At 41.6% G+C, this 288,358-nt stretch overlaps 2 protein-coding genes and 1 non-coding gene across 3 annotated transcripts; 2 read left to right on the top strand and 1 right to left on the bottom strand.

Moving 5' to 3' along the window:
* The first annotated feature begins 37,389 nt into the window (after nt 1-37,389).
* Nucleotides 37,390-38,004, top strand: LOC124594421 (gustatory receptor 68a-like). Its single transcript, XM_047132791.1, has one exon. The coding sequence runs from the start codon at nt 37,390-37,392 to the stop codon at nt 38,002-38,004; it is 615 nt and encodes a 204-aa protein (XP_046988747.1).
* Nucleotides 38,005-152,373: 114,369 nt separating this feature from the next.
* Nucleotides 152,374-280,240, top strand: LOC124594420. The gene is made up of 7 exons (XM_047132790.1): nt 152,374-152,769; nt 211,831-211,989; nt 239,622-239,718; nt 258,776-258,981; nt 262,533-262,640; nt 269,140-269,327; nt 279,777-280,240. Exons 1-7 carry the CDS (start codon nt 152,374-152,376, stop codon nt 279,808-279,810), a joined length of 1,188 nt encoding a protein of 395 aa, XP_046988746.1. The 3' UTR covers nt 279,811-280,240.
* On the bottom strand, nt 201,832-201,903 carry Trnah-gug. The gene has a single exon. It is a non-coding gene; the product is annotated as a tRNA-His (tRNA).
* Nucleotides 280,241-288,358: the final 8,118 nt, after the last annotated feature.

Here is a 288,358-nt window from a genome sequence, read left to right as displayed (position 1 = left end):
GTGAACTGCAAACACGATTTGATATGAGGTGAAGGCGTCCAATGTTTGAACAATCTACATCTCTCCAGATAACTGCAGTGTAACCCATGTTGAGTCGGAGCAGCACCAGACATAGAATAATGTCCTGGAGTTTTGAGAGGGCGGATCCAGCATTGGCTTAAATCGTCTTATACAACTGAACGTCCTTTGCTGCACGTCGTCTAAGTGTGGCCCCCAGCTTAGTGTATATACGTTCAGATGCCTTGGAAATTGGTGTCACTGCACCAGCTGACATGGAAGCATCGTAGGGAGCAATGTGGAAGTGATGATTCCAGCGGCCGGCACCAGATAAGAAATATTTGTGTCCTCTCGGCTTTCAATTTCAGCCGTTATTTCGCAGACCATTCTTGGATGGTGGTGCGTGCTGCCTGAAGAGGCCGCTCCACCTTATACGTATTCATAGATGTCATTAACAGAGTCGTATCAACAGGAGATGGAGCCAGATGAATGTGAACAGCGTCAGTGTACAACAGCTGTCCAGGCGTTGACCGTTGTGAGACTCTAGTATTGATGTGTCAGAGGGTACACGTTCTACCTTGTGTGCGAAAATAGTAAGTCCTGTCTTCCAGATACGAATTTACAAAGGCACATGTTGCACTGCAATTTACAGTTTGTTTAGGAGACTCTCCCGTCAGAGTCTAAGATCCTTCCCGTAGCAGTTGATTTAGCAGGCGCATTCTGGCTGGAGGTCCGGTACCATTTTCTGAAAAACTGGCATAAGCTCTAGGAAGAGGCAGCTAGTACACTAAATGTACAAGAACGAAGAGTGAACAATGAGAGTGAAAACCTAGAGAGAAGTACCGGGTGATCAAAAAAGTCAGTATAAATTTGAAAACTGAATAAATCACGAAATAATGTAGATAGAGAGGTACAAATTGACACACAAGCTTGGAATGACATGGGGTTTTATTAGAACCAAAAAAATACAAACGTTCAAAAAATGTCCGACAGATGGCGCTTCATCTGATCAGAATAGCAATAATTAGCATGACAAAGTAAGACAAAGCAAAGATGATGCTCTTTACAGGAAATGCTCAATATGTCCACCATCATTCCTCAACAACAGCTGTAGTCGAGGAATAATGTTGTGAACAGCACTGTGAAGCATGTCCGGAGTTATGGTGAGGCATTAGCGTCGGATGTTGTCTTTCAGCACCCCTAGAGATGTCGGTCGGTCACGATACACTTGCGACTTCAGGTAACCCCAAAGCCAATAATCTCACGGACTAAGGTCTGGGGACCCGGGAGGCCAAGCATGACGAAAGTGGCGGCTGAGCACACGATCATCACCAAACGACGCGCGCAAGAGATCTTTCAAGCGTCCAGCAATATGGGGTGGAGCGCCATCCTGCATAAACATCGTACGTTCCAGCTGGTGTTTATCAGCCAGGCTGGGGATGATGCGATTCTGTAAAGTATCGGCGTACCTCTCACCCGTCACGGTAGCAGTTTTGCTGTCCAGCGCCATCTGTAGGACATTTTGTGAACTTTTTTTTTTTTTTTCAATAAAACCCCATGTTATTTTAGCATGTGTGTCAATTTTTATCTCTCTATCTACATTATTCCGTGGTTTATTAAGTTTTCAAATTTATACTGACTTTTTGATCACCCGGTACTTGGATAAGAAGCTGTAAGCACTCTTCTACATGTACTTCGAACTAGCAGTGATGGAAATTAAAAAAAGGTTAAGGAGTGATATTAAAATACAAGTTGAAAGGATATGAATGTTAAGATTCGTTGATGACATTGCTATCTTCAAGGAAAGTGTGGAAAGGGCTGCTGAATGGAATGAACAATCTAATGAGCATATAACATGGATTGAAAGGAGGCAGTGAACATTACTTCAGCTAAATATATTCTAAAGGATCCAACAATTTCCAACGACACTGCATACATAAAATCTCATTATGCATTTTTGGTCCCTGTTTTTAACGCTCTAGAGTGTTCAGGGAAACCAGTCTACACGCAACTGCGAGTCGTAGAAGAGGTGACAGAAAAATCAACGTGGTCCCAGGTTCTATTGGTGTGAAAGTCAGTGAGAAACTAAAGACAGTGCTACAAAAAAAAAAAAAAAAAACCAGGACTGACCACCCTCCGCACAGAGGCTGACATCTCATCAGGTAAATCAACAAAACATGAGTGTGCGGTTCCATTGCGCCATATACCTTCATTCAAATATGCTCCGGTGACATCTGTTGACGTTGAACGCTCATTCTCGGCATATAAGATGCTGTTCCAGACAAGAGATGCAGTTTCTCAACGGAAAATCTGGAGAAACTGTTATTTACTGTGACTGTAATACTATAATGTGGATTTTTGTCGATCTATTAATCTTTCTATATTATAAAATGTCAGGTTTTGGTCATCTATTACCTGATTTTTATGACCTATTTTTGTAAGTGATAGAACCTATTTTAGGTACCTAATTTAAGATTTTTAGAACCTAAAAGTCCGAGGTCTAGCTATCAGACGTTTCACTCGTACACGGCAACGGACACCTGTCCGATGGAGCATAAAAGATGATTCTTCAGAAAAGGCCACCTGCCGCCACTCATTGGACGACCAGTTGCGATGCTGGAGTGCAAATTCCAGCCTTCGTCGCCGATGAACGGCAGTCAGCATGAACAAGCGCCTGGAGCGGAGGCCCGCACGCAGCAACGTTCGCTGAACGTGAGGCGTAGCGCCGTATACCGATCCTGCCTTGGAGGCAGTTAAGTGGGAGAGCTGGATAGTGACAGATGGTGACGCACGTAGTTTACGTATCAGCCGATAGAGGACAGTATTAGATAGGGCAATGTGATTTAGTTTCGACTGTGCCCACTAGAGTGCACTAAAGTAATAGAATGTTTTTCATAAACTGTTCTAGTATTTTCATAAAGTGTTATTATGTCTTTTTGTGTACGTAAACTGTTATAAATGTGTTTTAGCAGTATGAATAATGCATGAATGTGGTTTAAGGTTAATATGAAGATAATTGTTTAACAAATTGTAGTGGGATTTAGTGTGGGAACATTTCGAAGAAGTATGCATGTGGACAAAGGGGATTTTTGTAGGATAGAGTTGTAAAGTAAGTTTATGGTAAAGGGAGAGTTAATTCAGGTATAGATAACAATAGTAAATAACTTTATGCATAAACAAAACTTCAGCATATTAGATAATTACGTTGGTAAAAAGTGCAGTCCTTAGTTTTACTATTTTACGATTGGTTATTGATGAAAAGCGCGGACTGATGCGGGAGAATGTTGTTTTGCTATTGGCTGTTGAGTTAACTGACCAATGGTAAAGCAATATTCTTCGAGCGCCTTTTTTCTGCTGTTAGAGAAGACAGAGAATTCTAGAGAGGAGTCGGAGCCTAGCCGTGAAACAGTTCGGACGTGTGTAGTACTAGTTCCGATGGAAATGATAAGTTGCCGGATCTAGCAGTATTTCATACATCAAAAGTGTTGTAAAGTGAGGACATAATTATTCCGATGGGTGTGTAGAAATTTCGGAAATTTTAAGTGAATTTTGTTACGAGAAACGACATAAATTCCGCGTGGCGTATTGAGCAGGTTGGTGGCTAAAAACTGTGACTGCATTACGTACCGACAGACTTAATATTTGTCAAGCATTTCAATCAAAGGGTATGTAAAAATTTCGGAATTTTTAAGTGAATTTTGTGACGAGAAACGACATAAATTCCGCGTGGCGTATTGAACAGGTTGGTGGCTAAAAACTGTGACTGCATTAGGTACCGACAGACTTAATATTTGTCAAGCATTTCAATCAAAAACAATCCGTATTTTTGTAGCTATTACGTTTTCGGGAAATGCAACACCATAAACTTGCTAACGTGAGTAAAAGGGATTGTGAGTGACTGTGTTAAGATAGCACGGGCTTGGCAGTGATACTTGTTCACCTAAGTTTCAGAATATATCAATTAAGGACAAAATTTCCAACCTTTCATTCCGTGCGAAAACTTTGTCCCGAAACGTAGATTAGTGACTTTAATTGCAGCCTGTTTCACGTCGAAGTACAGTAGGTTTCGCTCGCCTTCCCTACTGATGATCTGCTGAGAAAATGTTCACAGGTAGGTGCAGGTTCGTCGTAAAGGGACGGAACGAACCGAGCCGCCGCAAACGGTCGTTGAGGAGACGTTCTTGGCAGCCACCAGGTTCACTTGGGCGGTCAGTTGCTCAACAGTAGAACGTCTACACACCCGTACAAAATTCCGCAGGCGTCGTTTACCCTTGTCATCAAACACCTGTGGGGCACCACTGTTGCCTCAGCGCCGGTTTTCAGATAACACCATTTTGCCAAGTACGATATATGCCAACCACGTTGGCAGGCAAACAGTTTACAGACTTAACTGGTTGCGGAAATGCTTCCACCATCGGTCCGAAAGGCAGTGATAATGCCCTTCTGGACGTCAGATAAATCGCTTCGTTTCTGCATCGCGACTGCAGTTTCCCGCGTCTGTCCAGGCACCGTTTATATAACTTCCGCTGCTAGTGTTGCCGTCTGCCATCTGCGAGCGGTTATTACACTCTCACATCCAACGCTGGCGGTGGTCACATTAATGTGACTGTATCGTACATGTGATACATTTCATTATACACTACTGGCCATTAAAATTGCTACACCACGAAGATGACGTGCTACAGACACGAAATTTAACCAACAGGAAGAAGATGCTATCATAAGCAAATGATTAGCTTTTCAGAACATTCACACAAATTTGGCGCCGGTGGCGACACCAACAACGTAATGACATAAGGGTAGTTCCCAACCGATTTCTCATACACAAACAGCAGTTGACTGGCGCTGCCTGGTGAAACGTTGTTGTGACGCCTCTTGTAAGGAGAAGAAATGCGTACCATCACATTTCCGACTTTTATAACGGTCGGATTGTAGCCTATCGCGATTGCGGTTTACCGTATCGCGACATTGCTGCTCGCGTTGGTCGAGATCCAATGAATGTTAGCAGAATATGGAATCGGTGGGTTCAGGAGAGTAATAGGGAACGCCGTGCTGGATCCCAACGGCCTCGTATCACTAGCAGTCGAGATGACAGGCATCTTACCGTATGGCTGTAACGGATCGTGCAGCCACGTCTCGATCCCTGAGTCAACAGATGGGGACGTTTGCAAGACAACAACCAACTGCACGAACAGTTCGACGACGTTTGCAGCAGCATGGCCTATCAGCCCGGAGACCATGGCTGCGGTTCCCTTGACACTGCATTACAGACAGGAGCGCCTGGGTGCACGAATGGCAAAACGTCATTTTATCGGATGAATCCAGGTTCTGTTTACAGCATCATGATGGTCGCATCCGTGTTTGGCGACATCGCGGTGAACGCACATTGGAAGCGTGTATTCGTCATCGCCATACTGGCGTATCACCCGGCGTGATGATATGGGGTGCCATTGATGTCTTGATGAACTGTGGTATCGTGTTGAAGCTGCATGGACAGCTGTACCTGTACATGCCATCCAAGCTCTGTTTGACTCAATGCCCAGGCGTATCAAGGCCGTTATGACGGCCATAGGTGGTTGTTCTGGGTACTGATTTCTCAGGATCTATGCACCCAAATTGCGTGAAATTGTAATCATATGTCAGTTCTAGTATAATATACTTCTCCAATGAATACCCGTTTATCATCTGCATATCTGTAGCAATTTTAATGGCTAGTAGTGTACCTCTTAGCACAAGCACGCATATTTCTCTATTTTTAGTATGAAATATGACTAGCTCGTACGTAAGTCATTGTTTCCCTGTTTTTTTTTATTTCCTAGTAAAATCTCTAAAATTGTTAGCCAATCATAACACTTCGTTTCACAAGTCACAGTTATTAATTATGGTAGTAAATTACATGCCACTGAAACTGAATTTAAAATAGTGTACGAAACCTAATATGTTTTATACTGTAGGTACGACTCACTAAAAAAGGGAAGTCATATTGAATTCTGGTATGTCAAGAAAAAATAGCATGTACATACACGTATACTGACCTGCGTTATTCCACATCAGTAGCTCTTCGACGATTATAATTGTCCTGCTCGCTTCTGTAGAAGTTGACTGGCAGGTGATAACCAGAGGTATTATTTGCAGAAGAAATGTGATGACCTGACAAACACCGGTTGTTTTTAGCATTACGTTAGCATCCGAGTACAAAAAGAATATAAACACAAATAACAAACAGTTGATTGTTAACAAAAGATTTTGTACTACAAACATAGCAATGGCGATACTGTATGCGTCATTCAAAGAAGAGGTAAGGTCTCTCAGTTTCGCGTAATAAGCTTGGACGTCGATGAGTAGTTTAAAGGACGGAGGTAATAGTCTCTGTGCAGAATGCAATTGGTTCACTGTGGAAATAGAGCGAATTCTTGACCTCTGAAGGATATTTGGTGCACCCACTGATCCACACCACAGGAACTCATAACAGAAGTCACCAACCAGTTTTTCGTTCAGTGATCGGAATCTTTGGCCAAGGACAAAGCAAAGTGTCATAAACTGAAGTAAGATCGTAAATGATACGAAATTATGAACTGCAGCAGATAATACAACTTGACTTTTTACAGTAATGTAATTAGCTACACTAATAATCACGGATATTAGAATTAAACATGATGTGGCAAGCATGAAGAGTCTCAGGTTGACGTCCCTCCTCCTCGAGGCACAGCCAAACAGTTTGTCTAAAAGCTGAATGTCCTCAGCAGCTCCCATAAACACTTTTCTCCGGTGAGTCAGAGTGACTAAGAGTGAAGTAACTGTCATTATGGTGCTTAGCGCACACATAAGTGAACCTGGTACAGACCAGCGCTGCCAAAACTGGTCGCTGTTTAAAATGAGTGTTTCATGTGTAGCATTGCAGCCCACATAAAGGATTGCAGTCGGCACAGCCAGACTGTATACACGGGAGGAGGCGGCCAACAGAAAACTGCGAGGGGGACGCAGGGGCACCCCACAAACGGCAGACAATAGTAGGAGCGGCCGCAGATTCTTCATAAGACCTGTACATCCCCCAGGCTGTAGACGTGCCGACATCTCTTCATGTGACCGTCTTTGGACTGAACTGTTTACTAGGCACTCCACCAATTCATCTTTGTTGCTAAGGAAGCAATCAAAACACGCAGCTGTTTTAGAAGTGTATAAAGACAGAAGAGAATATCATATGTTTGGAGAATCTGCGGACCGTTCTTCGCGAAAGTGCTCTTTTTTTTCAGAGCTGCAGTATTCTCTTCATTCCTTTGTATGTACATCGATTCTGATAACGTCCTCCACTTATTGTTCTTCCTGACAATTGCATTACGGCCCTCAGAAACATGTACATCGTCACAATGGACGCGACAGTTGATGTGCAGCACTCGTGGCGGAACGACATTTGAATGGCATTAAGCAGGTAGCTCTTTTATCTTTTTCGAATAAACTTGCATCAGAAAATAATGAACTTCATTTCGAGTCTAACTACAAGCGATGATTAAATGAGACATACGGTTGCAAAACACTTCATTTTAGTTGATCATTTTCATCTTGTAATGGTTCCTTTTTTCCGAAACCATTACCACCCGTCAATCCTATTTTTCGGTACCATAGATTAATGAATATTTTTCTACGTAATGTCTCATATTTTTCAGTCTATTCAAATTTGGTTTCATTTTTATATGTATGTACGTCGATATTTTGAGATGTTGAAATCGATATAATATCTAGTGTGAAAATCTTTGTACTTATTGTTATCTTTGATGTTGGTTTGTGACCTTTGGCGCGGAAGCGTACAGAGTAGTCAAGTTTTTGTGTTGAATATGAACAGTCTTGACTTTGTGTTGGAAATGAAAAGATGAGTCTGAGTTGTGGACAATGAAAAATGTTGTGAGTTTTATTAAGAGCAGTAACCGCTGCGAAATTGTATGATGAAGTAATGTTTCGAACATGTGAAAGTATAAAAAGTTTAATATATGTGAATTTTTGTGAAAAGTGAGTGTCAAGAACTCAAGTGACCATTATTTAAAAATTATGAAGCACATTGCAATGAAAAACATAAATCATCAAATTAATCCTGAAAGATTGTCTTCGTAAGTTCTTCAAGTCGGCATAATTAACATCCGAGTGCAATTCGCACCAACAGCGACAGTCACGCCACCTAGACAACATTTTCAATTACGAGCCAAAGTCAGAGCGATATCGTCGTTGGATTGCAAATACAAGATAAGTGATATTATTGTTAATTTTCTTCAGTGACTGTAATCAACTGATGTAGCAATACCTACCACATTAAAGACATTTTAGTTGCGCAATAAAAAGATCATACTTTGAGCGCGCGACGTGATAATTTTTGAACTAATTAACTGTTAGTGGAGGTATTCTTATAATCTCCATGAGAATTAAACGAAACTCTCGATAAATATTTACCATATTGTAATTCACTTCCAGTTTCCACCCTCGCACGGTCTTTTATATCGTGGTCAGCTGATTTATGGTGTTTGTCATTTTCGAGTGCGTACCCATATCCTCAAAATTTTCTACCGACACCCTTTGTGGATGTACGCAAATGTGCTTTGGTATTTTAATAAGTAACCAAACATGAAAGAGAACAACGTTCCATATTCGTCAACACTTTAAAATAACATTTCTGCCATAGTGGAACACGTACGTAAAAATGAAAAGTCATACTTTGTCGCACAGAACATCGCTCTACCACTGCCCAGTCGATCAAACCCAACGTGATGCGCCGGTTCGCCTCATTATTACAGATCTTTTGTCGGTGAGTTTGAAATTATTATAATATGTGTATTTTACCTCCCATGCTTGCGTCATGTCATATAATAATGAATCTATAAAATGAAGTAAAAACTTTAAAAAAGAATGTTTTCAAACATTAAAATTTAAGATTTTCGTAAGCTTGATGAAGCTTTAAACTGTTATACAATAATACACGTCATTGTAGACTATCTGGACCCTTATTTACATAATGTATACAGTTCCATTTCATAAGATACTCGGCTAAATTTCTGTAAAATGGATCGTGACATAAATGGTATTGATTGTATAACATTCGGGTTGTAAAGTAGAATTATCATTCAATAAATTTGTAGCTATGGCATCCAATACATTTAAAAAAACGTTTGTTTACCATGTGTCTGAATTGAGATCCATTACTTTCAGCCTGGAAACGTGCAAATCTTTCTGGTCTTAAGAAAATAATCAGAAAAATTTCTCATCAATTACAGTGAGATACGAGAAGGGTTTAATATCGGGAGTTTTCAAATGGAACTGCATCTTGTATTACGGGTCAACAACATTCTTGTCACAAAGAATGTGAATGGTGCTTTTTGCTAAGTCGTGGGTGATGAAATCTGAAATGAAATTAATTTCTGGCTATCTAATGAAAGCCTTGAAAACACTGCATAGAGCTTATTTTTCTGTGGCTGAATTAAATATTCCGCAGATTTCATTGTTCAAAAGTAATAAAAATTTGTCCAACGAATTACCACAGATTATCGTCAGTTCAGAAATCTACCCTCAGGAAATGAGGCTGGTTGGTACCTCTGTCAGCAAGTCGTGCTTCAACATATGGAATCAAGTTGTGCATGTCGCCACTTGCATCTCAGCAATGAGCTCTCTGAAAATTGTTAGAAGCTCTAAGTTCTTGAAAGTCTGTCGTTTGCGTTTTGTGCTGATTCAGAACACAAAATGCTTCATACTTGTGTAAACAGCGGAAATTATTTTTGGTTTTGCAGAGTTATCTCTGAAATCGCAAAATATAAACTTAATCTTCTTGTAAGGAATAGCTGTGAACTCAACTTCGGATGTAAGGTTGGCAAGCACAACAAGAATTGGGCCCACCAGATACGCTGTTCTCATGATAGGTTGGTTAAAAGAAGCACTTCGAATGCCTTTGATGTCTCCGTGTTTTGGAGGAACCAACGAATCACACAAAGAGCTACTTTTTTCTGACAAAAACAGATGGAATCACGTCGAAAACAAGGTAAACTATACAATATTACGATTTACCATCTGTTTTTATCACAATGCGTCACAGTGAAGAACTGTCGACACTAGCGACTACTGAGAACGTGACAGTGAACGAAGACGAGTGCAGTGATGAACACGAAAACAGCGAGATTGCACGCCGGTCCAACATGTCAGCCACTGTGAATCCAATGATCCACTCTTTTTGTCATATAATTTGTCTTTTACAGCTGACCACGTTATTCTTGCCCAAGCTTGATATCAAATACATAGTGACTGCGGGTATGCCGCATTACTTCACTTAAGAACTCGCAGCTTCGAGCAGAAAATCAAGAAGACGAACTATAATTTACCATAGACTTTAGTCAGCAAAACTCTAATCAACGTCGCTTTCCAGTAAATATCTCCTGTATACGCTGCACTAGTACTCCTGAGAAAAAAAGACAATCGCACCAGTAAATAAAGTACTGCATCATATGAGGTAATATTTTCGTCTTTTAACAGTTCTAGATTACACCGGATTTGACCACAAGAATACATAAGTCAAATAGGCAGCGCTAATGATCTCCAGTACTTTGCCTCACAATGTCTGTTGCAACTGACACTCAACGGAAACTCTACTAGTGCCTTATTTCTCGTCACAGAAAATTCATCTGTAGAAATGATAAGAAAGGATATGAAAAGGAAATTTTGGAACAATTACTTAAACGCTAAAAAGTTCTATGTAGTGGTATTCCCCCACATCTCTCGATGCATGTGGTCATAATTCATCACTTTAGCAAAAAGGCGCACTGGAGAATTCCTCAAATTAGAATAATTTGCAGATTATTGTGTGGCACCACCAGAAGTTACTGGTTATTGCATATTGTGGAGATCATTGCAAATGCAATAGTAACTACTGAGGGCCTAGAATTAAACAGAATTAAAGATTATTGCATGCAGTAAAATGAATACTCGCATATCGTTTAAGAGAAATTAAAGAACAGAAAACAATGCTGACGGTTGAAGATGAACCTCAAAAACCCAGAATAAGCCCTCTCTAGTCCTCACCTATATAAACTATTCCCTCCCACACAACAGCACAGTAGCAGTACAACATCCTGTTCAACAACATCCGCTCTCTCCTAACAAACCAGGCACCACCCAACCTTATTACGTTACTTAAACCTCCCCCTACATCCGGAAGCGTACCGGTGATTCCTTTCCCACGGCCTGACATGGAATACGCCAAACAATTCATCATGTGGACTGAATGCATGTAACGAGATTTAAACCGGAGCTTGGAGAAGTTAAAATTCAGGTCTTAGGTAAGTCTGTGAGATGTTGAGAGAGTTTTTTCGTACTATTTCTTGGGCCCAGTTATTCACGTTAGCGTGAAAGCGAACCAGGATGTTTATTTAAACATTCTCTGTGAACCAGTGTTGCGTTTCCTTCTATGTCTTCATGACCAGTATGCTGTAGCCACTCTCGCTTTCCAAGACGATAACGGCCGTGTTCACGGATCTGCACATGTATGTTCCTGGTCTTACGAACACTCAGGCACCCTATCGTATCTTGAGTGGTCCACCAAATCACCGGACCTTATTCCCACAAAAAACGTCTGAACCTATGTGGGAGAGAGGATGAAACACTCCAATGAACAACCGCACTATTTGACTGTGCTGTGGAATCTTATTATCAGTGAGTGGTTACAGTTGATATTGCTTACCTGAAGAACTGAGACCGTTATGGTGATCAGAGGCGATGCTACACGACATTAGCGTGATGGTTGCTGGATATGAGGCATGCTGGTCAAAAATTTGTCACTATCACTCTCAGAAGACATCACGCTAATACGGTGGAACACCATCTGTAGCCTTTTATTAATGGCCTCATTCCGGCCGTCCCATCCTCTGTCACTTCCTCGCTCCCACAGATCATACATCTTTCCACGAAAATTATTGCTACTGACCTAAACATCCGTAGCGTACTCCCTCAAGAGCACCAGCGGTAGCTTCAGTTCAACGATTTCCTCCAAGGTGACATAGACCCATCTCACAGGATACCTGTACTAAAGGTCATTCAATCCTAGACGCAATCATTGTATTTTCTAACCTCCATCGACATATCAGCAAAAAGGGCCGTTGATCCAGTTGGAAGTGACTGTCTTTTCCGCCCCTACATATACTCAACGCAAATATCCGTTCAAACGTTATCCAATACTACTATAACGCCAGCTGTTGTGTCCACTGCAAATCTGCAGGGTGGTCCATTGATCGTGACCGGGCCAAATATCTCACGAAATAAGCGTCAAACGAAAAAACTACAAAGAACGAAACTTGTAGCTTGAAGGGGGAAACCAGATGGCGCTATGGTTGGCCCGCTAGATGGCGCTGCCATAGGGCAAACGGATATCAACTGTGTTTTTTTTAAATAGGAACCCCCATTTTTATTACATATTCGTGTAGTACGTAAAGAAATATGAATGTTTTAATTGGACCACTTTTTTCGCTTTGTGATAGATGGCGCTGCAATAGTCACAAACATATGGCTCACAATTTTAGACAAACAGTTGGTAACAGGTAGATTTTTAAAATTAACATGCAGAACGTAGGTACGTTTGAACATTTTATTTCGGTTGCTCCAACGTGATACATGTACCTTTGTGAACTTATCATTTCTGAGAACGCATACTGTTACAGCGTGATTACCTGTAAATACCACATTAATGCAATAAATGATCAAAATGATGTCCGTCAACCTCAATGCATTTGCCAATATGTGTAACGACATTCCTCTCAGCAGCGAGTAGTTCGCCTTCCGTAATGTTCGCACATGTATTGACAACGCGCTGACGCATGTTGTCAGGCGTTGTCGGTGGATCACGATACCAAATATCCTTCAAATTTCCCCACAGAAAGAAATCCGGGGACGTCAGATCCGGTGAACGTGCGGGCCATGGTATGGTGCTTCGACGACCACTTCACCTGCCATGAAATATGCTATTCAATACCGCTTCAACCACACGCGAGCTATGTGCCGGACATCCATCATGTTGGAAGTACATCGCCATTCTGTAATGCAGTGAACAATCTTGTAGTAACATCGTAGAACATTACGTAGGAAATCAGCATACGTTGCACCATTTAGATTGCCATTGATAAAATGGGGGCCTATTATCCTTCCTCCCATAATGCCTCACCATAAATTAACCGGCCAAGGTCGCTGATGTTCCACTTGTCGCAGCCATCGTGGAATTTCCATTGCCCATTAGTGCATATTATGCCGGTTTACGTTACCGCTGTTGGTGAATGACGCTTCGTCACTAAATAGAATGCGTGCAAAAGATCTATCATCGTCCCGTAATTTCTCTTGTGCCCTGTGGCAGAACTGTACACGACGTTCAAAGTCGTCGCCATGTAATTCCTGGTGCATAGAAATATGGTACGGGTGCAACCGATGTTGCTGTAGCATTCTTAACACCGACGTTTTTGAGATTGCCGGTTCTTGCGCAATTTGTCTGCTACTGATGTGTGGATTAGGCGCGACAGCAACTAAAACACCTACTTGGGCATCATCATTCGTTGCAGGTCGTGGGCGGCGTTTCACATGTGGCTGAACACTTACTGTTTCCTTAAATAATGTAACTGTCCGGCGAACGCTCCGGACACTTGGATGATGTCGTCCAGAACACCGAGCAGCATACATATCACACGCCCGTTGGGCACTTTGATCACAATAGCTATACATCAACGATATCGACCTTTTCTGCAATTGGTAAACGGTCCATTTTAACACGGGTAATGTATCACGAAGCAATTCCCGTCCACACTGGCGGAATGTTACGCGATACCACGTACTTATACGTTTGTGACTATTACAGCGCCAACTATCACAAAGCGAAAAAAGTGGTCCAACTAAAACATTCATATTTCTTTACGTACTACACGAATATGTAATAAAAATGGGGGATCCTATTTTAAAAAAAACACAGTTGATATCCGTTTGCCCTATGGCAGCGCCATCTAGCGGGCCAACCATAGCGCCATATGGTTTCCCCCTTCAAGCTACAGGTTTCGTTCTTTGTAGTTTTTTCGTTTGACGCTTATTTCGTGAGATATTTGGCCCGGTCACAATCAATGAAGTTTATGAATTCTGCTACCTAGGCAGTAAAATAACCAATGACGGACGGAGCAAGGAGGACATCAAAAGCAGACTCGCTATGGCAAAAAAGGCATTTCTCGCCAAGAGAAGTCTACTAATATCAAATACCGGCCTTAATTTGAGGAAGAAATTTCTGAGGATGTACGTCTGGAGTACAGCATTGTATGGTAGTGAAACATGGACTGTGGGAAAACCGGAACAGAAGAGAATCGAAGCATTTGGGATGTGGTGCTATAGACGAATGTTGAAAATTAGGTGGACTGATAAGGTAAGGAATGGGGAGGTTCTACGCAGAATCGGAGAGGAAAGGAATATGTGGAAAACACTGATAAGGAGAAGGGACAGGATGATAGGACATCTTCTAAGATATGAGGGAATGACTTCCATGGTACTAGAAGGAGCTGTAGAGGGCAAAAACTGTAGAGGAAGACAGAGGTTGGAATACGTCAAGCAAATAATTGAGGACGTAGGTTGCAAGTGCTGCTCTGAGATGAAGAGGTTAGCACAGGAAAGGAATTTGTGGCGGGCTGCATCAAACCAGTCAGTAGACTGATGACCAAAAAAAAAAAAAAGTTCTAGGGGACTGATGATCACAGATGTTGTCCCATAGTGCTCAGAGCAATTTGAACCATTTGATCCTATGGCAGCGCCAGCTAGCGGGCCAACCATAGCGCCATCTGGTTACCCCTCCAAGCTAGACGAGTTTCGTTCTTTGTAGTTTTTTCGTTTGATGCTTATTTCGTAAGATATTTAGCCCGGTCACTATCAGTGGACCACCCTGTACATATACAGTCGTAAAAAGATTAAGACACTTGGAGAGAAGACGTCGATTTTGATCTGATAACAACGTATGCTACCTGGGGTATAGGGGTAATGATAATGGTTTCACCGTCGTCCGCCAACAGACAGTGTAATGGCATAGCTACCACTCTGACATCTGTCTACCCTTTGATAAGAAATGCTCGCAACAGAAAGCTCATTGTGGTGCAAACGTGTGAAGCAAGCGGGCAACCATGCAATGGAGACGCTCTCATGCTTCTTAAGGCCAAGTGAGCGAATTTGAAAGGGGACGTATTGCGACGTTCGGAGTTGCTGGATGGTCCTTTCGGAGAAAAGCCACGCAAGCTGGACGTGCTGCGTTAGCTGTGCAACGATGCTCGCATCAGTGGTCACGTGAAGGTTCTTGCGAACCCGGACGTGTCAACACGAACTATTGCGAACGGGTTATTAGCAATGGGACTGCGGACACCCACGACTCTAGCACTCCCCTACTCACACCACAACATCGACGTGCACGGCTCGATTGGAGCCGTCAGAGGGCCACTTGGAAGATGGACTGGCGAACCGTGGTCTTTAGCGATGAAAGCAGATTCTATCAGCATGCAAGTAATGGTTTGTTTTGCACGTACGACGTAAACCTGTCTCGTAGCGTGCATTCGTCCAAGACACACCGGCACCACCTAGGCATTATGGTCTGGGGTACGATAAGCTACAACTCTCGTTTACTTACGGTGTCTCTGCAGGAGGCGCTAACCAGCACTCGGTACGCACTGAATGTTATTAGACCTGTTCTTTTGCAGTTCTTGCAACAGAAAGGTGATGTGTTGTTCCAACAGGAAAATGTTCGCATATACGTTGCCCATGAAATATAATGTGCTATGAAAGACGTGCAGCAAATTTCTTGGCCAGCGCAGACTATGGACTTGATTACAAGCGAGATAGGATGGAAAGAGAAGTGACTCATGCGACTCTTCAACAAACAACTCTTACACAACTACGTAAACAGGTCACGCAGGTGTGACATAACGTATGCCTGGACAGTACGCGCCATTGGTACCATCGACTGGATGCCAGGCTCAACATCTGCACTACCGCTCGTACTTTCAGCAAAGGTCGATACCTAGTAGGCCGTCCGGTGTGGCCGATCGGTTCTAGGAGCTTCAGTCTAGAACCGCGCGATCGCTACGGTCGCAGGTTCGAATCCTGCCTCGGGCATGGATGTGTGTAATGTCCTTAGCTTAAATAGATTTAAGTAATTCTAAGTTCTAGGGGACTGATGACCTCAGATGTTAAGTCCCATAGTGCTCAGAGCCATTTGAACCATTTTGATACCTAGTGCCTCAAAACCATTTGTGCTATTGAAATACATCTTGTTTACGCCCGTGGCTGTTAAACTTTTTATTTCCACTATTGCAATTTCGGCCTTAGGCCATTATCAAGTGCAGATGTCTTGGCTTTAAGCCATGTCTACTTTATACAAGCTGACACATTCATATGTCGTTGTCATTTGCTGTTATATACATGACAACGACATATAAATGTGTCAGCTTGTATAAAGTAGAAATGGCTTAAAGCCAAAACATCTGCACTTGATAATGGCCTGATGCCGATATTGCAATAGTGGAAATAAAAACTTTAACAATCACTGGCATAAACATGATATATTTCAAGAAATTTCACATGACTGTGAATCCCAGTTATGAAAAGTTAATTACTTGTGGTATTTATCTGTAAATGTGATCATTTCATGTACTCCATATGCACTGTTGCAATAATAAATCTTGAGTGAACTGGAAACCTCTAAAATGGTGCACTGATTTTTTTCTCGTAGTGGACATAGTGTTTCACATAAAATATTTTTCTCCGTAAGCTACGATGTACTAAGTGAAAGGCATATTTGTTTAAATAGGTAAAAGCAGGATACGTTTCTCTCCCTGGGAAAATAATGAACGTAGTTTATTTATTTATTTTCCAGAGTGTACGGCAACGCATTACAATTTCAGAAATAGAAAGTAGTATTCTTTTCTATCACATAGCTGTCGTATTCAAGCGAACTTACTGTGTACAAATCAATTCAAAACAAATTTCGATCGATTTTAGTTAGGGATCCAGAAAAGCCCAAAGTTTTTGAGGGGATGTAAGATGCTGTTGACAGTTGGCTTTGTTCGGATGGATGTTCTGGTAACGGAATCTTCATTGAGTGAGCTGTTTAAACGAGTGCCAATTTTCCTGACTGTACTTGTAAATTCCGCATCTAAATGACCTGCAGGCGAGATGTAAGGCTGCTGGTGCCAAGAGCGACAAGCTTCCTCGATATGCTGTTTGACATCATGTACGATTAGACTGTAGAATGTATCTTTATACTGTACAAGGCCAGTCGGAATACACTAATGAGATTTGGTCTGCGACGGAGATTGGCATAGAATAAACATGGCTTACAGATCCAACGAATGCGCTGACGCCTTGTTGATGTTCAAGAAATGTTGTCACTGTAACAATGAAGCAACCATCGCTTGTGCCGCTAAGGATCCTGGCTGAAGAGCTCCATCAGCCATTACCTTCTTACGTGCTGAACAACCATTTCTATAAACAGGTACTTTGAGACGCCGTGGGGGTAGCAGACGAAGACCAGCGAAAAGTGAGGATATGGAAGCACTTGTTTTAGCAACAATACGCTATGATTCTCACGTTAACTTACGGGACGTTACCGCAGTCACTGTCTCAGCTTCACATCAGTGTCAGAGGAGGCGGTCGATTAACATGTGACGCGCAATCCGTCGAGATAATATCGTAGGACAATACGACTGCGCAGATAGTCTAACAGGTGAGAGGTATCGAGCTTTTATCGTCGGCAGTTTATATGTTCCTCTTGAAAATGTCAGTCTAAACGTTAGAAACCATAGGTGGATACGGAACAATAGTCACGCTGCCCATACTGCGCTTGAAGTTGTGTAACCCGGTTGGAGATTTTCTTCCCTTGTAGACTAGGTGCTGTGTTGTCCTCGTCATCATTTGATCCTCATCACCGGCGCACAAGTCGCCCAATGTGGCGTCGACTGAAATAAGACTTTCACTTGGCGGCCGAACTTCCCTGGATAGGGCCTCCCGGCCAACGATGCCATACGCTCATTTCATTTCAGTAGAATGCTGGTGCAGGGACAACCATTTCTGAATACACCGTTCAGCGCACGCTGTTGAGTATGTGTTCTCCTCGTGACTCAGCGACGTCGTCGATTACGATTGCCCCGTAGCCACGAGATCATTGAGACTGGACCCTGACTCAATGGAAACGTGTCACCTTTCAGGAAGAATCACGTTTTTTGTTATACCAGGTCAATGTTCGTGTCCGGACATGCCGTCGTCAAGGCGAGAGGATGCTCGAAACATGCGCCGCTCTATGGACGCAGGTCGGTAAGGTTAGTATCATGCTATGGGAGACGTTCATCTGGTCTTCACTGGTGGTGGGAACTACGTGAAAGCCCTTGGAAACCAACAGTAGCGCTTCATGACTAATTCTTTCCCGATTGCTGTGTCAGAAGGCCAGAATAATGCTAATATGGTACGAGAAGCATGATTGTTGTTGCCTTGATCACCAAAATCGCTTCATTTGAACCCAATGTTTCTCATCTGGCACGCTATCAGGTGCCACGTACTTCTCGATACGTATCAAGTACTTGTCGTATCAGCCGGCCGGAGTGGCCGTGCGGTTCTGGGCGCTACAGTCTGGAACCGAGCGACCGCTACGGTCGCAGGTTCGAATCCTGCTTCGGGCATGGATGTGTGTGATGTCCTTGGGTTAGTTAGGTTTAATTAGTTCTAAGTTCTAGGCGACTTATGACCTCAGAAGTTAAGTCGCATAGTGCTCAGAGCCATTTGAACCTTGTCGTATCCATTCTACGCAGAATCGCTGCTACCTTGCGTTCCAAAGTTGGACCAACAAGCTATTAAGCAGGTGGTCTTAATCTCTTGGCCCATCAGTCTATTTTTCAGGGGTTCACAACCAGTTTTGATTTGCGGCACTGTTTCCTCTGAGGTAGATGTTGTCATAGTTAAACCGTATAAGAGGTGCATGTCCTCGAGACATATAACGGCTGTTGTTTCCCCTTTCTTTCAACCGTATGCGATATCAACACAGCAACGTAACATTGGATAATAATACAAAGTTAGATGATCTGGCAGACACGGTGAGGAACAGTCTGACGATGTTTGCTCATGATGCTGTTGTATACGGGAAGGTGTCATCGTTGAGTGACTGTAGAAGGATACACAATTTCTAGTTGCTGGTAGCTCTAAATGAAGAAAAATGTAATAATGCAGGGTTCTCTAGTGTCTGTCCCATGTGATCTGTTTACTGTTGTTGTGTCGGCCATAGTGCCACTGTGATCATCATTGCATAAGCTTTCGCCTGTATTGTCACATTTACCATAAGGATGGTTTCAAAATCGACATAGGTGTCCGAAACTAGTTACCATGAAATATACTTCTTAATGTTACTTATGACAGAGCTACGACCATTTATTTCAATTATAAAAGAAGCTGCAGACCTATTTTTCACCTGCAACATGCTGAAAGGTCGTAATGCAGATGACTAGGGAAAGAAAACGCGTAATGTTCGAATGCAGTATTAGAAGTGTGCTGCTGGACACAGCCACGTCGCTTAAATACCTAGGTGTAATGTTGCAAAGCGATATAAAATGTAACGAGCATGTAAAGACTGTAGTGAGGAAGGTGAATGGTTGACGTGAGTTTATTGAGAGAATTTTGGGAAAGTGTGGTTCATTCGTAAAGGAGGCCGCATATAGGACGCTAGTGCGACCTATTCTTCAGTGTTGCTAGAGTGTTTTGATCCTTACCAGCTCGGATTAAAGGAAGGCAAAGAAGGAATTCAGAGGTGGTTTGCTATATTTGTTACTGTTAGGTTCGCACAGCAGCCAAGTATTACGAAGGTGCTTCGGGAACTCAAATGGGATTCCCTGGATGGAAGACCACGTTCTTTTCGAGGTACGCTGTTGAGACGACAGCCGGCATCTGAAGCTGACCGCAAAACGATTAAGCATCCGCCGACGTATATTTCGCGTATCGACCACAAAGATAAGATACGAGAGATTAGGGCTCGTAGATAGGCAATAGAAAGTCGTTTTTTTCTCACTCTGTTCACAAGCGAATAGGAAAGCAAATGACTAGTTGTGGTACAGGGGCCCTGCGCCACGCACCGTAAGTAGTTTGCGGAGCATGTATGAAGATGTAGACGTAAATCAGTCACCGGAATATTGCCCCTGCAACTACTGAAAAGGCTACCGCTTATGTTAATTAGATCTCTCCACAGACACCCCTCCAGTGTCGTTGCACCTGTAATACGACAGGCAAGCCATCCCGTCGCAGCAAGGTCCCTGTTTCGTGGCGGGTGGGTTAAGATTCACAATAAATTCCATTATATTCGCTTTCCACTCACGTCGAACGACACCTAGAAAGGAATCAAGAATAAACTATGTACATGCGTGAGAAGACGTAAAGTCGGTTACAAGTGCTATTTAATTTATGTCATAAACATTCAAACAGCACCCTTGGTCTAGGGAAACCGGCACGATAGCTCACCAATAAAAAAAAAAGGTAGCGTCCTTGATTCATATTCCAAACGTCCTCGGTCCCGAGTTCGAAACTCGTCACACCTTACAACTGATTAATAATCAGCATTGGCAGCCGAAGACTTCCAGCATAAGAAGTCACCCTCATTCTGCCAACGGCCTTGTCAAGAGGACGGAGGAGCGGACAGAGGTTCAGGTCATTCTCTTGCGAAACTGCCCCTAAAGGGCGAAAAATCAGCTATGATAAATGGTATGAGGATGCAGAAGGTAATGGAAACCATTGCTTTAAAGACGCATAACGTGTATCCGCAGGACAAGTGGTCTGTTATTGAAGAGTGTCATGATGATCTCTCCATTTGCAAAAGATTCCGGGATAGTCTCCCATTCGGATCGCCGGGAGGGAACTGCCAAGGGAGAGGTGACCATGAGAAAAAGATCGAATAAGCAACGAAAGGATAACGTTCTTCGAGTCGGGGGGTGGAATGTCAGCAGCTTTAATGTGGTATGGAAGCTAGAAAATCTGAAAAGGGAGGTGCAAAGGCTCAATCTAGATATAGTAGGGGTCAGTGAAGTTAAATGGAAAGAAGACAAGGATTTCTGGTCAGAGAAGTATAGGATAATATCAGCAGCAGCAGAAAATGGTATAACGGGAGTAGGATTCGTTGTGAATACGAAGGTAGGGCAGAGAATGTGTTGCTGTGAACAGTTCAGTGATAGGGTTATTCTTATCAGATACAACAACAAACCAACACCGACAACGATAGTTCAGGTATACGTGCCGATGTCGCAAGCTGAAGACGACGAGATTGAGAAAGTTATGAGATATTGAAAGGGTAATACAATACGCAAAGGGAGATGAAAATATAATAGTTATGGGGGACTGGAATGCAATTGTAGGGGAAGGAGTAGAAGGAAAGGTTACAGGAAAATATGGGCTTGGGACAAGGAATGACAGGGGAGAAAGACTAATTGAGTTCTGTAACAAGTTACAGCTAGTGATAGCAAATACTCTGTCCAAGAATCACAAAAGAAGGAGGTATACTTGGAAAAGGCCAGGTGATACGGTAAGATTTCAGTTAGATTACATCATTGTCAGACAGAGATTCAGGAATCAGATACTGGATTGTAAGGTGTACCCACGAGAACATATAGACTCTGATCACAATGTAGTTGTGATGAAGAGTAGGCTGAAGTATGACAGATTAGCCAGGAAGAATCAATACGCAAAGAAGTGAGATATGGAAGCACGAAGGAATGACGAAATACGCTTGAAATTCTCTTAGGCTGTAGATATAGCAATAACGAATAGCTCAGTAGGCAGTACAGTTGAAGAGCAATGGGCACCTATAAAAAGGGCACTCACAGAAATCGGATAGAAAAACATAGGTACAAAGAAAGTAACTTCGAAGAAACCATGGTTAACAGAAGAAATACTTCAGTTGAGCGATGAACGAAGGAAGTACTATTATGTTCAGGTAAATTCCGAAATATTGTAGTACAAGTCACGGAGGAATGAAATAAATAGGAAGTGCAGGGAAGCTAAGACAAAATGTCTGCATGAGAAATGAGAAGAAATCGAGAAAGGAATGATTTTTGGCTGGAATGTCTCCGCATACAGGAAATCAAAAGCAAAGGTGGTAACATTATGAGTGTAACGGGAATTCCACTGCTAAATGCAGGGGAGAGAGCTGATACGTGGAAATAGTACATTGAATACCTCTATGACGAGGAAGATTTGTCTGATGTGATAGAAAAAGAAACGGGAGTCCATTTACAAGAGATAGGGGATCCAGTAATAGAGCTTGGAGGACTTAAAATCAAATAAGGCAGAATGAATCGATAACATTCCATCAGAATTTCTAAAGTCATTAGGGGAAGTGGCAACAAAACGGCTGTTCACGTTGGTGTGTAGAGTGTATGAGTCTGGCAATATACCGTCTGAGTTTCGGAAAAATATCATCCACAAAATTTCGAAGACTGCAAGAGCTGACAATTGTGAGAATTCTCGCACAATCAGCTTAACACCTCATGTATCCAAGTTACTGACGAGAATAAAACACAGAAGAATGGATAAGAATATTGAGTATGTATTAGATGACGATCAGATTGGCTTTAGGAAAGGTAAAGGCACCAGAGAGGCAATCCTGATGCTGCGATTGATAATGGAAGCAAGATTAAAGAAAAGTAAGGACACGGTCATAGGATTTGTCGATCTAGAAAAAGCGTTCGACAGTGCAAGATGTTCGAAATTCTGAGAAAAGTAGGGATAAGCTATAGGGAGAGATGGGTAATATACAATATGTACAAGAACCAAGAGGGAATAATAAGAGTGGATGACCAAGAACGAAGGGTGTAAGACAAGGATGTAATCTTTCGCCCCTACTCTTCAATCTGTACATCGAAGAAGCAATGATGGCCGGCCGATGAGGCCGAGCGGTTCTAGGCGATACAGTCTGGAACCGCGCGACCGCTTCAGTCGCAGGTTCGAATCCTGCCTCGGGCATAAATGTGTGTGATGTCCTTAGGTTAGTTAGGTTTAAGTAGTTCTAAGTTCTAGGGGACTGATGACCGCAGATGTTAAGTCCTGTGGTGCTCAGAGCCATTTGAAGCAATGATGGAAATAAAAGAAAGGTTCAGGAGTGGAATTAAAATTCAAGGTGAAAAGATATCAGTTATACGATTCGCTGATGACATTCCTATCCTGAGTGAAAGTGAAGAAGAATTACTTGATCTGCTGAATGGTATGGACAGTCTAATGAGTACAAAATACGGCTTGAGAGTAAATCGAAGAAAGACGAAAGTTATGAAAAGTAGCTGAAATGAGAACAGCGAGAAACTTAACATCGGGATTGATGGTCACGAAGTAGATGAAGTTAAGTATTTCTAGTACCTAGGCGGCAAAATAACCACTGATGGAAGAAGCAAGGCGTACATGAAAACCAGACTAGCACTGGTAAAAGGGGCGTTCCTGGCCAGGAGAAGTCTACTACTATCAAACGCAGGCTTTAATTTGAGGAATAAATTTCTGAGAATATATGTTTCGAGCACAGCTTTGTATGGTAGAGAAACATGAACTGTGAAAAAACCAGAACAGAAGAAAATCGAAGCTTTTAAGGTGTGATACTACAGACGAATGTTGAAAATTAGGTGGACTGATAAGGTAAGGAATGGGGAGGTTCTGTACACAATCGGAGAGGAAAGGAATATGTGGAAAACACTGACAAGGAGAAAGGACAGGATAATAGGACCTCTGTTAACACATCACGTACTGACTTCAATGGTACTAGAGGGAGCTGTAGATGACAAAAAGTGTAGAGGAAGACAGAGATTGGCATACATCTACATCTACATCTACATTGATACTCCGCAAGCCACCCAACGGTGTGTGGCGGAGGGCACTTTACGTGCCACTGTCATTACCTCCCTTTCCTGTTCCAGTCGCGTATGGTTCGCGGGAAGAACGACTGTCTGAAAGCCTCCATGCGCGCTCTAATCTCTCTAATTTTACATTCGTGATCTCCTCGGGAAGTATAAGTAGGGGGAAGCAATATATTCGATACCTCATCCAGAAACGCACCCTCTCGAAACCTGGCGAGCAAGCTACACCGCGATGCAGAGCGCCTCTCTTGCAGAGTCTGCCACTTGAGTTTATTAAACATCTCCGTAACGCTATCACGGTTACCAAATAACCCAGTGACGAAACGCGCCGCTCTTCTTTGGATCTTCTCTATCTCCTCCGTCAACCCGACCTGGTACGGATCCCACACTGATGAGCAATACTCAAGTATAGGTCGAACGAGTGTTTTGTAAGCCACCTCCTTTGTTGATGGACTACATTTTCTAAGCACTCTCCCAATGAATCTCAACCTGGTACCCGCCTTACCAACAATTAATTTTATATGATCATTCCACTTCAAATCGTTCCGTACGCATACTCCCAGATATTTTACAGAAGTAACTGCTACCAGTGTTTGTTCCGCTATCATATAATCATACAATAAAGGATCCTTCTTTCTATGTATTCGCAATACATTACATTTGTCTATGTTAAGGCTCAATTGCCACTCCCTGCACCAAGTGCCTATCCGCTGCAGATCTTCCTGTATTTCGCTACAATTTTCTAATGCAGCAACTTCTCTGTATACTACAGCATCATCCGCGAAAAGCCGCATGGAACTTCCGACACTATCTACTAAGTCATTTATATATATTGTGAAAAGCAATGGTCCCATAACACTCCCCTGTGGCACGCCAGAGGTTACTTTAACGTCTGTAGACGTCTCTCCATTGATAACAACATGCTGTGTTCTGTTTGCTAAAAACTCTTCAATCCAGCCACACAGCTGGTCTGATATTCCGTAGGCTCTTACTTTGTTTATCAGGCGACAGTGCGGAACTGTATCGAACGCCTTCCGGAAGTCAAGAAAAATAGCATCTACCTGGGAGCCTGTATCTAATATTTTCTGGGTCTCATGAACAAATAAGGCGAGTTGGGTCTCACACGATCGCTGTTTCCGGAATCCATGTTGATTCCTACATAGTAGATTCTGGGTTTCCAGAAATGACATGATACGCGAGCAAAAAACATGTTCTAAAATTCTACAAGAGATCGACGTAAGAGATATAGGTCTATAGTTTTGCGCATCTGCTCGACGACCCTTCTTGAAGACTGGGACTATCTGTGCTCTTTTCCAATCATTTGGAACCCTCCGTTCCTCTAGAGACTTGCGGTACACGGCTGTTAGAAGGGGGGCAAGTTCTTTCGCGTACTCTGTGTAGAATCGAATTGGTATCCCGTCAGGTCCAGTGGACTTTCCTCTATTGAGTGATTCCAGTTGCTTTTCTATTCCTTGGACACTTATTTCGATGTCAGCCATTTTTTCGTTTGTGCGAGGATTTAGAGAAGGAACTGCAGTGCGGTCTTCCTCTGTGAAACAGCTTTGGAAAAAGGTGTTTAGTATTTCAGCTTTACGCGTGTCATCCTCTGTTTCAATGCCATCATCATCCCGTAGTGTCTGGATATGCTGTTTCGAGCCACTTACTGATTTAACGTAAGACCAGAACTTCCTAGGATTTTCTGTCAAGTCGGTACATAGAATTTTACTTTCGAATTCAATGAACGCTTCACGCATAGCCCTCCTTACGCTAACTTTGACATCGTTTAGCTTCTGTTTGTCTGAGAGGTTTTGGCTGCGTTTAAACTTGGAGTGGAGCTCTCTTTGCTTTCGCAGTAGTTTCCTAACTTTGTTGTTGTACCACGGTGGGTTTTTCCCGTCCCTCACAGTTTTACTCGGCACGCACCTGTCTAAAACGCATTTTACGATTGCCTTGAACTTTTTCCATAAACACTCAACATTGTCAGTGTCGGAACAGAAATTTTCGTTTTGATCTGTTAGGTAGTCTGAAATCTGCCTTCTATTACTCTTGCTAAACAGATAAACCTTCCTCCCTTTTTTTATATTCCTATTATCTTCCATATTCAGGGATGCTGCAACGGCCTTATGATCACTGATTCCCTGTTCTGTACATACAGATTCGAAAAGTTCGGGTCTGTTTGTTATCAGTAGGTCCAATATGTTATCTCCACGAATCGGTTCTCTGTTTAATTGCTCGAGGTAATTTTCGGATAGTGCACTCAGTATAATGTCACTCGATGCTCTGTCCCTACCACCCGTCCTAAACATCTGAGTGTCCCAGTCTATATCTGGTAAATTGAAACCTCCACCTAAGACTATAACATGCTGAGAAAATTTATGTGAAATGTATTCCAAACTTTCTCTCAGTTGTTCTGCCACTAATGCTGCTGAGTCGGGAGGTCGGTAAAAGGAGCCAATTATTAACCTAGTTCGGTTGTTTAGTGTAACCTCCACCCATAATAATTCACAGGAACTATCCACTTCTACTTCACTACAGGATAAACTACTACTAACAGCGATGAACACTCCACCACCGGTTGCATGCAATCTATCCTTTCTAAACACCGTCTGTACCTTTGTAAAAATTTCGGCAGAATTTATCTCTGGCTTAAGCCAGCTTTCTGTACCTATAACGATTTCAGCTTCGGTGCTTTCTATCAGCGCTTGAAGTTCCGGTACTTTACCAACCCAGCTTCGACAGTTGACAATTACAATACCGATTGCTGCTTGGTCCCCGCATGTCCTGACTTTGCCCCGCACCCGTTGAGGCTGTTGCCCTTTCTGTACTTGCCCAAGGCCATCTAACCTAAAAAACCGCCCAGCCCACGCCACACAACCCCTGCTACCCGTGTAGCCGCTTGTTGCGTGTAGTGGACTCCTGACCTATCCAGCGGAACCCGAAACCCCACCACCCTATGGCGCAAGTCGAGGAATCTGCAGCCCACACGGTCGCAGAACCGTCTCAGCCTCTGATTCAGACCCTCCACTCGGCTCTGTACCAAAGGTCCGCAGTCAGTCCTGTCGACGATGCTGCAGATGGTGAGCTCTGCTTTCATCCCGCTAGCGAGACTGGCAGTCTTCACCAAATCAGATAGCCGCCGGAAGCCAGAGAGGATTTCCTCCGATCCATAGCGACACACATCATTGGTGCCGACATGAGCGACCACCTGCAGATGGGTGCACCCTGTACCCTTCATGGCATCCGGAAGGACCCTTTCCACATCTGGAATGACTCCCCCCGGTATGCACACGGAGTGCACATTGGTTTTCTTCCCCTCTCTTGCTGCCATTTCCCTAAGGGGCCCCATTACGCGCCTGACGTTGGAGCTCCCAACTACCAGTAAGCCCACCCTCTGCGACTGCCCGGATCTTGCAGACTGAGGGGCAACCTCTGGAACAGGACAAGCAGCCATGTCAGGCCGAAGATCAGTATCAGCCTGAGACAGAGCCTGAAACCGGTTCGTCAGACAAACTGGAGAGGCTTTCCGTTCAGTCCTCCGGAATGTCTTTCGCCCCCTGCCACATCTTGAAACGACCTCCCACTCTACCACAGGTGAGGGATCAGCCTCAATGCGGGCAGTATCCCGGGCAACCACAGTCGTAGTCCGATCAGGGGATGCGTGGGACGAGCTGGCCGTCCCCGACAAACCCCCATCCCGACCCCCACAGTGATGCCCATTGGCAACAGCCTCAAGCTGTGTGACCGAAGCCAACACTGCCTGAAGCTGGGAGCGAAGGGATGCCAACTCAGCCTGCATCCGAACACAGCAGTTGCAGTCCCTATCCATGCTAAAAACTGTTTTGCAAAGAACGTCTGAACTAATCTACAGAGAGCGCAAACAAATCGACAAAATTTAAACGGTTATTAAAATACAAGATTGCCTAGTAAATGCAGTAATGCTGCTACTTGCGCACTGCTGACACTGCTCGGCGGCGGAAGGAGACTAAGCGAAATTACACTATTCAGGTACTAAAACACGATGCTACACTCTCAAATACTATAATACGCCCGAAATTTATGAATTAAACAATGCAAGAACCAAAAACACGCAAAGAAATTAAGAATTAAACTATGTAACAAATGAGTGAGCTAGGAGTATACGTCTTGCTGCTCAGCTGCTTATCCAACGGCGGCAGGGAGCACACTGACAGCGACCAACGACACTGGCCGTTCAAAGCAAAACAGTAGACAAACGACTACGTGAATTTACACTATTCAGGTACTAAAACGCGATGCTACAACTCTCAAATACTATAATACGCCCGAAATTTATGAATTAAACAATGCAAGTACCAAAAACACGCAAAGAAATTAAGAATTAAACTATGTAACAAATGAGTGAGCTAGGAGTATACGACTTGCTGCTGCAGCTGCTTATCCAACGGCGGCAGGGAGCACAACAGATGAGAACATAGGTTGCAAGTGCTACTCTGAGATGGAGAGGTTGGCACAGGAGAGAAGTTCGCGGAGGCCCACATCAAACCAGTCAGAAGACTGACGACTCAAATAATAATAATAATAATAATAATAATAATAATAATAATAATAATAATATAAACAGCCATTAATTACCTACAATGCACTCTAACTGCTCTTTCTGTAAAAATTTAGAGATACTTGTACTTCGGCCACACTAATTTTATCTCAGCATATGTGAAACGTTCATTAGAGTGTCTCCAATGGACACTAAAGCTTCTATTCCCTACAAAATCAAAATGCATTGAGATCTGTCTCATAAATAACTTTTTTTGAATATGCCAAATACCTGTACGTCTCACTTAGCGGCCATGTTGAATTGTCACTATAAGCAAATTCGGCCAGCAAATTTCTCAGAATAGTTATCCGTGGGTTTTGTAACGACTCACTCTGGATGTCAGCATTTAAATGTGTCATCAGTGCAAGTGTTCGAAAAGAAAACACATTTTTCTGGCCCAAACTATTTTATTCGTAACTAGCTGAGTACCCTGCATGTATTTAGTTCAGTTCCACTCCTCTCCCCTTCTCTCTCTGTTCATCTCCTCCTCTTACCTTCCTCTCTCAATTCCCCCCCCCCCCCCGTCCCCCTCATTTCGTCCATCGCCTCGTCCCTAATATCTGTGTCCATATCCTCATTCCCCATCTCATTCTGCCCATCTCTTCCTTCCCCTTTCTCTCTCCACGTTATACCGTGCGGGGTAGCCACGCGGGCTCAGGCGCCTTGCCACGGTTCTCTCGGCTCCCCCCGTCGGAAGTTCGAGTCCTCCTTCAGGCACGGGTGTGTGTGTTATCCTTAGCGTAAGTTAGTTTAAGTTAGTTTAATTAGTGTGTAAGCCTAGGGAGCGGTGACCTCAGCAGTTTGGTCCCATAGAATCTTACCACTAATTTCCAAAGTTTCTCCACGTTATCAACCCCACTCCAGTAGGAAGTTGCTGGTTCTTACCTCCACAGTATTTCTTTCCGGATAGTAATATCTGTACCACGTTTTGCAGAAATCGAACCAGGGGCTTAGGAGGAGCTTTTTACTCGCGGCTTTCCCAGAACACGAATATGTCACATATATGTCACACATATGTCACATTTTTATGTATTTCACACATATTTGCACACATATTTCACCTGCAACTGTAGCGAATTTTGTCCTGCAGTTTCGATTAGAAGCACGTCAATCTCTATGACGTCATGTCTGAACAGTGGGTCACATAGAGATACAGTTTTGCAGGTACATTCAAGGGTATATTATTATACTATTCGCGAAACGTCTTGCGAATAGAGTTAGTAGTAAAACCGTAATAACTCAAAATTCATGCATGATGCGACAGTTTCTCACGCATCTCCGCGTTTATGACGGCATATCTCCTGAACTACGTGTAGTACAATAATATAATTCTGTGAGTATACTCAACGGCATAAGTCGATACTATATCCGAGGCATCTTCCTGATGCGGCAGTTTTTCACGCATCTCCCTATTTGGGATGCGATATCTCCTGAACTGTGTGTCAAACAATGATACAATTTTGGAGGTGCATTCAAAGATGTATGGGGATACTGTCTGAAGATTGTGTCGTGAAAACATTATTATTAAATACGTAATAAATTAAAACGCCATGCCTGATGCAGCAGTTTTACTGCATGAATAGCAAAAATGTAGTAAGCAATAAACTTCCTTTCGTTTTATCATTTCGTGGGGGTTGCCAGCGATAAAAAGTTTCGTAAAAGTTTGAAATTATGCGTAAAGTTTGTTGCTTGTCACTAAGTGCTCTCGTTCCCAAATATTGGTGATTAAAATCAGTGAATTCGCGCGTCGTGAGCTACACTATTTTTTCACCGCCGCCCCCTTTCATAGGTAGCTGGTTCTAATCCCCCACAGCTATTCTCTCCAGACAGTAAGTAATAGTTGTACCATGTTCAGCTGAAATTGATACAGTAGTTTAGAAGTCGGTGTGGAGCATACGTACAGTACATACATATTCTTTCTTTCTTTCTTTTTCGGGGTTTTGTCCCGCTCCAACGCGGGGTCGGCTTTGTTATTCCGCATTTGGCAGTGTTAATGGCAGAGGGTGGCCAGATGCCCTTCCTGACGCCACCCCGAATTCCCCCAGGACGGAAGTAGTGTACCCCACCTGTCTACGTGTAGTGTAAGTCATAAAAAAGTGCCAACGTTTTCAAATGTCTGTGAGTCGTGTAACTGAGGCGGAACTTGGGGACCAGCCCGGTATTCACTTAGCGGGATGTGGAAAACCGCCTAAAAACCACATCCAGGCTGGCCGGCATACCGGCCCTCGTCGTTAAGCCGCCGGGCGGATTCGATCCGGGGCCGGCGTGCCTACCCGAATCCAGGAAGCAGCGCATTAGCGCTCTCGGCTACCCTGGCAGGTCAACATACAGTACATACATATATTTTTGTGGTATATATGGATTTATTGATCTGAATGATTCACTTCCCCTTATCGACGTCATATATTCTTAAGTTGTCATGAGGTCAACATTGGCATGACATATCTGAACTGAAGCACCTGATGATAGTTTGAACTACTAGCTATATCCAGCCACGCTTTACTATGGCTCCATCTCCTTAAACGCAAAAGAAAGGAAAGAGAAAGCACATTTCTGATATGTATGGTAATTGTATATACGTTCTAATCTCATTCTCTCCACTTTCTCTGTCCATCTCCTCCTCCTCCTTTCTTTTTCCATCTCCTCCTCTTTCCCCACTCTCTGTCCATCACCTCCTCCTCCTCCCTCTGTAGCCGGCCGCTGAGGCAGAACGGTTCTAGGCACTACAGTCTGGAACCGCGTGACTGCTACGGTCGCAGGTTCGAATACTGCCACAGGCATGGATGTTTGTGATGTCCTTAGGTTAGTCAGGTTTAAGTAGTTCTAAGTTCCAGGGGACTGATGACCTCAGATGATCAGTCCCACAGTGCTCAGAGCCATTTGAACCATTTTTTTCCTCCCTCTGTCCATCTTCTCCTTCACCTCTCTCCATCTCCTCTTGCCTCCTCTCTCTCCCCCTCTCTTAGTCCATCACCTTCTCCCACTTTCTCTGCCCATCTTCGCCTCCCCCTCTGTCTCCATCTCCTCCTGCCCCTCTCTCTGTCCTTCTCCTCCTTCCCATTTTCTATGTTCATTGGCGCCTTTTTCCTGATCCTCTCTCTATCTGACCTTGAAAGAGTTCAAGTTGATGAGTCAACTAGCTGATTACCCACCGTTATATGGTTAGGTATTTTTTCGAATCTTCTATTAGCCCATCTATTCCTTACTCCTATCTTTATCCATCTCCTCTGCCTCTCTATCCATCTCCTCCCTCTTTCTGTGAATCTCTCCTCCCCCTCACTCTGGCCATCTCTTCCCCCTCCTCTCTCTCTCTCTCTCTTTCTCTCTCTTACTATCTTCTCTTCATGCCATTCTGTCCATTTCCTCTCCTCTGTCCATCTGCTCATCACTCTCTCTCTGCCACACTCCTTCCCCCGATCTCTGTACATTTCCTCCTCTCCCCTCTATCTGTACATCTCCTCCCCTTACCTTTCTCTGGCCATTTCCTCCTCCCCTCTCTCTACTTATCTCTTTCTCCTTCCTCTCTCTATCCATCTTCTCCTTTTTTTCTTATCAACCTCCTCCTCTCTCTTCTATATCCTTCTTGCTATCTCTCTACCATCTCCTCCTCCTCCCTCTCTTTGTCCATCTCCTCCTCCCCCTCTCTCTGTCATCTCCTACTCACCTCTCCTGTCCATTTCCTCCTACTCCCTCGTTCTGTGCATCTACTCCTTTCCCAATTCTCTGTCCATCTCTTCCTCCTCCATCTGTCTAACCTTCTCCTCCTTATCCCTTTCTGTCCATTCCCCCTCTCTGTCTGTCCATCTGCCCCTCCCCCTCTCTATCTCCTGCCTCCCTCTCTTTTATTGACTGTCCCCTTTCTCCTTCCATCGATTCCTCTTCCCTTTCTCTATCCATTTCCTCCTCCCTCTGCTCCTCTCGTCGTCCTCCATCCCCCTTTTTATCTCCTTCTCTTTCTGTTCTTGTTCATCTCCTCCTCTCCTCTCTCCCTGTTCTTCCCATTTTCCCTTTCTGTCCATTCCCCGATCCTCCGTTACTATTTGTGGCCATCTCCTCCTGCTCCCTTCTCTCTCGACGTCATCACCCCTAACTCAATAGGAGATTGCTAGTTCTTAACCCATCACAGATAGTATGTGTTCCACATTTAGTTGAAATAGATACAGGGATTAAATGGAGCATTTTACTAGTGGCTTTGTCTACGTACACACACGTCACGTATATTTCACATATATTTAACGTATTTCACACATATTTGTACACATAGTTCACCTGCACCTCTAGCGAATTTCGCCCTGGAGTTTCGTTTTCACGCAGCTCAATGTTTGTGACGTCATATCTCCTGAACTATTTGCCGTTAAATGATATAATTTTGCTGGTAGATTCAGCGGCATATGTGGATACTGTCTTTTAAATGTTTTGCGAATGTAGTTACTATCCAAGAAAAGTTAATAAATTTAAACATCACCCATGATGCGGCTATTTATAGCTTCAGATATCCTGAATCATGTGTTGAAGAATGACATAATTTTGTAAGTACATTTAGGAGGCATACGTGAATACAGTCTGTAAAATATGTTGGGAATAGTATTAGTAGCAAAGATGTAATACACTGACGAGCCAAAACATTATGATCATCTGCTTAATAGCTTGTTATCCATCTCAGGAACGCAACACAGAACCGGTTCTGCCTACCATCGATTATGTAATTTGTTGGTAGGTTTGTGGAGGTCTGTGGAATCAGATGTCCACACAGAAATCATGTACTTCTCGTAAACAATGGGCCGTGATTTGTGTAACTGCTCATAGCGCCCGATAGCGACCCAGAAGAGTTCCATCGGATTCACATAAGACAAATTTGGTGGTCAAGGCATCAACGTCATTTCACTATCATGGTCTTCAAACCACTGTGGAACGAGTTCGAGACATGGACAATTATATTGCTGTAATATGACATCACCGTCGGGGAAAACATCAAGCACGAAGGGATGCTGTGTAGGGGATGTTTCCCATAGCAATTGCCCCATGACCCTACGCCCGTGGCACGGGCATGTTTGGAGCCTCCTTTCGCCTCGACGACAGCATTTGTGAGGACGACCATCGACGTGATGTTGTAAGAAACATGATTCATCCGAAGAGCCGACACGTTTCCAATGAATCACGGTCGAATCCCGTGCCCACTGCAGTCGTAATTGTCGATGTTGTTGGGTCAATATGGGCACACGTAGGGGTCGTTTGCTGCGGAGTTCCGTGTTCAACAATGTACCACTATCAAAGTGTTCCGAAACAGTTGTGGGTGCCCAGCATCATGCTCTTTCGGCAGAGAGACCACAGATCATCATCTATCCTATTTTACGAACGGACAAGTCTCCGTACCCCACGTCCATGAAAAGTCCTGGACGTCTACCTACATAGCGCCTAGTGGCAGTTTCACTACGACTTAGTGTAGATGCTCACGATAGTAGTACGTGAATATTTGATCAGCTTTGCTGTTTTTGAGATTCTCGTTCATAGCCATTCGTGCTAATAATCTGCCCTTTTTCAGAGTTGCTTATCTCAGTGGATATCCTTATTTGCAGCCCATATCTTCGCCTCCGCTCCGCTTACATACACTATGTGATCAAATGTATCCGGACACCTGGCTGAAAATGATTTACAAGTTCATGGCGCCCTCCATCGGTAATGTTGGAGTTCAATACGGTGTTGGCCCACACTCAGCCTTGATGACAGCCTCCACTCTCGCAGGCATACGTTCAATCATGTGCCGGAAGGGATACAAGGGATACAAGCCCCCTCCATGAAAAACACGACCACACCATGACACCACCATCTTCGAATTTTACTGTTGGCACTACACGCGCTGGCAGATGACGTTCACCGGGCATTCGCCATACTCACACCCTGCCATCGGATCGCTACATTGTGTACCGTGATTCGTCTCTCCGCACAACGTTTTTCCACTGTTCAGTCGTCCAATGTTTACGCTGCTTTCACCAAGCGAGGCGTCGTTTGGCATTTACCGGCGTGGCGTGTGGCTTATGAGCAGCCGCTCGACTATGAAATCCAATTTTTCTCACCTCCCACCTAACTTTCATAGTGCTTGCATTGGATCGTGATACAGTTTGGAATTCCTGTGTGATGGTCTCGATAGATGTCTGCCTATTATACATTACGGCCCTCTTCAACTGTCGGCGGTCTCTTTCACTCAACAGACGAGGTCGACCTGTACGTGTCCCTTCATGTGTCCACTTCACTTTCCATTTGAAACGGTGGACCTAGGGATGTTTAGGAGTGTGGAAATCTCGCATACAGACGTATGACACAAGTGACACCCAATCACTTGACCACGTTCGAAGTCCGTGAGTTCCGTGGAGCGTTCCATTCTGCTCTCTCACGATGTCTAATGACTACTGAGGTCGCTGATATGGAGTAGGTGGCAGTAGGTGGCAGCACAATGCACCTAATACGAAAAACGTATGTTTTGGGGGTGTCCGGATACTTTTCATCACTTATCTTAACGCCTCACGTGCTCGCAATACCATCAGGTGGCATCCGGAGTCGCGGTGAGCAGTGGCCATAACGATTTGGTCGTTTAGTGTAAATTTAGCCTTCAACGCATCTGATTGTTTATGACGTCATATGTTTTAAACCATGTGTCGCACAATTATATTAATTTCGCTGGTACATTTAGTTGAGGATGCGAACACCGTCTGCAAAATGTGTCGCCAATACCGTTAGTAATAAAGATGTAATAAATTAAAACGTCATGCCTCATGCTGCATGACCAGTGAAGATGTAGGGGTTGCCAGTGATTAAAGTTTCCTAAAGGTTTGAAACAACGTGTATAGTTTGTTGCATGTCATTAAGTGCGCTCATTTTCAAATACTGTTTGATAGTAAGTGGTTCTTGCCATAAAAGCGTTTCTTACCAGACAGTAAGTAATATGTGTACAAAGTTTGGTTAGAATTGGTGCAGTGGTCTAGGAGGAGATTTGGAACATTCATATATACATATTTTATAACATGTATGAATTTATGTGTCAATACGATATTATGATCGAACATAGTTTTGTTTCGCCACCAAAACTTGCTGTAAGACAGTGCCCTGGTCCTTTGAGGGGTTGAAGGATGCATAGGGGAAACGAAATGAATCTGGAAATTTATTCCACTGGAAAGTAGCATCATTTTAATCCTTTCGTAGTTAGTGATAAACGTATGTTCCATAAAGTAATAGACAGTTATGAGGGTTAAACGACTACGTCACATGTCCATTTGATGCTACAATCTAGCAGAAACCTATCGGAACTTACAGAAGAAATATTACTGACCATGGACAGGATATGCAGAAATATATGAGCGATCAAGAGTGGGCGGCATATGTTTACAGCTGTTACAGTGCACCTGTTTCATGAAAATCGCGTAAATCGGTATTTAAATTGTAAGAATGCTTGACGTGGGCAGTTATGTGTCCTTACACATTATAGACACTGTTTTGAAACGTTTCTACCCCTCTCAGTAATTTTAATGATCTATATGCCATTTGTAGTTAATGGAACGTATATTCTTCATAGAATGTAGAAAAACTGTTATTTGACAAGTCAAAGAAATCTTCAAATTATATACTGAAAACGTGTATGTGATATTTCATGGTTTTCATTGTCATGAGATTAAATGTGTTTTGGTAGTGACCTTCATACTTTCTGCATATTTACTATCCTGATAAAATCCCTCTACAAACAGAAATTTAACTTTGAAAACCTTAGGTTCAAATGAAAATGTGACCCTTGTTATATCAGTATACCACGACAATGATTTTGAAAACTTGCCAGTGAAAGTAAGAATACTGATCATGCCGCAAATAAGTTTTTTACCTGTTATTTTTTTTAAATACATTTACAATACGTTACAATCATTAACATGTTAACAGATTGTATTCAGATTATGTGTTTTTTTATTATTTGTAATTTTAATTTTATTTATTGATTGAAAGAGTGTGATTCTAGTGATAAAACAACTTAGCAGCGGTCAGTAGAAAATACAAGTCACGTATTGTGCAATGAACTGTTCGTATTTGCAGACCTGAGGAACAACGATAGGAGCTGACACATGCAATCGATAGAAACGTCCAGTTGGTTTTCAATTTAATGAGAACGTGTTCAAACCATCAGCAAATGAAGTCGTCAGTCTAAACAGATGCTTCTAGGGATAAGCAAATACATTGAACTGGGCTTTAAAGGTAGGAATGTATGGCCCTGACTCGTCAGACGTTAGCAAATTCAAATAGAGTGAGAACCGTGTGAACTGTGGCAAAGAGAAATCATTTTAGCTTACTTTTTACTTACACACTAAAAGAAAAAGAGTTCTACTTGTCAAGATTTGTGTGTACCTTACAAAAGACATGACTTATTTTCGTGTCATCCTTCAACCATTGTTATTAATTTGGCAAATATTAGGATTAGCGCCACTGAGATTTCAAACAAAGGCGGAAACTTGTCACAGTTCACGGAAGAGTTTATTCGACAAGAAGTCGAAGATTATTCCTTACCTCTGGTTCATATTCACCCTGCTCATGGCTTTAGCGCTTTCATACAGTCGTATTCGTTTGTATTTCCGAGTTTTTGAACTTGCACCGATAACGTATCTCGCGTCGGATTTGATGGGGAGAATGAAACTGCTGCTAATGTTCGGGACGTGTGCCTTTAGTCGACACCACTGGCTAATATCGTTCACTGAAGCACTCAATTTCGCAGATTCGCGTCTGCTGAGTAGTAAAGGAGGACATGCAAAGAGTCTGGTAGGTCTCCTTTTCGTTATTCACTGTCTGATGGTGTTTGTCGTCGGATTCATAACCTCTAAACGTTACAGCGAGGCACATGTAATTTTTTTCTACGTTGCCGAAGAGTTCTTCCACGGGACAGCGACATTACAGTTCGTCGGGATGGTGCTGGAGTTGCGAGAAAGGTTCTGCAGCCTCAACGCTGACCTCCGGTCGTTGCTGCCTCTGTCTGGTGACCCTACGATGTGGCGGCCAATGGTCGGCCCATCGAGGCGTGTGGCACCAGCCGGGAGACTGCGGCAGCTGCGAAAAGCTCAAATGGCGCTCTCGCACGCCGCCGAGTTCCTACAGAGCTACTTCGGCCTGCCGATGGCTTTCAACGTCGCGTATTGCCTGTGCAGCGCCTTGTGCAGCGCCTACGAAATCCTCATGCAGCTCGTCAGGCCGCACTGGATCGTCGAGTTCTCGTACAGCGAATCGTCAGCCGTCTCGGGGCTCTGGGCGGCCTACCACTCGCTGAACATCCTGTTGGTGTGTCTGAGCTGCTCTGCCACCGCAGACGAGGCGGCTGCCTGCGGCTTGTTTCTCTTGAGGGCCTCAGTGATGTCCGACCGCCGATGCGCCGAACTGGAGGCCTTCTTGCGGCTCACTCTCCACAGTCCACCACTCCGGTTCACCGCTGCCGGATTCGTCACTCTTGACCGCCGACTCTTGGTTTCTGCGCTCGCTGCGATAGTGACGTACCTCGTCATATTGGGACAGCTCTCCTCCAAGTAGTTATGGAAAACTGAGTACGAGTGGTCGCATATATATATATATATATATATATATATATATATATATATATATATATATATATGTTACGAAAAGGTACGGCCAAACTTTCAGGAAACATTCCTCACACACAAAGAAAGACAATATGTTATGTGGACATGTGTCCGGAAACGCTTACTTTACATGTTAGAGCTCATTTTATTACTTCTCTTCAAATCACATTAATCATGGAATGGAAACACACAGCAACAGAACGTACCAGCGTGACTTCAAACACTTTGTTACAGGAAATGTTCAAAATGTCCTCCGTTAGCGAGGATACATGCATCCACCCTCCGTCGCATAGAATCCCTGATGCGCTGATGCAGTCCTGGAGAATGGCGTATTGTATCACAGCCGTCCACAATACGAGCACGAAGAGTCTCTACATTTGGTACCGGGGTTGCGTAGACATGAGCTTTCAAATGCCCCCATAAATGAAAGTCAAGAGGGTTGAGGTCAGGAGAGCGTGGAGGCCATGGAATTGGTACGCCTCTACCAATCTATCGGTCACCGAATCTGTTGTTGAGAAGCGTACGAACACTTCGACTGAAATGTGCAGGAGCTCCATCGCGCATGAACCACATGTTCTGACGTACTTGTAAAGGCATATGTTCTAGCAGCACAGGTAGAGTATCCCGTATGAAATCGTGATAACGTGCTCCATTGAGCGTGGGTGGACGAAACTAAAATGAGCTCTAACGTGGAAAGTAAGCGTTTCCGGACACATGTCCACACAACATATTTTCTTTCTTTGTGTGTGAGGAATGTTTCCTGATATATATATATATATATATATATATATATATATATATAGGTGTGTGTGTGTGTGTGTGTGTGTGTGTGTGTGTGTGTGTGTGTGTGTGTGCTTGCATGACGATCTCTGCCGAAGCTGCTATACACTGAGGTGGCGTTAAGGCGTGGGCTAGTGATATTCACATGTCCAGACGGCGGTAGTTTCGAGTACACTGGCCGCGAGGGGTAGCCGCGTGGTCCTGGGCACCTTGCCACAGTTCATGCGGCTCCCTCCGTCGGAGGTTCGAATCCTCCCTCAGGCATGGGTGTGTGTTGTCCTTAGCGTAAGATAATTTAAGCTTGATTAAGTAGTTTTTAAGCCTAGGGACCGATAACCGTGGCAGTTTGGTCCCATAGGAACTTACCACAAATATCCACAATTTCTAGTACACCAAGTTAAAAGGCCAGTGCACTGGCGGAGCTGTCATTTGTACATAAATGACTCATATGAATATGTTTCCGATGTGATTATGGTTGCACGACGGGAGTTAACTGACTTTGAAAGCGGAATGGTAGTAGAGCTAGACATATGGGACATTCTATTACAGAAATCGTTACGCTATTCAGTATTTCGAGATTCACAGAGTCAAGAGTGTGCCGAGAACAGCAAATTTCAGACATTAATCCTACCAATAACAACGCAATGGTCTTCACTTAACAACCGAGGGCAGTGGCGTTTGCGTAGAGTTGCCAGTGTTAACAGTAACACTGCCTGAAATAACAGCAGAAATCAATATGGATCGTATGATGACGTATCCGTTAGGACAGTGCAGCGAAATTTGCCATTAATGAATTATGGCAGCAGACGACCGATGTGAATGCCTTTGCTAAAAGCGCAACATTACCTGGGCTTGTGACCATATCGGTTGGGCCCTAGGCGCTTGGGCATATCTGGCCAGATGAGACGCAGTTTCAGTTGATAAGAGCTGATAATAGGATTCGAATGTGGCTCAGACTCCACAAAGCCATGGAGCCAGGTTGTCAACAGGGCGCTGTGCAAGCTGGTAGTGGCTCCATAATGGTGTGGGCTGTGTTTACATGAAATGGAATGCGTCCTCTGGTCCAGCTGAACCAGTCACTGACTGGAAACTGTTTTGTTCGACTTCTCGGAGACCATTTGCAGTCCTTCATGGACTTCATGTTCCAAAACGAAGACGGTTTTTTTTTTTTTTTTTTTTTTTTTAATGAATGGCAACGCACCACGTTACTGGGCCACAATTGTTCGCGATTGCTTTGTAGACTATTCTGGACAATTCGAAGGAATGATTTGGCTACCCAGATCGCCTGAACTAGGATGTAATCGAGAGGCAAGTTCGTGTATAAACTCCTGCATCGGGAAAACTTTCGCAGTTACGGACGGCTGTAGATGCAGCAGGTTAAAAACAGTTTTTTCCTTGTGACTTCGTCGTAAAATTATCTTTCTGCATTTATTATTGCTTTTTATGTACTCTGTAGTCTCAAGGTACTTCCCTCGCTGTTAGCAGAGCTTGAGGTCGAAAAACGTGATTATACTCACACCATTCACATCTTTACCTAACTCCTAACATATCTTCTGTAACCCTGTCTCTCTCTCCCTCACACATAACACACACACACAAACACACACAGACATGAAAATGGAAGCGTATTTTAAAATATCCCAATTGCCAGGTTGGCAATACTTACAACCCACATGGAAAACAAATGATTACATGATAATACATTAACACTGTCCTGAGTGCTGAAAAGGAGAAACAGCGGTAGCAATTTCTATGAATGCGGTAAAGTGCAAAGAATGTAAATGCAGCAAACGGGAGACTGGGTTCCTAAAAGCAGAATAAATGCGAAGCGTGAAAGTAGAACCAAATTTTTGCAACCAATGATGGAAATACTTGCAGAATATGTAAAAAGAATTAATAAACCGCAAAATAAAAAAATTACACAAGAAATAAGCAGGGAAAAATAGTTTTTAATGTAAAAGTATCGAACTGCAGGATTGTATTATGCAAAGTGTATTTGCAGAGTCACCACTGATGATCATCTGTATATAAAAGTGAAACACATCTGGTATCAAACTCTCTTAAATTTCAATACAATTATCTCGAAAAAACAAATCATAAATGATATTTGTTAGTTAGCCTAAGTGGGGGTTGAACAATCAGTAGCATTGATCACACACCAAAGTTGTTATATGTTAAGGTGGTCAACTGGGCAAGACTCTACAATTTCCTCTCACTCTGGTAACACCATTATAATCGTGTTATTAAAGTCACCCATGGAACAAAGCGAAATCTCATGCATTCTGCTAAACATTGTGGCCAAAATGAAAATCCTACATTGTGTATGACATAAGTTATTGGTATAGTAACTGTCACTGTCCTCTAGAATGATGGACTCTAATGAAAGTTGATACATAGGTGTGGTGCACTGTCAACTCCTTGCACTGTCAACTCCTCACTTAACACTAACAAAACATAGTCTCTATATCTGTTGAGTAACTCAAAATCGACAGTGCTACATATTTTCATTTTGAATCACACATCTCAGAGTTCCTTAACTTAGCACATCATGTGTCTAGTTAATTTAATGTTCTGGTATTCTCCTTTTCAGTGAAGAACTTTTACTGTGTTTTAATAATTGTAATCCATACTGCGATATTCAGGTTAAGCCTATGAATGTTACTATGAATTAACAATCGTGATTATTGAGCTAATGTATAGATCAAAATAGAATTTATTTATATACTGTACTCACTAAATTTAATTACTTTTGCTGTTGATGAAGCTATTTCAGAGGATAAAAACGTTATAAAAATTTGTATACAAGTGTTTTCATATATAAAACGCAGTGAGAATGTGATGAGCCATGTGGAAAAGATTAAGAGCTACAAAAAACATCTTAGGTTTGCAAATAAAGAGTGAGAGCAGTAACACAAAGCACTGCAAAAAATCCTTTCAGTTACTACAAATTTTAAAGAGCAAATGAATTAAATTTCTTTGAAGTATGAATAATACATAAGTACATCTATTTGAAGTGTATTACACCACAGAACTGAAAAAAAAAGAAAGTAAAATAAGAACAGGCAAGATAAGGAAAATAGTCTCTTATATCATCCTAGGAAAATAGTGTAAGAATGTCATCTTTCAAGATTCATTACTCATATATTTCTTCAAAGTTAATTATTTTCACTTTCACTAGATATATTTCTGTTGTTAACACAGAATCATTTGTCAGCACTTACATTTACTCGCATTTTAATCTTCATCTTTTTATTTGCTTACACTTTTCATTCTACTAGTGAATGATAATTTATATATACAATAAAAAATTAAACAGTGCGTCACGTATCTAACTGACTAAACATTTCTTACTTAATTATTATTTCAAAATAACATGTTCTTCTAGAGAATTTAGCAGATAATTTTATATGCACTACTCCAAACAAATTGTGATAATATTTTCTTGTTTTCAGAGGATAGTTGTTGGGTCACTAACTTTATTGAAAGATTTAAATTTTTAGGATTATAACGAGTAATCAATTCATAAATGTAAAGATGGTACATGACCTTCTTACTCATCCAAACATTCGACATTTGTGCATACACATCATAACAGTCACACACTGTAACTCATACTAAAAGAAAATTGTCAGCAGAGTCAAAAGCATCAGTTTTTACTTAAACAGTTTTTAATTAAAACTAGAAGCTGAGGAATGTATTTCATTTACAATAAATAGTGCAAAACTTCGGACTGGTTTTAATACACGACAAGTTTCTAGTATGATATTGTATAAATATTGAGTAATAATATCTTACAAACAGTTTGTTTTAGTGTTGTTATAATCAAAACCTCTTTTTCAAACCTTTCCATTATTAAGCGCGAAACACAGTGTGGGGAAGAAAAATTCACTTCATTAAGGTACTGGAATTATCACTTCTCGGTTCTCGAGTTCAACACCAGAAAAAGATTTACATTAATAATGTTTTGCTTCCTCAGAAAAATTTGATATGCTTCTACAATTGTATAATTATAAAATATGAAGAAATCTTCAGAAAGTAACATGAACCAATGAAAGTAAAAATTATTACTACTTATATTCAAGAAACAATAAGTTTGTAGCTCATAAATGTCTCTACCACATTATAGCTCAAACTTTAAGGGTACTTATAGTTAAAAAAATACTTTCTTCATATTATCAGTGAAGATAATGATCTTGCCAGTAGATGGCATTAGTTATAAAGCTGTAGCTTGCACACCATAGCTTGTTCTCATTTTTTGTGCTATAGCTTACTTCTCTATTCAATCAAATTTTCCTTCAGAATGGAAAAAGGTGGAAAATAAACTTGGTGACCATGTTCAGTAATTTGAATGATCACATTGAGACATTCAGAATCTTCAAATTGTATGTGATTTATATATATAGTCACAAACTTATTATTTAGAAGTTATTGACATTTTAACTGTTATTATTTGTGTATGTAAAACTGTGTTAAAGAGAAAAAAATTAATTCATTTACATTATTCATTTTGAGAATCAATGCAAAATACTGATTTCTGTGAATGGTCATAGGGGAAATATAGAATGATGTTTACTATGAATGTGGTTGTTAGTTACTGCGCCCATTTTATACTTTTCAAACGCAATTTATATATCTCTCAAAATCAGTTGATTGGCAGCGAAGGAGTATGTGGAAAACTAACTACATAGGAGGAAATGGATGATGGACATATACGAAGAGATCAGGGAATATCTCACACGTTACTAAAGGGGTTGACATATCGGTATATACACACTAAATAACTGAAGACACTGTGTGTAAGTGCTACTCTGAGCTGAAGAGATTGCTGTAAGAAATGAAATCATGGTAAATGATATCAAACGAGTCAGAAGAGTGATATCCAAAAAAATCGTTGAATCCCACACTGTCCATCTCAAAATCTGTCACCATTAGTTACTAGCTGGTGGAAAGGCTCACAAGAGTACATCCACTGCTCTATGTATCCTTCTCAACTCAAAATCTTTCACTCAGTCTCTTAGTCCTTTTCGATGAGTAAGATTTATTTCGTTGCAGTCACTATGTGGCCCAAATATTCAATCTGTTGTCCTTGCTGGGCTAAAACAAAGTGATAGGTGTTTCAGCTGCTGGAATGTTCCTGCACAGCATGTCAGCAAATTACCCTGCTCTCAATTTTACACACAGCATGGCTGAATAATGATATGTCATGCCTTGTGATGTATCGTTTATATTAGCGATTGGAAAGACCTGATATTGTGATGCTGATAGATTTCTTTTGGCTTTAGTGGAAATGGAGCGATTTCTCTGATGTCCAAAAGGGAATGATCGCTAGATTTCGGTCTAAGTCTGAGAGTTGTTCGCATGCCTCCACGGCTAAAGTAACATTGCCTGGCAAAATGGGACTATCCAAAATCGGTGCCTAGACAACTGTGGTATACTACAGGCCATACATAACAGGAGGGAACTACGGCTGCAGAGATGTATATGGACAAAGAGAGGTGCAACTACTGAGCAACTATCCTTGGGGGCCATGTCCACACCCATATGCAGTTAGTTTTTCCTCAGCATGATGTTATCTATCAGCAGGATAATGCAATGTTTAATACAGCTCGCAGTAAACATGCATGGTTCAAAGACCACCACGTTGAGTCTACTGTACTCCCCTGGCCACCAGCCTCCCCAGATTTAAACTCACTCCCGAATCTGTAGGACCACTTCGACTGAGAAACCTAGTGCAGCTGGTCCACATCCATACCTTCCGTAACCTCACTGACTCTTTTGCAGTCCACACTGCAAAAGGAGGTTCGCGTTTGTGGCATTAATGTGGCTGGATGGTGTAGTTCTGCGTGTTGACGGCAACACGTATCGACATATTAAGATACATTTTCTTTCGTGGGATTCGGAGTAAATTGGCCCACAATGTTTCATAGAAACTATAAAAATAAGGCTGCCAACTCAATCTCTGGTCGAGTGTGTGCTGTATGACCTAACTAATACACCTTAAATACTTGAAAGTCTGTTCCTGCAAGTGATTCGACTCTGTTTCGTCAAAAAGTTTGATTGTTCGTGGGAAGTAATCAATACAATTTTGTGATCACCCAGCAGCATTGCAGTTATTCGAATATTTCGAGTAAACATGCATGCAGTTGCTGTTGAGTTGTCACACAGATACCACTCTGTAGGGGACAATATCACTTTAGAACCACAGTAACATGAGTTTTAAAAAATCACTGCTCGGCTGAATTCAAGGTCAAATAACAATCCAACATTGAGATGTTTACTTCGACTTGACGTTAGAGTGAAAACGTATTGAAAATTATATGCTCTCCTGCTGAGACGTCTTCGTCAGGAGATACTGCATAACATCATCTGGGAATAAGAAAATAAAACGATATACAGCATGCACACACACAGTGCATACATATATGCACAACAACAATGTTGACACTTACACGATAGTTACTTGGGTGGAGCCTAACGTTTCCTGTTAACGCACTAGTTGCAAATTGCAAACTGAAATCACTACTTGCATACAGGGTGATTTAGTTGCTCCTACCGATATCGTTTTATGCAACCACAAACGCCAGAAAAATGTTGTTTCCAAGTTCGCTCTGGAGATGTGAGGTACATTGTCAAAATGTCACAGAGTAACTTATTTAGTATACAAAGACATGTTAGGCCTATTGTACAAATTTTATTTTTAATTTGCTTTAACACATTAATGTGGCAAATAACGTATTATACTTTTCATTTGGTTATATACTTCAGTGTTTAATTGTTGGTAAGGCAGGTACCAGGTTCGCCAGGTTAGCCGAGAGTGCTAATGCGCTGCTTCCTGGACTTGGATAGGCGCGCTGGCCCCAGTTCGAATCCGCCCGGCGGCTTAACGACGGAGGCCAGCCAGCCTGGATGTGGTATTTAGGTGGTTTTCCACATCCCACTAGGTGAATACCGGGCTGGGGCCCACATCCCGCCTCAGTTACATGGCTTGCAGACATCTGAACACATTCGCACTATTCCATGGATTACAGTACACACAGACAGTTGGGGTACACTAATTCCGTCCCGGGGGGTACAGGGTTGCGGCAGGAGGGGCATCCAGTCACCCCTTAAATTAACCATGCCAAATCCGATTAACCATGCGCACCCTCCATCCTTGCGGGAAAAGGCACAAGCAAAAGAGAGAAAAAAAGAAGGTGGGTGCCAGGTTGAGATTCATTGGGAGAGTCCTTAGAAAATGTAGTCCATCAACAAAGGAGATGGCTTACAAAACATTCGTTCGACCTATACTTGAGTATTGCTCATCAGTGTAGGATGTAGGATCCATACCAGGTTGGGTTGACAAAGGAGATAGAGAAGATCCAAAGAAGAGCGACGCGTTTCGTCACAGGGTTATTTGGTAAGCGTGATAGCATTACGGAGATTTTTAGCAAACTCAAGTGGCAGACTCCGCAAGATAGGCGCTCTGCATCGTGGTGTAGCTTGCTGCGCGGTTTCGAGAGGGTGCGTTTCTGGATGAGGTATCGAATATATTGCTTCTCCCTACATATACCTCCCGAGGAGATCACGAATATAAAATTAGAGAGATTCGAGCATGCACAGAGGCTTTCCGGCAGTCGTTCTTCCCCTCGAACCACACACCACTGGAACAGGAAAGGGAGGTAATGACGGTGGCACGTAAAGTGCCCTCCATCACACACCGTTAGTTGGTTTGCGGAGTATAAATGTAGATGTTGTTACTTCCACGCTTTCAATTTGATACCTCCCGTTAATTTCATTGTTTCAGATGGAGAAACACAGTTTATAAGACAACGTTTCCTAACCATCTACAACAGATTATTGATACAAACAAAGATTGTGGACTCTTCGATTAGTAAGGCAAAAGCAATAAAGATTAACTACTATAAACTGAATAAACTTACAGAGACATAAAAAACACCACACAAGAATGGCGACATTTGGGTAACTGTGGCGGATATAAGGTATATCTTGGTTTAACTCATTGCCAATCCTCACATGTATTTTTTACAGTATGATTCCGTTTGCTAACAGTTTGCCAAATCTCTAAGAAAGAATCTCTAATCTCCTGTCTGGATACCGTTCCTGATACATAACTCTGGGTTGCATAAAATGACTATAAACGACAGTGGTAGAAGCAACTGATTATTTTCGCAATGCAGTGTGGGTAACTTCATCAAACAAGTGTGTGATTGATTATTTACGCAATGCAGTGTGGGTAACTTCATCAAAGAAATGTGTGATGGATGTGTTGCAGTTACATGTAAAGGAGGAACCTAAGTTAAAATCTTTGTTAGAATAGAAAATTATGTTTATGAAATGCACCTGCCACCACAGCTCTATATGGAACCCACCACAACAAATACGACTAATCCAGTTGCACTACACCGATCACACGTCTTTATTCACTTTTTAGGCGGACGACGGTCGAACAAGAAGGTTATGAATATATAATTAACAACTTTGCGCTTTTTATTCGCGAACTGAGTTCTAGCAGTGTTGAATCCATGCATTTTTTGATAAGCAGTTCTGAACGTTGGTTTATTATTATCTCAAGAATCATCTCGCTCTGATGACGCCAAAATGTCTCCATTACGTGGAGTAACTTCATATTTCTTCAGGTTCCTGGGAAAAATGCACCTTGGCTAACAGACGAACTAAAACAGCTGGCGAATCTCGAGACACTGCACATCGGTCATACAAACTATGTCCCACATTGAAAATCATATTGCAAACGCAAAAGAATCAGTGCGGCTGAAAAACTCAGGCATGCCCATACATTAACCAACAACAGAAGTAGACCATCTGTTCTATGGAAAAACATGCATAATCTTGGTATAGGCAAAGTAAAAGTTTCAGGTGATCCCATGGCTCCAGCCGATGAGCTGAGCCGGGACTTCACACTGCCTGCAACCACAATTGAAATAAAAACGAAAAAGAGTGTCGTAGATTACTTGATGGGGACAAATAGCTGTAGCGACGAAATTTCTATCTGAAGCATGTTACTTGCAATACAGTCAAAAAAGTCATTATGTGCATCAGATCAGCATTTACTGGTCACGATGGCTCACAGTCCAAATGATGTAGTTTCTTACTGACTCAGCACTGCCTGCTATAACACTTATCATCAACCACTCCTTAAACACAAGTGTTTTTATCTGAGATCTGTAAACAGGGACTAGTTAAGTCACTACGCTTCCACAGCATGCTCTGATTACCGACCTATTAGTATTCTTCCAGCATTGTCTAAGGCCCTAGAATATATAGTCACTGACCAGCTAACTCCCTACCGTTTACAGTCTCATCTTCATATTTTGTTATATATTTGTTACTGGTATTCAGCCGGTTGTTTGTTGTGGTTTCATTTTGCTATAAAAACCTATAACAGGCATTTGTTAGAATAGTAGGCACTAAGACCGTAAGTTTTAAATTTATAATATAGAATTACTTACAGTCTGTTAAAGTGAACAGAACCCTGCGGTTCGTCATAAATATACTTGAAAATGTATGCAAAAATGTTACACAATATCATTGTTCACTTGAAGATAAGACTGTAAACTCTGAAAACTCGTCATGGTAAGAAATAACTGTTTTTATTCGAACTTTCATTATCATAAACAGTCGCATTTCCTTACAACAGTCCAACATGGACGAAATAGGGTTACTAGATGAATATCAACCAACTTTCCATAAACATTGCAGCACAACATCTGCCTTAATAAAAGTAACAAATGACCTTAAGCTTGCAATAGATGCCCAAGAGCCATTTATGGTGTGCTTCTTAGACTTCAGGAAAGAGTTTCAAATGTCGACTTCAATATCTTACTTGCAAAACTTAGCAGCCTAAATTTCTCATCATGTGCAGTGCATTGGTTTCTCTCACACCCGGCGTCTGGACAGAAATGCTTCATGTCTGACACCATAAAGTTCACTGAACACAGGTAGTATGAGGCTTTCCTTAGGATTCAGTATTAGGTCCTATTCTCTTTTTATTGTATGTAAATGATGAGTTATCAGTTTTGTCCTACTGCAAATAGCACATGTATCTTATGACCTCCAGTTGTATCTAAGTGAAAACCAGTACATCTGAAGACAGCTATGGAGAATCACAGTACCGACCTCTGTGCACTACCCAAATTCTCGCAGGATATAGGGTTAATGCTCAACCCCTTCAAAACAAAGGCTGTACTGTTTGGTAATTTTAGGCTTAATAGTCGAAATAGGAGACTCCCTACCATCTTAGCGCTATATGGGAAAAATATCAACTTCTCTCTTCACCAAAGGATATAGGGTTAACGCTCAACCCATCCAAAAACAAAGTGGTACTGTTTGGTAATTTTTGCCTCTTTAGGCAAAAGGGGAATCTCTCTCATCTTAATTCTATATGGGACGAATATCAATTTCTCTTCTTCAGCAAAGAACCTAGGAGTAGCAATAGATGAAAATCTATGTTATCTTGCAAGGTCTTTTTCAGGAAAGCTCACGGTTACGAATGTCTATCGTCGTTAGATCTGTGATGTTCCACTTTCTGATCACATTTCAGCACCATATGCACAGCTGTCCTAGCTGCGTGCAGACAAGCGTAGAGATTTCCATACCTTCTGTTTTCTCTACTGTCTTATGAAAGTACACTGTTCCCCATCTCTCTTCTCGATCTTAACGCTCTTGTCTTAACAACACGACAGAAACATCCGCTTCCGTCAGAACAAAATCCTCTCTGTCCCACTCCATCGTTGAGCCACTTTCTCGAAATCCGTCTCAGTAGCAGGAACCCAACGCTGGAGTAACCTCCTGCATTATATTAGACAACTGAAAAACATGTCCAGCTTCAGAAGGCAGATAATGACATATCTACTAGAGCAACAATAATGATTACTATTGTTCCTGTGTGCACTCGCTACCATTGCAAATCCTTCTTTCCAACCACGTCGTCCTTATTTCCCTGTATTCTTACTTAGTGCATCTCTTTAAATTTTATTTCCCCAGAATTTGCTATATCAAAAAAACATCTATTTTGTACACTTACAAATTCTTTTCATAGCTGCCATTAATAATTATTATTATTATTGTCATTCTTATTATTATTGCTATTAGCACTACTATTAGTTGCAGTAGCTGCAAAAGTACTCTCAGTACTTATTAATTAGTTCATAAATAGTATTATTTACTCACATTGCCGCTTCGGACACTCAAATCGTTTTAATATTATTTGCTCTATTAGAACTATTATTTCTTATGTGTCTATGTTGTAAAAATGGTTCTGTACATGTAAGAGAGGGTCTGACGGCTGTGATCAGATCAGCTTAAATAAGTAAATATGTCAGAATCATTCTAAGTATATCTTCATATTGAAATGTAATACAGGATCTTTCTCCCAGAACTACACGCAGTAAACAAATTTCAGTGTCCAGTTAATGACTTCATCTGCTCAGTAATCGGCAAAATGTAGAAACAAATAAAAAAAGGGAAGAAATTCCTGGTTCTATAGAAGGAAGCAACAATACAATTAAAAGTATGGCTAGCATCCCTTATATAGGTATCATTTGTCAAAAAATAGCAAACCTACTTACCTACTTAAGTCACATAAAGTGAAAGCCGCTTTCTCCTGAGCAACAAACTACAACAGAAATTAGTGCACACATTAAACAATGATAAACAAAATCACATGTAAAACTTGCTCCAGCCACTACATAGGACCAACTGATAGAAACGTCCAAATTAAATTCATTGAACATATCAAATTTTACAAACCTACCCAGTTCACAAAATCAGCAACACATATAAAAAGAACGCTGCACACTCATCCAAAAACAGAAGGAGATCTTAAGATACTCCACCACTTCCAAAAATCACATACAGTGGATTTAATGGAGGAGCTGGATATTTTTGTACATCACAAAAAGAGAAAGAATTCTTAATGATAAACTACACTCCTGGAAATTGAAATAAGAACACCGTGAATTCATTGTCCCAGGAAGAGGAAACTTTATTGACACATTCCTGGGGTCAGATACATCACATGATCACACTGACAGAACCACAGGCACATAGACACAGGCAACAGAGCATGCACAATGTCGGCACTAGTACATTGTATATCCACCTTTCGCAGCAATGCAGGCTGCTATTCTCCCATGGAGACGATTGTAGAGAGGCTGGATGTAGTCCTGTGGAACGGCTTGCCATGCCATTTCCACCTGGCGCCTCAGTTGGACCAGCGTTCGAGCTGGACGTGCAGACCGCGTGAGACGACGCTTCATCCAGTCCCAAACATGCTCAATGGGGGACAGATCCGGAGATCTTGCTGGCCAGAGTAGTTGACTTACACCTTCTAGAGCACGTTGGGTGGCACGGGATACATGCGGACGTGCATTGTCCTGTTGGAACAGCAAGTTCCCTTGCCGGTCTAGGAATGGTAGAACGATGGGTTCGATGACGGTTTGGATGTACCGTGCACTATTCAGTGTCCCCTCGACGATCACCAGTGGTGTACGGCCAGTGTAGGAGATCGCTCCCCACACCATGATGCCGGGTGTTGGCCCTGTGTGCCTCGGTCGTATGCAGTCCTGATTGTGGCGCTCACCTGCACGGCGCCAAACACGCATACGACCATCATTGGCACCAAGGCAGAAGCGACTCTCATCGCTGAAGACGACACGTCTCCATTCGTCCCTTCATTCACGCCTGTCGCGACACCACTGGAGGCGGGTTGCACGATGTTGGGGCGTGAGCGGAAGACGGCCTAACAGTGTGCGGGACCGTAGCCCAGCTTCATGGAGACGGTTGCGAATGGTCCTCGCCGATACCCCAGGAGCAACAGTGTCCCTAATTTGCTGGGAAGTGGCGGTGCAGTCCCCTACGGCACTGCGCAGGATCCTACGGTCTTGGCGTGCATCCGTGCGTCGCTGCGGTCCGGTCCCAGGTCGACGGGCACGTGCACCTTCCGCCAACCACTGGCGACAACATCGATGTACTGTGGAGACCTCACGCCCCACGTGTTGAGCAATTCGGCGGTACGTCCACCCGGCCTCCCGCATGCCCACTATGCGCCCTCGCTCAAAGTCCGTCAACTGCACATACGGTTCACGTCCACGCTGTCGCGGCATGCTACCAGTGTTAAAGACTGCGATGGAGCTCCGTATGGCACGGCAAACTGGTTGACACTGACGGCAGCGGTGCACAAATGCTGCGCAGCTAGCGCCATTCGACGGCCAACACCGCGGTTCCTGGTGTGTCCGCTGTGCCGTGCGTGTGATCATTGCTTGTACAGCCCTCTCGCAGTGTCTGGAGCAAGTATGGTGGGTCTGACACACCGGTGTCAATGTGTTCTTTTTTCCATTTCCAGGAGTGTAGATAGGGAATCAGTTAATTTTTTAAATGTTTCTACTGCATGTGATAACAGCAGTAATTTCCATAAATATGTTCAGTTCCTCGTAGATTCTACTCAACAATCACAACAAAACATCATATAAACGTAATCAATAACGTAACAGTCAATATCCCGAGCGATGTAGCGCAGTGGTTAATACAATGGACTCGCATTTGGGAGGTCAATGGCTCAAACCCGCGTCCGGCCATCAGATTTAGCTTTTCTGTGAGTCCCCTAAATTGCTCTAGACAAATACTGGAATGGTTCCTTTAAAAGGGCATGGCCAGTTTCCTTCTCTGTTATTGACACAATCCGAACTTGTGCTTGTCTCTAATGACCTTGATGTCGACAGGACGTTAAACCCAATCTTCCTTCTTTATTAACGCTCAATAATGCTAAAACAAATTTTATAACTGAGAGCCTTATGTAAATAATGTAATCCACAGAAAATGTATCACCCATAAGTGCATACAAACTTTCTGTGAAACTGTACTGTCAGAATATGTGTGTAACATGTTTGGAGTACAAAAACAAAACAGTTTAAGTAATGACCTGCGTGTTTGTGATATTCTGTGTAATGGAGAAGACACAATACTTGAAAGCAGACAGGCAAAAATATTGTTTGTAACAGTAGCATATAAAAAATTCGAAGATTTATTTTATCCAGTTTTCCGATTGCAGCAGGGTTTCAAAACGACAACTGCAGTGGAAGAGCGGCAGAAAATCACACATGTAAACAACACAAAAAATGTTTATGTTAACAAATGTACCTGAAAATGAGAATAAATTCTGGAAACAAGTTGTGCTAAGCATGAAAAACATACGCTGTTGCTGTCTGATGTAGTTCAAGGCAACCTAAGAAAAAGAGTTTCTTTTCGATTGAAGTAGATTTTTTATCAATTGCGGCGATAAACTACTGTAGGCAGCCCAAACATTTGCACATGTTTCCAAATATCAGTTATTGTGTCTATTATAACAAGCAAAATGACGTGTAACTTCAGTTATTGTTGCCTTTGATGAGTTCCATTTATCATGAAAAGGCTTCTTTGAAATCTGCTTTTCATATTCTCCTCTCTTTATAAGTTAGTTACCATATTAGAAAATATTTATTTGACAGGAAAGGATATGAGTAAACGTTCTACAGATTTTTCAGTATGATAACAATTATGTTATCCAGAAATTAATTTTTTGTACAATTATTGAACTACAAAGATACGCATTAATAACACAGAATATTTTTATATTTCAGTTACTATTTTTAACTTGAAGTTCTGCTTATACCTCACGAAGTTCCTTGTTAGTTTGAAAACGCTGCTGTCTTATCCACTTATCAGCTCGGGGAAAAGCTTGTTGTCGTCCGTAGCGACAGACTTGGGTCTCTGACCCCTTCAACATGTACACCATTTTGATTTTCTCTGAATTTTCGATACTTTTCACGCACGACACCATTACCCATAAAGCTTTCTCCATACACTCGACTTATTCTTCGAAGAATTTCTGATGCACTATTCCTTTCTGCTATCAGGAAATGATTGTTTCGCATTTCTCACTTTGCGGGAGAGTCAGTTCAAGCGGCTCTGACAGTGCTTGTGGTGCTTGTCTGGCGTTTGTACTATGCGATCGGAAGTTGAAAAAAAAACAAAAAACAAAAAAAACGATGGCCTTCGTATTACAGTACAAATCTTAATTCAGTCCGTAGACATTAAAAAGTGACTGACAAAAAATCAAGGGAAAGGTTTGTCGCGTTCGAAGATTTACCTTGTATGACATCAGAACGTTGCGGCTAGGTGTCGACGTGTGGCGCTGGCGTTGACTCAGTATTGAGTAGTCTGCTACAGAGAGGAGGATAGTGAATAAGGCTGCTTGTCACAAGTTACCCTACTTTTAAGATGGATAAATAAGCAGTGCAAGACGCATGGCCTACAGTAGATTAGACAAAAAACCGGGTTTCCGAGGGCGACATTGTTCAGAGCGAATCTTCAGTATCTGCCAATCGCGCAACTAAGCATTTATTAGAAGATACGGGAAAGACTTCTGTATAACCGAATATATCGAACTGTTGGTGGCACAACCCCCCTCCCCCCTCGCCCCCCCCCCCCTTTACATCAAGCAGGATTTTGTGCGACTCGAAGGTACTGCCAGCAAGTTCTCGCCCTAACGCCATTTATAGAAGCAGGTTTCCAAAAGAGAGAGAAAACTTCAGTGACATTTATTGATCTCACAGCAGCGTAAGACATAATGTGACTGGATGGATAAATACACTCCTGGAAATGGAAAAAAGAACACATTGACACCGGTGTGTCAGACCCACCATACTTGCTCCAGACACTGCGAGAGGGCTGTACAAGCAATGATCACACGCACGGCACAGCGGACACACCAGGAACCGCGGTGTTGGCCGTCGAATGGCGCTAGCTGCGCAGCATTTGTGCACCGCCGCCGTCAGTATCAGCCAGTTTGCCGTGGCATACGGAGCTCCATCGCAGTCTTTAACGCTGGTAGCATGCCGCGACAGCGTGGACGTGAACCGTATGTGCAGTTGACGGACTTTGAGCGAGGGCGTATAGTGGGCATGCGGGAGGCCGGGTGGACGTACCGCCGAATTGCTCAACACGTGGGGCGTGAGGTCTCCACAGTACATCGATGTTGTCGCCAGTGGTCGGCGGAAGGTGCACGTGCCCGTCGACCTGGGACCGGACCGCAGCGACGCACGGATGCACGCCAAGACCGTAGGATCCTACGCAGTGCCGTAGGGGACCGCACCGCCACTTCCCAGCAAATTAGGGACACTGTTGCTCCTGGGGTATCGGCGAGGACCATTCGCAACCGTCTCCATGAAGCTGGGCTACGGTCCCGCACACCGTTAGGCCGTCTTCCGCTCACGCCCCAACATCGTGCAGCCCGTCTCCAGTGGTGTCGCGACAGGCGTGAATGGAGGAACGAATGGAGACGTGTCGTCTTCAGCGATGAGAGTCGCTTCTGCCTTGGTGCCAATGATGGTCGTATGCGTGTTTGGCGCCGTGCAGGTGAGCGCCACAATCAGGACTGCATACGACCGAGGCACACAGGGCCAACACCCGGCATCATGGTGTGGGGAGCGATCTCCTACACTGGCCGTATACACCACTGGTGATCGTCGAGGGGACACTGAATAGTGCACGGTACATCCAAACCGTCATCGAACCCATCGTTCTACCATTCCTAGACCGGCAAGGGAACTTGCTGTTCCAACAGGACAATGCACGTCCGCATGTATCCCGTGCCACCCAACGTGCTCTAGAAGGTGTAAGTCAACTACCCTGGCCAGCAAGATCTCCGGATCTGTCCCCCATTGAGCATGTTTGGGACTGGATGAAGCGTCGTCTCACGCGGTCTGCACGTCCAGCACGAACGCTGGTCCAACTGAGGCGCCAGGTGGAAATGGCATGGCAAGCCGTTCCACAGGACTACATCCAGCATCTCTACGATCGTCTCCACGGGAGAATAGCAGCCTGCATTGCTGCGAAAGGTGGATATACACTGTACTAGTGCCGACATTGTGCATGCTCTGTTGCCTGTGTCTGTGTGCCTGTGGTTCTGTCAGTGTGATCATGTGATGTATCTGACCCCAGGAATGTGTCAATAAAGTTTCCCCTTCCTGAGACAATGAATTCACGGTGTTCTTATTTCAATTTCCAGGAGTGTATATAAGTAAATAAGGTTAATTAAGCTTAAGAAGTTCTAGGGGACTGATGACCTCAGAAGTTAAGTCCCATAGTGCTCAGAGCCATTTGAACTATTATTTGAAAGAATCCAGAGAAAAGCAAGGTGGAATACCAGGGAATGAGGGAATACAAGTCTATTTAAAACGAAACCATGACACGCAGTTTTTCAAAGGGGAAAAATTGTTGAAGAAACCAGCAAACGGTTTGCCAAAATGAAAATTCATAATTTGACACTACGAAGGTGTAAAGATGTAGAGGTAGACGTAACAGCAGTAGTTACGACTATTATGAGTGTAACACAATCTTTGCTAGGAAAGATGGCACTCGAATTGTCCCTAGGAAGGGTTGATTATAAAATATTGCCGCCTTAAGAAGAGGGTGAGGAAAATAATACAAAATTCTGTGAAGAGGTTCGCACTCCAAGGCCAATGCTTGAAAGCTGCACGATCGAAATGCAAACACAAGCCACCACGTGTCAGGAGGGCGGATGGATAATCAATATTCGTATTTATCATGCCAGATGAGGAAGGTAGCAGACGCGATTGGGCTCTAAGAAACACAGTTAAGAACTTTATTCAATAGTGGGAACCCCAATTTACAAAATCGGTTTAAAGCAGTTTCGTTTTGCATGTACATTGATATTAGGAACATTGCATCAGTGTATCATTAAGAACTTTTCTACCGACATCTTATTTCTTTGATTTAGGCAAAGTACTGGAAATGTCGAGGTAAGCTCCGTGCAGTTTACGAGTTTGTACATTTTACGAGGGTGGTTTGAAAAGTTGTCAGAACGGAAAAAAAATACAGCACTGAAACTGTTTTTTGTTTTTCAGTGTAGTCTCCTTGTAGATTAATGCATTTGGTCCGACGATGTTCCATTGCCTTGATCCCATCTCGAAAACAAGTTTCCTCCAGACCTGCAAAATTGGTGTCAACTCTGGCTAGCAATTCTTTGCTTGAAGTGAAGTCGATCAAGAAAAATTTTCAGTTTTGGGAAGAGATGGAAGACTGACGGAGCCGTATCAGGTGAATAAGGAGGGTGTGGCAACAATTCATACCTTAGTTCGTGTAATTTTGCCATGGCGACGGCACACGTGTGCGGACGCGTGTTGTCTTGATGGAAGATGACTTTCTTCCTTGTTAAACCTGGCATTTTTTCGGGTATCTTTTGTTGCAATTCGTCTAGAAGGTTAGCATAGTATTCTCCAGTAATTGTTTGCCCGGTGGGGAGATAATCCCCTTTGCATCCCAGAACACTGATGCCATGACCTTTCCTGCCAAAGCAATTGTCTTTGCTTTCTTTGGTGGCCGAGAATCAGCATATTTCCACTACTTTGACTACTGTTTTGTCTCTGGGGTATAGCAGTGCACCAAAGTTTCATCTGTGGTCACAAACCAGCCCAAAAAACCTTGTTTGTCTCTCCTAAAAAGGGCCAAATATTGTTCCAATATGTCCATTTTCACGCATTTTTGATCCAGCATCAAGAGTCGCGGCACTCATCTTGCAGATAATTTTTTAATTTCTGATTCTTCAGTTAACATGTGATATATCCTTTCAGATAACATCTGAGAAGCGTGAGCAATTTCACGCACTTCCAATCAGCGATCCTCCATGACCATTTTGTGTACTTTTGCAATCATTTCTGGAGTACTGACACATATTCGTCGACCACTGTGCAGATCATCATCTAAGTTCTCGCAACCAAATTTAAATTCATTTGTCCACTTGGCAACAGTTGAATAGAAAGGAGCAGAGTCCCCCAGTGTATTCTGGAAATCGGCATGAATGTCCTTTCATACCTTTCTTTACGAAGTACTTAATCACTGATCGAATCTCGATTTTTTTCCATCTTCCCAAATCACTACGAGGGAACAACAGAGCCGGATCACCGCCAGAGCTCTCTTCCAAGAGCACTGATGTGAAACGTGTTTACAGGAAACAGTCCAATGAATATCACATGAAGAACTCGTATGCTAGCGCTCACCTCTCGTGGTGATTCCGAGAACTTTGAAACCACCCTCGACCAAGTGGTATTTACACAGTGTGGCCAAAAGCGATGGGAAGGCAGTGAGTGCGATGTTAATAGCGCGTCGCTACTCTGAGTGTTCTCAAAACTGCAGTAACGCGCCAAGGCATAGACTCTACTGTGCGCTGGATTCGTTCCGAAGAGATAACGCTCCTGGCATCCTGCAGAGCTAACTATAATTGTTCTTGCATAGTTGGGTTCATTGAATGGCTCGCAATGTCTTGAAGTACCAATCACAATTGTTCTTATGTATTTGGTACTGAATTCGTTGAGCGTACACTAGTATTAACAGCGTCACATAAATGCGTCATTGGGGTAAGATCGTTTGAACCTCTGGGTCCAGCCACGGTCGTGAATTAACGAGACTGATCATCAAGCTACCTGCGCCCGACCGAAGAGTGGTGACATTTGGCATTGTCCTGTTGAAACATGGGACCAGGATACTCTAAAGCCAGAAAGGGGTGCAGAATGCTTGCGTAACGATCACCTGTCGTTGGTCCTTGCAGTGGGACAGTAGTGGCGACAGCCCAGACAGCAACTGAGAAACCTCATGCACGGATATAAACTCGTGGACACGCGTGATCAATAACTTCATGGGGCGTACTCCATACTGCAACGCGCCCTTAAGCTCGACACAACTGAAACCGGATTCACTGGACTAGAGGTACACACTGTCACAGTTCTAATTTCTAGTCAAGGTGTTCGTGGGCCCACACCAGTCATTGTGACCTGTGTCGAGATGTCAACAAAGGGTAGCGAGACGGTCGTTGGCTCGTGAACCATATGCAGTGCATTTACCTCCGTAGACTCCCATTTGAAATGTGTTCCTGACATCTCACATTCATATCGGTGCCGCTCTGACTCACCGTCAGTAGCATCATATTTCTCCGCAGAGCCAAAGGCGGCTGTGCGTAGCACACCTTTGGTCTCCCTGTGGGAATATTTATTTATTTAGCGTATGGCTTTCAGAATTATAATTTAAAAGTGTTAGGTTGGTGCATAGGTTCGTAGCGTTCAGAATTATGTTTTAAAAGTATTAAGCTGATACCCAAGTTCGCAACGTTTTTCCGTAAGTTTAATAAACCAACGGACATACATAACAGAGACTTTACTCATAAATAATATTGTCTCCTTCACTATTTACAACAGTCTGCCAATGCTGCGATAACTTTCGATTCCGCGACTGTAGAAAACACGTGGTTTTGAGGCTAAGAAATCGTCGATTCACGTTCGGAGCGCATTTTTATCCGGAAAGGTTGTTCGATTGAGAGTGGAAAAGGTGAAAAATCTGAGGATGAAAGATCAGGTGGATAAGATGTATACGGAATAACTTCTCAAACCCAACTGCTGTATGGTATTTTTTGTCAGTCTAGCAGAATGCTGGAGTGAGTTATTGTGGAGTAGCATCACTTTTCGGACTCTTCTTGGTCGTTGTTCTTGGACTAAGTCTGCAAGATGTCTCAGTTGTTGACGATAAATGTCAGCAGTGATGGTTACAACTCGGGGAAGCAATTCGTAGTACACCACACTTGCTGTTCCACCAGATGCATAACATTAACTTTAGTGGATGCGCGCAGGTCTTTGTATGGGGAACTGCTGCTTTGTTTGGGCTCAACCCCTCCCTTCTTTACCTTACATTAGCATGAAGATACAATTTCTCGTCACTAGTAACGGTACATGATAGGAATGGTTGGTGTTGTTCGCGAGTCAATTTATCACGAGCAAGCAGAGGCGCACATATTGACCCCCCACTTAGAGTATGTGGTACCCATACACCAGATTTTTTAACCTTCCTCTTGCATGTAAATATCACATGATGACGGAATGATCACTGATCAACAAATTCGTCAGTTCTCAAGTACACGGACGTGAATCATTGTGGGTTAACGCGTTTAAACGATCTTCATCAAACCCTGAAGATCTTCCTCAACGTGGAGAATCGCTAATGTCAAAACGTTCCTTCTTAAAAGGAGAAAACCATTTTCTTGCGGTGCTCTGTCCAGTGGCGTTATCCACACACACAACGGAAATGTTTCTGGCTGCCTCCGCTGCTGTCGCCACTGTACCGAACTCAAACAGAAGAACATGTCAGAAATGTTACGATTTCCCCGCTTGGCGCTCCATTTTATAGCGTCCAAAGCTCTACTAAAACGACAAAATGGCAGTATGTAAACTCAAACAGCAACAGTGAACTACAAATAAAAATAAACCTATAGCAAGTGGAATACCAACATGTAAAACTAAAACGCTACGAACTTATGCACCAGCCTAATACGTGCAATTGAACTGATATAAGATAAAATGATATGAATCAATACAAGCAGATACATTTATGTACATGTATTTATGGGTAACGAAGTATGCTGGAGAACAGGCAGTAGATAAAAGAAGTTGAGAGATCCAATTTTCGCCATAGCTGGAAGTCTGAAGATTACTACCAGTTAACTGCTGCAGGTGCTGCGTCTACAAAGCCATTCTAGGTACCCATCTATTGTCACAAGCTGCGACATGGTCGAGAATTGAACAGTGACCGAATATAGAATAAATTTCCTATGGTGACGTGAAGTAAAGGAAATTTAACCCAGGTATTTCCTTCTTGGGCAGTCATGCGAAACGTGCTCCAGTGTTTGTTCCGATGTTCTGCAGTCGCATTGTTCATCGTTGATTCTCCACTTTCGAAGCGTTGCTTTGGTCACGGCGTGGCCAGTTTTGATACGGTTGAGTGAGCTCCATATTTTTCTTGGTTGTTGGATAGTGGATCTCTGTTGCCTAATTTATTATGACCATGGAAGGATGTCCACTGATTTCTTCATCTTTTACATCATAGCTTTCTGTGACGAAATGGCCTGTGTTTACCCAGATCGGTTCTCTAAATTTTAATCGAGTGCATGTGTTTCTGGATCTTCTGAATTTCACCCACTCATGTGTTAAGCTTGTTGTCGTCGCAGATTTGGAGGAACAATATTGACGAGTACTGACAGCTATGGGTGTGGATTTAAGACTTCCTGTCGCGATCATCATCGCATCATTTAGATGGATACCTATTTTCTTGACATGGCTACACCCACCCCAAACAGGAGATCGGCTTTCAGCGACAGGATACGCAAATACTTGTGCTGCAACTCTTAAAGATGCTTGCTTTAGGTTCCCAGATAGCACCGGCCACTTTCCTTAGTATGTTATTTCTTGGTTTTAGCTTCTGACCTGTTAGTTCTAGGTGTTTCGTAAATGTAAGAGATCTGACGAGAGTCACACCCAAATATATGGGGTGCCGAAAAAGTCTAATGTTTTGTTTTGGAAGATTCTATTCAATTCTCTATTTGCCTTAGATGGAATAAGCCGACTTGTTTGAGTGCGGTTAGGGCAAAGTCTCCACTTTTTTAAAGACTAGTCGAGCTTTTTTAGATCGTTAGTGTTTGTTATCCTTATTCGAATGTGTTGCTTCCCGCTGCACTAGCTAGGTCGTCGCTGTAGCTAAATTCTACAAAATCAATGATGACTATGTGGCTGGTGTACAAGTTTAATAAAAGCGGGGCCACAACCGAACCCTGCGAGAGACGATGCTTTATGGTGTAGAATTTAGTTGCGATTTCTTCAATGCTAACTTTAAAAGACCGATTTTAAGCATGTTTCCCATTAGTGTTGTGAACTTTGAGCTTGGAACGGTTATTACTGCGTAGCAGCGAGGAGAGCTCCGCCTACCACCCTAAGGGAGCCATGGGTCTGATGGTTTTGTAAAAAGAACCGAAACCGGTTACCTATATCATTAAAACATAAATGGTGTGATCAAGACTGAACTTTAGTCAAAATATAATAATTAATTGATCAGTGTTTTCCAAAAATGTTTATCAAAATTGAACTGGAGATTAATGTATCATACTTATCTCCTTGTGTTCTAACGCATTACGATCAATTTCTGCAACAGCAAACGAATTTATTTGATGTACTGACTGATTCAATAAAACAAAAGATCGAAACTATTAAAATGGTGGTACTGCAGATTTTTATTTAAGTACGCAACACAATTAATAATGTTTTAGAGTGCAGTAAAACTTGTGTGAACTGGTAATCTGAGAGGTACCAGAATCACCATAGGGTGACTAAACATTATTGTTCTGTAACACAGAGGCTCTGAAACTAACTGCCATATGACACAGAAGATTAATAAGCATGATCAAAAATATTTACACTCACTTTCCAACCCGAACCCACCATTTTACCGTACCCAAAACGTCTACCCACACCTGAATATCGACACTAAGGGGCGTCACCGAAATCTACACCATGTCTCCTCTCCAGAGTCCCCACGTAGAGTGTCTTTCAAAACTGCTTCACAAATCCTTCGTAGCTCGCCAGAACTAATCAAAACACTTGAGCGTCCTCGACTGCTCATGTCAAAATGTGCATCTTCCCATCGCTACTGTATAGGTTTACTAAAACTTTAATAAATGGGCAACCACTTGATTATTAACAAATATGAAGTCCAGGGAAAAAAGGATGAGGGTCCACTTTTTATGAAAGATGACCTTGCAGTGAATTTGTATTGTTTAATCCCAACAGAATATGTTGAAGTAGGCTAAAAAGATGAATGTCTGTGGATACACAGCCAATAAAAATACGTGGTTTAGGCAAGAAAGATGAGGGTGCCATTGTATGTGAGCTACAAGGATGACGGTCCGCTTCGTTGGCTGTGCTGACTGCAGAGTGCTCTGCTTTCAATTCACCCAGCTGTTGGTGCTTTAATGTTGTGTTAACCTTTGAAGCATGTTATCCCAGTGTTGGTTTATTGGTTGTTGTGCCTTGTTTGGTCTATAACATATTAATGAAAGTGTGTGAAAATGAAGAGGATACAACCCTTGAAAATAGTTCAAGGAAAAGAAAATCCTTTGGCCACATACAAGATGTAATGAAAAAGTTGAGGTTAAGTAGCCATGAAACAGGACCAGATTGTAAGTGCTTAAAACTAGAGTGTTTTAAATACATAAGTGCAAGTGAAAGAAGTGATCTTATTTCAAAGTTTAATCAGATTTAATTACATGAAAAACAGTCGATACATCTTTGTGGATTAATACAGTGCTCTCCTGTCACTCATTGGCCTAGGAAACCAGAATCTGAGACTGACTTTCACACAAATTCACATTCTTATAAGATGAGAGTAATAAGGAATGAACAGGTTTGTGAAATCCCTGTATGTTACAAATCATTTTATCACTTCATTGCATTACAGCTAAAAGGCTGCAAAATCTACAACAGAGTCTTAAAACAACAGGTTTTCCACCATTGGATATGTGAGGAAAACGCAGCTCCAAGCCTAACAAGCTTCCTGATGATGTTGTATATTCTGCAACTGAACACGTTCAGTCCTTTAAAGGAAGAAAGTCTCACTATGGTTTAGCTAAGTCTCAAAAACGCTACTTGTCAGAGGAACTTAAAGTGAGTAAAATGTTTTGTCTCTACAAAAAGGCTTCCCCAGACAGTAAAATGTCACTGGAAAAATACAAAGAAAATTTCATTTGACCTTTGGCTATCGAAGGTGTGACAACTGCAGCACCTGTGACGAATTGACTGTGAAAACATAATCTGTTCATTCGAACACTGCCCACTACTACTCAGAATGAAGCTATAAAACTTAACTGTGAAATAAAGAACCTATTACAAAAAAAAAAAAAATAATTACACTTAAAGTGAGCTGATTCCTCTTTCAAACTAAAGAAAAATGCTAGGCTTGCAGCACAAAAAGACAAGACCAAAGAAGTAATTGCCATGGACTTTCAGAAGAATCTACCTCTTCTAAATATCAGCACAAACGATGTTCACTATCGACGATAACTATCATTCTACATGTTTAACATACACCAATTATCAGATTCTGAAGCTATTTTCTACATTTATCCTCAAACCTCCGGCAAAAAAGGACGAGATGAGGTTTGTTCCATGCTGTGGGATTTCATTTTTCATCTTCTTGACTCTGAAGTAAAGGCACTTTCAATTTTTTTGGTCAAAACAACAACCAATCTGCGTTTAGAATGCTACACTACATTGTACATAACGCCAGACGACTAAATACGACACAAATGGGTTTTCCAAAAAGAAGACATTCGTATTCAGAATGCTATAAAAACATGGGTTTAGTTAACCAGAAGTCTGTGGTTGAACTTCCTTCTGAGTAGAACAAGGGTCTCCAGAACTGTAGAAACAAACCAAAACCATTAAAGTCATTTCTTGTGACAATCAAGAAATATTCAGATCGTGGACCACCTTTCTTTCCCTGATATATGTAAAACAATGTCCCTTTAAAATATGGCCAGTGAGGAAACTGAAGATCATCAGTCACCATCTTAGAATGATCTTACATCGGCAAACCTACAATGGCATGGGTGATGAAAGTGTTGTCACCAAACCAAAGAGGAAAATCTTATCTCTACCTAATGGTTGCTTTCACCTTCCTGAACTAGCATATGACAGACCTATACCTGTTCCAAAAGCAAAGTTTGATGACCTTCAGTACCTGAAAAAATTTTGTTCTGTCAAACCCCAAAAATTTTGTGCATCACTGCCTCGTTTGTGAAGCATATTGTGTATTTAAGAAGGCTAGTATTAGTTTCAGGGATGACGTATGCCAATTTATATCAAGTGATATTTTAAGTGTTTCAAAAACTACCACACAAACTATATACTCATAGATTTCACTACAAATGAATGGACAGTTATCCTTTTTGCCTACATTTTTGTGACATGAGTCAATTATAATGTTATTTTTATATACTACATTAATGCAAAAAGTCTGTCTACATAATAAAAATGTGCCAGATATGTTATTTATCAGTGTAACATTATTGTTTTTTAGGATTTAGTTATTTCGTTTCAAAACTAAAACAGCTGGTTTCTCAAAACTTTGTTCACTGGACCCTCATCCTTTTTTCCCTGGACTCTTCATATACAAATTAGACATGTTTTAATTCAGAACTCGTTATATTAAGATTCTATGATACCAACCCCATATACTATATATAAAAGTTTACACGCAAATACTTTATCAAGTGACTAGCACATTCGCCCTTATGCAAATGAACGTGATAAAACATTTAGAATATCTAAACAAATGATCTTGATCTGTTCCATTGGAATGTCGTCTCACTCTCAGTCTACTGACATATCATACTTTTTGCATACTTCTCTGTTTTTAAACTGCAATATTTCTTTAGCACTGACCAAACTAATTATTTGTTAAATAAATTAGATATTAACCACCAGTCTTCACAAATATAATAAGTTAATGTGTAGTATGATATGAGACTTGGCCTACTGCATTCATTTACTGTGTGACTGTGGTGGATTCGATGATCTGACACATTTCATTAATAAAGATATAAAAATGGTAATAGCTCAATAAATAAAATAGATATAAATGTGAGACGTGGGGGAATGATAGCTGTAGTGTTAGGCTTCGATCCCATACTTTGTTTATTAAGATATTATGCGATATTCAGCAGTTATTAACTTACACTGATTAGTGTGATACTATTCATTGGTGTCGACATCTAACTACTACAGCTTTTTAGATACATACAATATTAATATTCCAAAAGATCCATATCAGTGACTTCACTACGACCAACCATGGAATTATTACAGAACCAGCCGAGTCCCCAGCATTGCCCAGATACATGTTTATTTCAGGTCTACTAGTCAGTCTCCTCCTTACCCCTCTCTCTGTCCATCTCCTTCTCCCTTTTCTCTCTGTCCACCTCCCCCATCCCCCATTTTCTGTCCATCTCCTTCTGTCCCTCTCCCTGTCCATCTGCTACTCACCCTTCTCGCTTTCAATCTCCTCCTCCCCATCTCTCTTTTCATCTCTTCCTCTTCTCTTTCTCTGTCTATTTCCTCACCTCTCTGTGCTGTACAGTGATATAATGTTGTATGTACATTCAGTGTGATATGTGGATATCTCTTAACTGAACCTGTTCTGATTTTGTAGATCACATTGGTTGGGTGAAATGGCCCCAAGGCAGTTAGAGAGAGGGCAGTGTTCCCGAACCATTCCTTCTTACGATCGAAACAGGCCCACTTCAGTAATGTTTCACTTTTGAGGGATGATAGCAGACGTAGCAACTACAATGTCTTTGTTTTCAGTTCCTTTATGGGAGTTATTTATTCGTATTAGGCTTCTGAAACAACTGGAAGTAAACTGCTATTTGTCAAACAAATGTTAACCGATTTATTTTTGCACTTTGGCTGCGATAAAATTGACTTTGCATCAGTGATTAAGAAAAAATACGGATTCTGACATTAGTGGTGAAAAATTGCATACCAAGTTTAGAAATTTTGTATCAACAATGAAGGCAACTGTAAAGAAGTGCTGGGAGATTCTCAGTCGTTCATAAGCGAAAAGAAGTGGATTTATTTCAAAAACGTGAGTGCATAGCACATGCTAATATTCTGAATACCATTACAATTGAATAAGACGTTTAATTTCTGATCAGTCAATGGGTGAAAGTAGGGTAGAGGTTGACGCAAGGAATCCATGTGGCTTCTGAGTGAGCAGAAACAGCCTGGAGAGGCGAGCGTGAAAATTCTGCAATTCAGTAATTTATGTATTTATACACTTACATTAAAAATTACATACAGATGTATTTGAAAATAAAATAAACAAGAAAACCGAATGTACATTCAGTGGTGGTTATTTTATTTGCCAATTTATCGCTCGTTTAACTCACTGCAAGAAAGAGCAGGTAGTAGTCATCAGACTCTCGATGAAAGGGATTTGAAGTCCAGTGTTAAGGGATTTGTATTGGACACAACATTGTAACGTATTTCCCCCGGTGACTATGGTAATTTTATTCCTTTTCTGATTTGGTGAACTTTATTCTGCCACGATTTCTGCTGATAAATTAAGAGCACCCAGTGTAGATGAAAATCAAACTCTATTTATTCATATATGTACATAACCACTATCACACATACATACACTTCCAAAATACATTTTCGGTGGTAGTACTGTGTTCCAGTAATTCAAACGTGAAACATCTTTCACGGAGCCCGCCTGCAAATCATCAAACCCAGACTTGCCCTTTGTTTTCCGAGCATGCTTGTTGGCTTCAGCGATTACGTTAAATACATCATACAGTGGTGCTGTACTCTTACAAACAGTATGAAATACGAACACTTTTAGTGGTGCATGAGTTTTGATTGAAAACCTTTTTGGAAAACATCATTTTCAAAAACTGAAGAAACGACTGTTCCACTATATCAGTTTTGTTAATTTCCAAAACATTTGGAAGAAAACAGCCCATCTCGAATCCTCGAAACTTTTTAGAATTAGTTGGGATCTGTCTTAAGAAGCATCATGTCGTACGCTATCTTCCCACGATCCAGGTTGTATCCATCACGAAAGACGAAAGCGAAATTTATTTATTGTTGGAAAATATTTATGTCTCTGATGAATTTCAATAATGATCACAAGAACAAAGGATAATACTATGTCCGCATTTCCCTATCACTGTATTTGTCGAAGCATAGGTTATTCTGTAGCCCTTTGAATCCAAGGAAAAGTACCTATATGAAGTATCAGGTTGTCGATCACGATTTTCTCATGTGACTTAAAAGAAACTGCTGCAAAGTAATTAATGGTTCATTCATCCTCTTCTTAGTCTTTTGAATAAAAGTTGAAAATAGTCAATGCACTGAAATGAGGCAGAACCTTCAAACGAAAGGATTGGAGGGATACAAGAAGGAATCGTTCAAAAGTTAGAAATTATCAATATGGGACTCATCAATTTGTTTTTGATAAAATGAGATTACTTTATTACATTGTTTAATTTCAGTGGAATGCTGGTTTAAATAAACCCTGGGCACTTGCATGAAAATGAAAATGTTATCAACGCTCTGCACCTACTTATTTAACTGAAAATTATCTAGCTGAGAAATGCGTCAGCACATGGAGGAAAAAAAACAGATAATTTACAAAATTCCAGAAACAGATGCAGTATGTGCTTCATGTTGTATCTGAGTAGCCACAGCATAAAATGAGACTTTATCAGAGAACAAGAATTTTTAAAAGAAAATATGTTTTGTTATGTTTGTTTCACAAATAATGGTCATAGTAGCTTTTGTAGATTATGTTATTCAAATTAATAAAGGGTCATCAGTCATTAAGTTAGAAGTAATGAAACTGTTGATTAATCAGCTACTTCTGAACAATATTTCTGAGACAAAAAAAAAGGATTTAATTATCGGTTTTTCCTCCTCTATGGTGGCCGTGAAAACATTCTCCTATTGAAAACAAATGTTAAAAAACCCAATTTTGGCAATGGAAACAAACTGCGTGATAGGATAAGGCAAAAATTAGATTTGAAAAACGAAAGCTTGCCCTATAACATCAGAATGGCTTTTTGGTAATTCTACCATTTTTTGCTTCCCACTAAGTTTTTTATCTTACATTCATGGTTATTGCAACATTTCTTCTCTACCATTTTCATATTTGTATTAATCAGTGGTACTATATTGAATGTTTCTTTGAAAACGATTATCTCTTTACAGAGAATGTATTTTTGTGCCATCTGAGCGTACTTTTGTGCTTTGACGTGCGCATCTTACGGTTCTTGGATATTACTTTTCCTGTGGAAGCAGAGGACAACTGGCTGCTGGCCATGTAAACTGTTGGCTGGGTGGCATTTGAAAGGTTACATTACTATGTTGCATTTTAAAACTCTTGGAACGATGTTTTATGACTATAAGGTGAGGGTCTAGAGAAAGTGCAGAAGGGGCTACAGTTTCAAAGGGTGTAGGACGAACACAGAAAGAGAGTAGACATAGGAACATTCATTAATGTAGTTGTAAACTGTCGTAGCTGTGCTGGAAAACAACCAGAGCTCCAAGCGCTAGTAGAAAGCACTGAATCTCAAATCGTTATACGTACGAAAAGCCGGATAAAGCCAGAAATGAGTTCAATCAAAATTTTTACAGAGGACCAACCAGTGCCAAAAAAAGATGGATTAAACACAGTTGGTAGTAGAGCATGTATTGGTGTCAGAAGTAGAGTACCTTGTAAGGAAATTGAAGTAGATGCATTTCGTGAGTTAGTATGGGTAGAGGTTATATTTAACAATAGGAATAAATTAATAATTGGTTCCTTTTCCAGACCCTCCGACTCAGATGATACAGGTGCTGCATAGTTCAAAGGAAAGTTGAGTGTCATTTCAAACATGTAGGCCTATCATCTCAGTTGCGTGACAGGACCGCGGTTGTCCATCAGAAAGGTCACAGTTCGTAATAACTGATGGAAAGCTATCGAGAGAAAGAGAAGTAACATCTGGCGTTCCGCAAGGAAGTGTTGTAGGCCCTCTGTTCTCCTTGATCTACATAAACGATTTAGGAGACAATCTGTGGAGTTCTCTTAGATTGTCTGCAGATGATGCTGGCATTTATCGTCATGTAAAGTCATCAGACGATCAAAACGAATTGCAAAATGATTTAGACGAGAGGGTACGATAGGGAACAAAAAGTGACAGTTGACTCTAAATCATGAAAAGTGTGAATTCACCCACATGAGCACTGAAAAGAATCCGCTAAATTTCAGTTGCACAATAAATCAAACAAATCTAAAGGCTGTGTATCTATACAACGTAAATTTGAACTGTCACATAGCTAATGTTGTGGGCAAAGGAAAACAAAGAATGCGATTTATTGGCAGAACACCTACAAAATATAACATGCTTTAGTTTAAGTTAGGTTAAATAGTTTGTAAGCTTAGGGACCGTTGATCTCAGCAGTTTTGTCCCATAAGGCCTTACCACAAATTTCCAAATTTAGGCTGTGGGCTCCGCATCAGATAGAATAACTTAGGACATCGAAAGAGTTAAAAGAAGCACAGCTCATTTTGTGTTATCGTGAAATAGGGGAGAGATTGCCACGGATACGATATACGAAATGTAGTGGCAATCACGAAAACAAAGACGTTTTTCGCTGCAGCTGGATGTTCTCCTGACATTTCGATCACCAACTATCTCCTGAGAGGTTGAAAATATTTTGTTAGCGCCCATCTACATAGGGAGAAATGATCATTATAATAAAATATGAGAAATCAGAGCTCGCACCGAAAGATGTAAGTTTTCGATTTTCGCTCGCGCTGTTCGAGATTGGAACGGTAGAGAAGTAACTTAAATGTGGTTCGATCAGTTGTCTGCCAGGCACTCAATGTGAACTGCAGAGTAATCATGTAGATGTAGATGAATTTCGTGAAACTGTTGCAGAGTAATCATGTAGATGTAGATGAATTTCATGAAACCCTACAACTTATTTTAACCATAGTTTTATAATATGGATGTTTACTGTTGCCCAAAAAGTTGGCCACTACTTCTGTAAACGAGGCCTAAGCCCTTTTCTCCACCTTATTCATTGTAATTTCAACCAAATATACTTTCATTAAATTTATGATCTGCAGTCCCACAAATATCCGATATTCAAGTTCCTCATAAGACACTTCGAAAATCATTTTACCAAATACAGGAAGCAGTAATCTTTAGGGAGTGTTTTACTGAACTGTTTTATTAATCCACGCTTGGTGTGAAGAGGTGATATCAGTATTTTACTTGGTTGAACAATTGGTTTATTTGCTGTATTCTGTTAACCGGGCTGGAAGCTTTTTCCTTAGGGACAGCTACTTACGCTTGCCTTTGGCTTGGCTGTCCCATTCACGTTTGAAACACGGTATTTTATGTAACCAGACTGTTGACAAAGTAACATGCCAACTACTTTCAAATTCCCTCATATTGTCCAGGGATGTTCTTCGTAGTTCACTTTATTATATCAACGCAGGTGTGAGGTTTTCATACGTCTCCATATGTTATATTAAAGTACACCTTTCAAGTTACGTTTTCATGAGTCTATAAACAGTCTACAAAGGCTTGGACGTACGTGACGTTAAAAAATTTCGTTGCAGTTTGATACAGAAAACAGCCAAAGTTGCGAAACTCTGTTCTATTAATTTAACTGATGACCGGTTTCGGGAATATTCCGCAATTGCACTCAAACCATCTTAATATTGACATATTTGTGTCTAGGTCAAGTTTCTCAGTGACTATTGGCAGGACAAACTGGACTTAGACTCAAGCATGTACTGTATTAAAATGGTTTGCGTGCTATCACGGAATACATCATTTTTTCTGTTTCAATGGTTTCAAAATGGGCTCTGATACCCGAAAACGGCCATCAGTTAAATAAAGACTTGGACATTCAGTATATCCTCAATATCAGAACAAAAACCCATACGACCTTCTTCAAATAATTTTATTAATTGATTTTCTCTGTTCTTGTACCAAAAGAATGATACTCCAAACAGTAGATGTTTTGCTTTAGTCTTAACCCAACCAAATCGATGGCATCTTTTGTCAGATTCAGGTCACGAGTTAAATCATTTAATTCATTCTGACTAAATACAGGTAATTCTGGTGGAGAATCTTCTTTCAGCTTGTAATCGTCACCATCATTGCATTCATTTTCTGAGCTGTTCTCCCATAGCAAATCTTCAAGAATGATATGTGGAAATGGAACAGGAAGAGATTCCCTGTGCGTAGCTGGTCGTAAGGCCAAAGAGATGTTAGGATATTTTATATCCTACGTACTTTTTGCATTATGATCTTCAATGTTAACCGTATGAAAATAACATGATATACATGATTTTGGGGCTCCCTCCAAACCTTGGGAATTGCAAAAGGCATTGGTTTCCTCTTCCCATTTTCCACACTCTCAGTGCCTCAATACAGGTACGGCGTACCTCGCACTGTGCCCACCATTTGTCTTGATCACCAAGCCTTATACCAGTGCATGCGTAGTAGATATTTTTCACGCAACTAATAATATCCTGTATTTGCTTAGCAATCACGTACTTACCACAGATATTACAGAATATTTTTGGGTTAATTCAAACACTTGCGGAAACTCATTTCTAAGCAACTGTAAAACTACATCTAACATCTACATCTACACCATGCGCCGCAAGCCACCTAATAGTGTGTGGCGGAGGGTACGTTTATACTGAGCCCTCCAATCCTGTTCCACTCGCGGAAAGTGCGTGGGAAGAATGATTGTCGGTGAGCGTCTGTAATGGCTGTAACTTCTCGAATTTTCTCCTCGTGGTCATTATGCGAGACATATGTGGTGGGAAGTAATATGTTGCCCGACTTTCCCGGAAAGTGCTCTCTCGAAATTACAGTAGAAAATCTCTCCGTGATGCATAACGCCTCTCTTATGCGTAACGTCTGCCAACGAAATTTGTTGAGCATCTCTGTAACGCTCTCGCACCGGCAAATGATCCTGTGGCGAAACAGCACTCTTCGTTGGATTTTCTCTCTATCTTTCTTCTATCAGTTGTGGATGGTAGGGACCCAGATAGATGAATAATACCCAAGAATCTGTCGAACAACGCCTTATAAGCCACTTCATCCATTGATCAGTTAATTTCCTTATGATTCTTCCTATAAATCTGGCATCTGCTTTCCCCACGGTTTGTTTTATGTGGTCATTCCACTGCACAAATATAACCTCAAAACACTGTAGCATGTCCACAATGAACTAAAGTTTCCCGCCTAAGAGCCTGATGTGTGTGGTAAGTGTGGTAAACTATTCCATATTACTAAAATAAAATTTCCATTATTGCAATAAAATTTCTCTCTGAAGAACTTGAGTTTAAATAAAAAACAAATTTAACTAATTAGTGAAAAACTGTATGTGACAGAATATACTGAAAAGATCTGAAATCAGCGCAAAAACTATTCCAAGAACAGTTAAAATTAAGTAAACATCAAAAACCATGTCGTACGGCTTTGAGAATTGGCCGTCGCGATGACTTAAATGTCCGTCGCTTCAGACTGTGAGGTACTGGGATTCCGCCACAGACAGATTTGGAGCCCCTTAATTCTCAATCATCGAAGTGCTACAAGCCACTCTTCTAGATTCGAAATCTTATGTTAAAATTGCTCTCTTATCAAGTTCGAATATCATGACCGCCACTACGTTCATCGTTGGTTGTCTTAGTCATGACGATTGATGCTACCTCCGCCACCGGATCGCATTACGACAAGCAAGCCACCAGAATGAGGATATCATCTGAAATCATTGCTATGACAACAGCCACGCTCTACTCGGCACCATCTGCTACCTGGTAACAACATGGGCAACAATTGCCTGTTGGACAGACAGACACACAGGACGTTCATTTACATCTACATCTACATACATACTCCGCAATCCACCACACGGTGCGTGGCGGAGGGTACCTCGTACCACAACTAGCATCTTCTGTCCCTGCTCCACTCCCAAACAGAACGAGGGAAAAATGACTGCCTATATGCCTCTGTACGAGCCCTAATCTCTCTTATCTTATCTTTGTGGTCTTTCCGGGAAATACAAGTTGGCGGCAGTAAAATTGTACTGCAGTCAGCCTCAAATGCTTGTTCTCTAAATTTCCTCAGTAGCGATTCACGAAAAGAACGCCTCCTTTCCTCTGTAGACTCCCACCCGAGTTCCTGAAGCACTTCCGTAACACTCGCGTGATGATCAAACTTACCAGTAACAAATCTAGCACCCCGCCTCTGAATTGCTTCTATGTCCTCCCTCAATCCGACCTGATAGGGATCCCAAACGCTCGAGCAGTACTCAAGAATAGGTCGTATTAGTGTTTTATAAGCGGTCTCCTTTACAGATGAACCACATCTTCCCAAAATTCTACCAATGAACCGAAGACGACTATCCGCCTTCCCCAGAACTGACATTACATGCTTGTCCCACTTCATATCGCTCTGCAATGTTACGCCCAAATATTTAATTGACGTGGCTGTGTCAAGCGCTGCACTACTAATTGAGTATTCAAACATTACAGGATTCTTTTTCCTATTCATCTGCATTAATTTACACTTATCTATATTTACAGTTAGCTGCCATTCTTTACACCAGTCACAAATCCTGACCAAGTCATCTTTTATCCTCCTACAGTCACTCAACGACGACACCTTCCCGCACACCACAGCATCATCAGCAAACAGCCGCGTTTGCTATCCACCCTATCCAAAAGATCATTTATGTATATAGAAAACAACAGCGGACCTACCACACTTCCCTGGGGCACTCCAGATGATATCCTCACCTCCGATGAACACTCACCATCGAGGACAACGTACTGGGTTCTATTACTTAAGAAGTCTTCGAGCCACTTACATACTTGGAAACCAATCCCATATGCTCGTACCTTAGTTAGGAGTCTGCAGTGGGGCACGGAGCCAAACGCTTTCCAGAAGTCAAGGAATATGGCATCCGTCTGATACCCTTCATCCATGGTTCGCAATATATCATGTGAAAAAAGGGCGAGTTGCGTTTCGCAGGAGCGATGCTTTCTAAAGCCGTGCTGATGCATGGACAGCAACTTCTCTGTCTCAAGGAAATTCATTATATTCGAACTGAGAATATGTTCGAGAATCCTGCAACAAACCGATGTTAAGGATATTGGTCTATAATTTTGAGGATCCGTCCTTCTACCCTTGTTATATACAGGCGTCACATGCGCTTTTCTCCAGTCGCTCGGGACTTTACGTTGGGCAAGAGATTCGCGATAAATGCAAGCTAAGTAAGGAGCCAATGCAGTAGAGTACTCTCTGTAAAACCGAATTGGAATCCCATCAGGACCTAGCGATTTATTTATTTTCAGCCCATTCAGGTGTTTCACAACCCCAGGGATGTCTATCACTATGTCCTCCATACGGGAATCTGTACGAGACTCAAACGGCGATATGTTTGTACGATCCTCCTGCGTGAAAGATTTCTCAAATGCTAAATTTAAAATTGCAGCTTTCGTTTTGCTGTCTTCCGTTGCGAGGCCAGACTGATCAGTGAGTGACTGGATGGAAGCCTTCGACCCGCTTACCGATTTTACATAAGACCAGATCTTCCTTGGGTTTTCAGCAAGATCTTTTGCTAAGGTATGACGGTGGTAGTGGTTGAATGCTTCGCGCATCGCTCTTTTTACAGCAGCACGAATCTCTACCAACTTTTGCCTGTCCTCATTCTCCCGATCTTTCTTGTACCGCGAGTGCAACTGCCTTTGCTTCCTCAGCATTCTCCGACTTGCGCTGTTAAACCACGGTGGGTCTTTTCCGTCCGTAACCCACTTTTTCGGCACATACTTGTCCAATGCGTGATTTACAATGTGTTTAAAATTTGCCCATAATTCTTCCATGTCCATCGTACCGGAAGTAAATGAAGTCGATTCATTTACTAAGTGGGATGCTAACAACTGCTTGTCTGCTCTTTCTAGTAAGAATACTCTCCAAGCCTTCTTGACCGACCTTTCTAACTTTCGTAACCGTAGTCGTAATGACAACATCATGATCACTAATCCCTGTCTCAACAATGACACCGTCGATGAGGTCTGGTCTGTTCGTGGCTGCCAGAACTAAAATATTTCCATTACGCGTTGGCTGTCGATTTAGCTGCTCAAGACAGTTTTCGGCTAATGTGTTCAAAAGTAATTCACACGACGGCTTGTCTGTACCACCTGTAATGAATCCATAGACATCCCAGTCTATACTAGGTAGGTTGAAGTCGCCTCCGACTAATATAGCATGATCCGGGTACTTCTGTGATACAGAATGTAGAATCCCTTTGAATGATTCTAGAACTGTCACGGTGGAACCTGATGGCCGGTAATAACACCCAACAATTAACTTTATTTCCCCTAGCCCTGTTAAACGTGTCCAGATAACTTCACAATCACAGTCTACTTCGACCTCAGTAGACACAATATTTTTGTCAACTGCAATGATGACATCACCTCTTACGGTGTCTAATCTGTCTTTCCGATACATGTTCCAACCCTCACTAAATATTTCAGAACTTCCAATCTCAGGGTTCAGCCAGGACACAGGCCCGAGAATAATTTGTGCGCCACACGCTTCCTGGAGGGCAGTAAATTCAGGAACTTTATTCCGAAAAATCTGAAAATTTACTGCTAATATCTTGATAGCCGAAGTGTCTTTACACTGAGTGCGTCCTGATTTCCCTGCCTACACGTCGACTGGTGAGTGTTCATCAGGACACCTCGCACTACTGCCTAGCCTAAAACAACCCCATGTGCACACCACAAGTACTCTGCTACCCGAGTAGCCGCTTCCTTTGCGTAGTGCATCCCTGACCTATCTAGGGGCGTCCAACAATTCCCCACCCAATAGCGCAAGTCTAGAAATCTGCAGCCAAGACCGTCACAGAGTCGACGAAGCCTCTGGTTGAGACCCTCCACTCGGCTCCAAACCAAAGGACCCCGATCCACTCTGGGAAAGATGCTGCAAATAGAGAGTTCTGCTTGCACCCTGCGTGCGAGGCTAGCGGTCTTCACCAAATCTGCCAGCCGCCTGTACGAATTGAGGATCACCTCAGAACCCAAGCGACAGGCATCATTGGTGCCGACATGAGCAACTACTTGTAGACGACTGCACCCCGTACGCTCGATAGCCGCAGGCAAGGCCGCCTCCTCATCTTGGATGAGGCCCCCAGCAGACAAACCGAGTGCACGTTGGATTTCTTTCCAGCCCTGTACGCTATTTCCCTAAGGGGCTCCATCACCTGCCTAACATTGGAGCTCCCAATAAGCAGCAAGCCTTTGCCCCCGTGTGCCTGCTCGGGCCCTGCTGAAGGAGCGGCCACCTGCCCACTGACAGGATGAACAGGCGAGGCCAGCCGGCCAGCCTCCACATTGGCCCTCTGCCTCGAGCGACGCGAACGCGTTGCAGTCCGCCACTCACCCTGAGGTGAGGGCGGCCCCAACGCGCCGGGTACACTAGAAGGTGCCTCGTCGGCTGAGCCAGCAGACACAGCAAGCGACACCTGGGGTGTTTCAAGCGACGCGCCAGACCCTCCACCGTCGCTCCTCCTGCGCCCGCACACAGCACGCACACACCCTATCCATCCTACTGCTAATATCTAACGACTCCGCGAATTTATACCCTACGGCTATCAATAAGCAATTTTACTCCTCTCAAATACGAGAATACGCAAGGATTTTATGTAATTAAATATGCAAGCGCACAAACACTCGGAAAGAAATTAAGAATCAAACTACAAAACAAATATGAAAGCTAAATATGTGACTCGCTACTGCACTGCTGCTGCATTGATACTTCACCAGCGGCTGCTCAAGGCTCACGTTATCAGGGATTTGTCCATCTCCCCTGGTGTGGCAGAATATTAGCCGCTTCTCCTTACTAATCATCTTCGTATGTGATGCAATACCTCACTTTTTGTGGTGTCAGCTCAATTCCTTTCTAAGGTTAGTTGTCTTCTCATGGTCAGCAGCACTGGCACAGACGTCTTGGGAGGCAGCTGATATCTTTGCCTGCAGATCAGGCAGTGTGGCTGTCTGAACAGTTGGCAACATGGCTTCGATGGCTCATTCCAGCATCTCGGCATGGTGGCATACACACCCTGTTGAGGGTTGGGGACAGTGAGTAGACAAGTGCAGCCAGGTTGCCACTGGTGACAGCTGCTGTTAGTGAGTGAGTGGGCGCAGTAGCTGCTGTGGAGTGACTTGGTGAGGCGTTGGAAGTGACGGCAGTGTTAGCTGCTGTGTTAGCTGCTTCTGTGTGTCGGCGAGTTTCCCCCCTTGGAAGACTTTGATTTGACCGTCTGCTAACTGCCTTTAGTGCCCATGACAGCTGTATGTGTTGTACAGGGGCAGTGCACTTAGACCCACAGACGTTCCTGCACATTCTACAACACTTCTGTAAGCCATAGCTCTCTTTTTGCAGCCAGTTGTGGAGGCGCTGACCAACCTTATCATCTGGGTGGACCTGCTTGCAGGCTGTGACTCCATCCTGAGCGACTTCTCTGCTCTTTGTCGAGGTCTTCACTTCCATACCCCCACGCAGAATCTGAAATTCTATATTGGCAGAGGAAGATGGTCTTATGCTTTGTTGTAATTCTCTTCTATTTTGTCCAGTTCCATGTCTGTATTCACAGGGCATGCCATCTTGATTGGGGGATCAGATGAAGTCATCAGCAAAGCCAGCTGCTTTGCTGCACTGAGAGCCTCAAAGAACAATGTGTGCACCAACACCACTTTTGAGGTTTTAGAATGAGGGGGAGCACATACTGGTAAGCCACATGGCACTTCAGAAGAGCTCCTGTCACCTCATTTCATCGCGTACACAGCAGCAATGGTGTCCACAGTCACACGTACACCATTGTGCAATGCCATCGCACCTCAGGCTAAAAATCACCCATCAGACATTTGCAACACCTCTCCACAACACTCCAGCATAACTCACGGTGCCACTGACTGACTAGGCAACAGCACCACAGCATCAGCCACAACTATTAGCATCATCAGCTGCAGTATCATGACCAACAGTAGCAGTGATGTCATCACTAGCAGCAGCCACTATGCCACACAAGCTACAATATATGCAACAGCACCTGCAGGTAAACATTCTCTACCACCAGTCATCTCACAACTTCCTTTCAACACCCAACCTAAATCTATCACAAAAATCAACAAAAGGCGCAGTACATGTGAGTGTCTGTGTGAAACCAAAAGGGTTAAGTTAACTGTATAAAACATAGATGACATACAGATTGAAATAACTCCAGAACATCAAAACCAAGTACCTTTGTCTTCCTCTTTATATATCAAAAGTGACCCCAAATTTGTAAACCACAGGAAAGTCTTCAGTCACATTCAACGGTGTATACCAGCACTGCAAATCCAGAAACTCATTCCCTGGAAAGCCATCATCACCATCAAAACCAATGACCCACATTATCATTCGTTCATACTCAGATTTGTCTCTTATTTAGGAGGAAATTCGACCATAATAATCCTTTTAACCCTTGACCAAAACAACTACAGCCTCCAGGCTGGCGCCCAATGTTCACAGCAGTAATTAAAAATGTTGACTGAGAACACACAGACAAAGAAATTGAAAGTGAACTGAACGCACTACCAGGAATCAGTGTACATAATGCACCACATGTTCAAAATGATAACAGCCTCAAAACTTAGTAAGAGTTTTTCAGAATGACCCGACAACATAGGTAGACTTATAAAACAATAGGGCCTTATTTACTGCAGGAAACAACTTGTAGCAGCATCTAGAACAATGATGACAATGTAGTGTCACCAATATAACAGCCACCTGACCAAAAACTGCAAGAACCCACCCAACTGTCTTCACTGCAAGCAACACCACCTTTGCAAACAGTGAGTGAACCTACAATCCCCACCTACCTGTAACAGCTGTGCCCAATCTCATCATACCTCCTCCCACAAGTCTAAATCCAAACCCCTTCCCCAAAAACCTGAACTCACCTTGGCCACATACATTGCTAATATACTGCTCCATGCTAACAACTCCCTCCATCCTCCACCCACTACTGAAAACAGCTCCTTTTTTTTAACCTTAGTCCTCCACAGCATCCGCTCTTTTGAAAGACCCCATATCCTGTAATATTAATAAAACTTGTCACCTGAACCATTTTTCATCTCAATACACACATAACATATTCCCAAAATTCCCCCACTTCATTTTTGATTGCTTTTAAACACTCATTTGAACCTAAACCTCAAACATCTCCCTGCCTAACTGAAAATAGTGTAACAGACGCACATCACTCTATACCAAAATATCTGTTCCCTCTGCTCCAATGAAAATGCTCTTACCCATGCCCTCAAACAACACAAAACTGATGCTCTCTTCCTTCACAATACCTTCCTCCAATCCCAACATTGCACACATGTCTCCATATATGCCACATTGAGCTGAGAATGCTAAGCCTATTTCCCATGATAGAGTAGTCATTGCCCATCTCCCAAATAGGCATTCTACACATTAACCCCTCTTAAATGTTCCAACTGAGCATCTCACCTGCCCCAATTTTCTCCACCACAAGGATCACATCACTTATGATTTTCTAACCTACATAGACCAAACCCTTAATACACACATAATCACTGCTACCATTAACCTGTGAAAAACCTGTTGAAAACTATGATGGTATTAGTTTATTAACATCCTGAGTAATGACAAAATCCACATCCATACCCACACCCAACTCGATACCCCTGTATACTACCTCTAATGACATTATTGCTCCAAATAACCCAGTGGTTGTGTATCTGCATGCTGCAAGCTGCATGTAGAGTGAATAAAGTATTTGTGTGACTCATGGTTCTCAACCATATTTTATAATAATATCCTAAAACGTCAACTAACACTGAAAACAAAAATACTTACAGGTACGCTAATATTTTAAGATATTTTTCATTTCAATTAATGTTGATGAATCCAGCCATGGGCAAGTTTGCCACTTATCTTAGGGGCAGAAGTGCAAGTACTGCAGCTACTGGGGGTTAGGGAATGTGATGGGGAGGAACATTTGATTGTTTGTCTTCCAGCAATGATAAATCACAGGTGTGAGCCACTCATATTGATTATCTGGTATGGTATAAATATGAAACAGAAATAACCAGGATTTATGAATGGGAATTATAGAGTTGATCACCTTCAAATAAAGAATATGAGTTTAAATTAAAGCTATTGTAATACAACAAAATAGTAGAGGAAAAATGGCATTCAAAACATTTAGTGAACATTTATGATCATGTCTCATATTGCATAATGCATTTAAATATAAATCCAATTAATGATCCACTGCCACAGGCAACTCAACAACGCTTCATAGGCAATTACAGGGTCACAACTTTGTTGCTGAGGTGTTACCCCACACTGTCAGTAGCAACCCTTGAGCAAAAGAGTTTGACTAAAACTGCTCTAACCTCTTGAGATGCAGTCCAGTAGAAGTTCTAAATCCAACTGGAGGTGATCATCTATCTGAACTTCTTCAGATTTCTTATTGTGTACCAATCCCAACACAACATACTCCTAATCTTCCACCATGAGGAATCTAGGATTTTCCTATGCAGACTGGAATGGATGCCATGACCAAATTCCTGCCTTTATCGAAAGCCACAATTCCAAACTTCAGAATCCTGATGACATCCAGCAAGAGGCTGATTTCCTGTAACAAACCATCTCAAATGCAATTTCCAATCACATCCCACTATGAGCTATATACTACAACTGTCGCACTCCACCTTCACGTGCTCTTCCTCTGCTCCAGGAAATCCATTGGTTCTGAAGAGAATTGTTTAATACCTGTGACTGAGACATGCTCATACACTACCAATAGCTCCTGCAGTCACATACACCTTCCTACACAACAAGAGACTCCTTCCTGGCAGTCTCACCAAAGCCAAGCACTTTGATTCCTACTTCGCAGATGCTTTCACCACCATAAATAGTCCAGACTTTGATAACTTTTGATGATAACTTGATGGACCCTATGTGTATGAACATAAATACATATCCAACCCCTCACACCAAACTGCCTGTACTGATACAGCATTCCACAAGCAGAATAAAACACATCACTAACAGATGATAACACAAACTCTCACAAAAAAGTGAAACACTACACCTGGTCATGATACAGTTGCTGCCACCTCAAGGAATGTCCTAAAGTCTACCACAAACTGATTGCTATGCTTTACAATACCAACCTCTACACAGGTCATTAGCAGGGCTGTGAAAAACATCCAAATTCCTGCTGTTCCCTAAAGCTAATAAACTACCACAACAGACCTCTTTCTATTGCCCATTAGCCTCACATCGGTTTGCAGCAAAATCCTTGAAGCTATTCCTACTCAATGAACCCATTATCACCTTGGACCCCACGTACCCATCTCCAACACCCAATGTGGCCTTCATACCAACTGTTTCATTGACAACCAACTTCCTTACCTTATCTGCCTTACCTTCAATCAATTAAATTAATGAAAACCTGCCATATTTTACTCCATTCATATCCAAAAAGAACTGCTCTCTAAGCTGTAAATCTATGCACTCTCAGTTAAATATATCTGTCTTATGGGCATCCTTCCTTCACCATTGTCCTACATATATCACATCCAACCACACCTACTCCCATACATTTCACCACAGTGCAGATCTGTCCCAAGGCTCTGTCCTGTCCTCCCTCCTTTACATCCTGTACATTGCAGACATTCCCAGACCTCTACCCTCTGCCTATTTCCTGCAATAAGTTGATGAATTCACCTACCTAGCCACTCGCCACACCCTTCAGTTCTCCCATACATCCCTCCACCACCACTTGAATCTCCTGCTCAAGAAATGTAATATGCCAAAACTTCAGATGAATCCACAAAAGATCCTTTGGTCACACAACTTGATATTTCTGTCATCCAGACTGCTTCCACTTCTCCATTTACAACTAACCCATCCCTCTGACTAACACATACCTCCTTACCATCCAACACGAATCCCAAAACTGACTAAAATTACTAAACAGCCACACCTGGGGTGTACATCCTTCTACCTTTACTGTCACCTATAAATCCCTCATCTGCCTCATCCTAACTGCTTGTCCCCTAAATTCTGCAAGTCCCTAGAAGTCCTGGAAAGACATGCAACCTACCTTGTCTTCTGTATGACCGCACCTTCTCCAGCTCACATGCTACACCAACTCATCCATTTCTCACTACTTTTTCTCTTCATGAGCACCTTTGATCCAATACATTAATCGTAAAACCCAGCGCCAATTAAATGTCCCATTTTATCTTTTAGCTTTTATACACTTTTATTCTCTTCTTTATGTCAAATGGTTTAGGATTACTATGAGAACTTTCTATCTTGATAAAAAAGTAGAATAATTTTTGTTTAATTTTTAGTTTCCTTTTATTTATACAGTCATCTAATACAATTTTTAGAATCAATTTACATTATGTGTAAAATTATCTACTTGCAGTGTATCCACTCTTTGAAACAGTATCTCATAAGCAATCTAATGAAACAGGTTACAGGATGTCTGTACCGTGACCAGTCCACAACTCATAAGTCAATGGTAAGGTGATTGAATTCCAAAGACAGAATGTCATTCAGAACAATGTCAATTTAATTTTTATATTACTTCCTACTTGCCTAGCGTCCATTAGCAACATCACAGTTTTGGGCATTGCAGCACATACACACAGGCTGAGACAGAAGACAGCATTTACAGTTGGTCTATCCACCCATAATTCTTGTATTTTTCAAAGTGCTGAAAATACTCTGTATTGAAATGTTAAAGTTGTATTGAATCTGAATGTTGTCATTATTGACCCTTTAGAAAGCAGAAACATTCAGTTTACTACCAGAATGGAATATTGGTGACATTATGAAAAGAATGGATTCCTACTCACCATACAGTGTATATGTTGTGCAGACAGGCACAACAAAAGGACTGATAACCAAGTACACTTTTGGCAAAAAGGCCTTCTTCATAATTAGACAACATACATACATACACAGTCATGCAAACACAACTCACACATATGTGACCACTGTCTCTGGCTGCCAAGGCCTAACTGCCCTTTGGCAGATATGATCTTCAATTCCAGCTCAAGATGCTGGAGTTGGTGGTCATGTTTGCATGAGGCATGCTTGCCTGTGTGTATAAATGGTGTGTGTCTCTCTTTTACTAATGAAGGCTGTGGCTGAAAGCTTCATGTAAGTGTCTTTTAATGGTGCCTGTCTGCAACTTAACATCTCTTCTTTATGGTAAGTAGCACTCTGTCTTTTCCTTCATTGTTGTTATTCCAATATGGAGTTTCGATTGTTCATTTAGCAGCTTGTTTGTTGTGCCTGTCTGTAACTCCATGTCTCTGCTATGTGGTGAGTAACAATCTACCCTTTTCATAACAGTATCAATATTCCACCCTGGATTTTTCATTTACTAGTGTAGATTGTGAAACTTTAATCACATGTATTGGAAATGATTCCTCATGCTTAATTAATTTTAAGTAAGATGTCAAAAAACTGCATGGTTGAAGCCCATTAATATTTTACTCAGTAAATAATAACAATAAAAGTTATCAACTTTAACAGTACATACTAAACATCACAATTTTGAAGCAGCAATGGCAATTTTGCATCTTTCTGTACTGTTAGTAAAATAAATGCTTAATGAAATTTGTTCATACACAATATGATACAAATTATAACTTCAATAACAGAGTAGTCTGCAGTCTATTAAACACATTAAGATTATAGTGAGATATATAATCAAATTCTAGAAAAATCACACTGATACAAAAATTAATTGAAAGAAGTAATAGCTTTGGCATTTTGTGGTCAATGATGCCCTGAGATTTATTATCAGTTCATTGGTGCCCAGATGTGCTGCATCATATCGTTCAGCACTCATACCATTTGCATGTTCTTTTTTCCTGAATATCTCTTCACATTCAATTACATTCAAACAGCAGCATATCAATCCAAGGTTAATAATCATGATCTTGAACAGAATGCAGGCTTGTTTTGTCTACTCTAAGATTTTTTCTTGCATCACATGCAGAACAGTTCTGTTTTTTCAAGAGCACGTACCATAACAACTGATATGTATTGTTTTTGTGTGCATGACAATGCAATACAGCTCTACATCACAGGAGATTCCCCAGCTTGTTGCATCCAGATCAGATTTACAAATTGTGTTTCTAATCAGGGTCAGATTACAAATTCTCTTTTATAATTACAACTTCTAATTATGTAACTACTACAAATTTCTTCTGATAAAATTTACACAGACACTAGCCATGTATCATCAACAAATACAATACATAGTGTTAGGCAAAAATGACATTTCACAAAGCAGATACAAAACTGTGTTAAATGTATGTCAGATGGCAGTGTAGTTACATTATACAGGCACCCAATACCCCTCCCACTAATCATCAATTCAGGTATGTTGCTGCACCATTACATCCACATTCAACCTTCCATGCACCTTCATGCCTTACCTATCCTCCCACTTCCCAGTGATGAAATCCATCCTGAAATATAGCCGCCTTTCCAACCCTAGTCACAACATTCCATCTCTCCACTCCTCCATCTCACTGACCTTTAGTGGCTGCCTGCAGTCCCACAGGTTCCAGTTTTCACACTCAACATTCCGCCTCCATCATATCATTACCATTTTCATGCACCATCAGGATCAGCATTGTACCAAGGCATCATTAATGTTTACCACTAGTTGTCATTTCGAACTAAAATTTCAAACTGTCTAAAAAGTTTTAAACACCTATTGTTAATCAACGTACTTTTTAAAGAACACCATTTATTGTCATCTGTTGTTTTATATGTCTCTCAAAATTTGTTTTAAATATGTATAATGTTTGGTTGGATGGTTAGTGGTTCTTATCCATTGCCATCTCTCCCTTCCCCCTCCCCCTCATGGGAGTTGCAATAGTTGCAATAACAATAAAGGAAATGTAAAAAGTAGCACTCAGAAGATTTCTGGAGAGTTTATGTCTCCTCAAATGTCACAGACACACTGCTACATAGCATTTTCTTATTTTGTTAACTATCCCATGCTATGACCATGGTTTATATTACAATCAACTTTCTCTTTTCTCTACAACATTTTGTGCCTTCCTCTCCCTCATTTTATACTCTTCTCTTGCTTCTGGGGTCTTCTGTAGAAACTGTACTCCAAAAGTACCATTCTTCTTCAAACCTACTTCTTTAAATATGGATTCCACCAAAGTGTCTCCCTGTGTCTCCACCTTTTATCAGTTCATTCATACAACTCATCCCCTTCTTTTAAAAAGTGTTCTTAACACTCCTTCATTCTTATTGCACAGTTTGTAGCTCAACCAGAAACTTTTTGTTTCTTATTTTCCTCTGATATTGTTCCTTTAGCTCTGCTCCTTCTAGTTTCATAGTATCATTTACAATTTCTGCTTTTCTTCTTCTTTTTTCTACTTCATTTCCCTGATTTTCATCAGTAGCATCTGGTGGCAGCTATCTAAGCTTCTGATTGTATTCCTTTGATAATTTCTACATATCTTATCATCTGATCATCTATTGTTGCTGTTATCTTCAGTACAAATGTGTATCTAATGCAACTTCTAACACCCTTTCTTTGTTTTCGTATTTGTTAAAATCAATGGTTGAAATTCATCAGGAGACATCAGTGGCATGCTTTGGTACAGTCTGGGTATGACAAAGCACAAAGGCAATGCAAATAAATTACAATGTGATGAAAAAAGATTATTTGAAAGAGAAAAAGTTACTTGAGTTGTGTTTTCTATGTAATCTCCACAAAGTTTCTTTTATTTGGCTCAGTATCTATTTGTTTGATTCCTGCTTTAGGAAGAGAGATCCAGATTTTGTAGTTCATTTATTATATTTTAGAAATGAAATATTGCATAGCTTTGCTCATTTTCATTACTTACACAGTTTGTTGCTTGTACAATGCATCACACAATTACAAGACTTTTTCAGATAAATATCTACCTTCTTGGATTTCCAGCATAGAACAGCATAGAACTGGTAGCACTCAACAGAATGTACAGAACACAACTCCATCAATAGCATCAAAAAGTTAGACTATTTCGCAACACAGAGACATTACAACATATCAGTCTGTGCATCAAAAGATAAACTCTTATGTAATTCATACGTTACATAATTTGCTGTACACATGTTTTCAAATTATCATCCAAAAGTGATAATAGAAATAACAAATACAATAACAGCAATTTTGAACATATTTTCCAAATAAAAGAAATAGGTTTAACATGGCTTTTTAGTGTTTTAATTCTTAGTTTGAAATAGCTATTTATTGCATGTTCTTATGACTGAAAATGAATAAAATAATCCTTTAATGTTTGTTTACTCATAAATAAAAAAACAAAATTTTGCTATCTATATGTAGTGTCAGTAGATAAGGTAGTATGTTTACTTGACTGTATTGACAATCATGTTGAAGAAAAGTGTGTCATTGATCAGTCGCATTACAAGCTCTTCTTCATCTCTGAATAGCTACTGCAATCTACACCATTTGTACCTATCTACTGTATTCAGGCCTGGGTCTCCCTCTAAGCTTTTACCCCTCCACACTTCCTTCCTTTACCAGATTGACTATTTCTTGATGACTTAGGATGTATCCTACCAACTAGTTTCAGTCAGATTCTGCCATACATTTATTTTTCTCCAATTTTATTCAGAACTTCATCATTACTTAGTTGATCCTGATGTTCGATCAGTGTGCAGATTGAATAACACTGGAGGTAGTCAACACCCCTATCTTACACCCTTCTTAAATTACTGCTCCCCTTTCATGTCCTTTGACTTACAACTGCACTCTGGTTTCTGTACAATTTGAAAATAGCCTTTTGCTACCCAAATAGCAAAACCCATTTATTACTTTAGTGTTTCATTTACTAATCTAATTTCATTAGCCTTGCCTGAATTAATATCAGTACCTTCCATTATCATTATTTTAATTTTGTTGGTGTTCATCTTATGATCTCTTATTGAGGCACTATATATGCCATTCAGCTCCTCTTCCAAGTCTATTCCCAACTATGACAGAATTATAATACTATCATCAAACCTCAAAGATTTTATTTCTTCTCCCTGAATTTTAATTCCATTTCCAAATTTCTCCTTGGTTTTCATTACTGTTAGCTCAGTGATCAGATTGAATAATATGGGGTATAGGCTACAACACTATCTTATTCCCTCCCCAACCACTGCTTCCCATTCATCTCCTTTGGCTCTTATAACTGTTTTCTGGTTTCTGTAAAAGTTGTAAATTACCTCTTTCCCCCTGTATGTTATACTTCTGCCCTTCAAAATTTCAAAGAGTGTACAATAATTGTCTTTATTTAAAGCTTCCTTTAAATCTACAAATGCTATAAACATAGATTTCATTTTCTTTACCCTATCTGTTAAGACAAATCATAGGGACCACAGCTCGTGGTCTCATGGTTGCGTTCTCGCTTCCCGAGCACGGGGTTCCGGGTTCGATTCTCAGCGAGGTCAGGGATTTTCACTTGCGTTGAGATGACTGGGTGTTTGTGTTGTCCTCATCATTTCATTATCATTCATGAAAGTGGCGAGACTGGACTGAGCAAATGTTGGTAATTTGTACAGGCACTGATAACCGTGCTGTTGAGCGCCCCACAAAGCAAACATTATCACAAGTCATAGGATAAACATTGCCTCATAGTTTTCTACATACCTCTGAAATCTTAAAGAACCTTCCCTGTTTTTCCATTCTTCTGGTACTTATTTGTGTCATTTTTTGCAGCTGTGACATATCAAACTGATAGTTTGATAATATTGATTCCAAACAACACCTGCATTTTTTGGAATTTGAATAACTACCGTGTTCTTGGAAGCTGAGAGTATTTCCCCTGTATTGTGTCTCTCAAACTTCAGGTGGAATATTTTTGTTGTGCCTAGCTCTCTCAACAATCTCAATAACTTTGAGAGAATGTTGTCTGCTACAGGGGTCTTGTTTCGACTTATGTCTTCATGTTCCCTGGCAAGCTCTTTTCACAGTATCATATTTCTAATCTCATAGACTTCCTCTTCTTTATCTATAATATTGTTTTGAACTCTGAGAGAATGTTGTCTACTGCAGGGGTCTTGTTTTGACTTATGTCTTCGTGTTCTCTGCCAAACTCTTTTCACAGTATAATATTTCTAATCTCATATAATACTTCCTCTTCTTTATCTATAATATTGTCTTATAGTTCAGTTCTCTTGTATAACAATTCTATAATATTCCTTCCACATTTCAGATTTTCCTTGTATGCTTTGTGCTGTCGTGCCATCTAGCCTCTTGATAGTCATACAGCTGCTTCTCCTTCCTCTAAAGCTCTCTTTAATTTTCTTATAGGTGCTCTCTATCTTCTCCCTAGTTATACATGCTTCTACAGCCTCACATTAGTCCTGTAACCATTTGTGATTAGCCATTTTACACTTTCTGTCAGTTTCATTTTTAGATATCTGTATTAAGTTTCACCTGCTTCATTTGCTGCATTTTTATATTTTCTCCTTTTGTCAGTTATATTCAATATCCCCTGTTTTACCCAAGGATTTCTATTAGGCCATATCTTTTTACTTGTGTGATCCTCTACTGCTTTCATTATTTCATATCTCAAAGCTACCCATTTCTATTCTGTGGTATTCCTTGCTATTGCTTCAGTCGGACATTGCCTAATACTCACTTTGAAACTCTTAAAAATCTCACGTTCTTTCAGTTTACCCACACTCAATCTCTTTAATTTCTTAATTAGTAACATATGATCATCTACCACTTTTTACACCTGTCATTGCTATATCATTTTATCTTATGATTGTGCCTCTTATCAAAGTAGTAGATTTCCCATTTCAATCCATCCCTTTTGCAAAAACTTAATCACCTTTGACCTTCCTTGTTTCTGCTTCCCAGCCATTTGCTCCAAGTACACTTTTGTATCCATGTCTCTCTACATCAGCTAGTGTCATTATTCGGCAGTACTGAAGTATTTAAGGATTACTTTACCAAATATTTAAAAAAATCTTTAGAAATGTAGTTAATGCAGCCAAAAAACTGCAAAATGATAACCTGCTCAAATTATCAGCTAACAAAAGTAAATGCATGTGGAAAATCATTAATGCACACAGTGGCAGAAATCAACAGCTGACAAGTAATATGAACCTAAAAATAAATGTGAAATCAATCACAAATGAAAAAGAAATAGCAGATGAATTTAACTCATATTTTATTAAAAATGTTGAAAGTCTCACAGACCACCCTAAAAATAATCACCTCCAAAACTTAGAACAAAATAACTGCACCGACACACTGTTCTTATTAACAACAGCAGAGGCAGAAATAGAAGAAATTATTCATACAAAAATTAAGAAAAAATTCTCTGCAGGACAAGATCAGATCTCCTGCTTTCTTCTCCTTAACTGCAGCAACCTCATAAGTAAACCACTGTCCCACATAATAAACTCTTCATTCCTCAACGGCATATTTCCTAATAAACTCAAGACCGCAAAAATCATAACTATTCATAAAAAAAGGAAGTAAAGATGATATCAACAATTACAGGCCAATAGCAGTACTCTCAATATTCAGCAAAATATTTGCATATACTATGGCAGACAGACCAAATTCTTTTCTGAAAAAAAGAAGAGCCATATCACCTGTTCAGTTTGGTTTCCAAGGAGGAAAAACCACAGCTGATGCAACACAGCAACTCCTAGATTACACCTTAACACTAATAGACAAGAAGCTTCCAGCCATAGGCATTTTTCTTGGCCTAAAAAAAGTATTTGATATGGTCAGTCACAATATGCTACTCCAAAAAATTTACTACCATGGAATCAGGGGCACCGGCCACGACTGGTTTGAAAGCTACCTCAAAGACAGAAACCAGTATGTCCAAATGAATGTAACCAATCGACCAGGAATTTCTAATACTGTACAGTCATCTACCCAAATCATAGAACATGGAGTTCCCCAAGGCTCAGTGTTGGGACCCTTATTATTCTTACTTTATATAAATGACCTATCCTTAAATTTACACAATAGCAGTACCTTCCTATTTGCTGATGATACCACAATTATGACATCCCACTCAAATGAACATCTTCAAGACGGGTCAACAGGAGCACAGCACAACTAAACTCATGGCATAATTCAAACAGACTACTCCTAAATATAAGAAAGACAGCTGGTATTACTTTCCACCAGTACCAAATATATCACTGAGTGATGATAAAATCAACTGTGTAAAGAAAACAAAATTTTTGGGGGTTACTATTACTGACACGCTTACATGGAAAAGTCATATTGATATAACCTGCACCAAACTGAATAAAGTATGTTTCATGATTAGACAAATAAGGAATATTGTTAATTAATACCAGGACCCTCACATCAATGTACTATGCTCTATTCCATTCTATATTAAGCTACGGAATTATCTTTTGGGGCCACAGTGCCGAAGCAGTGAGGCTGTTTAAACTCCAAAAAAAGTAGTTAGAATAATATTATTCAAACAGCAGAAAAAATCTTGTAAACCACTGTTCCAGAATCTGAACATATTACCCCTCCCAAGTCAGTACATACTGGACCTCGTACTGGACCTACTATGTTTCACCAAGAAAAATATTAGCAACTTAGATATAAACTCAAACTGGCACCAACATGATACAAGGTCAAAGAACTCTCTACAAGTAATTCCCTATTCAACAAAACTATACAGTAAAGGCATCAAATATATGGGAATACAACTCTACAATCATCTCCCAATAGCAGTGAAGAACATTACACAACTGAAGGATTTTAAAGTAAAACTGTGGTCACTTTTAATTAAACTGCCTCTACAGCATACAGGAATTTCTCGAAAACAACTTGCTATAAGAAACTGCTATAAGGAACTGCTCAACAAAACCATCAGAAAATGGATCCCAAAATATTGACCTTATGTAAGGCAACTGAATGTAAGTTTTATTAGTATAAATGCTAAATTCTGGTAGAGAATAAATATAAGACCTAAGTACATTACACATGTGATATAAATATGCAATCGTTTTATGGATTCAAAGACATGTATCTCTTCTTATAAAAGACTAATATATATCAAATGACCTGTCCTATATCATGACGTGCATTTCTGTACAATGTGTGATTCAGAGGATCAAAATAAATAAATAAAACACTTTCATTATAATTGCATTCTGTTCAATGTGAGATAGAATAATAGGTTTAAATATTTTATGATGGTGGAATTAGTGATATTGTTCTATAATTTGAAACTTCTACCTTACTTTCTTTCTCAGAATCAGTATCAAAATCTTATTATCTTATTATGTGTATATATAAATCATTTACTTAATGTACAGGAGACTCATCAATATAAATAATGCAACTGACACTCACTTAATATGCCAAAAAAACTAAAATGAGCATTAATTTAAAAATATAATTACTAGTTTTTTGTGTTACTCTACAAAGAAATCTTTATAATCTTTTAAAAATTCTATTACTGATTAACAACTATTTACACTAAGGTAGCATGTCATTTTATCTTCAGTAAATCTACTTCCTCACCAGGATAGTGTCTCAGTTTTAAAAAATTACTACAAATTTTCATACTTATGTACTAAGGAGCCTGTGAGAGATTTTTAATCTATGAGCTGGTAACATAGCATTATCTTCATTTCTTGTGTCACACATAGATTGAAAATAGTTTCCTATAAACAATTCTGGAGTGGAGCACATAAAGATAAATAGTTCAAAATGTAAATACATGTAATAGTTAAAATATTTAGATCCCTCAATAAAGGTTGACATCAAAGCCTAGGCATCATATGACATATATTTCTAATAACAGTTTTTTTGAAGTGTTAATATTCTCTTTACACTGCTTCCTGAAGATTATTCTGTATCTTCCAACAGACCCAAAATAACTGTGGTAAACAACTTTCCTATCATCCATGTCACTTTCACAGGCCAATATTGTGACTGTGAATGCAAGACTATTTAGTTCATTGCCAAACAGCTTATGTGAGAAATCTAAAATAAATTTTTTACTGGAAATATCCCCAAAATTTGACACAATCAACTTCCCTAATTTCCTAATGTTTATGTATAGTTTGGAAGTCACTTGATTTTGATTGTTTGGTTCTAAACTACATTAGCTGGGTCTTTGTCATGTTTAATTTTAATCTATTTACATCAAACCAAAGTTGTAAACTATTTAATTTGCCAATGACTCTTTGGGGAATTTGTTCTGGAGTCACACTTTCAATGAGCATAGTAGTGTTGTCTGCAAATAAAACTGAGCAGGATGTTGTATGTAGAGTACAGCAAAATAAAATCAGGATTAGGTCTAAAAAGAAAACTTGTGGGACTCCTCATGAAATAATTTTCCAGTCTGAGAAACACTTTCCTGTATCTGACATTACAGCTACTCTCTGCTTTCTACCTGTCAAATATGATTTGAACCATTTCAAAGCACTACTATCTTTCTAATTTATGTAAGAATAGAGAGTAGTTTGAACAGTCAAAAGTCTTCATAAAGTCACAGAAAATTCCTGTGACTTTTTTGGAGTTGTGCAGAGAGGAGCAAATTTTATCAACAAATTTGTAGACAGCACATATTGTACTCTTCCCTTCCTGGAAGTCAAACTGATTTAATGTGATGACTTTAGCTTTTGCTATGAAATTTTGCATCTGGATTGCAACAACTTTTTCCAAATACTTTTGAGAATATTGTTAGAAGACTTACTGGTTGTAATTCTCTACACCTTCCAAATGCTCAAAGCATTTCTTGAAGACTGTTTTTATTACTGCAGGCTTTAGAGCAGCCTCTTTGGAATGACTTGTAAATTATTTGTGTTAGGGGCCCTGATGCTATACTATAAATTGTGTTAAATACCATAGTGGCTATTTCAGACATTTGCTTACTCACCCTTACTTTTATGTTTCCTGCAATACTAAAATTAACGAGTTGTGTAAGGGATTACTGATAGGCCTATTGTTTATATGGTTTTTACTATCACATTAAAGATACCTGCCTAAATAGGATATCCATAATTAAGTTCCAATTTCAAAACACTGTAGAATGAGAATGACACCTCAGAATGACATTAAATGTAAACGACTTATTATTGCCACACAGAGAAATATAAGAACATTTAAGCATAAGAATATGCACAACAACAGACATGCAGCACATGGCTATTCCTCAGTTTGTGTCCACATGACTGTTTTGATGAAGGATTGCATGATGGTGATGAAGCTCTTTTATAAGAATGGTGATTGTGTGTCAGTTGGCCTGCAGAAAACCTAGACACTCAAGTGCATGAAAAAGGCTAGGGGTCTGGAGGAAATGACAACAAAATGTGAAAAGACAGGTTGTCTTGAAGTGCAGTAAATGGCACAGGGAGGAAAGCAGTTGGTCTGACATCTGCTGGAGATGTGACCACAGCATTCCAGGAGGGATCAAGTGATGGCGTGCAAACATGCTGTGCATTGAGAGTTGCCTGAACATGGAAATGCCTGTGAGCATGATGCATAAAATCCTATGAAACATCTTGCATGGCTATTCATATAAAATCACCCATGTTCAGGAGTTGGTCCCTGCTGACCTGCCAGCAAGATAAAAGTTCATTCTAGAATTTCTTGCTCATGTAGAAGTGGAGTGTGAATAACTATGGAATGTTCTATGGCCAGACAAAGCTCATTTCCATATCCAAGGACATATCAATACACAGAACTGCAATATGGGCAATGGGAAATTTGCATACACATCAACCAGTACCACATCTACCTGCAAAGATAATAGTGGTGTGGGTTGATAGCATTATTTATCAAAGGACCATATTTTTTCAAGGAGATGAGTTCTGTGGGTCATGTCACCTGTACTATAAGTGGGAAACACATGAGACTCTTTTGCACACCAGTGTCATTCCCACCCTTCAACAGTGTGGAAGGTTGGTGTTTCTCAACACATTGCACAGCCAGTGAAGCAGCTGCTGCAGAATCATTTCAGAATTGCTAGAATTATCAGCCATCATTTCCCTACAGCCTGGATATCCAGGTCATCTGATCTTAATCTGTGTGACTTCTGGCTGTGGTGTTATCCAAAAGGTGTTGGGTTCAGTGCACCAATTAAGAACATAGATGAATTGAAGGCATGCATTGTGCAGCAAATTTTGAACATGACCCCCAAGACACTCCAATCTCAATTTCAACTTGTGGCAGAAAATGGTGGTCAGCATATCGAATATGTCTTGTGCCAGTCTCACTACAACTAGAAACATGTCATTTTTCTTTTTATGTGGCTTTTGGCCCCAGGACAATTAAAACTGATGTCATTTTCTGTAAACTGAAGGTCGAGCTATGAGAAATGAAAGGAAAAGGAATAACTGCAGATGTAAGCTGCATTGGGTCCTTACGTAGAATCATTGGCGATGAGTTAAAATATGTGCCAGACCAGGACTTGCATGCAGGATCTCCTGCTTATTACACAGTAGTGTTAACAACTGCATCACCCAAACACAGTGTTTATCACAATTATTTGGATTATCTCAGCACACTTCTCTACTTAGGTATTCTAACAGTTAATGATAGTGACGAAAGTAAATAAAAGGATACTTCTGTAATAATGACCATCTTTTACATATCTCTTAATCTATTCTAAAGGTATTGATGCAGTTTCTCTAGTATCAGAGGTAACTATATTTCTGAATTCATATGAATGTAATGTATTTGTCAGATTCATGTAAATTATACTACATTCCAATAACTTTCTGTTTAGTTAACCCACTTGAGTGAAATTTTGTGTGGAGCATGGCACCAACCATTTCAATTGCTCCTTTATTGCTGTTCTGTTCAAGAAATGAAACTCTTTTAAATGGAATATGTTTACTAACAAATATGCCACCCCACCTCTTTTGTAGTGTAGCATGCAGTAACTAATTGCTAATGGATAACCACCTTATTTGTGATATATAAATTCACTATCCATCAGTTCAGGGTCTGTTATTACTAATAGGTGTAGTCAGTTCTCATCCACAGACAGTTTTACCAACTAAGTTTTTTTTAGATGCTGACATTTAGGTGCTTTAATCTAAGGGGGACAGATTTTTTACCATATTCTGTTCTCTACAAATCACGACAATAGGTAAGGGATCTTGAATCATGAAATGCATCCATATTTAAGAGTATGGATAACCATCAGCTGTATAATGTAATGACGACAATGAAAATTTGTGCCAGATCAGGACTCAAATCCAGATTTCCCGCTTTAGGTGAGTGTTTGTCTTAACCACTTTGGCTATCCATGTACAACTCATGGTCAGAACCATACTCCTATATGTTATCATTCATAGATTACAACCTGCACTTGTGCACATTATGTAATTTCCATATAGAGGGGGGAGATTTTAATTGAAAGTAACTGCCTCGTATCAGTGGATAAATATGATATTGTGCAGTGCAGTACAGTGCAATATCCATTCAGACATGCATGCAAGCTGACAAACCAAGCAGTGACTTTCAATTGAAATATCCTCCCCTGAATACATTATGCATATGAGTGCAGGATGCAATGCATGAATGATCACACATGGAAGTTCAGGTCTGGCTATGAGTTGTGCATGGAGAGCCAAAGTGGTTAAGGCAATCCCTCATGTAAAGTGGGAAATCCAGGTTTGAGTCCCAGTTTGGCACAAATTTTCATTGTTGTCATTCCACTATACAGCTGATGGCTATTGATATTTTCAACTGCAAATATGTGATGACTGAAGTCACTGTAGTGTCTGCATTACATCATACTTCTTAACAGCACAATCACTGAAATGTTGTATTTGGAATCTTTTGACTTATTACACAGATCATTCAAGCTGCACTACAATCACAAGTTACTCACTTCTAAGCCTTCCTTTTAGCCAGGAGAACAAGGTTCACTTACACTCAAGATTTTTAATTTAATACTGTTATGTTACTTCTTGCTTCCAAAAGAAAACTTTAGGATGACCGGGTATTTCCTTTCATACATTTCATCACAGGGTCCTGTTTACTGGTTAAATGAGTGTAGCTTTCCATTCCTGTTTGAGTGAAATCCATGACTACTGTAACTTAACTCTTTTTTTAACATATTCCTACAGAATTTGAGTCTTATATTTTGCTAAAATAAAAACAGTAAAATTCCAGAATGAATCTTTGACTCTGCATTACAGTTTGTTCTCTGGATTTGATAAAACATTTTAAGCCCAGCAGTTACTGATCCCCTGTTCCTGCTTCTATTTGATTTTACCTCTGAAACTTCTTGGCAGATTAAAACTCTGTGCCATAACATGAGGGGAAGGGTACTGGATTTGTGTTTCTTCCTGGTATTGTTTTAATATGTCAATTAGTTTCATTGGTAAAATTAAACAGTAGATGGAACAAGGGATCAATTAAAGTAGCAGTACATTCCACCTAAGTCAGAAGATCATCTATAGTCAAGAGTTAGTACCAGTATTGTAAATTCCCCCAGTCTGTTATTAAGTAGCTAAACACAAGTAGCATGTACATAACATTAAAAAAATCAATAATACAGCCAAAATAATTTGGAATGTTATTAAAAAAAGAACAAAAATAGTGGTATAAATGAAGTTTCATTTCTGGAAAATAGAAAAAGAGGACATATTGAAATCATTGACCACAAAATTCAATAATTACTTTCCTTAAAGTGGCAACAAATGTTAAACTGTTAATAAACAACCAATACAAATGCAACAGATTTACTTTGGTGGGTACTCTACCACCAAAAGATACTGATTTCTAGAATATAACCGCTAAGGTTGTTAAAAAGTAGTAATTATTTTGAGTTAAATGGTTTTTCCAGCATAATATCATAATCTAGGACTATTCTTAAACTATTTTTTAATCTGTCAATGAATCACAGCATATTTATTGGCAGGCTTCAATATGCTGCAGTAATACACACCTATAAAACTGAAGCTAAATGAAAGATCACTGATTACAAACACATTTCACTCCTCCTAGCATTTTCAAAAGTTTTTCAGAAAGTAGCCTGTAATATGTGTTGACTCATTTTTGTGAGTTTATCTTGTTAACTACCTTCAAGTTTGACTGCCACAAAGGATTCTCCACAGTGAAAGTCATAGAAGATCCATAAATGAGACTCTAGAAGAGCCAACAAAATAATAACAGAATGCTAATAGTAATAATAATACTACTGCCTACTATTTGAGTTTCCCAAAGCCTTTAATTCTGTAGACCCCAAAATTATATGTATGAACTAAAATGTTTTGGCACTGAAGTCATCCTCCTTACATGGATGAAATATTACTTTCACAGCATAAAAGAAGAGGGCCACACTGGCAGACTGTGTCACAGGAATAAAATTAAACTCAGAATGGCCAACATCATGCATGGAGTCCCAAATAATGGCATGACAAAATGGGTCTGGTAGATGACTAAAGAATGACATGATATGGTGGATCAGGCAGGTTACTAGAGAGTTTTGGTGTTTCGAGAACTCTGACAGCCAAATGGAGAGGAGTCGTCAGCACCCAGACCCGACAGTATCTGGAGCGGGATCCGGATATAGATAGATAGATAGATAGATAGAACTCTGACAGTGTCTAAAAGGGGCATCATTGTGAGTTCCCATTGGACCAGCTGGTCAAATCATGTAATATCCAGATCAGTGGTGCATTTGGATGTGACAGAGGCCTGATAGTGGACTGCTTGAGTACATAAGGGGAGGCACACTCATTGTCAAAACTCCAGCAGAACCCTCTGACCATGACAAGGGAGAATCACTATGTTGTGCATCAAGCACACTCCAAACCCTTCACATCTGTGACTGCCATCACAGAACACGTAATGGACTCCCTGAAACATTCTGTGACATCCTGAACCATTGGTTGGAGCCTAGCAGCAGCTGGACTAGCTGTAATATAATGGACTACTGAAACTACCGATACCACTGGCTAGCAAGGTGTGCAGTGCCGTCAATCAACTTGAAGGAGCAAGTGAACTTTAACTATGTAAACATAAACATATTATTACTTTGTTACAAACTGTTAATATGAGGATAATCATGAGGTATATTGCCACAGAACTATATTATAAACACTTTTCATTTTTCATACTATGTTTTTCATATATGTATACATGCGATGTGTAAAATATCGATATACAACCAAGGTTGGCAGTATTACACAGTTTGTAAGCTCTGTGAACAGGGGCCGGTTGTTGGCGGGTGTAGAGACAATGGGCAGTTGGTGTTGAGACGTCTTGTGATATGCCTGCTTTGAGAAGGTCAAGGATAGAGGGAACAAAATGATGTATTGGAAAAGCTGTTACATTGAAACTTATTGAATATCATCATGATCAGCATTTATAAAATAAAAGTTGGAAGTTTAAATATGTGTCAGTTCTTACGCAGCAAAATACACACCCTGGACCTCAAATTGATTTAACTAACAGCCGATGGCGAGATTCATCACTGGACCACGAGCATGCAACGACTAATAAAGGTAAGAAAATTATATTATTCTAAATTCAAATTGTGATGATACCTTTCTTTCTTCATGTCTTCAACCCTGTATGTACTCTGTTGTTAGAGTGAACAGCGTGATGGGGACTTGCGGTCGACTAGGCACCCAAGGGAGACCACACAGGTTTAAAATGATAATTTGTAACTTAAAGTACTACTACTGATAATAATTAATATATGTCCCCCGGAGAAAGAGGTGTATTACATAGGGAATTACCATTTCATCCATAAGGTTACAGTTACCACCACAACACAAATGACTGTGTTTGAAGTGATGTAATAACTAGGAAACATGGACTGCTGATGAATGGTGTCGCATTGTGTTCAGTGATGAATTGCACTTTTGACTACCCCAAATGACCACCACTGATGAGTATGGCAGCAATATGGGGAGAAATCTCCTAGTTCCAATGTTCTGGAGAAGCATGGTGTTAAATTCCTGGTATCATGGTGAAGGGAGCCACTGGGTATGACTTCAAGTCACGACTGGTGGTATGAGAGAATACTAATGGCACTGTAGTACATCATGGACATCTCAATCCTCATGTATTTCTTCTCATGTGATAGTATCAAGGTGCCACTTTTCAACAGAACATTTGTCCACATGTGTCACATGTTTTTATGAACTGTCTGCATTCTTGGTTCCTAAATAACCATTGCTGTCTTGGTGGTTTATGTTATTGCCACTTTTCATATAACTGTAAAATGTCAAATACTCATAAATTCTTCATTACACATATTCTATTAAATTGACAGAGGACTATGTAACCTGCACTTTTGCTTAGAACATTACAACTTACATTTAACTTACACAGCATGACTATCATTTTACAATATATCACATGTTTTGACATACAATTTAAGCTCAACATTTGTTATTAGTAATGGAAAACTGTCCTAAATGATGGCAATGCATTTTCCTGTTAATTTTAGATTGCATCTGGCCATCACTGATTCTATAATGTCAGTGATTATAACAATATTTATTGATTCAGTTTTTCTTAGGTAGCATCCTGTGAGCCATCTTTGGGCTACTTGTAGCTGTTGCTATCTCCTACAGAGGGCAGGCCATGTTGAAATACTTTCTTCCTTTCAATTCTCTATCACAAATAAAAATTATTTTCATTGCATAATTTATACATCATCTCATAATTATATTTTTGCTATTATGTTAATAGCAATTAAACTTTACTGCAATCTTATTATGAAATTACATCATACTCTGTAACCATTGGCTGTAAATGGTATTATGCTGAAGACAGTGGATGAAGCCTCCACTTCTGAAAAGCAGGTGGCCATACATTGGTCAGTAGCATGTGTTTATCATCACTATATAGCATACTGCTCCTTGCCACTCTCTCCAGCCATCATCATGGGTAGGTGTGGAATCATGGTTTAAATTAGTTATGTTATTTACATTTATACCTAGGTCTTGTTTTCTAAAACTTTGTATTGCTCTTTTCTCAGAGTTTTAATGGTCTGATGATTATCATATCATGATCAAAACTGGTCACCTGAATAATAAATTTATAATTATAATAATTTACATGTGGTCCTAGACAGTTTTTGTTTTAAGAAACAGTCAGCAGAAAGCAGTCAGTACCGTTTTGGTTAATCTACGTTCACTCATCATTATCACTGATTAAGGGAAATGTTGATTAATTTTAGCTGTTCCTCCAACTGTAGTATCAGAGCACTAACCCTAAAAAAATCAAACTACCACTCTCAAATCTCCTATGTAATGTATAACACTGCAAAACAAGTACTACAAAAATGATGATGAAAAAGAATATTTCAGATGCGTTTCTAATAGTTCTACACATATTCATGGAACAAGAACCAGTTTGGACTTCATTTACTTAGGAAAAACAAATAAAAATCCCAAAACAGCATTTTTATCAGGGAATAAAATTGTATAATAAATTCACAAAGAAAAGAGAAAGATTACTAAAAGGCATCTGTTTAAAAAGGCATCTAAAACATTATTCATAGGTAACACACCTACAAAATTTAAGATCCCTTTGAGGATTCAGAGTAGTGGGTAGCAATGAAAAAAGGGTAACTACAACACCCCATTGCATTTCAGTACACCTACATAATTGCAGTTTACTGCTTTCACAAGAAAATCATGTGTCAGGAAGTAAAACGCATTATAGTAATGTCTTGTCATTCTCCAGGGTTCAACATCTCACTCATCATGGACGGATGCTGACTCAGTTTTTCATTTGGGCTGAGGAACATAGCTGAATATGTGCAGGCATGAAATCTGCTTTCTGAACAGGCTAGAGTTGGTGCAAGGAGCACAGTAGCACCTTCACAGTACAAAAACCTCCAGTGGGTGTCCTTAGTGTGCTCAGAGATAAAGAATGGGACTATATCTTAAGTTATGAGTTACGTGAAATAAATTGTGTGTAATCAGGGAACATTGTACAACAGGGATGAGCTGAATGTGGCAATGCAGCTGTTAAGACACTGACATCATGTTCAGGAGGATGGAGTTGCTCTGTCTGGCCATCCTGATTTGGGTTTACTGTGGTTCCCCTACATCACTAAAGCAAATGCTGAGATGGTTCCTTAATCAAGCCCATGGCCAACCACCTGTACTATCCTCAAGGACTACTTATCCTATCCTGATGAAGCAAATTATGTATTCTTTGTGTTGTATATGTTGAGTTATTGATCTGTATTGTATTACGTTCATAAATCCTACATCATTGTGAAAGTATTAAATGATCCTTGGATGAATAAAGATAATAATAATAATAATAATAGTAATAATAATACAAGGTCCTCTTTAATCAAAAAGTATCTTCCATGCTAGTAACTACAATTTCCAGCCTTACTAGTTGACTGTGATAAACTCTCATGTTGTCAGCAGAGCTCAGTGACTTCAAATATGGACTGATCAGCGGATATCACCTTTGTAACAAATCCATCAGGAACATTTAAACGCTTCTAAAGTCGCTTGAGTTGACTACTGGGGATGTGATTGTCCAGTGGAAATGCAAAGGAACAACCATAGCTACACCAAGACCAGAAAGACCTCATGCACTGACAGTAAGGGACTGTCAAGAATTGTGGAGACTGGCTATAAAAAGTCACATTATATCAGTGGAAGGAATCACTTGTGAGTTCCAAAAGTGCTACAAGAAGTCCAGCTAGCACAAGGACTGTAGGGTGTAGGGAACTAAAAAATAATTGTGTACAATGGTCAAGCAGCTCCTCCCAAGCCATATATTTCTGTATTCAGTGCTAAGTAACACTTGAGGTGGCATAAATTGCAATGCTATTGAACAGTGGATGACTGGGAATGGGTGATCTGGAGTTATGAATTATGTAATACCCTGTAACAATCCAATGAAAGGGTTTGGGGTTGGTGAATTCGTAGATAATGTTACCTGCCATCATTTGTAGTGCTGTCAGTGCTTTTTGTAGTAAGGGTTTGGTCCCTTTATTGCACTTAAGAAAACACTAGGTGAGGAGGGATATGAACACATTTTACAGCTTTGTGCAGTAGAAGAACAGTTCAAAGATGATGATTGTTTGCATCATGGTGACAATGCACCCTGTCATAAAGCAGCAATATATGGACAATAACATTCCTGAAATGGACTGGCCTGCCCAGACTCCTAATCTGAAACCAGTGGATCACCTTTGAGATGAGTCAGAATGCCTATTCCACTCCACACACCAGCATCTAACATCACTATCTTCTCTGGTTTCAGCTGTTGAGGAGGAGTGGGCTACAATTCCTCCACAGACATTCAGACACCTCATTGAAAGTGTTCCCAGCAGAATTCAAGTCATCATAAAGGTAAAGGGTGGGCACAACCCATATTAATGTCTCCTAATGGGTATCTGGATATTTGTGATCAGATAGTGTACGTATGAAATATGTAGGCTCTCACTTTGAGGAAACAATCATTGATTTTGTGGCCAATAATTTCAATGTATCAACTTTTCTGTTGCAGCTATTTTCTGGGAACTCCATGTATCACATTTTTTGTTTCTTTTTTGCTTTAATAATGTCCCAAGTTGTTTTTGCTGTATTCTTATAGTGTTTTACTTTTTGAGCATAGCACTTGAGTTTTACTTTTTAATAAACCTGGAAGAGTTTTAGAATACTGGAAATAATAGTGTTTCAGTTCTGATTATAGCTCTGAATTAGGTAGAACACTCTCCTACTAGTACACAGCCCTTTTATCAAAAGTTATCCATCCCTTGTCTTCATTTCTATTCTGTTTTACATTTGTTTGGTAAGGAGAAAACAAGACTTAAAGTGTTCAGCACTAAAAATATGAGTTATAAGGGTATAGCTTTGGTTTCTACAGCTTTCTGAAAGCAGCACTTTATTTTGGGAGTTGTTGCAATCTGTAATAGTCATAATTTACCATGATAACTTACAGTGCATCCATGAACTTGCACACTGATAGTTCATTCATGAATGAAATAAACCCTTTAACATTTCAGATTTGTTTCGATGCCTGAATGCAATCAGTGGTATAAATATAATTGCTTTCTGATGATTCTTTTGTAGTACTACACTTTAATGCATGTTTAATTCATATCAGAGTGACCAGATTATTATACAGGAAAGGTAAAAAAACTTCTTGAAAACTTTTACCAGTTGCTGACACACTTGGACTACGTATGCATGATAGGAGACATAACTACCAGAGCTTGCAAGCTTCCAGAGCCAGTGATTCCTTCTTCTGGAAGAACAATTGGAAGGGAAGGAAGAGAGGTGAAGGGAAAGGAACTGGAGTGCTTTAGGAAAAGGACTAGAGTTTGGAAAAGTCACCCAGAACCCTGGGTCAGGGGAGACCTAGCAGACAGGTAAGTTTCCCCTGAGCCAGGTTTCTGGCTCAATTGCTCATCGTGTTTTGTGAGACATGCAGCGACTTCCCTAGCAAGCACAATCTCTGAATATGTCTCCAACAGAGCACATTTGAGATATGATTGGATGAGATATGACTTGTGCAATGTTTGAATCAACAACTCTTGCAGAACTACATGAACAGTTTGAGCAGGTGTGGCATAACATATCCCAGGACAGTATTCACCAAATTGATCTGTACCTTCCCAGTTTAAATAGTGTTTTAAGAGTGGTTGGTCAAAACATTACTATCATCTGGTTAGTAGCTTGTTGGCCCAATTTTGGAACTCGGTATAGCAGCAGTTCTGCAAGGCATAGACTCAGCAAGTCCTTTGTAGGTTTCTGAAGGTATGTGATAACCTGATGTATGTATATAGATAATGCAATGCTTGTAAATTATGGGCTGATGGATCACTGGGACAGAACTGGCACCTGATAACATCTCAGATATGTTCCTTTGAGTTCAGATCAAGTAAATTTGGTGGCCAAAACATCAACTTGAGTTCATTATCACAAACCTCAAACCACTGTTGAACAATTCTGGCCTTGTAACATGGACAGCTATCTTGCTAGAAGCTTCCATTGCTCTCAGCAAAGACATCAAGCATGAAGGAAAGCAATTGGTTCACAATAACGTTCAAAAAGTCCACATGTGGTGAAGCAAGCTGGTATCTCTTTACTTCCTCTTGTTTTGTCATTTGCCTCCTCCAATTCATTTTATTTTCATTTTTGCCCGATTACCATTAACATACGTGAGTATAATCTGCATTTTCATAAAAGAGAAAGGTTGGTCCTCAGTACAAAGGAATATAGCAACAGGTCTAATGTTACGCTTAGTTTTGTGTGTTTCCTAATTTATTTTGTTATAGGGAGAAATTAGTAATTGTTTCATGACTTAGATTCTATTGTTGACTAATAAACCTATATAATTTCTATACTAATTATAAGCATTTGGAAGAAGAACTACTAGGATTCTTAAAGTATTTATTTGGCACTATTCAAAAACTTATTAGCAAAACCAGCCCTTAATTAATTCCAAAATAATTACTATATTTGTCAAAAGTATTGTTTGTATTGCTATATCGGTTAATTTCATTATTTAAACAAATAATTTGGCCTAACTTCATGGTCAAAGTACCTGTTAAGAAGAAGGATTTTTTCGATAGATTCAGTTAAATGAATGAGTTATATTTTAATTGTAATTTCTATTACTTAAACATCAAACAACATATAGTTTTACTACCTATTATTGTGAGGTTATATAAAGGCCCAATTTTTGGTCCCAAGACAGTCAGTCCACACCCGATTTTCAGACAGGAGGTCTGTATCAATTACATTAACAACAACGCATCAACTGAGCAGTGGAATTAGTGTAACATAAATAGGCTATGTGTTAAAACAATGACAGTCTCTGTTCAATTTATATGAGAAATAGTGAACTATGTGGTTAGGTATTTCCTGTTCATAGATGTTCAACAGCAAAGTATTGTAGCAGTATGCTGATGTTTGACTGCAGACTATTAGTGAGGCTTTTAAAAAGTTAACCAATAGTGAATTGTCATACAACTGTGTAACTTTGAGGGTTGTGAACAGTGAAAGTAAAGAATTCTAAAATGCAACTGTGCAGCTGTCAGCTACTTACTCATTTACAGTAGTCAGTGTTGAACTTCCACCCCCCATTTTTCAGCCATTATAATATTGCTGTATGTTGACATCAATGAAGAAATAAAGCAGGTGAATGTCACATATGGAGCCCTTTTGGGTGAGGACTATCGTATTTTGCCACAATAAACTAGGACTTGCAAACTTTGAAAAGTGAACTCAAGAATGGTTTACAGTACAATGATTTTAACGAAGGAAATGCAACACCAAATGAGTGCATGGGTTTCATGGCCACAGTATGACAGCAGCCAATCAGCAAGTGGCTTCTATGAAAGCAGCCATTGAGTACAGGAGCAACCAATCAGCATGCAGTTGGACACAGCCAACTGGGATAAACAATTCGCCTTACTCAGAAAATTACACTTGCAGCAGCGGTGCAGACGACAAATCGAGATGACAACCGCAGCAGTGGCAGCAGCAGCAGGAGGCAAGTGAATAAAAATAAGGTAATTCATAGCAAAAGCCATTTTATATCAAGTGATGCATAATGAGTGGTCTTAATGAACAAGACAGTGTGATGGGGGAGAAGGCTCAATAGTGGAGTGATGTGATTGATAACAAAGCTGTAGAGGTTAAGTTTTCAAATGAACAGAAAGACATAATGGGGACTGGTTCTGTAGACGATAGTGGTTATAATCAGACATGAACGTAACTTTGATTGATGGGGATGAAAGTGCTATTGTAGATGAGATGATAAAAGTATCATCTACACTGTGTGGTGATGTGAGTGAAATGGACAAAAACAGTACTAAAGTGGGTGAAATCATTAAGACTAAGGGGGGAGGAAACTAGCAGCAAAAGTCAGCAAGGGCAAAAGTTTGTGGCAGACAGAAAATTGTAAGTGATGTTAAGGCAAATTATGAGTCATTTGAGTAGTATATGTATGAAAGAAGATATTAATAGGGTGGAAAAGAAAACTGGTAGCATTAAAACTGGCATGACTAGCTTAAAGGATGAACTGAAGAAAGAAATTGAAAAGGAAATTACGGTAATCAGCTCTAATATTTCAGAATTAAATAAGAAGGTTGAGGCAGTAGAGAAAGATCGTGATGAGAAGATAAAGAAAGTCATGCAGAATACTAATGAGACATTAACATGAATCAGTAGTAAATGTGTAGAAGAGAGAAAGAAACTTTGTGATGATTATAGTAGGAGGGCGGAGGCTTCCGAGAAACAGTGTAAAGATGAAGTTAGAGCAGCCAGGAAATTTTGTACTGAAAATAGGGTCAAACTTTAGAACCAAATCGATCAGATTAAAAATGATTTAGAAATAGAGGTAAAAAACCTAGTTTGCAGTACTGTTAGAGGAAAAACTGATAAAAATAAATAAAAATATAGATTCAAAATTGGCTGAAATGGAGAAAAACATGGGAGAGGTGAAAAATCAAAAGCATAGAATATGCAGTGTCCCGAACTGTCCTTCATTTGTTAGTTGTAAGAAATTTAATAATTTTGAATCATATGGGGAAGTGAATTCACTGGATTTCATTAGGGAATTTAATGATTTTCCTGAAACATGGAATGACAAAGAGAAAATGTCATTTGTGAGAGGTTTTTTGAAAGATGATGCTTATGGATGGGCAGCTCAGGTAGCTGTTAGTTGTGCTTCATGGCATAGCTTTAAGAAAGCATTTTTAGAAGCATATTGGTCCAAAGAGAAGCTGCAGAGAATTTTGAGTGAATTTTGGGATGGAATGAGATTTGACTCTAGGAAGGGTACTGTAAAATGTTTCTGTCAGCTTTGGATAAATAAACTGAAACATTTGGACAAAGAGCTAGGCAGTGAATCAATAATTATGGGTTTAGAAACTAAGTTACATCAGAAAATTGGAGAATTGCTTGTACCTGCCCCTAGGGGTAATATTAGTGATTTTTTTCAATTATGTTGCTAAAATGGTGAGGGTAAAGCCCTCAGTGGAATATCGTAGGCGGAATTTTGATGACAATAATCAATCAGGGAGAGGGTTTCAGGTAAACAGGATGAACAGAAATAATTATAGTACAAATTCATGGAATGGTTGGGTGGAGGATGCCAGAATAGGCACAGAAATGGTAGGAGAAATTCAAGTAACAGAAATGGAGGAGATGATTTTAATTCTGGATCAAACCATTTAAACAAGATAATGCTCCAGTTTTGGCTCACACTAGAGCAAGTAGTGATGAAGAGCCATGTGTATATAAATGTGCCGTAATCACAGGTAAGGGTAATGATAGTAGTAAGACAAGTGTAAATTCTAATTCTAGTCAGATGTTGACTGATGGTATGTGTAGCAATGTTTATCCTGTAAAAAGAGAAAAGGAAGTTACTATAATAAAACTAAGTGATGAAACAGTGTGTGTTGCTGTTGCTCAGGATGCCCTGAGTGTCAAAATGGATGGTAAACTTTTAAGAGAACATAGGGAATTCAGGTGTTTTGCTATGTGGTCTAATAATGGAAACAAGGATCAACTAATTATCCAAGTATTTGAGGAGAATGAAATTGACAGTGGTTCTGATTATGACAGTAGTTGTAATGGTGATAGCAGTTGTGAATCCAGTAGTGATGAGGACAAGGTATTTGAATTTATAATTGATAATGCTGGCAATGTGTTAAGTAAAGAAAGAATAAAAGAGGAGAATGCTAGGCCGAATGAAGAGCTATATTTTAATGAGAATGGTAATGAGGAACAGGACCATTCTGTCTGTCATTTAAGTGTGTCTGATAATTGTTTTGGTAACTAGGGTGATAGTTTTCCAGGGAAAGGATTATCAAAGATTTGTAGTTTCAAGAAGATCACATGGTAAGCAAAAAGGAAGTGTGGCACCCTGTAATAATAGCAAGTGTACAAGGTATACGTGTTAAGTGTTTACTGAACAGTGATAGTGATTTTAGTGGCATTTCACAAGCATTTTTTGAATCTATTAAGATCACAGAGGGTACAGTAGTAATGCATGTTACTGGAATAAAAATTATTGGTGCTACTGGTAAGCTATCAAAGAGTGAGAAACAGGAGCTACTGTTAACTGTGGGGTTAGCAGCATGGCTATTGGAGTGCAATTTCTTGGTGATTGATGTAATATTTGGGACTAATTTCTTGTGCAATTAGCAAGTAGGGGGTTCAACATTCTGTGTTGGATTCAATATGTGGCAATAATACTTATCCCAGTGGTCTGTCTCATTTTTTGTGCTTCCTGAGACAGTGAAACTCTTCTCCTATCCTATCTGTAGTTTATAAGTGAATCAGAAACATTCTCTCTTTGATGTGCATGTGATTTTGTACAGCAAGATACTTTAGTATAGGAATATTTTAGAAAAAGTTTCTCCAGTTATATCTATATATATTACATTGTGTTAATGATAAGTAATCATAAGAGGATGGAAGAAAAGGCAAGAGAACAGCACTGGTATTTGGTTGAAATCTATGAGATACTGTATTTACTCTAGTTTTGTGAAATATGATGAAAGTAAATTGGTATCATGGTTAAAGAATTTCTATCAGACAAAGAGGTAAGGTAAACAGAAAATGAAAGGTGGCAGCATATGTGGAGGAGAAGGTGCAGATTATCTGAAAACTATAGTTAACATACGAAGTAATGAGCTCATGGGTGCAGCAGCAGAGACAGTATGCAGTAAACACCATCATGAATACTAGGTATTAATATTAATTGTGGTATAATAGAAGTGTTTGTGTTCAGTGCAATCAGTATATGGAGATAACAATCTACCTATAAAGTGTGTCATGGTACAGCCTCTTCTAACATTAAGGAGATAAAACTTTAAATATAGTTGTGTGGAGTAATGTGTGTGGAAAGAATAAGCAAGATTTGCATGTATATTGCCCTTCAGGCTATAATCTCAAGTAATTTGATGGAATAAAGTGAAATAATAGTTTTTCTAAGTGATAATTTTGTCTGATCAGTAATGAGAGTTATATTTGTGTTAGCACAAGGATCCATTACTGTGGAGTGTTTTTCAACAGAATCAATTCTGCATTGGATAAGCGGAGCTGGTGTTTATTTATTAGATGATGAAGCAATAATGAAATAATAAAATAATGTATAATGTTAGGGTCTTAATGGTTAAGGAGCCTGTCTCTGCAGTAGGGATGTTTTTTGAGAATGGACTCCACTAGCTAATGAGGTAAGAAATGTAAGTAAATGGTGGAGGTGACAGACCAGATGAGTAATGAAAAAGATAGCTGTATACAAACAAATGTGGTACAACTATATTGATGATCTGTTTTTGAACTAGGCAACATTGGGTACTATATATATTGTGCAATCCATGACAATGCGGCTGGGAAAGAGAGTTTGACAGAAAGAGCAATAATTTAGTTAGGTCCAAGTCATATAATGCTGCATTATTGAATTTGTAGGTTATCTGAAAGATACTAACACGAATTCTTTACAGATGAATGGAAAAACTGGTAGAAGCCAACCTCGGGGAAGATCAGTTTGGATTCCATAGAAATGTTGGAACACGTGAGGCAATACTGACCCTACGACTTATCTTAGAAAATAGATTAAGGAAAGGTAAACCCACATTTCTCGCATTTGTAGACTTAGAGGAAGCTTTTGACAATGTTGACTGGAATACTCTCTTTCAAATTCTGAAAGTGACAGGGGTAAAATACAGGGAGTGAAAGGCTATTTACAATTTGTACAGAAACGAGATGGCAGTTATAAGAGTCGAGGGGCATGAAAAGGAAGCAGTGGTTGGGAAGGGAGTGGGACAGGGTTGTAGCCTATCCCCGATGTTATTCAATCTGTATATTGAGCAAGCAGTAAAGGAAACAAAAGAAAAATTTGGAGTAGGAATTAAAATCCATGGAGAAGAAATAAAAACTTTGAGGTCCGCCAATGACACTGTAATTCTGCCAGAGACAGCAAAGGACCTAGAAGAGCAGCTGAACAGAATGGACAGTGTCTTAAAAGGAGGATATAAGATGAACATCAAAAAAATCAAAACGAGGATAATGGACTGTAGTCGAATTAAATTGGGTGATGCTGCAGGAATTAGATTAGGAAATGAGACACTTAAAGTAGTAAATGAGTTTTGCTATTTGGGTAGCAAAATAACTGATGATGGTTGACGAAGAGAGGATATAAAATGTAGACTGGCAATGGCAAGGAAAGCGTTTCTGAAGAAGAGAAATTTGTTAACATCGAGTATAGATTTAAGTGTCAGGAAGTCATTTCTGAAAGTATTTGTATGGAGTGTAGCCATGTATGGAAGTGAAACGTGGACGATAAATAGTTTAGACAAGAAGAGAATAGAAGCTTTCAAAATGTGGTGCTACAGAAGAATGCCGAAGATTAGATGGGTAGATCACATAACTAATGAGGAGGTATTGAATAGAATTGGAGTGAAGAGAAATTTGTGGTACATCTTGACTAGAAGAAGGGATTGGTTGATAGTGTTTGTTCTGAGGCATCAAGGGATCACCAATTTAGTATTGGAGGGCAGCGTGGAGGGTAAAAATTGTAGAGGGAGACCAAGAGATGAATACACTAAACAGATTCAGAAGGATGTAGGTTGCAGTAAGTACTGGGAGATGAAGAAGCTTGCACAGGAGAGAGTAGCATGGAGAGATGCATCAAACCAGTCTCTGGACTGAAAACCACAACAACAACAGGTTATCTGAAAACTTCTATTTGTGTTCTGAGGAATTATGAGCTTAAAATGGTAACACTGGAATGAAGAAAAGTAATTTTACTGATTAACTGATAAATGAGGTGCTAGAGTGATGTGAATATTCTGACAGGTCAATTATTTGGTAACATTTTGTGATCTTTTAATTTTATGGTTGAATGAAAGTAGTACTCAGAGCTGAGTGGAGAAGTAGGGCAATGATTTGGTACAACTACCATCTCCTTAATTTTGATTTGAGTAGTAATTAAGTTATGTGATGGTGACATTTTTTTGCATAATGTAATGGTTAGTAAATCTATGCTACTGCACATCTTGAGTTTTTACTGTTTTGCAAATGGAAAATAAATCCAAATCTTTCAAGTTGAGCCAGTTTGAGACAGAACTGTGACATAGTGTAATGTCTTGCAGTGTAATGTGCACTTCATTTTAAATTTTTATGCTAGTTTCCACCTTTCATACTATAGTCAATTTTAGTGCTGATTATTGTGATGTTATGAGAACTAGGGAATGTGTTTATTCATGAAGTAATGACTATTATTTGCCATTAGTGTGAAACATTTTTTCCTTATACTTAGTTAGAAATAGAAGTGAGTGTACTAAAGTAGGGTATTTTGTTTAACTTTTTCATGTATTGTGGTGGAGGAGAACCACCTCCATATTTCCATATTTCAATTACCTACTTTATAGTGAAATTCTGTTGGTAATTTCTACCAGGTTTCTTCATGTTTTTCTGTCTACTCACATAAATTATCTATAGACAGTTTCTCCATTGTTAGTTATGAGTTGAAATTATCAGTACAAAAGACATTAATAAGCAAATTGCATTATACAGGAGATAAGCACATCAGTAATTTGAAAACAATTTTGCAGGAGTATACAACTAATGAACCTTTATATAATTTAAGATTTCATTCAGCAATTTCAATTACCCCTAACTTCTTTGGACTCTTGATACTACCATTTCCTTTCAAAGTTAACCAAACAATTTCTTAACTGTAATACCATAATCCTTAAATCAGTTAGCAAAGTTTTGTGTCAAACCACATAGACGTTTTACCACAACAAAAACTGCCTCTTGTACATATTCCTATATTGACATTTAAAATATTGGTTGTTTCAGTTACTTTTTTATTTACATCTTGTTATTTGAAGAGGTGAATTCACAAAAATTAGCTGCCACACAATTGGGTTCCTAATACATTCTCTCACCAAGACTGCATTAAGTAATACCTTTAATATTCTCCACAATCGACACCATTATTACTTCATATACTTCATGAACACTAGTAATGGCAGCTGAGGACTTCCAGCATAAGAAGCTACCCTCATTCAACCAACAGTTTTGTCAAAGAGGACAGAGGAGTGGATAGAGATCCAGGGCATTCTCTTGTGTTGACGTGAGAAACTGCCCCTGAAGCCAGAAGAAACACCAATACTTGACAGCATGAGGATGCAGAAGGCAATGGAAACCACTGCTTTAAAGACACGTAATGTGTACCGTATTTACTCGAATATAAGCTGCACTCGAATCTAAATCACACTTGAAAAATGAGACTCGAAATCAAGGAAAAAGAATTTCCCGAATCTAAGCCGCACCTGAAATTTGAGACTCGAAATTCAAGGGGAGAGAAAAGTTTTAGGCCGCACCTCCAAATCGAAACAAAGTTGGTCTATTGTAATATGAGACACAATTTAGGTAGAATAAATGACGATACAGCTACAGTAGTTTGGTTCGAGTCGTAAGCTTAGCAGTTAAGCTTTACCAGGTAGCCATTGCTATGCGTCAGGCGTGCTTCGTCTGGTTTGAATTGGTTGCTTATTTTTCTTTGATCTGATAAGTGCCGTTCTCTTTGTTATAGGTGTTTACGTCACTCTAGGCTGAAAATGCATTATTGTACTGTGTCATGCATTGTTTGTCGCATTCTGATAATAAGTGTTTACGACCTGTCGCTGCTCATGGCATGGCTTGCTTTTGTGCGCGCTACCGCCACTTACAATAAAAAAAAAAAAGAGAGGAACTGTCTCATTAGCGAAATAATGGGAAGAGACTGTTATTTGTTGTTACTTTCACTACTGCTTTCTTTGCTAATGATCAACAAGAACCAAATAATAGACTGCGTATGATAGATGTTCCGAACGAGAGTTTAGCTAAAATTTTTCTCCGTTTGAAAATCTTTGCAGACGCCTCTTTTGTACATTACATTCTGCTGTCTCACACTAGTTTCGTAGGTTATTAAGCAGACAGGATTTAAATGAGATAGCAGCAAACACGAAAGAATACATGGCAAAATGTTTATATTTGTATTATTCTTATCTTGAAGAGAATACTGCATGTGATTCACAATTCATAAAAGTTCCTATTAGCAACCATCTCTTCTCACAGGTAGGAAAAAATTCAGAACGTAGAGTTGGCCATATTGACAAACATCCCAAATAGTCTTGCCAGTCGGATTTTCGTAGTACATTGAAATGCTGCTACATTCGAAGATGAACAACACGGAATTTATATTAACTTCGTTGGACAATGTGTGAAAATGCAGTGGTCGAAACTCAGGGCGGAGAAAAAAGCTCGCCTTACACTTTTTTTTTTAATTTATTTACTGGCGCAGAGGTTTTGGCGCCTGTATTTATCTTTGTGCCTGCAAAGCATGCCTGTGTAGCGCTACATATATTCGACGGCAGAAGTTAGTTGTGGCGGCACCTACCACCATTTTTCAGAACTTCCGCTTACTTTGCACTCGATTCTAAGCCGCAGGCGGTTTTTTGGATTACAAAAACTGGAAATAAAGTGCGGCTTAGATTCGAGTAAATACGGTACCCACTAGACATGCGGCCTGCAATTGAAGATGTGTCATGATGACCTCTCCATTGGTAAAAGATTCCAGAATAGTTCCCCATTTAGATCTCTGGGATGGGACTGCCAAAAGTGAAGTGACCATGAGAAAAGATTGAATAACCAATTAAAGGATAACATTCTACAATTCAGGCCTTGGAATGTCAAAAATTTGAACAGGTTGGGAAGCTAGAAAATGTGAAAAGGGAAATGCTCAGCCTCAGTCTATATATTGTGGTGGACAGTGCAGCGAAATGGAAAGAAGAGAAGGATTTATGATCAGATGAGTATAGGGTAGTAACAGCAGCAGCAGAAAATGGTATAACAGGAGAAGGATTAGTTATGAATAGAAAGGTAGGGTGGAGAGTTAGTTACTGTGAACAGTTCAGTGATAGGATTGTTGTCATCAGAAACAACAGCAAACGAATACTGACAACAATAGTTCAGGTACAGATGGCAACATTGCAAAAATATGTGAGAATGTTGAACGGGTAATTCAGAACATAGAGGGAGATGAAAATCTAAGTCATGGAGGACTGGAATGTGGTTGCAGTGGAAGGAATAAAAGAATGGGTTGTGGAAGAATATGGGCTTTGTATTATGAATGAGAGAGGAGAAAGACTAACTGAGTTCTGCTGTAAATTTCAGCTAATAATAGTGAATACTCTGCGAGGAGGCTAGGAGATATGGGAAGATTTAAATTAGATTACATCACGGTCAGGCAGAGATCCCAAAATCAGATGCTGGATTGTGAGGCATAGACAGAAACAGATATAGACTCAGATCACAATTTAGCAGTAATGAAGAGCAGGCCGAAGTTTAAGAGACTAGACAGGAAGAATTAATGGGCAAAGAATTGTGATACAGGAGGACTAAGAAATCAAGAGATACAGGAGACATTATCTGGAGTTATAGACATTGTGATAAGGATAGCTCAGTAGGGAGTTCAGCTTAAGAGGAACGGACATCTCAAAATAGGGCATTCACAGAAGTTAGAAAGAAAAACTAGTTAAAAGAAGGCAACTGCAAAGAAACAATTGGTAACAGAAGAAATTCTTCAGTTGATTGGTGAAAGAAGAAAGTACAAAAATGTTCAGGGAGATTCAGGAATACAGAAATACAAGGCAGGCCCCTACATAGGAGTGAAATTAATAGGAAATGTAGGGAAGCTGAGGTGAAATGGCTGTATGAAAAATGTGAAGAAATAGAAATAGAAATGATTGTTGGAAGGACAGACTCAGCATACAAAAAAGTCAAAAATCCTTCATTGAAATTAAAAACAACGGTGGTACCATTAACAGTGCAATGGGAATTCTACTGTTAAATGCAGAGGAGAGAGCTAATAGGAGAAACAGTACATTAAAGGCTTCCATAAGGCTGAAGACTTGCCTGATGTAACAGAAGATGAAACAAAGTTGATACAGAAGAGATAGGGGATCCAGTATTAGAAACAGAATTTCAAAGAGCTTTGGAAGACTTAAAATCAAATAAGACAGAAGAGATAGACAACATTCCGTCAGAGTTTCTAAAATCATGGGGGACCGCGGGGGAAGGGGGGGGGGGATGGCAACAAAACAACTATTCACTCTGGTATGTAAAATAAAGGAGTCTGTTGACATAGCATCTGTCTTCCATAAAAATATCATCCACTCAATTCCGAAGTTACAAGAACTAACAAGTGCGATAATTATTGCATAGTCAGCTTAACATCTCATGCATACAAGTTGATGGCAAGAATAACATACAGAAGAAGGGAAAAGAAAATTGAGAATCTGTTAGATAATAATCAGTTTGGCTTTAAGAAAGGTAAAGCCAGCAGAGACGCAGTTCTGACATTGCGGTTGATAACGGAAGAAAGACAAAAGAAAAATCCAGGCATGTATATAGGGTTTGTCGACCTGGAAAAAGCATACAATGGTATAAGATGATGCAAGATGTTCGAAATGCTGAGAAAAATAGGAGTAAGCTATAGGGTGAGACAGATAGTATACAATACCTACATACATACTTCACCCAGTTTAAATATAGATGTACAAAAAATACGTACAAGAGTCAAGAGGGAAAAATAAGACTGGAGAACCAAGAACAAAGTGCTCAGATTAAAAATGGTGTAAGACAAGGATGTGGTCTTTTGCCCCTACTGTTCAATCAATATATTGAGGAAGCAATGAAGGAAATAAAAGAATGGTTCTAAAGTGGAACTAAAATTCAGGATGAAAGGATATCAATGATAAATTCGCTGATGACATTGTTACCCTCGATGGAAGTGAAGAAGAATTACAGGATTTACTGAGTGGTTAAACAGTCCAATGAGTACAAAATATGGATTACAAGTAAACTGAAGAATGACAAAAGTAATGAGAAGTAGCAGAAATGAAACAATGTGAAACTTCATATCAGGATTGATCATCATGAAGTTGATGAAGTTAAGAAATTTTGCTACCTTGTCAGCAAAATAACTTATGGCAGATGGAGCAAGGAGGACAGTATCAAACGTAGGCCTTAATTTGAGGAAGAAATTTCTGAGAATGTAAGTTTCATGCACAGCTTCATATGGTGGTAAGACATGGGCTGGGGAAAACAATAACAGAAGAGTGCCAAAGTGTTTGAGATGTGGTGCTACAGAACAATACTGAAAATTAGGAGGACTAATAAGTTAAGGAATGAGGAGGTTCTCCGCAGAATTGCCTGAAGGGTTACACTGCGATAAACTTTACTGGAAACACCCTTAATAATATGCAACAGCACTTACTTTCATTTTAACATGAAGACGTGAAGCATGTAAGTGGAAAAGGTCCTAACTGCCAAATCTCACATGTTGGTAAAATTATAAAACAATGTATATCTTTTTGTACATAACTTAATTGTAACCAAAAACTGAGAAGGTGTTCTGGTAACATGGAATTATGTTTCTATCTTGTAACTGCAAAAAAGAGTAAGACAATGGAGAAATATAAGTGATTGATTAAAAACATTCTAAGTGCTATACCAGGAAACTAACTGATTCTAAGTGCCAGTAAGGAAGTTTTTGTTAGATTAGATTAGATTAGATTAGATTTACTTTCATTCCAATTGATCCGTAGTGAGGAGGTCCTCCTGGATGTGGAACATGTCAGAAAAACAACAATACATGACAAATATTTACAACTAAAACAAATAAGCTAATGTACCATTCCACAGGTCCCAAGTGGAATGATCGTCATTTTTAATGAACACTAAGAGTCATTTTACAAATACTAATGCACTGAATTTAAAATAAAAAACGTTTTTTATTTATTTATAAGGTAATAAACATGTAACACAACTACTGTAATACTTATTTACAATGAACACATTACTGCACTGAAATGGTGCAGAAGTCAGATTATACTTACACACACACACAAATTTTCAATGAACACATCACTGCACTGAAATTGTGCAGAAGTTATGTTGTACTTATATACAAATCAGTTGGTTTTACTAAGAAATTCATCAATGGAGTAGAAGGAGTTGGCCACCAATAAATCCTTTAGGCTTCTCTTAAACTGAATTTCATTGGTTGTTAAGCTTTTTATGGCTGCTGGCAAGTTATTGAAAATGTGTGTTCCTGAATAATGCACACCTTTTTGTACAAGACTAAGTGACTTTAAATTCTTGTGAAGATTATTCTTATTTCTAGTATTGATTCCATGAATTGAGCTGTTGGTTTGAAAAAGTGATACATTTTTAATGACAAATTTCATTAAGGAATAAATATACTGGGAAGCTGTAGTTAGTATCCCTAGTTCCCTAAACAGGCTTCTGCAGGATGTTCTTGAGTTCACACCACATATAATTCTTACTGCACGTTTTTGTGCCCGGAAAACTTTAGCTTGGCTTGATGAATTACCCCAAAAAATAATCCCATATGACATTATGGAATGAAAGTAAGCATAGTATGCCAGCTTTTTCATTTTTATATCCCCTACGTCTGACAAAATTCGCATTGCAAACAGAGATTTGTTAAGACGCTTCAGCAGTTCTGTGGTGTGCTCCTCCCAATTGAATTTATTATTGTTTTCCCACAGCCCATGTCTTACTACCATATGAAACTGCGCACAAAACTTACATTCTCAGAAATTTCTTCCTCAAATTAAGGCCTATGTTTGATACTGGTAGATTTTTCTTGGCCAGGACCACCCTTTTCGCCAGTGCTAGTATGCTTTTGATGTCCTCCTTGCTTCGTCTGACACAAGTTATTTTGCTGACTAGGTACCAGAATTCCTTAACTTCATCACCTTCATTAATACAGATGCACTACGCTTCATTTGTCATACCACAAGGACAGAAATACAGCAGTAAAATTTCGAATAGTAGAACTGCAGTCAACAAAAACTATTTCACATTTCTTTCAAATTCGATAGAAAAGAATAACATAATTAAATTCAAGAAAAAAAATCTCTCAGTATTGACTTCTGTTACTTACACAACACCACTCCTGAGATCAGCTGCTGTGAAGTTTATTGTGAAACTCCCTGTACTCTTCAGGAAGAATTGGCAACATAATCAACTGGTCTTTCTGTTTTTTATGACTGGTTATTCGCATGAAGTATGGCATGGCATATATCTGTCATGGTTCTCCTCTTTTGAATATATTGACATTTTTCACTCTTCCACTTCAGCGTAGCTATTTCATATGGATGAATATGAAGCAGTTTGATGATACTGCATTTGGAGAGATTACACACCACCATTGAGAACAAAATTTTCAGCAGCATATTTAAACACAAGGAAATCAGTTGTACACAAGGGAGTTACATGGAAGGGGTTCATAGCGTTAGCTAATTGTAACAGTCTTGAGTAAATATTTCTTCATTTCTCTGTAACTGCAAAATCTCTGTTGCAGCTCCAAAATCTGTGCAACTTTAATAGTCTTAATGTGAACTGGAATAGACAAAATATACACTTAAAAAATGCACCACAAAGGAACTATCCAAATGAGATGAAAATCAGTAAATGTGATGTACACCTACAGACAAACAAATGATTACAATTTCAGAAAAACTGAATGATTTATTCAGGAGATAGAGCTCCACAAACTGTACAAGTGAATAAGGCATTGGTCCACTTGTGGCCCTTATGGAAGCAGTTATTTATCTTGGCAGTGGGTGATACAGCTGTTTGTCCTCCTGAGGGATTTCATGCCAAATTCATTAGATCATCAGAATCCCGAGATGGTTGGCTAATGCTCCAAATGTTCTCTATTGGAAAGGTATGTGATGACCTTGCTGGCCATGTTAGGGTTTGACAAACATGAAAAAAGCAATAAAACGCTCATTAAATGAGGGCAGGCATTATTTTGATGAAATGTAAGCCCAGGATGGCTAACCATGATGACAAAACAAAACAGGGCATAGAATGTTGTCAGTGTATCGTTGCTATAAAATCTGTGCTCTGGAGGACAACCAAAGGGGTCTTCCTTTGAAATGAAGGCATCCCAGACTATCACTCCTGGTTGTCAGGCTATATGGAAGGCAACAGTCAGGTTGGTATTCCACCACTGTCCAGGTCCTCTCAAGACACGTCTTCAGCCTGGAATCTCATTAACAGGAGTATAACCCTCTTCATGTTGTTGTTGTGGGCTTCAGTCTGAAGACTGGTTTTATTCAGCTTTCCATGTTACTCTACCTGGTGCAAGCCTCTTCATCTCCTATATTCATCTCTTGGTCTTCCTTTATGATTTTTACCCCCCACGCTTCCCTTCAGCACTAAATTGATGATCCCTTGATGTCTCAGAATGTGTCTTCCCACAATCCCTTCTTCTAGTCAGGTTGTGTCAAAAATTTCTTTCCTCCCCAATTCTACTCAGTATCTCCTCCACTCATCTAATCTTCAGCATTCTTCTGTAGCACCTCATTTCAAAATCTTCCAGTCTCTTCTTGTCTAAACTGTTTATCATCCATGTCTCACTCTCCATACAAATACTTTCAGAAAAGACTTCCTGAGGCATTAATCTATACTCTTTGTAAACAAATCTCTCTTCTTCATAAATGCTTTCTTTGTCATTGCTAGTCTACATTATAAATATCCTCTCTACTTCAATCATCATCAGTTATTTTTCTATCCAAATATCAAAGCTCATCTACTGCCTAAGTGTCTTATTTCCTAATCTAATTCCCCTAGCATCACCTGATTTAATTTGACTACATCCCTTTATCCTCATTTTGCTTTTGTTGATATTTTTCTTATATTCTCCTTTCTTCTTGAAGTTTGAGGGTATTTTGCCTGTTTCATACATTTTGACCAACTGATAGAAGAGTTTTGTCATGGCTGGCTCTCCCAAGGCTATCAGTAGTTCGAAAGGAATGTTGTCTACTCCTGGTGCCTTGTTTCAACTTAGGTCTTTTAGTGTTCTGTCAAATTCTTCATGTAGTATCATGTCTCCCATCTCATCAGCATCTACATCCTCTTCCAGTTCCATAATATTGCCATCAAGTACATCTCCCTTGTATATACCCTCTATATATGGTGAGTCACTACTATTGACACCTAGAATAACTCTGGAAGTATGACAGTAGCTGAATAGTTCGTGGGACAAATGTTGCATGGGACAACGGGGGCCATAATATGTTGTTTTTTCTTTTTGTTGGTAGGTGGGGTTGCGTCAGAGATATGGAGGTCAACTTTGTTTTTTTAAATGGGATGCTATAGTTTGGTACTCACTTTTTGATAGCGGCTATCGAGACAAATCCAATGATGTGTAGCAGTAAGGTCTTTGAAGGTCAACGAAGGTCAAAAAGGTAGCATGAACAGAATGTGTTGGAAGTGATGACCATTGGTATCAATGCAGTGCTGCAATCTTCTTATCATGGATTGAGTGGTATGCCTTATCACTTCGGCACTTATTGAAGCACATGCCCTGAAAATTCTCTCTCATATATGATGCAAATAGTAAATGGTCACTGAATACGGCATATCCATCTAACGTGCCATTGACATGTAAACATCATTTGACAGTAGCACAATACAACAATAATAAGACTGGTAAGACTAGTATCATCAAATTAAGTGAATGTGAATGACATATTCCTTTGAAGAACAAGTCGATATGCTTCTCACTTATGGAGAATGCCAACGAAATTCAATGAGAGCTAGAGCCTCATACGCTGAAAGATATCCTCAACGTACTCACCATACACATCATACATTTATATATGTGTATAATAAATTGAGAACAACTGGATCTTTAATGCATCAGAAACGTATCCAGCAAAGGAAAGTTACTAACGAGGAAACAGAAATTGGTACTCTTGCCACTGTGGTTCGAGATCCTTGTGTTAGTTCACGTGAAATCGCAAGAGAATCTGGCATGAGCCAGAGTAGTATTGTTTGTGTTCTGCATTGCCATAAATGTCATCCTTACCATATCAGTCTCTACCATGAATTAACTGGAAAAGATTGTATGCATCGCATTGAATTCTGCTGATGGGCTAAACTTCAGATTCAGAAGGCTGACACATTTATTAATTTGAGTATATTTACTGATGAGGCTACATTCACGATCCATGGAAATGTTGAGTCGCATAACATGCATTATTGGTCAACTGAAAATCCATGTTGGTTGCGGCAAGTTGCACACCAAAACCCATGGATGGTGAATGTATGGTGTGGGATTCTGGAGGACAGAATTATAGGCCCCTATTTCATCGAAGGAAATCTTAATGGTACAAATTACACCATATTCCTGCAAGAAACATTGCATCCTTTACTGGAATAAATACCTTTAGGAACAAGGAACAGAATGTGGTATCAACATGGTGAGTGTCTGGCACATTTTTCGCTTATGGCTAGAAATGAAATGCAAATAGAATTCCCAAATCATTGGATTGAACATGGAAGAGATGTGTTGTGGCTGGCTCATTCAACAGACTTGAGTTGTGGAGATTGGTAAAAGACATTGTTTATAAAGGCAATCCAACTACACCTGAAGATGTGCGAGAGAGAATTGTCAGAGCATGTGCTTCAATAAGTGCCAATGTGTTAAGGAATACCACTCAATCCATGATAAGAAGACTGCAGCTCTGCATTGATGCCAATGGTCATCACTTCAAACACATTCTATAAATGGATGTTTAAGCCACCTTTGTGACCTTCATTGACCTTCAAAGACCTTACTGTTACACATCACTGGATTCGTCTAGATGGCCACCATCAGAAAATAAATACCAAACTATAGCATCCCATTAAAAAAAGGAAGTTGACCTCCATATCTCTGAAGCAACAAAAAACCAACATTATATTATGGCCCCCGTTGTCCCACGCAACTTTTGTCCCACAAACTTTTCAGCCCCTATCATACTTTCAGAGTTATTCTTGATGGCAATAGTTAGTGACTCACCCTGTATACTCTTTTCACTTTTCTGCTTTCCATTCTTTGCTTAGGACTGGTTTTCTGTCTGAGCTCTTGATATTCATACAGATAATTCCCTTTTCTCCAAAGGTCTCTTTAATTTTTCTGTAGGTAGCAGCTATCTTTCCCCTAGTGATATGTGCTTCTAAATCCTTACATTTGTCGTTTAGACATTCCTGATCAGCCATTATACAGTTCCTGTCAGTCTCATGTTTTAGATGTTTGTAATCCCATCTGCCTGCTTCATTCACCGCATATTTATATTTTCTCCTTCCATCAGTTAAATTCAATATCTCTCATGTTAGCCAAGGATTACTACTAGCCCTTGTCTTTTTATGTAGTTAATCCTCTGCTGCCTTCACTATTTTATCTCTCAAAGCTACCCATTCCTTTCCCCTGCTCTTGTCAATCATTCCCTGATGATCCCTCTGAAACTCTCTACAACCTCTGGTTCTTTCAGTTTATCCAGATCCAAGCTCATTAATTTTCTACCTTTTTGTAGTTTCTTTGCTTTTAATTACAGTTTGTGGTGGATCCACGTGTCGAGTAATGTGAAATATATGAACTAAGATATGGGGCACGTGCTGAGCAGTCAGCTAGTCTCTTGATTACAGGTGTCATCTGGTAATGAATGTCTGAAACATTTGCCCCATGATTTGACACTTGCAATGAGGCTATAGATATGCAACAGAGTGCCAAGAATGCACTATCAATGCAAACATGCTTTGTGAAAACCTGCCACTGAGAATGTTTTCCATATCCACTCTTCAAATGATTTATACTAATGGCGCTAGATTTATTTGAAACATTTGCTCTACTGCTGCCGTTGTATACATCTCTAGTGCTTTAAAATACTTACAGTTTTCTATAGTTTTCCAATAATGCTTCCCAAGAATTTTACATTCTCTCATATTTTTGGCTTATCTCAACACTTATATTTGTTTTAGCTGAAAGAAATTCACTAATTTGAGCAACACTTCAACATTAGATTCATTGATGAAATACAACATTTTCCACTTAATTTTGTTGACATTTAAATATTACTTTCATCCTCTTAAACATTAATAATAATTTCTGTGATGAGAAGTTTAATTTGCATTTAAACTGAGGATAGTAGAAAATTATTACATTTCTTCTATAGTCTACAGAGATGATAACAGAATGGAATGAACCAAGGAAGGACTAATAGATTACCCAGCTGGGGAGGCATACTCACCAAGTAGTGTATTCACTAATGAACTCTTAATCCCTCCCTATTTACTTCTGGCAGTTTTTTCAAAGCTGCTTAAAAAATTATTTCTCCCTACTTCAAAAATAATTCAGAGTCCTGCTCTTGTACTTCAAACCTTTCACAGATAGTATATATGGTTACAGATAAATAATATTCTTTACACAATGTACTCTTTTAGATTTTAGATGTGTTAGATTGTATGCATTATCATGGGCAGTCATGGCTATTGCAAACGGACCATTACATAGATGTAGAAATTTACTCATTTCTTCATTTACTCTTCTGGACTTTTCCTTGGTTTTAACTAAAATGAAATCTTACCACGATGCATTGTTTTTTTCCAATATCTTTATTTTTTTAGGTAAACTTTTTTTCCATACTATTTTTCTTCTTTAGTTATTTCACTTAACATTGGAAATTATATTTCTTCACCAGTAATATTATTAGGCTTTTTTCCCAAACATTAATTCACAAGGATGAAAACCAACAGAATCATTTCATCTATCGTTTATTAAGTTTTCATTTTCAAAATCTTGTATATGATTTTCACCAAGCAATGTTTCTTTTTACTACAAAAGATGTGGCATAGTCCATTAGTTTCCTTCATTAGACTCTCACTCATATTTCCTTATGGAAAGCAGTTTTAAATCCTTATAAGCCTGATTTTATACATACCCATCCATTGCACAAACCTTTCTGAAATGAATTGTGGCCCAATGTCTGATAATAATGCTTTTTAGGAACCCCAGACTTGAAAATAGTCAGTTTTCATTTTTTCTACATTTGTTCTCATGGTGTTTTTTTATAGGATGTAATTTTAGATGTGTACAGAAGGTATCCAGTAAAACCAACATGGATTTCCACTACCACCTCCTCCTCCCCCACCAGGTAGAAGTAGCTAATAGCCCTAATACATAAACTACAAGTAATTCTTTTGGGACAGTGGAAATTAGAGAATTCATCAAGCCTTTTGATGGGACAGCTATTTTTAACCTCTGACATTTTTGACATTTAGCCACTCTTTGCTTAATGTTTCTCCACAAATTATTAAATATTACTGTTTCTTGTAACCTCGCTCCTGTTTTTGTAGTACCATAATGCCCATAGCTCTCATGTAAATAATCAGTCAGTTTGTCAACATGAAATTCAGTAAAACTTACCTTGCAGTCCTGATTATCCAATGACTTTCTTTGAATACCAACCCTTTGTGAATTATGTAATACTGTTTTATGTTCTGAAAATTATCAGAATTGTAATATTGTTTAATTTTTCTTAAGTTTGCATCCTCATTTTGTTTCCTATGCATGTATTTACAATTTATTCTAATTAATTTTTCATCTTACACCCCCTTTAAGCAAAATAATCTTACATAATCCACGTTTTCATTCTGATCACTTCCTTCCCTTTTTGCCATAGGCATTCCCGATAAAGTATTTGCTTTACCCGATCTCAATATCAAACTGTTGTAAGAACAAGGCCCACTTGGCCAGTCTTGGATATTCCAGTCTACACTTTGTTGAAAGAAAGTTAAATTTTATGATCAGTTTTTACATTTCTTTGTTTCAAACAAATACCCTTCATATTTCTGAAATCCATGTACCTTGGTAAATGCTCTAATTCTGAGATATGATAATGTTTTTCTGCATTCATGCACAGTTCTCCTCACAAATGCAATTGTTTTGTGTATCAACACTTATTTTGTTTGTAACAACTCAAATACCTCAGCCCCAGACCACAAAAATTGAATCTGTGCCCAAACAAAAAGGTAGAGAAAAGGAATGTTACAATAAATTATTGTTAATTAGAGGAGGAGGAGGAGGAGGTTAATGTTTAACATCCCATTCGTAATGAGGTCATTAGAGACAGAACACAAGCTCAGATTAGTGAAGGATGGAGAAGGAAATTGGCCATGTCCTTTCAAAGGAACCATCCTGGCTTTTTCTTCAGAGATTTAGAAAATCACAGAAGACGTGAATCAGGATGGTCAGACATGGGTTTGAGCAGTCATCATCCTGAATGTGAGACCAGTGTGCTACCCACTGTTCTACCTTGCTCAGTTTATTGTTAATTAATTCGCTTTTCAATTTTTGGAAGGTATCTTCATATTCTTTTGGCCAATTCCATACTATATTTTTCTTCAACAAATTGCTCAAATGTGAGCTGTTAAAAGACTAGTCAACAACAGATGTCCTGTAAAATCCAAATAGTTCAGTTTTTAGCAGCAAGAAAGCTCTCAACTACTTTATTTTTCTTTGGGTCTGATTGTATTCTCTTTGCATTAATTATATGGCCTAAAAATTAAATTTCCTTTTTTACAAATTCTGATTCACTTAGTTTTGACTTCATTCCTTCACTCTGAAGTGCCCCTAGTACCTCATTTAAAATTTTGCAATTTTCTCCCCACAATATTGTTAATAGCCCTTACTAACACACAGACAGAAAGATTTAGCCCAAAAGAAAAGATATCAGACAATAATAGTAGCACTTTTCTTCATGTAAAATGCTCTCTATGGTGTGGATTCTTTAACTAAATTAATACTCCAATAACCAAATGTTACATTATAAAAGGTGAGAAATTTATAATCGTGAAATATTTGTAAGATTTTATCAATACTGACAGCCCAATCGTTTTCTCTTTTTACTACTTCATTTAATTTTCTAGCATCAAAAACCACTGTGACACCTCTATTCTTTTTACCAGTTATTAATAAGGAATTGTTGTATCTACTATTAGAGCTTTTATTTGTACTCCTTTCTACCATTTTATCTGTTTCTTTTCTAATAGCTTCTTTTCTAGAAAAATTAATGATATATGGTTTAAAGAAAAAAAATGTTCATGTGGTTTTAATCCCAATTTGCATTCAAAATCTCATACCAGCCCTGTTTTGTCTGAAAATACAGAACTATTTTCATCATAATTTCTCTAAATCTTGCCTTTGACTGTTTGCTGTAAGACTACCCTTTGTAATCCAAGGACTTTATTCTTGATCTTACAGTCTAATTTTTCCTTTTGGTTCTCATACATATTGTATATTACTCATCTTTCCCTATATCTAACATATATTTTATTGAGAATTTCAGACATGTTGCTACATTTTACATTGTTGAGCCACACATCTTCTACCCTAGAGAATTTCGTTAACTAATCAAACAAATGAATCAGTGTATCAAGCATACATGACAACAAAGATGTCTCATAAAGGTACATGTAAGCATTAAATGCAATGAGAGAAATCTCACCAAGTATAAAGTGGCTGTAGCTAATAATTAGGGCAGTCATTTCAAGTCTCTACTATTGAAGGTAACAGATGTACACTGGCAGCAGAAATGTGTGGTGACTGTAATGCATTGACATCTTTGGTGGTGACTCATAAAGGGGAGAAAAAATGTAGCCAGCACAAGTACACTACCATGAGGACCAAAGGTTCCTTGTGAACTGGCTGAGAACTAAGAGCAAGACTACTATGACCTCATCAATGGATAGGTCTGATCAGCTCAGACTCCAAGTCTCACTGGATGCTTGAGATGCACCACGTACAAATGGTTCCCAGTGGAAATGCTTGGAAGCGGATAAAAAAAACCTGCTCTTCAGAGTGTTTTTTCCTTATTAGTTTCCAAGATAGAGTGTGGAAGAGGTAGTAGGAAGCCTAGAGTTGACTGCTCGCAAACTGAGTGACCACTAGTTGGAAACGACTGTTGTTGACGACAGGGTGTTGAGCTCCGATATACATTTCAGGACAAACCAGGTCCCTATGACAATTGTTGGCACTGTTTCTTATTTCTTTCCATCTATTGTTGCTTATTACTAATTTTCCTGGGTAGTTAGGTACTGGTAATAATTTAAAAGAGGAAAAACAGTGTACTGGCTAAATGGATATGTGTAATACTGTTTCAAAAAGACAAAAATGAAGAACAATGAGGAAATAAACAAGCTGCCAGAAAATAACAAATATGTAAACAAAAAACTCTGACAACTATGAAAAATTAACATCAGAATTTGCATTAAGTAAAACAAAATTTTCTTGTTCATGACTATAGGAGCCTAGTTATTGTTACAGCATGCATACTGTATCCACATAGCTTTCAGAGCTTCTTTCTCTGAATACCAGCTCATCAATATATTTGACAAAACAACAATGTGGACATCCTGGTACCATGCAATGTTAAATAGAAACTCTCCTAGCCTTGGTTTCAATGCACCTGACTATATCCCTGAACTTATAGCAACGGCATATCATTTGTGGAATGGTAACTGTGAAAAACCACATTGCCACAGAAGTTGTCAGTACTAAAATCTGTGACCTACTGCTCCAAAAAGATATTTATTTATGCACTGAACATGCGGTCCCCATTGTTGTTGTTGTGGTCTTCAGTCCTGAGACTGGTTCGATGCAGCTCTCCATGCTACCCTATCCTGTGCAAGCTTCTTCATCTCCCAGTACTTACTGCATCCTGCATCCTTCTGAATCTGCTTAGTGTATTCATCTCTTGGTCTCCCTCTATGATTTTTACCCTCCACACTGCCCTCCAATGCTAAATTTGTGATCCCTTGATGCCTCAGAACATGTCCTACCAACCGATCCCTTCTTCTTGTCAAGTTGTGCCACAAACTCCTCTTCTCCCCAATTCTATTCAATACCTCTTCATTAGTTATGTGAACTACCCATCTTCTGTAGCACCACATTTCGAAAGCTTCTATTCTCTTCTTCTCCAAACTATTTATCGTCCATGTTTCACTTCCATACATGGCTACACTCCATACAAATACTTTCAGAAATGACTTCCTGAAACTTAAATCTATACTCGATGTATATACGGTTCCAAATAAGCTACAAATCAGAAAGTGGTGCAAATCACTTACTCTTTTCATGTGGAAACTATCTGTAACCTCATAGACCAGAAAAATATTATGCAAGAGTATTTATGACTCTAAGAAAGACTTTTGAAGGTACAGGCCACAAAACAATAGCAGAAATGTTAGGTGTATATAGTATAAGAGGGAAGGCAAAAGATTGGCTCATATAATATCTGAAAAACAGGAGCTAATATACAGAAGCTACAAAAATGGCAGGTGAGATAATAAGACCTGAAGCAAGAATTCCTATACTGCTCTGTCCCACAGGGTTCAACATTTAGCCCACTGGTCTTCATTTTATACACAAGTCAGAACCATATCGTAAACACTGCTAATTACAAGGGTGGTTTGAAAAGTTCTCAGAATCAACATGAGAGGTCAGCGGTCTCATACTGAGTTGTTCATGTGATGTTCATTGGACTATTGACTGTAAACATGTACCACACAAGTGCTCTTGAAAGAGAGCTGTGGTGGAGATGTGGCTCTGTCGTTCCAGCGTAGTGATTTGTGAAGTGGGAAAGATCGAGATTCGAGCAGCGATTAAATACTTCATAAAGGAAGGTATGTAAAACAAAGGACATTCACGCCAATTTCCAGAATAGACTGAGGGACTCTGCTCCTTCTTATTCAATTGTTGCCAAGTGGATAAATGAATTTAAATCTGGTCAGGAGAGCTTAGATGATGATCCGAGCAGTGCTCGGCCAAGATGTGTCACTATTCGAGAAATCATTGCAAAAGTGCACACAATGGTCATGGCTGATCACTGACTGAAATTGTGTGAAACTGCTCATGCTTGCCAGATATTATCTGAAATGGTATATCAAATTTTAATTGAAGAATTAGAAATGAAAAAATTATCTGCAGGATGGGTGCAGTGACACTTGATGCTGGAGCAAAAATAAGAGCCGTTGCCATGGCAAAATTACATGAACTAAAGTATGAATTGTTGCCACACTCACCTTATTCACTTGATATGGCAATTTCAGGCTTCCATCTCTTCCCAAAACTGAAAATGTTTCTTGATGGATGAAGATTCTCCTCAAACGAAACTCAATTTCAAGATGGGATCAAGGCACTGGAACATTGTTGGACCAAGTGCATTAATCTATAAGCAGACTACATTGAAAAATTAAAAAAAAAGTTTCAGTGGTGTAAGTACTTGTTTTCTATTCCATTCCAAGAACTTTTCATACCACCCTCATATTAAAATATAGCTACTTATGCAGATGACACAATGCCACTAATAAATGATAATGAGAGAGAAGATCTGGAAATAACACTTAAATGGAAGCAAATAATTCTATTCAAGGGTTGCTGAAATAAGTTTGCATAGACCCAATGCCAATGTGGAAGTAATTTGTTAAAATACCATAATAAAAGACCAATAAATGGAGATATCAATATTTGCAGAGATGAGTGCAGAGAAGAACCCCCCCACCTGCTCAAAAATTCCTTGGGGGAATAATTGATAAATAATAAAAATGTAAGTTGGGATAAGCATGTGGAACATATAAGAGGAAAACTCAGCTCAAACCTTTATGTCAACAAACTATGCTAACTAAGCACATAAGCACTATTAAAATGACTTACTATGCTCTAATTTATTGTATGTTACATTATGGCACAATTTTATGTAGAGGCTCCTCGAAAACATATACTAAGACTACTCAAAATACACAAAAAAGAATAGTAAGAATGATGTTGCCTTTGGGTCTTCAGTCGAGAGACTGGTTTCATGTAGCTCTCCATGTTTCTCTATCCTATGCATGCCTCTTCATCTTTGAAAAACTACTGCAATCTAAATCCTTTTGAATGTGTTTAGTGTATTCATCTCTTGGTCCCCCTCAATGATTTTTTACCCTTCATGCTTCCCTCTAATACTAAATTGGTGATCCCTTAATGCCTCAGAACATGTCCTATCAACCCATCCCTTCTTCTAGTCATGCTGTGCCACAAAATCCTCTTCTCCCGAATTCTATTCAGTACCTCCTCATTAGTTATGTGATCTACCCAACTAATCTTCAGCATTCTTCTATCGCACTACACTTTGAAAGCTTATATTCTCTTCTTGTCTAAACTAGTTATCATCAATGTTTCACTTACATACATGGCTACACTCCATACAACTCCTGGTCCCCCTCTATGATTTTTACCCTACATGCTTCCCTCTAATACTAAATTGGTGATCCCTTAATGCCTCAGAACATGTCCTATCAACCCATCCCTTCTTCTAGTCATGCTGTGCCACAAAATTCTCTTCTCCCCAATTCTATTCAGTACGTCCTCATTAGTTATGTGATCTACCCATCTAATCTTCAGCATTCTTCTGTAGCACTACACTTTGAAAGCTTATATTCTCTTCTTGTCTAAACTAGTTATCATCAATGTTTCACTTACATACATGGCTACACTCCATACAAATACTTTCCGAAAAGACTCCTGACACTTAAATCTATACTCAATGTTAAAAAATTTCTCTTCTTCAGAAACGCTTTCCTTGCCATGACCAGTCTACATTTTATATCCTCCCTATTTTGACAGTCATCAGTTATTTTGTTTCCTAAATAGAAAAACTCGTTTTCTACTTTAAATGTCTCATTTCCTAATTTAATTCCATCAGTATCACCTGATTTAATTTGACTACATTCCATTATCTTCATTTTGCTTTTGTTGGTGTTCATCTTATACCCTCCATTCTTCCAGGTCCTTTACTGTATCTGACAGAATTATGATGTCATCGGTAAACCTCAAATTTTTTATTCCTTCTCCATGGATTTTAATTCCTACTCCAAATTGTTTTCTTTTTTTTTGTTTCCTTTACTGCTTGCTCAATATACAGACTGATAACATTGGAGATATGCTACAACCCTGTCTCACTCCATTCTCAACCACTGCTTCCCTTTCATGTCCCTTGACTCTTATAACTGCCATCTGGTTTCTGTTCAAATTGTAAATAGCCTTTCACTCCCTGCATTTTACACCTGCCAGCGTCAGAATTTGAAAGAGAGTATTTCAGTCATCATTGTCGAAAGCTTTCTGTAAGTCTACAAATGCTAGAAACATAGGTTTGCTTTTCCTTAACTTATGTACTAAGATAAGTTGTAAGGTCAGTATTGCCTTGCATGTTCCAACATTTCTATGGAATCAAAACTGATCCTCCTTGAGGTCAGCTTCTACCAGTTTTTCCAATCATCTGTAAAGAATTCATGTTAGTATTTTGCTGCCGTGACTTATTAAACTGATAGTATGGTAATTTTCACACCTGTCTGTACCTGCTTTCTTTGGGATTGGTATTACTGTATTTTTCTTAAAGTCTGAGGGTATTCACTTGTCTCATATTTCTTGCTCACCAATTGGTAAAGTTTTGTTATGGCTGGCTCTCCCAAGGCTATCAGTAGTTCTAATGGAATGTTGTCTACTCCCAGGGCCTAGTTTCAACATTGGTCTTTCAGTGCTCTGTCAAATTCTTCATGCAGTGTCATACCTCCTATTTCGTCTTCATCTATATTCTTTTCCATTTCTATAATATTACCCTCAAGTACATTGCCCTTGTACAGACCCTCTATACTCTCCTTTCACCTTTCTGCTCTCTCTTCTCTGCTTAGGACTGATTTCTATCTCAGCTCTTTATATTCATACAGGCGGTTCTCTTTTCTCCAAAGGTCTCTTTAATTTTCCTGTAGGCAGTATCTATCTTAGCCCTAGTGATACATGCTTCTACATTCTTACATTTGTCCTCGAGCCATCCCTGCTTAGCCATTTTTCACTTCCTGTTGATCTCATTTTTGAGATGTTTGTATTCCTTTTTGCCTGGTTAATTTACTGAATTTTTATATTTTCTCTTTTCATCAATTAAATTCAATATTTCTTCTGTTACCCAAGGAATGCTACTAGCCCCCATTTTTTTACCTACTTGATCCTCTGCTGCCTTCACTATTTCATCTCTCAAAGCTACCCATTCTTCTTCTACTGTATCTCTTTCCCCTGTTCTTGGAAATCATTCCCTAATGCTCTCTCTGAAACTCTCTACAGCCTCTAGTTCTTTCAGTTTATCTAGATCCCATCTCCTTAAATCTCTACCTTTTTGCAGTTTCTTCAGTTTTAGTCTACAGTTCACAACTGGTAAATTGTGGTCAGAGTCCACATCTACCCCTGGAAATGTCTTATAATTTAAAACCTGGCTCCTAAATCTCTGTCTTACCATTATATAATCTATCTGAAACCTTCCAGTGTCACCAGGCCTCTTCCAAGTATACAGCCTTCCTTCATGACTCTTAAACCAAGTGTTAGCTATGATTAAGTTATGCTCTGTGCAAAGCTCTACCAGGTGGCTTCCTCTTTCATTCTTTATCCCCATTCTGTATTCACCTACTACATTTCCTTCTCTTCCTTTTCCTATTATTGAATTCTAGCCCCCCCAATTTCGACTCCCGTAACTATCTGAATAATTTCTTTGATCGCATCATACATTTCTTCAATCTCTTCATCATCTGTGGAGCTGGTTGGCATACAAACTTGTCTACTGTGGTAGGCATCAGCTTTGTGTCTATCTTGGCTACAATAATGCATTCACTATGCTGTTCGTAGTAGCTTATCCACATTACTGTCCGCCCCCGGTAGCTGAGTGGTCGGCGCGGCAATCCTAAGGGCCCGGGTTCGATTCCCGGCAGGGTCAGAGATTTTCTCCGCTCAGGACTTGCGTGTTGTGTTGTCCTAATCATCATCATTTCATCCCGATCGGTGCGCAAGTTGCCGAAGTGGTGTTAAATCGAAAGACTTGCACCAGGCGAGCGGTCTACCCGACGGGAGGCCCTCGTCACACGACTTTCTTTTTTTTTTTTTATCCACATTACTATTTTTTTATTCATTATTAAATATACCCCTGCCTTACCCTTATTTTATTTTGTGTTTATAATGCTGTATTCTACTGAGCAGAAGTCTTATTCCTCCTGCCCCTGAACTTCTCTGAGTCCCACTTTAACTTATCCATTTCTCCTTTTAAATTTACTAACCTACCTGCCCGATTAAGGGATCTGACATTCCACGATCCAATCCATAGAACGCCAATTTTGTTTCTGTTGATGACGACAGCCTCCTGAGTAGTTCCTGCCTGGAGATCCAAATGGGGGGACTATTTTACCTCTGGAATATTTTACCCAACAGGATGCCATCATCATTAACCATACACTAAAGCTGCACGTCCTCAAGAAAAATTACGGCTGTAGTTGCCCCTTGCTTTCAGCTGTTCACAGTACCATCACAGCAAGACCGTCTTGGCTGATGTTACAAGAACAGATCAGTCAATCATACAAGCTGTTGCTTTTGAAACTATTGGAAAGGCTGCTGTCCCTCTTCAGGAACCATATGTTTGTCTGCCCTCTCAAAAGGTACACCTCCATTGTGGTTGCACCTACGGTATGGCTGTCTGTATCGCTGAGTCACGCAAACCACCCCACCAATGGCAAGGGGGTCAATGATAAGAATGATAGTCAATATGAAATGAAGAGAATCGTGTATGTCAGCATTTAAAGCACTTAGGATCATAACACTACCAGGAAAGTCATATGCTGGACAGAGTTCAGGTATTTTCCTGATATTCACGATATTGAGACATGATGCAACCATGACACAATGTAATTAACTTCCTCCATGCACCCAGACACATCAACATGAAATTCAAAACAAAGTCATTCTATGGAAGACCAAAAGCTCTCAAAAAAAACTCCCTTCAAACTCGAGAGAGGCAAGAAATAAAATTATTTTCAAAAAAATCTCTCCAATCATTTTTGATAGAAAACTGCCCTATAGTACAAATGATTTCAGGTACACTATATTGTAAGATAAATTAAAATGTAATACTGTGTAAAAAATGAGACATAGCTTACATAATGTACAAGCTATGTTCTTAAACCATATGCAGTAGTAACATATACGCATATAGCACAGATTGTGAAAACAAAATTGTAGTTTAATATGTTGTAGTCCAATAATATTGGTGTATGCCATTATAATTTGCTGAAGACTGGTTATTAGAAATTTGTATACTTTTCTATGATTGTGATACAAATTTGACTCGATCCATACAATGTATGTTGTTTACACATTACAGCAGGTCACTTTGTGCAAGAGAGTAAGCAAGCTAAAACACCTATTGTCCACCAGTATCTCTGTTACCCATGCATCAGAAAACAACTTACAGCATCATCACAGACTATTTAGGAGGTTGTAACCTGCTCATATAATCGAATGCACATGCCTATGGAATGATTCTGTACCATTTCATGGACTGTCAAGCAGTATCAAAAAAATTCTTTACTCCTGACCTTACGTATACAATTGTCTAGTGAGAGAACTGTGAAGAAAATTCTGCTCAGAAGTAATCAATGAATTCTTACTGATCCTTACCCTTTTTTACCTTTGATAATCTAGATAAAAATGTGTTTGGTGGCAATTAATATGATGTGTCATTATTATCAGCTATTATATGCTTTTTATATCCTTAAACAATTTTAATCATATGATTTACTACCTTTGTAACGCCACATCAGATCTGAGCTCTGAATATATTCTAACATCATAGGTAACACGGTTTGTGTGCAATCTCCTTCTTAGACTGATTCCAGTTTCTCAGTTTCCTGACAACAAACTGAAGCCTGCCACCTGCTGCACTTATTACTGAGCCCATGAGATCATTCCATTCCATATCCCTCCAAAACTGTTACGTCCAAGTAGCCCTATTTGTATATATCAACAAATTCCTGTTGTGACTCATTAATATTGTAGTCATAGGATACAACGTTTTTAAATGATTAATGGAAAAACCTCAACTCCTTTTCGAATCTGAATTTCACTTGGTCCTTCTCCAAAACCCAAGCCACCTTCCTGGATGTCGACCTTCACCTTGTTGAAGCTCACATCCACACCTCTGTCCACATCAATCCCACAAACAAACAACAGTACCTTCACTTTGATAGCTGCCATCCATTCCACATCAAACGCTCCCTTCCCTACAGCCTAGATATTAGTGGCAAACGGATCTGCTCCAGTGATGAATCCCTCAACAATTACGCCAATAACCTGATCAGTACTTTCCTCTCCCGCAACTATCCCACAGACCTTGTCCACAAACAGATCTCCTGAGCAATACATTGCTCCCCATCCAACAACAATGTTCCTACCCCCAGACCACACAGAAGCATCCCCCTTGTCACCCAATATTATCCTGGCATCGAAAACATCAACAAATTACTCCTCCAGGGATATGACTTTCTCAAGTCAAGCCCCACTCCACCCAGAGTTGCCTTTCGTCACCCCCCTAACCTCCGTAACATCCTTGTCAAACCCTACAATATTTCCAGACCACCTTCTCTACCCAGAGGTTCCTACCCCTGCAACCGACTCCGCTGCAAAACCTGCCCCATGCATCCCCCCCACAACCACCTACTCCAGCCCTGCTACTGGTAAAACATACACAATTCAAGGCAGGGCCACATGTGAAACAACACATGTCATTTATCAGCTGACATGCCTGCACTGCACAGCCTTTTACATCGGTATGATAACAACTAAACTGGCTGAGCGCATGAACAGGCACAGACGAACTGTCCGCCTATGAGATGTTCAATACCCAGTAGCAGAGCATGCCGTCCAGCATAATTCTAGGGACCTAGCAACCTGCTACAACGTACGTGCCATTTGGCTTCTCCCACCCAACACCAATCCCTCAGAACTGTGGAGATGGGAACTTGCACTCCAACACATCCTTTTATCCCGCCATCCCCCTGGACTGAGCCTACGTTAACCAACCTCACTCCCATTTACTCTTCAGTCTTCTCCTTTTCCCTCTCCTTTTTAGCCATTCACGCATCTTTTCATCCTACATAGTTGTGTTTATCTTTATACTACATACCTCTTTACTTCAGTACGCAACCTCTTTGCTTTGAAGCTGGCACAGTACTTAACAGTAGAATATCTTTGGCTCCCCTCTGACAACCATGCCTCCATCTTTGCTACCCTCTCTGTTTACCTTTCCCTGTTGCTTCATAACCTGTGTTGTGAGTAACTGAATCCACTTTCCCTTCTTCCCTTTTTCCCCCTCTCTCCTCCCTGATGAAGGAACAAAGTTCCGAAAGCTAGGAATTTAAATTTTCTGTTCTGTTTTGTGTATCTATTGGCTGAAGTGAGCTGAGGTAAGTACTGGCCAGCCCCTCTATCTCTTTGTTAGTATTTGATACAATGTTTTTGAGTTTTGTAAAATGCATAATTTTACATTTCTGAACATTTGAAATAAGTTGCCAACATCTGCAGCAATTTGAATCTTAGAAGTTCTGTCTTGATACTTGTGCCGCTTTTTTGAGATGGTTATTCATTATATATAACTGCATCATCTGCAAAATTCTGGGGTTGGTAGGCCTATCAGCTGTCATGTCTTTCATATAACATGAATCACAAGAACATAAGAATTTTTAACATTGTGCAGCCCTGTCAGCAACTGTGATAATTGAACATGTAACAAGTCAGCCTCAGCTTCAAATAGAAACCAAACTTTATCCAGCTTTCAGCCAAAATAATTTGACCTTCTTCAGAAGCAAGTGACACTAAACTACTGCATGCAATAGTTTGGCCATGTTAAGTATAGAACTGTAGCACAGTAGTAACCAGTCATAATCTACATTACTTGGGCTGAAGAGAAACAGCAGGCCCCACTGGGTGGACGATGTCGGTAGGTCGCGAGAGCTGCACAGGAACTAAACACAGCGAGCAGCTGTGTACTGAGCAGTGCTGATAGCCATGCGCATGCACGTGTGGAAATATAGATCCATAACAGTAGCTATCTTTACATTAGGAATTAGATTAATATAACCATTAAAACCTTTAATGGCATAATATGTAAAAGAACTTACTTCTGAGGAAACTGATACCCCTATAACAGATTCTGAGCCCATGAGAAAGAATAGCTGTTACTCGGAAAAATTATTTCTCAATTCTGAATACATTGCTCAATCTTTATGTGGTTAATTAATAAACATATGTGTGGCTATTTACAGGAATTATCTGTAATATTGCGGAGAGTACATCAGTATGACTAAGCATCAATAAAGGCAACAGTGCCTAAAAACTTAAAAGTAGATGAATTTGAACTAACGTAGCATTAATAGCAGTAATGGCAATAGCATTAACAAAAATTGCATAGGGTAGTTAGAAACTGGGTAGGCCTGGCAGAACATTAGGTAGTAACATAAGATGATGTAACATGTTAATCGTGGTACTGCAAAAGTATAACGCTAAGTGTTAAGTTTCCGAGGACCTTTTTATAAATTTGGCATATAAGGCCATAAATACAATGGAACAATGTACATGCAAGTATATTGTATCAAATTACATATCCTTAGTAAAACGTAATGGTTGAGAGAAAGAAAGGCAGCAGTGCCTTAATATTTTGTACTTAAAAATAAGTTAGTATACAGGTGTGTTAAACTGACATTGTCTAACACTGATTAATGAAAGAACAGAAGTTAACCATCAGTATCAGTAAGACTGGGTGTTCAACGCCACAGTCCTCAATTACATAAAAAAAAAATTTAACTGTCATTAGGTCAAATTTGCATTTAGACATTTAAACATGCATTTCCGCTTACGAATAATATTTAACATCAGTGTGATATTATTTGTAAGCAGATATTCATGTTTCAATGCCTAAATGCAAAATTGGCTTAATGTCAGTTGAAAAAAAAATCCAGTAGTTTTGTGGATCACTTACATTTTCTTCTTGTAGATGGATGTATTTTGTCCTTTCTTCCAACTATCAAGCACATTATTTTGTTCAAGGGACATTATGGTTAGAACTGTGGCTAACTCAGCCCCAGACTCCATATAGAATGTGCAGCTGGTTTGAGAACATTGTTCCATATGAGCAAACACCACTTGAGCAAACGCCTCCTTTCCATCAATCAGACATTACCTGACTGACTTTCCTTGCACTTCTTAAAAAATAAATCTAAATCTAGTGATGGTGGAAATAGGTCATTTTTCTCTTTTAAAATAAGTACTACAGTGACATTCCATTGTAACATATATAAGTTTCTGAAGCTAATTCCAGGGCTAAAGATTAAAAGAAGAAACATTTCAATTTAAGGTAATTTGTGAGATGTTTAAAGGTCTTTAGTGAAAGCAGAAAGATGTAGATGTACTGTATTGTTGTAGCTTAAATAAAAATGTGCTAGCTATTAAACCAAGTTCAAAGACTAAAAATATAAAATTTCTGGGATTTTTTAGTTTAACAATAGAACTTTATAATTCTATAGGGTGTTCCATTCGAAAGAGGCCCCACAAATGTGTGTAATAATGCTGTTGAAATTGCACCATGTAATTTGTGACATTTGATGTAGCAACACTGCACTCTGCAACACTGTTTGACACAACAATGTGTTTTTGCGTATCACTATGGCTGGATCCCAGTGTTGAGTGTTTGATCACAATGTGTCACTATTCTGTCAAAGACCATGTGTTTCTTGTGAAACAGTATTGAATTACAGTTTCCATTAAGACATGTCAGTGAATGTTTATTTATCGGTTTGGTGACCAGCATATACCATATAAATGCTGCATACAAAAGTTACTGAACAAGATGAGGAGCAGTGGAACTGTGTTGGATCTTCATTGAAAAGGGGGAGGGGGGGGGGGGGGTTCCACCATTATTGGAAGAAAAATTGATGTTAAACAACAATTATTGGCCTCTCTCCTGCAAAGTCTGTTTGACGTTTATCTCAGGAATGTGGAATGTCACAGAGCACATGTCACTGAGCTGCAAAGAAAGTTGGCATGAATCCATACAAGTTTACAAGTGTTCAGGAACTGAATGTCAATGACGAATATACATACACATTACATTTTGCAGTTGGTGTCAGCAATTTATTGCTCAGGGAGAAGAATATTGCAGTACACATGGTTCAGTGATGAGGCATGGTTCCACCTCTCTGTCTATTTAAAATCTCAGAATATGTATCTGTAGTGTAATGAAAATCCACATGATATGTACAGGTTGAGCAAATCCCCCATTCACAAAAGATTGGCATGTTCTGCGTAATATCACAGCATTGCATCATCAGACCGGTTTTTTCGAGTCTACTGTGACAAGTGCAGTTTACATTGAAATGTTTCAGGAAGTTGTGAACCAGTTGAAGAACTTACCCCTGGCTGGTACCAACAGGATGGTGCCACATGCCACAGGTCTCGATTGACCATGGATGAGCTAAAATAATTTTTCACCACAAGAATGATTTCGAAAGGACTGTGGCCCCCAAGATCACCTGATTCAACACCGTCTGCCTTCCCCCACTTGGGTGGTCTAAAAGACAAGGTTTACAGGAACAAACCACACAACTTGTAAGATTTATGAGAGAATACCATCTGTGAAATCCAGGCAGTGAAAGCAGAGGTTCTGCCAGCAACATTCGAGAATCTACAGCATCATGTTCAGCTTTGTTTACAAGTTGAGGATGGTCACTTATAGCATCATTTGTGAGTCACCTTTATTTCCCCATGAACGAGGTGTGACATGTTCATTTCATTTGCTTTCCTGATTTTAATGCAAAGCTTTTGAGTGTAATTTAAGCAAATGTTTGCTTGTGGAACCTCTTCAAGTGAGATGCCCTGTATAATTTAGCCTACAAATTATTTCGCTTTCCACTTGCGAAAATGGGACACTAATATAAAAAATGTAACTTAATTTCATATTGACATGTGAAGCATCAGATAGTGTTTTGATGCATTATTTGTACAAAGTGTGTCTGAAAATTCAGTGAATGGCCTCATAAAATCAAGGAAACTAGGAATTAAGGCAACAAATTCCTTTACTAGCCTTCACAGTAATTACCATGGCTGCAAAGACTTCTGATATCAACTGTAAAGGTGCTGAAAACCATCAGCAAACACTTCTTATGAAATCACTCGAAGAAGCATGGTTACAACGAAGCTGGACACACGCAACATCTGCAAGTGTTCATGAACACCAACGCATACACTCCCTTCGCTTACCTTCAGCTCTTCTGCTCTAACTCTCATAGACAGGTGCCGATTATCCACAAGCATCCGTTGCGCTCATCTCATTGCAAAATGGAGCAACGTTTTAACATGACGTTTTGCTTCCAGTCACGGGAAATGGCAATGGAGATTCATAGAATGTTAGTACACTAATAGGGTGTCAAAGCAGCAAGTAAAATGTATGTGTTCGAGTACTTTAAAAACTTTAAAGACAAACAGGATGGTGTCATGGATGAGCCGCATTTGGGTCAACATGCAAAGTTCCAGACAACATCGAACGAGTACGACAGATGCTTACGGATGAGTGGCGGCTGTCTTTGAGAATGAGTTGAAGAAGGCATTATTGTTTATGAACGTTGTGGATATCCAAAAACATGTGACCACAGTGCTACAAGCGATTCCACAAGAAGTGTTTGCTGACAATTTTCAACAACTTTACAACAGATGCCGGAAGTTCACTGTACATAAATTGTGATTTCTTTGAAGAATAGTAAAGGTATTTTGTCTGTAACTCTTGTTTCCTTTATTTTGCGAGACCATTCACCTAACTTTTCAGAAGCCTCATGTATATTACATGTGCAGAAAACTCGTCACTGTATCAAAATTACAAATAAATTAGCCTCTGACTGCAACAGTAATTTATTTGAAATTTCAGCTCATCACACAACTGCACTCCTACTTTCATCTTGATGGAAAGTATAAATATCATCAATAAATAGTTAAATTTCAGAAAATTTCGCATGAAAGTAATTGAAAATTGGAAAATGTTATGTTGTCTCATTGTCACTGTAAGTTTGTGTCATGGCAAGCCAGAAGAGGATGTTGTTGGTGACCAGTATTGTCTTCCTGTAATACAACAGCATGCATATATTAACAGCGTTCTTAGGGTTCTTTACTAACCAGAACAAGAAGCTACTTATCTTAAGCTGGTTGTTGTGGTACAAGCTGTTCTGTAATCATCCACGTTAGCCTCTGCTGGTGAAGTACAAGTCCCACTATGTACACTACTCTGGTCGTTAGGTACTGACTGAGCTACAAGCTGAGCTAACTGTGATTGCGACTCCCACTGGGCTGTAACTGAAGACTCAACTGGGTGATTCACTGGATGACTGACTGGCTGGGTCCTCCGGTCTGTGACGGTAATCTATATACTGGCGGTGCATTTCTTGCGAGTCTCTCTTTATCCTCTCTTCTGATAGGCTCGTTGCTTGCGCCTACTATCAATCTTCTCACAACCTCTTTGCCACCCGGTGTGCTGGCGAAAGCTTACGCCAGCACAGAAAATATGGACAAAATTTGTATGTATACAAATGAAAAGAAAAATACAAATTTGTGTGTGATATGAAATAAAAATACTCTATTACAAGGGCCATTCAATAATTAATGCAACGATTTTATTTCTCAACCAGTTTAAGTTGGAAAAAATATGGAATTTGTTGTGGGACATCATGAAATATTCCCATTTCAGCCCCTTTAGTTTCAAGAGTTCCGATACGTGGCTGCACTATATGTAGCCTTCAAAATAGCCTCTGTAATGGAGGTGCATTCCAATCAGAGAGCTGTTATTGAATTCCTTTTGACCAAATAGCAGAGTATCACATATACAGGGTGGCAATTATTGAACTATATGAAATGAAATCGTTATAACTTCTAAATGGTTTGTGTTAGGACATTCAAATTGCACTGTTGGCTGTGGGCCATGTTGGGAATTAGTATGCAAATGCATGGTTTGACTTAGTGATGAAGCCCCCTTTCATATGGATGGGTTCATCAATAAGCAAAACTGGCGCATTTGGGGGACTGAAAATCAGCATTTCGCAATCGAGAAGTCTCTTCACCCTCAGTGGGTGACTGTTCAGTGTGCAAGGTCCAGTCAAGGAAAAATCAGTGCAATATTCCTTGATGGCACGGTGACTACTGAATGGTGCGTGAATGTTTTGGAAGAAGATTTCATCCCCATTATCCAAAGTGACCTTGATTTCGACAAGATGTGGTTTATCCAAGATGGAGCTCGACCCCACCAAAGCAGGAGAGTGTTTGATGTCCCGGAGGAAGACATTGGGGTCCGTATTCTGGCTCTGGGGTACCCATAGGCCACTGGTATGGGCCCCGATTGGTCGCCATATTCTCCAAATCTGAACACAGCTGACTCCTTTTTGTGGGGCTATATTAAAGACAAGGTGTCCAGGAGTACAGCAATAATGCCAAAACCATTGCTGAGCTGAAACCAAACATTCAACAGCATCGATGCTCCAACATTTCAGCAGGTCACGCTCAATTTCGCTATTCGTCTGCACTCCATTATCGCCAATGGTGGCAGACATATTGAACATGTCATAACCTAAATCCAAATATCTGTAGTGACATTTACATGATGAATAAAGTTTGTACAGGGCGTAGTTTGTAAGTAATTTACGTTTTTTTCATATAGTTCAATAATTGTCACCCTGTATTCAGGACACTTGCAGAATGTCTGCAGATACCTGACAGTGAACAAAAGCACGGTGAGTCGTAAGGTGAGGAGTTTGTCATCATCACAACAAGGTCGCGCAAATCTGTCCGATCTTCCACAAGCCAACTGGCGGCACACAGCTGTGACTCTTGCAATGTTGGAAAGTACGGACACTCTCATTCAAGAAGATCGACTGATCACAATTAAACACCTCGCTGCTCAATTGGACGTCCCTTTTGGTAGTCCTGACACGCTAGTCGACCAATTGGGGTGGTCAAGATTGTGTGCCCACTGTGTTCCTCACTGTATAACAGGAGACCATAAAGATCAACAAAGGACCATCTGTGAGGAATTGCTTGTGCGTTACGGGGCCGATTGTGACGTTTTTTTTCAAACATCGTCATAGGCGATGAAACATGGGTTCATCACATCGAATCTGAATCAAAACAGAAATCGATTGGGTGGCGCCATACCATCTCTCCTTCGAAGGAAAGGTACAAAGTTGCATCCCAGCCGGGAAAGTCATGACGACGGTCTTCTCGGACTCTGAAGGGATTATCCTGTTTGATGTCTTTCCCCATGATGCAATGATCAACCATGAAGCTACTGTGTTGCCCTCTGGAAATTGAAAAAAGAACTTCAACGTGCTCGTCGCCACAAAAAGGCAAACGAACTTTTCATTCTCCATGAAAACTCACGCCTTCACACAAGTCTGCTTACTCGAGAGGAGCTCGTCAAGCTTCATTGGACTGTTTTGCTTCATCCATCACACAGCCTGGTTGTCGCACCTTCCGATTTCCATCTGTCTGGGCCAAGGGAGGATGCATTTCGCTGGAAGCAGTACGTGTATGTGGGGGAGGTTATTGACGTTGGCTCCAACGTCGACAAGTGGAGTGGTACCACGCGGGCATACAGGCCCTCCCAGTAAGGTGGCGTAAAGCCGTCAAACTGAACGGAGATTATGTTGAAAAATAGGGTTTAGTAGCCAAAAGAGTGTGGAATAATATAGTGTATTGGAATCATGGGTGAAACCAACTTGCTTTCAGAAAAAAATGTGTTGCATTACTTATTGAACACCCCTCGCAACAAAGTGATGTGAGGATGACACCTTACTCACAAATGTAACATGTAATGTGCTCAAGTAGTATTGTATTTCTTGTTAAGGTGGATCTTAGGTGAAATGGTTCACATTTCAAATACGTCTGCGCTAACTAGGACAATATTTGACAGTGAAGTAAAGGCTCGTCTGAGGACACAGATTTACTTGGACGTTTTGGCTTCTATTATGGTAACTTTCACCCGTGTCAGTTTTCGCTACTAATTATGATCCTTCCCGTATACAAATTTTACACATGAGCGCCCCTCTTAGCTTGGCACCTCAAGCGGCCATTTGTATTGCTAGGGCCTTATAAGTTCCGAGACAGAACGTGGTAGGAATTCTATAGGGCCCTGACGCGCTGCTCAGTTTTATCTGTTTGTGGTGATGTGTAGTCCGCCGCGATAGCTGAGTGGTCAGCGCGATGGTCTGTCGCCCCCAGGGTCCCGGGTTCGAGTCCCCGCTTGGTCGGAGATTTTTCTCCGTTCAGGGACTGGGTGTTGTGTTGTCCTCATTATCACTTCATCATCACCATTGGAAGGCAACGGGAAACCACCACTGGAATCACTTCCCTAGACGCTCATACGGAGGGTCTCCCTGACGCGACTTCCCCATGACAAGACCTGCCATAAGGCAGAACACAAAGTTATTAAGTATGTGGTGTGTATTCGATCCATTTTGAATGAAAAACGCACGATACAGGTGTAATATTGCACAATATTTATTATTTTACAGACCAATTTTCGGCTGTTACGCCACCCTCACGTACGAAGACAAGTATTCGTGGCTGTGAAATTTTTGTCCGATCAAAGGTTTTAACATTATGTATCTACAGCATAAGCAAGGGAGCCGAAGTATTTGGTGTTTCAAGAGGCACTGCATCGCAGATTTATACCCCATGGTTGGAAAGTGGAGTAACGTCACCCGCAAAGTCGCAATGCTAGCGGAAGTATATGTTGACTGCTCATGACAGACCGTCATTGAAGAGAATTGTGGTGAAAAATAAAGAGGATGACAGTTCTAAAGGTCAATGCAGGACTGAATGTCGCAGTCGGGAAGCCTGTTAGCACCAAAACAACGGGAAGGGAGCTCCATAACCTGGGAATTGGAGGACGAGATGGAATTACTAAGCCACACATCAATTATGCAAACGCCCATAGCATCAACAACAGGTGTCGACGCCATAAACCCTGGACTAGAGCTAAGAAAGAACGTTATTTGGTCGGATGACTCTTGCTTCGTACTGTTTCCTACTTCTGGCCGAGTTTATGTACCCAAGAGTGAAACATGGCAAGGGTGCGCTGATGTTTGGACACCCATGTGCTGGTGTTCCATGGGCCCGATGGTTACCCTGCGAAGTCACATTGCTGCCAAGGATTTCGTGACAATTTTGGCTGATCAGGTCCATCTCTTGGTTCTCGTATAGTATTTGTTCTCCAGTGGTGACGCCTTGTTCCAAGACGACGTGCCAGACTGGTTTTATGAGCACGGAGATGAAATGGAGCACTTACTCTGGCCATCGGAGCCATTATTGAGCCCTATTGGTCTGCTTTGGAAAGAAGGGTCCGTGATCTCTATCCACCTCCATCATCTGAACGTGCCACTATTTAGCAGGAAGGATAATAACTTACAAGATTGGCTTGAAAACGATATAAGACTTGTATTTATCCATTCCGAGACGATTGAGCGCTGTTCTGAACGCCAACTTGTTTCTTACACCGTATCCGGAATGATAATGCGGTTGTGGGTGTTACCGTATCTTTGTCCACCCCCTGTATTTTATTAAAGTTAAATAGTTCCACACCGCATTTTTACTGAAATGGTAGCTCTCGTTGTAGTGCTAATCAAACATTAACAACTACCGTCTTTGGAAAGCAACTGAGGGAGATATACTGTAGATGCACTATTTTAAAATCTTTGATCCAAAACAAATATTTTACAGCCTTATATATTTATCTTTGGAACTGTTGACGGAGTAAAAGCTTTAAACCGGGTTGTAAATATTGTAGAATACTACACAAGTGTCAGGTGTTTCTTGATTCATAATGTATACAATACAAGGGGCGTTAAATAAATAATGCAAGACATTTTTTTTCTGAGAGCAGGTTGGTTCTATTCAACTCTTTGGCTATAAACCCCCTATTTTTCAAGTACTCTCCGTTCAATGTGACGGCCTTAATCCACCTTACTCGGAGAACCTGTGTCCCCGCACGGTACCCACTCTATTGTTCACTACTGGTCGACGTCGGGGCCAGCGTCTTACTACATCAATAACCTCCCCTTCACCCATGTACTGCTTCCCATGGACTGCATTCTTCATTAGACCAAACAGATCGGAAGAAATCGGAACGTGGATGAGAAAGAATAGTCCGATGAAGTTTTGTTAGCGCCTCTCAGGTATGCAGACTTTTGTTAGGCTTTGCATTGTCATGGAGAAGTTCGTTTGCATTTTTGGGGCGACAAGCACGCTGATGTATGTGTATACCAGTCAGATTCCTCTCAGAGTATGCTGATAAAATAGCTCCAGATGGAAAGTCATCGAGTAAAACAGAAGTAATATCCGGCGTTCCCCAAGGAAGTGTTATACGCCCTATATTGTTCCTGATGTATTCAGGGTGTTACAAAAAGGTACGGCCAAACTTTCAGGAAACATTCCTCACACACAAATAAAGAAAAGATGTTATGCAACAATTATATACAACCACTCGCTCACAGAACGATCCGTACCCAAAGACTGGAAAATTGCTCAAGTCACACCAATACCCAAAAAGGGAAGTAGGAGTAATCCGCTGAATTACAAGCCTATATCACTAACGTCGATTTGCAGTAGGGTTTTGGAACATATACTGTATTCTAACATTATGAAGTACCTCGAAGAAAGCGACTTATTGCCACATTGTCAGCACGGATTCAGAAAATATCGCTCTTGTGAAACACAACTAGCACTTTATACTCATGAAGTAATGAATGTTATCGACAGGGGATGTCAAATTGACTCCATATTTTTAGATTTCCAGAAGGCTTTCGACACCGTTCCTCACAAGCGTATTCACCAAACTGCGTGACTAAGGAATATCGCCTCAGTTGTGCTACTGGATTCGTGATTTCCTGTCAGGAAGGTCACAGTTCGTAGTAACAGACGGAAAGTCATCGAGTAAAACAGAAGTAATATCCGGCGTTCCCCAAGGAAGTGTTATAGGCCCTATATTGTTCCTGATCTATTCAGGGTGTTACAAAAAGGTACGGCCAAACTTTCAGGAAACGTTCCTCACACACAAATAAAGAAAAGATGTTACGTGGACATGTGTCCGGAAACGCTTAATTTCCATGTTAGAGCTCATTTTAGTTTCGTCAGTGTGTACTGTACTTCCTCGATTCACCGCCAGTTGGCCCAATTGAAGGAAGGTAATGTTGACTTCGGTGCTTGTGTTGACATGTGACTCATTGCTCTACAGTACTAGCATCAAGCACATCAGTACGTAGCATCAGCAGGTTAGTGTTCATCACGAACGTGGTTTTGCAGTCAGTGCAATGTTTACAAATGCGGAGTTGGCAGATGCCCATTTGATGTATGGATTAGCACGAGGCAATAGCCGTGGCGCGGTACGTTTGTATCGAGACAGATTTCCAGAACGAAGGTGTGCCGACAGGAAGACGTTCGAAGCAATTGATCGGCGTCTTAGGGAGCACGGAACATTCCAGCCTATGACTCGCGACTGGGGAAGACCTAGAACGACGAGGACACCTGCAATGGACGAGGCAATTCTTCGTGCAGTTGACGATAACCCTAATGTCAGCGTCGGAGAAGTTGCTGCTGTACAAGGTAACGTTGACCACGTCACTGTATGGAGAGTGCTACTGGAGAACCAGTTGTTTCCGTACCATGTACAGCGTGTGCAGGCACTATCAACAGCTGATTGGCCTCCACGGGTACACTTCTGCGAATGGTTCATCCAACAATGTGTCAAGCCTCATTTCAGTGCAAATGTTCTCTTTACGGATGAGGCTTCAGTCCAACGTGATCAAATTGTAAATTTTCACGATCAACATGTGTGGGCTGACGAGAATCCGTACGCAATTGTGCAATCAACGTCATCGACACAGATGTTCTGTGAACGTTTGGGCAGGCATTGTAGGTGATGTCTTGATTGGGCCCCGTGTTCTTCCACCTACGCTCAATGGAGCACGTTATCATGATTTCATACGGGATACTCTACCTGTGCTGCTAGAACATGTGCCTTTACAAGTACGACACAACATGTGGTTCATGCACGATGGAGCTCCTGCACATTTCAGTCGAAGTGTTCGTACGCTTCTCAACAACAGATTCGGTGACCAATGGATTGGTAGAGGCGGACCAATTCCATGGCCTCCACGCTCTCCTGACCTCAACCCTCTTCACTTTCATTTATGGGAGCATTTAAAAGTTCTTGTCTACGCAAGCCCGGTACCAAATGTAGAGACTCTTCGTGCTCGTATTGTGGACGGCTGTGATACAATACGCCATTCTCCAGGGCTGCATCAGCGCATCAGGGATTCCATGCGACGGAGGGTGGATGCATGTATCCTCGCTAACAGAGGACATTTTGAACATTTCCTGTAACAAAGTGTTTGAAGTCACGCTGGTACGTTCTGCCGCTGTGTGTTTCCATTCCATGATTAAAGTGATTTGAAGAGAAGTAATAAAATGAGCTCTTAAAAACAGGGAAAGTAAGCGTTTGCGGACACATGTCCACATAACATATTTTCTTTCTTTGTGTGTGAGGAATGTTTCCTGAAAGTCTGGCCGTACCTTTTTGTAACACCTTGTATAAACGACATAGGAGACGATCTGACTATGATGCTGTCATTTATCGTCTTGTAAAGTCATCAGATGATAAAAACGACTTGCAAAATGATTTAGATAAGAAATCTGTATTGTGCGAAAGGGGACAATTGACCCTGAATAACGAAAGTGTGAAGTTATTCACATGAGTACTAAAAGAAATCAGCTAAATTTCGATTACGCGATAAGTCACACAAATTTGAAGGCTGTAAAATCAGCTAAATACCTAGGAATTACAGTTACAAATAACATAAATTGGAACGATCACATAGATAATATTGTGGGTAGAACAAATCAAAGACTGCGATTCATTGGCAGAACACTTAGAAGGTGCAACAGATCTACCAAAGAGACTGCTTACACCACGCTTGTCCGCCCTATTCTGGAGTATTGCTGTGCGGTGTGGGACTCGCATCAGGTGGGACTGATTGGATGACATCGAAAAAGTACAGAGGAGGGCAGCTCGTTTCGTATTATCGCGAAATAGAGGAGCTGGTGTCACAGACATGATACGTGAATTGGAGTGGCAATCATTAAAACAAAGGCGTTTTTCGTTGCGACAGGATCTTCTCATGAAATTTGAATCACCAGTTTTCTCTTCCGATTGCGAAAACATTCTGTTGCTACCCACCTACATAGGAAGAAATTATCATCACGATAAAATAAGAGAAATCAGGGCTCGTTTTTCCCGCGTGCCGTTCGAGAGTGGAACGGTAGGGAGACAGCTTGAAAGTGGTTCATTGAACCCTCTGCTAGGCACTTTATTGTGAATAGCACAGTAATCACATAGATGTAGATGACGTCGTTCTTCAATTTCCTGAGAGTAGCACAGTACACTTTAAAGTTGGTCGTTGGATCACGAGGGAGGACCTAAAACGGAATAACACTTTCAGAGTTCCAGAAGACCGGCTGAGGATGCGGCTTTGAACTTTTCCTTCGAAAGAGAAGTGGTGTGGCGCCACTCTCTGGATTTCCGTTTTGATCCCGATTCGAAGTGATGAACCCATCTTTCATCGCCTGTGACGAGGTTTGACAAAATGGTTCAAATGGCTCTGAGCACTATGGGACTTAACTTCTGAGGTCATCAGTCCCCTAGAACTTAGAACTACTTAAACTTAACTAACCTAAAGACATCACACACATCCATGCCCGAGGCAGGATTCGAACCTGCGCCCGTAGTTGTCGCGCGGTTCCAGGTTGTAGCGCCTAGAATCGCTCGGCCACTCCTGCCGGCTGAGGTTTGACAAAAATTTGTCACAATCAGCCTCGTAACACGTAAGCAATTCCTCACAGATGGTCCTTTGTTGATCTTTATGGTCTTCTTTTGGGTGGTGAGGAACCCAGTGGGTACACAACCTCGACCACCCCAACTGATCGACTAGTGAGTCAGCACTACCAAAAGGGACGGTCTAATTGAACAGCAAGGTGTTTAATTGTGATCAGTTGTTCTAATGTGTGTGAAATCTTATGGGACTTAACTGCTAAGGTCATCAGTCCCTAAGCTTACAGACTAGTTAACCTAAATTATCCTAAGGACAAACACACACACCCATGTCCGAGGGAGGACTCGAACCTCCGCCGGGACCAGCCGCACAGTGCATGACTGCAGCGCCAAAGACCGCTCGGCTAATCCCGCGCGGCTCGAATGACAGTGTCCGCACGTTCCAAAAAATGGCTCAAATGGCTCTGAGCACTATGGGACTCAACTTCTGAGGTCATTAGTCCCCTAGAACTTAGAACTAGTTAAACCTAACTAACCTAAGGACATCACACACATCCATGCCCGAGGCAGGATTCAAACCTGCGGCCGTAGCGGTCTCGCGGTTCCAGACTGCAGCGCCTAGAACCGCACGTCCACTGCGGCCGGCGCACGTTCCAACATTGCGAGAGTCACAACTAGTCTGCGGCCGGTCGGTACGCGGAAGATCGGACAGATTTGCGCCACCATGTTGCGCTGATGACAGACGCCTCACTCAGCGACTCTCCGTGCTTTTGTTCACTGTCAGGTCTCTGTAGAGATTCTGCAAGCGCATACGAATATTTGCTATACTTTCATTTTTCACCAAACGAAATTCAGTGACAGCTGAACGCACCTCCGTTACAGAAGCCATTTTCAGGGTTTCGTATAGCACCGCCACCTATAGAAACTTAATGAAAATACATGTGCTGAAACGCGAATATTCCATGATGTCCAAGGACAAATTCTACATTTTTTCAACGGAAATTGGCCGAGAAAAAAGTGTTTCGTTACTCATTTTTTTAATTTTTTGTTAATTTTTCGTTTTTTCTTTTCTTCATTTCTTTTTTCTTTTTCTTTTTTGTCTTTTTTATTTTTTCTTTTCTTTCTTTTGTTCTTTTTTTCTGTTTTTACTTTTTACTTTTTTCTTTTTTTTCTTATTTATCCGATGTTTGTTAACTTCGGTGATCGGACGAGAACCGGTGTATTTTTTTAATTTTTTTGTTTTTTTTCTCTTTTTTCATTTTTTTTTTACATACTCTCCAAGTGGAACCGCATGCTATTACTCAGTTACTCTCTCTCTGGCTTTCCTTCTTTTTTTCCCCTAACACGCACACACGCGCACACACACATATATATATATATATATATATATATATATATATATATATAGAGAGAGAGAGAGAGAGAGAGAGAGAGGTGAGAGAGGTAGACATATAACAAATGTACACAGATACGTGGAGACTGATTCTATTTCACCACCTTATGCTAACTATATATCAAGACTTATCTTTGCTACAACAACACATAAGACGCAAGAATGAGATCGGTGTGTGAATCGTCGAACCTCGATTGCAAGACTAAATGTACAATTTAGGGAAATAAGAGGAGCTCGCACACGCCTTCACAAGGGAAATTAAGTGTAAAGTAGTTTCGCATATGCATGATGCAATGTAGCTGATAAGAAATTGGCAAAATATTCATGGTGTTTTTCACTGTTTTGATCTTAGAATATTGTTCCCAAATGTAAGTCAAAAAGGCGAGTCCATCGTGAATTTGCCGATCGATGAGGGCGTAGACAATATGGCCCAACAACCACACAGCAGTATTGTGTTTTGCACGTGGGAAATATTTAAAGTCCGGTACAATGACACTGTCAACAGAGACGTGGACCGGCGTAGTTCGAGTAATGAGAGTTATCATTGACTGGCAAGTCCTCCACACATCGGAAACATGACATAGGAGGCTGTGTTCTTTGGTGTCAGGCACGCCACACCTGCCACAGTTGGTGGAGGCGAGAACCTGAATATCGGCTAAACGCTGATCGGTGGGCAGTGTGTTGTTAACAAGTTTGTACCACAACGCAGACACATCGGACGACAGAACACTGTTATTGATATTTGACCACACTTGCTTCCAGTTTACAGTAGGTAGGCGAACTTCCAGTTTATTAAGCGGAGGTTGTCCCATCAATTCGAAATAGTGTTGCTGTGCTGTCCTGGTTGGTTGAACGCCCGTCGTATTCTACCAGTAACCAACGGAACAGACGATTCGTTTTGGTTCTAGAAGACGAAAGTGATCGATATCGTGAAGTTTTCGACTTAGCCTATCGAGGAATTGATGTATGAGGAGAGCGCCGAGGTCGGTCCGGCCGAGGCCGGAAGATTGCCGAGGAGCCGCGACCGCAGCAGCGGACAGCTCTGGCCTCGGCGTCGTCGCCGGCCCGGCCGCGTCTTTCCTGCGGCGCGCGCTCGCTTCCTGCGACAGCGCCCAGCGCCCACCGCCGTCGCCTTCCGCTTCCCGGGGCAGTCACTCGCGCGCGTCGCCTCACACGCTCAACCTGGCTGGCGCTGCACCGGCGCCCGCGCTTCACCTCACCATCACCTCAGCTCTGCACACCTCCACCGTCGGCGACGCCATGCCGTCCTCTGCCTTGCCGCTGCTCTTGCTGCTCCACATACTGACGGTCGCCGTCTCGCCGTCCGGACACTTGCACAGAAAGGACTCTCATCGGAGCAAGGTAAGGGACCACGATACCCAGCGTGCTTGCCGGTTTATACAGGTTGGCGCACGAAAAATACCTTCTCTGCACGATAGCAATGGAGATATTATCGAAGACAGCGCTGCCAAAGCAGAGTTACTAAAGACAGCCTTCCGAAATGCCTTCACAAAAGAAGACGAAGTAAATATTCCAGAATTCGAATCGAGAACAGCTGCCAACATGAGTGACGTAGAAGTAAATATCCTCAGAGTGGTGAAGCAACTTAAATCACTTTTAAAAGCAAGTCTTCTGGTCAAGACTGTATACCAATTAGGTTCCTTTCGGAGTATGCTGATGCATTAGCTCCATACTTAATAAACATATACAACCGTTCACTTGATGAAAGATCCGTACCCAAAGTCTGGAAAGTTGCACAGGTCACACCAATATTCAATTAGGTAGTAGGAGTAATCCACTAAATTACAGGCCCATATAGTTAACGTCGATACGCAGCAGGATTTTAGAACATATATTGTGTTCGAACATTATGAATTACCTGCCGGCCGGAGTGGCCGTGCGGTTCTAAGCGCTACAGTCTGGAATCGCGTGACCGCTACGGTTGCAGGTTCGAATCCTGCCTCGGGCATGCATGTGTGTGATGTCCTTAGGTTAGTTAGGTTTAAGTAGTTCTAAGTTCTAGGGGACTGATGACCACTGCAGTTAAGTCCCAAAGTGCTCAGAGCCATTTGAACCATTTGAACCATGAATTGCCTCGAAGAAAACGGTTTATTGACACACGGTCTACATGGGTTTAGAAAACATAGTTCCTGTGGAACACGACTAGCTCTTTGTTCACATGAAGTGTTCAGTGCTATTGACAAGGGATTTCAGATCGATTCCGTATTCCTGGATTTCCGGAAGGCTTTTGACACTGTACCACACAAGCGGCTCGTTGTGAAATTGCGTGATTATGGAATATCGTCTCAGTTATGTGACTGGATTTGTGATTTCCTATCAGTTCGTGGTAACTGACGGAAAGTCATCGAGTAAAACAGAAGTGATTTCTGGCGTTCCCCAAGGTAGTGTTATAGGTCCTTTGCTGTTCCTTATCTATATTAACGATTTTGGAGACAATCTGAGCAGCCGTCTTCGGTTGTTTGCAGGTGACGCTATCGTTTATCGACTAGTAAAGTCATCAGAAGACCAAAACAAACTGCAAAACCATTTAGAAAAAAACATCTGAATGATGCGAAAAGTGGCAGTTGACCCTAAATAACGAAAAGTGTGAGGTCATCCGCATGAGTGCTAAGAGGAACTCGTTAAACTTCGGTTACACGATAAATCAATCTAATCTAAAAGCAATAAATTCAACTAAATACCTAGGTATTACAATTATGAGCAACTTCAGTTGGATGGAACACATAGTAAATGTTGTGGGGAAGACTAACCGAAGACTGCGTTCTATTGGCAGGACACTTAGAAAATGTAAAAGGCCTACTAAGGAGACTGCCTACACTACGCTTGTCCGTCCTCTTTTGGAATAATGCTGGACGGTGTGGGATCCTTACAAGATAGGACTGGCAGAGTACATCGAAAAAGTTCAAAGAAAGGCAGCACGTTTTGTATTATCGCGAAATATTGGAGAGAGTGTTACAGAAATGATACAGGATTTGGGCTGGACATCATTAAAAGAAAGGCGTTTTTCGTTGTGACGGAATCTTCTCACGAAATTCCAATCACCAACTTTCTCCTCCGAATGCAAAAATGCTTTGTTGACACCGACCTTGATAGGGAGGAACGATCACCAAGATAAAATAAGGGAAATCAGAGCTCGTACGGAAAGATATAGGTGTTCATTCTTTCCGCGCGCTATACGAGATTGGAATAATACAGAATTGTGAAGGTGGTTCGATGAAACCTCTGCCAGGCACTTAAATGTGATTTGCACAGTATCTATGTAGATGTAGACATGTAGGTGTAGAAAAACAGGCCCTTAAATACACACGGCTCGCCAGTTACGCACGAATCAATTCGTAAAGATGACTCGAGTAAAGTTGATAGGTCGCATCATTTTGTTGAACCACAGCATACGCCATACGCATGTTCATTGGTGCGGCTCAGGGAGAAAGCAGGGGGGGGGGGGGGGGGGGGCAACTGTGCGTAAAATTCCTCAAAGATTCTCTTATATATACCAGAGTTTACTGTTGCTTCAAAAACTATGGGACCCACAATCATAGTAGTTGACAAGGCACAGAACACTCCGATTTTTTCACCGTGAAGACGTTGCTCGTTAATTGTATAGGGAAGGGATCAGAAATTGTAGATGGGGTCCGGATACTTTTGAAAATTTTTCTCGAGTCCAGAAGAAAAAGCTCGTATTCCTTACTAGTTTTTTTATTTTCACTCACAAAATACGAAATACAATAGATAGGCATATTTGTATTAAAAAATCAATGGGAGAAATTACATCTGCGGTCTTGAGCCAGTTTCTTAAATTTAGATTCACGTGGGGAGCAGCGTAAGCGAGCAGTGACTTCAAAGTGGGCGGCCGTTATCCATGAGCGAAACTTGTTTTCCAAAAAAATCCATTTTTGAAACTGGAATTTCATAAATATATGTGGAGCCAAACGTAGCAGCCAGGTATATGGCTAATCTTTTGCAACGTTCTTATTTTTCTGGGACATGTCTACTTCAAAATTCTTCAGGGGATGTGGTTCATACGTTTGCAAGGAATGTCTTCCTGCCAGTCTGTTATCTCCATTTGGAGTAAAGGCTTTGAAAGGTAGAACAACTACGTAGCCACATCCGTCCATTCTGCCGCTGAAGAAATTTCAAAAGGCGATTTTAAGAACTGCGACAGCTTCTCTGTCTCCAAAATGTCTTGGAATCTTGCTGCAGATTCCTTCTTAATATTCGACATAAAATTTGAGAATTCTGAAATGTCTGTTTCAGATTTACTTTTGTATTCAAAGATTCAGCTTGCAACGGAAAGAGGAGACACTTTTGTCGGATCACACATTAATTTCCCATTTCCTTGTAGCGCGGTATTCAGCGCATTTAAATGTTTCAGAATCTCTTTCAAGAAAGCCACAGGTGGCGTACTGCGTTCTTTTGATAGGAACTCCAAATGGTTTCTCGGTTACTGTGAATCCTAATTTTATAAGGACGTTACATCTTCTTTTATTAGCATGAAACGGTCAATCACTTGACTTTTACATAGCCAACGAACATTACTGTACTGCAGTAAGTCAGAATGCGCCGAATCGCACTCAGAAAGAAACTCTTTGAACTGTCTGCGCTGCAGAGCAGAACGGGACCTTATAAAATTAATCAACTTGGTCAATCTGTCGATTACTTCTTTCAGAACCACACTAAGTTTTCCACAAAGGGCTGCCTGGTGAATTATGCACTGATAAGATATTAGCTCACCATTCTTATCTATGATTCTCTTTAGTAGTTCTTCTTCAGTTAAAAAAGAGACCATTTTAATATAACTAATGTTTCATAAATCATAAAACGTTTTGCATAAATCTTATCCGCGAGTCTTGCCTCTCAACGGCAAAATTGTTAACTGTTCTTCTCTAAATTTTTTGCTTTCAATATCCAAAAATCGCACGAAAATTGACATTTGTTCTTCATCAACGACGTCGCATGGTACAGCTAGTGCTATGGCGTAGCAAGGGGGCTTCTACAGAAGTTCGAGCTACTTTTATTGTCAGCAGCCAAAATTTCGATTCTTCTTTTATTACTCCTAGCCGACAATGGAATACCTCGAATTGCGGCAGCAACATCCTGTTTCTCTTCAAAAAGTGCCACGGTCACTTCCGACATACACTCTTTTACTACATCAGAGTATGAAAATGGCTTCTGGTGTTTACTAATAGTCCAACATACACGCATCGCAGCTTGTGCAGATTTTTCTTGCTCGCAAACAGAGCGAGCTAGGAAGGCCGTGATTTTTTTGTAAGAAGCTAGATATGCCTCGAGTTTTTCTTGACGAGCTTCATGCCCACAGCAAAATTTTTATGGAACTGCTGATGAGTTGTTTGACAGTGTCGTTTTAAATCGACACTTTTAACAAGTGCGACAGTTCTGTTGGATATGAGGCAGACTGGAACAGCTCCAGGCCTATCACGCAGCGTATGTTCAGTCTACTTAGCAAAAAACTTCCAATTTTCACTAGCAACTTTACGCTTCTTAGGGTTCATATCACTGCAGAAGAGAAGTTGCTCCTACTATATCGCAACAATTACTGAGAAGTCGCGATAAAATTTGTATACTTTATTTATATTCGTTCTTTATAAAAATACCAGCGCCCGGCACACAGCACGTGCCAACGCACCGCAAAGGAGCCACTTCCGTGTAAGATGTATGCTGTCGCACACCCAAGGAGTCGCACCGTAAAGGAGCCGCACTGCGAAGGAGGCGCTTTGTTGTGAAAGATCAGCCGCCGTCGAGTGAACTAGACTGAAGTTTCATAAAGTAACTTTAAACTCGTTCGAGTTACGAGCACAAAAAATGGTGTTTAAATGAATGTGCTTTCTCTGATTTAATGTAGGTTTCAGAGGTTACCAGAGTGTGAAATCGATGTATAAAATTTTCTTGTTGCCGGCCGGAGTGGCCAAGCGGTTCTAGGCGCTTCAGTCTGGAACCGCGCGACCGCTACGGTCGCAGGTTCGAATCCTGCCTCGGGCATGGGTGTGTGTGATGTCCTTAGGTTAGTTAGGTTTAAGTAGTTCTAAGTTCTAGGGGACTGATGACCTCAGAAGTTAAGTCCCATTGTGCTCAGAGCCATTTGAACCATTTTCTTGTTCATTAAATAAAATTCCTGTGTTTGCATTCGTTTGTTCAGATCTTTTATGTGGATCGACATAACACGTTGCGCCGGCCTACCAGCTTGCTCCCTTCCGCCCCCGCTCTTCAGCCCACTCCCCTGCGTAGCTACTATGTATTTAATCTACCTAAAACTAACCTTTAAAAATTCTAATTATTCAGAAGTTAATTGTACAGTACTAAATACGCTCAAACGAAGACTTATCTACAGAAAAGTATTTTTTAAAATAACTTGAGTACATAATTTATAATTTCAAAATATTTTTGGAAGGCCAGTTTTTGATCGATCGCGGTTCGGACCTGGACCGCGGTCCGCCAGTTGCCGACCGCTGGTATAGGGATTGTTTGTTGACCAGTATCTGGTGTTTTGGGAGTTCACGTGTCCTGTCGGATGGAACCAGGTTTCATCACTACAGAAGTGAATCCAACATTCCACTCTCAATTGTTTGACATAATATTTCACACGTTTTGCGTTACCTTCATCCATCACTTCTTGAATACATGCCATTTTGTAGAGCTTCATCCCTATGTGGTGTAAAACACGTTGTCAAGATCTACGCACAATGTTCACTTGTGACAATTTACGGGTCGATTTCTTTGGAGTCTGGGCCATTCTTTCTCTGATATCCACGATCACTGCAGTATTCCTTTTTGCGTTTGCAACTGACCCTGTAGCGCGGCACTTTGTCACCAGATCCTGAATACCGCTCTTCGTTGGTATTGAAACGCCAGGAAACTTGTTTGCAAAACCGTTCCGCGTTTCCTTAAAGGAACCGGTAGACATGCACGCCTCCACTACTGCGAATACTTTCTGGAAGAGCATAAATTTAGCTGAGACATTTACTTCACAAGTGTCAACCAAGTCGCAACGGCTTTCGAACTAACAAAGCAAAACTTAGTGGCAACAACTTGGAAACAACAGATTACTATTGGCGGGCGACAGTGTGTTGTCTGTCACTCGCGGCCGGATCTTCGTGTGCCACCCATCATAACAGCGTGAAACAGAACTCCACTGACAAACTTACCGAGGCTGATTACCTTGTGAGTATTTTAGTATACACGGTCCACAGTTACCAGCGGCTCGTTACAGAGCAATAATGTAACTGTGATTTATTCAGTTTGTTACCGCAATCTTGACAGCCATGAAGAAGTCTGTAATATGCGATAACACCGAGTAACCTAACAGCCTTGAAATGCCAAACTATGGTGATGGGGTTGCCGTCGGTGTGGCAACAATTCAGCGTAGCATCGTTGTCCCGCTCCCCATTGCATTCAGTGAACCCGTACACGAGGTGCCTATCGGTGTGTACTACTGGTAACTCACAACTGAAACTACCGGAAAACAAAACCCTACACTAAACCGAGCACTACTAAATGCAAACTTGAGGGCAACGAGTTAAAGAAGGCGTTACTGTTTCCAGAATGAGATTTTCACTCTGCCGGTGGAGTGTGCGCTGATGTGAAACCTCTTGGCAGATGGAAACTGTGTGCCCGTCCGGGACTCGAAGTCGGGGCCTTTGCCTTTCGCAGGCAAGCCATTTACTAGCAGAGCTGCCGAAGCATGACTCATGACCCGTCCACACAGATTTTCTTCTGCCAGTACCTCGTCTCCTGGCTTCAATTCGCGAGTCGTGCTTCAGGAGCTCAGTCTAGCAGGCACGGTAGCTCAGCGTGTTCGGTCAGAGAGCTGGTTGGCCTCTGTAACAAAAAAACTGAGTGGAAGAATCAACAAACGAACTTGAACGGATGTCTTGTGTCGTCCGCAACGACAAAAAATGGTTCAAATGGCTCTGAGCACTATGGGACTTAACATCTGTGGTCATCAGTCCCCTAGAACTTAGAACTACTCAAACCTAACTAACCTAAGGACATCACACACATCCATGCCCGAGGCAGGATTGGAACCTGCGACGGTAGCAGTCGCGCGGTTACGGACTGAGCGCCTAGAACCGCTAGACCACCGCGGCCGGCAACGACCAAAAACAACGATCAACAACGAACAAAATGAAATAAACAAAAAAGGTCGGTAGACTACTTGCCTGCGAAAGGCAAAGGTTCAGCATATAGTTTTAATCTTCCTGGAAGTTTTGGCATTACTGTAGTCAACAACATATACCGTGAGCGTATAGAAACAAGACAAGTAGACACCCAAATTACCATCAACATTTCCACTGCCGGCACTATTTCTGGCCGGCCGGAGTGGCCGAGTGGTTCTAGGCGCTACAGTATGGAACCGCGAGACCGCTACGGTCGCAGGTTCGAATCCTGCCTCGGGCATGGATGTGTGTGATGTCCTTAGGTTAGTTAGGTTTAAGTAGTTCTAAGTTCTAGGGGACTGATGACCTCAGCAGTTAAGTTCCATAGTGCTCAGAGCCATCTGAACCACTATTTCTGTCCAGTATAAATACAAAGCTAATTACGGTAAGAAACCAAACGAAATGTTGTAATTGTGTAACGAGCCGCCGGAGACAATGGGTCTCTTATACCAAAATATTCAGAAAACATCCCCGAACTACCCCTGAAAGTTTGTTGATCGCATTCTGTATCACCCAGGTGTCTCTCCCAGACGGAGCATTTTCTCTGCCGTTTCGGCTGATACTTGCGGTTTAGTTTCTGGAATGTGTATCTAGTGTTAGACCAAACAAATGCTGTTATATTTATTGGACGCCGGTCTCTGTTTACTCTTTTCACGATCAAATTCCTGAACGCTGCATACGTGCTACTACACCTAACGGGCGCGATGATCTGTGTAAAGTAACATTCCTCACGAAACATTGAAAGCATTTAAACGACCAAGCAATTGAAGAACGATGGCAATTACCCACTTTTTGCACCTTATTTTCTCAGCATACATTTCGGGCTTATTTTCCTATCTTCCGATCACTCAGAACCAATACAGTCTTTTCTTTCCATTCTACAGACCGATCCACGAACGATGGCGGTTCGCCCATGTTGAGGCACGGCCTGGGATTGCATTGTTGACGACTCCAAGCGACAGTTGCGCTTCTGGAAATCGTTTATCCTGCAAATTATGTCTCTCGCTTGCTTATCCAGAATTTATTACTTACCACCACAATCAGCGATGACAACTTGCAACAAATGGAATCGAAATTCACTAAACAACTCCCTACTATCACGTTTAATGCTCACATTAGCTACGGTATTTACAGCAGAGCGCTCGGAGTACTACTGAGCGCTTATTGGCTGTCGGAGAATACGTATCGTGGGCGTGCACAACAAGCCTAAACTCGACCGCCGTCGTTCGTGACTCCAACTATAGATGCCACGGCTGTTTTTAGCGGTTTGTAGCGCAGTAGTTCATTCTTCGATTGTTAAGCAGTTTCCGCTCATGCCTAATTGTTATATTGGTACCGGCATGCACCCTGTTAGAAACTCTACATTGCTAGAGCGATACATTCGCCATCCGGCCAGTTGCCACCTTCTCGTGGTCGCAAAACTAACATTTAATAAATGGGACAAATTGAAAATTGACAAATATTGGCGTCGTTGGCGGTCGTGGAGAAATGAGAAATGACCAGAGTTGGGGGAGGGGAGCGGGAGAATGTGTTATTACGCAGGGGAAAAGGGAGAAAAGGAGAGGAAAGGTCATTGGACACGGAGCTCTTGCTGGATGTGGTGGACAAGGACAGACGAGGAAATCGACCGTGTCTTATCAGAGGAATTATTCCGGCAACAGGCTTAAGCGTTTTAAGGAAACTACAGAGTCTCTAAAGCCGGTTATCTCGAAGGGGCACGGACCTCACTTCTTCCAAATGCGGGTCCAGTGTCTCACCACTACCCACCTTTCTTTGTACCTGTGTTCATAGTCGCTATTACTTTTTTCATAACTCCGTAGTACCGGCAATTGTTAAATTTTATTCTATTTTCGTACTGTTGCACAATTTTGGCCTATACCGTTTTCAAGTACTTGAGCAAATTTCTTACCTCTTTGATCACGATGGCAAATACTGACATTTTCGTGGAGGGTAATATTACAAAGAAATTCTGTCAAATTCTGTACACTGCAACATATACCAACACATGTACTTTATAAACATAAAAATGTATCTAGGTGCTTGAAAATTGTCTAAGGCTGAAATTCAACAATAACACGAAAGTAAAATAAAAACTTACTGTTGCAGGAATGGAGTTATTAAACAAAACTTTACAATTTACATGGGTGAGCCTGACCATCGTTTATCCCTTCCATCAGTGCCACCTCTGCATCGCGTCTTTCATTTTGTGTCTTAGTTTTTCATCATCTTTCCGCAGTACCTGTTCCGTTTCACAGCTCCGTACCTCGTTCTGCCCAGTAAGGTGGGCAGTGGTAAGATAAATTTTGAGGAGTGAGGTTCAATTCCCATTCGAGTTAACTAGTCTTAGAGTCGATGTGGTTTCCTAATGCTTAAGGGAAGGTTTACTATCTTTGGCCCGAAAAAAACATGTTCTTTGAGAATTTGTTTTCTCGGGATGTGTTATAGATATCAATGTCAAACTTGGTCCAAATGTTTATTGGTATTTCCTCTACAAACTGGAATTTTTTCGACCGGAAATGTCGAAGAGCAAAGGCGGAAGTGCCGTTGGAACGAAACAAAATTTTGATGTAGACTTCCACGCGGAGTATGTCACAGGTCAGCCGGCTCGTCTGAAATCCAAATTGAGTTGACGTTAGCGAAGTATATAAGATTCTTTAGGAATTGTACCTCGCTTAAGTTATTTGGACCATAGGAAACAAAATGGTGGCCATTTGAAACAAAATAGGGCTTTTTCATCGATTTTGATGGATCGGAATATAAGTGGTACAAGTGCTAAACAATTTATTTACCTTCATCGGAAACAAAGAATCATGCCAATGGGTTCAGTAGATGTGAAGTTACCATACCGCGCGATGAAAAAAAAAAGTCATTTCGAGAAAAAGGCGTTTGAAGTTTTAACTACATATAAATCCAATATTATGCAACTTCTATCTGCTACTCCGGGTCCATAAACTAGTCCATCCTCTTCCTCATAGAGGGCGTTCTGCTCGATCTGGGCCATCCTGCGATGGTCCAGAGCAGCTCGTACGGCCGGTGACAAGCAGTTTTCGACCGTTTGAATCCGATGGTCGTCCGAATGCTTGGCGAACTGCGTCAAATAGTGTCCCAGGGTGAAGTCCATCATTGTCATGGTCTTCAGAATTGCTGAATACCCTTCACTGAAGCTGCTCACTGCCAGGAAAGTTGCAATCTCCACAGTCTTCTCACCAGAATGCAAATGCTTGGGGGCTAACTTCCAAACACACGCGTTCAAACTTTCATTTGAGTTCTGTGTGTTTCCTCCCAAGCACCGGTACAATAACTCGTCCTCCTAAAGGGCCTCGTAGATTGGATGAATCACTTTTTGAACTTTCTTGGAGAGCGGCTGGTCGTGTTGATATTCGTCCAGATGTCCGGTAGCCTCTGCAATGCGCCACTTGCACCAACTAGTTTCCCCAGCCGGACAATTTTGGTGTTGTGGGTGGTTATCCGTCGAACACTTGTGGAAATACATTGCCCAAGTTGCCTTCTTCATCTGTTCCACCGAATTGGAATGCCGTCGGATTGCCAAGCCGTAATACGTCGTAAGCTCCTTGATCACTTGATCAATTGATCCTTGGGAAAGCACATAGAATAATTTTTCGCAGCTAAAAAGTCGAAATTCCCGAAAAAACTGTTGCGTGAAAAAGGCCGACTTCAGGCAGGTGCATTTTTTTGTTCAACCGCGAATAACAAACATTTCCCTTCCGTATTCGGAAAAATCGTTTCAGGGGTGGATCCTAAACACTTTTATTGATCCAAAAATGCAATTTTTAAAAAAATCGATTTTTTGAACCAAAAGATAGCAAACCTTTCTTTAAGGCGGATACCGGAATAATTACTTTGAAAAGACATAGCCGATTTCCTTCTCTGCCCTAGTCCATACCGACTTATTGCTCCGTGGTCATCTCGTCGTCTGCACGACATTAAGATCTCATCCTGCTGCTCCTTTTTCCTCACCTCCTTCCCCCTTTTCCCCGCCCGCGTAATCGCACATCCCCCCCCCCCCCCACCCCACCCTTCGTTCGCTCCCACCAATGGCGTCAACATTTGTCACTTCGCAGTTGCCCCATTTATGAAGTAATTTTGCTGTCGAAAGAAGCAAGTGTACTGACCCGATGACAAATGTGTCACTGTAATAAGTGTACGGTTCGTAACAGTGCTCATAAAGGCCACTTGATCATAATCTAGGCCAAAATTTTACAAGAGTGCGAAATTGTAAAAAAAAAATTAACAGTCGCAGGCACCGTGGAGTTATTAAAAAACCGTACACCTGTGCTACTGTCACTTGCCTCTTTTTACCATACAGAAAATGATCGCTCTTCACCTTTTTGTCTCAGCAGTATAGTAACACCATATCCACACTCAGGTCTACTTTTAACACACAGCAGCGCTAAAATTATGAGACTTCTGTACGTGTACGTGTTTTACCGATTACGGAAAACAATAGATTTAATACACACACATGACAGTCATTTACGTTGGTTAGCTACGCTCATAACATAACTCTCACATCTCCATAGGAAAGATGACAGTCGGAATGGAGAGGAAAACCTTTCCATGATTTTGTTTGCTATTCTGATAAAATAGGTAACTAACGTATCCAGGTACCTAGGGCCAAAATTGTAAAACAGTGAGAAAATAAAATAAAAATTAATATTTGCAGCATTATGGAGTTATTGGAGCGTTCACAGCGACTACGAGCACGATAATTATGAAAGAAAATCATGAAACGGTTTTCTCTCATCATTCCGACTGATATCGTTGCTTTGGAGATGTGAATGTTGTGTTTCGAGAGTAGCTAGTTAGCGTAAATAGCTGTCAAGTGTGACTATTAAATTCATTGTTTTTTGTAATTGGTGACACAGGTATAAATGCCTCCCAAATTTAGTGTTACAGTGTATGAAAAATAGACCTGAGTTTGGGTATAGTGTCGCTGTACATTGGGGAAATACAGTAATCAGTTTCTGTAACATAAAACAAAGCAAGTGACAGTAGTACAAGTGTACGTGTTAGCAGCATAATATAGAATACGCAGTATGTATTTAATGTAAAAATATACAACAGGTAACGTAAAACGAAATAAGTAGCAATAGTGAAAGCGCAAAGATTAGCAGAAAATCTCGAGCACCAATAACGTTCACTTAAACTGACGATGTGAATGAGCCTTCATAAAATTAAAAATATTACACACATCAAAAAAAGTTTTGCCTCACCCCAGTTCCCAGAACTCCTGAAGAAAGACGTTGACTTCGGATATTGTATCACAGACACAGTCCCTTTGACTATTCAGAGATGTCACTTAATCCACCCAAGGATGTAAATAACCATGCATGAGCAGCGCCTATTAGACGGAGGGGGTCCGACAGCCGATCAAGTCCAGTCATTCCAACAGGAAGGAGGTACACGGCTCGCGTTGCCTGTAGTTCAACCATGCCTAGTCGGTCAATACCGCGGTCCGATCGCGTCCGCATTGTTACTTTGTGGCACCAGGAAGAGCTCTCAACAAGGGAACTGATGCCGTGCTTCAACATGGATGGCGTCTCTAAGTGAACCAAAGCGATGTTGTTCGGACATGGAGGAGATACAGATAGACGGGAACTGTGGATGACACGCCTCGCTTAGGCCGCCCAAGGGCTACTACTGCAATAGATGACCGCTACCTACGGATTATGGCTCGGTGGAACCCTGACAGCAACGCCACTATGTTGAATAATGCTTTTCGTACAGCCACAGTTCATCGTGTTACGTCTCAAAATGTGCGCATTAGGCTGCATGATGCGCAACTTCACTCCAGACGTCCATGGCGAGGTCCATCTTTGCAACCACGACACCATGCAGCGTGTTACAGATGGGCCCAACAACATGCCGAATGGACCGCTCAGGATTGGCATCAAGTTCTCTTCAGCGATGAGTGTCGCGTATGCCTTCAAACAGACAATCGTCGGAGACGTGTTTGGAGGCAACCCGGTCAGGCTGAAAGCCATAGACACATTGTTCAGCGAGTGCAGCAAAGTAGAGGTTCCCTGCTGTTTCGGGGGGGAGGGGGGGGGGCATGATGTGAGGCCGACATAAGCCGCCGGTGCTCATGGAAGGCGCCGTAACGGCTGTACAATACGTGAATGCCATCCTCCGACCGATAATGCAACCATATCGGCAGCGTATTGGCGAGGCATTCGTCTTCATGGACAACAATTCGCGCCCCTATCGTGTACATCTTGTGAATGACGTCATTCAGGATAACTACATCGCTCGACTAGAATTGTCAGCATGTTCTCCAGACATGAACCCTATCGAGCATGCCTGGGATAAATTGAAAAGGGCTGTTCATGGACGACGTGACTCACCAACCATTCTGAGAGATCTACGCCGAATCGCGAGGTAGGTCACGGCCAAAGGCGCAGGTACAGCAGGAGGACAAAAGCTGACCAACCAAATAGAAGAAAGAAATACCGTGTAAGAAATTACCCGGAGAAGTCAGTTCTCCCACTACCCCTTGTTCCTATCTTCTGCCTGTGAGAATAAGGCATTCCCCCGGCCCGCAATCATATGCGCCCCCTGTTGTGACAGTGTCAGTGTCATTTCGGCCAAACAACATCGTGTAAAGAAGCGGCTTCTATCGGACGGACGTTACCGCTTATAAGTAACATTATTTATCCACAGTGAGTTTGGAGATGCAGCTCCTCCTACACAGCTGGCTCATGTCCTACTGTAGTCGCTACATCGCTACGTTATTGTATACTGCTTGACAGTTGCTAAGGAACGGAGATATTGTTGGACAGGAACAATCACAGGCATTACTGGGCGGCATGAGACACTAAATACGTAACAGAGGTGGAGTGGCAGGTTTATAACGAAAAACATGGAAAAGCACTGTAAGACGTAAATAACTTGTTTGACACAGGTCAGACTCCCAACAATAGAGATCGATATGGACTCTCAGTAAGGAACATCCCCTTCTCGGGCATTCATGCACATTTTGCACCTGGCTATCAGACTATTGAGCAGTCCTTTGGGGAAGTTGTCCGACTGCTCTCTCAAGGTGGTTATCAGGCTCTGCACAATTCAGAGAGGGGTATGTCCCAGGCATGCACTATAGGGTTTAGGTCCGGGGAGTAAGCAGGCGTTCAATATCTTCGCTTTCGAGTGTGTCCGACACCTCAGCTGTCCTGCGTGAGCGGGCATTGTCGTCCGTTAACAGGAAGTCGGATCTACAGTACCGCACCCACAAACGGATGGAAATGTCGCAGACTAATCTCCGTGCAATGCGGCAGTGCTGTGACGGTGCCTCGTGCAAAGATACGCAGCGGTCTTAGGCCGTTGTGCATAATCCTTGTCCACACCACAACGCCTAGGCCATTTCGATGACGTTCATGAACATTTTGTTGTGCCTAACGTGTTCAGCTCTCTCTCCATACGAACTGGCGGCCAGAATCACTTGCCACAGTGAAGCCGGTTTCTTCAGAGAACATCACTATAGACCGCTGTTGCTGACCCGAACCAACAAGCTTTCTACGCCAACGAACTATTTTTCGACGATAGTGTGATAGAAGGGGGATGCAGAGTACTACTTATCGATCCTTTTGGGGTGTGGTTGTCCGTCTAGGTCCACCAGCATGCTTTCGCTTAGCATCTACATCTTCAGTGGCCTTTTTAAATCTCGAGATGACAATTTTGAACACGCCCACTACTGTGGCCACAGTGGTGATACTTTGGCTCCAGTCCGTCCAACTGCTCGTCCACAATTGTCTTGCAAACGTTTTACCGTACCACGCGGAATGTCGCACTAATCGGTTCCCCAGTAGCTTTCGTCAAACACCGTACTGCATGAAATATCGAATGGACACAGAGCGTTCGTGCACAGGCTTCGCTGCAGTAAACACGTCCCGCCATCTAAATTTCCTTTTATTATCATTGGCCGGGAGTTCTGTACAATTATCGATTGTTCCCTAGCAGTTGACAGGTGTTCCTTAGCAAGCGTCAGGTGTTACCTAGTAACTGTCAAGCAGTGTAGGATCTCAAAGATCGATTTTCGGAGAAGGGTGCTAAAGTAAATATGCTATTTGACCGAAGGCTTCCATTTTTGCCGAAATCTGTCGACAGGACTGGAGCGAGAAGCGACTGTGAAGGAAGTAAGCAAAAATGTACTGGAGATAAGTAATTCAGTTGCCCTTCAAGACAGTGCCTTTGCAGCTCCCAAGTCTTTTTGGTACGATCCGCTGTTTGAATCAAAAAGAATTCTAGAATAGACCTTCTGTGGCTGATTAATAACATTATAGGTAAATTCCAAGTCCGTGACCGGACCATCGGCCTGACTGCAGGTAGAGTGCGGGCATCTTATGCACTGCTACGGCCGCCTTTCACCTCCGAGAAAGCTCCCACATACTCATCATGGCAGCGTGATGAATGCACCTGGGACCATCCTGATGGGATTGGAACGAGGAAAACTCCTCGCCTGGATTGAACACGGGACCTCTAGAGCCGGATTCCAGTGATGTACTCACTAGACAACGACGGTAACGATTAATAGCACTGTAGGAGTTGCCTTTCGTTGTCTCTACAGACAGATGTACTCTGTTCATCTGAGCTGAACCCTCTTGTAAAGGTATGCTCTGCTTTTGGTCGTCGGCTACAATGCTGATGCATTTGTTGTCGTAAAACCACTGGAAGTTGGCCTTACTTATGTATTAGATATTTTATTGCTATTCTAGTGCGAGTGAAACTATACACGCCAAAGCGTTGAGAGTCTACGTTTCTTTGCTAATAACTGTGATAAACGTTTAAATCATGTACTTCTTGTATCAGATCTCGCTGGTGAGTCGATTTCAGAGTGCTTCATTTAAATTAAAACTACTCACAAAGTTATTACACTTTCTAAGTTTCTCTAGAAACGGTAGTTTTATAAGGGCAGGGGGGGGGGGGGGGTGCTTTAGAAGTTCTGCCAGGGCTGCAGGTAGGAAAAATTCGGTACGTTAGCTTTTGCAGCTCTCACTCGAAGGTAGGTTACGGAGCACACATGGACTCCGAGATGGGCTCTCTGGCGGCTGGCAGAAGCTCAGAGGCGCGATGGGTCAGCATGAATTTATGGTAGCCCATTCAGTGCCGCTCCATTGCGTGTCGCCCTCGTTTAGCACGAGGCCAGCCGTACGAGTGAGTAACGTGGAATGTCTGGGGCCGGACGTGCGGGCGCGTGGGTCGCCCTTATGACGCACTGTGACGGAAGTGCGCGCTGTCGCGTGTCACGTGCCGCAGGTGCACTTTATCGCGCGGCGGCGACTGTTCAGACACGGCCACTACCGTCTCGTCACGTCGAGCCTGCCCGCGCCAGACATGACGTCGTCCGGATGCAGGGTGATGAGCCAACAAAGAACCTCGCAATGCAAGGGATACTAGTCTACTGATGCGCTGCACAGTGAAAACCCCTCTCCTTCTCCTTCTTCTTCTGCCAGGCCAGGATTACGCGTGGCCTGTTCCGGCCTCACCTTCTCGTTCTCGGCCTTCCCACACGGCTTCTTCCAAGAAGGTTGTTTTTCATCGCTTGTCGATGGATTCTAACTAAAGCGCCAAGAAACTGGTATAGGAAGGCGTATTCAACAACATCGATGTGTAAACAGGCAGAATACTGCGCTGCGGTCGGCAACGCCTATATAAGACAAAAAGAGTCTGGCGCAGTTGTTAGATCGGCTACTGTTGCTACAATGACAAGTATCAAGATTTAGGTGAGTTTCAACTTGGTGTTACACGACGCACGAGCGATGTAACACAACATCTCCGAGGTACCGATGAAGTGGGGATTTTCCCGTACGACCATTTCGCGAGCGTACCGTGAATATCGGGAATCCCGTAAAACACCAAATCTCCGACATTGCTGCGACTGGAAAAACATTCTGCAAGAACGGGACCAATGAGGACTGAAGAGGATCGTTCAACATGACAGAAGTGCAACCCTTCCGTAAATTGCTGCGTGCTGGGCCATCAGCAACTGTCAGAGTGCGAACCATCCAACGAAACATCAGCTATATACGCTTTCGGAGGCTGAGGCCCACTCGTGTACCTTTAATGACTGCACGACACGAAGCTTTAGGACTCGCCTGGGGCCCGTCAACACCGACATTGGACTGTTGATGACTGGAAACATGTTGCCTGCTAGAACGAGTCTCGTTTCAAATTGTATCGAGCGGATGGACGTGTACGAGTATAGAGACAATCTCATGAATCCATGTACCTTGCATGACAGCAGGAGACTGTTCAAGCTGGTGGAGGCTCTGTAATGGTATGAGACGTGTGCTGTTGGAGTGATATGGGACCCCTGATACGTCTAGATAGGACTCTGACAGGTGACACGTACGTAAGCGTCCTGTCTGATCACCTACATCCATTCATGTCCATTGTACATTCCGAGAGACTTGGGCAATCCGAACAGGACTTGCTACAGAGTGGCTCCAGAAACACTCTTCTGAGTTTAAACGCTTCCGTTGACCACCAGACTCCCTAGACATGAACATTATTGAGCATATCTGGGATACCTTGCAACGTGCTGTTCAAAAGAAATCTTCACCCCCTCGTACTCTTACGGAATTACGGCCAGCCCTGCACTATTCATGGTGTCAGTTCCCTCCAGCACTACTTCAGACATTAGTCGAGTCCATGCCACGTCGTGTTGCGGCACTTTTATGTGCTCGTGGGGACCCTACACGATATTAGGTAGGTGTACCAGTTTATTTGGCTCTTCAGTTTATGAAGTGACGTACGCAATACATGCTATTTCCAACCCTGCATTCGTTGTACTACTTTTTTAGTTAATGGCTGTAATCCCAATTATTTTCTTGTTTCTTGCTCTGTCTTTTCTTGTACACTCTTTCGCAAATCTAAGAAACTTCATTTCTGATGTTTCAAGCTGTGTTCCGTCTTTCGTATCTTAACTCCAACTTTCTGTTGCATACACTATTGTGGGTAGTGCCATGAATTCATAAAATTTCATTTGGGTCTCCCCGTTTTGCCCTTCCTGTTCTTCTTATTGTGCCACATTCTCAGTATGTCCCAGTTCAGTTAGGACTGCCTGTGTGCAGTTCTAAACTGCGATGCTATTTCATGGAAATTTGCAGCGTTACGATGCTTGAAGTTTCAAAAACAGCTGTGTAGAAAGTCAAAGCGCTAGCATCCAAGCAGCAGGAATCCTGGCTGCGAATGTAACAGCATGTGTCTGATACTCGGGGAAACATCAGTGGAGCTGCGAGATAACACACAGTTTTTTCCCCAGTGTTTGTGGGCGAATATTTGTCGAATTCTACCCGAATACCGACAGGCAGATTAATGGTTACTCCTCCAAGACGACACCCCAGACAGCAAAGATTGTGCACCACCCGACTTCTGTTTGTTCCTCAAATTGAAGTTTACAGTGAAACGAGACCGTTATGAGGCAGTTATGGATATACAAGAAAATTGTGCTACAGGACTAAATGCAACCGCAAAAACGGACTGCAGGGACTGTTTTAAAAAATTTTTAAACGATTTCAGGTGTCTTTTGAATCAGGGGAAGGCTGTATTAAATAAATACAGTGATTTTGCGAACATAATGTGTGACCTTTATTTTTCATAGCCACAGTCCTAACGGAACTGGGACACACTGCGTATGTATTGATAGGTATCAGTTTTCTTATTTATGTTTCCGGTTCTTAAAAAGTTATGTCACATCCTAGATACTAGAAATGGGACACCGTTTCTATTATTAAATTACCGATGGTTATCTTAGTTGTCACTGGGGTTTCCTAAAAAGTTGATCGTTTATGTTAGCTGATGGTAGCGTCTCATCAGGTTATAATTTAGGCTTTTATTGTTTAATCTAAGTATCATTATTTGCAGTTTATCTTCACTGTCCTATAAGATTACTTGGTAGTCAGCAAAAAGCATTATGTTTAGAAATTTTCCTGGCCCGGTTCTTATGCGTTGAGGTATTCTGTCCTCCATCGATTCCCTGACCAGGTCGTCGACGTAGATGTTGAACAGTGCTGGTGACATGCTACAACCTTGTCTTACCCCTGGTTTATCTGCATTTCTGCTGTCAGCACTTTGCCACTATCTACTCTTACTTTTGTATTCTTACGTAAAACGTAGTACACTTATATCAGGTGATTAGAGAAACCTCTGTTCTCTGTTACTGACCAGTACTTTTTTCTGTGGATGCCGGCAATTATGTTTTTCGTGGTCAATGAATGTTAGGTGTGTTTCCAAATTATATTCTCGTCCTTTTTGTGTAATATATTTGAGAGAAAAAAACCTCGTCGTTACGAGATCTTCCTTTACGGAAGCCCACTGAGTCGTCAGTCTTCTGACTGGTTTGATGCGGCCTGCCACAAATACCTCTCCTGTGGCGATCTTTTCATCTCAGAATAGCAATTGCAACCTATGTCCTCAGTTATTTTCTGGATGTATTCCATCTCTGTCTTCCTCTTCAGTTTTTACCCTCTTCAGCTTCCTCGAGTACCATGGAAGTTATTCCCTGGTGCCTTAACAAATGTCTTATCATATTGTCCAGTCTTCGTGTTAGTGTTTTCCATATACTCCTTTCCCTGTCGTTTCAACAGAGAACCTCCCCATTCCTAACCTCATCAGTCCACCTAATTTTCAAAGTTCTTCTGCAGCACCGCATCTCAAAGGCGTTGATTCTCTTTTGTTACGGTTCTCCCACAATCCATGTCTCACTACCATACAATAATGTGCCACAAACGTACATTAAGAGAAATTTCTTCCTCAAATTAAGACCTGTGTTTGATACTAGTAGACTGCAGCTGGCCAGAACGCCCTGTTTGCCAGTGCTACTTTTCTTTTTATGCCCTCCGTGCGCCGTCCGTCGTGTGTTATTTCGCTACCTACATATCAGAATTTCTTAACTTCATCTACTCCGATCTCCAATTCTGATGTTCAGTTTCTCTTTACTTTCGTCTTTCTTCAATTTACTCTCAATCCATATTCTATACACATTAGACTGTTCATTCCGTTCAGCAAATCTAATAATTCTTCTTCAGTTTCACTAAGGTTAGCGATGTCATCATCAAATCTTATCCTTTCATCTTGAGTTTTAATTCCACTCTCGAAACTTTCTTTTATTTATGTTCAAATGCGTGTGAAATCTTATGGGACTTAACTGCTAAGGTAATCAGTCCCTAAGCTTACACACTACTTAACCTAAATTATCCTAAGGACAAACACTCACCCATGCCCGAGGGAGGACTCGAACCTCCTCCGGGACCAGCCGCACAGTGCATGACTGCAGCGCCATAGACCGCTCGGCTAATCCCGCGCGGCTTTTGTTTATGTCATTGGTTCTTCGATGTATAGCTTGAACAGCAGGGGCGAAAGACTACATCTCTGTCAATGTTCATTTTAATCCTAGTGCTTCGTTCTCGGTCTTACCCTCTTATTGCTCCTTGTTGACTCTTGTACATATTGTGTATTACCCATATTTCCCTATAGCTTACACCTATTTTTCTCAGAATTTCGAATATCTTTGCCGGCCGCCGTGGCCGAGCGGTTCTAGGCGCCTCAACCGGGAACCGAGCTGCTGCTACGGTCGCAGGTTTGAATCCTGCCTCGGCCATGGATGTGTGTGATGTCCTTAGGTTAGTTAGGTTTAAGTAGTTCTAAGTTCCAGGGGACTGATGACCGCAGATGTTAAGTCCCATTGTGCTAAGAACCATTTGAACCATTTTCGAATATCTTAAATCATTTGGCATTGTCGAACGCTTTTTCCGTATCGACAAATCCTATGAATGTGCTTTGATTTTTATTTACCTTGCTTCTATTAAAACCGCAACTGCAGAACTGCCTCTCTGGTGCCTTTACCTCCCCTAAAGCCAAACTGATCGTCATCTAACACATCCTCGATCTGCTTTTCCATCGGCTCTTGCTATCCTCGGAATTGTGAGGATGATTTAGGGATGTTCATCTTATTGCATGAAGACAACGAGGGGTCAAGTTCAGACTCCTGATGAAAGCTAGCCCATGTGTGCTAGTAAAAAGGATCCCACAGTAAATGCGCCAAGGAAATCAAACATTCTTTTGGCAGTGGTGGGGCCAGATAGCGGTAATGTGCCGCCGAAAGAAGTCGTGTGATGGGATAAAGACATTTTCAAGATAGAGTTGTGGTAGTACTTTTTCTCATACGTGCCGATGAATGTTATCTATCCCTTTTGCCTTCTTGGTTCTTCAGTCTCACAAAGCTCTATTAGATTTTGATTCTAATACTGCATCCCCTCTCTCTTCCCTGTCGCCTCCTGTTTCCCCTTGTATCACGTCATCAGACAAGTCTTCAACTTCGTAGAAGCCTGCTTGCTACTAAGAACTTAACTGAATCAGCGATGTTTCGAAGCCTTTCTTCAGTTATTTTTCTGTAGATTTTATAAGAAAACCGATACCCCTGTTGTTACTTGTGTTACTTCTGTGTCTTTTTTCAAACAATGAAATAAAGAAAATTAAACCACATACCTGTGTAAAAATAACTACTGCCACTATTGTGTACAACATTTAAAGGCCGCTAGCTACAGGCAGAGGGTACTTCTGGTACCACTGTCATTTCTCCCCTTTCCTGTACTATTCGCGAAGGGTGCGCCTAAAGAATGACTGGAAGTAAAAATCACATCGAATTTTATTGATTTTTCGTGTAAGGGTCTTTTGGCGAGATGTGTATTGCAGGACGCGATATGCTGCCTCACTTTCTTCGAAAGTACGCTCTCAGAATTCCAACAATAATCCTCTCCGTAATGCACATTAGCTCTTTTGTAGCGTCTGCCACTGGAATCAGCATCTCTGTAACGCTCTCCCGATAACTAAATGCGCCGTCCTCCCTGTAGTATTAGTTAAAACTGCGTAGATGGAAAGTTCCTATAATTATATATGTGGGAGCCAATCCCTGTTGAGATATGAACCGCTTTACTTGTGACGAGTAAATTGTAGATAATATTCGGTGGTACAGATGAGACAGGATTCACAAGAGATGGGATAACAAATTACCACAATACTGACCAGTGAGCAGAGCAAATCGTCGAACAATTGTGGAGATGAGGCATCAGGGTCGCTTCAGTATCAATGTAGAGGCAGGAATTGTCGGTGACAGAGCCATACGGTCATATACTTTAACAAACGAATTGACAGGTGCTGCGTATCACTGATTGGACAACGCTACTTTTGCAGAAAGACAACGACTGCAATTTATTCATGATGGAACACCACCTTACCGCAAGGTGTCATGGGCGAAGGATTGGTTAAGGAAGACCGGCAGCATGGCCTGAATCCGTTGAATTTCTGACTAAGTGGACATTTAAAGCCATTGGTGCATGCCCAGCCTAACGGCAATCTGCAGACGATCCAGGTGCATGTGCTCAATACATGTGACACAATACGATAAACTAGGTCTATTTGAAACAGTGTGTTATTCACTGCGAAGAAAGGCTGAAGGATTTGTCGGGATGCATGGTAACGGCACGCATCACTGCCTATAATGTCTGCTTCTACGTAACAGGCAGATGGAAATGAGAGGACAGATTGGTCCATATCTCATTGGTTTCCAGACATATCAGTATAGTCTTGGCCAGTAAAAGTGTTCAAATGTGTGTGAAATGTTATGGGACTTAACTGCTAAGGTCATCAGTCCCTAAGCTTACACACTATTCAACCTAAATTATCCTAAGGACAAACACACACACCCATGCCCGAGGGAGGACTCGAACCTCCGCCGGAACCAGCCGCACAGTCCATGACTGCAGCGCCCTAGACGGCTCGGCTAATCCCTCGCGGCTCTTGGCCAGTACTACTCTCTGTTTAGTGTACAGTATCGGCCCTATAACACCTCTTGAGATACTCTCGATTTTTTACATCTGACAGGTTCAGACCGTTAAGAATGAAGTGTTGACTTCTGTGTACTAAGAAGTCCTTAATCCAATCACCAACCTCATCCAACATTCCGTAATGTGTTGTATTCGTTGTGTAACATGTTGTAGTGAATGCCTTCAAGAAGTCAAGGAGCCTGACATCAACTTGGAAGCTGTTTCCTATGCACTCTGGATGGCAAGAACGAACAGAGTGCGTTGAAATTCGCAAGATCGTTGTTTTCGGGGTTCGTGTTAATGCTACAGAGGATTATAAAGCGTGTTTCAAATTCCACAGTGGAATTACGTAGCGATATTGACCTATAATTATTTGCATCTTTCCTACGCTGTTTCTTGAAAACGAGCCGCACCGACGCCTGATTTCCAACGGTTCATTGCTCCAGAGACCTACGGTAAACTGCTGCTGGGAAGAAGAAGATGTCTCTCCGTTAAGAACGACCTGATGTCTTCTGTTTACTAGAAACTCTTCCAAACCTATTGTGGGAGTTAGGGCGTTACAGCACTGCAGCTACTAGTAGAGTTCAAGAAATCTGCTTCAGACACCGTAGCATAATTGTCTGAGACTTTGGTTTAGCCCTCTACTTGTCTCAAGAGTTAAAGTCCAAGATCAATTGTGGGTACTACTGCTGCAAATCGCAAACTATGGTTCCACCCCACTGGCGAGGATCACTATCATCTCCAATTCAACCAGCTGTCTAAAGGAACCTAGGTTTTCGTCAGAAGCAAGTCACTAGGTGTCTTTCGTGCCCACATGAATCACAGTGTGCAGATGACGGCATCTGTTAGTTCAACAACTGTTGGCTGAGCCTGTTTCAGGTCTTGGAATAGGTCTCCAGGGGAACAAACAGAACGTGCACTGACCTTCCGCCTGATTTACCGACTATTCCGTCAAGTGGCTCCATTCCCCGCCAAACTCTGGATCTCCTAGTGAACAGCATATTCACCCTCTGAACTTGTCTGGCCTATGCAGGCAGGCCGTGCATACCCCCATTCTGCTCTGATTCAGATGTGCTCACAACGGTGGACCTGTAGCTCAGAGATTCTCGGACTGCCAGTGGGTCACACTTTCAGAAGTCCACCAGTTTGCAGCGAGCTTTACCTAGAGATTAAACAATCCACAGTCAAAAGGCCTTTTACGTCGGGCATGTTTCGTTAGCTCCACAAACCATCTCGAAAATTAACCTAAAATAATCTGTGTTGGAGGAATGGTTCTCTCAAAGAAAGGCACCATTACCCAGTGGTCAGTGGTGAGAACTACCAACCAGTGCCCACAGAGAATCCCGTGGACGCGGTGCTGCCAAATCATTTATGCATAGTGTGTGAACCCAAGGGCTAGGGTTGGCTAAGCCCATCACTTGTCAAGCCCTGAATATTGCAGGTTCCCAACGAGATAGGTCTGATGTGGACGACATTGCACCAAACCCATAGTAGTCATTCTACAGCTCCCATGTAAGCGAGATTTCATTCACAGCGTTTTCTGAGAACGTGTAGTACACTTATGCATTACATCTACCACACATGCTGTCAGTGCACGACCGTTTCCAACATATGTAGGATTCGGTAGGCGTAACACGGATTTTTGGGTAAATGCCGTGCAGTCTGCTCAGGAGTTTCAACTTCGCCTGGAAGATCCCTCGGACATTAGTGACGGCCACAGCATGTGTGACCAGACATCTCGAACGATTGCCGCAGTGCGTTCCCACGATGTCAAAAACTCTTAGCGTAAGCCCACCGGACGGAATACTAGTGACGCCAAGAGACATCAAGCTAAGGAAGTGAACACCAAATCTTTCTTAATGGCCTCCATTCGGCAAGGAAGACAATCCACAAGTTTCTTCAGGCATACTCATTGTAGATTATATTCCGTAGAGGTATCAACGTGTACGGATGTTGAGAGCTACACTTCAGCCGCTGTTCTAAATAGTGTCATACGTTTTCTATGACATTAAAACTGGTAACTTTAGTGGGCCAGTCAGGGTGTGATAGGTTGTCTGAGACAAAGTGTTCGTCTAGCCTGGAACTTGTGTGTGTGTGTGTGTGTGTGTGTGTGTATTATGTATGTGTGTGTGTGTGGGGGGGGGGGGAGCTGTCTGTGAATACAGTTGGTTTTCGTCTTGGAAAATGTGAGTGTACCAGTGTAATGTTATGTACATTAAGAAAATATTTCTACTTAGTTCTTGTGACGGGAAAAAGATAGCAGATTATGTGCTTCATTCATTTATGATAAAGGAAATGTCGAAAATCGTGCATAAAATTCTGTAGTTTTGCTAAATACGCTTTAGACATGTAAGCGCCGAGCAGTTTCGTGAGGAATGGGAAACACCCGTTGTGGTTCCTTAGCCACGTTAGAAGTGGCTACGAAGCAAAGAGGATCTTTATCACACATTTAAATGAAGTCATAACTGTGCACATAAATGTTAAACTAAATCGAAATAAGAGTACAGAGAACAACGCGGTAATCGTTGAGTGAACTAGAAAGTAATATTTTGTCGGCTGATCGGTTGAACTGGGCCAGACGACCCAGTTCATCCCATGTAATCACAGCCCACACCATTATGGAACCACTACTAGCTTGCATACCGCCTTGTTGACAGTCTGGGTCCATGACTTCGTGGGGTCTGTGCCACACTCGAACCCTACCATCAGTTCTTACCAGCTGAAACCGGGACTCATCTGACCAGTTCACGGTTTTTCAGTCGTCTAGAGTCCAACCGATATGATCACGAGCCAAGGAGAGGCGCTGCGGGCTATGTCGTGCTGTTAGCAACGTCACTCGCGTCTGTCGTCTGCGGCCATAGGCCATTAACGCCAAATTTCACCGCGCTGTCCTAACGGGTACGTTTGTCGTACGTCCCACATTGACTTACGCGGGTATTTCACGCAGTGCTTCTTGTCTGTTAGTATTGATAACTCTACGCAAACACCGCTGCTCTCTGACGTTAAGTGAAGGCCGTAGTGGGAGGTAATGCCTGAAGTTTGGTATTCTCAGTTCACTGTTGACGCTATGGGTCTCGGAATACTGAATTCCCTGACGATTTTTGAAATGAAATGTTCCATGCGTCTAGCTCCAACTATCATTCCGCCTTCAAAATCTGCTAATTCCCGTCGTTCGGCCAAACTCACGTCGAAAAACCTTTCGCATGAATCACCTGACTACAAATGACAGCTCCGCCAATACACTGCTTTTTTTATACCTTGTGTACACGACACTACCGCCATCTGTATGTGTGCATACCGCTATCCCATGAATTTAGTCTTGTCACTGTATGATGTGGTCACGGGCACGCCCAATACAGCTCATTTATAACGTGTTGACATGTCTCCAAGTCGACTCATTCTTTTGCGCTGATTCCATACAACCGACTTTCACATATACACCACTCCATTGCCATGTCTTACATTAGCGGTGGGGGGGTCACATAACCACCTGGTATCATTCTACGCCATTTAAAGCTCTCCAAAGTGACCAATGTGCTCATTTTAGGGGAAACAAATATTTTTTTCCGGTTAGCTTATATCAGTCCCCATCAGATGTACCGGTCAGACAACACGTTGCCAGTCTGCAGCGGCACCCATTGTCGTGCGGTGACTCAACGCAATCGAAGAAGACTATTCCGAGGCGCTGATTGTAGAAGACATTACGCAGTCGTGTCACATCTGATGGTAGCGTGAAGCCCTTGGAGAATGGCGCGTGCACGAGCTGCCGTGTGAACGCGCAGGGTGTCTGATAGACAGGCGGCATACATATCACTCATTACTTTGATACGCATGCACCCAGTGCGTCCCAAACAGAGCTGAATAAAATGGGCTTCGAAACCAGGCAGGAATTCTTGCACTAGCGAACTGATCACGCCACATAATCCGAGAGCAACTTGGTTGTGTATTGTCTTGCTGAACATACGTGGGTTGGACAAAATAAAATGAAGATATACTTACTATGACGTGTGGCCACCTTAAGCATCCTTAACGGTGTGAAACCTTTAGAGATCGATGTATGTAAATCATCACTTTTGGTAATTGTAACTGTATATCACTCATCGTAAAGAAACTGTTATAATTCTTTGAGATATACTGGTGTAAAGTAACGAGTCAGCAGTTGTTTTGCAATACAGACCACAATGGAGGCTTTAATTTGAGTAATCTGTGATCGCTAAGTCTATTCAAATATTACTGGTTTGATTGACGGATAATCCATCATCATGTCTGCCCAAAAGCAGAAAAATAGAGCATTTGTATCAATTTACCTACCACAGAAACTTAATACACAATAAAAATAGTGGAACATTACACGAGTAAGGAATTTAAACTTAACGTGCAGGTACTGTGACCGGAGGTCATCAGTCAACTGTCATACAACATAGCAGGATTGAAAAAGGAAGAACAATTATGAAAGCTGTGACAAATCGAATATAGGACAAATTGCCAGGAGTTTGTTATTGGAAACATGCAAATGACAGCAATAAGATGGCTCTCGGGACTCCTTTTATTCTCAAGGTGAATGAATTAATAAAGGTTAACGGACACATGAAAGTACTGAATGAAGCCCCGAAAGGATGCTACCCGAAGGTTTTGGAAGAGTTCGAAATACACTCACGTTACTGAAAGAAACTGAACAGATTATTTGATGGGCAGAGTAAGTTTCAGTACGATATTAATTATTATCTATTTATCTTATTTGCCATCAAATATCTCGTTTGCTACCTAGAAACAAAAGCAAACCGTACAACCAGAAGAAAAAATTTCATTAATTCCAGAGCGAAACAGATTCTAGCAATAAACTGATTATCTTGCAAAATTTTCTAATTAACCTACCTAAATGAAAACTGTCATTTGCTCTGGCATTATTCGCAGTACCTTCCTTTTACCAAACATATTCTCATACTCTGGTTCCCTGATGCTCTACCCACACCACTTATGTTGTTTCTCTATAATACATTTAATTTGGTTTTTAGTTATGGTAGTACGAAATACATCGCAATGGTTGACTTGCACGTTGGATGGGGTGCCGTGTCCTAGTGTTAGCTCGTACACTGCGTCCACTAGGAGGAACCCTCAGGGGACTCTCGTTTCCCAAACTTTTGCAGGCGGTTTCCAGAACGTAACACCACTCTTGTACCCGAAACGTGCAGGGTATGGTGACCTGAAGTGGCCGGCAGTACGTACTCCATTTGCCTGAATCTAAAAACTCCATTTTCCTGCATCTACGAGGGTTGGAACTTAAATAGTGGCAACTACTTATTCACAACCGATACAAGAGAGTTACATGTTTGCATCTGTTACTGTCCTTCATAGTAGTCACCAGCGTTGTGTATATCCCGTTGCCAGTGATGTGGAAGCCGTAGTATACCGTTAGCAGAGCCTGTTCTGTTGATGGTGCGAATGGAACGGTCTAAAGTTATGATGAATCTCGTGATGGTGTTATCCTGACGCATTACGTTCCTCCACGGCAGACCGTCAATGCACAATATTACTGTTTGTTTTTGGAGCATCACCTGCGACCAGCTTTGCGAAAGAAGCGGCGACACTTTCTGCGCAACCCACCCATCATTTTGGTAAACAATGTGCGGGCGCATACAGCGCAAACTGTGGCTCCCCTGTTCGGTCGATGGGTCTGGGAAGTACTGTACCATCCACTATACTCCCCGGACTTAAGTCCTTGTGACTTTGATTTCATTCTGAAGATGAAGGAACCACTTCGTGGCATTCGCTTCAGAACTGTTCCAGAGATTCGACAGGCAGTAGACCGCTCCATTCACACCATCGTCAGGACAGGCTCTGCTAACGGTATACTACGCCTTCCACATCACTGGCAACGGATTCTACACAACGCTGGTGACCACTTTGAAGGACAGTAACAGGTGCAAACATGTAACTCTTTTGTATCGGTTGTGAATAAATAGTTGTTACTATTTAAGTTCCAACCCTCAAGGCTCAGTATTAGGTCCTATACTCTTCGCTCTTTATGTCAATGATGTGTCATCGATCCTGACCTATTGCAAATACCATATGTATGCTGATGACCTTCAGTTGTATCTAAGTGCGAAACCAAGCAATCTCAAGAAAGCTATTGAAAATTTCAATACTGACCTCGATGCACTGTCAAAATGGGCACAGGACATAGGTCTAAAACTAAACCCATCTAAAACTCAAGCGGTACTAGTTGGTCACTCTAAGCTCATTAGCCCAAAACATCGGGAATCCGTACCACCTCTTATCCTAAATGGAACAAATATTAACTTCTCGCCCTCAGCAAAGAGTTTGGGAGTAATAATAGATGAAAATCTAAATTTGACAGAGCACGTAACTGCAGTGTGCAAAAAAGCATCAGCATCCCTTCATGTCCTAAAAAAATATAAAAAACTCTTCCCTTTCGATCTGAGAAAGAAATTAGTACAAACGCTTATACTCCCAATCATTGACTACAGCGATATTATCCTACAAGGCCTCTCTCAGGAAAATTCCCGACGTCTAGAACTGGTCACGAATGCCTGCGTCCGATATATCTGTGATTTTCGACTTTTTGATCACATTTCACCAGCATATGCAAAATTGTCCTGGCTGCGTGCAGACAAACGCAGAGATTTCCATACACTCTGTCTCATCTACTGCCTTATAAATGTACACTGTCCCTCATATCTCTCCTCGTCTCTAACACTCATGTCGGAACAACATGACAGAAACACACGTTCCCACCATAATAAAATCCTCTCCGTTCCACTGCATCGCTCAGTCACCTTCTCCAAGTCCTTTACAGTAGCGGGAACCCGACTCTGGAATAACCTCCCTCGTTATGTTAGAGAACTTAAAAACATGACCGGCTTCAAAAAACAGTTAATGACGTGTCTACTTAAGCAACAGTAATGCCTTCCTCTGTACATGAGTGCACTTCACCTCATTACTTCCCTCTATCCCCCTCCTAAAAACCTCCCTTACCCAAAACTCGCTATACTAGTAAACATCTACTTTACACACCAAAATATTAATGTACATCTGCACAAACCTTCATTACTATTGCCAATCTTTCTCATGTTTGTCATTATTATTTGATTTTTTTTACTGTTATTATTATTGCTTTCACCATAATCTGTATGTATAGCACCTGATGTAAAAATACTGCCAGCATTTACTTTATTAGGTCTTAGTCATGTTTATCATTATTATTTGATTTTTTGTTTTACTGTTATTATTATTGCTTTTATCATAATCTGTATGTATAGCAACTGTTGTAAAAATACTTCCGCATTTACTTTATTAGGTCTTAGTCACTACTCTTTATTCATATTGTCACTAGAGTAAGCTAATTTTCTCATTTAAACTATGTTCATGATGTAACTCTGATGTATGAAATGCTGCATGTGTGGAACACTGGTCCGATGTAAGAGAGGGCCTGATGGCCCTAATCTGATCAGGTTAAATAAATAAATAAATAAATAAATAAACAAATAAACCCTCGTATAAGCACTGTGAATATTTGCCACTTGTTGCACATTATTTCTTAAACATTATATATTACATTGAATTAATGAAATACATATTTTTAAGTGCAGTGTGCTCATTATTACATAAAATTTATGTACTACAGTAGATTAAAACTGATGATTTTTTTGTCTTCTGTCTTCTGACTGGTTTGATTTGGCCCTCTACGAATTCATCTTGTGCTAACATTTTCGTCTCATAGTAGCACTTGCTACATACGTCCTCAACTATTTGCTGAATGTATTCAAATCTCTGGCTTCCGCTGCGGTTTTACCCTTAACAGCTCCCTTTAGTACCATGGCAGTTATTCCCAAATGTCTTACAAATTTACTTCCAACCTGTCACTTCTTATTGTCGGTTTTTGCCTTATATTCCATTCCTCATTGATTCTGCGGAGGACGTCCTCATTTCTTAGATTGTGAGTTACCTAAGTTTCAACATTCTTCTGTAGGACCACATTTCAAATGCTTCGAAACTCTTCTGTTTATCTCAAATGCTTCGATCCTCTTCTGTTCTGGTTTTCCCATAGTGCTTGTTTCAGTGACGAATTGTACAGATAATACCATTCTTTGATGCTCTTGAGTAGCATGTTCAACTCACTGTGTTGTGTTACTTAACCTGCTGCTCCTGCCATGAAGTGTAACTTATAAGCAACGTCTGTAGTTTTGGATGTTTAGTTGTTTCTGCTACTCTTGAACGGTATTCAGGTTGTTCCCAAGAACCACTGATGCTGCTCTTCCTACTTTAGGGGCATCTTCATGTCGTTTCACTTGTGCTGCCTGTTGTGCCTGGTATATTCTTGAGGCTAGATCTCTTCTTGACAAATACAGTTCTAATTCACCTTGCGACACCTTTTCAGATAATCTGTTTGGTGCTTGATATACTCCGCTACCCCCTAACTATATTAAAAACATTATTATTTCTAAAAAGTTGTCTCTCTCGCCCCATCTTTGATATTTGTGCCGGCCGGGGTGGCCGAGCGGTTCTAGGCGCTACAGTCCGGAAGCGCGCGACCGCTACGGTCGCAGGTTCGAATCCTGCCTCGGGCATGGCTGTGTGTGATGTCCTTAGGTTAGTTAGGTTTGAGTAGTTCTAAGTCCTAGGGGACTGATGACCTCAGAAGTTAAGTTCCATAGGTCTCAGAGCCATTTGAACCATTTGATATTTGTACGTAGATTACACTCAAGAACGTGCCCGTGAGTCCCTCTCAGCCCACAAACACAAACGTCGCTCTCCCACCGTTTACGATTTTCAGGTAGGTGGGATATGGGCTTATAAAGTGAACCAAACCTCTTGACGGATAAAAATCGCCCATTAGCTACCTTTCTTCAAGATCAGGGAATATTTCAAACATTTGTCTCCGAGTAACGCAGCTTTCTCAGGTCTTTTGCCACTCTGTATTGATTTCCAACGTACTGTTAACAAATCTTCTATGGATTTAAATTTCTCTCTGTCTCTTTTTCAGAATCACAACACTGCAGCTCTGTAACGTATGATCTAATCCACTGGACAGATTCCAAGAATAATAAAAAGTTCATCTGTTGGTATCGTTCGATATGCTCCTGGTAATCTTATCAGTAGTATAACTCAGGCAAGCGTTATTGTCCTCAGTCTGTGAGACCATACACTTGCTCCATGTCACACGATAACTGATCAAAAGTAGTCATGACATATCTTATTAACTGCATTGTCACCATAGTGATAGTGTTTTATACTACTGTAGCTACTTTATTGAAAGCAAGGGAAGCTACAGCCGTAATTTTTGCCGAGGACATGCAGCTTTACTGTATGATTAAATGATGATGGCGTCCTCTTGGGTAAAATATTCCGGAGGTAAAATAGTCCCCCATTCGGATCTCCGGGCAGGGACTACTCAAGAGGATGTCGTTATCAGGAGAAAGAAAACTGGCGTTCTACGGATCGGAGCGTGGAATGTCAGATCCCTTAATCGGGTAGGTAGGTTAGAAAATTTAAAAAGGGAAATGGATAGGTTGAAGTTAGATATAGTGGGAATTAGTGAAGTTCGGTGGCAGGAGGAACAAGACTTTTGGTCAGGTGATTACAGGGTTATAAATACAAAATCAAATAGGGGTAATGCAGGAGTAGGTTTAATAATGAATAAAAAAACAGGAGTGCGGGTAAGCTACTACAAACAGCTTAGTGAACGCATTATTGTGGCCAAGATAGACACAAAGCCCATGCCTACTACAGTAGTACAAGTTTATATGCCAACTAGCTCTGCAGATGATGAAGAAATTGATGAAATGTATGACGAGATAAAAGAAATTATTCAGGTAGTGAAGGGAGACGAAAATTTAATAGTCATGGGTGACTGGAATTCGTCAGTAGGAAAACGGAGAGAAGGAAACATAGTAGGTGAATATGGATTGGGGGGAAGAAATGAAAGAGGAAGCCGCCTTGTAGAATTTTGCACAGAGCATAACTTAATCATAGCTAACACTTGGTTCAAGAATCATAAAAGAAGGTTGTATACCTGGAAGAATCCTGGCGATACTAAAAGGTATCAGACAGATTATATAATGGTAAGACAGAGATTTAGGAACCAGGTTTTAAATTGTAAGACATTTCCAGGGGCAGATGCGGATTCTGACCACAATCTATTGGTTATGAACTGCAGATTGAAACTGAAGAAACTGCAAAAAGGTGGGAATTTAAGGAGATGGGACCTGGATAAACTGAAAGAACCAGAGGTTGTACAGAGTTTCAGGGAGAGCATAAGGGAACAATTGACAGGAATGGGGGAAAGAAATAGAGTAGAAGAAGAATGGGTAGCTCTGAGGGATGAAGTAGTGAAGGCAGCAGACGATCAAGTAGGTAAAAAGACGAGGGCTAGTAGAAATCCTTGGGTAACAGAAGAAATATTGAATTTAATTGATGAAAGGAGAAAATATAAAAATGCAGTAAATGAAGCAGGCAAAAAGGAATACAAACGTCTCAAAAATGAGATCGACAGGAAGTGCAAAATGTCTAAGCAGGGATGGCTAGAGGACAAATGTAAGTATGTAGAGGCTTGTCTCACTAGGGGTAAGATAGATACTGCCTACAGGAAAATTGAAGAGACCTTTGGAAAGAAGAGAACCACTTGTATGAATATCAAGAGCTCAGATGGCAACCCAGTTCTAAGCAAAGAAGGGAAGGCAGAAAGGTGGAAGGAGTATATAGAGGGTTTATACAAGGGCGATGTACTTGAGGACAATATTATGGAAATGGAAGAGGATGTAGATGAAGACGAAATGGGAGATACGATACTGCGTGAAGAGTTTGACAGAGCACTGAAAGACCTGAGTCGAAACAAGGCCCCGGGAATAGACAACACTCCATTAGAACTACTGACGGCCTTGGGAGAGCCAGCCCTGACAAAACTCTACCATCTGGTGAGCAAGATGTGTGAAACAGGCGAAATACCCTCAGAATTCAAGAAGAATATAATAATTCCAATCCCAAAGAAATCAGGTGTTGACAGATGTGAAAATTACCGAACTATCAGTTTAATAAGTCACAGCTGCAAAATACTAACGCGAATTCTCTACAGACGAATGGAAAAACTGGTAGAAGCGGACCTCGGGGAAGATCAGTTTGGATTCCGTAGAAGTGTTGGAACACGTGAGGCAATACTAACCTTACGACTTATCTTAGAAGAAAGATTAAGGAAAGGCAAACCTACGTTTCTAGCATTTGTAGACTTAGAGAAAGCTTTTGACAATGTTAACTGGAATACTCTCTTTCAAATTCTGAAGGTGGCAGGGGTAAAATACAGGGAGCGAAAGGCTATTTACAATTTGTACAGAAACCAGATGGCAGTTATAAGAGTCGAGGGACATGAAAGGGAAGCAGTGGTTGGGAATGGAGTGAGACAGGGTTGTAGCCTGTCCCCGATGTTATTCAATCTGTATATTGAGTAAGCAGTAAAGGAAACAAAAGAAAAATTCGGAGTAGGTATTAAAATTCATGGAGAAGAAGAGGTTCGCCGATGACATTGTAATTCTGTCAGAGACAGCAAAGGACTTGGAAGAGCAGTTGAACGGAATGGACAGTGTCTTGAAAGGAGGATATAAGATGAACATCAACAAAAGCAAAACAAGGATAATGGAATGTAGTCAAATTAAATCGGTTGATGCTGAGGGAGTTAGATTAGGAGATGAGACACTTAAAGTAGTAAAGGAATTTTGCTATTTAGGGAGTAAAATAACTGATGATGGTCGAAGTAGAGAGGATATAAAATGTAGACTGGCAATGGGAAGGAAATCGTTTCTGAAGAAGAGAAATTTGTTAACATCGAGTATAGATTTAAGTGTCAGGAAGTCGTTTCTGAAAATATTTGTATGGAGTGTAGCCATGTATGGAAGTGAAAAATGGACGATAACTAGTTTGGACAAGAAGAGAATAGAAGCTTTCGAAATGTGGTGCTACAGAAGAATGCTGAAGATAAGGTGGGTAGATCACGTAACTAATGAGGAGGTATTGAATAGGATTGGGGAGAAGAGAAGTTTGTGGCACAACTTGACTAGAAGAAGGGATCGGTTGGTAGGACATGTCGTGAGGCATCAAGGGATCACAAATTTAGCATTGGAGGGCAGCGTGGAGGGTAAAAATCGCAGAGGGAGACCAAGAGATGAATACACTAAGCAGATTCAGAAGGATGTAGGTTGCAGTAGGTACTGGGAGATGAAGAAGCTTGCACAGGATAGAGTAGCATGGAGAGCTGCATCAAACCAGTCTCAGGACTGAAGACCACAACAACAACAGCTACTTTGTTATTGGTTTTATCTTTATGGGCTGGAAAATTTTGTCTTTCATAAAAAATAATCCCTGCAAGCCGATTAGTAAATACTCTGCATAGTGATCCATTACTGATTTTTGTCAAATGATAAGTGCCGTTTAACAATATACGAACTGTTTATTTCGCTAGGAACAATCATATAAAATTTGCATTGCATTTCTTCCTCTTTTTTCCGATATGTGCCCCAGTCTCCCCCACTCCCCTCCCTCTCCCCCCCCCCCCCCCACACACACGCACACAATTAATAGGATGTCTCTACAAGCGAAGTCCGTGGTTTCATTTGAATCCTGACCAAGACTGATTGTCTAATTGATGACATTTTCGGTCGAACGTGCCTGTCTGAATTCGTATTAATCGTAGCTCACAAACCTTAACTCTCTTAGGTCCATGAACCTCTTATGTAAAGGGCGATCCTATATTTTCGAAAAATTCTTTTATCAGGGAAGTAGGCCAATTTGACTTTGGGAGAGCAGCATCTATATCTTCCACTTTTTGAAGACAGGAACTTCAACGTTTTTGCATGTCGTCGAAATTCTTCGGTGACGCAAGCAATCCTTGATTACACTTGTCAAAAATGGTGTTACGTTATCTTCCACTGCCTGAAGAACCTCGGCCAATATACCGTCAGATATCACCGTCGTACTTTAGCAACAGGTCTTGAAGAGAACCCGACAAAATACTGGTACATCGTAAACATGATAAGTAGGTCTAGGGCTTCTATCCAGTTACTCGTTGAACATTCTGGTGTGGAAGTAGAAGACAGCAAAAATAAAGTTGAAGTTTCAAATACCGCATTTAAGAAATCGTTCACAAAGGAGAATCGTAGAATCATACCGTCGACTCGCCATTGCACAGACTTCCGTATGCGGGACATAGTAATAAGCATCGCTGATTTAGAGAAACAACTGGAAGAGTTGACAGCAAATAACTTGCCAAGTCCTGATGGAATCCCAATTCGGTTTTACGAAGAGTACTCTACGGCACTGGCTCATACTTATCGTGAATCTCTCGCCCAGCGCAAGGTCTCAAGCGATTGGAAAATAGCGCAGGCGACTCCTCTATATAAGAAGGGTAGAAGAACGGACCCACAAAATTACAAACCAACATCTTTAACATCGGTTTGCTGCAGAATCGTTTAACAATTCTCAGCTCGAGTGTAATAATATAATTGAAAGGGAGAACGCTTCTGTCCACAAATCAGCACGGTTTTAGAAAGCACTGCTCTTGCGAGACTCTGCTTGCCCTTTTCTGACATGAGATCCTGCGAACCATGGATGAAGGGCAACAGGAGGATTTCACGTTCCTAGATTTCTATAAAGCATTTGACACGGTGCCACACTGAAGACTGTTAACGAAGGAGTAAGCATCCGAAATAAATTCCCAGGTATGCGAGTGGCTCGAAGACTTCTTAAATAACAGAATCCAGTACGTTGTCTTCGACGGTGAGTGTTCATCAGAGACGAGAGTATAGTTTGAAGTACCCCAGAGAAGTGTGATAGGACCGCTTTTACTTTCTACGTACGTAAATGATCAGGCGGACAGGGAAAGCAGCAACCTGCGGCTGTTTGCTGGTGATGCTGTGGTTTATGGGAAGGTGTCGTCGTCGAGGGCTGTAGGAGGATGCAAGGTGATTTAGACAAAATTTGTAGTTGGTGTTATGAATCGCAGCTAACCCTAAATGTAGAAAAATGTAAGTTAATGAGGAAGAATGAGAAAAACAAACCCATAATGTTCAGATACAGCGTTAGTAGTATCCTGCTTGACACAGTCACGTCGTTTAAATATCTGGGCCTAACGTTGCAAAGCGGCATGACATGGAACGAGCGTGTGAGGAGTGTGGTAGGGAAGGCGAATGGTCGACTCAGGTTTATTGCGAGAAGTTTAGAAAAGTGTGGTTCATCTGTAAAGACGGCCGCATACAGGACACCTGTGCGATATATTGTTGAATATTGTTCCAGTGTTCCACACCAAGTCGGATTGAAGGGAGACATCGAAGTACACCCCTGGAAATTGAAATAAGAACACCGTGAATTCATTGTCCCAGGAAGGGGAAACTTTATTGACACATTCCTGGGGACAGATACATCACATGATCACACTGACAGAACCACAGGCACATAGACACAGGCAACAGAGCATGCACAATGTCGGCACTAGTACAGTGTATATCCACCTTTCGCAGCAATGCAGGCTGCTATTCTCCCATGGAGACGATCGTAGAGATGCTGGATGTAGTCCTGTGGAACGGCTTGCCATGCCATTTCCACCTGGCGCCTCAGTTGGACCAGCGTTCGTGCTGGACGTGCAGACCGCGTGAGACGACGCTTCATCCAGTCCCAAACATGCTCAATGGGGGACAGATCCGGAGATCTTGCTGGCCAGGGTAGTTGACTTACACCTTCTAGAGCACGTTGGGTGGCACGGGATACATGCGGACGTGCATTGTCCTGTTGGAACAGCAAGTTCCCTTGCCGGTCTAGGAATGGTAGAACGATGGGTTCGATGACGGTTTGGATGTACCGTGCACTATTCAGTGTCCCCTCGACGATCACCAGTGGTGTACGGCCAGTGTAGGAGATCGCTCCCCACACCATGATGCCGGGTGTTGGCCCTGTGTGCCTCGGTAGTATGCAGTCCTGATTGTGGCGCTCACCTGCACGGCGCCAAACACGCATTCAACCATCATTGGCACCAAGGCAGAAGCGACTCTCATCGCTGAAGACGACACGTCTCCATTCGTCCCTCCATTCACGCCTGTCGCGACACCACTGGAGGCGGGCTGCACGATGTTGGGGCGTGAGCGGAAGACGGCCTAACGGTGTGAGGGACCGTAGCCCAGCTTCATGGAGACGGTTGCGAATGGTCCTCGCCGATACCCCAGGAGCAACAGTGTCCCTAATTTGCTGGGAAGTGGCGGTGCGGTCCCCTACGGCACTGCGTAGGATCCTACGGTCTTGGCGTGCATCCGTGCGTCGCTGCGGTCCGGTCCCAGGTCGACGGGCACGTGCACCTTCCGCCGACCACTGGCGACAACATCGATGTACTGTGGAGACCTCACGCCCCACGTGTTGAGCAATTCGGCGGTACGTACACCCGGCCTCCCGCATGCCCACTATACGCCCTCGCTCAAAGTCCGTCAACTGCACATACGGTTCACGTCCACGCTGTCGCGGCATGCTGCCAGTGTTAAAGACTGCGATGGAGCTCCGTATGCCACGGCAAACTGGCTGGCTGACACTGACGGCGGCGGTGCACAAATGCTGCGCAGCTAGCGCCATTCGACGGCCAACACCGCGGTTCCTGGTGTGTCCGCTGTGCCGTGCGTGTGATCATTGCTTGTACAGCCCTCTCGCAGTGTCCGGAGCAAGTATGGTGGGTCTGACACACCGGTGTCAATGTGTTCTTTTTTCCATTTCCAGGAGTGTAATTCAGAGGCGGGCTGCTACGTTTGTTACCTGTAGGATCAAGCAACACGCAAGTATGCTTCGGGAACTCAAAAGGGATTCACTGGAGGGAAGGTGACAATTCTTTTCGAGGAGCACTGTTGAGGAAATTTAGAAACCCGGCATTTGAGGCAGAAATGGTCCAAATGGCTCTAAGCACTATGGGACCTAACATCTGAGGTCATCAGTCCCCTAGACTTAGAACTACTTAAACCTAACTAACCTAAGGACATCACACACATCCATGTCCGAGGCAGGATTCGAAACTGCGACCGTAGCAACAGCGTGGTTCCGGACTGAAGCGCCTAGAACCGCTCGGCCACAGCGGCCGGATTTTGAGCCAGACTGCAGAACGATTCTACTGCAACCAACGTACATTTCACTTAAATACCATGAAGATAAGATTAGAGAGATTAGGGCTCATACCAAGTGCTTACAGACAGTCGTATCTCCTCCCCCTGTTTGCAAGTGGAACAGTAAAGTAAATGATTAGCAAAATTAGAGCAGTGTACCCTCCGGCACGCACCATACAGTGATTTGCAGAGTACGTATGTAGTGTAGATGCAGGTCCCGAAGAGTTTCTTTCTTTCAGCTGCCTGATGACTACTCTTACTAGTTTCTTAATGAGGTCACTGCTGTATGGCTATGGTACGCGTCATCCTTCTTTATCGGATGTTGAATTCGATTAACATTTTCATCCTCTAACGTGTCTTTCGTAAATAATTGCGTCAACAGACTCTTGTCAGTCTTTGGTCATTGCTCTATTTTCTCGTTTTAGAATTGTCAGTAGTGTAGGCGCCCTTAGTTTGCTTTACCTTGTAGATACACCCTAAGGATATGAGGCCAGTTGTTAGTCAATAGTAATAAATGCAACAGTTATCTCAAAACATTTGGGGATATTCTCGTTATTAGTGGTTCTATTCACTTGATTGGCTTATTAAATGCGTATAGAGATGGTCTCCAGTTATTCCGTGATGTATTAACAGATGTCCTACCATTCTGTCCCTTCTTCTCGTCAGTGTTCTCTGTGTATTCAAATGTTCAAATGTACGTGAAATCTTATGGGACTTACCTGCTAAGCTCATCAATCCCTAAGCCTACACACTACTTAACCTAAATTATCCTAAGGACAAACACGCACACTCATGCCCGAGGGAGGACTCGTACCTCCGCCGGGACCAGCCGCACAGTCCATGACTGCAGCGCCTTAGACCGCTCTATGTATTCCATTCCTCGCCAGTTAACCGGAGAACTTCCTCATTCCTTCCCTTACCAGTCCCTCTAATTTTCAACATTCTTCTGCAGCACCACATCTCAAATGCTTCGATTCTCTTCTGTTCCGGTTTTCCTACAGTCCAAGTTTCACTTCCATATAATGATGTGCTCCAAACGTACATTCTCAGAAATTTCGTCCTCAAATTAATGCCTATGATTGATACTAGTAGAACTCTATTGGCCACGAATACCCTTTATGCCAGTGCTAGTCTGCTTTTTATGTGCTCCTTGCTCATTCGATCATGGGTTATTTAGAGGCCTAGGTAGTAGAATTCCTTCGCTTCATCTACTTCGTGACCATCAATCCTGATGTTACGTTTCTCGCTTTTCTCATTTCTGCTAATTCTCCTTACTTTCGTCTTTCTTCGATTTATGCTCTATTCATATTCTGAACTCCATTCAGCAGGTCATGTAATTCCTCTTCACTTTCACTGAGCATGTCAATGTCATCAGCGAATCGTGTCATTGATATCCTTCACCTTGAAGTGAGTCGGTCTCTTTTCTCGGTGCCTAATTGTCCTCTGCCACAAAAAGATACAGAAGATGGAAGAAAAGGAACCACTATAAACACATATCATTACCAAGCACAAACCGTAATAGGAAAACCTTTGGCATTAAAAACAACTTCCATTCGTCACGGAATGGAAAATACAGGTCCTGTATGGTTGTCAAGGGAATCTTACACCGCTCTTCTTTCAAGCTGCCAAGTTCAGGTAACGATCATGAGTGGGTAGCCATCATGCTCCCTTCTCTCCACAGTAGACGGCAGAGGATCAATAATATTGAAATATGGTGAATGTGGAGATCGGGTGACATGCGACATTACATGATTTTGGAATTCCAGCTTGCTTTGCAATTCCCTGCTTCTGGAGCTCCCTAGCTTCCTTCGAGTTGTTTTTATGCTGACAGAATGCGCGAGTGGGACATTCAATTCTTCAGTGTCTTTCTTTTGCAGCTGTAACCCTCTTTTCTTTCTTTTATTTATTTATTTATTTATTTATTTTTTGTTACAGTCTCCTTTAGTGGCCATTGGTCACCGTCACTCAAAAGACACTTTCATTCTCGTTGCGACTTAGCGCATGCTGTTTTTCCGCTTTCCTTGAATGCATAATAAGTATTCGATTTGGTGCCTCTTGAAACACCGAATATTTTGGCTAGCTTGCTTCAAATGGTTCAAATGGCTCTAAGCTCTATGGGACTTAACATCTGAGATCATCAGTCCCCTAGACTTAGAACTACTTAAACCTAACTAACCTAAGGATATCAGACACATCCACGCTCGAGGCAGGATTCGAACCTGTGACCGTAGCAGCAGCGCGGTTGCGGACTGAAGCGCCTAGAACCACTCGGCCACAAAGGCCGGCGGCTACCTTGGTCACTGAAACCCACATCATACGAGTATCAGTACTGTGTCCACATTCGAATTCACTTGGCTCCGACATCATGCACTCACAAACATAGAACACTGTTCTGACCGCGACTGACGCTTTCAACATATTGAGAGCAAGCGTGACTAGCAGCTGCATTTCTGTTCAAACATCGATTTCTCGCGGTGTTTACAAATTTTTGTTCAACTTCTGTATACTCACAAGGCACCTACGTAGCTGGAATAAACAATCTTTTCAGATCAAATTGGATTTCCACAAGTTTAAGAAATCACTGCATCTAGTCAGACAATCGTCGCGGGTCCTGAGTCGTGACTTCCTTGGAGCAAGATTGCTTAAAGGCACTCGACTCTTTTTGAAAAACATAACAGCTCTTTTGATCTCATCAGCAGTTTTGTGTTGCATGTTGCACAACGAGGTTTAATGAATGTGAAAAACCACAGAACATATGAAATGTTCAAAAGCATGGCAGCTAATTTCACGTTTGAAGCATTGTCCCCTATTTTGGCAGTGATTTTAAACCTGAAGTTATATTTGGTGGCGGCAGTCTTTACCCAGTTTAACAAATTTTTTGCAGTATGTCTATCTTCACATTGGATGCATTCTAGAAGATACAACTGTAACTGAGTCTTCTCATCTATAAAATGTGGCGTTAGTACATAAAAACTAACGTTCTCCCCCTGTCGTTGACTTTGCAGCAATCAAATTATTTTTAATTTTACCAGTTTGATAACGTTTTTCGAGTTTGTAGATTATAATTTTGGCATAATATATTTGTGAACTAAAAATGTTCCGTCTCTAATGTCATATTTTTGTGAGATCGGCTTTATAACATGGACAAATTTGATTATAGGTTGTTGCAAACGAAAATTGGCCACAGGTGAGAATGTCACAAAATAAAATAAATCAGGATGTGATCGAGAACCAAATGACAGTGACAGGCAACAGATTGAGACCCACTTTGACTTCCTGGTAGAACTTCATCTGAAGTGGAAGCAGAAAACCATGAGGATGGGTTAAAAAAAAGATTACTAGAATTTCTGGAGAGTAAAAATTGGTTAATTGAGATCTTGATCAGCTATCTCACACCGAACCAGAGTTACTGTTTGATGATGCGTACTTAAGGCGCGTCTTCAGGACTCTTATCGAGTGAGAATAATAGGATGTTATGTGCTGGCAGTAATGGTATTTTCCTTTTTTTATCCAGTTTGGTGTAATGATATCATACGTCGAGATACATTATACTGAAAAACTGAAACACTATTAAGACGCACTGTTTTAAATTTCTAGAAGAGAGAGAATAAGTATACACACAGTGTGCTCTGTAATAGATATAAGCAGTGATATACATGTAAAATTTAATACTGCAATATAGATGCCATTATTATTATTATGAACACTATCCGTGATGAAATGGACTCAAATGGAGACTGCTGGACACGAAAGAATCCAGTACAACTGCGAGTTGAATCAGTGAACAAGCATATAGTGCCGCAAGCTGAATCAGTGATTAGTTAAGAGCGCAAAGAGCAGGGGTGTAAAAAAGGAAACTAGTTTTTCGACTTATCTGGCAGCTTCAAAGACATTTAAATCAAAACTTCTTGATATATTTGTGCTTTTTTATAAGTTGAACATACTTCTCAAACACAGTGAGACCCACCCAATGTTACATGTTTGTTGAGGGTGTGAGAACAAATAGACACAAATTTATGTGCTGCTAGAGAGTGGGATGGATTTACAATAGGTGCGGTAGAGGAAAGGTGAGTGGCTACACTGAAGAGCCAAAGAAACTGGTACACCTGCCTAATATCGTATAGAGCCTGCGTAAGAACCCAGAAGTACCGCAGTACGAAGTGTCATGGACTCGAGTAATCTCTGAAGTAGTGCTGGAGGGAATTGACACCATGAATCCTGCAGGGCTGTCCATAAATCTGTACCAGTACGAGGGGGTGGAGATCTCTTCTGAGCAGCACGTTGCAAGGCATCCCAGATACGCTCAATAATGTTCATGTCTGGGGACTTTGCTGGCCAGCGGAAGTGTTTAAACTCAGAAGAGTGTTCCTGAAACCACTCTGTAGCAATTCTGGACTTGTGAGGTGTCGCATTTTCCTGCTGGAATTGCCCAAGTCCGTCGGAATGGATGCAATGGACTGAATGGATGCAGGTGATCAGACAAGATGCTTACATCGTATCTAGACGTATCAGGGGTCCCATATCACTCCAACTGCACACGCCCCACATCGTTACAGAGCCTTCACCAACTTGAACCGTCCTCTGCTGACATGCAGGATCCATATATTCAGGAGGTTGGCTCCATACTCCTATATGTCCATCCACTCGATACAATTTGAAACGAAACTCGTTCGACCAGGTAACATGTTTCCAGTCATCAACAGTCCAATGTCGGTGTTGACGGGCCCAGGCGAGGTGTAAACTTTGTGTCTTGCAGTCATCAAGGGTACACGAGTGGGCCTTCGGCTCCGAAAGCCCATATCGATGATGTTTCGTAGAATGGTTCGCACTCTGACACTTGTTGAAGGCCCAGCATTGAAATCTGCGTCAATTTGCGGAAGGGCTCCACTTCTGTCAAGTTGAACGATACTGTTCAGTCGTCATTGGTCCCGTTCTTGCAGGGTCTTTTTCCGACAGCAACTATGTCGGAGATTTGATGTTTTACCGAATTCCAATATTCGCGGTACACTTCTGAAATTATCGTACGGGAAAATCCCCATCTCATCGCTACCTCGGAGATGCTGTGACCCATCGCTCTTGCGCCGACTATAACACCACGTTCAAACTCACTTAAGTTTTGAAAACCTGCCATTGTAACAGCAGTAACCGGTGGAACAACTGCGCCAGACACTTGTTGCCTTATATAGTCGTTGCCGGCCGCAGCGCCATATTCTGCCTGTTTACATATCTATCTGTATTTGAATAAGCATGCCTGTACTAGTTTATTTGGTTCTTTAGTGTAGGTCTGCTTCATGCTGAGTCAGGATCTATAGGCGAGCAGCGAGTGGAGTGACTGGTCACGGTTCCTGTAAGTCAGTTTCTTGCAACTCCTTCTCTCGCATGTGAGCTTCCATGTGCTCCCACTCCACCGAGCTGGTTTCTTATAGTGAAGTGCTGAACTGGTCAGAACAATTGTTCCTTGCAAGCTGTTCTTTCCAAATCAATAGCGGCAATAAAGGGGAGAAAGTGTTTGCTATGCTTATTCTGTGATCTTACTTCACATTCTATTCTTTTTATGGCTGATAAAAGTCCCTTACAGGAGTAAGGTATGTAGACACATTCATATGCATTGTCCATAGTGTATCTTTCTGCAGTCTGGAAGATGTTTTTCACTATAATGGTCTATGCTGTTGTGTGGGAGGTTGTTGCTAGAGTCTTGCCCAGAAACTTCATTCCATTCACTGCCGTCCCTGGAGCGACATTTTGGGTCTGAAGACCTACCTCTCGTTTCCTCCGAGTTACTGACTGCTTATTCCATAGAGGGATCTAGCTCTTTGAATCAAGTTCAGGAGCGGATAGCCATCTCTGTCCGTGAAAGGTGAGGCACAATGGGGGAATAAAACACTTAGCAGGCTCACTTTTCAAGAGTAGTCGATGGAAACAAGAAATTCGCCCTTGGTAAAGGGGTTTAAGCCTTGTTCCACTGTAGACAAGAACTAGTTCACACTCATTTGCTTACAGAACTAGTAATCCTATGCAACACTTGTATTCTGTGAAACCATAGTATGTCGCTCTGAGAGATTTAGATGTAGATGAAGAGAATTTTGCCCTATGAGCAGCTCGACGTGTTTGCTTTTCTAAGTGATCCATTTAAGGTTGTTTCTTATGGTCATTTGCAATGTTTCAATACATTTATTTACTAGTTGTAATGTTTGATTATCTGATATTCAGAGCCGGCCGCGGTGGTCTCGCGGTTCTAGGCGCGCAGTCCGGAACCGTGCGACTGCTACGGTCGCAGGTTCGAATCCTGCCTCGGGCATGGATGTGTGTGATGTCCTTAGGTTAGTTAGGTTTAAGTAGTTCTAAGTTCTAGGGGACTGATGACCAGAGCTGTTAAGTCCCATAGTGCTCAGAGCCATTTGAACCATTTCTAAAAAAAAATTTCTGATATTCAGATTTGCAGATCATATTCCTATCCCCTCTCTCTTACGACAGTATGCACACTGAAGCACATCTTAACTGACTTACAGTGAGTAGCTTTGAACACCGCTCAACGAATCAATTGCACCCTTTCAGCTCAGCAGGCCAATCGAAGCCCATGCCAGTGGCCTCTGGTTACCACAGAGCCAGAATACTCCTCCAGGCCATCAAACACTGTCCTGCTTCGATGGGGCCGAGCTCCGTCTTGCATGAACCACACTTTGGCAGAGAAAGGGGTGAAATAAGCTGACACAAAGGTCTTTTAGTCATTTACCAAATAGCGTTAAAAGTCTGACACATAGCCAATCAGCATTTAAAAACAAATTAAAAGAATTTCTGAATGACAACTCCTTCTTCTCAACAGATGAATTTTTAGATATGAAGTAGTAATTGTAAAAAAATTAATTGTATTGTGTAAAGAAACCTTACGTTACACTGACTCATTCCACATCATTACGAAATGTCGTACTCATGATCTATGGAACAAGTATTAATATAATATGTCATATCCCTGTCTCACCTTCATCTACATTCTCTTTCGTTTCCATAATGTTGCCTTCAAGTTTATCTCCCTTGTACAGCCCCTCTATATAGTCCTTCCACCTTTGAGCTTTGCTTGCTTTGCTTAGTACCGGTTTTCCATTTGAACTCTTTGATTTTCATACAGCTGCTTCTCTTTCCTTCAAACGCCTCTTTAATTTTCCTTTAGGCGGCATCTATCTTTCCCCTTTTTATATATGCTTCTATAGCCTTGCATTTGTCTTCTAACCATTCCTCTTCAACCATTTTGCACTTTAGGTCAGTTTCATTATTTAAATGTCAGTAGTCCCTTTTGCCTGCTTTTTGCGCTACATTTTCTCTTTTCATCAATTAAACTCAATATCTTTTGTGATGTCTAAGGATTTCTAGTAGGGAATATCTTTTTACTTATTTGATCGTCTGCTGCCATAACTATTTCATGTCTCAAATCTACGCATTCTGCTTCTACTGTATTCCTTTCCCCTGTTGTGGTTAATCGTTGCCGAACGCTCCCTCTGAAACTCTCAATTACGTCTTGTTTTTTAACTTTTCCATGAGCTATCTTCTTACTTTCCCATCTTTTAGCAGTTCCTTCAGATTTGATCTACAATTCATAACCAATAAATTGTGATCAGAGTCAACATCCGTTGTTGGAAATGTCATACAGTTTAAAATCTGGTTCTGAAATCTCTGTATTACCATTCTGTAATCGATCTGAAAATTCCGAGGCCTCCAGTTCTCTTCCACACATACAACCATCTTCCATTATTGTTAAAACAAGTGCTTAGGATGATTAAATTATGCTCTGTGCAAAATTTTACCAGGCAGCTTCCTCTTTTATTCGTTTCTCACAGTCCATATTCAGCTTCCGTCTCCATTTTTTTCCTACTATCGCAATCCAGACCCTAATCATAACTAAATTTTCATCTCCCTTAACCATCTGACTATTTTTTATCTTATTATAAATTTCCTGAATCCATTTTCCTCAATCCATTGTATAAAAACGTAAAAATCCGGGCCCTAGTAATGACAGTTGCCTGAATTAAATTGAACCGCGTTTGCTACCGCTAGCACCTCCATAGAATGCAAGGCCTAAGATTACTGAACTACGAATGTGAGGAAATTCAGGACGTCGAAGAAAAATACCTTGTTTGCGCTAGACACAGAAAGGAATTAGAATGGCTATTTATGGAGCAGTTTGAAATAAATAAAGGACTTCCCTTGAATGTCTTGACTCTCTTGGCGTTAGTGAACATAAACATTTATAAATAAGTCGTGGGAATTTCTTTTTTTTTTTTTTTTTTTTTTGTTTAACTAACTGACTAACTAACTAACTAACTGTCAACGAACCACTAAATTCTTGTCTTCGTTTTCAATCTCCTTTAAAAATCCACTGGAAACCCCAAATAAGTGATTTATTTGATGTTTTCCTTCAGTTAAGGAGATCAATGTCTATAGTTCATTTTTCAAGCAGCCAAGTTACGTATTTGATTTACTGCGTTTTCAAAATTTTCGTGAGAAAGGTAAACATCTATATACATAACCCCCGCTACTGCTAAGGTTATTTCTGTCTTCAAATTATTATCGCCTTCGGAATCATACTGAAGTAATAGTTCTCACGCTGTTATAGGATATTATCTTATAAATGATGATGATGATGAGACCCAAACTCCTTTACAGAGCATAGGGGAACGACGCGGGAGACCCGCGCCGCCTTACTAGGCAAGTTCCTAGTGGAGGTGGTTTGCCATTGCCTTCCTCCGACCGTAATGGGGATGAATGATGATGATGAAGACGACACAACAACACCCAGTCATCTCGAGGCAGGAAAAATCCCTAACCCCGCCGGGAATAGAACCCAGGACCCCGTGCTCGGGAAGCGAGAATGCTACCGCGAGACCACGAGCTGCGGACTATCTTATAAATATGGAAGTCATTTTTGTAATCAAAGATGCAATTTTTGCTTGATCGTAACCGAGGAATCTCTTACAAAGTTTTCTATGTCGAAAGTCAACATTAGATCTGAGGTATAAGTAGCCAAATTAGTATTTGACAAGAAGCTTCTATAATTACTAGGATTATTTCATCGCATAATTCATCAACAGCTGTTTGGTATCACCCCGTATGACCACAATGACAGCTCTAGAACTTCTTATTGCTTACATTCGGAGTTCGCCAATTGCTTGCGAAGATGCAAAATATTTGATCAGGTGAACATTAGCAACTCTGGAACACATTTACAGAATAAAAATCCGCTTCAACTGCTAGCAATTTTCTTAATTTATTCTACCACCGGTTTCGAAGCTTGAAACTTTATCTTCAGGTGCCACCAAATAATTATGAAAACATGAATGTGTGGTGGTCGAGCCAGTTAGTCGCTAGGGTTGCTGGTCCTACGTTGCCTTATGTTTGTTTGACGCCGATGTAATCCCCAGTGACTGACTGGCAGGACCGCCGCACATTCATGTTTTCATAATTATTTGGTGGCACCCGAAGATGAAGTTTTAAACTTCAAAACCGGTCGTGGAATAGATCAAGAAAAATGAAGCGAATTTTTATTCTGTCAACACTTGCCAAGATCTTCCACTGGTACATTAATTCTCTTTTGCTTGTTTTTGTCACGTGTGGATTTCTCACTAAGTTTCTCCATGATATTTACCGGAAGTGTCGGCTTAAATGTCAGTTTTTAAAATAACAAAGTTATTAATGACATTACTCACTCCACGTAAACCATACATTTTCGTCTCTCTCGTTGCCCTTGTGCTATTCCCATTTCGCAAGTCTACAAAAGGACAAGTCCCCATTTTGAGGCTTCTGTAGTTAATACTTTATATATGTATCTGTATTTCCGTCTTGTTACTACTACTTCATTTGCCCTAAGATGTGGGAAAAAATATGTACGGCATTCGTCTGCGAATAGTGTGAATTTATATACATGCACTTTAATATTTTAACAGTTGATTTATTGCGTTTGTGAGGTAGAAAGAAAGAAACATCGCCACCCGTGCCTTCGCGGATGTGAGAGACCAAGAAAAAAACTAAATATTTCCTGTTGGGTGTTTTGGACCAACTGCCTGTTATCCCTTGCTTAGAATAGTATGTTTTCTCTTAAATGCTGTGTCTTCGATGTTCGGCAATGCATGTGCGGGATTGTCGTTCTTTGTCTATTCACGTAACTTTGTGTTTAGATATTACACGGCGTGAACGTCAAGTTTATCTTTAAGAATCTGTATCACAGCCTTAACTGTGTTGCCCACTATTAGTTAAAAATAAAGCTTCTGCCGTGACCAGGATTCGAACCTGGGTTCTTGCGGCCACAACGCAATGTCCTAACCACTAGACTATCACGGCTGGCGAGCGGCGAGGCTCAGTAACAGGAACACCCGCGGTCGACTGTGCAGGCATAATCGCTGACGTGTCTGTGACGTCATTGAGTTGTGTGTAGGCAGCACAACGCCGACAGTAAAGTGAGTGAGCGATGGTTGACCTAGAAGCGTAGTTTGTTGTGTGTTTTATGTGCGTGCCTCTTTTTCCAGGTCGGAAAAAGGCAATTGGCAAAGAACATTTCACATCCTACACGTTCATGCATAATAAAGCAATGTAGGTAAGGTTACCAGATACTCCGTTGCACGTATTCTTCCGTTTTTTCGCCCAAATTTTCTTCCTCCGTTTGGTTTTAGGCGGAGTGAATAATTCTACGTTTTTGTTTTGAAGACTATTACTGATTACAATTTATGGAATAAATATAATCTTAATGTCGTTAACTTCTTGAAAAATGACGTTTTTGTAGTTGTCATAGTTTCTTTGGTATGTTGAACGTCATGAACTTTGGCTTCCAGACCGAAGCAACAACAACGAAACTAATTTAAACTACTTTCTCCACCGCCTGTAGTCTGAATCAGATGTGGTTCGGAGCGTCTTCTTCTTTCGCTACTTTTCGTTAGAAAATTAATTTCAAGTTAAAAATATTTGAGAATGAAGGACATTCGTCAAAGATTCCTTCGCGAAAGAAGTTTAAATTTCGAGGCAAACATAAGCAAATATATCTCATGAAGTGAGAACATGCCTTCTAACGGGTTAAGCCAGGACCAGACGAAAAGCAGGCGTTTTTTACTTTGTACTTTGCACAATACAAGGGATATCTCAGTAAAGAAAAGTGTAATTCTGGAAGTTCAAATAAACTATCGAGTTCCTTTTCAACTTAAACTGTAACTTTAAAGAAGAGCATGATAAAAGCACGGTGTGTGAACTTAGTCAAGCACTGAAATATAACCTGTTACTCGAGTGTTGACTGCAGAAACGACATTGTGTCCCACATTTCTACTGTGTCTGCAATTATTGCTAGCAAACTTTCACGTGGACGCATTAACGTGGAAAAGATTGTGAAGAAGGTTCTTGCACCTGGAAGTGTTAATGACTACGTGTCTATTTTAAAATGTCCAGAAAAGCTTTGTCAACCAAAGCATCAAACAAATGCAATCGGAAGGTGTTTCCAGGCTGCATCTGGTACTTCATTGAAACTTTTGAGAAAACATCTATGGCAGTTACCTATACGTCACTCCAAAAATTAAAAAAACAAAATTTCGATTTGATTTATGTGTCTTCTTACCGTGCAGACAGTGCCAATGTGAGCTCTGGAAAAATACATTTCATACGGATGCTGAGAAATAAAAACCCTAACCCAATGGGAGGTAATTTTTGTACGTAACAGAGTTAAGTTTGCTATTGATACATTAGATACTGATGTTGAAAATATAGTCTTAAAGACGTTCAATCACTTCCCTGTATCAGCCAAAAAAGAAAAGAACGAAAATCATTATTTGAATTCGTGGATTTGGATTAGATTAGATTACATTACATGTACTCTTCATTCCTGTTGATCCATAGTGAGGAGATCCTTTGGTGTGTGAAACAAGTCAAAAACAACATAGAATAAAACAGCCAATCTGTTGCACATAAACGGTAGGTACGTTTATCTAGGTTTCGACACCCACTAGGGGGTGCCTAAATCCTATAAAAATAATACAAAGAAAGTAACGTACTAGAAAAAAAAACCACATTAACCAAGATGATAATTTTCATGATGCACAAGGTTACTTACGTAAAAGTCCATTTGCTAAACAGCAATAGCATTTGGAGCAACTACGCTCAAGTCAAAAGTAAAATAAAATGTTCCAGCCTTTGCCCCGTGTGTCCAGCTGGGAACATCAGACTAATCGGTCCCGTAGCTTACATTGCTGACACGAAAACAATACGAGTTGCGCCGCCTATCAGACGCAGATAGTAACATGTACCCATTTGAAACATTATAACAGAAATACGTGAAAAAAAGACAGTTAATTTGAAAAACAAAATATAAAGAGAGCTTATTGTCTTTTTGAAAATACATAGTAGCCAAGCACATTAAGTGTAATAGTGCCATCTGTTAGGCTTTACAGAAATTACTATTACGTAAAGGACAGAATCACATAGATTTTTTTTTTTACTAACAGCTGTGCAATCCAGAAAGTATTTGCGTGAAGGTAACTTCAGCAGCAAATATCTATGAGATTAGAAGAAAATAATGTTTCGAAACCAGAAGCAGGGAAAATATAGTAAAAATTAAAGGAATCAAAATTCCGCGAGCAGGGGATTGACACCATTGCAAAAATTTTTGTTGCGTAGTTGTAACTGTTCATTGAGAATGAGGCCATAGTTCTTAGAAATACGCTTGAAAATCTCTAGCTCTTCTAGTACATCGAGTCTGTGACATTTCTTTTTTCTGTGTAAAATGGAAATTTCTTCAACACGTTTCGGTTTGCGTCCGGAAATTAATAGATGATCAGCAAAAGTGGAAAAAAAGGAAAAAATTTCAGATAAGCTAGAGTTTGATTGAAAGCAAATTGTAGTACTTGCGTACATACACTATGTGATCAGAAGTATCCGGAACCCCCCAAATCATACGTTTTTCATATTAGGTGCACTGTGCTGCCGCCTACTGCCAGGTACTCCATATCAGCGACTTCAGTAGTCATTAGACATCATGAGAGAGCAGAATCGGGCGCTCAGCGGAACTCACGGACTTCGAAAATGGTCAGGTGACTGGGTGTCACTTGTGTCATACGTCTGTACACGAGATTTTCACACTCCTAAACATCCCTAGGTCCACTGCTTCCGATGTGATAGCGAAATGGAAACTTGAAGGGACACGTACAGCACAAAAGCGTATAGGCTGACGTCGTCTGTTAACTGACAGAGACCGCCGACAGTTGAAGAGGGTCGTTATGTGTAATAGGCACACATCTATCCAGATCATCACAGGAATCCCAAACTGAATCAGAATCCACTGAAAGTACTAAGGCAGTTAGACGGGAGGTGAGAAAACTTCGATTTGATGGTCGAGTGGCGCCGGTAAATGCCAAACGACGCCTCGCTTGATGTAAGGAGGATAAACAATCGACGATCGAACGGTGGAAAAACGTTGTGTGGAGTGACGAATCACGGTACACAATGTGGCGATCCGATGGCAGAGTGTGGGTATGGCGAATGCCCGTGAACGTCATCTGACAGCGTATGTAGTGACAACAGTTAGATTCGGAGGCGGTGGGGTTATGGCGTGGTAGTGTTTTTCATGGAGGGGGCTTGCACCCCTTGTTGTTTTGCGTGGGACTATCACAGCACAGGCCTACATTAATGTCTTAAGCATCTTCTTGCTTCCCACTGTTGGAGTGCAATTCGGGGATGGCTATTGCATATTTCAACACGATCGAGCACCTTTTCATAATGCACGGCCTGTGGCGGAGTGGTTACACGAGAATAACATCCCTGTAATGGACTGGCCTGCACAGAGTCCTGACATGAATCATATAGAACACCTTTGGCATGTTTCGGAACGCCGACTTCGTACCAGGCCTCACCGACCGACATCGATACCTCTCCTTAGTGCCACACTTCGTGAAGAATGGGCTGCCATTCCCCAAGAAACCTTCCACCACCAGAATTAATGTATGCCTGCGAGAGTGGAAGCTGTCATCAAGGCTAAGCGTGGGCCAACACCATACTGAATTCCAGCCTTGCCGACAGAGGGTGCCATGAATTTGTAAGTCATTTTCAGCCAGGCGTCCGGATACGTTTGATCACATAGTGTATTATGTACATTCAGCTTTATTTTAATAATGTGCGAAATTATAGTATATGTGGAAACCACACCAGTGAAATTTTACATGTCATTTCTGAGGAATAGCTGGTGATTTTCGTCTGAGAGAGTGACTTCCATCTAGCTCTGATCAGCGATTTTTCGATGGTGATGAGAGCTATGACAAAATAACCACTCGCGTCCGTTCTGAGGGCGCAGGAGCGAAGGGCATGGACAGATGAGCTTGCTCCGCTCGGTGTGACTCGAGTTGGTGGTTGTTCTTCGTGGTCTTCCTCGTCCTCATCCTGACAGGCATACAGCTAAGCATCGCAGACATACATCATCGTCAACATGAACGAAATCCTCAGAGGCACAACAACGGAGTAGAAGTTCCCACCGTCAGTCTGGCGGGATTGAATTAATTACTTCTCGGAACTTTGGTGGCTGTTCCGCGTTTTCTCTTTACGTATCACCAGCATTGTCTGAAGCAGTTATAATGAGTATTAGGGCTGACGTTTTCCCGGGCCTTATCAATCATTGTTGTCAATACTGCTATGTTCCACTTCTCACCTTTATCAGTGCTATCCAGCACATCTGAAACAATTTCTCTTGGGTAGAGAGCTTTAAACTTTTGTATTACGCCCTGGTCTAATGTTTGCAATCTTCATGTCGTGTTGGATGAGAAGAAAATTAAATTTGCATGGTCTAATGGTGATGGGTTGTTATGTACAGCACAGTTGTCCAAAAACAGCAAAATTTTGCGTTTCTCCTTTTTCACATCACTATTAACCGTGGTCCGCTATTCATAAAGGAATTCTTTTGTCATCCATGATTTTTTGTTTGAGCGAAAAGTTACGTGAAGCGATTTCATTCACTTGAAACAACGTCATTTCACAGATTTTATAATTATGACTGTATTCAGCTTCTGAGATCTGTCCATGTTACAAGATAGAATGACAGTTATTCTGTAGTTGTTTAGTTTTCCTCCATGATATTTTTCGTCCGACCAGGAAGGCATTTATTTTAAAAAAGCCCGATTTCGTCTGTGTCGAATACGTTGCGTGCGTGCATTTTTTTCGTTCAACACAAAAATGAAATGAAGTGATCGTATGGCATAACTGCCCGGGAGACCCCAACTGGACTTGTACGGCCGTCTAATGCAAGTCTTATTTCACAAAAGAGCCAAAGAAACTGGTATACCTGACTAATATTGTGTAGAGCCTCCGCGAGCACGCAGAAGTGCCGCAACACGACGTAGCATGGACTCGACGAATGTCTGAACTGGTGCCATGAATCCTCTATGGTTGTCCACAAATCCCTAAGAGTACGAGGGGGTGGATATCTCTTCTGAACAGCACGTTGCAAGGCGTCCCAGATATGCTCACTAATGTTCATGTCTGGGGAGTTTTGTGACCAGCGGAAGTGTTTAAACTCAGCAAAGTGTTCCTGGAGCCACTCTGTTGCAATTCTGGACGTGCAGGTGTCGGATATTGCCCAAGTCCGTCGGAATTCACAATCGACATGAAGGGATGCAGGTGATCACACAGGATGGTTACGTACGTGTCACCTGTCAGAGTCGTATCACTCCAACTGCGTACGCCTCGCACCATTACTGAACCTCCACCACCCTGAACAGTCACGGGCTGACAAGCAGGGTCCATGGATTCATGAGGTTGTCTCCATACCTGTACACGTCCATCTGCTCGATATAATTTGAAACGACACTCGTCCAACCAGGCAACATGTTTCCAATCAACAGTCCAGTGTCGGTGTTGGCGATTCTCTTCAGTCGTCTTGGTCCCGTTATTGGAAGATCTTTTTCCGGTCGCAGTGATGTTGGAGAGTGATGTTTTACCGGATTCCTGATATTCATGGCACACTCGTGAAATGGTCGTAAGGGATAATCCCCACTTCATCACTACGGAGATGCTGTGTTCCATCGCTCTTGCGCCGTCTATAACACCACGTTCAGTCTCACTTAAATCTTGATAACCTGCCATTGTAGTAACCGATCTAACAACTGCGCCAGACAGTTGTTGTCTTATATAGATGTTGCCGACCGCAGCGCCGTATTCTGCCTGTTTACGTATCTCTGTATTTGAATACGCATGACTGTACCAGTTTCTTTGACGGTTCAGAGTATATTCGATGTTAATAAATCTGTCTTCCTCAGAAATGCATTTCTTGCCGTTGCTAGTATACATTTTACATCCTCTCTACTTTGGCCGTCATCAGTTATTTTACTGCCGAAATAGAAAAAAATAATCTGCTACTTTTAGTGTCTCATTTCCTAATCTAATTACCTCATCATCGCCTGTCAGAATTACAGTATCATCGGCAAACTTCAAAGTTTTTATTTCTTCTCCCTGAACTTTCATCCTTTCTCCAAATTTCTCTTTGGTTTCCTTTACTGCTTATTCACTGTACAGATTGAGTAATGTCGGGGATAGGCTTCAACACTGTCTCACTCCCTTCTCAACTACTACTCCCCTTTCATGTTCCTTGACTCGTATAACTGCTGTCTGGTTTCTGCACAAGTTGTAAATAACTTTTCACTCCCTGTGTTTTGCTCCTGATACCTTCAGAATTTCAAAGAGTGTATTCCCATCAACATTGTCAAAAAGCCGGCCGTGGTGGCCGAGCGGTTCTAGGCGCTTCAGTCAAGAACCGCGCGACCGCTACGGTCGCAGGTTCGAATCCTGCCTCGGGGATGAATGTGTGTAATGTCCTTAGGTTAGTTAGGTTTAAGTAGTTCTAAGTTCTAGGGGACTGACGGCCTCAGATCTTAAGTCCCATAGTGCTCAGAGCCATTTGAACCATTTGAACCATTATCAAAAGCTTTCTCTGAACCTACAAATGCTATAAGCGTAGATTTGCCTTTCCTTATCATACCTTCTAGGAGACGTCATGGGGTTAGTATTAGAGTCGCCGCAGGATATGCTGGCCGACGTGTAGTGACCAATTTTCGCCCAAAGTGCTAGGCGAGTTCATTCGTTTGTTGGAAAGGAGAGGCCGACAAGTGTTGCCACTTTTCGACCGGTCGGCGATGACATAAACGAGGCGCACTCCATGCACTCTTTCTCAAAAGATTTTACAGAAACCTATAGCTTTATACAATAAGTTCACAATGATGTGTCCATCATTTCGTTGGTGGTCATAGTTATTGTAATAACTACGTGAAAGTAAGACATTGCTTGAAATTCGGAAATGTTTGCAATGAAAAATAGAGGTCGCTATGAGTTTCGTCCAAAGTGCTAGGCGAGTTCATTCGTTTGTTCGAAAGGAGAGGCCGATGCATATTACATAATATGTTGCTGTGTATGAATTTTTCTTTAGACTTGGGTAGAGGTGTCTATGTGTCACTAATCTCGAGAAAACCGATCTGACGTAGAACAGTCAGTTGCGATCGCGCCGCTCTATCGATAAAGCTAGAGTGAAATATTCACAACATTCCTCAAATTTCATAAACGGTTTCAGATATCGAAATGAGATTTCAACAAATGATAGCAGGCAAAGACGAAAGTATTTTGCCATATCATTATTATGCAAAACTTCATTATCTACCGTGTTATTCCACTAACTAGTCTTTTTCGATGAAAGAATTTTCAAGGGTCGTCGATAGGTGGCGAAATGAGAAATTCCATGGGTTTTGGAACAAAATTAGTGAAGATAATCTTTTGACCGAGGATATGCTTTTTCACAAGCTGGTAACCTCATAAACTTCCTCATCTCTGTTATTATTAATATTATTATTATTATTGTCGTTATTATCGTTATTAGTGACAATAGAAGCACTAATAAGAGTACTGCGAGTATTAACTTTATTAGTTCTTAGTCAGTATTATTTACTCACTTTGTCTCTATACAGTGTGCCCCAGAAATGTTGCGACAAATTTCGAGGGGTTGTAGAGTGTATCTTGAAGAACAAATCAACGGTAGGAATCCGTGCCCAGAAACGTCATCCGACGACGCTACAGAGCGTCGAAGCTGCGGGGCGCGGCACCTGCCACTAGACAACCCCTTCGGTAGCAAATGTGACTTTGTATGCCGACTGACTGTAGGCGGAACGTGTCGCAATGTTGTTTGTTATTCAGTATTCAGTAATCGCGACTGATTGCCACGATCGCCAGTGGAGAAGATGGAGTTATCTGCTGCTTAGAAAGGCCTTGTCTCCTATGAATGCGATACTTCGTTGCCTCCGTGGATGACGGTTTCAGACCGGGTTTCCATCTGCAGTTTATTTTTCCCCTGGAACTCTCAAAAATCTCCAATGTTTCTCAGTATACAGGAGAAAAATAAACTGCATATGGAAACCCAAGTCCAAATGCGTCAACCACCAAGACAAGAAAGCCTCATATTCATAAGAGGCAGGTCTCTCTAAGCAGCTAGTAGTTCCATCTTCTCCACTGGCGATCGAGGCAGTCAGTGGCGATCATTAAATAATTAAGAACATAGCGAGAGATGTTCCGCCTATGGTCCGTCAGCATACAAAGACACATTTCCTGTCGAAGGGGTGGCCTAGTGGCAGGAGCCAAGACCTACAACTTCGACTCTCTTCAGCGTTGTTGTATGACCTTTTTAGATACTAGTTCCTATCCTCAGTTTGTTCCTCAAGACACCCTCTACAATCTTTCGAAGTTTGTCGCAATATTTCTGGGACACCCTACTGACACTCAAATCATTTTAATAGTATTTGTCATATTAAAATTGTTATTTCTTGGGTAACTATGATGTAAAAAAGGTATTACAGGGTGAAAAGTAATTAATCCGACAAACTCTGGGAGGTTTTAGGGGACATCAATACAAATATTTTTCCCTAACGTCATGTTTTCCGGTAGAGAAAGATTTCTCTGGCGACAAATTAATTAAACCAACAAAAAAGTCCAGAGGGGCATATCTGTGGATCGAGCAGGCCATGGTACAGGACCACCTCCGCCAATCCACGTTTCTGGGAACCGTCAGTCCAGGAATTGACGCACACGACGACTGAAATGTGCCGGCGCCCCCACATGCGTTGTCTTGTAGGGAGCGGGACGTTTTCCAGCAATTCTGGCAATGCTCTGGCGAAAAAATTGTAATAGTTCCTGCCATTTAATGGCCTAGGTAGCAGATACGGCCCAGTTAAACAGTCCCCAACAACACCGACCCACACATTAACGAAGAACCGCACTTGATGAGCGCTAGTAACTGAGGCATGTGGGTTATCCTCACTCCAAACATGCGAACTGTGCATGTTGAAGACTCCATCACTCCCGAACATTGCTTCATCGGTAAACAACACAGAGGATGGAAATGTAGGATGCATTTCACAGTGTCCCAAGTACCACTGCGAAAACTGTGCGCTGGGTGGATAATCAACTGGTTCCAGGTTGTGGACGCGCTGTAAGTGAAATGGACGTAACAATTGCTCTCGAAGGACTGTTCTTACATTCGTCTGATTCGTCCCCATGTTATGTGCATTTGCACGAGTGCTGATTGAAGGATCCCGCTCCACATGCTGCAAGACAGCTTCCTCAAATTGCCACGTTCTTGCCGTGCGGCGGCGTCCCTGTCCAGGTAATCTTCTAAATGACCCGATCTCACGCAGACGTTGGTACACAGCAGCAAAGGTCGCATGATGCGGGATACTGTGATTAGGATATTGTTGTTGATAAACCCGCTGTGCTGCTCGCCCGTTGTGGTGCGCTACGTAGTACGCACCAAGCATGTCAGTGTACTCACCCCAGGTGTATCGCTCCATTAGTAAACAGAGACAATGTACTACCACACTGGTGGACAGCAGTTGCCTACAACTGAAGAGCGTAATACGCCCTCTAACAACTGAAGATCGTAATACCGCCTCTAACAACTAAAAAGCGTAATACGGCCTCCACCGGTTTAAATACTCCTCATAGGAAAAATGACATTATGGAATAATATTTGTTTTGATGTCCCCTACAACCTCCCAGAGTTTGTCGGTTTAAATACTTTTCACCCTGTATATGCGTGAAACCCTGGTCCGATGTAAGAGAGTGTTTGATGGCCGTAATCAGATCTGGTTAAATAAATAAAAAATATTTCTGACAACAGTGAATTAAATAAATAAAAAATATTTCTGACTACAGTGAATCGATGATACTTGTGTGTGAGCAGTAAGGTGACCTGACGGAAGGATCTGTGGACAGGAGCGGCTGCAGCAGCTGTCGCTTCGCCTGCACCGGTCGGCGTCGGCCGTGGAGCTGGCGTCGGTGCTGGCCGCGCACGACCCGGCCGCCTTCTGCGACAAGGACATGTTGCGCTGGTTCCGCAGGCAAGCGCACGCCGCCAGGTCGCCGGAAGCCATGGTGAGCGCCTCACTCCTCTGCTGCGCAGCTGACGCCAAGTGACCGGCAGGGGTGCTGCACACTACATGCCATTACCGCACGCACTCCAACGTCTGTCCTGTCTGCTCCCTAGAAACAGTATGGATCCTGTCAGGATGAGCAAATGAAACGGTGGGGATGCGCAGCAGCAAGTAGCACAGAGCAGTGAACCACGTGAACATGCGAGCCGAACCAGTTTCGCAGGTACTTATTTCGCGTTCAGGATTCACTTTTTTAGTGTTTTTCTTGAATAACTCGAAAACTGCGGCGTCTAGCGAAAATGATTCCCAGTACAAAATGAAACTACATCAAATTTTCTACAAAGAAGGCGACATAAATTTTTTTGTCTAGGACTAAGTTTTCGTGTTGCAGGGAATGGAAAAATCGCGTTGGTTAAAAATAGTGCTTTAATGATACAAAATTAATATTTATGTTTACATAAACTAGGTTAAGAAGAAATATAAAATGAACATACCACATCTATTAAAGTAGAACTGTATTAAGGGATACATTGTGTTCTGGTCTGTATTACTTTAGAAGGCGTGGGAAGGGGGGGGGGGGGTGCTAAAAGCAAATAATGAGTTTTTGTGCCATATCTAAGTGCCGTAGATGTGCAGTAAGAGATTGATTGTGTTCTGGGCTGTAACATGGTGGAAAGGGAGAGGGTCGGGGGAAAGGTAGGGGACATGGAGATTGTCATGTCTTCCTTTGCACGTTGTGAGGTTCTTTAGTGGATACAGGAGTGAGGAACAGATGCTGTTCATGAACTGAGAACTCAGATATTAATTTATTATACATCTAATATCAAATAGTAAAAATAAGACATACATTTTTGCTGAAGTACCAGTGTCAGCTGCAAACAGTAAATTCTTTCTTTCTTTCTTTTGGCCTTTGTCCCGCGCCAACGCGGGGTCGGCTGTGCCATTACGGATTTGGCAGTGTTAGTTGCAAAGGGTGGCCAGATGCCCTTCGTGATGCCACCCCAAACCCCCCGGGACGTAGGTACTGTACCCCAGCTGTGTGCATCTAGTGTAAGCCATGAAATAGCGCGAATGTCTGTAAATGTCTGCGAGTCGTGGAACTGAGGCGGAACGTGGGGACCAGCCCGGTATTCACCAATCGGGATGAGGAAAACCGCCTAAAAACCACATCCAGGCTGGCCAGCTTACTGGCCCTCGTCGTTAGTCCGCCGGGCGGATCTGATACAGGTCCGGCGCGCCTACCCGAGTCCAGGAAGCACTGCATTAGCGCTCTTGACTATCCTGACAGGTGGTTGCTAAAAATAAATCTGAATGTAAAAATATACAGAGACAAAAGATTTATAAATCTGTCGCTTTTCAATAAAATGTCTATTCAGAAGACGTTGAGCCCTGCTCACTATGGAAGTTTGTAAACGCTATTCAACTTACAAACACACAAAATAGGCTCAGAACATGAATGTTTGAACTTTATACCCGCCGCTGAATTTCCGGAGATGGGATGCTTGCAACTCATTGGCAGCAGCTTGATCGTTCGTGGCAAGCGCCCTCATGCCGCGATGGCGGTTGGAGGAAATGTGGCAGCGTCCTAGCGGCGCGCGTATGTGGAAGTGCGGTCGACCAGATAGGGGCCGATACCGCACCCCTTCCCGCCCAACTTTGGTGGTATTGGGGGAAGCCTATGCCGTAGTTCGTGATGAGGCTGGTTGCTTGCCTGGGGGACATTGCGTCTTGTGAGCGCCAGGGAAACTGCGCTGGAAAACCAGGCGCAGAACATCCTACGGCCCAGTTAGGAGCATGGAGGGTGCTGCAGAGGGTGCCGGGGACTAGCCGACGATGACGGCGTGGATGTCCATGGGAGAGAGAGGTGACCTGCGACGTTGGCGGCGACGTCTCAGGTGGGCAGACGTAGACTTCCATCGGCGAGACGGCCGGGGAAGGAGGCACCCGCTTCGTAAGCTGCACAGGAGGCTGTGTTGCGGCGGATGGAAGTGGCAGCGCCACGGCGGCTAGACGTCGTGCAGTGAAGACATCTGAACAGTTTGATCAGCGGCAGGATCACTGTCACGGAGCCGTAGATGGCTGACGCGTGCCTTCGCTGCCGCGAATACTATAATGCGCTCTGCTAGCCGAACTGAGAACGACGCCGGATACCCTTAAATATGGCTTGTTGTACACTCGATATTGAATTCTGATGTTCGGGTGAAACTTCGTGGTGAAGTCTGAAGCTGGAGCAGAGCGGTAAGGACGAAGCAAATGCAGCAAGGTCCGACGGCGTCGCCCACGCAAGCTTTCTGCCGGCGAAATGTGAGGAGCAGTCAGAATATGATATGAACTCAGAAACATCAGTAAGACAGCTTCACTTGAATGTGAAGCTCGAAATTCTGACTTTTGCGTCTTGAACGTTCGAAGGAAACGTTCGGCCTCGCCGTTAGACTATGGCGAGAATGGCCTTGTCCTGACATACTGAAGTTCATTGTGGTAGTTCATTGTGTTTGCAAAATTGTGCAAATTCATTGGAAGGAAAAAAGAGGTCCATTGTCACGAACAAACTGTTGGCAAGCCATCGAGAAAAAATACAGAAGCGAGTAGCCTTGATAGTGCTGGCGGCATTCGCCAAATGTATTGGGATAACAATAGGGTATTTGCTGTAGACATCGACAATAATCAACCAATGTGTTAGCCAAAAGGGACCAGCGAAGTCTATACGGAGGCGTTGCCATGGAGTATCAGAATGTGGCCAGGAGCGCCCTGATAGTCTGCTGAAGTGCGACATTGTGCCGCCACACGTTCTATTTTCTTATGTAAACCAAGCCACGCACAATGTTGGTGTTTAGGAATCCTGAATACTCGGTTTGCTAGACAAACAACCAAACAACTCATATTAATGAGTTTTATTACAACAAGACAAGTACAAATACTTAACTTTGTCTGAGAATTCTTGTAGTCCTTTATTCATGATCTTCCACAACTGCAATTACATAGATGTGTTGCAAGCAAAGGGCGATATACAAAATAATTAATCATCTTCAGGATAGACAAACACAAGGAAAACTTCTGCTCTTAGCGACCGCTTCTAACAAAAGTCTGTCACCTGAACTGCAGTGACTGCTGATCTCTGACTGAGCTACGTAGAGACTGATAATGAAGAGGCTACGACACACGACTAACGAAGTGGCTAACGTTGAAGCTGCTGTCTAAGTGTGCTGCCACCAGTTGGGCACGGCGCTTATGTCGTCTTCACCTAGGGGCCGCTGCTGTCACGTTGTCGTCCTGGAAGGAGATGGGTCAGCATACGATTGGCGACTTCTTCTCACAACCTTCTCTCCCCTGTCGTCCCCGACTGGCGCGCCGCCGCTAACTTTACGCCGTAACAGTTGGCACGCCAGCTCCTTAGTGCGACCTGTTCCCCTATGACCTCTATACAGAAGACTTAACAGCTGCTGTTGCAACAAGGAGGATATTAACACTCTTGTCTGTTTTTTAGGCGTGTGAAGCAGAAGCACATCATTCAGAAGAGATAAACTGCTGCAGTGCACAAAATATCTTCTTACTATGGGATAGAGAATACATTTCTGAGACCGCAGCCAGCCTTGGTGAATGTAACTTTTTAGGAATCGTAGTGATTGGTCATCCTCCATGGCTTGTGCGATCCAACGTGAATCAATTGGAAAATAATACAGTGCTTGCGAATCAGAACAATCAACATGTGAACAAGAAGCTTCCTGTGCGTCGAATGCTGCATTTGTGTCGACAGGTAAACGAGGCAGTATGTTGGCCTTTGCGTGTTGTAGACTTTCGTACTGGAAATTTGACAATAATAGCGTCCAATGTTTAAGCTTGTGCACTCTGCAGTCGGGAACTTGTTTCAATAGATGAAACAGTGCAGTCAAAGGCTTATGGTCTGTGACCAGGAAAAATTTTCTGCCATACAGGTAATGAAACTTGGTGACACCATGTATATTATAGCCAGGGGTTCCTTCTCCAGCTGATTATAATTAATCTGAGCACTATTCAAAGTTTTGAAAGCAAACATGATGGGATGTTCTATTTTGCCAAGAGCCGTGGGCGAATCATCAGTGAAAGCACAAGTGGTTTGAGCAGGTCATAGTGCATAAGGCAGTGTTGACAAATCAGTGCATTTTTCAGTCTCTAAAAAGCTTGATCACTGTCTTTTGTCCAATGGAACGGAACATTTTTACGTCTAAGCCGGTTCAGAGGCGCGGCAATTTCCACCGCATTAGGAAAGAACTTTATGTAAAAAGTCAATTTTCCAAGAACAGCTTGCAGTTCATGTAAATTCTTTAGAGATGGCAGTTGCTGAATTGCCTGCAAGGACTAGAGCCATTGGCGTCTATGATCTGTCCTAAGTATTCAGTCGTTTTGTTGAGAAAAAGAACATTTCTACGGATTATGTTCAAATGTATGTGAAATCTTATGGGACTTCACTGCTAAGGTCATCAGTCCTTAAGCTTACACACTACTTAACCTAAATTATTCTAAGGACAAACACATACACTCATGCCCGAGGGAGGACTCGAACATCCACCGGGACCAGCCGCACAGTACATGACTGCAGCGCCTTAGATCTGCATATTACATTTGAGGCCCACCTCAGTTAAAACTTGAAAAAGACAGTCAATATTTTGGAGGTGTTAGTCCAGAGACGATTATGTCGTCAAGGTAATTAAAACAAGAAAGCACCCTCTGCCAGACACTTAAATGTGATTTGCAGAGTATCCATGTAGATGTAGATGTAGATCTTGGACGTTATTCATTCGAGAAATTTTTGAAACAACACAGATGCAGAAGCGCTTCTGAAAGGTAGGCATTGATATTCAAACAAGACAACATGACTATTCACGGCAAAAATTTTCTTTTTCTCTTCGTCCAATGTAATCAAAAATAGGCTTCTGCAAGATCAATTTTTTAGAAGAGCTGTTCTCCCGCTAGGCGATCCAAAATTTCCTCTTCACCTAGGAGTGAGAAGGAATCAATGACTGTTGGTAAATTTAATGTGTACTTGAAATCTGCAGAAAGATGAATCTTCCTATTTGGCTTACAAGTGATGACCAAGGATGACGCCTACTAACTTGCTGAAACAGGTTTTAAGACAGCAACGGATTCCAGTCTCTGAATTTCACAGTAGTAGGGTTAAGGGCGTTCTTGGTGCAATTTTGATATCGAATTGATATGCAAATTAATAAAATTGATCAATTAATACCCCAACACCCGCCCATCCCCACCCCCACTTCAGGATGCTCGCAAAACTCTTCCAGTTTCCGCATGTTGCCACTGACGTTTATTTAAAATCATCCAGCGTGTGTGTGTTGTGGTAGTAGTAGCAATAACATGATTCACACATGCGATATCTAGTTTTCTGTGAGAGCCAATGAATCAAAACTTGTTAATGTCAGTTTAAAACCTGACACAGACCTCGAAGTCGTGGCAGAAAATGCAAAATGTAAGGCAGTGTACAAAGCATGGCACAGCAGAAAAAGCAGTGTATCAAACAACAAAACAGGGACCCTCTCTTGCGACTACAGTCTGTGGGATATGGTCCTCATACAGTACATGCAGTTAAACTTTACACTGGTTTGTGCAAGTGACTTCGATGACTGGACGCCTGCTCCAGTGGATCAATACCTGTATATTTAATAGAACTGCTGCACATGCTTGAGTCCAGCATGTAGACAGTATTTGTTTTCGTTATATCGGAGGAGAGAAGCAGTAAAAATCTTATCGAGTTATCTACCAGATGAAGTTCTCGGAGCTTTTACAGTTCGTAATTTTTCTCTGTTGGATGATACAGAATAACGCTAATAGACTGGATAGATGTGATACATGTGAATGGACCCTGAGGGACGCAGATCTGCTTTTGACTGCAGTACCTGTATGATGTTGAGTCTTCCTAATTTTCCCAATTAGAAACATCACCGTAACTGTTCGTACTGTCTTTTATACTACCTCATGTTGCACGAGCATGCTTTGTCTGGCGCACATGGTACACGGTTGGCAGAGCTACGACAACATGTTCCCATTTCCACCGAATGGTCAAAACACGGTCCTGTTGCATTAACTCAGCTCTCTCTGTTTCTACATGGGTAGCAGAATGTGGTGGGTATAGCTCTCTCCGATGTCTGCTCAGTTCCGACTTAAATTGGAACGATCACATGCGCAAGGCTGCAGGGATAGTGGGGCAGAGTCCGAGGTTCAAAATGGTTCAAATGGCTCTGAGCACTATGGGACTTAACGTCTTAGGTCATCTGTCCCCTAGAACTTAGAACTACTTAAACCTAACTAACCTAAGGACATCACACACATCCATGCCCGAGGCAGGATTCGAACCTGCGGCCGTAGTGGACGCGCGGTTCCAGACTGAAGCGCCTAGAACCGCTCGGCCACAATGGCCGGCGAGAGTCTGAGGAGCAGTTACAAAATGCATAGGGCCTATCTAAAACCACATTGGAATTTTATTCTAACAGATAGGTTCGAAAAAGGTGACTCATTTCAAGATATGAGACTGCCACGAATATGATTCACCAGTGGCTGTTATAATTAAATCTCCACAGGATCCAACGCAGGTATTTTGTTGAATGGAAAGACTTCATTCCAAATCGCAGACAGCATTTCTATTGGAAAGTAACACTAGGGATCCGAAAAGCCAGTGTACATTTATTAAGACCTCAATCAGCACACCATCTACTGTATGTGATCATTCTCAATCAACCATCGCCTACAACCCAGTGTACATATCGCAGAACCACTGACGTGGCATCGAAACAGAATGTGTTACAAATACTAGAGAAATATCTAGCGGCAGCATGAGGGAGTTGCAAATACTGGTTTCATACCATATTCCTTAGCCGAATCATTTTCTAAATTCGGTGATTTTATTTCGAGCTTACACCTTGGGCGACGTGTAACCACACTGACTGTTTGTTAAAACACACTCCAGCGATCACCATCTATATTCAGTGTCGCGGTATTTGTGTGGAAAAATCACTTCAATTGGAAATACTGTCAACAAAGATTTATAAGGCTTGTATAGTTTTTAACGTGGATATCGTTAGCGATAATTGTGAGTACCTTTAGAACCAAGAGTGCTTGTGACAGTAAAATGACCGTTGCGATCTTGTTTTTAACAACTGGGGTCTTGCAAGATGATTACGCCTCTCTTTCTAAGACACAGCGGTACCACTCGCAAGGAAAAAACCTTATGAGACATGACCACCCATCTCCGACTTTCGCTCAGTATTGTTTCGTATCGTCAGCATTCAGTTATAGGTGAAGTATGATACTTAGTAGTAGGCGATACGTGTTAGTTTCGCCTTGAGCAGCAGGATTATAAAGTATGTGAGTGTTGTGACATGTGCAAAGAAAATGACTATGTCCTATCATAGTGTTTCAAATTGCTTACAAAACTAGAACGCGAGAATCTTCTGCTGTATGTTAGAACCCTTACTGACATGGAGGTCAGTTATGTATCAAAACTATCAAATGTAAGCACGCAGGCGGTAATTGGTTTCGATGTAACGGAAGAGAGGGACATGTGATAAAATTTTATAGAAGTTCCTATTACAAGACAGGCTCTCACAGTTTGTTTCGTAAAAGCTAGTGTGATATGACATCGAATTGGAAAAACGGGACATGCCATAGTGTATTCTCTTGAATTATAGCTTGTTGTTGTCGAACGCAAAATGATTGTTTTTTTCCGACAGGTGAGCCAATGGCGTAAAGCATTGTATTCTCTAATATTATTTCACATATGTGAAATGTTTTTAATACACACGTGCTGATTTGAAGGCGAGAGACGCTCTCAGGTCGTGTAATTTGTCAAACAAGCTGAAAGAAAACCTTAACATAAATGTTTTTCTTAAGAGTTTTTTAAATTCTCGTGTTTTATTTACTCCAATGTCGGTTTTGAAATTATGAGGACATTCTGCGGTGATCTGTAGTTTTCGCATCAAAATAGTGGAAGCTTTTTCCTGATTCTACGCAGGGTGGGGCATGTCTCTGCTGATCATATGTAATCGGCGGCGATGCACTTTGCTGGATGTCGCAAAATAATGAGATGCGAATTGTATCCGACAGTTGAACATTAAAACTATACCGATTTTGCTTATAAAACTAAAAGAAAATGGACTGCGCCTAGTTTTGTCGAAATAGGACATTACTTATCATCCTGATTATGTTTTCTTTTTTAATAGGGTCTTCATTACAGGAGATACGTTAATGTTAAATACAAATGTTACAGTCCAGTGCTCAGAATGATGTGGTGACCGAGTTCCATATAAGGTCGCGGCTGTCCCTTTAGACACACAACCTGTGGCTGGGGTAGGCCTCAGTTTCGTTCTGAGGGATGCAGGTGACATGCTCTGTTGTATGTGTAGCTTTTGTTGGCGTCGATGATGCTGGCAGCCGAGTCGCATGCTTGCGGTGACGTACTGAGGACACTGTGGACCATCTCAACCATTCTCCGAAATTTCGTTGTAGTTCCAGAGGGGTCCAAACTTTCCGAGAAATACGTTTAACAGATTGCAAGAAAGAGTTGTGTTGACGTTAAATAAAAGTGTTATTCTATCGCAAAACTACAGGCCTACCGGAGGTGTTGGAGGGCCTTTCTAGTCTGTGTCAATTTGCTGCCGCAGATGCGTCCCCTGACCATTAGGGGCGGCATTTGGGGGCGGGGCTGTGTCGCTATACTTTAGACGAACAAGTTGCATTTGGAACGGCCGTGCCGGCCAGTGTCGCCGAGTGGTTCTAGGCGCTTCAGTCTGGACCCACACTACCGCTACGTTCGCAGGTTCGACTCCTGCCTCGGGCATGGATGTGTGTGATGTCCTTAGGTTAGGTTTAAGTAGCTCTAAGTACTAGGGGACTGATGAACTCAGATGTTAAGTCCCATAGTGCTCAGAGCCATTTGAACCATTTTGAGACCCCAGTTGTATGGCATCTCCAATTTTTGAGCTGTTTTGCGATTCTAGGCAGTCCTTGTGTAGCGTTTTGGATATAGTTATGTAATTAGGGCCGATCTTTACGTTAGTTTCCAAGTCAAAATAAATAAAGTACACTAACCTAACTTCCTCTCCCGCATTTAGGCATTTTCCATGTGTTCGGGATGCGCTTGGGCTTTCCTTCCAGAAGGACCAGGTTTCGAATCCCGCAAAGAGTACCGCCATTTTTAATTTCCCGCCAGTTCCCGGTTGGGGGGCGGGGGGGGGGGGGGGTGGAGTGCGACGTCAGCACAGCCCTTGGACAAAGAAATTCCCAACAAAATTCGAAATTCCCGCCAAAATTCGAAATTCCTTCCAAAATTCGAAATTCCCACGAATAGGATTGTTTGGGTTAGTGGTAGGGTGGGGAGGGGGGAGGAGGCTGGGGCTCATGTGTCGGCTCAGAACAACACTTAACGTCATCCGGAGGTAGGGTTGAGAGTGGGCAGGGGTAATTGATCAATTTAATTAATTTTCATATCAATTTGATAACAAAACTGCACGGAGTTCCCCATTACCCTAGTACTAGCGACGTCGTCGCATAATGCATGCGGCACAGGATGTGCACGGTAAAATTATGGTTGCGCCTTAGCTTGCAGCGTAATGTGAGCGTGAAAATCTTTTGCACATCCTAGAGTATCTTCGAATAAATGTTAATACTTGTCACAAAGTTGCTGAATTGCGGTACGGGAAGGTTTTGTGTCAATGGAATACACATTGTCCCGTACATCTAATCCGAAGGAATCAAATGCATGCATACCGAATATGTGTGGGCTTGTGCTTGAGCGGAATACAGTGGAAGGGACTGCCTTGGTTGTGTTTTTGTATTTTGCAGGTAAGTGGTACGTTCCAAGCAATGAAATGCTGTCGCCGTTGCAGGCGGTGAGAAGCAGACTTGATGTTTGCAAAGGTGGTTGGCCAATTTTTTTCATACGTAGCTAGGTTAATCAACGTGGCAGAACTTCTGGTATCTGGTGGAGAAGGCACTGACTGGCCACAAATTTGCAGTGTAATCCACAATCTGCGGTGTGTTTTCTGAATACGGTTATCCGTTTCGTGTTGTGAAAAACTGTTCTCTGTTTCCACCCACGCACTAGAGCGCTTTCGTGAATTGGGAGAGCCATTTTGAAGTGTGTGGTATTCGCATTCAATGCGCTCGAGTGCGTTTTCTGCACCGTTTCGCTTGTCTGGTCGTTAAGCAGGAGGCGGCGCAGAATCCGAACATGAAATGACGTTGATTTCCATCTGTACCTGCTTAGCTTTATTCCCGTGTGAAACAGAGGAGAGCTTTCTAGTGTTTCGCTGGCAGTCCGGTTTTGCACGTCTCATGTAATGACAAAAATTGCATTCAGCTTGTCTGAAGGAGCAATTCTTCCGATTTTGGTGACATAACATTTTACACAATACTTCACTTTGCGCGGAGCTGGGGTAGTGTAATTAGCGTTGCGACGGCACGGCAAACGCTGTATGCAGTGTGCCAGGCCTTGTTTACACGTTGTTGACTTGTGAGTGCTGCGGCCCGGTCTGTGGCTGGGGCACGGGTTGTCTGTCTCAAGGGAAGCGATAACTGCCAGAAAGAAATCTTGCTCGGCTAAATCTTTAACTTCGCGTTCATCGATAACTTTAAGCACTTCACTGAAACTAGAGTTGCGATGCTTCCGAATTTCGGCCCTCAATCTCTGACCTGATAGATTCTGAACAACAGCATCACGAAGCGTTTCATCCTGATACGTTGCGCCACAGACACAATTGAATTTAGAGTCTATAGATATGCCCTGCAATTCCACAATGTATTCTGTATAGGACTGATGACTATGACGTTGCGTGCGGAAAAATTTATACTGTACAGCAGCAACATGTATTTGACTCTCAATAAATTCGTCTAATCTTGCAATTATGACCTCGTAGGGCTGGGTTTGGGGCTCACTGAGGGGAAACCATTTCACTAGGTGATGGTCGGTGTACGCTTGTACACATGAATGAAAAATGCACTGATTCACCTGTGATTTTGTACCGTCGAAATGTTGATGCAGCTGTGCCATGTATTATTTTCATGTTTCCTTCTTCTCGTCGAAGTGTCGGAAGGGCGGTGGTGGTAGCTAAACTCCTTCTGCAGCTTCAGGCACTTTTTGCCTGCTGGGCTGCTTGCGCTTGTACGAGGCAAGAGACTGCTAACTTCAGTTCTGATAGTTGTTGACTCTGAAACTAAACAAGAGATGTTAGACGCTCTCAGCACTTAGACGTTGCTCCCTCTACCAGATTCGCCGTGATTCTTTAAATATCTCAACTTAAATATTTCAACATATGTCTTAGAACTGAATACACACACACACACACACACACACACACACACACACACACACACACACACAGGAATTCAATATAAAGGAAAACATTGTCCTGCCCTAGTGTTCAAAGCTCCTTGTTCCACTTTCCTTTTGCTTGTCGCCAGTCGGTTATGTCCTTATTTGCATGCTTTGTGGATCCTTAGTGGATATACGAATTAGGAACATATGCTGCTTATGAACAGAGAATTCAGATATTAATTCATTCCCAATTAATATCAAATAGAAAAAATAATGCATAGCTTTGTTGCTGAAGTGGCAGCGTCGGTTGCTAACAGTATACAGGGTGTTTTTAAACGAATATCGGGGTTTTAACGCTTTATAATATTTATTAAATTAAACTTACAGTTATAAATGATATGTCAAATGAAAGAGCAATTCAAACAGTTTTACCAAGAACCTTATAAATGTTCAATGTGAGCACCATTTGTCACACGGAACACATGAAGTCTATAGCCGAGTTCTTCCCAAACGTAGATAAGTGTGTCTTCAGTGTTTGTAGCAACAGCTGCTTCAGTCCGGTTTCTTAATTCAGGGAGGTCTGCTGGTAGCGGACGCACTTACATACGATCCTTGCTGAAGCCCCAAAGGAAAAAATCGCATGGCGTTAGGTCGGGTGAACGTGGAGGCCATGCAAAGCAAGCCCTGTCATTGGGCCCCTTGCGGCCTGTCCAGCGCTTAGGCTATAGAATTGATGTGTGCCGTGTGACAAATGGTGCTCACATTGAACATTTATAAGGTTCTTGGTAAAACTGTTTGAGTTGCTCTTTCATTTGACATATCATTTATAACTGTAAGTTAAATATAATAAATATTATAAAGCGTTAAAACCCCGATATTCATTTATAAACACTCTGTATTTGAATGAATAAATATTTACAGACACCTAGATTTATAAATCTGTCACTTTTCAGTAAAATGTTTATTCAGAAATTGTCGATCCCTAGTCACTATGAAAGTCTGTAAGTGCTATTCAACTGACAGCCACTGGTGTTCCGGAGAGCAAATGCTTGCATCTTATTGGCAGCGGCGTATCAGTTCGTGGCAGCCCCCTCGTGCCGTGGTGGCGGCTGTAGGAAACGCGTTGGCATAACAGGGGGCGCGTATTTCAAAGTGCAGCCGACCGGATAGGTGCCGACAGCACAGAGGATAGAAGCGCTAGGGAAGGTAGGTCGCCAGATTGTGGTCATGCACTTCCCTCCTGGATAGCTCTGCAAACTGAAGAGCAAGCAGGCGGTTCTCCACTCTCTCAACCACACTACATCACAAAAAGCAACTACAGGGTCTTTCACAAGGTCATACGAACCATGTTACATCTTGCCTTATGAATTAATACCGATTCAGTGTGCAGTGTGCACACGTGCTCGGAAGTGTTCATTTTCCACCAATTTCGTTGACACTACTTACGATACTGATCTGGCTTACTAATATAAGGAAACTGCTTCGTAATCATCCTCTACGGAAGTTGTAGCATTCTTCCAGGAAAGGCAACTTCCCTACATGAGACTGCTCGCTTTACAATTTACAGACGGGCTATACCTCTTTAGGATTTCCAATCCAGTTTTCTCAAGTGAGTAGCCAAAATAGCTCCGCTGACGTCTGTTACTATAGTGAGTGACACTGAAGCGCCAAAGACACTGGTATATACAGGGTGTTACAGAAAGGTACGGCCAAACTTTCAGGAAACATTCCTCATACACAAAGAAAGAAAATATGTTATGTGGATATGTGTCCGGAAACGCTTACTTTCCATGTTAGAGCTCATTTTATTACTTTCTTCAAATCACATTAATCATGGAATGGAAACACACAGCAACAGAACGTACCAGCGCGACTTCAAACACTTTGTTACAGGAAATGTTCAAAATGTCCTCCGTTAGCGAGGATACATGCATCCACACTTCGTCGCATGGAATCCCTGATGGCCTCGTGATGACTGGGTGTTGTGTGCTGTCCTTAGGTTAGTTAGGTTTAAGTAGTTCTAAGTTCTAGGGGACTGATGAACATAGCTGTTAAGTTCCATAGTGCTCAGTGGCAATCCCTGATGCGCTGACGGAGCCCTGGAGAATGGTGCATTATATCACAGCCGTCCACAATACGAGCACGAAGAGTCTCTACATTTGGTACCGGGGTTGCATAGACAAGAGCTTTCAAATGCCCCCATAAATTAAAGTCAAGAGGGTTGAGGTCAGGAGAGCGTGGAGGCCATGGAATTGGTCCGCCTCTACCAATCCATCGGTCACCGAATCTGTTGTTGAGAAGCGTACGAACACTTCAACTGAAATGTTCAGGAGCTCCATAGTACATGAACCACATGTTGTGTCGTACTTGTAAAGGCACATGTTCTAGCAGCACAGGTAGAGTCTCCCGCATGAAATCATGATAACGTGCTCCATTGAGCGTAGGTGGAAGAACATGGGGCCCAATCAAGACATCACCAACAATGCCTGCCCAAACGTTCACAGAAAAACTGTGTTGATGACGTGATTGTACAATTGCGTGTGGATTCTCGTCAAGTCAAGAAAAGTATTACAGCAGATTATTGTTTAAGTTTTTAACATAATCGCCCTGTTTCATCAGACATATTGAGACATACCTTGCAAGATATTCTGAGAGAGTGAGGTAAGAGGTTCCACTGAGTGCAGCCCATTGTACAAGTGTCAGAAAGTCCTGAATGGAAGAGATTTATGCAGTCTACTAGCAACACAATTAATGATGACAGAAGTGCAATAACTATCTGGTTCATTAATTCACCACGATGTGAATACAGCACGGTTACAATGACTTTACAATTTGCTGTCAACGACAGACAGAAAGCCAGATGGAACATTTATTAATACGATCCTTTTCCCACCAACACTACATAGGTTGCTGACATCACACTTACAAATTAAGCACTTCTCAGCCATTCTTTATAGCAATGTATTTTACATGAAAGCTCACTTAACAACTTTAAATAAGAACGCACTCAATAAACCGAAAATAACTCCACTATACAAACACGAGCTCAGTGGAGTTCAAAAAATGGTTCAAATGGCTCTGAGGACTATGGAACTTAACACCTGAGGTAATCAGTCCGCTAGAACTTATAACTACTTAAACCTAATTAGCCTAAGGACATCACACACATCCATGCCCGAGGCAGGTTTCGAAACCGAGCGAGGTGGCGCAGTGGTTAGCACACTGGACTCACATTCGGGAGGACGACGGTTCAATCCCGTCTCCAGCCATCCTGATTTAGGTTTTCCGTGATTTCCCTAAATCGTTTCAGGCAAATGCCGGGATGGTTCCTTTGAAAGGGCACGGCCGATTTCCTTCCCCATCCATCCCTAACCCGAGCTTGCGCTACGTCTCTAATGACCTCGTTGTCGACGGGACGTTAAAAACACTAACCTAACCAGGATTCGAACCTGCGACCGTAGCGGTCGCACGGTTTCAGACTGAGGGCACCTAGAACCGCTCAGCCACAGCGGCCGGCTCAGTGGAGGATTTTATCTATATATACAGGGTGGTCCATTGATAGTGACGGGCCAAATATCTCACGAAATAAGCATCAAACGAAAAAACTACAAAGAACGGAACTCGTCTAGCTTGAAGGGGGAAACCAGATGGCGCAATGCTTGGCCCGCTAGATGGCGCTGCCATAGGTCAAATGGATATCAACTTCGTTTTTTTAAATAGGAACCCCCATTTTTATTACATATTCGTGTAGTACGTAAAGAAATATGAATGTTTTAGTGGGACCACTTTTTTCGCTTTGTGATAGATGGCGCTGTAATAGTGACAAACGTTTAAGTACGTGGTATCACGTAACATTCCGCCAGTGCGGACGGTATTTGCTTCGTGATACATTACCCGTGTTAAAATGGACCGTTTGCCAATTGCGGGGAAGGTCGATATCGTATTGATGTATGGCTATTGTGATCAAAATGCACAACGGGCGTGTGCTATGTATGCTGCTCGGTATCCTGGACATCATCCAAGTGTCCGGACCGTTCGCCGGATAGTTACGTTATTTAAGGAAACAGGAAGTGTTCAGCCACATGTGAAACGTCAACCACGACCTGCAACAAATGATGATGCCCAAGTAGGTGTTTTAGCTGCTGCCGCGGCTAATCCGCACATCAGTAGCAGACAAACTGCGCTAGAATCGGGAATCTCAAAAACGTTGGTGTTTATAATGCTACATCTACATCGATTGCACCAGTACCATATTTCTATGCACCAGGAATTGCATGGCGACGACTTTGAACGTCGTGTACAGTTCTGCCACTGGGCACAAGAGAAATTACGGGACGATGACAGATTTTTTGCACGCGTTCTATTTAGGGACGAAGCGTCATTCAGCAACAGCGGTAACGTAAACCGGCATAATGTGCACTACTGGGCAACGGAAAATCCACGATGGCTGCGACAAGTGCAACATCAGCGACCTTGGCGGGTTAATGTATGGTGCGGCATTATGGGAGGAAGGATAATTGGCCCCCATTTTATCGATGGCAATCTAAATGGTGCAGTGTATGCTGATTTCCTACGTGATGTTCTACCGATGTTACTACAAGATGTTTCACTGCACGACAGAATGGCGATGTACTTCCAACATGATGGATGTCCGGCACATAGCTCGCGTGTGGTTGAAGCGGTATTGAATAGCATATTTCATGACAGGTGGATTGGTCGTCGAAGCACCATACCGTGGCCCGCACGTTCACAGGATCTGACGTCCCGGATTTCTTTCTGTGGGGAAAGTTGAAGGATATTTTCTATCGTCATCCACCGACAACGCCTGACAACATGTGTCAGCGCGTTGTCAATACATGTGGGAACGTTTCGGAAGGCGAACTACTCGCTGTTGAGGGGAATGTCGTTACACGTATTGCCAAATGCATTGAGGTTGACGGACATAATTTTGAGCATTTATTGCATTAATGTGGTATTTACAGGTAATCACGCTGTAACAGCATGCTTTCTCAGAAATGATAAGTTCACAAAGGTACATATATCACAATGGAATAACCGAAATAAAATGTTCAAACGTACCTAATTTCTGTATTTTAATTTAAAAAACCTACCTGTTACCAACTGTTCGTCTAAAATTGTGAGCCATATGTTTGTGACTATTACAGCGCCATCTATCACAAAGCGAAAATAGTGGTCCAACTAAAACATTCATATGTCTTTACGTACTACACGAATATGTAATAAAAATTGGGGGTTCCTATTTGAAAACAAAGCAGCTGATATCCGTTTGACCTATGGCAGCGCCATCTAGCGGGCCAACCATTGCGCCATCTGGTTTCCCCCTTCAAGCTAGACAAGTTTAGTTCTTTGTAGTTTTTTCGTTTGACCCGGTCACGATCAATGGACCACCCTGTATAAGAGAACTGGACAGGAAATGCCTTGGTTTCGGGGGCTGGGTTTATAGTCTGTTGTCCGTTTGTAAACCGTAAAGCGAGCAGCGTTCATGATGGAGGAAGTCGCCTTTCCCGGAAGAACGTTACAATTGCCGCACAGGATGACTAAGAATCAGTTTCCTCTCTAGTAGTGTAAAACAGTGTGCAGATATTTACGTGGAATCAGTCCACATGTTTCCCTTCTTTCAGTGTAATTTGCAGCTCATATCAGTATTCAATGTAGCGTTAACAGATAGTATAGAAAATAAACACCCCCTCCCATGAGTGTCTCCTGACTGTGTTGCCATTCATAAGAAGAGACGCGGAAGAGTCGATACAGCTTTCTGAAATACCCTTAGTGGCTTTTTGTAATGAAATGGGGTAGAGAGAGTGGGGAATCGCCTGCTCGCCCCTCATTTTGCAGACCTATGCAGGAGGGAAGTGCATGACCATTATCTGGCGACGTACCTCTCTTAGCGCTAATAACCTCCACGCCTCCCCTCCCCCTTCCCAACCTGTTACAGCCCAGAACACGATTTACCTCTTCATGCGGTTCCACGGCACTTAGAGATGGCACAAAAATTTTATATTTGTTTCTAACCTACTTTATTTAACAATATAAGTTAATTTTATACCATTAAAACATTTTTAATAGTACGCGATTTTTCCTTGCCCTACAACGTGAAAACTGTTAGTCCTAGAGAAAAAAAATGAATGGAGCCCTTTCGCAGGAAATTTAATGTAGTTTAATTTTTTACGGGGAAATATTTTAACTAAAAGCCCCGGATTCTGAGTTATTCAAGAGAAACATACAGAGTGAGCACTAAATGCCCCACACTCACACCCCGTCGGTCAGGATTTTTAGTATATTGTTCATGACAATCCCGCTACCACTGTACAAAGATTGTGAATGCATGGGTTTTTTTCCTCTATTCGACGTGTTTGGGTCTTCGTTGGCTGGGTTAATTTAGCTTTAGAGTCCGCTCGATGATGAGGAAATAGTGGAACCTAGCTGCAACAGTTTTATGATGATACATGAAAAAAATGTTTTATCAAAGTTGTGGAGCACAGCTTGAAGAAGATTATGGTTGAACATTTCGTCAATAACCAGATCATTAGAGACAGAGCAAATGATCGACTTGGAGACTAGATTGGAAGGAAATCGGCCGAGTTCTTTCACTTGAACTATCGAGGCATTTACCTTGAACAGTTGAAAGAAGCCCATTGAAACCTTAAATCCTAACGGCCAGATGGGGATTTGCATTGCCGACATCACTAGTGAGAGGCCTTTGTCTTACCACTCAATCACTTGACTCGATTCTATGTAATAGCGACACACAAATCGATCGAGGAAGAAGCATTTCTACGTGTGTTGTTTAACAATCAAAATTAGTCTCTCCTGGTTCAAATGGCTCTGAGCTCTATGCGACTTAACTTCTGGGGTCATCAGTCGCCTAGAACTTAGAACTAATTAAACCTAACTAACCTAAGGACATCACACACATCCATGCCCGAGACAGGATTCGAACCTGCGACCGTAGCGGTCACTCGGCTCCAGACTGTAGCGCCTAGAACCGTACGGCCACTCCAGCCAGCTTAGTCTCTCTCTTACGTATCTCTGTGCATGGTGCTGTGTATTCGACCGGAGAGCTTTTCGTCATGCCAATAAATTCCGCTTTATACGATACGCAGTGGTCTGAGCAGTTAGCGGGCTCTACTGTGTATATGTTCTACCCGGAAATAGTAGTTTCGGATCCTGGGTGTGAAGGAAATTTTCACGAGTAGTACTTAGCTGCAACATGTGGATATACAGAGTGTTTCAGAAGTGGTGGTCAATAATCAGGGATATGACAGAAATGATCATTCGAAACAAAAAAGGAAACACGGGCTCTAAAGCAGATACCTTAAGGGCTATGAACAATTCTTGATCTTCGATACTGTGAATCAAATCTCTTCTACTGTAAGTGCTTTGCTTTCCATATTTTTCGAAGTGGTAGTATGGACAAAAACTAGAAAAAACTCACCAATTAACATGGCCTCTAAAATGCGTACCTTAAGAGCTATAGGCGCTTGTTTATCTTCGCTACTTTGAAATACAAACTTTTCAAATGAACAAGTGCTCGTAACCTTTAAGGTATGCATTTTAGATCACATGTTCACTGGACTTTTTTCCTTGTTTTGGTCCATACTATCGCTTCTCAAAATATAGAAAGCAAAGAGCTTCCAGTACAAGAGATTTGTTTCATAGCAGAAGAGATTTGTTTCGTAGTAGCCACGGCCAGATTCGACGTTAACCTGTAGATCTTCCTACAGCGGGCCAGGTGGACGTTAAACGTCACGGGAGGCAATGAAATGGTACCGGACCTTGCCATTAAAAGGCTCTGAAGCCCTGTAATCCAAACATTATGCTACGAAGGTACTGGATACTTAGACCTACCTGAAATGGAGCGTGCATCTAACCCAACGGCAATCAGAAAGCAAGCAAGCATGGATATTTCAAATTTCATGTGTAAGTTATGATGTAGTATGATAAATATTCTTCACAGACAGCAACGAGCAGAAAATGTATCGACGTGGGTCATTGTCGCTTGACACGATGTCAGCGCTGCGAAACATCGAGGCACCAGTCATCCTCTGACTGAAGTGCTTCCTGGTAGTCATGATTGCAGAAACATGGTAACTACTGTGTTTCGTTTATTTTAGTAAAACACAAATACTTTCTCATTTCCTTTGCCCATAGATATTTCACCACACCTGTGTCATGTTTAGTATATGCACGATAGTAGAAACTTAGGACTAAATATATTTGTAGTTACTGTTTGGGTGTTTCTCTTTTAGCTTAATTCTAGTACCCCTGGGTTTGTACAACATCCTTTCCTTCTACTTCGGGTTCGTGTCAACTGCAATAACACGGTGTTTTTAACGAAGTTGTGATAATTAGGATAAAACCTTCTGCTGTATAGGTTGTTAATTTTTTTGTATAAGATGAGGGTCTTCTTCTTTTGCGAAAATGATTTGTCCTATATTCAGCTTAAAAGAAAAAATTGCACAGCCTACGCAGATACAATGATTTTCACAAGTTCCCACCATCTTCCTAAAAACATGATCTAGCATCAGACGACAGGCGTCCATGGAAAATGAATTAGTATTCAAAAAAAACAAAACAAACTAGTAACTGAGGCAAAACAAAAATTGCAATTGCAACAACAATATTTATTTAATTTCAAATCATCGTTGTTATTGTTAAAACATCCAGGCATTTGCAGGTAGGTGAAGCAGAGGAACTGAGAAAAAAACGATTTTATTAAAGTAGGGAGAACTCATAAATACAGTGATCCAGGCGGTGTTTTCTTTCATTATATCCAGTCCTCTAATCACTAGTAGATATTCAGATGGACTCAAGTGTGGATTTCTCCTTTATTCTTTTATCTTTACATCATCTGCTGTCAACAGCACAATAACGGCTGCTTTTCGGTCAAGTTTTCCAATACGATAAAAATGCAGAAATTAATATTTTAAACAAAAATAAGATAATATTAAATGTATAAAATACATTTTCAACTAAACTATTTATGTGAAGTTTTACTGTACCAGGATGAATTGATGATACGTAGTTGCGATGATAGTTAATCATCGAAAGTAGTGATTTTATATGAATGAGTTTCAGGGAGGGGGGGGGGGGGGCGGGGGAGATTATGGAGAATTTCAAAGGAAAGTACAGTGTGTATTGAAATAGTATTATATGTGAATGTTACGAACGGTCAGGTAGGGAAGGGACGCGATGGACTGGATATGGATCCCAGCATGAGATTAGAATGGAATAGAAAGGATTCTTAAACTCGAGAGGGAAGAAAACAATTTCTAATATTTGATAGGGTGCCTTGTGTTAGCAGGGGATTCTTTGGTTGGTAGTGGGAGCTGATTGGCTTCGTTAGAAGATCATGAAGTACTTGTTTATTTGTATTGGTGGAAGGATGTGTTAGTGTGTGTGTCAGTGTGCCAATCAGGGAGAAAATGATTGGGTGCTTGATGTCAATTTTATGTTGAATGTAAGGTATCGTTGGTAAACGCTGTTGGTTAGAAGAAAGGAGAAGCTCGATAACTGTTAAAAGGATGCGTTTTAGGAAGATACATTCTTAAGATGCTAGAGAACAGGTTGGGAGAGTGGAATATTCTTGTAGCGCTATGATGTGGAAATGTCTTAACTATCTCCACTAACAACACAATCACAATTTAATGTGCCTATCTCCGAATTTCGTTGTATTTACATCCCGGCAGATGACCTGCTTTTCTAGTGTATGGACAGACCAAGCAAAATGCGCACCTTGCGACATTACAATGTGTTGTGCATTTGAGGTAATTAACGACTTTCGTAGTATACTCGTACGAAATTGAAAGTGGAGTGGAAAACAAAAATAGAATCTATACTAAATTGACCGAATTTGTCTTTCCTCTGGATGAGAAATACAAAAGAAAAAGAAACAATAACGCCCTTGATATTTTGTGCCTCGAGCAGGATGGACTGTTTCGCTTCCGGGCGGACGGTTCGGGAGGTAGGATTGTGGTCTTGTCTGGGTGCTTCTGTTGTTAGTTTGGAAGTTAAAGGGAAGAAGAGGATCGCACTCAGTACAAGAACATAGCCTGGCCATTTTTGGTAACAGCAAGACTTCCACCGAACTTAACTTACCCATTCGACCGTCGGGTCATCATCATAGGCTGACGTGCTCTCACTCCATGAGACACTAGGGTGAAGTTCTAGACAAGGGTTTAAGACAAACTAATGGCGTATAGTCTCGTAATTTGCAACTGCACTCCACCATTTTTTCAACCCTTACCGGCCATATACTGCTGTTGACGGAAATACCTTCGACCACATGGTTGATATCGGTTACATAAATTGCAGTTATTATGATCGCACTAGCAGTACTTTTTTTATTGGTGTAGCCTGCTAGGGACCATATGAATAATTTGTCTCCCTTTTTTGCTCCTTTTTTACAATACTTCTTCATTCTTTCCGTATGTTTTTTTTTCTTCTGTCCGTATTGCAGCTGTCTTTTTGCTCTCTCCTGGAAGCCCTTGAACTTTTTTACTTTTGTACTGAGCTTTTCGCTTTCTCTTATTTCTTCCTCCGTTATTTCCATTTCCCGTAGGCATAGTGTAATTTCTTTGATCCACGTCATTGATGTTTTTGGCTTTCTTTCAAAAAAGAAAAAATTGCTGAGTAAAAATTTCTCGGTGTACATGCCGCGTCAAATCAGGATAAATCTCCAAGCTTTCGACCACTACCTCCATGGTCGTCGTCAGGGCTAAAACTGACTGTCGTGAACTAGCGAGGTTCCCACTTTTATATGCAAAGGACGGCTTCTTATTGGCTGGGATACGTCAGCGATATGGCGCTTAGCGAAGTGGTGCCCTCTACTTCCATAGATGTAGTTGCAAGCAACGCGGGATAGCAACTACATCTATGGAAGTATAGGGCACCACTTCGCTACGCGCCATATCGCTGACGTATCCCAGCCAATAAGAAGCCGTCCTTTGCATATAAAAGTGGGAACCTCGCTAGTTCACGACAGTCAGTTTTAGCCCTGACGACGACCATGGAGGTAGTGGTCGAAAGCTTGGAGATTTATCCTGATTTGACGCGGCATGTACACCGAGAAATTTTTACTCAGGAAATACGTCGCGGAAGACTTCGTAGCCATGTAAGAAAAAATTGCTATTTGTTGTACATTTTTCATCTAGTCTTTTTAGGTGGTCGTAGAATACGACTCTTGTCTTCCTCACTGTTTCTAGTATTCGTTCTATTTTTTCATTGACTTCCTAATTTTCATTTTCCACTGTCATATATTTACATCCCAAGACTTTTCTGATTAAAAGGAAGGTGGTATTTTCCGCTTTTGCTAAATTAATTTTATTTGTTCAATAAATAAAATTAATATGGCAGAAGTGGAAAAGTCACCTTCTTTTTTTGTAAATTAATTTCTGTAATACCCGCTATAAAGAAAAGCTCCTCATTGTTATTCCTTTCCTTCTTTTCTATTTCATCTAACTGTTTCGCTGTATTTAACGAAATCCATTCTGAAATATAAAGGCATTCTGATATGATGATAGTTTTGTAGTGCTGCTGTAGTTTTGTATTGATGGTAATAGATTTCTTGCCGTACACTGCTTTTTTTGTCCAGAGTATTTCATTGTATCATTTACATACATTATACATTATTGTATAGCTATTACTGGATTCATCCAGTTATATCTTCAGATCCCCCATCCACTCTATTTTTTAATTATACTCGTCCGTCTTCTACATCTACGTCTATACTCTGCAAACCACTGCCTGGTGCATAGCAGAAGGTACGTCCCATTGTACCAGTTATTAGGGTTTCTTCCCGTTCCATCCACGTGCGAAGCACGGGAAGAATGGTTGTTTGCATGCCTCTCTGCGTGCAGTAATAATTCAGATCTTATCCTCACGATCCCTGTGTGACCGATACAAAGGGGTTTGTAGTATATCCCTAGAGTAAAAATTTAAAGCTGGTTCTTGAAACTTTGTTAACAGACTTTCTCGGGATAATTTACGTCTGTCTTCAAGAGTCAGTCATTTCAGTTCCTTTAGTCCTTTTTTGTGATTTTCTCCCATGGATTAAACAAACCTATTACCATGTATGTGTTCAATATTCCCTGTTTGTCCTATCTTGTACGGGTCCCACACACTTAAGCAATATTCTAGGGTGATTTGTAAGCAATCTCTTTAGTAGACTGATTGCACTTGCCCAGTATTCTATCAATAAACCAAAGTCTACCGCCTGCTTTACCCATTACTGAACCTATGTGATCATTCAATTTCATATCCCTACAAAGTGTTACACCAAGGTATTTGTATGAGTTGGCCGATTCAAACAGTGACTCACTGATATTATAGTCATAGGATACTACATTTTTACGTTTTTTGAAATGCACAATTTTACATATCTGAGCATTTAGAGCAAGTTACCAGTCTCTGCACCATGTTGAAATCTTATCAAATCTGACTGAATATTTATGAGATTATAGATAACTGTATCATCTGCAAAAAGCCTGATTTTACTATTAATATCAAGTTCATTAGTATACAACATCAACAGCAAGGGTCCCAAGTTGCTTCTACATGTGACGATGACTTCCATCCAAGATAACATGCTGTGTCCTCCCTACCAAAAAGTCCTCAGTCCAGTCTCAAATTTCACTTGCTGCCCCATATGATCGTACTTTTGACTATATGCATAGGGTCGGTGCTGAATCAAATGCCTATCGGAAACACTTTGTTGCCTTGATCCAAAGCTTTCAGTATGCCATATCAGAAAAGTGCGAGTTGGGGTTCACATGATCAATGTTTTCGAAAACCATACTGGTTGGCATTGAGGATACCTCATTATGTTTGAGCTCGGAATATGTTCTAAGGTTCTGCAACAAATCGATATCAGGGAAGTTGGACGGTAGTTCTGTGGATTACTTCTACTACCCTTCTTATAGACGGGTGTGACTCGTGCCTTTTCCCAAGAACTGGGCACGGATTTTTGTTTGAGGGATCTACGATAGATTATAGCGAGAAGGGAGGCTAACTGAGCCAAAAATTCAGTATAGAATTTGACAGGGATAACGCCGAGCCTGGAGCTTTTTTCGAGTAATGGTTTCAGCTGCTTCTCAACACCACTGACACTAACACTTATTTCATTCGTCTTATCAGACCCTCAGTCGCCGTCTCTTTCGATAGGGATTGGACATTAAATTTGGTGCCTTTAACAGTCTTTACATCTGGCAATATTCTGATACAGCAGTAAGTGAAGGTATCACGCATTGGTCTCTTGACAGCCAAATGCGTTTCTACAGCATCTCTCTGTCTATAGCCCAGGTTCCCTCCCATTATTAACTATTCTGCTGGATACATATTCTATCCAGTGTGTGGTCAACTATTCTTTTAAACTTGAGCCAGAGTTTCTCTACATGCTCCTAACCTGTGCTGAAAGTTTCAAGTTCCGCATTGAGACATGGCACTACTGATTTTGTATCTAGTTTACTGAACATATATATCTTTCTGCTAGTTTTAATTGTTCTTTGTACTTTGGTAATCATTACTGCCACGACCGCGCCATGGTCACTAATATCAGTTTCGGGGTGGACATCATCAAAGAGGTCAGGTCTGTTTGTCGCCATTAAATCCAATATATGAGGGTTGAATGAAAAGTAATGCCTCCACCTTCGTAAATTGGGTTTGTATGGGAATATTTTAATAAATCAAACGCATAAATAATCCTTAGAATGTGATCTTTAATTACCAGTATTCACTTTTCCACATAATCACCAGCCAGTTGGCTACATCTCTGCCAACGATGCACAAGTTTTCTGAAGCCGTCACGGAAGAAGTCGACACTGTTTCCGCAATCTCAGTCTCACAGTTCTCTCAGCGTCTTCAGCAAAAGCACAATTATGTCCCCGCAGATCGTTTTTCATTATCGGGAACAGATGGAAGCTAGACGGTGCTAAATCTGGACTGTATGGAGTTTGCCGTACGGTGGTGAGATTGAGTCTCTGAAGTTCTGCTGTGGTGGCATTTGAAGTGTGTTGTTTGGCATTGTCATGCCGCAGGAAAACATTTCGCGTTTCCTTTCGGACCCTTGTTAACCGTCGTTTCACAGTTCGCAGCGTTGTGGTGTAACGCTTTGAATTTATTGTTGTTCCACGACTAAGGAAATAAACATGGATAACACCATCTGCGGCCAGAACACTGTGGCCATGATTTTTGCAGCTGAGGGCTGCGTCTTGAATGTATTTTTCTGGGGCGAGTCTTTGTGTCGATATTCCATTGACGTTTCGTCTCCGGGTCGTAACGGTGTACCCACGTTCCGTCCCCTGACACAATTGAATGGAGAAAGGCGTCACTTTCATTCTCGTAACGCGAGAGGAGTTCCTGGCAAATTTCAAGTCTGTGCGCTTTCATTTCAGGAGTCGGCATCCGGGGTACCCATCGTGCACATATCTTCCGATGGCCAAGTAAAGCAATAATGTGTCCCACACGTTCTTGTGAAATGTCGATTGTACTAGGAATTTCTCTTTGAGTGATACGACGATCGTCCTGAATCAATCTGCCAACATTTTGCTTGTGAAACTCGGTTGTTGCTGTCACAGGACGTCCAACTCTTTATTTGTCACGCAGGTCAGATGTTCCCGCCTCAACATCTTTAAAATCACTCGCCCAACGACGCACAGTAATCACATCAACACGATCACCATAAACTGCTTTCATTCTCTGACGAATATCCTTTGGGTTGTCACCTTCTGCTGTCAAGAATTCAATGACTGTGCACGTTGCTTAAATCGCATTGACCAACCGTCTGCGCAAGGTTCCATACTTTACATTGTAACAACACAACTATTCAATGCTAAGGCTTCCCGCCAACTGGTGCTGTAGAGGAGAAGCTACAGAACAAACCAGTTCCTGCCACGTACCAATGCTGCCAACTGTTGAACAGTTACGAAGGTGGAGGCATTACTTTTCAGTCAACCCTCGTGTCTCTATCTAATGAGTGGGGTTCCTAACTATCTGTTCTAGGCAGTTTTCAGAGAAGGCATTTAGTAAAGTTTCACAGGATGTCTTATCACGCCCCTAGCAAAACTGTGGATTGAGAGTCATCCAATCTAAAAAAACCTTGTGTACACTCCACGCACAGTCAGCTACCTGAGAAGCAATCTCTAATGTGTAGTGCGCACCTGACCTATTTAGGGGACCCTACAGTTCTCAACTCCATGGCGCAAGTCCAGAAAGTCGCAGCCTAGGTTGTCACAGAATTTTCGAAGTCTCTGGTTCAATCCGTCCACTCGACTTAGAACCAAAGGGCCACGGTCAGTTCTGAGGACAATGCAGCAAATTGTTAAAAGTCCACATGCAAGGCTGGTGTACTCAGCCTTCTCTGCCAGTCGCTAGAATGATCCAGGAATGCCTTCGTAGCGCAGACGACAGACATCATTCGTTCCAACGATTGCACACAATCTGCAGCTGGTGGGATCCTGTTCCCTCAGTGGCTGCTGGAATAGCCTCTTCAGCATGTTCAATGAGACCCCAAGGCGTACACACTGGTGTCCTTTCCTGTCCCTTGCTGTCATTTCCCTAACGGTCTTCGGTCAGAGACATCGTCACATTATCTTTATAATTGTAGAAATGACACGTAGTGATAGGCTCTGAGCACTACGGGATTTAACTTAGAACTACTTAAACCTAACTAACCTAAGGACATCACACACATCCATGCCCGAGGCAGGATTCGAACCTGCGACCGTAGCGGTCGCTCAGTTCCACACTGAAGCGCCTAGAACCGCTCGGCCACACTGGCTGGCCGTCGTGATAGTTAACACTGAGCCTCTGCTGTGCTCTCCGCCAACAGTAGTTAATACGGATGGGATGGGTACCTTCCCCAGACCAGGTGCCAGAACTCTGTTGTGCTTTAGCGTCATTGGTGAGTGCCAGGATGCCACTTAGAAAGCAGGTCACGTTAAGCAGGCAAAATAGTGTATGCTGAACTTGAAGATGCACGCTGATCATAAAATTATCTGCTCATTCTACAGCAGCAGTAATGTGACTCAATCTACATCTCACTGAATCTGACTCAAACAGTTACACAACACAATAAGTGACGATTCTTTATCAATGATGAAAAATACGCATATTCATGTAGAGATGTATTACACTCATTGACATTTAGCATGTCTACAATTTAAGAAATATGCTCGGCTAATGAAACAATTAATTTTATTGAGAATTATGGTACAAATTTTCATGTTTCTATAAATATTGATACGACTAAGGAAATCGTATGCTTATAGTATATTCCCGAATATGTCCTTAAGTTGTTTTTTATTATTTTATTTAAGGCTTCCTTCGAGGATCTTAAGCAAAAGTGCAGACGCATCAAAGTCAGACGACACCCCAGAAGGCTGTTAGGTCCGAAGAGAGGAGCATCTTCTAAAGGTAAATAGCTGCATCAACATCTCCTGTAGCCGGCCGGAGTGGCCGAGCGGTTAAAGGCGCTACAGTCTGGAACCGCACGACCGCTGCGGTTGCAGGTTCGAATCTTGCCTCGAGCATGGATGTGTGTGATGTCCTTAGGTTAGTTAGGTTTAAGTAGTTCTAAGTTCTAGGGGACTTACGACCACAGCAGTTGAGTCCCATAGTGCTCAGAGCAATTTGAATCATTTTTTTTAACATCTCCTGTCTCGGAGTCAAAATTTAAAGTATCTAAATCTTTTTTCTCTAAATGGCTAGTGTTTCGTCTTCAGCGAAATATTGTCCAGTAATTTAACCACTTTTTACAATTCATAGAAACTTTGATATTGTTTATGAGATCGGTACTGACTTTGCGAGTGAATAGAAAAGGAAATAGGTGTATGAAGTTTCTGTGCCGCGATAGAAATATTCACATTTTATTATACTTACCGTTCTCAGTGTACTACAATTGTACGTTACTTGAGCGAGGCTCGATAAAGCGGTGATATGTGAGATATCGTCATAAAAGGCTTTAGTAAAATAGTTTGTGTAAAATATTATAGAAAGTTCCTACCGTTTGTAATGGCCTCTTAAGAGCTTCAGAATGTTGTTGTTGTTGTGGTCTTCAGTCCTGAGACTGGTCTGATGCGGCTCTCCATGCTACTCTATCCTGTGCAAGCTTCTTCATCTCCCAGTACCTACTGCAACCTACATCCTTCTGAATCTGCTTAGTGTATTCATCTCTTGGTCTCCCTCTACGATTTTTACCCTCCACGCTGCCCTCCAATACTACACTCCTGGAAATTGAAATAAGAACACCGTGAATTCATTGTCCCAGGAAGGGGAAACTTTATTGACACATTCCTGGGGTCAGATACATCACATGATCACACTGACAGAACCACAGGCACATAGACACAGGCAAAAGAGCATGCACAATGTCGGCACTAGTACAGTGTATATCCACCTTTCGCAGCAATGCAGGCTGCTATTCTCCCATTGAGACGATCGTAGAGATGCTGGATGTAGTCCTGTGGAACGGCTTGCCATGCCATTTCCACCTAGCGCCTCAGTTGGACCAGCGTTCGTGCTGGACGTGCAGACCGCGTGAGACGACGCTTCATCCAGTCCCCAACATGCTCAATGGGGGACAGATCCGGAGATCTTGCTGGCCAGGGTAGTTGACTTACACCTTCTAGAGCACGTTGGGTGGCACGGGATACATGCGGACGTGCATTGTCCTGTTGGAACAGCAAGTTCCCTTGCCGGTCTAGGAATGGTAGAACGATGGGTTCGATGACGGTTTGGGTGTACCGTGCACTATTCAGTGTCCCCTCGACGATCACCAGTGGTGTACGGCCAGTGTAGGAGATCGCTCCCCACACCATGATGCCGGGTGTTGGCCCTGTGTGCCTCGGTCGTATGCAGTCCTGATTGTGGCGCTCACCTGCACGGCGCCAAACACGCATACGACCATCATTGGCACCAAGGCAGGAGCGACTCTCATCGCTGAAGACGACACGTCTCCATTCGTCCCTCCATTCGCGCCTGTCGCGACACCACTGGAGGCGGGCTGCACGATGTTGGGGCGTGAGCGGAAGACGGCCTAACGGTGTGCGGGACCGTAGCCCAGCTTCATGGAGACGGTTGCGAATGGTCCTCGCCGATACCCCAGGAGCAACAGTGTCCCTAATTTGCTGGGAAGTGGCGGTGCGGTCCCCTACGGCACTGCGTAGGATCCTACGGTCTTGGCGTGCATCCGTGCGTCGCTGCGGTCCGGTCCCAGGTCGACGGGCACGTGCACCTTCCGCCGACCACTGGCAACAACATCGATGTACTGTGGAGACCTCATGCCCCACGTGTTGAGCAATTCGGCGGTACGTCCACCCGGCCTCCCGCATGCCCACTATACGCCCTCGCTCAAAGTCCGTCAACTGCACATACGGTTCACGTCCACGCTGTCTCGGCATGCTACCAGTGTTAAAGACTGCGATGGAGCTCCGTATGCCACGGCAAACTGGCTGACACTGACGGCGGCGGTGCACAAATGCTGCGCAGCTAGCGCCATTCGACGGCCAACACCGCGGTTCCTGGTGTGTCCGCTGTGCCGTGCGTGTGATCATTGCTTGTACAGCCCTCTCGCAGTGTCCGGAGCAAGTATGGTGGGTCTGACACACCGGTGTCAATGTGTTCTTTTTTCCATTTCCAGGAGTGTATATTGGTGATCCCTCGATGTCTCAGAACATGTCCTACCAACCGATCCCTTCTTCTAGTCAAGTTGTGCCACAAACTTCTCTTCTCCCCAATCCTATTCAACACCTCCTCATTAGTTATGTGATCGACCCATCTAATCTTCAGCATTCTTCTGTTGCACCACATTTCGAAAGCATCTATTCTCTTCTTGTCTAAACTATTTATCGTCCATTTTTCACTTCCATACATGGCTACACTCCATACAATTACTTTCGGAAACGACTTCCTGACACTTAAATCTATACTCGATGTTAACAAATTTCTCTTCTTCAGAAACGCTTTCCTTCCCATTGCCAGTCTACATTTTATATCCTCTCTACTTCGACCATCATCAGTTATTTTGCTCCCCAAATAACAAAACTCCTTTACTACTTTAAGTGTCTCATTTCCTAATATAATTCCCGCGTCATCACCCGACTTAATTCGACTACTTTCCATTATCTTCGTTTTTCTTTTGTTGATGTTCATCTTATATCCTCCTTTCAAGACACTATCCATTCCATTCAACTGCTCTTCCAAGTCCTTTGCTGTCTCTGACAGAATTACAATGTCATCAGCGAACCTCAAAGTTTTTATTTCTTCTCCATGGATTTTAGTACCTGCTCCGAATTTTTCTTTTGTTTCCTTCACTGCTTGCTCAATATACAGATTGAATAACATCGGGAACAGGCTACAACCCTGTCTCACTCCCTTCCCAACCACTGCTTCCCTTTCATGCCCCTAAACTCTTATAACTGCCATTTGGTTTCTATACAAATTGTAAATAGCCTTTCGCTCCCTATATTTTACCCCTGACACCTTCAGAATTTTAAAGACAGTATTCCAGTCAACATTGTCAAAAGCTTTCTCTAAGTCTACAAATGCTAGAAACGTAGGTTTGCCTTTCCTTAATCTAGCTTCTAAGATAAGTCGTAGGGTCAGTATTGCCTCACGTGTTCCAATATTGCTTCGGAATCCAAACTGATCTTCCCCGACGTCAGCTTCTTCTAGTTTTTCCATTCGTCTGTAAAGAATTCTCGTTAGTATTTTGCAGCTGTGGCTTATTAAACTGATAGTTCGGTAATTTTCACATCTGTCAACACCTGCTTTCTGTGGGATTGGAATTATTATGTTCTTCTTGAAGTCTTAGGGTATTTCGCCTGTTTCATACATCTTGCTCACCAGATGGTAGAGTTTTGTCAGGACTGGCTCTCCCAAGGCCATCAGTAGTTCTAATGGAATGCTGTCTACTCCCGGGGCCTTGTTTCGACTCAGGTCTTTCAGTGCTCTGTCAAACTCTTCACACAGTATCATATCTCCCATTTCATCTTCATCTACATCCTCTTCCATTTCCATAATATTGTCCTCAAGTACATCGCCCTTGTATAGACCCTCTATATACTCCTTCCACCTTTCTGCTTTCCCTTCTTTGCTTAGAACTGGGTTGCCATCTGAGCTCTTGATGTTCATGCAAGTGGTTCTCTTATCTCCAAAGGTCTCTTTAATTTTCCTGTAGGCAGTATCTATCTTACCCCTAGTGAGATAAGCCTCTACATCCTTACATTTGTTCTCTAGCCATCCCTGCTTAGCCATTTTGCACTTCCTGTCGATCTCATTTTTCAGACGTTTGTATTCCTTTTTGCCTGCTTCATTTACTGCATATTTATATTTTCTCCTTTCATCAATTAAATTCAATATTTCTTCTGTTACCCAAGGATTTCTACTAGCCCTCGTCTTTTTACCTACTTGATCCTCTGCTACCTTCACTACTTTATCGCTCAAAGCTACCCATTCTTCTTCTACTGTATTTCTTTCCCCATTCCTGCCATTTGTTCCCTTACGCTCTCCCTGAAACTCTGTACAACCTCTGGTTTAGTCAGTTTATCCAGATCCCATCTCCTTAAATTCCCACCTTTTTGCAGTTTCTTCAGTTTTAATCTACAGTTCATAACCAATAGATTGTGGTCAGAGTCCACATCTGAACCTGGAAATGTCTTACAATTTAAAACCTGGTTCCTCAATCTCTGTCTTACCATTATATAATCTATCTGAAATCTGTCAGTATCTCCAGGCTTCTTCCATGTATACAACCTTCAGAATTGGAGACCATTTATATAAATGGAAGCTACTACGGTTCACTGGGTGCATCTAGTAAAATATCGTGTTAACATTATAGTTTATCGGGGACGGCCAAGAATTCCGTAGTCCTCAGTCTGGCCGCACATTTCCCCCACCATCACCCCACGCTATCTGAGAGGGAGGAGGGGGATGAGGGGCAAACTGCGATCCCGCCGTAATTAGATGGAAATGATGTCGCACTGCATGCGACTTAATTTCGTATTTCATCTTTCTCAACAACAGATATCACAACTGAAATAAATTTTCAGTATTAACTGTTTATTTTTGGTGCTGTGAATACATAATATGTGGTGCAAAATGTTGGCTTACAGATAGACGCTGACGATTTCACTGATTTTCGCACTCAGGTTCCCGCATAATCGTTACTTATTTAGTTTCGTAACCGAAACAAAGTTCTCTCACAGACATGTGTTGATCAAAATACGGTAACACTTTTGCAGCCTCGTTATGGAGACATGGATACTCTACCTGAAGAAAATGGCGTACAACATTAGTTTTAACGCAGAAAGATTCGTCTTTAAAACGGGACTCACACTGCAGATCGATCAGTTACATCTGGACGTGCACGGAGGTCTTTTCGACCGAAACGACAAACGGTCTCGAAATCAGCTCTAAAACAGATGTGAGATTGACAATGTCCCCAAAACGTTTAGGAAACTGCCCCTATACTTCTGCCTAGGCCACAATAAATTCTACAGACCTCGCAATTTGTTTAACGTCAGTGAACTTAGGGAACTGGACTGTGTTTGTCAAAATTTGTCTCTTTTACAATGTGAATTTTTTTTAATGCATTCACATCAAATCAGAAATAAGTTGTTCCTCACCTTGCAAAGTCTTACTGCAGGCAGTGGGCAGTTAAGTCCACTTAAGATGCAAGGTCTGCAGTCCATTCCGGATGGTCTAATTTGTTGCACTCAATTTTCGTCATGAAAGCAACAATAGCGAGTTATAAATCGAGAAATCTTCCCATGCATGCACCGTCACTTAACCAACATACTCTGCAGTAATACATAAAATCTCTAAGGTCTTCGTTCATTTCCATCGAAAACTGTTGCAGCTGATTGTGTAATAATGTAAGCGACTTCTGAAATCTTACTATTCGTATCACCAACTTCTTCATGTGCTCCATGCCTCCAAATATGGCACAAAATGTTTCTTGACGTTTTGAAGGGATGTATAAACCAGGCCATTATATAGTTAACTGAATTGTCAGTAACATTTTATAGTGAGCTTCATTTACGTTACTTTCTCTTAACGGCCATAGCACATAGTTCACATGACTGTATTATGTAGAGTGTTAGCATGTTTTTGGTGTTTCATACGAGACATTGTAAAATAAGTTAAGAATAAAAATAATAATTATGATTTGCTTACACCAAGGTCTCAAGTAAAAGTTTATAAAAAAAAGGTTTAACAATAGTTTTAAGCCCCATATTTCACATGAGGATGACTGGGTTGTTCCAGTACGTATTTATCTCGGTCTTACTTTAGCGTGCCATCTGTTTAACGCAAAACTTGTATTCTACTATAACTGTTATTTGTCTACTTTTATTTTAATACCAAATTTGTTTGAACTGTTAGTCTTAAACAGATGTAATTGGCATAGCGAACGTTCTTCATCCTCTATGTCGTATACTGCGGCTGGTTGTATAGGTCTGTAGACAGCAGACTTAGTTGTATTCAAGAAATGTTTGTGAATTTAAAAGCCTGTTGAGGCTATATGACTCACTTCATAAGGAATGTTACTTACTATGGTGTCTCCAGTTCTGCGCAAGTGTGACATAGATCTACTTTGATGACATTCCTTTGTATTTCTTACATATCTGGGACTGATAATAGCTACACTATAGCTGAAATCTAGATCAGTAATAAATTATAAATTGAATCACAACTGACTGCTGATTTCCTTCCTATTTTAATTACAATACAGTCGCTGTGCACAACAGTTCCAATGGAATCCAGCCTGATTCTAAAGACTGTTCACAGGTCCTCCATTTTGTCATAAACCCCGCTCAGTACCTCGTGTGCCTTCCACAGACTGTAATTCAGTTATTTACACATCCAGGTTTTACAGTCAGTGCTACTCAGATTGTCTCCTAAATCGTTTATGTGGGTCAGAAACAGCAGAGGGCCTACAACACTTTCTTGGGGAACGCCAGATATTACTTAGTTTTAGTCGATGACTGTCCGTCAGATGGTATGAATTGTGACCTTTCTGGTAGGAAATCACGAATCCAGTCACACAACTGAAACGATGCTCCATAGAAAAGCAAATTAAGTTACAAGTCTCTTGTGTGGTATGGTGTCAAAAGCCTTCTGGAAATCTAAAACTATGGAATCAATTTTACATCCCTTGTCAGTAGCACTCATCAGTTCGTGAGAACAAAGAGTTAGCTGTGTTCCACAAAAACGATACTTTCTGAATACGCTTGAGCACGTGTCTTCGAGATAACTCATAGTGTTCGAGCACAGTATATATTCCAAAGTCATACTGCAAATCGATCTTAGTATTTCCTTTTTTCGGTATTGGTGTGCCTTGTGCAACTGTTCAGTCTTTAGGTAGGGTTCGGTTGTATATGAGATATACGGAGCTTTCGTATCAGCATACTTTGAGAGGAACCTGACTGGTAAACAGTCAGGACCGGAGGCTTTGCCATTATTAAGTGATTTAAGATGCTTTGCTACACTGAGCATATCTACTTGAAAATTACTCAAGTTGGCAGTTGTTCTTTGTTCGAATTCTGGAATATTTACTTCGTCTTCTTTGGGTGAAAGAATTTCAGTAAACCGTATTTAGAATCTCTGCTTTAGTGGCACTTCAAATGGTTCAAATGGCTCTGAGCACTATGGGGCTTAACATCTGTGGTCATCAGTCCCCTAGAACTTAGAACTATTTAAACCTAACCAACCTAAGGACATCACATACATCCGTGCCCAAGGCAGGATTCGAACCTGCGACCGTAGCAGTCGCGCGGTTCCGGACTGAGCGCCTAGAACCGTTCGGCCACCGCGGCCGGCCTTTAGTGGCACTGTCATCAGTAACATCACCATTGCTGCGCGCAGTGAAGATATTGATTGTGGCTTTCCGCTGGTGTACGTAACATAGGACCAAAATCTCTTTGGATTTTCTACCAGATTTCGAGGCAGCTTGGTTGTGGGAAGTATTAAAAGCATCTCGCACTGAAGTTCGCGCTACATTTCGAGCTTCTGTAAAACTTCTCCAATCTTGAGGGCTTTGCGTGCTTTTAAATTTGGCGCGCTTTTCTTGTTGCGTGCAACAATGTGCTGACATGTTTAGTGTACCATGGAGGATCAGTGCCACCTCTTATTCATTTATATTGTATATGTCTCTCAATAGGCGTCGATACTGTTTCTTTGAATTTAAACCATATTAGGACTGCTCTTACATATTCAGATTGGAAGGAGTGGAGATTATCTCTTAGTTACTGAACTGACTGTCTCGCCAGCCAGATTTGTATTTTCTCCATCGACTGAACGTATGAAATTAAAATTCTAAGGCTTTTTGTCCAAGATAAACTCGTAGAAGAACTTTGAGCATTGCATGAAACAGTCACTGAGTAGGCATTGTCTGCGTTGACTCCATCTACGCATCACAGAAAAAAATTGTTAATGTTTTCAGAGCTGGAATAAAATACTCTGAACTTTGCAGTGGCGGGGGCAGCATTTCAAGGGTTCAGCCAGCTATTCTTTACGAGGCTCTCCGGGTACCCACGGAATAGGTATCGCGGCGAACACATGGCTCTCGAGAGCGAACTACTATTGTAGTGGTTCCCAACCTGGAGGTAAATGAAATTTCCTGAGGTGTAAAGACTAAACCGTTCGATTGTGTTTCAGTCACGAAACCAAATTATTTTCAAAATATGATCGCTATTATCACAGTTTTGTAAGAATCTAATACTGATTACATCATTTATCAATAATTACTTTTTTCTCAGTTAGCAGAATTAATGCGGTGGAGGTTACAGGTTCCTCACGCAGTGCACCCACTACACACATATGTCGTGCTTTATCCCGAATATCGCTGATGATAAAAGTGAGACATATACGTAACAGTTTATACATATCTCAAGAAAATGTCTTCTTAAAATTGTAGATAGTACCTGCAGCAGCCCGAAAAATTTTTTCATTTCCCCCTTCGAAACAGATAAACGAATTAATTGACAGCACGACGCAGCCTAACTACATGTGGGCTACTATTATGCTGTATACAGTTTATTATAATAATGAAACAATTATTACTATTAGACTGGTGAGACAGAAAGTATTAACAGCCTGAAGTTTCTGCGAGTTCAGAACTAAGGAGTGCAATAATGAAGTGATTTACGAACAGTAAGTATAGAGCACACGTCTGAAGGTGTTTGATTTTAAATGGGAATGCAGTGTGCAGGTCGAGCAAGTTCCGTAATGGAGAGCAGTAATGCAGGGAAAGCAGGTTTTGTAACAAGTGTGTAGCCTCGCTGCGGGCAGTTAGCTTTCCTTTCTGGGAAGTAGTTGTGAGTACCACTTGCGATGCACCACGAATTCCTTTGTCATTCATTCTAACACACACACGCGCGAGCGCACACGCACACGCACGCAACCTAAATATCATTCATCTTTCGTCATTTTAAAAATAAAAGTGTTCCGAGAAAAGTCCTTCATTCTACAGTTTAGTTAGGTGCTAAAGTTGGTGTTAATATGAGGGGGAGGGGGGGGGGGGGAGAGGGCCAACTGATGGCAGGGTGGACGAGGGTACTTGTTACTGTCTGTAATGTCTGATTGCACTCAGGGGAACTGGTCTAAAAAAACCGCTGTACTAGTGGCTGCTGGCTGTTTCCTACTGCATGACTTGCTTAATCGTGATGATGATGATGATGATGATGATGATGATGATGTTTGGTTTGTGGGGCGCTCAACTGCGCGGTCATCAGCGCCCGTACACGGTCCCAATTTTTACACAGTCCAATTTTTTCCACAGTCCAATCTAACTTTGCTTAATCGTGAATCACAAAATAATTTTAATCGAAGTGGAGGAGCAGTATCATGGGCATGGCGTCTGGCGAGTCTTATGGGGGACACCTTATATAGCAAGGACTTTCTTGACGCACACAGACCTTCGCCCGTGTCTCATGATTGGAGTCGCACGCAGGGCAGTCAGGCTGGTTCGTCGGACTGTGGAGCCGAACTGGAGTCTGCCGAATACTGAGCCTATGACGAGTGACTGGTAGCCCACGGGACGTCACGAACCCAGGGACAGAACAGGGAGATCCCACTGTGATACAGAAAATGTTAGTTGACGGCCGAGTCATACCACTACGGGCTCCATACTGATGATCTTGCCGGTATTCGTTATATTAGAAACTTTGTGAAGTTTTTAATCAACTCAAATATTTACCACTGCCTGTACCTTCCTCTAAACATACTGGTAAACTTACATATGACACCTATTTGTTGTTAATTTATTTATTTATTGCTACATTCAACAACCACAATCACACATGTAACGGAATGTATTTAGCACATATGTGCGCTGTTAATTTTTGTTACTGGGTAAAATTCAAACAGATACACTAGACAATAAGTTTGTTCGCTATAGACAAATGTGAGATACATGTTGCCACGTGGAGGTTTCGCAAGTCTTACAAGGAAACATCACCAACTTGACCTTATATTTTAAGGAAAAAAAACAATAGCAAGATTTGAGGCCCAGCAATCGATCCCGCTCGGAACTTTGTGCCTTAGTTCTGAGAGCACGCATTTATGATCTTCAGAAAGTACAGCTTTTAAACTTTATTCGCGCGCACCGTTTGTCTGTCACTCGCTCTGCCCCACTGCATTAACTGACTGTCCGAGCACGAAGTACTGTACAGTGGAGTGAGTAAGACGTCTCTCAAATACTGTTTTGAAATTGGTAACATACTCTGTTCATTATGGCGAAGTGCACGCTTTCTCACCTGCAGCTGGTACCTGGGATTCCTCTACTTTGAACAATTTTATGTTGCCATACACAAATAGAAGTAAACGAATGTGTGTGTCATTAAACACGTAGAGTAGCGCTATTTAATTATTAACATCACTGTCGTGCGTTGTATTCTTTGACTTTTAAAGCTGGAACTGTTAAAGTGAAGAACATTTGCACAGGATGCACTATTCTTCAACGTGATTGGTATGATTAAACTGTAAACCGAAAATCGTTAACTTGATTTTGTAATAATCTTTCAGCTGCTTAGGTTCATTCATTTTGACTTTGAGACATGTATATAAAATAGGAATAATAATTGATCAGTTGCTTAGGTCCATTCATTTTCACTTTGAGGCATGTATATAGGGTGTTACAAAAAGGTACGGCCAAACTTTCAGGAAACATTCCTCACACACAAAGAAAGAAAATATGTTATGTGGGCATGTGTCCGGAAACGCTTACTTTCCATGTTAGAGCTCATTTTATTACTTCTCTTCAAATCACATTAATCATGGAATGGAAACACACAGCAACAGAACGTACCAGCGTGACGTCAAACACTTTGTTACAGGAAATGTTCAAAATGTCCTCCATTAGCGACGATACATGCATCCACCCTCCGTCGCATGGAATCCCTGATACGCTGATGCAGCCCTGGAGAATGGCGTATTGTACCACAGCCGTCCACAATACGAGCACGAAGAGTCTCTACATTGGTACCGGCGTTGCGTACACAAGAGCTTTCAAATGCCCCCATAAATGAAAGTCAAGAGGGTTGAGGTCAGGACAGCGTGGAGGCGATGGAAATGGTCCGCCTCTACCAATCCATCGGTCACCGAATCTGTTGTTGAGAAGCGTACGAACACTTCCACTGAAATGTGCAGGAGCTCCATCGTGCATGAACCACATGTTGTGTCGTACTTGTAAAGGCACATGTTCTAGCACCACAGGTAGAGTATCCCGTATGAAATCATGATAACGTGCTCCATTGAGCGTAGGTGGAAGAACAAACTAAAATGAGCTCTAACATGGAAATTAAGCGTTTCCGGACACATGTCCACATAACATCTTTTCTTTATTTGTGTGTGAGGAATGTTTCCTGAAAGTTTGGCCGTACCTTTTTGTAACACCCTGTATAAATCCAGAATGTCAGTACGAGAATTCTCATAATTAACACTGAACTGATAAGAGCGTGATGTTGACATACTAAGTGCTTATATTATTTAATATTTTTCGCAAAATAACATGTGTTCTCGTACAAGATACCAAAATACGTTGGGCAGATATGTCCACTTTCCCTCTCACATTCTCTAGTTTTCGGCATCTCTGTAATAGTGGAGCTCTGGTTGTCACTCGCGTTTGGGTATGAAGCAGATGATGTGAGATGAATGAGTGACAAACGGGGCATACGGAAGTTTAAAAGCTGTACTTTCGGAAGATCATGACTGCTTACTGTAAGAATTATGGCGCAAATTTTCGCGTGAGATCGATTTCTGGGACTGATGTCTTGCTAGATTGCTTTCTTTCTCCTTAAAATATGAGGTCAAGTTGGTGATGGTCAGTGGACTTCCTTGGCGTGTTGTTCTTAACCTTACCGGCATCTGCTGCATTATTTGTGGCTCTTATTATATCCTTAATGTATGTGTGCTTAAGTGATTATCCTAAGTTATGCCTTTCTGCGGTAAGCGTAATTCTTTATCATCAAATGTAATGTCAGTTCCACTTATAACTCTAGAATAAAAATCATGTTGATGCCCATTGCTAAATCTGGTATAGCTAGGCGCATTAACGTCGCTGGATATGCTCTTGACAACACAGATAACCCCCCCATGAACCATGGACCTTGCCGTTGGTGGGGAGGCTTGCGTGCATCAGCGATACAGATAGCCGTACCGTAGGTGGAACCACAACGGAGGGGTATCTGTTGAGAGGCCAGACAAACGTGTGGTTCCTGAAGAGGGGCAGCAGCCTTTTCAGTAGTTGCAAGGGCAACAGTCTGGATGATTGACTGATCTGGCCTTGTAACAATAACCAAAACGGCCTTGCTGTGCTGGTACTGCGAACGGCTGAAAGCAAGGGGAAACTACAGCCGTAATTTTTCCTGAGGGCATGCAGCTTTACTGTATGATTACATGATGATGGCGTCCTCTTGGGTAAAATATTCCGGAGGTAAAATAGTCCCCCATTCGGATCTCCGGGCGGGGACTACTCAAGAGGATGTCGTTATCAGGAGAAAGAAAACTGGCGTTCTACGGATCGGAGCGTGGAATGTCAGATCCCTTAATCGGGCAGGTAGGTTAGAAAATTTAAAAAGGGAAATGGATAGGTTGAAGTTAGATATAGTGGGAATTAGTGAAGTTCGGTGGCAGGAGGAACAAGACTTCTGGTCAGGTGACTACAGGGTTATAAACACAAAATCAAATAGGGGTAATGCAGGAGTAGGTTTAATAATGAATAGGAAAATAGGAATGCGGGTAAGCTACTACAAACAGCATAGTGAACGCATTATTGTGGCCAAGATAGATACGAAGCCCACACCTACTACAGTAGTACAAGTTTATATGCCAACTAGCTCTGCAGATGACGAAGAAATTGAAGAAATGTATGATGAAATAAAAGAAATTATTCAGATTGTGAAGAGAGACGAAAATTTAATAGTCATGGGTGACTGGAATTCGAGTGTAGGAAAAGGGAGAGAAGGAAACATAGTAGGTGAATATGGATTGGGGGACAGAAATGAAAGAGGAAGCCGCCTGGTCGAATTTTGCACAGAGCACAACATAATCATAACTAACACTTGGTTTAAGAATCATGAAAGAAGGTTGTATACATGGAAGAACCCTGGAGATACTAAAAGGTTTCAGATAGATTATATAATGGTAAGACAGAGATTTAGGAACCAGGTTTTAAATTGTAAGACATTTCCAGGGGCAGATGTGGACTCTGACCACAATCTATTGGTTATGACGTGTAGATTAAAACTGAAGAAACTGCAAAAAGGTGGGAATTTAAGGAGATGGGACCTGGATAAACTAAAAGAACCAGAGGTTGTACAGAGATTCAGGGAGAGCATAAGGGAGCAATTGACAGGAATGGGGGAAATAAATACAGTAGAAGAAGAATGGGTAGCTTTGAGGGATGAAGTAGTGAAGGCAGCAGAGGATCAAGTAGGTAAAAAGACGAGGGCTAGTAGAAATCCTTGGGTAACAGAAGAAATATTGAATTTAATTGATGAAAGGAGAAAATATAAAAATGCAGTAAGTGAAACAGGCAAAAAGGAATACAAACGTCTGAAAAATGAGATCGACAGGAAGTGCAAAATGGCTAAGCAGGGATGGCTAGAGGACAAATGTAAGGATGTAGAGGCCTATCTCACTAGGGGTAAGATAGATACCGCCTACAGGAAAATTAAAGAGACCTTTGGAGATAAGAGAACAACTTGTATGAATATCAAGAGCTCAGATGGAAACCCAGTTCTAAGCAAAGAAGGGAAAGCAGAAAGGTGGAAGGAGTATATAGAGGGTCTATACAAGGGCGATGTACTTGAGGACAATATTATGGAAATGGAAGAGGATGTAGATGAAGATGAAATGGGAGATATGATACTGCGTGAAGAGTTTGACGGAGCACTGAAAGACCTGAGTCGAAACAAGGCCCCCGGAGTAGACAATATTCCATTGGAACTACTGACGGCCGTGGGAGAGCCAGTCCTGACAAAACTCTACCATCTGGTGAGCAAGATGTATGAAACAGGCGAAATACCCTCAGACTTCAAGAAGAATATAATAATTCCAATCCCAAAGAAAGCAGGTGTTGACAGATGTGAAAATTACCGAACTATCAGCTTAATAAGTCACAGCTGCAAAATACTAACACGAATTCTTTACAGACGAATGAAAAAACTAGTAGAAGCCAACCTCGGGGAAGATCAGTTTGGATTCCGTAGAAACACTGGAACACGTGAGGCAATATTGACCTTACGACATATCTTAGAAGAAAGATTAAGGAAAGGCAAACCTACGTTTCTAGCATTTGTAGACTTAGAGAAAGCTTTTGATAATGTTGACTGGAATACTCTCTTTCAAATTCTAAAGGTGGCAGGGGTAAAATACAGGGAGCGAAAGGCTATTTACAATTTGTACAGAAACCACATGGCAGTTATAAGAGTCGAGGGACATGAAAGGGAAGCAGTGGTTGGGAAGGGAGTAAGACAGGGTTGTAGCCTCTCCCCGATGTTGTTCAATCTGTATATTGAGCAAGCAGTAAAGGAAACAAAAGAAAAATTAGGAGTAGGTATTTAAATTCATGGAGAAGAAATAAAAACTTCGAGGTTCGCCGATGACTTTGTAATTCTGTCAGAGACAGCAAAGGACTTGGAAGAGCAGTTGAATGGAATGGACAGTGTCTTAAAAGGAGGATATAAGATGAACATCAACAAAAGCGAAACAAGGATAATGGAATGTAGTCAAATTAAGTCGGGTGATGCTGAGGGAATTAGATTAGGAAATGAGGCACTTAAAGTAGTAAAGGAGTTTTGCTATTTGGGGAGCAAAATAACTGATGATGGTCGAAGTAGAGAGGATATAAAATGTAGGCTGGCAATGGCAAGGAAAGCGTTTCTGAAGAAGAGAAATTTGTTAACATCCAGTATTGATTTAAGTGTCAGGAAGTCATTTCTGAAAGTATTCGTATGGAGTGTAGCCATGTATGGAAGTGAAACATGGACGATAAATAGTTTGGACAAGAAGAGAATAGAAGCTTTCGAAATGTGGTGCAACAGAAGAATGCTGAAGATTAGATGGGTAGATCACATAACTAATGAGGAAGTATTGAATAGGATTGGGGAGAAGAGAAGTTTGTGGCACAACTTGACCAGAAGAAGGGATCGGTTGGTAGGACATGTTCTGAGGCATCAAGGGATCACCAATTTAGTATTGGAGGGCAGCGTGGAGGGTAAAAATCGTAGAGGGAGACCAAGAGATGAATACACTAAGCGGATTCAGAAGGATGTAGGTTGCAGTAGGTACTGGGAGATGAAGAAGCTTGCACAGGATAGAGTAGCATGGAGAGCTGCATCAAACCAGTCTCAGGACTGAAGACCACAACAACAACAACACAGATAAAACTAATAACCAAACAAAAAATGTCAGAAATTGAACCTCTATGAAGAACTTGAAATTTTATCCGCAAACAGAAAAGGTGGATTAAACATCTTCAATGACAAAGCTGTGACAGTGGCAATGGACTATTTTTGGAACCTTCCCAAATATATTAGACGATAGACATCAACTTGTATTGTCATTTGGTTCTTATTGATCTAAATCTTGAAAACAACTCCCAGATCACCAATCAGTACATTAACAAATAAGGTTCCTTGTCCCAATTAGTTCTGTATGTGTATTGCACTGAAAATAGTGCAAAACACTGCGAAATGTGGACAGTATATTTATGGACAGATTTGCTGATGAAGCGTTGGCCAATGTGCACCTCATGTATGCGTTCATTGGATGTAATGGAAGACAAGCATAACGATGCTTTGCTGATCTGCTCCCACATCACGGACCACCCCATCACAATACAGTGTTTTGTCTGAGGACTGTTGAATTACCCTATGTGTTGTATTGTATGTTGTACGTTTTGGTTTTTATATGTTAGAATCACTTTGCTGGTGTGAAGATATTTTCACAGAAGCAAACCAAATAAATCATAATTGCTTAATTACTCTGTAATGATCCACGCATTCCGTGGGTCCCTCGTATCAAAATGCTTACAAGATTTCTCTAAACAATGACTGGAAATTTGTCGGTGGAGTTCTAGTTCATGCTACACACGCAGGGTATTAGGTGTATAAGGGAAGACATTTCTGTTGATGACAGGACATTGTTTTGAACAACATTATATCGCTACTTACTTCATTTGATAGCTCTTAGGAATATTATGTTTTTAGGTCGGTTAGTACCTCCAAGTATGCATTGCTTAATGTCCATTGGGCAGAAGGTTAGGCACTGAAGTGTGGACGCATCGACGCAGAATGAATTGTCTTTGCTGTCAAGCGCATACTTCGCTGTGGAGTTACAAGCGTGCAGAAAACATCAGGTAGTACATTATGTGATCTGTTTGTGTGAAAGACCATTAAACGCTGAGAAAAAACAACTAACACACGCGAGTTGGTACACATTAAGGTACCAATTATCAGAATATCTGTACCTATGCCTACAACACCCTGTACACACAGGGTATTCCACCTAATAGCTGTCAGGCGCGTTTTCTCTGGCGTTTCGGCAGATACCGGGTGACCAAAAAGTCAGTATAAATTTGAAAACGGAATAAATCACGGAGTAATGTAGATAGAGAGGTAGAAATTGACACACATGCTTGGAATGACATGGGGTCTTATTAGAACAAAAAAAAAAAAAAATACAAAAGTTCAAAAAATGTCCGACAGATGGCGCTTCATCTGATCAGAATAGCAATAATTAGCATAACAAAGTAAGACAAAGCAAAGATGATGTTCTTTACAGGAAATGCTCAATATGTCCACCATCATTCCTCAACAATAGCTTTAGCCGAGGAATAATGTTGTGAACAACGCTGTAAAGCATGTCCGGAGTTATGGTGAGGCATTGGCATCGGATGTTGTCTTTCAGCATCCCTAGAGATGTCGGTCGATCACGATACACTTGCGACTTCAGGTAACCCCAAAGCAAATAATCGCACGGACTGAGGTTTGGGACCTGGGAGGCCAAGCATGACGTAAGTGGCGGCTGAGCACACGATCATCACTAAACGACGCGCGCAAGAGATCTTTCACGCGTCTGATAATACAGCTTCACTAACAGCGCCTTTTTAGGTAACGTCAACATGCTGCAACTGCTGGCGCATCTGATTCTCTCTCTCATTACAGCTCCTTTTATACATGATTGTCATGTGCAGTCACTGACGTTTTGCTGTCCAGCGCCATCTGTCGGACATTTTTTTTTTTTTTTGTTCTAATAAAACGCCATGTCATTCCAAACATGTGTGTCAATTTTTACCTCTCTATATACATTATTCCGTGGTTTATTTAGTTTTCAAATTTATACTGACTTTTTGATCACCCGGTACTTGTAATTTCGTTTTCTGAATGTGTACCTGGAGTGGCCCCAAACAAATACTGTTAGTCACGTCTTTCATACGACTCCCAGTGTAGATGGAAAATGCTGGTTTGTTTCCCGTTTCAAACAAAATGATTTTTAAAGAGGATTCTAATCGCCCATTCAAGAGAGCGGTCCAGAATTAGTCCTGCCCGATATTCGTTTTATCGATGAACATCGGATGTAAGAATAAACAGCACTCCTGCAACGACAGCACTGTCCTGGCACGTGCTGAGTGATACCGGCGTGCAATGGTGCTGCTCAATCACTACTGGAGTACTGATTATTCTTAGTGTCCCTGCTAAACTGTCACGGTAAGACGAATATTGCAGTGGTCTAATTTTGGATCGCTCTCTAGAATGGGTTCGTAAAACAGCGCTTTAGAAATCATTATCTTTATAACAGGGAACAAACTAATGCTGACTGTCGACACTAGGTGTCGAATTAAAGACGTGACGCCGGTCGCTGTGGCCGAGCGGTTCTAGGCGCTTCAGTCCGGAACCGCGCGACCGCTACGGTCGCAGGTTCAAATCCTGCCTCGGGCATGGATGTGTGTGATGTACTTAGGTTAGTTAGGTTTAAGTACTTCTTAGTTCTAGGGGACTGATGACCTCAGATGTTAAGTCCTATAGTGCTCAGAGCCATTTGAACCATTTTTATTTGGGCTGACTCCAGCTACACACTGCAAAAACGGAATAGCAAATATATGTCGAAACATCAGAAGAAATGCCCCTGACGACTCTTAGGGGCAATTCGCAATGGAAGCTGATAATGCTCTTTGCCTTAGAAGACGCTTCATTTCTACTATATGTGCACAATCTCTGGACTTTTTGTGCTTCTGTTTCGTGTTAGTGTGCCACATGATGATGAAAATGTATATGAATAATAAATCTCGTGGTTCTTTCAGCTGTAACATCTTGAAAGTAGCTTTACTATTATTAAAAATTTACAAATCCAGTGTCATATTACGATAACTAGTGCAGATTATACCTGATTTGCAGCGAAACTATGTACAGAACAGACAGCTGGGTACATCCAGCAAACAAAAGGTCAATGTATTCCGCTGTTGTACCTTAAGATGAGGGTGCAAACCCTCGAAACGCGTCGTGAGAAAGAAAGTGATCGACACAGCTAATTGTTTTAACTTTTTAAAACCCAACATGAACAGTCACTACCACAAGAAACTTCTTTTTTATGAGGTTACGGGTTTCTGTCCGTTGTAGACCATCTTCAGACCTCACACCATGATGATAGACGGTGGCTGCGAACGGAACAGGCGTGACAACTCCACGAACGCTAGCATTCGTGCAGTCGTCGCGCCTGCTCTGTTCGCAGCCACCGTCTACCATCATGGTGTGAGGTCTGCAGATGGTCTACAACGGACCTAAACTGGTAACCTCATAAAAAAGAAGTTTCTTGCTCTAGTGACTGTTCATGTTCATTTTCAACTAGAGAAATCTTCTCAAAAATCATTGTTTTAATTTGTCTTTTATGCCATAGAGAACCGTAGTCTCGTAAACCCAGTCTAGCACGGACTCGATAGCATTACTGCAGAAGCGGTGTGTGGTGCCCGCAGTGTCGCCGGAACAGCTGGTGTCGCTGCACCGGCGCCTGACGGGCCTGCGCTGCCAGCCGCGGCGCGCCATGGTGACGCTGAACGTGACGCAGCACGACGCCATCACGTTCCCCAGCTGCGTGGCCGTCAGGCGCTGCGCCGGCTGCGACTGCCCGGGAGACGGCGAGCACTGCGCGCCCACCAAGACCGCCACCGTCAAGCGCAAGGCGAGTACCGTCCAACACTACCGCACAGCCCTGCTGCCAACTGCAAACAGTCCTCTCAGGACATTCCCGGAGCCTGCGTCGTTCGAGCCAAGGGAGCTGAGAGTGTGAAGGCGACTATGCGCTGGCGGAGCGTGTAACGTGTCTTTGCAACTCCGACAGGGGCTGTCTGCCCGTGAAGTAATTCCCCGAGTCCATTATTTCAGTTGCTACAGGCTCTACGGCAAACACAGACGCTGAATAGTAACAGTATCTATGACAGCCACTGGATGGGTTAAATTATATCTTTGGTTTCGTTATTGCGCACTTACAGCAGTCAAATGTTTGCAGAGCACAAAAAAATCGACGCATCAGGAAGGAATTATGCGAATGGCACGGAAATGGTTAGATGTGATGTAAATTACAGACAAACAAATGATTACAGTTTCAGAAAACTTGGAGGTTTTATTCAAGAGAAAGAGCTTCACAAATTGAGCAATAACGCGTTGGACCACCTCTGGTCCCTATGCAAGGTTCGGGATGGCACGGGTTGATGTAGTTGCTGGATGTCGTCTGAAGGTTATCGTGCCAAATTCTGTCCAAGTGGCGCGTTAGATGATTGTTGAAATCCTCAGCTGATTGGAGAGCCCTAACCATAATGATCTAAATGGTCTCACTGGGAAAGATCTTTCGAGCTTGCTGGCCACGATATTGTTTGGCAAACACGAAGACTAATCAATATCACAGGCCATTGATGGTGGTCTAGGTATCGCTGTGCTGTAAGAGTACTGTAGATAGGAATCAAAGGGTCCTGCTGTGAAATGAAATGACACCCAGACCATCACTGCTAGTTGACAGGCCGTATGTCGGGCGACAGTCTGATTGGCGTCCTCCTAGTGTTCGGGGCGTCTCCAGACTTGTCTCCGCTACTCAGCACTGAAGACAATTCGACTCCAGTCAATGACATTCCGGGCCGAAAACGTGTCTGCAGACGCCCTGGACAGCAGTGGGATACCATCCTTACCGTCGCCCGCCATAGAGCCAGACAACCAGAACTGACGGTCTGTGGTGCTAGTTCTTTTCATAGCAGTCGGATCCCTTTGGTCGTCATCGGCGGCAGCCTTACAGCAAAGCGCTACCTTCATGGCAAACCATCGCGGACTTTCATTTCAGCAAGATAATGCTGGCCCACACACGGTGAGAGTTTCTACTGCTTATCTTCGTGCTTGCCAAACCCTATCTCGGTCAGCAAGGTCGCCGGATATCTCCAAAATTGAAAACATTTGGAGCATTATAGGCAGAGCCCTCCAATCAGCTCGTGATGTTGACCATCTAACGTGCCAGTTGGATAGAATTTCGTACGGTATCCCCAGGAGAGCATCCAACAACTCGATCAATTAATGCCAAGCCGAATAACTGCTTGTATAATGAACAGAGTTGGAGCAACGAGAGCTTTTTCTATTGAATAAACCATCCAATGTTTTCTGTACGTGTACACCGTATCTAGCAATTTCCGCCCCGTTCAGATAACTCCTTTGAGGTGCGTCTTTTTTTTTCTTAGTGTGTATTTATCAGTCAGCCCGACATTTCGATTTTCGTCGTCATCAGATAAAAACTAACAACGCGGAAAAAAAGTCACTTGCAGTACGGAGAAGAGGTGCCTAAGACGGCCTCCCATAGGCGTAGCTACACCCCACCATGTTCACTCCAAAAACCCTTCTGCAAATAACACCAGAGTAAGTGGAACTAGTGAAAGTATAACAGTTCTGGGGTGTATCGTGATATACATCCATTCCTGGGTCTAACGTAAACATTTTCTCCTTTTTCTGACAGAGACAACCTCGAAGTCAACAGGTTTGTATGGCTGTTGTTGTGAACGCCTGTCTTTAACAATTTGAATCATTGATTCTCTCTGTAAGCGAGATCACAGTAATTACCTCTGCGCTCACCTACTTTGCGCAGACCTCAGTCGATCCTAACATAATCACGTAACACCTGAGTTTCAGTGGATGGGTGAAGGATGTATCGAACTTGTCAGAAACTCAGGACTCTTTCCAGTTGTGACGAAATATCTCTCAAATACTTTTTCGTCGTATCCGTCCAATTATGGACAATGTGCAACAGTCACTTATGATTTATTATTTCCGGAAGACTTTCTTTTTCCAAAAAATGTTCAAATGTGTGTGAAATCTTATGGGACTTAACTGCTAAGGTCAACAGTCCCTAAGCTTACACACTACTTAACATAAATCATTCTAAGGACAAACACACACACCCACACCCGAGGGTGGACTCGAACCTCCGCCGGGACCAGCCGCACAGTCCATGGCTGCTGCGTCTATGACCGATCGGTTTCTTTTTCCTTTCTTCACAATTTTTTTTTTCATTCTTTCATACTGCTGTTTCCTGTGTTCCTCAGTTACGATTCCTTTGCGCTCTTTTTTCCTTTTCCTTAACTTAGGTCATGAAGTTTCCTCTGTATTAGATATCTTCTTCAGAAATATTTCTTTCTTCTAAGTCTTTTGACTTTCCTCGATCTACTTATTTTTTCCTCTTTTTGTTGTTGAAGTATTGAAATATTTGTGTAGTTAGCCTACTTTCCTCACTTCTTTTTATATGACCACATAAAGTGACAATTTTTTCCGAATTGTGTAAAATCTTCTTCAGTTTCGTTCTTTGTTACTCGCTATATTTGCAATTTCCATCTGTTTCCGACCCCAGAATTTTTAAGGATTTTTATCTCCTTCTCAGTTCCTCTCCATTTCTTCTAATCTGAGTGAAGCAATGCATTCTGCTACGAAAAGTGCTTGATGTCTTGTTACAATGGAATAGTTCCTGATTTTTGTTTTTATGGGAAATGACTCTTTTTATTGTATGTAGCATTGGAGAGTTCGTACACAATCACTGTCAATCAGGCTCTCGTGTCATTAGCTTATATATTATCCCATTTATTTGTATACTTTTTCCAAGATTTTGAGCTTCTGAATTTTGTTTATTCTTCTGAAGTCTGTTTTTAGTGATTTCGGAGTATATAAGACATTAGTCGTGTACTTCTTTTTGGTTGTATACGTATGTGCATACATTGATTTTTCTTTCAGCAAGAGATTTATCTGAATTATGGCTGAATGTACGTCTTTGTAGAAGGTGCTTAGGTCATCTGCGGAAGCCACATAACGGATTTTGACTCCTTTACTTTTTACATGATATGTATTCACAGTTGCGAGTGCAAACAACCATCAGCATGCATGCTGGAAGGAACATTACATTTTTATTTTACGGCACTGAGTAACACATCACTTCCTCTCACAAACGTCTCACGAAATGTCCGCAGCGAGATAATCCAAGAAAGTAGTGCTAACACAGAGTGTTACCGATAGTAACTTTTCCAACGCGTCATTCCCGAATGGAACAGGAAGTGACAAACAGATAGTGGTACCTGAAGTAATCTCCGCCACACTCCATAATGTGGCTTGCGGAGTATATATTACATGCAGACTAGATGCTTATTTCTCTAGTTTTACTCACCCTTTCGTATGATGTCGAGTTTTTGATTTGTGGCTGTTGTTTATCCGCAGGTGCTGTCTGTAACCAGCCGGTTGCTAGCCAATGGGACATTGAAGGAGAGCGTTCACGTCAAGGTTATCCCGGTGGAGAGCCACGTAGAGTGCGGTTGTGTCTGCAAGGTACCGTAGCCTATTCTAACATCTGCTTTCTTCTTCTTACCTTACGGCCTCTGTAGGACCCTTCATGAATTGAATTTTCTTCTTCTCCAGAACCTCTTCATCCTCTCTGGTCTCTTCTTGCGCTCATGTTCCGCGATCATCAGTACCCTTCTCTCTTGTTTGCACCACTGGTGAGTCATTGACATTTTTCTATCCTTCTCTGTCGTTGATCTATGGTGTATTGGTCGTTGTATACTTGCTTCTCCACTTTTCCTGCCCTTCCACGTTGATTCCCAGTCCTTTCTGAGTTAAACAATCCACTTGGTCCCTGTCTTCTCTCTTGTGTAGCGGTTGTTTATCTTCAATAAATGTACCACAAATCTTTCCCTTTTCTGGTGTATCCTGATATTGTCTTCAGACCCCTGTACAATTCTCCCCTAGGTCTTCGCATTTATCTCTCATCACTTCTTTTAGGGCCCAAAAGTTTCTTCAGTATTTTTCCCTTTTCGTTTAGTTGTTCTGCATCATGTGTTTCCAGTTTAAACGTCTCAGCTGCAAATTGTAGCGCACTGCACTGTACATGCTTTGCGATGTTCCTACAGTTTACCGAGAGCAAATACTGTAGCTTTACCAACTGTTCCATCCTCAGGAACAACATAAAAATTATGTGATCACGTGTTCACAATAAAGCATTCCTGAAGTCAGAAGGTAAGACATCATACTGAACCAAGACATTAGTACGGCAGTCATATCCAACGTCACTAAGGGTTCTCTGATTACTCCCCTGTCACCGTTTCCAAGACTTTCGGGAATACTTCTTTAGTAAGGAATTACCCTATCTGGATTTCAATTCGGGTAGAAACTTTACACTGCTTAAGCTGGCGTGATAGATTGCCCTCACGGACACACATTTTCTGTCACTGAGACTGTAGCTAGCTGTAAATAGAAAGAATGTTTTCGAACCGTTTCAGGAGACATTTCCATTTACTTGCATCTAGCAGAGAATGTATATAATTAAGATGAAGTGTAGCTGGCATTTTGGAAGGTTCCCGGTACACGCTGAGTGCCTCTGCATAACTTTGTGGACGACTCTAAGCGTCAGATGATTTCCCATGACGTTAGTAGAATAGTTTATGGACTGTATGAGACGCTTAATATGAACATTTCGGAGAGGTTTCACAAAGAAACAGGAGCGAGCAGAGAGGTGTCAAAAGAAAAGAAAGGGCAGCATCGATTCGAGTGATCTTTATGGAGGCAAAACTAATCAGTACGGACTCGCTGAAAGACTGAATTTTGAAAACTTTCTGTGACCTGCTCTGGACAAGGGAAATCGAGAAGCCATACACGAAATTTGATAGAAGGAAGTGGGGTGCTTTCGCTGCAAATCAAGAGCAATAGTTTGTCAGGTGCTTCGGTTTTTCGAAGGTCGGATATGTGGTCAAGGAGGTCCGACTGCATTTTATTTGTCATTACGTTTAGCTTGCTTTTATTTCCTCCCTTGGAAACATTTTAGTAGAGGTAGTGCGAACCGGGAACCAACGCATAGCACGTTATTCTCGAGAAGCCGCCTCTCAAATGATTTCGTGGTCAACGGGGCATTATACCAAAATCGGCCGTTCATCCGTTCTTCGAAAAACACCAACGCGCAAATTAAGCTTAACGTCCCCAGCCTACGGACGGAACCCAACCAACAATGTCACAATCACTACTGTAAAGACGTCTGACATTTATTTAATCAAGAACATTGGGGCAAAGCCGAGGTATCAGATCTCCTCATCATTCCAGTCAACTGAACATGAACCTACGGAGCGAGCACCTCCATACTGTTGGATGAATGTCGCGCACTACTAAAAATAATATGCGATTTCACAGTTGCGTTTCATTGAAGAGATATATGACTGCTTCTTAAGGGTACAGTTACTTTTGGCATCTGATATACATGATTATTTATTGTTGTACTTTACGTATATCACATGATCACGTCTTGTTTAAGTTTCGTATCACAGTGCCCCATTAGTGACGACGATGTTATCGACGTAATGTTAAACTCTAATCTTTCTTTCTTTTTTCCTTCCTTATACGATGGCATCAACTACTGTCAGCTTTTCTTTCGTATAAAACTACAGGTCTGTTGTGGCGGTGGAGAGAGGAGCGTTGTAGTGTATGAAAAGGTGAAAAATGATGACGGAATTCTTCTCCTTTATTCGTACGATAAGCTATTTCTGCTGCGGAATGTGTACTCAAATAAGTGCGGAATTATCGTCCTCTGAGGCTTCGTATTGCAATGAGCACCATGAGTGCACTTGGAGTCTCCAGAGTTCAAATTGTCTCGCCCTTTTCGCTCTTGTTTTCGGCATTCCATGAATCAGGCACGATGTTCTGTACGATCTCGAGAGATCAAGGGATAACAATCACGAGCACATGACGTTTTGATTGAAGACTGCAGTAACTGATGGCACTAACTTCTTACAGAGGCCTGAAGAACTGGATAGAAAGAGGGACGGCAGAGTCTTTTTGCATGAACTACAACTATTCGATAATCTCAGACAAAGAAATTATCCGAAAGGTGCGGAAATAGGCAGACGTTTCGTACATGTGCAGACAAACAAATGATTACAATTTCAGAAATATTGAATGATATATTCAAGAGAAAGAGCGTCACAAACTGAGCAAGTCAGTAAAGCGTTGGTCCGCTTCTTGCTCTCATGCAAGCAGATATTCTGCTTGGCATTGACTGCCAGATTTGTTGTGTGTCATCTTGAGGTATATCGTGCCAAATTCTATCCAATTGGTGCGTTGGTTCGACCAAACGCCCAGCTGGTAGAAGGACCGTGCCCATTCTTAACTGGGGAGAGATTCGGCGACCTTACTGCCAAAGTCATGGTTTTACAAGCACGAATACAAGCAGTAGACACTCTCACCATGTGCTGGTGTGCTGGCGGGCATTGTCTTCGTGAAATGTAAGCTCGGGATGGCTTTCCGTTCAAAAATGGTTCAAATGGCTCTGAGCACTGTGGGACTTAACATCTGTGGTCATCAGTCCCCTAGAACTTAGAACTACTTAAACATAACTAACCTAAGGACATCACACACATCCATACCCGAGGCAGGATTGGAACCTGCGACCGTAGCGGTCGCGCGGTTCCAGACTGAAGCGCCTAGAACCGCACGGCCACACCGGCCGGCTGGCTTTCCGTGAAGGACAACAAAACCGAGCATAGAAGATCGTCGACGTATCGCTGTGCTGTAAGGGTGCCGCGGATTATAACCAAAGGGGTCCTAGTATGAAATGAAATAGCACCCCAGACCGTCAGCTCTGAATGAGATTACAGGCCGCGATGATCAGCGAAGACGTGTCTGCAGACGCCCCGGACAGCGGTGGGATACCAACTTGACTGCCGCCCGCCATGCGGCCCGACACCCAAAAGTACTGGTATGGGGTACCATTTCATTTCGTACCAGGACGCCTTACCCTACCTTGGCCTCCGCGTCTGAGAAACACGTTTGGGGCATTACGGGCGGTGCCCTCCAACCAGCTCGGGATTTTGACAGTCTAAGGCGCCAGTTGGACACAATTTGGCATTTTTCCACGCTGGAGGACATCCGACAACTCTATTAGTCAATCCAAAACCGAATAATTGTTTGCATAAGGACCACAGGTGGAACAACACGTTATTAAGCTGTTCTTTCTCTTGAGTAAATCACTCAACTTTTCTGAAATTGTAATCATTTGTTTATATACACATGTATATCACATTTACCGATTTTCGTCCCATTCGGATAATTCCTTCGTGGTGCGACGGTTTGTTTGTGTACACTGCGACAGATGTGGCGATGGAACTTTTGTGTAGCGATTTGGTTTATGTGAGGTGTGACGCCCGTGAGAGGTCTGTTACTCTAATGGAAAACGACAAATGAACACTCTAAAGTAACTGTCACAAATGAAGACCTGTTCACGTAGTGCACACGTCTACATCGATATCAAGGATTGGACTTCTTCGTCTGTTCCGTTTCCTTCAAAACTGGTCAAGCCATCTCTTCATTGATCTTCCTAAAAACCTTTTGCCTCTTCGTCTATATCGTTCTATGGCTTTAGTGATTCTTGAATTTAGCATACGGTCTATCTGTTCTTTCCATCTTAACTGATACTGATCGAGCGAGGTGGCGCAGTGGCTAGCACTCGGGAGGACGGCGGTTCAAGCCCGCGTCCGGCCATCGTGATTTAGATTTTCCGTGATTTCTCTAAATCTCTTCAGGCAAATGGCGGGATGGCTCCTTCGAAAGGCCGACTTCCTTGCCTAATCCGGTGGGACCGATGTCCTCGCTGTTTGGTCTCTTCCCCCCAAATCAATCAACCAACCTGATATTGTTTTATTACGTCAGTTACGCTCAGTTCAGTTCAGATCGGATGTCATGATTTCTCTTTTTATCCACCAAAGTGTATCCAGCGCTGTGTGTTGTATGTAGTCATAATCACATGGCCACAAATCAGTTAAAAATAATGTTCGGCAATAATTTCAATTTCGTGTCAGGCCTGCTTGAGTTAGAAAATGTCCTGAAATAAGGCAGGGGGACGATCATAGAGATATCGGATGTCTTCGTTAGAGGTAGTGTTCAGTGCTACATCCATCTCCTGTCACAACAGCTCAAGGGGCCCAATCGCTAATGTTGTTCAGACGAGTCGTCATCCCATCATGTCCATCATTTGACGAATGGTAGAGAGTGCTGGTGATATGGCTGCCTAGTAAAGTTAATGCACACGGTGCGCAGACTGCAAGTCAAGAAAAAGACTCTGTTAGAATTACTACATTACTGTTGGATTCCATGGAGCGATTGGACTGTACCGCAAACCCAGGATGGTTCATGTCCATTGAGGCTTTAAAATAAATAAAATCATTAAGATCAGATCAATAACACAGTTACCGTGATACCAATTATCTATCAGGAGGTCTGAAATTCTTCCCACAGTGATGCTGTTCCCAAATCCCACGTTAGATAACTTTTGCTTGCAGTGTTTGGGAGTAACAGGAGGGAAACATCAGTGAGGCTGGGAGTATGAGTCCGTCCTAGAGGCGTGCATGCAGGACCTAGTAGGTTAAGTCGACTGCTTTCTTTAAGCAGATCTGCAGTTGAAACTCACTCTGGCACAAATTTTAAACAGACACAGCAGACGAATATGGATGGGGTGTTCTATAAAAGGGTGTGAATGATGTGGACAATCTGGGTTGAAAATGGACGGGTTAATTTACTAACTGATGCTAATTGGGGATTTAGAAATGACAAGGAGATGGAACGAGCAATGTGACGGACGAAAGGAAGAGTTTCCTAAACGCACAGATGAGTGGCTCAGTATTTATTTCGTGGATTTGTAGTGGGAACTGTTGGAGCATTATAAGCAAAGGACGTGGAAAGTGTTTGTTTGATTAAGGGGACGAGCTAACATTGTTTTTAAAGGGTTCCAGAACTGCACATGGATGAGAAAATAGGTGGTGGTTACTTTCATGTCTGCAGCTGGTGCAAGATAATTTGTAAAATTATGAAAAGTGCATGATGAGAAGTATAGGCAGATACGGAAAGTAGTGCATAGTGTATGCTGTTTAAAGTTTGGACGGACATGTGAAATTTTTTATGTGCAGGATTTCTGGTAATATTGTCAAACATATGGAGGTTCAAATGGTTCAAATGGCTCGGAGCACTATGGGACTCAACATCTGAGGTCATCAGTCCACTAGAATTGAGAACTACTTAAGCCTAACTAACCTAAGCACATCACACACATTCATGCCCGAGGCAGTATTCGAACCTGCGACCGTAGCCGTCGCGCGGTTCCAGACTGAAGCACCTAGAAACATATGGAGGGATCAGGCAAGTGTTTTGTTGGGTCTCAGAGTGTTGAACTTCAGTCCATTGTTGCCTTTGTTCTGGATAGCGAGTACATGAAACTTCTATTTTCGTATTGAGTCAAGACTAGGAGAATGGTATCTTAGAGTGCGAGTCAGTGACAGAGTTTAAGTAAATGCCTGGTCAGCAGTAGTGGAGAGTGATGCATCCTGTAATTCATGAATCAGTGTTGAATCGTAGACTCAACCACTTTTCACAATGCAAAAGTAGTGGTAGCTAAACATTTGTTGGTCTTATGTTGAAGAGACATTGGTTACATTGGGGAGTTGAACCGGCGAGATCTCTGTGGTGTTTGACAGATGCCAAAGAGAGCAGTATTGTCGATACGCTGAAGGAGGAGTATGGGAATTGCTGAGGAGATACAATAGTGATTTAGCAGCTGAATGCCACAGCAGACATTATGAATCTGTGTCTCTTCATAGGTCTGGACTCATTTCTATAGCTCGTGTTGTTGCAGTGAGGGAAAGTTCCACCACCTAGTACCTCAGCGCGGATGCGCTGCCTCTTGAGACCTGTAATTTTGTGAGCACTTGCTGCGGCCGCAGTTCGAAGCTGTATTACGACTTCAACTCACGCAGCTGCAAGTGCGCCACACTACTGTACTTGTGAATGGTGACAGGTGCAGCCAGAGGACTGCAGCCCGTGGCAGTGGTACGACGAGAACTCGTGCAGCTGCCAGTGCCGGCACGCCGCGGCGCAGGCGCACTGCAGGGGGGTGCGGCGCTGGAACCACAGGCGCTGCCTCTGCGAGTGCCGCTCGCCGCCTTTCTGCAGCACCGGCTTCCACGTCGACCCCCTCTCCTGCCGGTACGTAAGTCCGGGACTCTTCTCAATTCATCGTACATGTTGTTGTGCAGTCACTATTCACGTTATATTAAATATCGTCTTCTATGCTGGGCCCGCAGCTTGCATAACGTCGTAATTAGTGTTGTCGACAAGATATCGGTGTACCGGCGTATCGATATTTCTACAAAACACACTGAAATATGTCGAATGCGTCTTTTTCAGCTATATATCGATACCAAAATGGCAATGTCGGGGGCCGATATCCTTACTTTATATTACCTTTTTTTCGAAATTTACGGTAAATATTTGAAATTGTTCTTTTGAAACTGTAGTAGACATAATTCTACTTTTACTGTATGAAGCAGTCTTACTACTTTTTGCGCTTTCATGACGTGCAGTCTTTCTCATTGGCTGCGTGAAGCAAGTACAGGTGGCACAAAGTAAAGTCCGATTACACTGGGGGTGGCGGTGTGAATGTGATAACAAGATTTCCGATGTGAAGATATACAACACAAGTTTCGTTAAAGACGAATTTTTAACGCCTTGCCCGCGAAAGGCAAAGGTCCCGAGTTCGAGTCTCGGTCGGGCACACAGTTTTAATCTGCCAGGAAGTTTCATATCAGCGCACACTCCGCTGCAGAGTGAAAATCTCATTCTGGAAACATCCAGCAGGCTGTGGCTAAGCCATGTCTCCGCTATATCCTTTCTTTCAGGAGTGCTAGTTCTGCAAGGTTCGCAGGAGAGCTTCTGTTAAGTTGGGAAGGTAGGAGACGAGGTACTGGCAGAAGTGAAGCTGTGAGGACGGGGCGTGAGTCGTGCTTGGGTAGCTCAGTTGGTAGAGCACTTGCCCGCGAAAGGCAAAGGTTCCGAGTTCGAGTCTCGGTCCGGCACACAGTTTTAATCTGCCAGGAAGTTTCATATCAGCGCACACTCCGCTGCAGACGGAAAATCTCATTCTGGAATTAGCAAAGTGGTTATCACCAAGCTTGGCAGTGCTTTATTTTCCTTTCAGTTCTTCCTCTAAGAGAGTAGACAGGCTACTCTTGATGTACCTGTATCGGGTTCGCGCTACGTTTCGTGTGCACTGCAGCAACGCGTTCAGACGGAAACTTTGATCGTCCCGTATACAAAAGGGTGACGAGAAATAAGAGATAGCGAATTTATTCTTGACACATTCATTCCGACAGAAAAACAACGAACCAACTAATGAGCTACAAAGCTAAGAATAGGGTCCATAATTGAACAGGCAACCAACAAGTGGCCTGTTACAAAATGAAAAGAGAAATTGTTGAAATTAATTACGCTACTCGCCATTAAAATTGCTACACCAAGAAGAAATGAGGACGATAAATGGGTATTCATTGGACAAATATATTATTCTAGAACTGACATGTTTCACGCAATTTGGGTGCATAGATCCTGAGAAACCAGTACCGAGAACAACCACCTCTGGCCGTAATAACGGCCATGATACGCCTGGGCATTGAGTCAAACAGAGCTTGGATAGCGTGTACATGTACAGCTGCCCATGCAGCTTCAACATGATACCACAGTTCATCAAGAGTAGTGACTGGCGTATTGTTACGAGCCGGTTGCTCGGCCACCATTGACCAGACGTTTTCAATTGGTGAGAGATCTGGAGAGTGTACTGAACAGGGCACCAGTCAAACATTTTCTGTACCCAGAAAGGCCCGTACAGGACCTGCAACATGCGGTCGTGTATTATCCTGCTGAAAAGTACGGTTTCGCAGGGATCAAATGAAGGGTAGAGCCACGGGTCGTAACACATCTGAAATGTAACGTCCACTGTTCAAAGTGCCGTCAATGCGAACAAGAGGTGACCGAGACGTGTAACCAATGGCATCCCCTACCATCACGCAGGGTGATACGCCAGTATGGCGATGACGAATACACGCTTCCAATGTGCGTTCACCACGATGTCGCCAAACACGGATGCGACGATTATGATGCAGTAAACAGAACCTAGATTCATCCGAAAAAAATGACTTTTTGCCATTCGTGCACTCAGGTTTGTCGCTGAGTACACCATCGCAGGCGCTCTTGTCTGTGATCAGCGTCAAGAGTAACCGCAGCCATGGTCTCCGAGCTGGTAGTCCACGCTGCTGCAAACGTCGTCGAACTGTTCGTGCAGATGGTTGTTGTCTTGCATAACGTCCCCATCTGTTGACTGGGGGATCGAGACGTGGCTGCACGATCCGTTAGAGCCATGCGGATAAGATGCCTGTCATCTTGACTGCTAGTGATACGAGGCCGTTGGGGTCCAGCACGGCGTTCCGTATTACCCTCCCGAATCCACCGATTCCATATTCCGCTAACAGTCATTGGATCTCGACCAACGCGAGCAGTAATGTCGTCATACGATAAACCGCAATCGCGATAGGCTACAATCCGACGTTTATTAAAGTCGGAAACGTGATGGTACGCATTTCTCCTCCTTACACGGGGCATCACAACAACGTTTCACCAGGCAACGCCGGTCAACTGCTGTTTGTGTATGAGAAATCGGTTGGAAACTTTCCTCATGTCAGCACGTTCTAGGTGTCGCCACCGGCGCCAACCTTGTGTGAATGCTGTGAAAAGCTAATCATTTGCATATCATAGCATCTTCTTCCTGTCGGTTAAATTTCGGTTCTGTAGCACGTCATCTTCGTGGTGTAGCAATTTTAATGGCCAGTAGTATAGAGTGCGTACCGCTCGTAAACAGACGTAATGAGAGAAGACATTCGTGAGTGAAGTGATAATCTGTGCTGCAAACAGCTGTTGTGCTCATCTGTCAGGAGTGAGGAGCGAGCTGTGTGGCGGATGCGGCGACCGCATCTCCATCCGGCTGTGGCGGCGACCGCGTGCTGGCGGTTTCCGCCCGGCTTCCGTACGTGGCTCACCAAAAACGTTTACGAAAGTGCTCCCCGTGAGAAATAACATTGCTGTGTGCTGGAAATACGCTTAAGTATAACTTTTTAAGCACTGAACAGTCTCGAAATTTCCTGACGGCTTAAAAGTGTATGGCGAAGTGGCATTCGGATCCTGTTCCTTGCCTTCATGGCCAACATCCTTCCCGATCTAAACACGTCATACCCCCTTTTCTCGTAACGCTTTTAGTCATCTGTCTTACGTTAAAGGAGCTCCGGTCAGCCGATGTGGCCGAGCGGTTCTAGACGATTCAGTTTGGAACCGCGCGACCGCTGCGGTCGCAGGTTCGAATCCTGACTCGGGCATGGATGTGTGTGATGCCCTTAGGTTAGTTAGGTTTAAGTAGTTCTAAGTTCTAGGGGACTGATGACCTCAGGAGTTAAGTCCCATAGTGCTCAGAGCCATTTTAACCATTTTCAAAGGAGCTCTCCTATATACCTTGCTGATTGTCGCTCCTGGAAGAAAAGACATCTCTGAGAAATGGCAACGGCTTCATTAGAACGTAGGGATTGTTTCCAGAATTGTTACGCATGCGACAGCATTCGCTATCAGTAGGTTCAAATGGTTCAAATGGCTCTAAGCACTATGGGACTTAACATCTGAGGTCATCAGTCCCCTGACTCAGAACTACTTAAACCTAACTAACCTAAGGACATCACACACATCCAAGCCCAAGGCAGGATTCGGACCTGCGACCGCAGCAGCAGCGCGTATCAGTATGTTCCAATACGCTGTGCATATAAACGGGATTCTTCATGGTTTCATGCTTCGGTTGAAGTGTTTTTGGATAGTCTTGGACTAGGAAACAAATGCGTACCGAACAGAAGGATCGTCTTAGTGTCCTACAGGACAGAGTCAAAGTATGAATATTACACACTTCCTCCTGCTGAGGCAAATGGAGCAAATCGGTTGGTTCTTATTTTTTTCATTTTGTGTGGTCTAGCGGGGACCTTAGTGGGCTTATGGGGGCACCGTTAATTCATGGGCTTTTCCTTAGAAAACTCCAAAAACTGGTCTTTTCGTCGTTTTTACATACCAAAACAGAGCCGCGGATACCAAGACTGCTAAGCACAGCAAGTGGCTGAAATTTTTACGATATATTCCTAAGATCACAATGTAGAATAACTTTGAAAACTTCATTGATATCTATATTCGATTTCGATATCCAGAAGTTCAAAATTGCCTTACATGAGCACGTAAAATACGCACATCCGGTGTGAGGTGAAATCTAGATAACAAATAACATTATAAAATTGCTCAAATTTTAACATCGTATTCTCTAGGCGTTAATCTAGAAGTGCCATCTTTATCCGTTTTCGAGAAACGCCTCAAAAAATGTTTTTTTCGGTACCAAAACCGAGCCGCATATTCCAGGACAGCAGTCCACAGCAAATGGGTGTACTTTTCACGAGATATTCCTAAGATCTTGATCTCGAACAAACTTGAAAATTCTCTTGATACCTGTATCCATTTCTGAGATACATAGGTTCAATTTTACCCTACCTGTACACGTAAAATGCATATATAAAATCCTGTGTAAGGCGAAAATGTGTTTTATAAAGTGAGATAGCGTGGAGAAATATGCTGTAAAGCAGTGTTAGTCAACATGGTCCCTATCGCTTGCTAGTCGTGAGCGGTAGGCTGTTGCGTTTTGAAAACATTTTCATTAAGTTGTCATCAGATTTAGATATAAAGCTGGTAAGTAATCGTTACATGCTTTAACTTGTTGTAGCTCAGCATTATAGATTTTATGATATGAAGGTACTCCCCTACCCCATCAATCGCCGTTACAGTGGAACTGGTGCGCGATTAGAAATATTACTGCTAACAGCTACACAAGTGTGCGGTAGGTAAGAAAGGTTGACTGCCCTTGCTGTAAAGTATCTCTACTATCATCTGGGAACCCCATGTTGTAGAACTGAAGCATATGCAAAATTTTTGTGCACGTAAAATCCGGTCTGAGATGTAAAATTAGTTTTGCTTTATTTCAATTTCGCATAAGTAAACTATCAGAATTTTACTGGCCCATAGTGTTCTTTTCATATGGATAGTATGCCCTGCTGTGGCAGGGAAAAGAAGGGAACCAGTGGAAAAAACTCCTATAAGAGCATGAAGAAGGCGAATATGCTTCCAGTTCAAAAGACTCTGACTGAAAACTGGGGTGCCAGCTGCATGTTTCTACCTTCCGTAACAGCTTTAAAAATGTTTGGGAAAATTTTTAAAGGCGCTGAGGAAGACAGAATGAGGCATCTGGTACCCCATGTTTCAGTGAGAGTCTTCTAAACAGAGTCCGCAGCTCGTGGTCTAAGGGCTAGCGTTGCTGCCTCTGTTTAGGGGTCCCGGGCTCGATTCACAGGCGGGTTGGGGATTTTCTTTGCCCGGGGACTGGTTTTCTGTTGTCTTCGTCATTTCATCATTCGTGAAAGCAGCTAGATTGAACAGTGTAAAGATTGGGACTTTTTACGGACGCTGATGACCGCGCAGTTGTTCCACAAACCAAACATCATCATCATTATCATATTCTAAACAAAAAGCGAATTGTCCTATTTTGTGCTCCTATAGGAGCACTTTTTCGCTGGTAAATATTTCACTTAAAACATGTGTCGGACCAGAACTTGACGGATGATCCTTGCCTTTTGGGTGGAATCATTTGAGATTAGGAAGTAAGAGAGAAACTTTGTGAACGGCCCAGATGTTTAGTCGGCAATACCTGAAGCCAAGGTTCCTGGCTCGAAACGCGGTTTGGCATACAGGTGTAATGACTCAATAAGTTTCAACGCACCGTACACGACTGTGCAGAGTTGAAGATCCCTTCTGTTGTTAGTCACCTAACTTTTCCATTATTTTTTTCAAACGTATCCATGTTTTCCACAATTTAAAATTCTGGAAACGGTCGAGCTCATACCATGTTCAATCACCTCTGATGCGTTTTGTACACTTCTCTAAGCTTAGGGTTAAGATTGTGTGTATCAGTAAAGAGTTAACACTTGCTGTCTAAGTATTACCATCACGGTGAAGATATTTTTCTCAAAAAGCACCTTAAAATATTTGGCTGCTGTTGTTGTTTTCATAGTTGGTATCATTTTGAAGAGTGGTTCGATGTAGCTCTCCACGCTAATCTAGGAATAACTACTTCTATACTTCATTTTCATGAAAATGTTAACGTTTAGGAGTATGTATTTTAGTTTTAGCAGATTCTACATTCGCCTGGATGTAACTATTAGACCTACACCCAGACCAGCCAGAAAATTATGACCACCTACCTACTAGCTGTTATGTCTACTTGTGGCACAGATAACAGCGCCGACGGGTCGTGGCATGGAAGCAATGAGGTCTTGGTAAGTCGCTGGAGGGAACTGGCACCACATCTGAACAGACAAGTCACCTGATCCCCGTAAATTACGGGGTGGGGGGCTATAAGCTCTGATGCCACGTTCAATCACTTCCCAGATGTGTTCGAACGGGTTCAGATCTGTCTAGATGTGGGGGCGACCATATCAACTGGAACTCGCCCCTGTGTTCCTCGAACCACTCCATCACACTCCTGGCCTCGTGACATGGCGCGCTGAAAAATGCCACTGCCGGCGGGAAGAATGATTGCCATGAAGGGGTGTACACGGTCTGCAACCAGTATACGATGCCCCTTGGTTGTCATGGTGCCATGCCCGAGCTCCACCGTGCCTATGGATGCCCATGTGAATGTTCCCCAGGCCACAATGGAGCTGCCGCTAGCTTGTTTCCGTTCCGCAGTCCCAGGTGTCAAGGAGCTATTACCAAGGAAGACAACGGATTCGCGCCTTCCCATCGGCACTATGAAAAGATATTAGGATTTCCTACGACCTCCTAGTGTGCCAACGTCCAGTGCCGATGATCATGTGTCCATTTCAGTCATAGTTGCCGATCTCATGGAGTTAAAATTGGCACATGCATGCGTCGTCGGCTGCGGAGGCCCATCATTCGGAGTGTTTGGGGCACTATGTGTTCAGACACACTTGTACCCTACGCTACCAATGTTAGTTCCGCCACAGTTGACTTCCAGCCCTGTTTTACCAGTTTGCCCGGCCTCTGACGTCCGCCCCCCCCACCCACCCCCCCACCACCCACCCTCCGATGTCTGCACATGGTTTCATCTTGGTTTCGACGCGTGTTGAAGACACTTACCACAGCACGCCTGCAACACCAGAAATTCTCGCGCAGAGTCTCCGGTGTACCCCAATCTACCCTCGGTCAACCGCTGATAAATCGCGCGCCTTCCCCATTCTACTCGAGGGCAGCTTGCTCACTGATACTACATGCACAGTGCGTGTGCCTGACTAGCAGTAATTCCTCGCCAGCTGACGCTGACATCGCCTGGAAGGGTTTTTATCGGTAGTAAGTCGGTGGTCGTAGTAATCTGGCTGAACAGTGTCGTCCTTGAACACGGTTGAGTGCTAATTAAATTAAAGCTATGATCTTTCTGTGGGTTACGTTAAAATAGTCGATTACTGATAAGTAATCTTAAAGTATATTTAATAATTTATAAATCTGTGTTTACCCTTTTTAGAATCGTCTTCTGAAAAACAAATTTGTTCGTTTGAGATGCATAACAACGCTATGCAGCTTAACATTAATGCTGAGGCGAATCCATAACAAAAATTAACAGTTGATGAGGAATACACGACGGCAAAAGCTCGTGTTTCAGTAATGTGCAAAGAACTTGTTTACGCCAGTGCAGTGGCAAGACGTTGCTGTATGTTCCACTATCCCTAATGGTCAGTAAACTGTAAGGCTTAGGCATCAAATTGTAGGTTATCCTTCCTGCCTACCCGTGGGCTTGATCTGTGTTTGGAAGTTTTACGTCCTGGGACGTACTCGTACTGTGACCAGTTTCTTTCTCATATCTGCATCAGCTGAGACGTCTATATTGACGGGTATTGAATGATTAGTGAAGCTGTTCATTTTTAGCTGATACTGATCTGTGACCGATTATTCTCACCCTCTACATTGCTTATCTACTTCTTTCTTTATACTTACTTATTTTTGCCATCTTCAGGGTATTAAAACGTCATTACATAATGAAAGAGAAATGCCGACATCAGCTGCATGAAGACATTGAATAAATTAAGTAGTGACAACTGAATATTTGTGCCAGACCGGAATTCGAATCCAGATTTCCCATTCTACGCCAACAGTCGCCCTAATCGCTTCGCCCATCTGAGAACGCTTCACTTCCAACCCAATTCCCCCCCCCCCCTCCAAATCCATTTTCCTCATTACTTGCAGCATGTTACAGGATTTCATGATTCCCTCAAGAGGTAGAATCTAGTGTGTATGCACACTGGAGATATCATGAAACACCGTCAAGGCTTGAATATTACTGTTATATGTGCGGTGTCTGTTCTTCCGGACCTCACACGTGGGACATCCAGCTTTCTGTACGCTACTGGGAGACCTGTAGCAACATGCTGCCTCACTTTTTCATCTTCGTCGAGTTGTTAATATGTTGTTTAACTTTATCTGTCTCGTCCTTAAGTTTTGCAGAATCACTGTATGAAGAATAGGAGTGGCCCAAAATTGAATCCTGTGGCACTAGCTTCGTCATTTCTCACTAGCCACTAAAATTTTCTCTCCTTTCAACATCGTTCGAATAACTCAGCACAACATTTGGCATCCTGTTTCTTAAGTATGATTCAAGCCAGCTGTATGTAAAGACTTCAGATCCATGAAACTTAAGTTTTTCTAAGAAAGTAATACGATCTACGAATCAAACGCCTTGGAAAGATTACAAAAAGTGGCAACTGATGATATATTCAAGGCTTGCAATATTGTGTGTGTACCTGTACAAATAGCATTCGCAATCCGACAAAACTTATGGAATCCACACTGCGATGTGCTAAGTAAACAGTTTCTAATTAAATGTGACACTATTCTAGACATAAGGGAACTGGACGGTAATTATTTGTCTTTCTTGTCGGCTTTCTTTTTAAAGAGGTTTAACAACTGCATATTTTAATCTGTCTCGAAAAATTCCCTGTGCTAGTGATGCATTACAGATGTCACTAAGGACATTACTCATTAAAGTAGAATCACTTTTCAAAATTTGTTTGAAATTCCATCTCATTTGAGCTTCAGCTTTTTGGAATGGTCATAATTCTATTAATTTCAATGAAGGATATTTCTCCAACTTCCAAGTGATTAAAAGTGTTGTGGAATGATATTTTTAATTTTTTCTCTTGCTTCTTCAACTGAACCATTTAATCGTCTTGGGTATTAAAAAACCACTTCAACTATATTTAGTCCTTTGTTTTTAGATAATTACTGGTTTCTTGGCACTAAATGACGCATCTTCAGGGGAACATCTATATAACGATAAATTCAGAAATAATAACAACCTTGAGACGTCCAATAGTGTGGTAATTTTCTGAAGTGATTATAAGATTTTAAAAATTTAAAAATAACTATTAGAAACTCTTATATGATAATATTAAAATATTTGTACTTACATAACTAAAACGTTAGAGCTAAAAAGCTCGAAACTTTGTACCTAACAGTCGTTGTCCGTCAGAACAAAACACCGCTAAAAGGCGATATGTCAAGCAATAAAACACCCGGTTTCGAACTCAGTATGGTGGACCGGCCCTAAACAAATTATACCATAGTGACCTATTCTCATGTAAAAGTTTCCAATAGCTTCTTTAAAACATTTTAAATCTTAAAATAATTTTAGAAAATTATCAAATAGTTGGATGTTTCAGAGCTGTTATTACTTCTTGATTTATTGTTATACAGACGTTCACCTGAAGATGTGGCTTTTAGTGCCATGAAATCTGCAGTGATCTAATAATAAAGGACTAAATACAGCTGAAGCGGTTTAGTAATACCCAACATGATTACTCATAGCTGAGGTTCCCCTACCTACAAAGTTGCATGCTGAACCATTTATTTCAATTTTTGCTGCTAAATTTAGAAAGTGTTTGTTAGAGAGACTTGTAGATTGTGAATTATCAATCACAACATTGCCATTTAGTTCAATCACTGTGGTATCTTGTTCACTGACTGTTTGTCTTGTCTTACATTTCACAATATCCCGTACAGTTTTAATCTTATTATTTGCGTTATTAATTTCTGACAGGACATACATATTTCTCGGCATTTTAAGAAGTTTCTATAAAATAGTAGAGCATTTTTTGTACTATGTGAAATTTTAGTCTGGATTACTTGCTTTTTTGTTAATTGACTTTCTGGATAATTCTTTTTAGGAAACCTACTATCAAATGACGACACAAATTTACTATGGAATATCTTGAATTCCAGATTAGCATCTCTTTACACATCTTCATCTCACCTCCTCTTTTAACTTATTCTTTAAACATTGTATACTGTTCTCATCAGTAATACTAAAGTTAACAGTCTGCCTCAGGGAGGCACAATGGCAATTCATAGACAGTATCACCAAATTTTGAGCTAAATTTCATGTATACATACTGAATACATTTTCGAACGAAATTTTTATGTGTCAGATGCTACAAAACCTTTGACATTTTATTTCTTTTTTTAAAGGTGCGTGCCAGATCCTGACAACAACGTGGTCTGACGAAAAAGACAACTTACAACAACACTGATTCTCTCGACCGACGCCAAAGGCATGGAGATGGTACAACGGCTGCAGCGTACTCACTCTGACAATTAACTAAACTTCGGAGGATACAGAGGAAGCTCCCTGTGGCTAAAGTAAATGCAAGATTAAACCGACATGGTATTCTGATAACTTGAGAGCCTGACAACAATACTTTCTCCTCGACGAATAATGTTTGAACTTCTCACAGTGGTCCATCGCTGAGAAAGACAGCGAAAAGGAAGCTAATGTTATACGTCTGCACAAATCGCGGATCTGATATTGCCATTTCTTCGATGTGTAAAAACAATCTTGGAACGTGGTTTAAAAATTTTATCATTGACTTTCCTTGAAATGAATGCCATCCATCAACTGTACAATATTTTTGTAATACATTCATATAATATAACGTGAAATTTAAACTTTCTTAGCCTTATAGCAAGACTGTATTATACACTATGTGATCAAACGTATCCGGATACCTGGCTGGAAATGACTTAAGAGTTCGCGGCACCCTCTATCTGTAATGCAGGAATTCATTATAGTGTTGGCCCACCCTTAGGCTTGATGACAGCTTCCACTCTCGCAGGCATACGCTCAATCAGGCGCTGGAAGGTTTCTTGGAGAATGGCAGCCCATTATTCACGGAGTGCTGCACTGAGGAGAGGTATAGATGTCGGTCGGTGAGGCCTGGTACGAAGTCGGCGTTCCAAAACATCCCAAAGGTGCTCTGTAAGATTCAGGTCAGGACTCCGTGCAGGCAAGTCTACTATAGGGATGCTATTGTGTAACCACTCCGCCACAGGCCGTGCGTTATGAACAGGTGCTCGATCGTGTTGAAAGATGCAATCGAATTGCTTTCCAACAGTGGGAGGCGAGAAGATGTTTAAAACATCAGTGTAGCCCTGTGATGTGATAGTGCTACGCAAAACAACAAGGGGTGCAAGCCCCCTCCATGAAAAACACGACCACACCATAACTCCACCACTTCCGAATTTTACAGTTGACACTAGACACGCTGGCAGATGACGTTCACCGGGAATTAGCCATACCCACATCCTTCCATCGGATCGCCACATTGTGTACCGTGATTCGTCGCTCCACACAACGTTCTTCCAATGTTCAATCGACCAACGTGTACGCTCCTTACACCAAGCGAGGCGTCATTTGTCATTTACCGGCGTGATGTGTGGCTTATGAGCAGTCGCTACACCATGGAATCCAAGTTTTCCCACCTGCCACCTGTCACAGTACTTGCAGTGGATCCTTATGCAGTTTGGAATTCCTGTGTGGTGGTCTGGATAGATGTCTGCCTCTTACACATTACGACCCTCTTCAACTGTCGGCGGTGTCTGTCAGTCAACAGACGAGGACGGCCTGTACGCTTTTGTGCTGTACGTGTCCCTTCACGTTTACACTTCACTATCACATCGGAAACAGTGGACCTAGGGATGTTTAGGAGTGTGGAAATATCGCGTACAGACGTATGACACAAGTGACACCCAATCACCTGACCATATTCGAAGTCCGTGAGTTCCGCGGATCGTTCCATGCTGCTCTCTCACGATGTCTAATGACTATTGAGGTTTCTGATAAGGAGTTCCTGGCAGTAGGTGGCAGCACAATGCACTTAATATGAGAAAATGAGAAACTTGTTTTCGGGGGGGGGGGGGGGGGGGGGGCGGTCCGGACACTTTTAATCACGTAGTGTACATTTGGGTGTTTAATGTTCAATGCGGTACACGCCGACTGTGTTATCTTACGCTTCGTTTCAGAGAGTTTCTTTCTGATTTTTATCGGTGAACATACACACTAACAAATGACAAACGAATTATGCTTTTTCTGTATAGAAGAATGAAAACAGAACAAGACACCATTTCCAATCACGAAACTGATAAGATATAGCCTCTGGTGTTCGCTTCGTAAAACCTTGTATTTGAAGGAAGAGAATTTTAACTCCTAACTTGCACAGTTTCCCACCAACTAACGCTTTAAGTTACTGATTCACACATTTTCTATCGAGAAACGCGATTACTGTTTCACTGAAGGTTAGCTTCTTCAATCTGTGTGATCTGTACACAATGACCATCGTATTCGTCGATACAACAATTAAGAATTAGTGGCTGCCGAAAAACATCCCATGGACGTGTATCTTATTTACTGCTAGTTGGAAAACTCTGATGAATGTACTTTATGATTATGAACTAACCATTTAACTTTGTGTTGCATTGAATAACATTACGGCCATTACAAAATATTTCTTCATTGGAACATTATTGAACAGTGTTGGATCTAACACAACAGAACGATACTGCGAGATAATTATGTTCAGAAAGTAGAATACTAATAAGTAGATATTTCCCTGATGTGAACCAGAGCGGCAGGGTACGGTTGTGTTCCGGACCAGGATCGGAACTGGACACATGTCGAACAAAACTCATTCAGCTAAACTGTCTTACCTCACCTACCAGGCCGACTGAAGCCTTTGGTCTACGTCTACTTAACAGGATCAGGCGCCGTAGAACCTCTCCTATTGGATGAGGAGCGTTCGGAAAGTAATACACCACATTTTTTTCCGAAAGAAGGTTGTTTTTCTTCAGGATTCCAGTACACCATATTATTCCCCATTCTGTTGGGTACAAAACCCTATTATTCATCATAATTTCCGTTTACTGCGACGACCTTACGCCGCCTTATTGGGAGGGCCTGTATGTCCGCATGGTACCACCCTACTGGCCGACGTCGGAGCGAACTTCTTTGCTTAGGATGACCGTTCCTGACAAACACTTTAATGGTGATCATTCCTACTGGGACACACTGTATACCCTACGATGCCGGCCTGGGTGGCCGAGCGTTTCTAGGCGCAACAGTCTGAAACCGTGTTACCGCTACGGTCGCAGGTTCGAATCCTGCCTCGAGCATGGATGTGTGTGATGTCCTTAGGTTAGTTAGGTTTAAGTAGTTCTAAGTTCTAGGGGACTGATGACCTCAGATGTTAAGTCCCATAGTGCTCAGAGCCATTTGAGCCATCCCCTACGATGCCTGTTAACAGTAATAAACACGAACAACACTAATGCACTCTGCTGGCCATTCTATCGGTTACAGAAAATTGCAGTTCTAATCATTTACATACGCAGCGATGGTGTGTACACGAACGATGATACAGCTACATCCGACCTTGTCTTCTGGGTGCTTTACTTTTTTGTCAGGTAATGTATATACTTGTGATAATGAAATTTTCCATAAAAATTTGAGAAGAGTAGTAGTGTCAATGTAAGAGAAATAACCACTATTGCCCATTTTTCAAGTTGTCAGTGGCCGAAAAAGGACTTCAATATGCTTCAGAAAGAATTTTTGATCATTTGCCCAAGAATATGAAACGCCTGGCAGGCAATAAAATTAATTTTAAATCTATACTAAAATTATTTCTTCTGCTCAAATCCTATTCCCCTGGCGATTTAAAAAAAAAAAAAAACAGGTACCCCATAAAAAGTAATTTTTCAGTGAAGTTGCATCTGTAGGACTAGAAAAAATATGATGTACGTTAGTACTGAAACTAACCATATGTACTTATCCTTTAAACTGATTCGTTTCACATCATTTCGATAAAAAAATTGTTTAAAATGATCTGTGAAACAGGGTAACTAACTATCTACCTAAATAACTAAATTGTCCAAAACGGAATTACTCCATTGCTTGGAAGAAGTAATTACTTTCAGCCTCGATGCATTTATTGATGCTGCCTGTACAACATCACTGACAAGGCAATAGTATTTACTGCGATCGTTTGCATTTCGTTCAATTATTCTTACCTGAGTTGTAGGCATTTCTTTGTTCATTTTTTTTCTTTTAGGAAACTGAGAGGAAGAGATCAGAGATTTGAGTGCCATCATGGTGGAACCACATAATTCGACATGTCGAAATTGAAATAGCCGCAATCAGGCACTGAAACAAATTCAATGGCAACAAGCAAACACCTGTGCTCAAACAGGACTCGAACCCGGATTCCCGCCAGAGGTCGGACGAAGAGAGCATCTTTGGTGTATGCTCTTTAATTAGCGTCAGGGCGCATGTATTTGCACACATCAAAAAAAGTTTTGCATTACCTCTGTTCCTAGAGTTCCGTAACCTGTACAGAAGCTGGAATAGAGATCAACATAAACATCATTTCCGCCCTTTTTATTGCTCATGAAAACCACACATTGCATGTTGTACCACCATACAGCGAGACCTTCAGATGTGGTGGTCCAGATTGCTGTACACACCGGTACCTCTAATACCCAGTAGCACGCCCTCTTGCATTGATGCAAGCATATTATCCACAACTTCATCAAGGTACTGTTGGTCCAGATTGTCCGACTCCTCAACTGCGATTCGGCGTAGATCCCTCAGAGTGGTTGGTGGGTCATATCGATCAAAAACAGCCCTTTTCAATGCATCCCAGGCATGTTCGTTAGTGTCTGGAGAACATGCTGGCCGCTCTAGTCGAAGGATGTCGTTATCCTGAAAGAAGTTATTCACAAGATGTGCACGATGGGGGCGCGGATAGTCGTCCATGTAGACGAATGCCTCGCCAATACGCTGCCGATATGGTTGCACTATCGGTCGGAGGATGGCAATCACGTATCGTACAGACTTAACGACGCCTTCCATGACCACCAGTGGCGTACGTCGGCTCCACATAATGCCACCCCAGACAGAAGGGAACCTGCACCTTGATGCACTCGATGGACAGTGTGTCTAAGGCGTTCAGCCTGACCGGGTTTTCTTCAAACACGTCTCCGCTTATTGTCTGGTTGACGGCATAAGCGACACTTATCAGTGAAGAGAACATGATGCCAATCCCGAGAGATCCTTTCGGCATGTTGCTGGGCCCATCTGTACCGCGCTGCATGGTGGTCATGGTTCCAAAGATGGACCTCGCCATTGATGTCTGGAGTGAAGTTGCGCATCATGCAGCCTATTGGCACAGTTTGAGTCGTAACACGACGTCCTGTGGCTGCACGAAAAGTATCATTCAACATGGTGGCGTTGCTGTCATTGCTCCTCCGAGCCATAATCCGTAAGTAGCAGTCATCCACTGTAGTTGTAGCCCCCGGGCGGCCTGAGCGAGGCATGTCATCGACAGTTCCTGTCTCTCTGTATCTCCTCCATGTCCGAACAAAATCGCTTTGGCTCACTCCGAGACGCCTGGACACTTCCCTTATTGAGAGCCCTTCATGGCACAAAGCAACAATGCGGACGCCATCGAACCGCGGTATTGACCGTCTAGGCATGGTTGAACTACAGACAACACGAGCCGTTACCTTCTTCCTGGTGGAATGACTGGAACTGATCGGCTGTCAGACCCCCTCCGTCTAATAGGCGCTGCTCATGCATGGTCGTTTACATCTTTGGGCGGGTTTAGTGACACCTCTAAACAGTCAAAGGGACTGTGTCTGTGATACAATATCCACCGTCAACGTCTATCTTCAGGAGTTCTGGGAACCGGAGTGATGCAAAACTTTTTTTGATGTGTCTGTATGTGTGATGTCCGAACGAACGAACAAACGAACGGACATCGTACCTATACACGTAAATGCCTTGGCGCCAAATTAAAGACATTCAGTGCAGATCCACTCTTTGTCTGACTTCTTGCGGGCATCTGGACTCGAGTCCGGGCCCGACACAAATGGTTCAAATGGCTCTGAGCACTATGGGACTCAACTTCTGAGGCCATTAGTCCCCTAGAACTTAGAACTAGTTAAACCTAACTAACCTAAGGACATCATACACATCCATGCCCGAGGCAGGATTCGAACCTGCGACCGTAGCGGTCTCGCGGTTCCAGACTGCAGCGCCCAGAACCGCACGGCCACTTCGGCCGGCGGCCCGACACAGGTTTTCACTTGTCACTGAATTTATTTCGATTCACGAGTGCATCTAATGCCGGAATTTCGAAATATGTACGGCTGCAGGACCAAAAGCAAATGTCGTCTGTTCTTTCGGGTATGTCTGAAGGAAGATAAAAAAATTGTAAATCTAAACATAATTCGACGTTCATAAGAATGAGCCTGTTCAAGCAATAAAGGTTGTACGGTTTATCAGACTCCGGTGGTACATTTTGTCATTTGGACTGACTGTGATGGATAGGATTTGATTTTTTTGAGAACAATACATGGTAAAAAATGTGGATTTTTTACTGTTTTATCAGAGACCCACTTACAGAACATGAGGTGATTATGAAAGGAATAATGTCTGCCGTATGATGGTCTGCTATAACACAGGTTGAAGGTAAGAGAGAGAACTGCTTTCTTTACTTGTGGCATTTATAGCAGAAGGGCCTTCAGTGAATGACTGTCTAGAACATGATACTGCTCCACAAGACTAAATGAACATGATTTCTGTAGGAATAAAACTCAGTAACGTTCTGCTCGGTACTGATATATGTGTAAACACAGCCCCCTCCCGATGGATAGTGGTGGAACAGCTTGTATGACCTTCCGCTTAAATTCCGTCGTACGTACATGCTAATAACGATTTCGTGAATTCGTGAACGGTTTCAGTACAAAGAACATTTTCTCTTGGAAAATGAGCATGCAATTAAAAGTAGGAGTCTCTACTTTATAAAAATGAATTTGCTGTTTGTTTCATCGACAACAGCGCCATGGCAGAAACTAGATAGGGGCGCCTGTCATTCATGTTACTTTTGTTTTTGCTGTTTTCTCGGATGATTCGTGCTCTCGACTTACTTTGATATTTCAAGTAGCTAATTCTGCATGTGGTATGGGCACAAGGTGGTTTCAAAAGTGTTTGCAGAATATTTTGTAGTAATAATAAAAAATAAAAAACCTACGCATGAAGGTATAATTCGTATCAGTGCACAGTGTTTAAGCACGCATTGTCCTCCAGTGGGAGGTCTTCCTATGACCCAAATAGGGCTTACGCAGCCAGTTACTCGAGTAGCTCTACATTTTGCGTGGATTCTCGACATTTTTAACAGCACCAGCGCCAGCGTCGCTCCTGCTCTTACAGTATATACTTCGATAATAGCTTGCTCGCTAATTCAGTTCCCGTCTGTTTCTCGGTCTTCCGTGCGCTCATCTCTATCAGTTTTACGGACGTTCGTCGTGCTGTGGGACAAATATAAAAATAACTACCCAACTGTCCCACATTCTCTGCATTTTTTCTTTGTTCATGTATTCACAAGCATAATGAATTAGTTATGTAAGTCATTTTTCCTTCAATGCTGTACTTTATTGGAGAACCTTGTTACTGTCATTCTAATTTTCAAGTGCATCAGTATTCAGTCGAGTAAATGATCAAGTACGCAGTCTTAATTGATCATATACACTCTCAGACAAAAAAAGCAAAACAAAACAAACAAAATACACGTAACTCGAAGAAATTACCCGAATGGGACGGAAATCTGTAGATGTGATGTACACTTGACAACAAAAAATGAGGCCACTGCTGAATGCAACCAACATAACGTAGCTGGCTCGCAGGTCCTTTAAACGCCGTAACACTGTGGAGTACAGTCGTTCGACTATACACAATGGATACAAAAGGCCACTAGAGAACATTGCTCATTATGGCAGTCAGTCCAGATGTAAACTAATACCGTGATACAACAAATGTTAGAAAACACGTTATTAGAGATGAGACAGTCCCCATCGCTTGTAATTTAAACTTAATTGCAATAAGTGACACTTCAGATGTCTTATCACGCCCATTAAATGAAATAACGAGTTTTTGTTCGTGATCTGAATTTGAGGACACTGTTAACCAAACAAAGCTTGCGTCTCTGATCGAGAGTCAACTAGGCATAAAGAAACATAAAAAGTCAAAATTTCACCAGTATCACTTTACAAGAGCGAATGTTCAAGCCTGGAAATAAATGACAATATGTTTAGCCTAGCACAGGGAACCCCTTGAAGCCTATGCTGCCCCTGAGAAGTAACACGAAAAGTATGTAATAAAGTGCAACGCACAAGTGTGAAACACCACGAACTAAAGTGGTGGTGTTGGAGAGTGGAACACAGTACCTATATGAGTTGTTAACTAATTTTAGCCAGACGCCACATATTAAATACGTTCACCAATAGCGTGATATTGGAATCTGAAACGACGATACAAATGATATTTTCCTGCCAGGCATTCGAACCCGGCACCTTTCCCAACTGTCTTATATCTAAGAATAGTCACGAAATATGTGTTTCTTCACCAGTAGCCCAACGTGCACATAGACATAACGCAACGAATAGTTCTCTGCTGCCAGTCCTACGCATATCGTCGTTGTTCACCCCACACGAAGAGGTGTCAACTATCAAATTCCCTATGGCTACTAGTTTTCGTCGCTCCGTTTGTAGATACCTGGAGGAGTTTGGCATGGTGAGGAAACGACGAAATGATGGGACTGTATCATCTCGAAGAGTTCAAATGCAGAGAAGGATTGGAATCGGAGCTCGAATCCCATTCCAGTGCCAATATTTTCAGAATCTCAGAGTCACTTAGGATAAGAAATGAAGGTCCTATGACCATACAT

The sequence above is a fragment of the Schistocerca americana genome, chromosome 2, assembly GCF_021461395.2.
Source record: "Schistocerca americana isolate TAMUIC-IGC-003095 chromosome 2, iqSchAmer2.1, whole genome shotgun sequence".
Taxonomy (NCBI): Eukaryota; Metazoa; Arthropoda; class Insecta; order Orthoptera; family Acrididae; genus Schistocerca; species Schistocerca americana.
Note: the sequence above shows the minus strand (reverse complement) of the source record. Positions and strands in the feature narration are given on the sequence as shown.

What these genes read in the sequence shown, in the direction of transcription:
- LOC124594421 (XM_047132791.1), top strand. Translation starts at nt 37,390, where the DNA reads ATGGTGCTGGAGTTGCGAGAAAGGTTCTGCAGCCTCAACGCTGACCTC.
- LOC124594420 (XM_047132790.1), top strand. Translation starts at nt 152,374, where the DNA reads ATGAGGAGAGCGCCGAGGTCGGTCCGGCCGAGGCCGGAAGATTGCCGA. An exon ending in GAGAGGAGCATCTTCTAAAG is followed by an intron (nt 239,719 to 258,775) that starts GTAAATAGCTGC and finishes TGGTGCCCGCAG; the next exon opens with TGTCGCCGGAACAGCTGGTG. An exon ending in GTCGACCCCCTCTCCTGCCG is followed by an intron (nt 269,328 to 279,776) that starts GTACGTAAGTCC and finishes CTTTTTTTAAAG; the next exon opens with GTGCGTGCCAGATCCTGACA.